Source organism: Tinamus guttatus, unplaced genomic scaffold, assembly GCF_059628265.1.
Source record: "Tinamus guttatus ecotype Peru unplaced genomic scaffold, ASM5962826v1 Tinamus_guttatus_pri_ptg000172l, whole genome shotgun sequence".
Lineage (NCBI taxonomy): Eukaryota > Metazoa > Chordata > Aves > Tinamiformes > Tinamidae > Tinamus > Tinamus guttatus.
Genome location: NW_028288706.1, coordinates 4,576,111 through 4,850,685, shown reverse-complemented (window position 1 = coordinate 4,850,685; position 274,575 = coordinate 4,576,111). Strand labels below are relative to the sequence as shown.

Sequence of the window (274,575 nt, the reverse complement as noted above, 5' to 3'; positions counted from 1 at the left end):
TTTGTACCTGCAATTTAATGCTCACAAAGAAAAGTACATCTGTGCCAAAAGCAGCCTGGGTAGAATAGAGAAAGATACCAGACAAACCACAAAATACAGAGAGAATGATTCCTATCAAGAGGAAAACAGTCTTAAAGGAAGCACTATAGCCACAAGAAAAGCACAACTTCATGCACAGCAGCAGACTCTCACAGTCAGACTCCACCGATAGCCCCTTCCCATATTCAGCTGCAGCTGCTCTGCCCAGCAGAGCAAACGGATATACATAGACCTGTGAGTTTCTCTCTAAATACAAGAGACTTAACAAGAGCAGCTCCTCTGCCATATAGCCCTGACCTGCATTCTGCCCTTCCCTCCCATTGCAATGAACAGTACTTAAATTTGTTGATCCCCCCACATAGTAGTTGACAGCCAGAAGAAATGAATGTAATTATGCTCTTAAAATATGGAAATTGTGTTTTTGCATTATCAATATTTAACAGAGAGCGCCTCTCATTTCTCTGATAGAAAATCCTAACATTTTGAAATCCAAAAATAACCCAAGGTCTAACCATGAGCCACAGCAAGCTGGAAGAATGACAATGCACATGACACCACATGAAGTCACATCCCAGCCAGTCATCCGCTTCTCTCCTAGCCACCTCCTCAAAGAGCCCAAAACTGAACACAGCATCACAGATAACAAGGCACTAAAGAGGGGATTACAGTGAAAGCTGAACAGAGCTAAATCAGGATCAGGACCCCTGCAAAACACCCCAAGCTAGAGCTGGGGGTGCAAGGCATCCCCACATAAAGCAGTACACTCAGGCAACAGCAATGGAAGTGGAGAGCAGGAAATGAAGCCACTAAAACAAGTTCTACCAAGTAACGCTTGTATTTTAAGTAGTTACCTGTGTTAAGTTTTCTTTTTCAAAAAACAAAATAATTCAGGACTTGTCACTATTCTTCCTCATTTTGCTCAGATTTGCCAAAAGCTGGAGGCCACAGGCAGCAGGCTATAGAAACAGATGCCGCATTCAGGGGTAGTCCTGTTTGAGCCTCTAATAGTGGAAATTTAACACCTACAAAAACAGCGTTACGGTGTTTTCAGACGTTAATGTTCATCTTCGGGTAAGGCTTTTCAAGGGATCCTAGAAAGCTACTGTCATTTTACCACAAAACCAACTTTCCACAACATTAGAGCACAATGTGACTTAATTCTTTTACGTTTATGGTCATTCTAGTGAGATTCTTTTCCAGTACAGGGAGAAATGATGACATTTTGTGAAACTGTCAGAGATTGGAAACACTCTTCTCTGAAACATTCTTACAAGCTGAAGCACTAGCCCCGCTTCAAAGGGGCTCCATCCCAACACTTTAGAAGAATGCAGTACGCTCTGTATTCCTCTCCCCACTTCATTAAAAGGCAGCAGATCTTCCAATCTCTTCCTCCAGGGTGATCATCCAGACCTTGCCAGCATACAAACCTCAAGTGTTCCTCCAAGTTCTTTGGGATGATCTAGGCACGTACAGATCTTCACAGGTATTGCTGACTTCAGGTAAGAGCACTAGCCCTTCTGTTTCAAAGGGCCCTCTTGCCTCAGGAAGATTTGCCATGGGAAACTGATGCTTTCTACCCAAGAGCTGATCATGACCTACCCCAGTTAGTGCCCATGGCTGGTTTATGATACCAATATTTCACACAGGTTACCAGAAGAGCCCGAACAAAGACTTAAGTTTCACCCCTGACACCCACACACCAAGGTTTTAAGCACTTAGACATTCACTACTGATTAGCCTGGCTTACCACTGCTGAGCAGTCCAAGTCTTCAGAGCTTTTCTGCTAAATTGCTAACTCGCCAGATGTTTTTCCACGAGAGAAACTTCTCAAGAGTAAACAGTGTTGCAGAATTTTGCCCAAATGAAAATGGAAAGTATGGGTTCCCATTAAACAATTCTTCCAATTTTCAGCTCACCAACACCTTCCAGTAGCAGATAGAATAATTCCTTGAATGCAATTTCCCAGTGATATTCTACCTACACAGCTTTTAGACTCATCTGCTCATTAGTGGAGCTAACAATTTTGAATAGACAGAATCTAGATAGAATCTAGATTCAATAGATTTGAATCTAGCCAAAAAGTCCCCAGGTAACAGCACACAGATGTACTGAACACTACCTCACATTCTTCCAGAATTTTCCACGTTTCCCATGCAGACAACAGGAGAAACACTGTAGTTTTTTTAGCAACAAGTTTAGACAGACAAAAGGAAATTTAAACTGAGAATCGCCACTTGGGAATATTAATGTTGCAACCTCACCACCAAGGTTTGGGAACAAACAATCACAACAAACAGCCAGAGTCAGCACAACTGAGCAGGTGTCAAGGAAATTGTTCGTCCCACTGTGAAACAGTTTTCCACTATAGTCTAAATAAATTAAAAACTCTACTTCTTTAACAGTGCCTGAAAACATGCAGAGCAGACACCTTATTGCTCCTCTAATTCAGAGTTCTGACACAATGTTTTGAAATATTTCTGAGGCCAAAAAGAAACAACAACAACTCACAAGATTAAGCCAAATTACAATTCTAGCTCTTGTGACCGGACATGTCTCCTACAGCTCTCAGGAGTAGCCCAGACCTTCATTTAAAATCTGGACTCCTCCTCATACTCCTCATCCGAAGGTCAGTGAATAGGATTTCATTACGCTTCACAGAACGCAGCTACTCTCAGGATCCAGCTTCCTGCTCTTCCTCATTCAGCTTCCCACTACTCAGCAGCCTCTGCATACATGAGGGATGCAGCAGGGACTGGACCTGCAGGGGAAGGATGAATCATGACAATTACCAGAAGGCTTGGAGTATCTCTTGGAAGTTTCCATAGATCCGAGGTCGTGATTCCTCCAATACACATGCAGAGGTGGGTGCTATGCCATCCAGTTGAGGCTGCTTCACTCATCTCTCAATCTCTCTCAGAGACTAAGTTGCTAGTAAAACTGTTTGAGTTCATAGAGAAAGTCTGCATATTCCAATTAAACTTCATTCTGCACTGGTGCAACTGACAGATGAAATGCTGATTCTGTTCCAGAAATTACGTTTTTCAACACAGATCTGTAGCACCAACACAATTTCTTGTCCCCAGGAACAGCCCGATAGCAGTGCAAAGAGTTTCACAGACACTTCAAGGGCACATGATCACTTAATAGATCCAAACACTCCCTTACACAGAAGGAGCCTTTCCCCCTGTTCCTGCAGGAGAATTCTGAGAGCAAAGACCACACTGAGAATGAAGACACGACTCACTGAAGACGAGCGACAACAGAAGCAAGACAAACAGCTTTCTCAGCGGGCCTCTACCTGACCCAGAAGACTCCAAACTCATCTGAAGACCCTATATTTTCTCTGTGCTTTGATACCAGAGCCAACGGTCCCACTTACCATTCAGTATAATTCCTTCAGCTTCACCTTCTTTCTGGAAATGTACCAGAACTAGAAGGTGGCAGCCTGTACTTTCAAATGAAATTTGGGCCCTGACCTACATGATAACCTGAATGGAGGATGGCAGGGAGGACTTCAGCAGCTTTACCCTTCTGAAATGTAAGTGAGGCAACATGGAAGCTAATGTAGGAATTGCTGGAAATACATCCAAGATCCAAATTTCTGCCCTACGCCTATTATAACAGTTTAAAAATATACATATCGGTATTCAACTCTACCAATCTTACTCTGGAATAATAACCCTTCAGAAGCAGAAGTTTGACTGCCCAGAGCCAAGGCAGGTTTTGCTAAAGCTTCTTCTACTCGTGCTGCCACACAGTCTTGCTGTAGCAGTGACACAATCCAAAGAAAAATTCCAGCCCTTTCCTTTGCAGGTAGCCCATTTTATCAAAACCAGCTCTTGAAGCAACAAAAGGAAGGGTTATCAATAGCTATGGCATCTTTTATACAATTTGGTTAAACAGATGGATGATGTAAAATACCACAATATTTAGTGTCAAACAGGCTAAGGTGAGGGTAACATGAAGCTAAAGACCAATTTCAAGCACCCACATTTATCTCTATCCTGCAATTATGCAACACTGCAACAATAAAAAAACGAAGTGCTGCCTTTTATTTTGAAAGTCAGACTGGACTTCTCATCTGGGGCACCTAAATACAACACTTAATCCACAAGATCATTTTTAAAGCCCTTGTCACCTTTTGCTTGCATTTAGGCATTAAAGCCAGATTTCTGAAAATGAGCTCCCAGGTTCCCCAGAGGGCAGTAGCTGAGGAAGCAGGGAGATGTAACTGTGTTTAATCAGTCAGAGTGACACACTGCTCAGCCCAGCTAATTCTAAAGACAGGCGGCATGCGCTGTAACCTGCCATCAGCGCCCGGATGCTTCCTGCAGCTGGCCGCTTACGATGAAAAAGCTGCTGCTGAGGCATTCCATGAAGAGAACATCACATGCTCTGAAAGGAGACTGCAAAGCTGTGGGGGTTAAGGATAATTTCAGCCAGCGAGGAAAACCTTGCTAACTTGAAGATCTAATGGTGCTCAGAGCAGGGAGCTGAAATAGGCAATGATCTGTGATCTCCATGAGACAAGTTGCAGGCTCAAACCAAGTCAAATCAATACAGTATTTCAAGATAACTCTGGGAAGTGCCAGCTACACTGGTTTTATACACAGGTCATAGAAGCTGAAATTAAAATGATGCCTGTTCCTAGAGAACTTAAGGGGCATCACTTAGAAGCTATCTATGATGCATGGCTTAGTGCTGAACTCTTTTACCAGCTTCTGTCATGCAGTAGCTCCTTATTACAAAGCATATACTTACTGTTCCTGCCAGGATATCATGTGGACAGCAATCCAGAAGGTGGCTCTTGCAAACCCGATCATCTGTGAACTTCACCCTTTGCCTGGTTTCATCTCCTGAAATTCAGTTGTGGTTTAAAATAAGGACACATTAGAATACTGGTAAAAGTACCAAGATGTTGGTATGATCATTCCGCCTCAATATGCAGATTAAAATACTTGGTGTTCCTGCTCCCCAAGATAACTCAAAAAACCTTAGAGGGCAACAGGATATTCTGGAACATTTATAATTGGCAACAAATACTATTTTAGCATTTATTCATCCAGTACACCATGTTAAACACAGTGTTGGCGAGCCAAATAGCATCCACAGCCTGTCATCCATATAAAGAGACAGCACAGCCAGAAGAGAGAAAAGGAGACAGTCTGGCTCACAGCCCAAACTTTTATTTTCTTCCCTTTTTTTTAAAGTGACGGGGCAGGAGATATTGAAACCCATGGTAGCAGAGGGCCATGATCACAAAACAGGGCTGTGCTTGACACTTTACAGGCAACTGCTATTTGCTAATCTGATAATTAAGACATCAGTCCATTTGGTTTGAAAACCAAATATGCAGTGTGCTTTCCAAGGCCGTGCAAAGATGGGTCTTGGCCTGGAATACGAAAGGTACTTCCCACCCGATACCCACCCTCGGAAGACAATTTACAGTCAGGAGCCACTTAAACAAGACAATATCAGAAAAGCAAAATAAAAAATAATAAAAAAGAAACAAAGTTAGTCAATACACACTGCGAGCTCCAACATATACTATACCCATCTGCATTCTTCAAGACCTCAGCTGCAGAATTTTATGCCCACTGTTGAAAAGTTTTAAAGGAAAAGTTTTCTTGCCCACACCTGCAGTAAGGAAGTCAGGGGAACGATACATAAAAGTAAAGGCAAAGTGGTAATGGTATGTGACAATTTTAAAGCTAGTCTGTGTATATGACACAGGTATGTGTAATACTAACGTATGAATATAGTTTAGGATTTGCAAGCATCCAGGAATAATGTTGTGTCTACTGAAAATGTTTTTTCTTTTTTTTTTTTTTTTCTCTCTCTAAGCTACACTTTTAAAGTTACTTGTGAAAAAAAAAAGCAAACACTTTTTTTTTGTTTTTGTTATAACAGCTTTAAAAATTGGTTGTGACTCACGGCTCGATGAACATGAGGCTTTTCTGCAACTCCCTTGCAGATTGATGTAGGCAGGCAAAGATACACTGAACCTTTATAAATAAAATAGAGGGGCCACAATTGTTCAGTTTGTATGAAATAAAAATATGGGAAGCAATTCAAAAGCAACTCAATACACAAAGAAAGAAAAGCACTTATTCACTTACGAAACAAAGTGCAAAGTACCTGAGCAGCCCTGCTATAAGGTGCCGACAGGGATTTAAGTATTCGGCAAGCCGCAGGAAGGAGATACAAACCGTGGCAGGAAAATACTCGGTACAGGCCGTAACCTCTCTGCGCTTGGACAAGGAGGAGCGCGGCGGGCTCCCCGAGGGCACCTACCTCCGTGCTCGGTGCACGGCGCTTAGACACGGCGCTTCCCCCTGCGCGAAACCTCCGTGCGGCCGGCGGGGCCCGGGCCCGGCCCGCCAGGCTCTCTCTAGGGGCGGCCGCGCGGGCTGCCCCGCCGGGCGGGCCTAGCGCTACCCTACCCGCCTGCCGGGCCGCTCCGCCGGGCGCCGCGCCGAGGCCCGCGCAGGAGGGCGGGCGGAGGCCGATCGCGCCGCAGGTCCGGACCGGAGGCGGCGCCCGGGCCGCAGTGGGCCCCGCGCGGCGCTGGCCGCCAGGCCGCGGCGTTTCCTGCAGGCCCCGCCCGCCCCTACTCACCGTCCCGGGCCGTGCCCATGAGCTGGTCCAGCAGGGCCCGCATCTGGGCCTGGGCCGACATGGCGGGCGCGGGGTCGGGCCGCGGGGCGCGGCGAGCGGGCGGCGGCGGCGGCGGGAGCGACGGGCGCGGCGACGGCGGCGGCGCGCGGCGGGCGCTGGGCGGAAGTGGCCCCTCCCGCCGCCGCGCGGCATGCCGGGACGCGTAGTCCGCCGGGGGGGGGCGCCGGGCACGCGCCGTCCGCTCGTGCGCGCGCAGCGGCCGCCGGGCGCGTTGGGGCCGGTTGGGGCCGGTTGGGGCCGGTTGGGGGCAGTTTGGGGCCGGTTGGGGCAGTTTGGGGCGGCTGTGGTGGCGCCCCGTCCCCGTGGCCCTGCTCACGCCATGCTGCGGCGCTGCTGGAATAGGCTCATGCTCCCCTGTCCTTGTCCCCTTTCCCCGCTCCAGGGTCCCGCTGCTTTGGCCGCCTCCCACTGCCCCAGGCCGGGAGTGGAGGCCTCAGACCGTGGTTGAGCGCCAGGCCCAAGGCGCCGCCAGGCGGGTTGAGGGGCAGGACCCGCAGGCCGGAGGCCCCGCGGCTGCGGTATGTGCAGGAACACAAGCACCGGCCTCCCCACAGCCTGGGCACCCCCCTACCGAGGCCTGCGCCTGCAGGGCTGTCCCCGGGACACCCCCTGCCAGGCAGTGCCAGCAGGAGGGAGCAGCCGCACGGCAGGACGTGTCCCCCACTCCGGTGCGGGGCCGGCTGCACCCCGGGGTCACCGCTCCAGGGCGCGACAGCTGCCAGCGCGGGGCAGCGCCGCGCCGTGACGTCAGGCCACGAGCGCAGGGTGCCCTGCTGTTATCAGCTCCCGCTGGCCCTGTTTGCCCAGCGGGCGCCCGCGCTGCAGCGCTGCTCGTGCCGCCCCAGGGTTGCCAGTGTGGGTGTTTGGAGAAGGGACCAGGCACCGCCGCCACTGCTGTGCCGGGGCCGTGCGGGGCTGCACCGCGCCGGTCTGTGGCGCTTCGGCCCCCGGGAGGCCCAGCCCCGGGCGGACAGGACAATCCAGCCTGGTGGTTGGAGTAACTCAGCCAAGAGTGTCCGGGACAGTTTGGTCCCAGCGGTCAGGGTGGCTGAGCCAGGTGGTGGGGACGGTTTGGCCCCAGTGGCGAGGACAGTTTGGCGACAGCTGGGTGGGACGGCAGCAGGAGCTGCAGCCGGAGCCAGAGCAGGGCAGGACGGCTCCAGAGCAAGGCAGGACCGTCCGCAAGCCCAACACGCTCTGAGTTGCCACCCTCCTGGGATGTCCCACATGGACAACGGCCCTTGGGATGGAACCCCAGGCATCCTCTGTCCCTGCACTGTCCCACGGCTGCTCTGCTCTCCCGAACAACCAGCACTAGCGCAGAAACAGGGGTGCAGCCACTGCTTTGGGGTCCAGGCAGCCCTTGCTGCTGCTGCTCCACGTGCTGGATCCTCGTGGCCTCGCACTGCCCCTGCGACGCAGCCACGGCCACCCAGGGGCACAGGGTGTCCCGACCCCCGTCCGCAGGAGCGATGCCACCATGTCCAGCAGGGGGGTGGCTCAGGGGGACGGGGCCGCAGGACCCCGGGCGGGTTTGGGCGCTGCTGTGCGGCCGGCCCCGCTGCCGCCGCGGCGCCTGTTTGCACAGGCGCAGCCCGATAAGCAGTATGTTCTTCAGAAGATCCTACTCCAGGAGTCAAAATAGCATGAAATTTAATTTTACGCCTATTTGACAAAGCTTGATTTCGCCTCCAATCAGCAGGGAGATAAGAGCCCTCGGTACAAGTGTGCCGGCAGTTTGGCAGCTGGGGCTGCCGATTTAATAGGTGAATCTACAGGAACAACACTTGAAAATCCCCTGGCTAGTGAACCATTAAGGTGAGCCCTGCCTTCCGTCCCCGCGCTCCCTCTCCGCGCCGCTCTCCCGTTGCTGGGTGCTAAAGCAAACCCCGGCTCTGTTTACCGAGTCTACTATTACAATACAGCTACCAAATATTTGCCAGCCGTCAGCTCGCCGCTCCGCTATAAATACTTCAGGCCCAGGTGGAGGGCCCGCGAGGGGAGAGCGGCGCGGGAGGCTCCGCGCGGCCCGGCGGCAGCGCTGAGGTGAGGGCCGAGCCCCGGCGGGGACGGGGCCGTGGGGCGATGCCCGGCTGGGTGGCGGGCTCAGACGGGGCAACGCTGCGGGGGTGGCCCCGGCCGGGCTGCCCCAGGGCGAGCGGCTGCCCCTCACTGCGCCGCGCAGTGCCTCGAAGCCCTCGCGGGGCTGACGGGGGGCTCAGTGCCCAGACGGTGGGTCCCTAAATAGAGAGGGGTCTCATCATAGAGAGGGGCTGGCGCCTGCGAGAGTGGGGCAGGGAGGGGGCAGGATTCGCCCTGTTACAGGGACCCCCTCGGGGCCGTTGCCTGGGCAGGGTGAGAGGCTCCGGACCCTGGGCTGGAATGGCTGGGAGGTCCTGGTCACCCCTCCATAAGGTCCAGAGCGGATGGGAGCGTCCTGCTGCCCCACGGCTGTGGGTGACATCCCCGCTGCGCCACAGCCTGTGCCTCGCCGGGGATGTCCCGGCAGCCCTGTGAGCCCCGGCTCAGGGGAAGGTCCCGTGCGCCCATGGCACAGAGCCTCACATGATGTCCCTGCTGCCCTCAAGCCATGTGGCATCGCAGGGGTGCTGGGTGTCCCGTCTCCAGGCTCATCCCGGGGTGGGCACCGCGGGGCGTCTCCTTGGACATCCTTTTTCTCGGGGCGCTGCCAGGCTGGGCCGGTGCGAGGTTACAGAGAACTGCCCCTGCCAGGGGACTGGCACTCGCCCAGACCTGTCCTGGCACCGGTGTGGCCACCCAGCACGTGCCATGGCCACCGTGGGTGCTGGCAGCCCTCACCGCGCTGTCCCACAGGGCAAGTCGGGACCCCGCCATGGCCACCGGCGTCATCCGGCCCCTGGCCGAGCTGCGGCTGCCCTCGCCCTTCCCGCACGCCCTGCTGCTGCCCACGCGCCCTGAGCCCGACTTCCCCGAGCTCTCCGAGGAGGATGACGATGAGGAAGAGGAGGAAGAGGAAGAAGAGGAGGTGGTGGAGGGCGCAGACTGCAGCGGGCAGGAGCTGGCGAGCGCCAGCGCAGCGGAGACCACACTGCGACTCCTCAGGTTTTCGGAGCTCATCAGCGGGGACATCCGCCGGTATTTCGGGCACGGGGGCCAGGACGAGGACGCCGAGGGCTGGGGTGCCCCCGAGGACTGCCGCTCGCCCCGGCGCTCCGGCCGCGAGCTCTACTACGCTGAGCTGCTGCACGCGGCACAGTGCGGGGAGCCCCCCGACGAGGCGGCGCGGGCGCCCGCGGGGCTGCGGGGCCGGGCGCCGGGGGGCGTCCCGGGGCGCGCGCCGCACCTGGGGCCGCTGGCCGAGCTCTTTGAGTACGGCCTGCACCAGTGCCGGCAGGACGGCAAGAAGCAGCGGCTCGAGAGGAAGTACGGCCACATCACGCCCATGCACAAGAGGAAGCTGCCGCAGTCCTTCTGGAGGGAGCCGGGCCCCGGCCCCGCGCTGCAGCCCAGCACCCCCGACTTCAGCGACCTGCTGGCCAACTGGACGGCGGAGCCGGCGCCGGAGCTGCCGCCCGAGCCGGGCCGCCCGGCGCTGGAGGCCGAGCACCTGGGCGTGCTGTGACGGCCGCCGGCCCCAGCCTTTGTGCTCGGCCCGCGAAAGCCTCGCGGCCTCCCGGCCATGCCACGCGCCACCCGGTTAATGATAAACCCTTCCCTCTCCACGCGGGTCCTGGTGCCAGCCACGAGGGTGCCTGGAGTCGGCGCTGGGCTGAGTGAATAAATGACTCCCAGCCAGGCAGGAGTGTACGCAGCCTCCTTCACCCCCACGGTGCCCCCGGCATCGCCCGGCGCTGCGAGGTGGGGGCTCAGCGCCCCGCTGTGCTGCGACCCATAGGGCAGCTAGGTGCCCCCGCCACCACTGCGGAGCTAGAGGGGGACCCTTGAGCCCCCAGGTGCCCCACGCTCGCCACAAAGCGGCCACCAGCTTTATCAGGCAGCAGGAAGCGGAGGGGAGCAAGGCGATTAAAGGAGCCAATAACCCGTGTTTACTCTGCGGGCCGAAGCCGGTGAATCCGACTGCCTTATCACGGCAGCGCGAGGGCAAAGGGTAACGCGGGGCCTCATAAACCAGGCACTGCTGGCTCTGGAGATGGCCCCCCGCCCGGGGAGCCGGGGCAGCCACGTCCTGGGTGGGCACCTGCTGCCACCAGCCGCTCCAGCACACCGAGCTCGTGGGCAGGGCCCTGAGGAAGCCACCTCAGCACAGGTCTGCAGCCACCTGCCCCCAGGGCAGACCCACGCTGAAGAGCAGGTCTGCCCTGGGAGCCCAGGGACTGGAGGGGCGAGCAGCCTTCCTCCCTGTCCTCCTCCTCCTGCTCCAGGGCAGACAGCGGCCATGGCAGCCGCAGCCCTTGGAGCTGTTGTTACCAGGGCCCGGCTGAGGCATTTCCCCCCTCGTGGCTGCAGCTTCACTCTTTGTCAGCCTCAAAAAAGCACCAGGGAACAGGTGGAAACACCAGCCTGGAGCACCCTGGCCCCACGAGGGTGCACCATGAAACAGGGACCCCCACAGGCACCCAGCACTACTGCCCAGCATGAGGCCCCTCCCCCTCCTCAGGTCCCAGCACCCACCCGGGTTCAGCGGCACCTCTGCCCAGGGCCGGGGCCACAGCATGGACAGGAATGAGCGGGGTCCAAGGTCCGAAGAGCCAGGGAGCAAGAGAGGAGCCGGGAGCTGCCCTGGGCTGAGGGTGATGGATCACAGGTCCAACGGGGACAAACATCAGGGAACAACAAAAGCCGCATCCATCTTCTCCCAGGCAAACACGGACACCCTTATCTACAGCAAAGCCCTTGGGGGGCTGGGCAGCCCTGGTGCTGCCATGAGGCACAGGGAGGGGGATCCAGCTCTGCTGGCATCAATGATGGGGCTGAGACCTGCAGTGCCTGAGTAGGAGCCCAGAGCAGCAGCAGCCATGGGCAAAAGAAAGGCCAGAGCACAGTGAAAGTACAAACAGGTTTATTCCAGCACAGGAGTAGAAGACCTTGGAGAAGCCCTCGAGGCTACAGGGAGCCAAGGTGGGCCCTAGAGGAGGGTGCAGAGCTGGAGCCAGCCCATGGTGGGAACCATGAGCTCCCTCCCCAGAGCAAGTGCCAGACCTGGGGCTGCGGCTGCACAGGAGGTGGCACCAGCCCTGCAGGAGGGACAGGGAGGAGACGGTCCTGTCCCTGCCCTGCCAGGACGAGACCGCTGCCCCTGCCAGGCACCTGGGCTGCTGCTGCTGCAGGCGGAGCAGAGCAGGGGCACCGGCCTCAGCTTCTGCCAGGAGCCCTGGCCAGCTCCCGGGCTTAGGGCACAAGGCAAGGGTGGCAGGGCCTGGCTGCAGTGAAGGGCTCAGCTACAGCCACCAAGCTCAGCCAGGCTTCACATTTGACAACCTAAACAGTGCTGGAAGGGACACAGGCAAGAAGAGCTGGGGCTCCGCGGGCAGCAGGCACAGACTGGGACTGCCACAGAGAGAGCAGCTCTCCTGTCCCTGTGCCGACAGCAGGGCCGGGCCCTCTCCCCATCGCATGAGCTCTGGGGCAGGGGGGCCAAGAGCAAGCAGAGGCAGCAGCTGCTGTGGCAGGGGAGCCCTTTTAATGCACAGCAGAGCAGGGCACAGTGCCCTCCCTCCAGCCCCAGGGCAGAGCCGGGCCTGGCCAAACCCACAGCAGGAAAAGGAGAGCAGGGCCCTGCTCTGACAGGGGATCCCCAGGAGCCCCATCACCTCCCCCTCTCTGCCCCTTGCCTCAAGGTGGTACCAGGTGGTGGCTGAAAGTGCCCAGGGAGGGCTGGGGTCCCAAAGTGAGGAGTGGAAGAGGTGATGCCAAAGGTGCCCGTGACAGAGAGATAGTGACCAGCTCAGCAGGGCCCTTCAGCTGCCCCAGGGCACACTCCAGCCTTGACCTAACTTTTGACACAGCCTCTACAGGGAGCTAAGGGAGGCAGCAGTGTATTTTGATCCCTCAAGGAAGTAGAGGAAGGGTAAAGAAGGATGCCCGGAGAAGAGAAGCCATTAAAAATAAAAATGTGGCTACACACAGGACAGCCAAGGCCACATGGCCATGCTGGTGCTCCAGGCACCACGATGCCTGCACTGGCCAGCCCAGGCCTCTCCTCGCCTCCAGCAAAATAAGGGTCCTGCTCTCAGAGTGTCTGGGGAGCAGCACATGGCTCTGTGGGCAGCAGCACCTCCCGTCACGTCTGTGCCAGCGAGAGCTCCTCCAGTCCTTCCTTCCCCAGCCGGTACCTGGCGAGATCCTTGCGGGTGACCATGCCCACCACCTGCAGGGAGATGGGACAACATAAGGTCCCACCACAGCAATGGGGAGAGCCCAGGGACACCAGCAGCGCCCCCACCAGGGGCCCAGGCTACCGAGGGAGGAGAGGTACCAACGGCCCCAGGGACTCACCTCATTGCGATTGTCCACAACCACCAAGTGACGCAAGCCCAGGGCCCGGAACAGCTTGAACACCCTCGGCAGCGAGGCCTCCTGCAAGAGAGCAGGGCCACGTGGGCTGCGACGTCCCGGGCGCTGCGCGCTGGACTGCGCGGGGAGGCCCGAGCCCAGCTGGAGCTCACGGGGAGGGGGCCCAGGCTGGGCATTACCTGCGGCACAGTGTAGGGCGAGGGGTTCATGAACTCGCTCAGGTCGATCATGCACTCGCGCTCATCTTGGGAGACGTGGATCGACTGGATGGGGGGAAAGCGGGGGTAGGCGTCCCGGAAATCCTTCAGCTTCAAGCGCCGCTGCACCAGGTTCAGGTTGGTCCTTTCCACAAAAACCTGGGGAAGAAAGAAACCACTGGGAGAGGCAGCCTTGCCAGCCACCTGCAGCAGGCCCCAACCCCACCAAGCTGATGACAACGTGGGCCCCACGGAGTGGGATAACTCACACCAGGGCAGTGTCCAGAGCACAGAGAGGTGGCAGGGACATGGGCAGACCTAAGTGGCCAAAGAGGAACTGCCCATTTCAGTAGACGATCTCTGGAAGTCCCTTCCAACGTTAACCACTCTGTGATTCTGTAATTCTGTTTCCTGTTAACTTGGGGCCTTGCCAGCTCAAACAGGGTGCAGAGAGGCTGCCGGGCAAGCCTGGTAGCTCATGTCAACTTGCCCACAGGCTGCACAACAGTCATTATCCAAACAAGGACCCTGGCTCAGCCACAGGTATCTGAGAGACACAGCCAGGACTGGCCGCCAGCTCCTTGAAACAAGGCAAAACCAGGTCTGGAGAAGCCGTGGGGCCGTGTACCCTGCCACAACGCAGCCAGTCCAGCAGCTGCTTCCTCTGGAGTCACCTACCTTGTGCTTCAGCAGAACGATGAGCTGCGAGCGCAGGATCAAACCCCGCAGTCCTGCCACCTGCACCAGAGAGCACCAAGCATGAGACAGGGCTGCCAGCCCCAAGCAAACACCCCGCAGAGCAACTGCCTGGGCAGGCTCCAGAGCTTGGCTAGCAGCCGAGGAGCGCAGAGGCCTAGCATCTTCATTGCATGGCCTTTAGCCAGGAGATCAAGCCACATCTCCTAAGCTATCTATGGCGGCTCCACTGTCATGTGAGGAGATGCAGCAGGTCACTCGCCCCTCACACCCGCCCCGTTACACCCACTCCCTCTGCCCAGGTAGTTTGGCAGGACACCGCATTTCACCTACGGGTTGTCACCCCAAGGCGGGCTCTCGCAGAGGCAGCCACCAGCGTGGCTGCAGGGTTTTGGCCTCAGCGCCCGGCCCACCTGCGTAGCATCCGGGTTGCTCTCCACCACAGGGAAGCCGTTGTGGTTAGATGAGGTGTCGCTGAGGATGTCCACAACCGTGCCCACCCGCTCAATCCTCCGCAGGCAGGTGACAGGGGTGCTCATGACCTCCCTGCAGGGAAGGGGTGGCGTTAAACATAGCTCCACAGGGGCACATCCCAAATTCACTCTCCCACGCACAGGCAGGGCTTGGCTACTGCAGCCCTGACACCGCCTCATCCTGCACAGCCCACCAGGAAGGGATCCCCCAGGAAGGGATCCCCAAGGAAGGGATTCATGGTGGCCCGTGCCCCCAAATGGGGAAGGGGCTGGCCTGGTGGCACTGCAGGTCAGCAGGCACCGCAATCACCAGCTCTTTTTCTAGCTCAGAGCACTGTCCTGGTCAGAGGTGCCCATAGCCCTTCAAGGGCAGAGCCACACATGTCCCCCAGGCCACCTACCTGGCTGTGAGGGAGTGAGATGTCACCGGCGCCTCCCAGTGCAGGAAGGGCACGCTCTGCAGCTGGATGTGCATGTCGTAGAGGCCCTGCAAAGCAAGGACAGACCATCAGGAGCGTTCTGACAGACATGTGAAAAGTAGACAACCAGACGGCAGCCCCCCACCACAAGGGACCACGCTTGTCACGGCACCCTGGTGCCAGCTTCTGCAATCACAACCTGACCCACAGTCTCTCTTCTCCCTCCTAGGCTCCCCATATCTCTTCCAACATCCCCAACTTTAACCCACAACCTCCTTACAGACCTGCCTAAATCTTCACCTATAGCCTGTTACCTGGCCCCTCACAGCTCACCAGCGCCCCCGACCTTCACTCGGTCTTTCATCCAGCCCCAGGCTCCCGGCGAGCACAGCCAGCCCTCACCTCCACAAAGTAATCTCCCACGATCTTCGCCGTCATCAGCACCAGCATGATGGGGAAGCCGTAGGTGACATTGCCTGTCGCCTCCATCATGATGACCGTGAGACTCAGCGTCATTCGCACTATCCCACCTGGGGGAGGTGCCAAGGGGGTGAGGGTTAGAGGGGCAGAGAGAGACAGGCCGAGGGGATAGGGGAGTGCCCAAGGCCCCTCCATCTCTGCACAGGGATTTGGGATCACCTGTGCCAACCAGGCAGCAGATCTGGCTGCTCTGAGGATGCAGCTCGTGGCTCTCAGCTTTGGGGGCAGGAACCAGGGCCCTGAGCACCAGCGACCCTCATCCACAGTGAAATGGGGCAGAACGGTGACACCCCAGCCCAAAACGGACCTCAGCCCTGCAGCATCTCCAGCTCTGGAAGCTCTGTGCTGGGCCAGGCATTGCCTAGTGCCCCAGCAGCACTGGGGCTTGGCAGCAGCATTAGGAAGACAACCGCTGGGTCAGCGCAGGACGGGCTACGTCTCAGCACCGCAGCAAGGAACCAGACGCCAGTTTTTCCCTGCTGCCTTTGCTACAATATTTTGCTACAAAGCGGGAGATGGCCAAGACTCCCAGCACGGGACAACTCACCCAACTGCGCGGCAGCTCCCATCAGGGCATATTTCCCAGGGTCGGCCCAGATCTGAGCGCAGGAGAGAGAAGGGGCTGAGTAAGCTGCTGGTTCTGGAGCACCTGGAAAGAGCCCATCCCCAAACCTCCCTCCTGAAGCGCAGGGAAAGCCCAAGGCCTCCTGCACATCCCAGCTGCTGGATGGCCTCTGTCCAGATAGCGCCAAGACTCCCATTTTGGGCTCTTTGCCAGCTCAATTCCTGCTCTCCACACATGTGGGTGGCCCCATAGCAAGGGAGGAGGGCCACATCCCCCACCCAGCAACCCTTCCCACAAAACACTCACTGAGCCCTTGGTCAGGTAGGCCAGGGAGATGCCAAAGAGCCTCCCCCAGGCAGCGCCGATAAGCAGGGAAGGGATGAAGACGCCCGCGGACACCGTGAGGCCGTACGTCCAGCACGCCAGGAAGAAATACATCAGCGTGAACATGCCCAAGGTCATGGGATTGTAGGAGCCTGCAGAAGGGGAGAGAAGGAGAAGTCAGTTCTCATCCACTAGTGCTCTGACAGCCCAAGGGATCCTGAGCGAAGCTGCAGCCACCCATGCATGGGCAAAAGGCAGCAGCAGCCCCGCAACACCCTCCTTATCCTGCAGCTCCCATAGTGCCACCCAAGACCCTCTATGGCAGGACTCAGCCCACTACTGTTTTAGGACTGCCAAGCAGTCCAGTCTCTAGTTTGAACGTGTCCTTCATGGTCTCCCCTCGATCAAAGCACTGAGCCAGGAAAGAGCTTGAGACAAGCCCAACAGTGCAGGGAGCAGCCCCAGGACACAGGGCAGTTGTCACTGTGTAAAACAGCTCAGCTGCAGTTCTGAGCCATGAGTCTATAAATGCAGAGGGGTCCATCTGCTGCTGATGTACAGGCTGGCACAAAACACAGCCTGCCAGCCCAGGAGGCAGAGCACACACCAGCGTCCCACAGGCTCTGAGGGAAATTGAAGCTTGGACACAGTTCCCTGGCCTATCAGAAGCTAAATCCGATTTCCTCGAGCAAATCCAAGCCCCAAAATCCATCCTCGCAGCCTGCCCAGATGGCAAAGTCATTTGTTGGCAAGAGGTCTTGCTAAGTAAGGAAACATCCAGTGATGTTTCCAGGACAGATTCCAGTTGCTCCCATGCAACTCAAACCGAGTCCTTGTCCAGAGGCCCTTCCAGGACTCCAGCCCTTGGGCTGAGCTCGCAAAGCAGCGCTGCATGTGGCACCAGCCTTCCTCCCCGTTTGCTTCCTACTCCTCCCAGCACAGCACTTTGCCGGATCCCACTGCACTCTCACAGGGCTGCATCAACCTCATCCCACAGGCAAAGAGCCGAGAGGGAACCGGTCAGCCAGTGTGCTCGGGCATAGCCCTGCTCTGCCCAAACCCGAGGGCCTGCGGACCTGGAGGGTCGTGGAAGAGGTTGACGACGCTCTTCTCCGGCGTGTTGAAGAAGGCAGTGGCCATGGAGTTGTACTCGCCATCAGCACAGAACAGCTGAGGGGGAAGGAAAGGGAAGCAGCGTCAGAGGCGGCGCAGAGAGGCTGCCCTGGGGCAGGGAAGGCTGCCAGGCTCGGCAGGGGACAGTGCCAGCAAGAAGGCGATTCCTATGCAGCGAGCGTGCCAGCGTCACCGCGCTCCCACCCAACTGTTTTGCTGTTGAGGCAGAGAAGTGCCAAACTGCAACCAAGGTGAGGTTCACATCTTGGAGCTGGGCGTTACAGGGAGAAGGAAACCGTGGGAAAACTCCAGAATCTGGGACATTCTCACTGGGTCAAGGCACGGGCATTACCATAAAGAAGGAAAAGCAAATGAAACTGGAACAAAACTGTTGTTTCTTTATGTTCCCAGGGCTGGTAGCTTTAGATATTTCTTCACATCGTTAAGTAAAGAGGGGAAGTTAAGGGTTGTAGGGCTTATCTGCACATTTTCCGCACTATCACATCACATCTTCACCCACGGCACAAGCTGCTAGGCTGGCTGGTGACTACACATTTGCCTCTGACCTTGCCAAGCTAAAGTTCAGCTGAAGACATCGCTATCTGCTCTTCCAAAGGTTTCATTTGCATTAGCCAGTTTGGGCTGCTCTGCCGGCCGAGTTCACTGCACATCTGGTGTCCGGCCCTATCTAGGTGGAAACCACTAAATACTATGGGCGGGGCAGGGAGCCAGCAAGGCCAAAGGCCACAAGAACAAGTGGAGTCTCATCTCCATGCTCAGCCCTCAGGCTCAATCAGGGTCTCCCAACTCTGGGTCTCCCAACTCTCCAGCATCTCCTACCTGCAGGGGATAGGCCACAGTGCTCCCCTGGATGGGCTGGCAGTCTCTGGAGCAGTAAATCATGACAAACCCCACGGCCGCTGTCACTGCTGCAACCAGCATGGCCTCAATCACCTGGAGGCAGGGCCGGTGGATATACCTGGGGAGCGAGCAGAGATGTGAGCCCTGCTCTGCCCCAGCAGCACCAGAAGCACAAGGTGAGGGGCTGCAGGCAAATCCCCCGGGTCCGAGAGAATCGGAGGCCGTGCTAGGAGAAGGAGAGGAGCTGGCGACTCCGGGACAAAATCATTAAAGCCGGTTCTTTGGGAGGCAGAGGGCTCCTCTACCTGCTCTTGGCTGTGCACAAGCCCTGGCTTTGCTGCTAGCCTGGGCTGAGGCACAGAAAGGAAGCAAGTCCATGGCACAGGCAGTGTCCGATGAAATCGCTGAGGGGAGCTGGGGGCCACAGGACAGCTTTGCCCACCCAGCTCCAGCTGAACTGCCCTGCACAGAGCTGGGAGGACAGAGACTCCCACCACAGTACAGAAAAGGATCCTATATCCAGCTGGCAAACTGGTATCTGATGGCTTGAGCAGCTCTCAGAGGCCTGGCAGTAACATGGAAGAGTCAGTCTGTGCAGCACTTGCACCTCTTTGGGCCCTCTTGTTGCTACAGGTAGATACTTGCAAGGCCAGAACAAGAGCAGGATGCTGCAAGCCACAGCCTTGTTGCAGGCAGCAAGGGGCACGTTGTATCTTGGACTTGGGCTTCCAAGAGCTGCCATGTCACACGCTGCACACAATGTTACGGCCTGACTCTGGCTGGAAATGATGCTTCCAAGGAGCACAGAAGGCTCCAGTCAGCCCATTTTCACCCAGTTTACTCACTGCATGTTCTCACCTGATTCGAAACATCGTTAACCAGTAATTCAGGGCATTGAACAGGGCTCCAAGGATCCCACCTGCAAGGACAAAAAGAGTAAAAACTCAACACACAGGCAAAACTCAGGAACAGAAATGCTGGATTTGCTGAGCAGCTTCATTCTTGATGCCTCCTCACAGCAGCTGCACATAGGGCAGAGGCGGCAGAAAGCAGCCAGCAGCCAAGCCCCAGCAGTCCTGAGGCTGGGCACTGCCAGCTTTGCATGGGCACAGGGAGTACGTGCCCTCCTCTCTCTTTCCATAAGGGCACAGACAGCTCAAGCACTGCAGCTCTCTTAGGTTTTTTCTTCCATTCTAGAGCTTAATGGATTTCCCACTCTCCCCAGGAAAACGGATGCAAAAAGGTCTTTATGTCCAGACAAGCAACAGAGGAAATTATTCAGACGAACTGAATTAAAAGAGCAGAACTCTCTTACCAACTACTCCCATAAATATGAAGATTGGAATTTCCTGGATTGTGTATCCCATTTTCTGGAAGCAAAACAGACACAGGCTTCAGGTCTCCTGGCACATTTGCAACCAGTCACCACCTCGGATGGGCTCAGGCTGACCAGTGAGGGGCCCAGGGAGCTGCCACAGCTCCTCGCCTGGCCACCCGCCAGGCCTGCGATGCCCTCCCAGCGCCCAGCCCCGCAGTGGCTGCAGGGCCACCTCTGCTCGCACTCGCTGGAGCCCAGATTTATCTGGACCCTTTGCTAGGGCGAAGCCCAGCTTGGCCTTGGACAATGTTATAAGAAGGACTATTGGCCCCAGCTGCCCTGGGTTTCTTCCAAACCTCCCAGAGCACCCCCCGGGGGTAACCTGTGCCATACCTCGTTATCAAACCTGCCAAAGTTGATGAGCCCAGGGCTGGAGAGATCCCAAGCGTTGCCATGGTAAACACTCAGGACAGAGTTCAGAGTGAACGTAGAGATCATGGAGGCAAAGAACTAGAAAAAGATGCAGGTCAGGTCATTGCCAGGCATACCCGGTGCTGCTCCCCTACCATGTACCCTCCTCCTTACCCCAAGTACCCCTTGAGGGCCTTGGGCAGGTGCCGGGGCACTCAGCACGTGGCAGAAGCCACGTTCCTCGAGGGCACCACGCTGTGGAGTCTACAGCAACCATGGGCTCACTCCCTCCTTTTGTCTCTCCACTGCTCTGCAGCACAGCCCAAAGCAGCTCCCTTGGAAAGGGGTCAGGAGCCTCGGGAACAGAGATCCGGCTTGGTCAGGCCCAAATTCAGCCCAAGGGGACTATAAGGCAGAAGGGGATTTGGGATGCCCTGCTCCATAGGATGCATTAGATGGTAACCAGGCTGGGGCAGGGATGCAATGAAGCACATAGCTGTCGTTGCATCCAATCAAGGGCCCAACTTCTGCTAAACAGCTCAGGCCTTCCTGAAGGCCACCACAATGCAGAGATCTTGTAGGAACAGAGCTCTAAGGCTTTGGGGGCAGAAGAAAATGCCAGCCTGGAGACTTGCAGTGGCGTCAGGAGGCCCTCAAGTGTGTTCCAGGGAGCCATGGGGTTCTCTGGCATGGACACCCAGAGCCCCCAGTTTACTGCTTTTGATTACCAGCACTTACAATTCTCCATGTCAGGAACTGGTTCCAAAATGAAGCCCCTTCCTCCAAGCTGAAGAGGACCCCCCCTGCAAACGCAAGACACAAGCACCTTTGCGACGGGTGCATGCCAGGGCCCCTTGGCTCACAGCACTGGCCAAGGCAGCTGCAGCCACCCCAGCCCATGCACCCTGCGCTGTCCCAGACGTCACCAGCTCCAGCAAAGGGACCTGCATCCAGCTGAGCCCACCCTGCCATCAGGGATGCACTACTGATCATGACAAAGCCCTGTCACTGTCCCCCTCCATACCAAGGAAGGGACATTTGACAACAGGGACAGACAAACCCTCTCTCTTCCCAAGACCTGCATTGTGGGGCAGTACAGCTCATAGTGGTGTCAGGCACAGCAACTGCACAGGCAGTGCGGAACAACTGCTTCCCTTCCCAGCCTTGCCAGACCTGGAACTGTCAGGACGGCAACGCACCAGTTTCAGTCACTTGTGCACAAGTCTTTGTCTCAGAGAGCTCTCCTGACCCTGCTCCCTCCTTCTAACCTCCTCAGGAAAATGACCAGCTCTCCCAGATCCCACCAGATACCTTTTCTATGAAAATGCTCTTCCTGTCTGTACTGAGAGGGTGACAGCAGGATGCTCTGTAATAGACCCAGGTTCCTGCAATTCTCTAAGCAGATTCTTACAGCTACTCCATGCAAGTGGGAGCCACCTCCTGATGAGACCTGCACCCAAGCACCATTCAGTACTAGGACAATGGAGACACATACCCACAGGGGCACCAAATGCAGCTGAGACACCAGCAGCAGCTCCAGCTGAGACAAAGTCCCTCTTTTCCGTGTCTCTGCGGAAGTACTCGAAGATCTGAAATACAGATCAAAGCACAGGCGGGTTCAGGGCAGGCCAAAGGCATGAGCTCAGAGGAAGAGGCAGGCTGCTAGTCAGAGCTAGCTGGGTCACTTCCCTGTTCCCAAGGTTTTTCAGTGGGGTTATGAGCTCAGGTCCAAGGATGTGGGTAGGCTGCATGATCCCAAGGAGCAGCCAAGTTTGGGCATTGATGGTGGCACAGAAAGAGATTCAGGTAGTGCTGGTGGGAGACCAGAGCTCCCTTTCAACACCCTAGCGCCTTCCCAAAGGGGTCAGAGCTCCAGGGCCCCAAGCCAGGCTGCAGCATCACCGAGCTGAGTTCTCCAGCAAGCCAACCAGGTTACATGCGCTGCTGGCCCAAAGCCATCCTTCCTGAAGCAGCTGCCACCCAGCTCACTGCTGAACACGGGTAGGTCTCAGTTTGTCATGGAGAGTGGCCAGTCAATGCTCACTTATGTTGGCATCAGAATTGGCTACAGAGATGGAAAACTGCTCCACCAAGCTGCCCTGCTCCTAGGTGCAGAGCTCTGCCCATTCCTCCTTTCCAGAGCTCACACCTCTCCGGTCTTTCAGGTGCCATCACTTGATGGGTCCTAAACCACAGCAGAGGTGAAGGCCCCTTTGCTGGAGCTCGCAAGAACAGTTGGAGCCTTGCAGTATTCCAGCCGCTGGGAAACTCCAGAGAGGAGAGTGGTGGCAGCGGGAGCAGCCGCAGCAGGACAGCTCATCTGCTCTTGTAGACCCACCTTGAAGTCTCGCTTCAAGGACGTGGATCTTCCTTGTGAAATCCCAGCTGCAATCACCGCCCCCGAGTGAATCATAGGTCCTTCCTATGGAGAGGAAAACAGAGTCAGACTGGAGAAGGAGGAAGTCCTGGCTTTTCCAGGCCCTGTGGGGAGTTTTGAATGCTGCTCACCAAACCACAGCTCTGAAGAAGCCGGAGGACAGCGTTCAGCCACCCTGCAGCAAGCTAGACCTGTACCAGCTCTGTCTATACAGCCCCAGCCCAAGAGGATTTCCTTCCAAGAAACAGACCTTGCATTTTCCTCCTACTACTACTTTCTAGGGGCAACTCCTTCCTGTGGCCACCTTCTTCTCACTCGCAGACAGGGTAGGGGATTACCAGGGCTGGTTTCTACAAATTCAGGAGATTTCTCAAGCAGGCTAAGACCCTAGCAGGCCAGCAAGATCCCAGCAAGACACCCCAGGTTCTCCTATCCTCCATGTCAGGGCAGAGCCACATGGATGGCCACGGACATCTCCGTTCCCCAGATCCAGACACGCTGCAGCTGCCTGGGCCACCAGAATAGCGAGTGGAACTGGGAAGTCCCTGCGGGGCCACCAGCCTCCCAGCCCCAGCACAGAGCCAGTGACACAAGCTGAAGCACACATGCCCTGTGGCGGGTCCCAACGCACCAGCAGGGAGCTGAGGAGCCCTTTGCACAACTCACCTTTCCAACAGCCAGGCCTCCGACCACCGAGAGGATCACTCCACAGACTTTGATCACCAGGGTCTGCAAAAGAGTGAGACACACAGGGCACACTGTAAAGGCAGCAGAAACACCATATGCTGCTGCACTGCGACACTAGAACATGCACAGGATGGATTGCAGCAGCCATGGGGGATACACAGACCCAAGCAGCCAAAAGCACAGGAGGCAGAAACCCAGGAAACTTCCAATTCTCAGCTCCGCGTCCATGCCCGTTGCGACAGCAGGGCTGGCCAATATTTCCACCCACAATTTTCTTGGTCAGGCCCTGTCTAGAGTGAAAAACCCCCGAAGTCTCTCTTCCAGCTACTGCCTGGCACCGAGCACAAGGGCTGCAGACACCAGCACAGCAAATTAAAGATTTCCCTGGGTGGCAAAGGAATGAACAGCTACAGATGAGGGCAGTGCAGGAGGGCTGCCCTCACTGGGAGCCCAGGCCAGCTCCCATCCCGGCCTTAGCATGAACAGGGAAAACCACAGGGTGCAGGGATACACGCACAGTCCATCCAAGCAGCAGCACACCCAGAACACACACGTCTTCCAAGCTTGCACATCCTACCTTCAGCCGGACAACGTGTGGGATCTTCACGCCATTGAGATAGCACTTGATCTGGGGAATGCCACTGCCGGCTGCTACAGGCTGGGGACACAGAGAGACCATTAGTGGCTGCTAAGTACAGGCCAGTGCACTAGAGACCTGCTGGTCACCTTGTCCCATCCCTCAGCATAGAGCACACCATACACTTTCTCAGGGAGGGTAAGAGACAAGGCCAAAGCCTAAAGGCTTCGGAGATGGGCTTGAGGGAGAGGATCCCACCATGCTTCTGCAGACATGCTTTCTTTAAGGGCAAACACTGCAGGGATAAGGGGTCTGCTGGGCTCCTGCAGGACACCAGAGCATTCCCACCATTGCTACTCCCACTATCCCACTACAGTGCCAGGGCAAGAGGCTCAGCGCTGTAGAAGAGTCACACTTGACAGAAGGAAGAGATTTGCAAGAGAGCAAGGGCAAAGCTGAGTCAACATCATCTTCCTTGCAAAGTGGCTCCACATAAAGCAATCCTCCATATGACCATAACCTGCCTCCAGATATCATCAGCTGCTTGCCAAGTTCTTATGGAATGTGTCTCTGAGGCGCTTTACCAGCTTTTCTCTGCAAACGCTCACGCACACGTGAAGCAAAGAGCCTGGGCCAGGTCAAAGGGTTGTGTAAACGGCTGTTCAAGGGCTGTGCCTACTTCCAAGGCTGGAGCACACCTCCCCGCCACCACCTTTGCCCCAAGCTGCTGGGGCTGCAAATGAAGGGGCAGCATGTCCTGACAGTTCAGTACCCGAGGAGAAACTTTACACCAGAACCGGAGCCATTTCCCTGCCAACACCAAGGAACTGGAGGTAAGAGCCGAAACAGCAGAATGCTGTTGGTGTTGCACATACCTGCATGTGTACCCTAGTCATGCCCCAAAGAGACTGACCCACACAGTTCATAAACCCATTTCCAGTGCAGCACTTTCTCCTACCAGATTTGGACCCTGGCTGGGACATGAACCTGCTCCCTACGCCGTAGGCAGAGCGCAGGGCAGAAGACACGGGGTACCCCCACACCAGCCAGCTCTGAACTCTTACCTCTATGAATGCAACGATAACGGAGCCCACCATCACCACGCTGGCATTCAGGGTTGCCCAGAGCAATAAGGAGAAGGACAGGCCCCCTTTCTCTGTGAACTTGTCAATGTCTGCAGAGATGGCTTAAGGAAAGGGAGGTATCAGCTGGGTAACATCTCTCCCACCGCAATGGGACATCATCAAGGTGCTTCTCAGGCTGCAGCAGACAGTAGATCCTGCACGTGCACCATGGGGTCTCTTCTGCCCCTGGGGTGCCCAGACACAGGTCAGCACTGCCAAGTTGTCAGCCCCTGCACAGCAGAACCTGACCCACACTGGTGTTACCAAACCCATGCAGAAAAGCACTTCCATCTCCCCAACATTTCTTTCACAGCCACCAGGAGCAGCAGAGGACGCAAGACATCTCTGCAGCAGATCACACAGCTCCTACAACACAGGTAGGTAGAGGCCATGGCTTTGTGCTCCCTGCTGCTCCGCATCCCTGTGCTGGAAGGATACTGTCCTTCACCACACGGTACTTCAGCCCAGCCAGGTTCTCCACCACAATGTCAATGAAGCAGGCGACGAGACCAGTGAGGATCCCAATCATGGCACAGATGACCCAGCGCTTGATCTCCACTGTCCGGAATGCCTGAGACACAGAGAGCCATAAGACCCTGCTGCCACGCAGCCTGGCACGCCAGCCAGGGCGCAGAGTCCCCACCCAGAGTGTCAAGTGCAATTCAAACCACCTAGCAACCTTCCCCACCATGAGCATGATCTCCTTGCAGCATGGAGGAGCCCATCAGCTGCTCAGGAAGCAGCCAGGCACCAGAGAAACAGCTTCTTGTGGCTTCATTTCAGCAGGGTCATCTTGTCAGGGGGCTGGTTAGGATGTGTGAGCAACCGGGTGGTGGCCAGACTCACCGCATGGTTTATCCTCCTCTCCTCCTCCAGGAACAGCTGGTTTTCACTGTTGTCATAGTCCAGGCTCTAGTTTAAAAAGGGAGATGTCATCAGTGTCTAATGCAAGGAATACATCTGTGCTAGAGGAAGGCTAAATTCAGAGCCCCATCCCTGCCCCTCTGCATACCCCTACTCCAGTTCTTTTTCTTCCCTTGATCCTTCCCTTCCGAAATCTCTCTGAGGGCAAACAGGGATCTTTTAGAGCACTTCACACCAGCTTGGCAGTTGTAAGCTACCACGCAGGCCACCATGCACTCTGTCACATGTTGCCTCCCAGAGGGCAGGTCCCAAGGGGCAGGAGGCAGAGAACCAGGAACTCACCTCATACTTGAGCGACAGCAGTTTCTCGTTGTGGGGGATCTCATTGGGATACTGCCGAGGGAGCTCTGTTTCCTAGAGGACAACGATATCTAGGTTAGGAGAGCCAGGGCCAACCTCCAGATGATCCTCCCCTTGCACAGGGCTGGTCACCTGCTCCAGTGCTGGAGAAGGTCCCTGATTATTTGAAAGTCGAAAGACACTCAGTCACCAGTTTCTGCAGAGCAGCTTTTAAGTGCAAACACTGTTGAAGCACGCGTGTTGGCTGGGCACATTAGCCCCTTGGAAAACCACATCCAGCCTCTCCCATTTACAGAGGACGCCCTAACAGAAGTCACTGTGCACTTCCCTCGCTAAGAGCAGGAGGTGGGAAGGAAGGGAGAAGGCGGCCAGGAGGAAGCAGCCTGTGATCAGAGCTGGCCTGGCAGTGAGCTGCCATTGCCCTGGGCAGCCCCGTCCACCTCCAGGGATCTGCCTCCCACCTCGGCACCACCCATCCCCACGGCAGTCCGGAGGCAGGCTCCCAAAGAGCACATCGCCAGCTCCCAAACTGCAGCCATTTCTGCATCCCCTCCTTTTCTCTGGCTGTGTTACTTCCTGACACCAAGGCAGGAGCACCATAGCACTAGGACCGCATTAACAGTCAGGACAGGCAGGGAGCACTGCAAGCACACAGGCCCCGGCTCCTGGTGGAGCGTCACCCCCGATCCTGCTCCCCCACCAGCCCCACGTTGGTCGCAGTTTTAGACTGCCTGGTTTAAGCTTTCACATGTGCAGTCAGCCCTCAGCAGCCTCCTCCCCAGCTCTGGAGCAGGACACTGCGGTCACATGTAAGGCGGAGTGGGGAATGGGCGCAGGTTTTGCACAGTCAGGTACCGAACGCTGCCCTTTCCATAAATTGCTGTCCTGGTGTAATCTCCGAGTTACTCCATGCTCCCAGCGGAGGGCAACATTTCACCTCTGCAGGAAATTCCTTGAGCCTCAGGCAAGGAGCTATTTCAAGCAGGTCTGCATTTTTGGGCAGAAATCAAATTCTGTTTTCCAACTGTCTTCAATCATGCAAGCTTCTCCTAGCTCCGAATTAGGGCATTTGCCAAGGCAGCAGGAGAGGCCCCAGCAGCACTAGCATAATGTGCTCTGCTCCAGTCACTGCGTTACAGCTACAGCCAAAGCAGATCCAGCCTTTTCTCCCAGACGCTGAACAAAGGCCTGGTTTATCCCATGTCAAGATTTCCACTAGAAATATTCAACAAAATCCTCCTTCTTGTTTGTGCTACCAACAGTTCCAGAACTGAGGCAGAAGCATATGTGGAAAAAAAGATTTTCAGGCATGTGTCACGGTGGGGAATAACTTAAAACCTGAGCATTTCCACAAGAACAAAGTGTCCTGACTGCTGCTTGCCCCATTCCAGCAGCCTGGGCATCCCTCTAGCTGCAGACACAGTAAATACAGACCTGCACAGCCCCCAGCCTCCTCCTGCGCGGTGGGCACAGACACAGCGGGGTTTGCTAAGTGAGCACAGCTCCTGCACAAACCCTGGGTGTAGAGATCCATAAAGGAGCCTGTGTGCTCGCCCAGGATGAACGTGGCTGTTCTCTCCCTTGCCTCTGCTGAGCAGGGAGTCTCAAGAGGTCACACTGCAGTGAGGACATCGCCCATCATCCCACCCATTTGCACATCCAAGGGGGTCAGCAGACCCTGGGGCAGGACAAGACCGCAGTGCACAGGCAGCACCTAGCCCCGTCGTGCCAGGTACGGCTGCCCAGCACAGCAACGAGCAAAGTGGCTCAGCACACGTGGAGAGCACCTGCGTCCTGGCAGAGCTCACTGCAGCCATTTCCTAACTGCACTGCAGCCCCAGGCTCCCATCAAGTGTCAGGTAGGAGCAGCCACAGCTCAGTCAAACAGCACTTTCCACCGGATGAGTCTCGGATTTGGAGATGACAGCAAGCAGAAAGCTCTAAGTTGCTCAACTCTCAGACAAGTGCAACACAAGGAGCTCCATGAGAACGCCCTGACATATTCCAGGAGGTCCCATGGCCCAGGACTTTCCACTTGACACTGCTGCAAGAGGAACTTCCCCACAGGGACAGGCCGCTGCTGCTGGCCTGGAAAAGCACAGGGGAACCGGATGATCTCAGGCCAGCAGTACTGCCAAGGTGAGCCCAGGAAGGTCAAGGCTCCCCATAGCAGCCCCAGGGGAAGTGCTGGCCGGTCTCCCAGCACACGAGAGCCTCCCTGGCCACCCGCACTCCACCTACAGTGACAATCCCTTTGGTGTCTACTGAGGTTGGCTGGATGAAAACAGAGGGGACGCAAGAAAACAGAGAGGGCAGAGCCCAACACAAAGTGCAGGGAAGAAGAGAGACCAAGGCAGCCTGTGCTTAGTCCCCAGATGAGTCTTCAGTAGCTTCTGAGCCTTCATTTTTGGCTTCAGAGCTCCAAGTGCCTTTCAAACCAGAATAAGCCCTCTGGGGTTAAATGGGGCTTTGTGCTTCTGGCCACTACTTCTCTTCTGTTCTCTCCTGCCACTACAGTGCTCAGCCCAGCAAGGTCTCTGGATGATGCCACAACCGCTCAGCCACAGCGGGCACAAGCACTCAGCCTTGAACTGGTGGGAGGAAATACCACACGGCCACACAGGAGCCCTTGTGGGGCACATCGGGGAAGTGGGGAGCAAGAGCAGCACTTTGTGCCATCGATGGAAGAAGGCAAGTGGCCTATGAGTGTTATTTCACAGCAGGGAAACAGCACCTGCCAGCCCCTTCTGTGCCACTCACCAGCTCATGGACGTCCTCATTGAGATCCACATTGCTCAGCTGCCCAATGCGCAAGAAGGAGGAAGGAGTGAACTAAGAAGAGAAGGGAAAATGAGGTCAATTCATGGATGCACCATGAGCACACGACTCGGGGAGTCTCTGTGAGAGGAAGGTGCACGGCAGCTGGCTGGGGGACACGTGGGACTCGCGTGCTCCCACCTCGCTCCACCGGGCTGTCCTCGGCCGGAGGGGCAGCACATGGGGACAGCTGCTCCTGGAGGACACACCAAGGAGCCTATGGACTGCGCAAAGCTCCCCAGAGGGCTGCACGGGACAGCAGCAGTCTACCAGGGTTTGTGCAAGCCCTTGCAACCTCCGAGGTGGACAGCCAGCCTGGCCCGGGAAGGCACCAACTGGCAGCAGCTTACTGGGGCCAGCGAGTGGAGGTCCTGCGAGCTGGCGAGTCCACACAACCTCCTGCCTGGGGACACAGCACCTCAGTGCGGCAGCCGCGCAGTCAGCCAAGTGACCCATGCCAAGTGGCACGTTTCACACTCCCTTGGAAAGCAGCCTGCTTAATTCAGAGCTAAAAGGCTACGCTGCTCCAAAGCGAGCCTGGACTCCTTGGGCCGAAGCCCTCCAGAGGCCAGAACCAAGAGGCTGCTCCCATCTGCTGCAAACGCGAGTCGGTCACATCTCACCTTCCAGATGTTGCCTTGTGCTTCCCTCGGGCAGGACCCTACACGCACACGTACAGACACACACAGAGCTGCTCTGCTGCAAGGGAGGCTCCACCCAGCTCTCCAAACCCAGCCATGCTGGAAGTTGCTCTACAACTGGACAGACTTTCAGCTTCTGCCCGTAACTGCTGGAACAGAGTGGGCTGTGGCAGAAGGGACAAGAGGACATGGATGCACCCTGTCCAGCTCCATCTCCAGAGCTGGAGCACTGGGAACCACAGCTGGCTTGGGAAGCAGTTCCAGGCTGGGGAGTGTTTCCTGCACACGGCTTAGAGCTGCATCTGCAGCCTGGCTTGCCCTTCAATCCAGGCAGGGTCTTGTTCTCTACAGCTGCCTACTGGGATGCTGTTCCCATCAACAGGGTCCTCACCCCCACTTAATGTGGAGAGCAAGAGAGAGGTGTGGAAAAATCAGGGATCCCAGGAGTGTCAGGTTCTGCCTCTCCATCATCTTCCCCTGCCACATCTTCCTGCCCTGGCCAGGAGCTGCTTGAGGTGTCTGGAGAGCAGAAATATCTCCATACTGGAAGAGGCCTCTCTCCAGGTCACCAGCACAACCCCCAAACCACTGGGGCTATTTCCTCAGCGTGTAAACCAGCACAGCAAACAGGGGCAGCCCCCGGCACGCTTTGCTCTGCCGCTCAGTCTGCAGGAGCGGTTCCCGGCCAGGGCAGAGCCTCAGCACTTGCATCTCGCTCAAATATCTCGGCACATCGGGCCCACAGTGACGTCTGGGCTGGCTGCCAGTGAAACACACACAAGAGGAAGCAGAGCATGTTGTTCCAGTGCAGACTCAGAGACACCAGTGAATTTTGGAGATAGGGGAGGGGAAGGGGGGGGGGGAAAAAAAAAAAAAAAGACTTTACTGATGAGCTTCCACCAAAAGGAGAACCTGTCTTTCCAGTGAGAAGGCACTCGGGGCTGTTACTGGCAGCGTAATTGCATAACACCAGAGTTTTTCACTATTTTGGGTTCTTCTTTTAGCTCCCAGCCAACAGAGGCAATGATCTGGGCTACGACTGAGCCTGGCTGCAGCTGGACAGGTCCACGAGCAGCCCCACCAAAACCAGCGCTCCAGCAGCCCAGCTGCTCTCTGATTCCGCTTCCCTCCCTGCCGCCGTTGTGAAACATGGGGACACGCAAGGCCATGAAAGCAGAGCCATCTTAAACACCATTTCTCAACATTAAGATCTTCCTCTCTGTGTCTCTCCTCAAACTGGAGGACAAATGCGCACCTGCAAGCAATAGCATGGTTCATGAGGCTGAGAGGTGCCGTGACAGCAGCCCCAGATCAATCCCTGCTGCTTTAATCCCCACACAGATCCCGGCTGGAACGCGCAGGCTGCAGCACCGGGGCCGCACACGTCACTGCTCATGAAGAATATCCTTTGTGCTCGCAGCCTGACCTATTTCCCATTTCTCCGTCTGTTTCAAGTTCTCCTTTGCACTCTGACCAGCCGCTGGGTTTTGCTCCAGCTCTCAGGTTCACAGCGATGTCCTTCCAACCTCAGCAGCCTGACCCACCACGGGCCCGGCCATCCGCAGACCGCCCAGCCCGGCGTGACCTGCCCTGCCTGCATGGAAGACACCACGGGGCCACAGGTCTAAAGAACAACAGAGCTTCCCACACAGAGGCCAAACATGAGATGCTCCAAGGAAAGTGTCCAACCCTAAATTTGAGGCATAGGTTTCCTCAGAGCAGGCTGACCTTTGGTTCTGACCCATCATGGTTCTACAAACCCCCTCTAAAGGAGCAGGTTTGGAAGAGATGCCCAGGCTTGCCCAGAGATTGCTGCTGTTAATGCTCTTCAAATGCTTCTCCCTTCCCGAGCTCATGCCTTGCTGGAGCTGCAGCATCCCATGCACCGAGCTCGCTTAACGTGGCTTACGCCATCGCACTTCCCGTCACCCCTTCCACCCTCTTCCCACTACCACGAAGCTGAAGACCAACCTGGGGGGAGAATATCTCGCTTCACCCTGGCAATTAGCCACACGGCAAACGCTGCTCAGCCCAGCAAAGGATGGAAGGAGCCACTCGTGGCACCAGCATGGCCTCCCATGTGCCACACACATACAGAGCTGTCACCTCCACAAGCAGACAGGGGAGCAAAGAGGTTTCAAATAAATGCTGAATCAACAGCTAGAATCTGCCTATCCTAAAAACTCATGAAGAATTGCAGTAAGAAAGATCTAGCTAGCGATCTGCAACACCAGGTTCTGCTTACAGCCCCGAATGATCATCCAGTAACCAGACTGCAACAGTTTAGCCTTGGTCCCAGAGCTGCTTTGGAGGTAACAGAAGCACTGGCAGGGGCAGGAGACCCAGCACAGCTGTCAGGGTCCCAGGGCTTGGCATTAAGTGCTCACACAAGCCACAGGACCTAGCTTAAGCAAGCATAACTGGCCAGTATTTAGCAAATTTGATAAGCCACACCACTGTGCTTGATACTGGGTATGCTCTGCTTTGAAGCAGACCAACAACAAAGCAAGCCCAGTCTGAGAACAGTGGAGCAACTCCAATCAAGGCTATCTAAAACACTTGTGGAACAAACACCCACTGTGTACACAGCAAACTTGCCAACTTTGCTCTGAAGAACCATAAATAGGGACAATTTGACTCAACTTCACAGCTGATTTCCACGTGGATGAGCCAACAAGGCTGTTCCCTGCAGGACATCATCACCCACACCCAGGTCTACAGAGAAGATGCCCTCCCAGGCTCCCTGCCTTATTGCCACCCTGCTACACACTGTGGATTCTGGAACCACGTGACTTTCTGTCATCAGGGAGATGAGGAACAAACCACTGCTAGAGCCCATACCACACCACAGTGCACAAGGAAGGAGAGAGGGGAAGGTTTCCAGCGCGCAGGCCAAGCACGTGTTTAACAGTGGGGAGCAGGGGAAGCCTCATCCCCAGGGACAGCGACGTGTGGGACAGCCAAGCTGTGGCTCTTGCATCAGCTCCTTTCCCCCCACGCAAGCACCGCTGCGATGGGCTTCAAGCAGCCATCCTGGAGGAGAACAAAGCACTCAAACACCCCCAAAACACACCAGATTCCCCACAGAGGCGCCAGGGAGATGAGACCCCTCATGTCTGGGCTCATAGGGGAGGGAGAAAATACCCAGGCTCTCACCACGTGGCTCTGATTTGCTGTCAGACTCATGCCAATGCACACAAGGCTGTGTGAAAGCAGGGGCTCTCCTTGCCCTTCAACCCAGGAGCCCCTTCTCAACCACGAGGCTCAGCGCACAGCTTGCCCTCCAGTGCCCTGCTTTTCTCCAGGCTGCTTTTCCCAGGTGTTGTCTTCTCTTCCTGTGCTCCTCTGTGGAGCAGCAGCTCAAGGTTACAGCCCTGCTCAGCATCGCTGCTCCCCAGCACGATGGGGACACAAAGCAGCAGCCACCAGACTGGCGAGAACAGCTCAGGGAAGCTCCTGCCATCGCCCAAGGCCATCTGCTTGCCAAGGAAGTTGGCTCGAAGCCTGGCTCTCCCCACAGCACACGGGCGAGGACACATCTCCTTGCGCTGGCAGCCATGGGATGCACCAGCCTGGAACCAGCCACCTCTCCCACCACCGCTCCTGCCCAAGATCACCTAATTGCAGGGAACAGGAAAACCCACCTAGCCCCAAGGGCAGCATTTTTTTTTAATGCAAGTAACAGGAAATAATAAGATAACACGTACAGAATAAAAGTAATCCAGTAGCAGCTCACACATCTGAGCCTCCATCAGTTTCACAACCCCTCCACAGCGGGTCAAGTGCACATTACTCAGTTTCATAAATCCCCAATCGATGCAGCCCTTTTCAGGCATCTCTGGAATATGAGCACCACACCAATTTCAAAATCTCCTCACAAGGTATTTTGGCCCAAATACATCCATCATGGGTGGTAAAGGAAATGTCTTTTTTTTTTCCTCTCTAAAAAACCCCTTAAACTAATGATGAGACTGATGAGACTTGGCTGCTCTTACTAATATCACCCACCTGCTTCTCAGGCAGGGAATCAATACAGAGCACACAACACTCAGCAACACAGCAGCAGGGCAGCCCACGGGCTCAGCCACTCGCCAGCCTCGCGGTCCCGGACGGGCAGCTTCCCGCTTCCCGACATGGTCAGGATGGGCCCTGCAGACACCACGAGGCCTCGATGAGAGGGGAAGTCCCGTGCGGCTCCGGAGCGGGGCTCAACTCCCCTGCGGGGAGGCTGGCGAACGCAGCGCCCGAACAGAGCGAGTCCTGGGCCGCAGTTCTGTAGCATCTCCCTGTAATCCTGTTTTATACAGGAAAATAGTCTGTTTTGACCCCCCACCCACACATTCTCAGTCTCTTACACCAGTTAACTAATGACCCATGTTTCCTTCTGTCATTTTAAGATCACTTTCATTTCCACTAAATGAGCATGTGAGAAGAGCAAAGAGAGCTCCGTGGTGAGATTTCCAATATTTGACAATAGCCCCCGTTCATCAGTCTTGGCAGAGAGGTCGGGGCCGTTCAGCTCGCGGGCAGGGGCCCTGTTGGCACTTTTCGGCCCCCAGCCGTGTCCCTGAGCTGGGACACTGCCTTCCTTCACGGTGTAAGGGGGCTGCTGACAGCTATCCAGACACAGAAAGGTTTTCAGGGACCCCATCCCTTCCTTACACACGTTCAGGTTGCCTGAGAGTCTGAATAGCGGCAAGCAGGGCACAGGGCTCCATGGAGCTACACAGCGTTTAGCTCACAGGACTGCTGTGCTGGAGAAGCAGCCAGGCTGCCCTAAGTGCTCTAAATGCCTCAGGCACTACCAGGTTGGGGCTGCTGCCTGGAAGCAAGTGCTGTCTGCCCAGCTGTCCAGCATGGGCACAACTGGAGCCTGACCCAGACTGTGACAGCAAACACGCAGGCAGATCAGTGGGGACAAGTCTCTCACAGCACAGCACTGCGCCCTATTCAGCAGGAGGGTGCAGGGACATCCTCAGAGCCACCAGCAAAGTCACCTTCCTGAAGACCTACAGCCACAAGATCTAGTTAATCCCATTTTTAACACTCTGGCATTTCTGAAACCTGTAAAACTCACCACATTATCCTTAAAGACAACACGTCCTGTAAAGGTATCGGGTCCTGTTGTACCAATTTTAAAGATTACTTTTTACATCAAAACAGTTGTAACAGTGCAGCCAGCTCTCTGCAGCCAGCCATACCCACCTGGCAGAGCTGAATTAGAAGCTTCCAGCCTAATGAGTTTGCATTTCCCTCTAATTAATGTGCTGTTCTGACTTGCCCAGGAATAAGGCAGCACAGACAGCACATGCGCTCACAGCTGCCAAAGGCTGGGCTGGCACTCTCATCTGTTCAAGTCTCCCAGCAAACTTTTTATGGGAAGCTCGAGCACATTGTTTGGAGACACAGCCCATCTCCCACCTGGCGCTCACACATCCCATGGCCCCAGTCTAACGCCCCCTTCCACAGCTGGCCCAAACTACAGCCCCTGCCCAGGCACCACGGGCCAGGCAAGGCCCTCCAGGTGCCCCTTGGCCTTTGCAACACACACCAAGTGCCTCTGCAAGAGACACACCGAGATTCAGGTAATCACCTAATGCATAGAGCCGAGGAACCCCACAGAGCACAGGCAGCAGCCTCGAGTTACACCAGAGAGGAGCCATGAAATGAAGTTAATTGTTCAAAATTAAGCTGTTAAGACAAAGCTCGCACCCCCGCATTTATAGCACGAGGGTTTAGCAGCACAGACCCTTGCACGCTGCACTGTACCAAGCACAGCAGTGCAGACACGGACTGACTGGAATGCTCCAGGGTGTAAAGGCTGATGGGCACCAGAACAGCCGCTCACCAGGCGGGGTCCGCAGCCCCACGGCAGCGCCCGCAGCCGGGACGGCTCCAGCCTCCACCGCAGCCGCTGCTCGGGAGCGCGGGAGAGGCCGCTCCACACGCAGCGCCCAGCGCAGCGCCCGCCGCGGCTCCCGAGGGGCCCCAGTCAACCGGCGTTGGGCCCGGAGCAGCCCCCGCGGCAGTGCCCGTCGCGGGCGGCCCCGCGGCCCCGCGCGCGCACAGCGGCCGCCGCTCACGCGCTACCGGAGAGTGGCCCCCACCTGCCGGGCGCCGCCGGCCCCGGGGCCGGTGCCGTTGAGCAGCGGAGTGGCCTCCCCCGCGCGCCCCTCCTCCTCCTCATCGTCCTCGTCGTCGCGGTCGCGGCCGGACCACGACACCTTCTTGGCGACGTTGGCCATACGGGGCGGCAGCACCGGCACCGCGCGCTGCTCCGCCGGCCCGGCCCGGCTGCTCACCAGGTGCTCATGTGACCCGCAGGCCCCGCCGTCACGTGAGCGCGCTACGGCGGCCGCCGCGGGCCGCCTCGCCCCGCGGCACCACGGGAGTTGTAGTCCCGCGCCCATGGGGGCTGCGGCTAAGGGGGCGGGGGACGCGGCCCTTGCTCGTGCCAGTGACACCGGTGGCACCGCGGGCTCCAGCGGCAACCGCAACCTGGGCCGGAGCAGCGGCCACGTGCAGCGGGCAGAGACCGGACACAGTCGTGACACCAGTGACAGGCACCAAAACAGCAAAGAGGGCAGGAAGGTGCCCAAGGTGCTGTGAGACCCTGGCCGGAGCTGCAGGGGCAGGCATGGAGAGCAGACCCCGACCCTCTACCCTGCCGGCATCTCGCTCCTCCGGGGGCTTCCACGAGGCGCCGGCCCATGGGAGCACCAGGAGCCGGGTCCTTCCAAGTTGCAGCTGCAACTCCTGCTGAGTTGCAGTTTCGAGCTGGCCCCGCTCCGAGGCTGCTGCTGGGTGCTGGATCCAGCCAGGCCCGCGCAGGAGGCTCCTCCTGCACCCTCAGAACGGACACTCTGCGCTGGCTCCCGCTTGTGTCCGTCTCCCCGGGGCAGCCGGGGGGAGCAGCTCTGGTCATTCCCAGTCACGGGCTTTTCCATGCTGCGGGCTCTGACTCAGCGGGACACAGGGACACGTGGCCAGCACCTGCCCGTGACCAAGCCTGGGATGCATCCCGCGTGGTGCGGAGCTCCCTGCAGCACCCAGTGCCCCCACCCCGCTGGAGGAGCTGAAGCGTCAGGATGTTCCCACTTCAGCCCTGGGAACAGCGCCGGGGCTTTGGAAGGAAGCAGCTTGCGGCAGCACACGCACACAAATGTTTTGGTGTAAAAACAGCCCAAAGTTCTTTCCAGGTCACAAGCAGCTCTGGCTGCGGGGAGGCACGCTGGCCACTGTCACCCATCCATTTTCCCTGGGATTTTTTACCTGCCAGGGATAACAACACCACAAAGGGAGAGACAAGAAAGAAAAAAAGAGAGGTTTCCTCTCTGACCAGAGTTTCTTTAATAGTAGATTAGTAATAGTAATAGTTTGCTTCCTCTCTGAGGGGGAGACCAGGAGACCAGGCTGGCTGAGGGGACCCCAGCCCGCAGCACAACTGTGCTCCCTGCCAGCACCAGGCTGCTCAGTCCTGTCACTCGCTGCCACTGTCCTGCCCTGTCCCAGGGGCCCAGGGAAGGGCAGCTCCGGGGAGCTTTTGGACAGCTCCGGGGACGCGCAGCTCCATGGGGAGACGTAGCAGCAGAACGGGGCACGCAGGGCTCTGCTCTGACCTTCTCTCCAACAGCTCTGGGTGGCCTGGCCCCACAAGAAGGTCCAGGATGATCTGCTGGTGGCTCTGGCAGATACATAGGGCGCGTGCTGGCTGATATGGAGACAGCGGGCCACAGTCTTTGAGGGGACAGAGCCGTAAGTGGGATCAGAGGAGCTGCTGGACAAACAGCAGCTGGGGCTGGTTATGGACAATGCAGGTACTCCAAGACTAGAGTTGTACTCTGGCTGCCAAAATCCCTTTTATTTTTGCCCACCTCCTTGAAACACACTGCCCAGCACTGCCGACTCGCTGTCGTGTTCCCCCCCGGAGCTGGTGGCAGCTTTGGCGATGGCAGCAAAAGCACAGAGGGAAGGAGCACAGGAAGCACCACACTAACACCATCCCAGCCAGCAGAGATGCAGTGAGTTTATAACTGTCTCTGGAAGCCTCCTCCACCCGCTGTCCCTTCGCTCCCAGGGAGGAAGCGGCTCCCATCTGCCAGTCACGAGCCAACCTGAGCGTCTCTCACAAGCAGCGCTCGAGACAGGCGCACTCGACCCTGCGCACCCAGCCCTGCAGGGAGGCATTGGCCAGTGTGAGCAGAGCGCCAGGCGGCAGCCCCTGGCCAGTGGCTAAACTGGCCACCTCCCCAGGCATGAGAGCCCGGCTCCAGAGGGCCAAGCCGGCCAGCCGCCCCACGAAGGCTTCCGAAGGGTCAAAGTCCCCACCGAGCTCATCCTGCTCCTGGCCCAGCACCAGGGAGCCCCCAGCAGGAATTTCGTAGCCCTGCTGGAAGCCGGAGCCGGCAGCCAGCAGCCTCCTGTCCACGTAGAAGCGGAACTTGCCCTGCTCGGACGACCAGGTGAGGCAGAGGTGGTGCCACTTGCCGTCCAGCAGCTGTGTCACCGGCAGCTCCCGAAACTCCGGGTCACCAATGACGAAGTGCATGGAGCCGGGCAGGCCCCTGTCCCAGCCGTGCACCACCAGCTTGTTGTCGTTGTCCTCGGTGGCATAGGAGAGCAGGGTGCCAAGGTAGGGGGCTGGGGTGCTCACCCAGGTGCACAGCGACAGCGCCCGCAGCCCCACGCGCAGCCCCGCGCGGACGACGGCCACGTTCTGCACGGAGCTGTTGGGGAAGAGCAGCACGGAGCCCACGCCACAAACTGCAGAGGAAGGGAGGCAGCGTGGGCATGCGCTGACCCAGCGGGCACGCGTGAGGTTTGCCTCCCGGCCTCCCTGCATCCTCATCCTCATCCGCGACGCTGAGGGCCGCGGCCTAGAGCCTGGCACTCGCAGCCGGCTGTGCCGGAGGACGCTGTGTATTTGTGCCACAGAACACAGGGCCCCAGTTGGGCTGCAAGGACTGACGCGCCTGGTGCTCTGGCACAGGCTGCACAAGGTCTGCAATGTGTTCCTGCAGGATTGGTAAGCAATTCCCCCCTTTTATGATCGAACTAAAGGCCATGCTGTGTCTTCCAGCCCCTCCGCGTGCTGAGCACAAGGAAAACCCCGGACATACTTGTTCCTGGCTGCTCCAGAGCCGGCAGCTGCTCCTGGCGGATCCTGGCCTCACTGGGGAGCATCTGTGTGGTGGCTGGTGGTCCCGGTGCCACATCTTGGTGGTGAACAGCAGCCTCCCGGAGCTCTGCAACATTCCCGGCCTCGTCCAGAGGCCGCTCGCCCTCCTCCCGCAGCCTCCTGCGCCGCCTGTGCCAGGCCTGAAGCTTCTTGGCCTTCGGCGGCCGGCCCGCTGCCCCCTGCTCCACCGGTGGCTCAGGGAGCGCTCGCGGGGGAGCCTGGCCCTGTGCTTCCCGTGCCGGGGCACCCGCGCGGGCGGCTGCCCGCAGGCGCCGCAGCTCTTGCCGCAGGCGCCGCCGCGACCCCGTGGCCGGGCCCGCCAGCTGGCGCGTGAGGTTGGCGAGCAGGTCACGCAGCTCCTGCCGCTGCTCGCCCCACGCGGCCACCTGCCCTTCCAGCCTCCGCACCTTCCTGCGGAGCCGCGCGGCGGCGGCGGCCACACGGGCCAGCTCGGCGCCCAGGCTGGCCCGTGTGTCATGCAGGGCTGCCGCCACCGCCTCGTCCTGGGCTGCCAGCGCCCGGAACCGCTCGTCGATGTTGTATGAGATGTTGTAGTTGCCGGCGATGGCCTGGAGCTGGGTCAGCGTCACCTCCCGAAAGCGGCGAAACTGCGAGAAACAGGTGCCGGGTAAGCAGCCCCCGTGGCCCGAAACACATCAGCTCCTCCTGTTTCATGCACACCGCGAGCCCTCACCTGCTCCTCGAGTCTGCGGAGGCGCTCGAGGAGCGGCCCTGGCCGCGGTGCCTGCAGCAGGCTGCCCTGCAGGCAGACGGCAGCAAGGAGCAGCCGCGCAGGCAGCATCTCCGCGGCGGCACAGCCCAGGGCGGGTCAGCTGCAGCCCCGTTGCTGCCCTGCCGCCGTCTGGGCCGGCTCTCAGCCAGTCGGGGCTCCTGGGCCTCCCACCGCCCTGCCTGGATCCGGCCTTCGCCGAGATGAGCTTTGCAGACGCCTCTCATCTGCCCCAGCAGCCAAGTGAAGCTGCCGCTGCGGGTCACGCTGGTGCGAGCCACCCCCGCGCTGGAGAACATGGACACTGCGCGTCCCTGGCGCTCCTGCTCCCGGTGTGTGCACAGGGCGGCTGCTGAACTGCCGCACGGCAGCCGCGTGGGCTCGGGGTGCGGGTGAGGAGGAGGCCCCGGCAGGGCAGGGTGCCCGGGGCTCGCTGCGGCCCAGCTGCGCGCGGGAGGTGCAGTGCGGGCAGCGCAGCGGGGCGCAGCGGCACAGGCACGGCACGGCACGGCACGGCCCAGCCGGGCGCCGGGCGGCGCGGGAAGGCAGCGGGGCTGCACGGGCTGGGCACGGCCGGGGCTGGGCACGGCCGGACCCCATGGCCGGGACCGGGCGGGACGCGGCGGGGCGCAGCGGGACGCGGAGCGGGGCGCTGGAGGCGGAGCGCTGGAGGCGGGGCTTGTCGTTCGGGGGCGGGGTTTAGTGGATGGGGCGTGGCTGGTGGCCGTCAGGCGAGGCTTGGTAACGGAGAGGGCGGGGCTTGCACTCATTGGGCGGGGCTTGTGGCATGGGGCGGGGCTTTGGGCCATTGGTGATTGGGCTTTGCTGCATTGGGGCGGGGCTTGGGGGCGTTGGGGGCGGGCCCTGGCGCAGTGACGCACCGCCCCGGCCCCGCGCTCTACCCTTGACCGCCCGCGGGGAAGATGGCGGCGGCGCTGAGCCTCGCTCGCCGGATCGTCCCTCCAGGTCGGCCCCGCGCCCTTCCCACCGACGGGGCTCCCCGCGCCGTGGGGTGACCCCCCTCGTGCCCCTGTCCCCGCCCTGCGCCCCGGGGTGCCATGCGTCCCACTGCCTCCCGTCCCACACCGTGGGGCAGGTTTGTCCTCCGCGTCCCCCCCGCCGTGGGTCAGGGTGTCCCCATGGGCCCTCGTGTCTCCGCACCATGAGGTAGGGTTGTCCCCTGTGTGTCCCTGCTGTGGGTCTGGGTGTCCCTGTAGCCACTCATATCCCTCTGCTGTGGATCACAGCGTCCCCATGCCCCATTACGTCCCCCCACTGTGGGGCAGGGTTGTCCTCTCTGTCCCCCTGCTGCGGGTCACGCTGTCCCCATGGCCTCTCTGCATGAGGCAGAGTTTTCCCCTGTGTCCCTTGCCATGGGCCAGGGTGTCCCCATGTGCCCTCTCCCATGGGACATGCCTTCCCATGTCCCCTTTCCCTGCATCAGGACATCCCTCTGTCCCCCATCGTGAGGGGGCTGCCCCCATGTCCCTGTGCCATGGGCTGGGGGGCTGCCATGTCCCTGCGCCATGGTTTGGATGTCCCCACGTGCCATGGGGCTGCCATGTCCCTGCGCCATGGTTTGGATGTCCCCACGTGCCCTGCCACGGCCATGCAGGACCGCCTGGGACACCGTGCGGGCCGAGGGGCTGCGCGTGCCCGGCCCCACCTGCCTCTGCCCCCCAGGCCTGCAGCCCCTCTGCAGCCGTGCCCAGGCGTGGGGCAGAAGCGCCCGGCAGCGCCCCGGCCTCCTGCTCGCCCAGAGCCGAGCCTTCAGCAACAACAAGATCCTGGTGGAGCTGGACGAGGGCTCAGGTACGGCCGGTGGTGCCTCTGTCAGCACTGCCCTTGCCCCACAGCGTGCTGCGAGGCTTGACTGAGGACCTTGGACCAGGAACGTGTATGTCCCCGTGTGCCCTCGCGTGCCTGCCACAACACGGGTTGAGACATCAGGGTACGTGTGGTCCTGGGCATGGAAAGCCTCCAAAGCCCTGATGTTCCAGACGCAGCTGCCTAGGACCATCGGAGAGGAGTATTTGGGGTTGGGACTCTGAGCAGCTGTGGGCACTGGACATGGCTGGGTGCCATCTGGGTGCTGCATGCAAACACCAGCTGAGGGTACACAGGGCAAGTAGGCCTGAAGGTAAACAGGTTGAAAAGGCAGGTTAGGAATGATAAAATTATCAGAATCTCATAGATTATTGAAAGTCTTAGAGGTTACAGAAAAATGCCCTTAATTTGTTTTACATTTCCCCAAAACTTTCTAAATATTTTTATGAAATATTATTGAAGGGAGGTAGAATTATTGTGAGTTATGCAATGGAAAGGAAAACAGTCCTTGTTTAGGACATCTCCTGCAGTATTTGAGAGCTGTTGCTGTCCCTACTTCATGGCAAGGTCATCTATGTCAGTACCATGCAGATGTTTGTCCTCGGAGTAGCTACCATGGGACCACCAATCAAAGGGGCCTCTTCCTAGCATTTCACAGGGGATTCATCTTGGCTGCTGGGCCTGTCCTCACTCTGGCCCCAGCCTGGGTGAACTGTCCCCAGCTGGCAGTGGCAGCTGAGCAGGGTGCCACGCTGCCTGCAGACTCCCAAAGCAGAGCGTTGTTCCCCAGGCATGGCCGTGGGGTGTTTGCAGTGAGACAGGGACCTCTAGGCCTTGCCACCTTAAGGTTGGTTGGGTTTTGGGACAACCAGCCTGGCCACCACACTGTGTGGTGGACAATCGTTCTACAATAAGCGAGCCACGGTGTGTGGGCAGATCTGGTTCAAGGTAGCACCTTGATTTGCTCCAGCACTGAGTGTCTTTGGAAAACAGCTTGGTCACTAGGACTAAAAAGAAGTGATCTGGGGTGGTTGGAGAGACAGGAAGGCAGCTGAAATTCTCTTGGGTAAGATGGGTGTGCGTGTGGTGCATGTCGTGGTGGAGAGGGGTTTCTGGTGACTTCATGTTTGCTGTGACACAGGTGTCGCCACAGTGAAGTTTAAGAGCCCTCCTGTCAACAGCCTCAGCCTGGATTTCCTGACCGAGTTATGCATAAGCTTGGAGAAGCTGGAGAACAACCGGGGCTGCCGGGGCGTGATCTTCACATCCGTACGTGTTGTCCTGGGATTGCAGCACGAGCTGCAGGGAAGCTGGGTCGGCATGGGCTTGCCTTGCTTGTGGTTGGGCTCCTGGATCCCTGGTCACAGGCTCAGGAAGGCCCGGACACAGTTCTAATGAGCTCCAGTAACAGGGCCGGGGGAGGCTTGCAAAGGCTGTTCTCTTTCCTCTGTGGCCTTTTCTAGCACAAGAGCTATAACAAAGCATTACTTATTCAAATTAAATCTGTCCATCTATAAACTTGGCAAATCTCCTGAGATCTTTTGAACTGCCCAGAGCGAGAGGCAAGGGGAAGCCAGCACTCATTTCCAGGCATGATGTGTGTACAAGGTGGTGCTGGAGATGAGATACAACAGGTTTTGTGCTGTGTAACAAAGGTATCCACCTCAGGCATCTCATGATGAGAAATTATATTCCAAATACTGGGGAATCCTGTCCATGGGAATGCTGAGGAGATTCTTTCCTGACTCCAGAAGACCCTGATTTATGTCAACTTTCTCTTTCTTGGGGGTTCCAGGGTGAGTGCTTAAAGGGTTGAAGGATTGTCACTGAGCAGTGACTCTCAGTGATGTTTGTATTTTCCTAATTCCAGGCCATCCCCAAGGTCTTCTCGTCTGGCCTGGACATCACTGATATGTGTGGGAAGAGCACGGAGCATTATGTTGAGTTCTGGAGAGCTGTGCAGCAGATGTGGCTCAGGCTCTATGGTTCCAACATGGTGACAATTGCAGCAATCAATGCAAGTTCCTCAGAGACACCTTCCTAGCTGCCCTGGCCTTACTCTCGCTGTGGCTTGTTTGCTGTGTGTGGGCAGGGACTGCTGGAAAACCAGGCTTGTCAGTGCTGAGTGAAATACTGTGTTGGGATGGCAGGGCAGCATACCTGTCTGGTGGGTTGGTGCCCTGGCATGAGGGGTGTTGCAGGCTCTGCATAAGCTCTGTGCCTTGCACGGGTGTCATTAGCAGCACGTGCAGTGCCACAAATACTTGTCCTCAGCCCTTTGGTCAATGATACATCAGACCTGGGCAGTGCAGTATTTCCTAAGTCCTTGGGTTTGTTCCTCCAAATTGTAGTTCTTGCCAGGAGGGAATCATTTGAATGCCCTTTGAGTCTCGGGGTCTGTAGATGTGTAACTATTACATGGAGTTTTATTTTATTTTCAATACAGTACTGCTTTGGCAGTGCATGGTTGAAGTGGCAGTTGGGTCCATGACCAACCAGTGCAAAGATGCTCCAAAAGTGAAGTTTCACAGGTGGGAGGTATTACAGACCCCTAAACAAATCTTCTGTGGCATTTTGGGTTAAAAGCTCATAAGCAAATGCCTAAATAAATCTCCTTTGCGGGATTTTCAGCCCAGCCAGAGAACAAAACTCAATGGGAACAAATCAAGTAGTCATATTTTCAGTCTGGGAAAATGCAAAAAAAAACAAAACAAAAAAGGGTAAAATCTGGTAAATATATCAGAAATCTTATTTAGTGGCTAGTTTTCTCTTTCTTAGAATCTTTCAAATCAGATAAGCAGAGACTCAGGGAATATCCGCACTGCCCCTGGGAGCTCCATCATCCCATGTCTTCCCTGTTCTGGAGGATACAACAAGGCTGCTGGGATAGGATGCCAGGGACGTTTGTAGAAAATGGGGACTGACCTGGACTCTTTGCCTTTGGCAGGGATCCAGCCCAGCAGGAGGCTGTCTGTTTGCCTTGTCGTGTGACTACAGAATCATGGCTGACAACCCCAAATTCTACATTGGCCTGAACGAATCACAGCTGGGCATTGTGGCTCCCTTCTGGTAGGCCAGTGTCTTTCACTTCTAAGCTCACATGCCACGTTCATCTTCAGGGAGTTTATTAATAAGCTTTAATCGGTCACAGAAATGTAGTTATATGTGACCATCCTAATGGAGTGACCAGGCAATCTCAGCTACAGGACAACAGCCAGCACCTCATTTGTTTGTCTTGTCCTGTACACGTCTGAAACCCTTTTGGGTTGTGGAATTATCTCACATCTTGTTTTGCAGCCTTTACCAGCAATAACCTCAGTTTTTGACTCTGTAGCCTGTGCAGAAACTGATGCTGGGAGACCTTCATGGTTGAGCTCAGCCTGAAAATACCATTTTCTGTGGTACCTGCAAAATCCCACAGCTGTATAGAAGGCCTCTCAAAGCACAGAAGCAGCTAATAAACTGAGATACAGACCCTGTGACCTTGGCTGTGCCAGTGGGCACAGCTGGGACCTGTGCAGTCAGAGTATGTAAAATAGCCCTCATTGAAAGGACACCGGGACTCCATCAGGATAACACACTAAAAATGGCTCTGCTTGCCAGAATTTGCAAAAAATGCTTTGCTGACTTTGCCCCGTGCCTGGGAAGTGTGACCAGAGCACCAAAGCAGAGGCTCTGGGGTAAACAGTGCTCTTAGCTTTGATGTCTGGGTGCAGCTGCTGCTGGGTGTTACTTTGCCTGACTGTGTCTCTTTCTGCCTTCTCTTCTAGGTTTAAGGACACGTTTGTGAATGTTGTGGGACACCGAATTGCTGAGCGCTCCCTTCAGCTGGGCAGCCTTCACCCTGCACCTGAGGCCCTCCAGCTTGGCATTGTGGATGAGCTGGTGCCCGAGGAGAAGCTCCAGGAGAAGGCTGCAGCCGTTCTAGCACAGTGGCTGGCTCTGCCTGGTAAGACTGGCACCTCCTGCCGCAGACTGCTGCCTTTGGAAGCGGGGATCAACACGGAAGGAAGGGTCTGATCTATGTGGGGAGGAGAGGAACTGAAACTGGTGCCTGGGCACTACATAACAGTTGCCATTTAAACAGAATGTGTCAATGTCTGGGAGGTAGGAAATCTCTGCAGAGCAGTCCAAGAAGCCGCAGGCTAACAGAGATGTGCTCACCGATGGACCTGAGCAGGAGGACAGCGTGTGCTGGGTGTGCAAGCTGCATGGCTACAGTCCAGCTTACTCTGCTAGCCCTGCTGAGGTGATCTGGAGGTGCACGAATTCAAGGTGAAAACTCTGCCTGGATCTTGGTGTCCGTTGGTGGAGATGTTACCCAGCATATAATCTAATCCTGTCCCTCTGGAAGGAGGGGAAAGCTGTCACGATGGTGAGGGAGGGTCAGGGTGTGAGTGCCGCCTGGGTGGTTGGTCGCACGGTGTTTCAAGGGGGTGGTTGGGATCAGCCCTTGGCACTGAGCTGAGGATGGGGATGAGGCATTGGGACAGACAGCAAATGCAAACCTAAAGTGCTTGTTTGGACTGCTCTGTGACAGGAAGCACGTGAGGGAGAGGGCTCTCCACACCACACACCACAGCTGGATCTCAATTATCCCATCCCATGCCACATACAGAGCTCTGCAGTGGAGTCCAGCTACACATTCATCTTTGGCAGATCCTTTCACAGTAATCTGAGTGAAATTGGGCAGAAATGGGCAGGTTTGGGGCTGTTCATTAGTGTCCCTACTGGAAGAGGATCCCTAAACCTCTCTCTGGCCCTACTGCCTTGTAATAAGAGTAAAAACAGTTGATCCTTGGTTCCAGACAAGGGGGCATATCTCTGTTCTGCTCTCTGCTGGCTTCCACAAGGCATCATGCAGATCTGTCCACAGAGTCCTATGCCAGAGCCAGCAAGTGCATCTCTGTGTGGATCCATCTAGAGCAGTAGGTGCTGCTCAGAGGAAGGGATTCTGGGTTCTGTGTGTGTGTGTGTCAGGTTGTCTCACCTTCACCACTGAAGCACACTGGGAGCACACATGCAACATCAGTGCAATAAATTTGTATCTGCAGCGTTGTGCATTGCTATGGCTGTGAACAGATGTGTGCTCTAGCCTCCATCAGCTGAAGCAGCCAGCACTGCTCTATCACTATCCTCATAGTGGTGCTGAATTATACTGGCTAGGAGCGTGGAGGGCAGGGGCAGCCCAGAAACTAGTGGTGGGGTGAGCTTGAGAGGACAGTGCTGCTTCACATTGTAGAGGATGTTAGACAAGCAGACTGCCCTGCCAGAGGTCAAAAGGGTTGGGAGAATCTTAGAGCCAGAGCACTTTTGTATAATAGAGTATTTTGTTCAGGAACTGCTGTTCTGAGCCTGATAAGGTGTATTTGGATACAGGCTAGGTGTGTCCAGGAAGGTACAAAGAGATGGAGAGTGCACAACCCTAATTTGTCCTACTAGAGCAATCATTTTTTCCATTGACGGATACAGATTATAATTTATTGTATTAGAATTTTTCGAGTTCAGCTTCCAGTTAATGAGTTTGTCTTGTGCTTTTTTCTGCTTGTATAAAGAGCCCTTCAGTGTACAGTATCTCCCCTTCTGGGGTACTTGCATATGGTGACAGTGGCCAGCAGCTGGTCCCTGCTGGTGGGCCATGCGTGTTGCCCATCCCTGCTCTTCTCTCCACAGACCATGCCCGCCAGCTCACCAAGTCTATGATGAGGAAGCCGGTGCTGGACCGGCTGGTGACTCACCAGGAAGATGATGTTCAGCACTTCGTTAGCTTTATTGCAAAAGAGTCCATCCAGAAGTCACTCCGCAAGTATATGGAGATGCTGAGTAAGAGGAAAGGCTGAAGAGCCAGGCATCTGGGGCCTGGTACCAGGAGCTTGCGTGACCCACGGAAGTGCTGCAGTAGCTGTAGACTCTTAAGAGTGAAGCTCTCTGTACTGCCAGCAACCGGCAAGGTGGTGCCTGCTCCTGTGGCCGCCCTCATCACCCCTTCCCATGAGTACCCAAACAGTGCCTGACACCGCTGCTGCCTTTCCTGAGAGCAGGAGAGCTGCCTGCTCAGCCCACCCAAGAAACAGAAAGGGGAGAGCATCTGATACCACTGTGGTCTGAGCCTGCAGGTCTTGGATAGTCTCCCTCCTTTCTAACACCTAATTGTGAAAGTGAGATTTGTCAATAAAACCAGTTTTTGATGAGGCAGAAGATGCACGCTTGGTTTCCGAGTCTGTGTCTAGTCACTGCTTCCTGGTGGCAGAGTGGCCCTGATGGCCGGCCTGTCCCCAGGCTCTGGTTCCTAACGGGTCGGGAGTGCTCTGCAGGGAGCAGCACAGGCTGGGGGCCTCGCCAGATACCAGCTGTGCCCCTTCTCCAGGCTGGCACAGGGACAGCCCACGCGCAGGGCTCGGACAGGGCTGCGGTGGGTCCCTTCATGGCGACCAGCTCTGGGAGCTGGAGCTGGATGGTGTCTGCATCAGCTGGAGGAGCTCAGGCCGCCAGCTTCACTTCGACTGGGAAATGGTCGCTGACTGCCAGGGCCTGTAGGAGGGGAGAGGTGGGTTAGTGTGATGAGAGCGCGTGGCAAGGCCCGAGCGCCTCGCGGTGCTGATGGGGGAGGCAGGATGGTGGTGCCTTCCATGCAAGAGCCTTCTGCCTCCCTGATGTCTCAAACCCCAGACTCCACTTTTGCCTCTTCCCAGAGAGATGCCCAAACATGGTCTGCACTGTGCATGGGTAGCCTAGGCAATGCTCTCTAAGGCCTGGGCTGTCTCAGGAGCTCTGTGCTAAGTTGCTTTAGAGGTCATTGAAAATCTGCTCCAGTTGCCCCAAGCCATAGAGTCCTACTCCTAAAATGCTTACCCCTACCTGTGACAGGCCGTGAGAGGACTTGGCCCCAAGTCTCGTGGCCCCAATGCAGAACCCTGCTGCAGGGACAGGCAATATCCCCAAATCACTCCTTGTTTTCCCACCCATGGGTCCTTCAGCACCCAGAGCTCCCAGTTAACAGCTTGGGGGCTGCCTGCCCTATGTCAGGAGAGGTAAGTGCTGCTGCATGGGGCTGTGCACATCTCTGGTGGCTTTTTGGGAGTGTGGCACTGCACATGAGGCCAATATGCCCTCGGGGGAGCACGTTGGCCAGCTCAGTTGCTATGTGGCTGTGGCCCAGGACCATCTCCAACCCATAACGAACACTGGTCTGCACATCCTGGCTGCCCAGGGCCAGCTCGTCTGTGCTCTGTGCCCAAGTCTCTGCTTATCAGTCCATCTCACCTCCTCCTGCTCCAGCTGGAAAGCGCGCTGGAAGTTGTAAACAGTGGCCGAGTTGGGCACGACGCTTCTCTTCAGCTTAGCGCCGCACACCACGATCCTGCAAGGAAGCCAAGGTCAGTGGGTGCCGCTCTTGCCCCGGCTCCATCCCTCCCTGCGCTGCCTCAGAGCAGGCCCCACCGGAGCGGCGCCCATGGGCTCTGCCCCCGTCTCTGGGCAGGCAGGAGGGGGGACAGTCACCTGTCATAGGCACAGTCCGACTTCCCCACGGTCGTGTCAGCACTGTCGGGGAGCAGCCACTTGAAGACATTGCTGGTGCGCAGGCGGATGGAGGACCAGTCCTCAGGCCTTACGTAGGAGCAGTCGGCGTTGAAGTCCCCCAGGAACATGATGTTCTGCAGAAAGGGCAAAGCAGAGGGTGGGACCGGAGCAGCACATGCTGCACCCCAATATCAGCTATCCCCTTGGGACTCCCAATCTCTGAGTTCACACTCTGCCCTGGAGAGAGATGCAGCACTGGAATGCAGCAGGTTGCCGCAGAGATGCCACCACCACAGTCTGCATCAGCCTTGGCTTGCGCAGGTGATGCTCCTGGCCAGAGATTTGTTTGGATGCAAAGGGACCTTGGAGAAGTGTCTGCATCTGTCCCTCAATGCCACCCCCAACCCGCTGTGCCCAGATGTCCCTGTAACCCTGTCCTGCTCACATCAGTGTCCCATTTGTTGACGATGGCCAGGTAGACGTCATAGAGCGCGTCGATCTCGGCCACGGCAGCGTGTGGCGCCGAGTGCAGCGGCACCAGCACAAACTCTCCTGCCTCTGTCAAGGAGAGAGCTATGAGCTGGTGGTGTCCCCATCCCCTGCCACACCATTGGTCCAGGGTCACCAGAGCTCTTCTGGCCCAGCCAGGTGTCCTCACCAAGGGTCCCCATGCTCTTCCCTGCACTTACTCATATGGGGCGATGACACTCTCAGGATGAACGGCTCCCGGCTGAAGGCATCCTGGTGGTCCTTGTACTGGTAGGTGTCCAACACAGACACAGCCTCCATCCTGGGGGCCAAGGGGACAGTGACACCAGGACTCCACATGGCCCGTGAGCGTTGCCCTCGGGGCACTCAGCTCTGCTGTGGTCCATCCTGCCATGGGGCTTTGACACCCCAAGCCCCAGCAGGTGACATGGGGCCGTACCGGCACCCACATGCAGGCCCCCATCCCGCTCCACGTCCCGCTGGTCCCCCCGTCACCTGTAGATGAAGAGGTACATCTCCTTGTAGCTCTCCCGCCCCAGGGGGTCGCTGATCTCGTAGGCGTATTGGGACGAGGACACGCTGCAGGGAGGAAATGCGATGGCAGGACCGTGACCTGGCTGGCACAGCACTGCCTGCCCACCCCTGCGATGGCCGTTCTGCGTTCCCAGCCACCGTCCTGCAGGGTGGCACTGTCCGGGCCGTGCTCCCCCCGCCACCACAGTGTGGGGTGGCATCGGCCACTGTGCCTGGCTCCCAGCCCACTGCTCTCTGCCCACTAGGTGACTTGGCCTCCAAACCACCCTGCTGCCCCACCGTGCCATGGTGGCATCTCAGAAGCACTTGATGCCTTTAAATGAGACAGCAGCAACCTCCGCCCCAGCCCCAGGCTGTCACCAAGAACTGGGTCACCTTCTCCAGCAGAGCAATTTGTTTGCTGCAGTCACCCTTTTACCCAGGGTGGCTCCAGTGCCCCGCAGGCACCCACGCCCTGGGCAGAGCCGGGTCCGTGTGCTCCATCAGGTCTGTGTGTTCCACCGGCTGCTTTGGGGCTGGTCATGGCAGGTTTGCTGGGTTTTCAAGCTGCCACCCAGGGGCAACCACGAAGGTCCTATGCCACCTGGCCATGAAGGGCTCACCTGGCCCCATCACACCTGTCAGCTTCCTCTGTCCAGCCTGAAGAGCTGATTTGCTTCCCACAGGGAGCCATCCCCACCTGCAATCACTTCCCTGCTCTTTCCTGTGCCTTTTCCCGTTCAGCTGGTTCCCCAGCTCCTCTCGGAGCCGGGACACCGTGGCCAGGGCCGCTCCGGGCAGCGCCGCTCCCACCCGCCCCAGCCCAGCCATTGCCCCCAGCAGCCTCACGAGCACCGCTCAGCCCAGACCTCCCCACGGGCACCCAAAACTGGAGCCGCGTCTCTCCCCTGCCGTTCCCAGGGACCAGCCTGGCCTCGGCGTGTCCCACAGGCATGAGGGTCTTATGGCGTTTTCAAGACTTAGTTTGTCAGAGTTTGGGTTCTTTCCAGTTTTATGTATTTAGACATGATTTCAGCTTTGGGAAGGGGGCTGTGCTGCTCACATGGCCCTTTCTCTGGTGCTACTCACAGCGGCTTTTTGGTAGCCAGCACCTGCCTCTAATCTAACATAAGCTCCTGGCTACCTGCAGGCATTTAGGATGCTCCTTCTCATTTCTTTTATCTAGTTTCAGTGTTTTACTCTTATCCCCCTTTTTTGAAAGCAAAAATAAAAAGCAAAAACTATTCTCCTGAACTTTCTGGCTATTATTGCTCAAGCAGCTTAGTGTTTCCTCCCTACTTCTGCAATGCAAACCCAGGTGGCATCTGGCTCTCTTGTGAGAGCTGAGCTGCTTGCTGACATGTTCTCACTGATCCTCCTGGACTCAGCTCATGCTCCTCCTACAGGGTTGGTGTCCTGGCCGGGACAAGTTCTTTACCTCCAGCCACCATCAAGGGACCCCAAGGGACACCAGAGGACAGGGCTGCCACCCCTCCGAGCCCCATCACACAGCCGTGCTCGTACCTATTTAGCTGCTCCATGAGCTCAGTGACAGCACTGAGGTCCGAGTCCCGCACCTCCTGCACCAGGGCAATGTCATAGCGACTGAGGATCTGCAGGGACAGGAATCACTGCACAGTGAGGAGCAGCCTGGGACTGGCTTGGAGCCACCACGCGTCACCCTATTCAGTCCAGGGAACCCGACACCAGCATGGGGGTCCAGCACCCAGGGACCTGTCTCATCCCTACGCATCTCCGAGCACTTCCCTCCACCCCAGTACGTGCAGCCCATCCCCACCACACGTGTGCCCCGTCGCAGGTCATACTCACATTGACGATGATGTCTGCAACCGTCTGGTCCGACATCTTGCTGTCCCCAAATGACTGGATGTTGAAGGCGCCAATCCGCAGCGTGGCAGCCGCGTGTGGCAGAAGGGACACAGCCAGCAGGGACAGTGCTGGCAGCACAGTAACCATCCTACCTGAGAGGGACGCCCAGCCTTGGGCACGTGGGGAGAAGAGCCACATTCCCACTGAGAAGGTTGTTCAGGGCTTGGGAAAACGCTTCCAACTTGAGGATAGAGCAAAAAGTCTGCTCAGGGCACCCAGGAGCCAGCAGCCCCCAGTATTGTTCCCAGGTCCTGTCCTCGCAAAGTGCTCGCTGCCTGTGCCACTGCTGGGGCTTGGTGTCCCGGGTTTGCATGGTCCCATCAAAGGAGAAAGGAAGGGACCTGTCTGGGGCCATGAAATGAAGCAGCTGCCAAGCTGTGAAAGACCCCAGGAGCCCTGACTCCCTGCCGCCACTTTGAGCCTGAGGCAGTACTTGATCCATCATGCTCTCGGTGCTGGAGAGTCTGTCCGTGCCGCGTGGTGAAGCCTGCGGATGTGGCCCAGGCTGTTTGCCAGGTCCCTGGTCCCAGAGGGAAATAAGCCTGGGCCAGCTCAGCCCCTGACGCTGTTCTGGAGTGTGGCCGGAGGCAACACTGCTCTGGAGGATCAACCTTCCTCCATCTCCTCCTCCTCCTGGCCACACTGTGTCCCGCTGGCAACAAGACCAGAGGTCTCCAGGACCTCAGGTTTGCTCCTCTGCCAGCTCTTGTCCCACGGGGTCATCTCTGTTCAATGCAAACCCCAGCCTTCAGCCTCTGCAATTTTATAGCCGTAAACTGCCCACTCCTGATTCCCCTCTGCACTTGCTGCTCCCCAAACAAGGTGCCCAAAGCCAGGCTGCCCACGCCAGCTTTGTACCCCATTGCAGAAATGTTAAAGTTGTGAAAGCATTAGCTAAGCCTCATTCCTCCAGTGTCTCGATCAGTCCACGGGCAGAGACACTTCCCCAGCAGCCACTATCTGTGTCACGGACATAACCCTGTCCCAGCCACACACTAGTTCCAACACAACTGAAAATACCCTGACAATAACCCAACACCCCAACCAAAAATTCACAATGTGCATTCGGCCCCGTCCTTACCGTGTTGAGGTGTGGAACGAGCAGGCTGGTGCTGAGCACAGAGCAGCTCTGCCTTCCCAGTGGCTGCTCTGGCTGTTTTATTCCCAGCCAAGGTGTCAGCAAAGCAGGATGAGCTGGACACCCCTGTGGATGTCTCAGCACAGCCTTCAGGTGCCTTCCTACATTGGGAAACCACCACCCACACCTTGGCAGGGTGGGGCCAGCATAACCACCTCTGAATATGAGTTGTAAGGAAACTTGCTCATGTGCATCCCTGGGGACATCCAGAGGAGCCGGGGGCCATGGACAAGCTGGGGGCAAGGGCAAAGCAGCGATCGTGAGACAGCTGGGGAGAACCGGCCTCCAGCACGGGGTCAAGGACATAGGGAGCATGCTGGTGTCACACACTGTTCCCCAACATGAGGACAGGCCAGCTGGCAAGGTGGTCCCAGTGGGCTGTGGCATCCTGGCCAAGCAGGAGGCTGCAGCAGTGCCAGAAGAGTCTTGAGGTTGCTGCATGTGGAGACTCTCCCAACTCGCATGGAAGGAATGAAGGAGGCAGCAAGAGCCAAAAGCAGCCACCCAAGCACCTCCTTGAGCGGGCAGAGGGATTTCAGATGCTGCAGATGCGAATGGGGGGCACTGCCACCCATAGAGCCTGCAATGCCCAGCAGCTGACCAGCCCCATAAAGGCACCAGCTGAGCAGAGCCCCAGCCTGCTCAGCCCAGGCCTTTGCACTTTGGCCCCCACGGACACATGACATGTTTGTCCTGCAAGCCACAAGGCTGATCCCGAGGCCACCACGACTGCCAGCCGGGTGGATGGAGCCTGGGCACGGCTGGCTGGGGCCACACACTGCACCAAGGCACGTGGTACAAGGCAGGCAGCAAAAGCTAATGGCCTTAATGAAGGTGATTCAGCTCTTTGGAGTTTCTCGGTAGCTGGAATAATTAGGAGGGAAATAAGGATGGAAGGAAATGGCATGTCATCCAGGTCAGGCAGATTGAGCCCTTGGTGAACTGATGAGCCTCCCCACAACCAGCCAGCTCAGACCCACAAAGCAGCTCCAGCAGTGGCTTCAAATAGCCCTGGTGGGCATCCAGAACAACCTGATGGGCTTCCAAGCCAAGGTGCTCAGACTTCCTGTGAGCAGGGCAGCAGGATGGCCTTGCACAATACCCACCTTGCACAGCACCAGATGGCCACAGCAATAACCAGGACCGGGGCCCGTTGCAGGTGAGTGCAGGAGGTGCTCAGCTGGATGTGGCCCTGGAGCCATGGCAATGGCTCCCCTTGCCAGGGCTTGTCAGGCTCATGCACGGGTAGCCGGGCTCAGTATCCTCACAGCCCGCCACAGGATGACTCCATGTATCCTCAGACGCATTTGCATATTTTTGCAGGATTGCCAAACTCTTGGTTTCCACAGTCCTTGCTGGGCACCTCACGGCCCACTTCTGCGCGGGAGAAACATTTCCCCTTCTTTCGGGAAAAGCCTTGCCCAGCAGCTGCCCAGGACATGGCAGCACCTCGAGGCCAAAGTAGGGGCTCAGGGACTTGTGTGTATTCAGTGGAGCTCATACACAGCCCCAGGATCTCTGCACCGCCACTATAATTGCAACATCCCTAGTCATCTGCCTGAGACGCCTTGCAACAAGCCTCAAACTGCAGGGTGCAGCAGCCGCCGTGCCGGGGGGCACCCAGGCCTGCCAGGACGCACTTGGTGCTCCTGGCTCGGAAGCTGAGTCAGGCTGGAGCCGTCCAGGCCCTTCCTCCATTCCGAGCATCCCTCCCTGCCAGCCAGGCCACGCACAGCCTGCGGTTTGGTGGCACACTCGTGAGATTTGTCACCCACCAGGGCTGCCGTTGTCCATCTTGGTGGGTGCTGCCCAGCCAGCAGTCAAGGCAGGCAGCTCTGGGATGTCCCCTTTGGAGCATCCCGTTGCTCTGCTACCCTGCCATGCTGAAGGTGCCAAGGATGCAGCAGGGACAGGGGACGCTTTGGCCAAGGTTGCACGTCACCAAGCATCTACCACCCCAAGCACCTGCATGCAATGGGTTTCTCAGGGTGCCACCTTGATGGAGAGGCCTGACTTTTCCTACAGAGACATGTTTAACCAGGAGCTCCTGAAAAGGAGAAAGCAGCTTAAAACCACAAGCCCCAGGCTGTGTTTAGCATTGTGGCCATGACCCCTTGCAGGTCAAGCCTGAGCAAGTCACAGCCTGCAAGGCTGCATAGCCTGAAAGCAAGTTTTTCTTTTAATGAAAGTCATCCCACAACCCTGTGACACTGGAGGACGAGCCCAAGAGAGACGCCCTGCAGCAGGTCATCGAGAAAGTGTCAAGCGTTGCCAGGTGCCCAGGACAGCGGTGGCAGGAGCACCCTGGGCACTGTGCGTGCAGCTGCAGGGTACGTCCTGGGCATGGTGGCAGCAAGCAGAGGCAGTGCCATGGGGGTATCCGCAATGTGTGTGTGCCGAGGCCGTGCCGGTGGCCGTCCACGTGGGGAAAGCATCAACGGGCTCTAAGTGTCACCTCCACTGGGAAATGGTCGCTGACAGCCAAGGCCTGAATGCAGGGGAGAAGCAGAGAGGCCTTTGCTCGACCGTGCCAGGCGGCACCATCACGGCTCCAAGAGCAACATTTTGGGGCCCGCAGTCTGTGTCCGCACAGAGGACGGCAGCTCCCTGCCAGTCCCCCACTCACATCCTTGTGCTTCAGGTGGAAAGTCTCCTGGAAGTTGTTGACGGCGGCAGAGCCGGGCTCGACGGCGCTGGTCAGCGCAGAGCCGCAGGCGACGATGCTGCCGGGGCCCGACAGGCATTAGTGCCGCGCAGTGCCCAACCCGGCCGCACGCGCCGCGGCCCCTCACCGGTCATAGGGGCAGGCGGTGAGTGTCACCGTGGTGTCGGCACTGTCCGGGATGAGCCACTCGCAGGCCTCGAGGGAGCGCAGGCGGATGCTGGGCCAGTCTGACGGCAGCACGTAGGAGCAGCCGGCGTTGAAGTCACCCAACAAGAGGATGTCCTGCGGGGTGGCACTGGGGTGGGTCCACTCGTGGGCTGCCCAGACGGCCCACGGCAAGGGCTGCTGAGCCACCACGATGCTCACCCCTGTCCTCCCCAAACGGATACCTGCTGGCACCAGCTCCGCCAGCGCAACAGCTCCATCTAAGGCCTCACTGTCCCAGGAGGAGAGCCCACAGTCCCCACCGTGCTGCAGAGCCACTTACATTGGTCGCCCATTTGCTGATAACGTCCATGTAGACATCGTAGAGGGCGTCAATCTCAGCCACCGCATTGTTGGGGTTCGCGTGCAGAGGCACCAGCACAAACTCCTGCAGCTCTGCTGGAGAGGGGCTGTGAGCCCCAAGCCACCAGCGCCCCGTACCGGGTCTGGGAAGGGAGCAGAAACTCCCCGCAGTGCCACCTTGGGCCAAAACCCAGCGGCCAGCCAAGAAAAGCTCCCCCATGAAAGGGGAAGTGTCCATTTTACATGTCCTGCCTGTCTTTGAGCCTGCCAGGGGGACCTGCTTCCCTCTATGCGAGTGCGGTTCTTGTTTTCCATTTCATTTTGAAGCCCCCACAACTTTGGGAAGAAGAGAGTGGGTGAAGGAAAGATGGGGCACATGGGAGCATGGCATTAGGAGCTGCCATGGAGAGGTGGTATATGGTGGGAGATGGCACACAGTGGGAGAAGGTATGAAATGGGAGATGGCACTACTGTACTGAGAAGGTACCAGGATCCCTGGCACTGTGGGTGAGAGAAGGGCCCACAAAATGGCCCCAGCAGAGCCCCGAGCTGGGGCTGAGTCTGATCCAGGGTTGCTCAATGTGCTCTGGAGCTGGTGGGCCAGCTTTGCCTCCAGCAGCCCCACTCAGTCCAGCACAGAGCAGGGACTTGGCTTGGTGCTGGCAGGGGCAAAGCCGCATCAAGTGCGGGAGCCAAGTCTACTCCGAGGCTGAGCACAGCTCCCAAACGCACGATGAGGCCTTGGTGCCAGCACACATCCCTGTGCCAGCTCTGCTTACGTGTGTGGGGTGAGGAGAACTTCACGATGAAGGGCTCCCTGCTGAAGACACGGGCCCTGATGTTGTCATAGTAGTAGCTTTCCAGTACGGAGACCATGGCCAACCTGGGGGAGAAGAGTGGCACCACTGCCACTGCAGCTGGGACGCCCACAGGTGCTGCCCACATGGGATCACCTTTGGAAGTTGCCAGCAGTGACAACAGCCAACACAAGGGGTGTCACATGCTGGCAGTACCCTCACCCCCTGCCAGCCCTTACCTGTAGATGAAGAGATACTGCTCCTTGTAGGTGCTCTGACCTAGGGGCTTGCTGACCAAAAAGTCGTATGGATGTGGTGACGCGCTAGGAGCGAGACACAGAGAGGTAAGGGAAGGCCCACCATGTCCTCTGGTTCCAACAGGGCTCTCTCTGGCCAAGGCCAAATGACTCAGCAAGTCAACCCCAAACATAGCTGCCATTTGAACCAAAACTGCTCTGGTGCAGGACGACATTACTGAGGCTCTGCCACAGGGCCCTATCTGCAGGTACCCACAACACACCCTCCACCAGTCCCCACCAGACTCACCTGTTGAGCTGGTCCATCAGCTTGTTTACAGCACTCAGGTCGCTATCCCGGACCTCCTGCACCAGCACAAGGTCATACTCCGACACAATCTGGGGAGACAAGCCCAAAACCAGTCACCCATAGCGAGGAGCTACTCACAAAGGCACCCATATCCGCAAGCACCTCATCTACACGTTTCTTGAACGCTGCCAGGGATCATGACTCCACCACTTCCTTGAACAGCCTGTTGCAGTACTTGACTACTCTTTCCACATAGAATTTTTTTCCTAATATCCAACCTGAAGCTTCTCTGGTACAAGCTGAGGCCATTTCCTCTTGTCCTATCAGTAGTCATTCTGGAGAAGAGATTGCCTCTCACCTCACTGCAATCTCCTTTCAGATAACTGCAGAAAATAACAAGGCCCAAGCCTCCTCTTCTCCAGACTAAATAACCCCAGTGCCCTCAGCTGCTTCTTATAAGGTGTGTGCTCCACCTGTAACCACCTTTCCCACCCATAATCCCAGTATCACCTTATTCCTAGGCTGCTCTTTGTGAGGACCCCAGACAGAGTCAAGAACTATCTGTCCTCAGCCAGGGATTATGGCTGGAGAGGGGCAGTCAAGTGGGGAGGGCAGGAATGGGTGGATGGGCAGGTGAACATGTGAATGGATGAGCACATGGATGGCTGTGAGTGGGTGGACTAGGGCCCAGATGCACAGTCGGGTGGGTGGATAGGTGGGTAGATGGCTGGGTGAATGCATGGGCCATTAGATAGGTGGGTAGATGAACCCCAGGTGGGTGCAAGGATAGGTGGATGGACAGACTGCCAGCAGAAAGCTGGTGTCCAAGTGCCCTGAGCTAGCTGCTTCCCAGAGAGCAGCCAGGACTGCCACTCTCTCCACCAGCACTCACAGCAACAATGATATCTGCGACAGTCTTGTTGGACATTTTGCTGTCACCAAACGTCCTGATGTTGAAGGCACTGATCTTCAGCGTGGCAGCCACGTGCAGCAGGAGAGCAGCAGCCAGCAGCACCAGCACAGGCTTTGCAGCCCCCATCCTGAGTACAGAGGGGCAGGAATGGTCTCAGTCTATGTGGGATGACAGGAGAATTGGCACAGGTGATAAAGGTGCCTTGGGGATTCCCACTTGCTGTACTGGTTGCACATGATGCCTTCTGCCATGTGCAGTAGCCAAAATCAGCTCCTCAGTGCTGGAAAGCTGGAATACTGTGGTGCCCTTGGGAGGCTGGGTCAGCCCAGCCTCATAGCTCTCCCTCCTCCTCCTCAGTGGAGGACCCTGGAGTGGAGGGACCGGCTCTGCTCAGGTGTGAACCCACTGTCACCCAAGGTGTGACTGGGGCAGGATTTGGTCCCAAGCAGAGCTCTGCCATGGAAGTGCTCCCTGAGGGTCACACATGAACACTGTTCCATGTTATTTCCCATGTGCTGTTTTTTTTTTTTTTTTTTTTTTTTTTTTTTTTTTTGCAGTCCCAGAATTGCAGTGCCTGGTGTGTGGCAGTGTTTGTGGGAAAGATCTGTCCCTTAACAGCTTGCAGCTGCCCAGCCTCCCCTTTCCAGCTTCCATTCGCCAAGGTGTGAACAGTCACTGATCTGCCCCCATCCCAACGCCTACACGATGGGAACAGCCGCTACGGCTGGGTCTTCCCCTGTGACTCCCCAGCAGCTCTCATCTCCTGCCTGTCCCCCCATCCCCTGGGGCAGAGACCCACAAAACCCAGCAGCTGCCATGCCCTGTGCCTGTTGGCATCCCGAGTGTCCCTCAGCACCTTCCCTGCCGGGGGCATCCTTATCTGGCCCTGATGAGGGTCCTCCTGCAGTGCCACTGGGGCGAGAGGCACAGGGGTGCCCTCCCAGCACTATCCCTGCCTCACCCAAGCTGGATTCCCACGGGAAGCCTCACGATGCAGCTCGGGTGCTTTTGCCCACGTGAAAATGCATCAAAGAAGCGTTTTTCCTGGTGCTGAGTTCCCCAGGATAATATTTCACCAAATCCTTCTCAGATTATTGGTTTTGAACACTGTCCCAGCACTGTCCCAAGCACCCGTGTCCCAGGCACCAAGCTCCCCGGGGTGTGTGGGGCCAGGACGGGGCAGAGGTTTGGGATGGGGCCGCGTCCGAGCCCGGCTGCAGCTGAACGAGCCACACGCCAACGGCCGCTCCGATACACACAGAGTGCCGCTGCCCACAAAGCGCTTGAAATATAAGAACAACCGATAGGACTGGAAAATAAAGCAGCTTTTGAAGGATGACTGAGGGAAGGGCTTGTTGCCTGCTGGCTTGTCTGTTTTTTTCCAGGTGGAGCAGCTGGTCAAATGAAAACAACCTATTTTCCCCACTAACTTGCCTATCTCCTCACTTTGATACTGTTCAAACCACACATACAAAGAAAATGCTTCACTTAATTGAATCATGATGTTGGTGCACCTACAGTGGACCTACAAGGCTCTGCTCTGGCGGGGGGGTTCTCAGTGAGAATAACTTGAGCTCCAGGGAAGGATCTTGCAGAAATGAGATCCCAGGGCTACAAGGGAAAGGGGAGAATGACCTACCTTTGGTGTCTTGACCTACCTTTGGTGTCTCAGCGTGCCTTTGGTGTCGTACCTCTGCCTCTCTGGCTGAGGAAGGCCGAGCTGCACCTGCATTTATGGGGTAGGATGAACTCCCTTTGCCAAGCTGTCACCCAGCCAACAAGCGCACAAGGCCTTGGGCTCCATATGGCCATTTTCAGCAAAAGCAAAGGTTTACTCAGTCAAAAAAAAAATAGCTCTTCCAATCAGGGCCAATAACTGGGTCTCCCACTGCCGCCTTCCAGCTATGGGCTCAATGTAAGGCCAATAATATGCCTGGATCAACAAACACACCAAGAAAGACACTCAAGGCCCTAAATGGATCCCCAAAACTACTTGAGGATAACAGCAAACTCCAAAACACCAGTGCTGTCAGTCTTCCTGCTGGGAATGTCCTTGGGTCAGCAGCTTTCACTGTGAGCTGCTGCAGATGGGAAAAGCCCCATCGCTCCTAGCCTGCTTGTTTTTTTTTTTTTTTTTTTTTTTCCGGAAAAGCATTTATTTGACTGGCACCAAACCTTACCCTTCCAGCACCTCAAATGCTTTTAATGTGATGGTTTCCAGCATCCATGCCCTGTCTGGGAGCAGAGGTGGCTCTGAGCCTGCCGCAGACCTGGCGCTGCCGCTGGGGAGGAGGATGAAGCCATGGACTTATCTGTGGACCTGTTGGCAAGTCCTCACATCACTGGGATGAGGTGCTGCTCCGGGGGGGCTGTCATTGCCATGAGCCTTTGGGGCCAGGGCTGAGGCCAGCGGCTGTCCCTGCACGGCAGGAGCAGCTCTGCGCAGGGTCATATCCAAGCAGGACACCCGGGGTACGCTGGAGTTTTCAGTCCAAAGTTAGTCAGGGCTGGGAATCAAAATGAAGATGAGTCAGGTAGGAGCATCTCCAGGCTCCAGTGACCAGGCAGCACTTGGTGCCCGTTGTGCTGTGTCAGGGTAGACATCGCCTTGCCCTGCAGCCTGTTCCCAAACACATTCTAGGAACTTGTGTTGATTAGCCAAGGAAATGCCTGCAAGGCTCCCGGCCCGCGCAGCTTCCCACACGGCTCAACTCGTCCCCTGCCCTGCGCCACCTGCCCTGATTCATGTCCCCGTGCTCCCTGGCCTTGGAACGCAGCTGCCACATTTCCCAAAAGGGCCACGTGGGTCTCCCCAGGGCACAGCCCTCGCCAGGGGGTGCGGGACGCGCGGGGAGCGTCCCTCTGCGGCTGCCCTGATGAAGGGGTACAGAGGGCTAGGGGGCTGCCGGGTCCGTGTCCCGCCCGTCGCCACCCACCCCAGGCTGCCGTGGGTGCCCCAGGGCTGCTGGCCCGGAGGTCCCCACGGATGGGGACCTGGGGTGGGGAGAGCTGCCTGCGAGCCCAATGCAGCCCCTGCCCCCGCTGCGCCCCAGAACGCGGGCAGGGCCAGACCCCGGCAGCAGCGGGGCCAACCCGCGCCCTTGCCTGGCCCGGGCTCCAGGGCCCAGGGTCGCGCCGGGCCGGGCCGGGCCGGGACACCCCCGAGCCGGTCCCGCCGCCCCAGCGGAGCGGGGCCGCCAGGGGGCGCTGCGCGCGGCGGGCGTCGCCTCGCCTCTTTTGGCCGCCGCGGGGCCCCGTAGCGGGTGCCCGCTGTGCGCCTGGGCGGCCGTTGGAGGCCGCGTCGCGCCGGGCCGGGTCGGGCCGGGCCGGAGCGCGGCGGGCAGGGCGGGCGGGAGGCCCCGCAGGGCGGGCAGGCAGCGCGGCCCGTGCTGCAGCGCCCGGCGGGCGCCATGAGCGACATTCGGCACTCGCTGCTGCGGCGCGACGCGCTGAGCGCCGCCAAGGAGGTGCTCTACCACCTCGACATCTACTTCAGCAGCCAGCTGCAGAGCGCCCCGCTGCCGCTCGTCGACAAGGGCCCCGCCGAGCTGGTCGACGAGTTCCTCTTCCAGGTGCCCAAGGAGCGCGGCGCCCCGCCCAAGGTGCGCTCAGCGGCCGGCACGGGGGAGCAGGTCACCCCCGCCGCAAAAAGGGGTGTCGGGAGCCTGGATGGGGTCTCCGAGAGGGGCGCAGGGGCTGCCCGCGGGGCTTTGCTGCTGCCCGGCTCTGTCGGGGCTCTCTGGGCGGTGCCCGGGACCACCTGGATTGCAGCGGTCAGGAGGCACCACATAGAGGTGCCCGGCTCCGGGGACAGCAGGCTGCAGGCCCGGCTTTCCCCTGCCTGCCTGCCTGGCTGTGCTCACAACAAGGTTATTTGGAGGGGGGGAAAACATTTTTTTTATTTACCTCACACTTGTTGTAGGCCATCTTTTGCAGTTTACAGACAGTGCTTGGTTGTGCAGCAAGCATTAATCTGTTATAGCAGGCTATACATATGGTATATGCAAATGCCTATAGTTTTTTTATATAACTAGGTAAATGCAGTGGTTGTTTAGGAAGCTTGTATATGTGCACAGTTCCCAAAAGAGGCACAGAGATTGTGGAGAGGTAGTAATGGGGGTTAGACGTACAGACTATGGCCTAGGCAGGGTTTTTAAGGCTTTTGGGAGTCTCTCAGCCCTCGCTTGTCTTTCACAAAAGCAATTCCTTGGTCTTCAAGAGCGCCGGGGTAATTTGCAACTTTGATTCTCTTTTCTTTCAGAGATTAAATTCGCTTCAAGAACTTCAACTGCTTGAGATAATGTGCAATTATTTCCAAGAACAAACCAAGGATTCAGTCCGGCAGATCATTTTCTCATCTCTCTTCAGTCCTCAAGGAAACAAAGCAGATGACAACAGGATGGCGTTACTGGGAAAGCTGGTTTCCATGGCAGTTGCTGTGTGCAGAGTTCCTGTTTTGGAATGTGCTGCCTTCTGGCTCCAGGTACCGCTTACAAGCAAACAGGGCAGGCCCCAGGAAGGAATGAGGGAGCGTTTCCCAACTGTTAACCGATGAACTGTGTCACCTAAGGATCAGTAACAACTGGCCGGAGTCAGCTGCTGTTTGTTTCTCTCTTGAGATTTGGGCAAATATCAGGGCCTGTTTTCCATGAATGTGGTGGAGCAGATGTAGCTTAGTAGCAGAACAAGATTTAGTTTTTACAGAGCAGAGCCCATAACTGATGTGAGTTGCACAGAATTTTTCTGTATTAAAAATGTAACTCATAGATGCAGTCATGGCTGAGTTAGTGAAAAGTCACCTTTTAGGTGAAAAAGTTGATATCAAAGATTTTATTTGTAAATTACAATTATATCTTCAACTTGAAATGTCACCATCTATTTTAATACTGTGGGGTAGTGACTTTATTCCTGAGTGGGTCTCTTATATGGTAAGAGAGAGACTGCTTATATTTTGGGAAGGTGGAAACACAAATGCTGAAACGGTAAAGTGGACGGATGATGTGGGCAGGGATGACGTTTGAACAAACCAGACTTTAATGTCAGCTCTCTAGAACTTCCTGTGATTTGGTTTACGCTGCTTTTCTTAGTATTTTTTCCTGCATGCCTACAGCGTACCCCTGCTGTCTACTGTGTGAGGCTTGCTCGGGCTTTGGTTGATGACTACTGCAACTTGGTGCCAGGGTCCATCCAAACGCTGAAACAGATATTCAGTGCCAGTCCTCGATTCTGCTGCCAGTTCATCACCTCGGTCACGGCTCTGTACGACCTCTCTTCAGGTAAAATGTTTCCAGATTACTCCCTCAAATTGGTACATCGTAATGCAACACAAATTAATTGTTGCAGGCAAATTAACTCTTGAAATTCTGAAGAGATTTGTTACCATCTAACTACTGCAAAAAGCTTCTTGGGGTGAGTGACTTGCATATCATCTGTCGCTGAAGCAAGAACAAAAATAACCTGCAGTGGATGAAGGGAGAGGCTTTAATAGAGAAGTAACCACGTAACACAAACAGCAAGGTCCTCCACAAAGGGCAAAGGGTCCTTATTGACTGAGAAGCTCTAAATGTGAAAGCTGGTCTACCTGGCCTGGGAAGTTTAACTTCTTCCTGCTGAGTGCTAGCTACCCAGCAGATAGGGTCAGAACTGCCTGTCCATCTAGCTCTTCCCCAGATATAGTGAAAAACATAAAGTTTTAATGTTTGCAAGCTGGAACAGGATTCCTGTTGTACAGGAGTAAGAAATGTAACCGACTGGTTGTGCAGACCTCCTGTGTACCCTTTCACTGTGTCCGTGACCAGATATTGATATGACCTGCCTCCGGGTGTTGCTGCCCAAAGAGTGTGTGTGTATGTGCAAAATAATATTGACTTAGCTTTACTCGCTGAGGGAGAGGACAATCACACAGTAAATGCCAACTTCCTGCCTCACTCAAAAAGGCAAATACTGTTTGTGAAGATAAAGGAAGTGTTTTGCACAGCCTCCTCCAGATAAACAACTTGGCATTAGTAGGAGAGAAGTCCAGGTTTCGACTTTCTTCTTTCTGTCTTTAAGTCTTTGATTAAGCTTGTAGCACACTTTTTTTTTTTCAATATTTTATATTTACATGAATATACATTTACATTTAAAAAAAAAAAAAAAAGGTGCTGATCCAGGATTGGATAATTCTGTGGTGCAAATGACCTTTTTTCCTATAAGTCATTTTCATCAGCTGGTCAAGGTACAAAAGAACTGACTAGATCAGTTCATTGCTCTGTCCTTTGCTGACTTGTATGTGATTCACTAGGAAGATAGTGCACCGAGTCTTGGTCATCCAGCACTGTAACAGAATGACACACGATTACTGTGAAGTAAATATTTTTGTTGAGACTTAATCAAGCTGCAGTTCATGAGCAACTTTTGCTTCTTACTTGAAACTTTATATAATCTTAGAATGTTTTGCTGGTCATGCTAAGTTTTTCCGCAAGATAGGCTTATTTATCTAAGTCATAAAGAAAATTAGTTCAATGATTGGGGTGAGGAGGTGGAGGTGCCAGCAAGTTTTACCTGTTTTCTTTCCCGTCATACTTTCTCTGGCATGGAATAAATTGAGACCAAGTTTAGAGGAAGAGTGAGCAGGTGATGGATCGAGAGGAAGGAAATGACAAATGAAGCTTTTTGCTGAAAGGGGTTAAATGTTGAAATGTGGTAGAGCCTTCAGAAGATGAAGCTGATAATATGTTGTCTCTCTCTGTGCAAAAGAGCAACTACTGTTGGTGTCTTGCAAATAAAACACCAGAGTTAGGGAGGCTCTGAAATTCAGTTGTGCCAGTGCAGAAGGTGTACGGGTAAGGGATTCATGACCAAACCACTGTCCTGTGCTGGAGCGAAGGGCTGTTTGCTTATCAATATCTTTCTTATTTCTAGATGACCTCATCCCTCCTTCAGACCTGCTCGAGCTGATTGTTTCCTGGATCTTTGAAGACCCCCGCTTGATCCTCATAACCTTTCTAAACACTCCTATTGCAGCCAACCTGCCCATCGGGTTCTTAGAGCTTACCCCACTCACCGGACTGATCCGCTGGTGCGTGAAGGCCCCCTTGGCTTATAAAAGGAAGAAGAAAGCCTCTCTCTCAAATGGACACCCCCCCAGCAAAATTGCTAAAGACTCGGCTGCAGGAGATGACAAGGACTGCCATCAGCTGTACTCAAAACTACATTTAAGTGTCCTGCAGGTTCTCATGATGCTTCAGGGGCACTTAACAGAGAAGAACCTTTACGGACGCCTGGGGCTTGTGCCCTTTGACCACGTGGTTCCACTTGTTGAGGAAATTAACAGGCTATCTGATGAACTCAATCCTCTCAATGCGTCCAAAGAGATTGAACTGGCCCTAGACAGGCTGGCTCAGGCTCTGCAAGTGGCCATGGCATCAGGAGCACTGCTGTGCACTAGAGGTGAGTAGCTGAGCAGGGCTGGCATGGGGCCCGGCATGGGGTTCTTTTCATCCGGTGCGTGGGTGGATGTCTTGAAAGGGAGCTTTGGGGTGAGGGGAGTAAAGATTGGTGTGTTGATAGCAGAAGTGCTAGTTTGCTGCTATGGGGAAACAGTGTTAGAGTGAACTGCAGGAAATGCTTCAGGAAACAGATCTGGATGGGGAGTAAGAAAGGACAGATCATCAATGCAATGCATCATAAAAAATCTGTTGGCTTGCAGAGCTGGGGAAGAATTGACCCTCTTCCTTGTAGTATTTGGAAGGGATTTATATCTGAGTTTCTGACATGGTAACACATTTGATCTCCTTGGGGCCTCTATATGAATGAGAACATTGTGTTTCATATCAACACGAAGAGAGAAAGATGTTGCCTGCTTTGATCCCTCGATTCTGAGGGATTAGATCATGAACTGCAGGTCCTGAATTAAGTGTCTTAACAGTCCAGGACCTCTGTGGTCTCATCTCCTGCCTGCAGAGAGCTGCGTCTGCCTAAGCAGGTGCCTGGGGCTTCTGCTCTGGCTGAATCTGCTCTGTTAAATGTGTCAAATCTCAATGTCTTTTTTTCTTCTTTCATTCAGGAACTCTGAAGTAAGAATAGGCAGAAAACTTTTTAAAACTATGCTGTTTTCTAGCTATTCACTTGGTACATTTTGAGTGTTTGCTCCTACTATAGAAGTGGAAAGTAGTTTGATATAAGCAGTGGCTTAAATATGAGTTAATTGTATTTTGGATTTATCTACAAAAAAGAAAAAAGTAGGTTTATCTGCAAAAGTAAGTAGGAGCTTGGTCTCGAGCTATTGTAGCTGCAGCGAGAGTGTGCACTCTGCAGTCACTGTGTTCAACCTGCTGCAAATTCTGTACGACCTTTGGTCTGCCTTGAAATGAAGTGCTTTTCCACTATGGCTGTATAGGTTAAATACAAAGCATATAATAAGTAAAGTGCAAAAAGCCGAGGAAATAATTGGCAAGACAGAGACGCGTGCTGTCTCCTACCAAAGCTACTCCCCGGAGAATGGGTTTTTGGACTTTCCTAGAAAGGGAAAGAGAGGAAAATTGTTACAACAGCAAAGATAAAGCAGAATTTTATCTTCTGTTGTCTTTCAGATGATTTGAGAACTGTATGCTCCAGGCTACCACATAACAAGTAAGTGACTCTTCTATAAGCTATATTTGTTTCAATGCGTATTTAAAGACACCTACTTGAGGCTGTCAAGATAAAATCCATAAGAAAGTGTGTGTTTACATATGGAAGTTGGCTTTTAGTTGCAGAGAGTGTAATTGAGTCACTGTCCTGTGGTTGTGAACTCTGTCTACGAATTGTGTGAAGAATCGGTGCCGTGTGGGCTAGGGAGAGCCACTACAAAAGCCTTCATGAAGTAACGCTTATGACTCTCTGAATCTCTTTTCACAGCCTGCTCCAGCTGGTGATTTCAGGCCCAGTACAACAACCAACCCACGGCGCTTTGCCGCCAGGATTTTATCCACATATCCATACTCCTCCTCTGGGCTATCCCGCACATGCAGCACACCCTGCGCTACCTGCACACCCAGCTCACCCGGCTCACCCAGCGCTCCCAGCTCACCCTGTACAAACATTTATACCAGGAATGACATTCCCTTACAGACCTATTCGCTAAAAAATAAACTGCAAAATGTAACCAGCTTCCCCTAGTTTGAGGCAGCCTTGCAGAGGAAACCAAATGTTTTGGGAACCACGTTTTTCTCCTTCACTTTAAACCTGAGCAATGCCTGCATTGAAGGATCAGCCCTTCGGGAGTAGCGACGACACGGACGAGTAGGCTGCACTTGCCTTGAATGTGCAATGCAAATACGAAGGCAGATCGTGTAGATGAAAGGAGGGATGTGGAAATAGACAAACAAAAACTGAAAACCTCTGGAATGTGTGGAATTTTTTTAAACCCACTTTGTTTCATTTAATCAGCCAAGATTGTTATACTTCTTGAACGTGTGTTTCTTTTCTTCGGTAGCCCATGTCTGTTTACTTCAAGGTGAGACCAGGTAATCTGGCTGTCTGTGTAGGAGGGCCAGAAGGAAAGCCATAAGATTTTCAAGCTAGTTCACTCCAGCCTATTAATTTCTTTGTAAATGTTTGTGTCTATAGCTACAGAGTTGATGTACACAGTATATTTTTGGAACACAAATGTTTGCGTCAGAAGCACAAACTAGAGGAAAACAGCACTTCCTATGAAAGAAAATTATTTCAGAAGTGTAAAACAATTTTGCCCCTTCATCCTTTCCCTGTGATTAAAAGGCCCTGCTCGTTAGGCCCTGTGCTAGAAAGAGAACATAATTCCTTTGCGTAGCAGAACTTGCTGCTTCTGCCACTACTGAAAAATATGCAATCCGGCCCAATTAGTAGAGTTCTTTTCTATCTTTTTATCTCCACTGAGATTCTCTGAAGCCCTTCTGCAAGGTAGAAAAGCAAGGAACAAAAAAGGTCACTTGAAGACTTTGTAATAAAGTGCTGCGGTCCTGATGGGAGGAGCACGTGGAGGTCCTGCTTGTTTGGTCGTGTGCTTGCTGCAGTCGCAGGAGAAATTAGTTGGTGGCCAAGACTTGGAAAGGGGCATTTGCATAAAACAGCTGATAGAGAATGTTTGCCTTTCCCTGGAAAGGCAGGAGAAATCACTTTGTAGAGCTTAACAACAAGGGAAAACCCTTGAAAAGTTGTAGTTTCGGGATTAGAGTAATTACTAGTGAGCATCCAGGAGTAGGGAAAGCTATCTTGGTACCTCTTCCAGTGAGTGATTTTGGGAAACTGTGTGAAAGGGGAAAGAACAAGATGTGATATTGATATGTAACAAAATTCCATGTTGTTTTCCTAGCTTTTTTGCTCAAGGATGGATCTCTAAATTTTCCATTCAATTAAAAATTTTGTTTTCTTTTGATTTTTGCTGCCCGCCTTTGAGGACTTGGACTTACTTGTGTTCCAGAACCTTTGTTTGCAGGGGGAGCTCCAGCCTGCCTCTGCTTTCCATGGTTCTTCCTGCCAGCTTCTGGAGCTGGCGTCCCTGCGTAGTGTCTGTGCCCGACGCCTTTCATGCGGCGCTGGATGTTACCGATAAGCCTAAATAAGGCAGTGTTGGGACTGTGAATGCCAACGGGGCTGCAGCTCTGGCCCCGGCCTCCCTTTTATAGTTGACGGGGCAGGTGCGGTTTATAGTTGGGGTTTATAGTTGCGGGGAAGGCGGGATCGGCACCGGGGTCCTGGGTTGACCTGGTGGCCTTCCCCGCGCAGCACGTGACTGCTGGGGGCGGAGCTCGCCCCCGGCGTGCGTCCCCTGTGCGCAAGCGCCGGGCGCGCAGCCTATGGGGAGCGGCGTTGCTGCGGGGTGCGCGGCAGGAAGCGTTCCACGGTGTCGCCGAGGCCCCGGCCTGCTCCGGCTCCCGGCACGGGGGATGCGCTGAGCGCCCCGCCCCCCCCGCCCCGCGCCCGCCGGCGGCCGCCGCCCCTCCGAGGTGAGAGCGGGGGGGAGGGCGGGGGGAGTTGTCATGGCGACCCGCGGGGCGGCGCGGGCGGCCTGGGCCGCGCCGGGAGCTGCGGGCGCTGCCCGGTGCTCGGGCGCGCCGCTGTCCGCGCCCCGCAGCCCCTTCCCGGCACTACCGCGTGAGGCACCCCCGGGAGGCGGCCGCCTGCCCCGGCGCGGCGGCGAGAGGCCGCCCGTGCCGCGCGGTTTGCAGTGGCCGGGTCTCGGGCGGCGGCTCCGCTCAGGCCCGGCGGAAACGCAGCAGTTGCGCTGCCGTAGCGGTGTCATCGGGCTCTTGGAAAGAGTCCCCGCTCCAGCTGGCGGTGCGCTGCTGGCAGTGCCCCGTGCGAGGATGCGGCTGTGCCAGCAGAAGAGGATGTTTTGGGGCTTCAGGAGAAGCTTAGCAGGTCCAGAGCCTTGCCGACAGACTGCTGCTTCTCTTGGCGTGCCCTGCACAATGGGCTCAGCCAGCGGGGTAAATGGCGTGTTTCAATTTTCTCTCTTTGTAGCAGAATTGTCCTTAACGGAGCTGGAATTCCTCACCCCGCTACACAGAGCCGCCGCTTGCCTTGGGCGGGATTTGCACTCGCTCTGCAGGCAGCTCTGCTCACTCCTTGCAGTGTGAGGCTAAGACCTTGGTTCGCAAATCAGCCCACTTGGCCCAAACGATTCAACCATTCACAGCAGCACGACTTAGCCAAGATGCTTAACCTGTCTGTGCCTTGACTTGCACAAGTGCTGTGTCCACTTGGACCTGCGTGTAGAGTTTTAGTGGAGAGATACTAATCAGCCACCTTCCTCTCTAAGCGAGGTAATGACTGTGTATTTTTGCAGAATGTGTCATGAGGTTCTTAGTTACGGATTATTAAACTAATCCCTAAACATTGTTCAAAGGAGCCCAGTGCTTCCTGCCGTGCGCTCAGGCAGTTGCAGTGGTCTCGGCAAGAAGCTGCTGCTGTGTTCGGTTCCTTGAGGCTCAGACCAACGAAGAGCCCGGCGGTGGATTATTCGTGTGCTCTCTGAGTGACAAACGCACCTCTGCTCTCGAGAACTGGCTGACGTAAATACGAAAGTGCTGCCGCTTTCTGTGCCGTGCCAGGAGGGCTGTGACCGATGACCATTAGGCAGTGGAGCTGTGACATGCAGCCCCTTCCCTCCCTTGCTGAGCGCGGGTGCGTGACGTGCAGGTAGCAGCAGCCCTCTGATCACGGAGATGTCTGCGAGTGGCCAGGGACAGTTACAGCTGCAGCGTGTGCAGTGCAGCCCAGCAGCCTGTTGCTGCACAGGAGAGCACTCGGGCTCTTAATAAAACTGCATATTTTCCTCCTCTTGCAGAGGTGGGTAGTTGTGTTTGACTTGATTTGAATGGACGTAGATTTGTTGTAGGGATTGCTGTGTCCAGTCCAACCACAAGGGAACTGTGTGCCATAGACACTTAGTTGTGGTTACAGATGTCAGATGTTTGTGACTGTCATCCCCTGTCAAATGTTTGATTATGTCAGACATAACTGAACACTGGAAGTGTTTGCTTTTCCCCAACGTGCATTCCTTTTTACCTGTCAACCTACAGACTTCATCCGTCCCTTCCCCTCCACTTTTTTTTAAAATTTTGGCCTCGTAAGAGCCTTTTACAATCAAACAGCTTCACATTATCAGTCCTGTGTCCTATCCCCAAAGTATGCTGAGGGAATTGTGCTGCATATCCATTCATGTGCTCTTCTGTCTAGTTCTGGATTAATCTACTGGCCAAGTAATAGATAGTGATTTCTCTTCATCAATTTGGTTCACGTTTTGCTCACTTTCTTTTGGTCTTCATGAAATCCTAGTACACTGTATTTCGTAAAACAAGTCACTTACGCTATATAATGATATACTAGAGTTATGTAGAATATATCTAGAATGTCACTTCCAAGTGATATTCTTATAAAGAAGCAGGTGACTGTCAGAATTTCGTAATTGGAGAATGAACAATCTTCATTTATGAGGTAATGCTGGAGTAGTTTTAAAATGAGTAATGTTAGGATCACATCCGGTTCCAGGCTGTTTTTAAGTAGATGGTTTTAATCTTGCAGGTTAGAAAAGCAGTTTTGTTGCATCTTGTAAGTTGGTGCTTTAATTTGTCCCCTGTGATTTCAGCCTCTTGTTTGGTGTGAACTGAAGCTGCTGCTGCTGCCCCAAAAGCCATCCCTGCTCTGTCTCTTCACCCCTTTCCCGGCCCTGTCTCTCGCTCTCCTCCCCCAAGCCATTTCCCAGCCTGATTTGCGGGGTGAGCAAGAGCTGATGAAACCCTGACTGCAAGGACTGACTTTTAATGATGGTGCTGATGCAAATACCTATTGAACTGCAGTTTTGGGTACAAACTTGGGGATTTTCCTGGTTCACTCTTTGTGGGGTTTTCACTGCTGTGCCTTCCTGCTTGTCATGGAGCGGCTTCACTAATGCGCTTTCTTCTGGGGACTCGTACTGTTGGCTGCTCTTAGTCCTTTGTTCTCCAAATGTTGAGCTTTTAAAGAAGCACTTGGCATTAGTTCAGCATAATGGCAGGTTAAGTTCTCTCCTGTTGGAGCACCTCTTAAATAAACTCCAGTTAAACACTTCAGTCTTTATTAGACAGGCATCACTCCTCTTTTTCTCTGCCGGTGGTTGTGTGTTTATTTTGGTGTATGTATGTCTGTCCTTAATGCTAATCAATGGGGCTTATGTCATAAATGTAGTGTGTTGCAAAATCCCTAGTTTGCTGCCTTCCACTGCTTCCTGGCCACACATCCCCTTTCCTCTTTACAGAAAGGTGGAAACCGGAGTCAGTCAGTTTCCACACATTGGCTTTTAAATTGAACTTAATTTTCTCCTTTTAAACTGGTCACTGGGTTTGTAAGAGCAGGCATCTATGCCAGGATGCATTTTAAATGATATTGGCTTAAAGCAATAGCAGAGGCTTTTTGGTGTTGAACCTGTGCTTTAATGCTGGAGGAGACAAGTGAGGATATTATTTAAATTTGTTGGCCCAAATTAAACAATCAATCTGGAAGCACAGCGAGCATGGGGAGCGTGTCTGCCAAGCACAGGAAGAGGATTCTTTTGGGCTGCTTGTGGGTGTGTTTTCTGTGGGAATTTCTTTTTTTCTTGATTTGCTTTGGTTGGTTTTGGTACCTTTTTTTTTTTTCAATCGTCTCTAAGAAAACCACTTTGTAGTGTCTCCTGTAATGGTGTGCGCAGAGTGACTGCGTTTTGCTGGCAGCTCTGGGTTGCTGCTCACTGGTGAGGACAATGTTTGGGAAATGGAAGAAGCTCTTGGGTCTCCTCTTGCAGGGTTTGCTCCACGCAAACCCCGGGGTTGCAGTGCTAGCTGCTTTCAGCATCACTGTGTGTGTTTTATGTGTGGCTGCTTATTCTAATTCTGGAATAGCAGTGGGCCCGCATATATGGTAAGCAATATGGTGGGGTTTGTCTCTGTCTTTTGGTGGAGTAGCTGCCTATAGGAATCTTGCTGTGTTCAACAATTGCAAAGCACTAGATCTCCCAGCTCTACTTGTAACTGTGGCTTTACTGTGACTCTTTGGTTTAAACTCCCCACAGTGCCACTGTCACAAAGCAGATTTTCTTTCCCATGTCGTAGCAAGAAAAGATGGAACAGCAAAACCCTCTTAGTGATTCTTGCTCACTGCTCCCTGGAGGAGCTGCTGTATCTGGGGCAGCACAGAGCTGTGCCTTTTGCGGAGTGCTTTTGAGATGCTGTAGTTTGTACCAGCTTCAGTGAAATCTACGGCTTCAGCAGTGTAACCGGAGCTCCAGGATAGAAGAAGAAGAGTCCAGAATGTAACTTGCACTCAAAAGATTCATATTTCTTCTGCTGGACAGTTAATCAAGCTTGAAGTGTGCAGAGGATCAGGGATATAACGGGATTTTGCTAACTGTAAGTGTTCTCATTTCAAATCAATAACGGCCCTGGCTGTGCAGGCTGGTTACCTTTTGCCTGCTCGCTTCTCAGCAGTTTGTTGGTGTCCATTTGCAATTCTGATTCTTTGTGGCAGGAGGTTAAGGTGTGTTAGTAACTGTGATTCTGTGTATTTTCAGGTTCGCAGTGCAGATCCTGTGGTGTGCACACCTTGCTTTGGACATGGTGGAAAAATGACATTTAGAGATGCGGGCAAGGCAGGGATGTTTGCAGAATTTCCATGCTGAGAAGGACTGGCCCAGGGGAGGGCCTCTTGGAGCAGGTGCCAGTGTAGGTCTTCCCAGGTCGCATGTGATAGCACTGTCTTCCTGGCCTGTGCTAGTTTACTGGAGCGGAGGGTTCAGGCACTGATGAACTCCTCTATTAAGATGTCTGCTGGGGAAGCTTGTTTGTGCTTTGGGGCACATTTCTGAGGCAAATGGGGTCTGCGTGCTTGGCTAAGAGTGTATCTTAAAGACCTGATGGCCTAGCAGATTTTTGCAAGGTGATGTGGCAGAAGTATAAGGGACTCTTAGACCAAGTGCTTATGGTTTTCATAGAAATCAGACAAAACAACTAGATCAAAAGGACTATGGGCTATTGTGAGATGCCATAAGCTTCAGTATCTGCGCCTTTCCAGCCACGTTACTATGTTATTTTCAGACTGAGGTGTAAAATTAGAGTGTCCTGGATTTCTCATTAAAAGAGTCTCTCTCATTCGAAAAATCAATCTCAGCTAATCTATGAGATTACCTGAAGGCAGTTTTGGGGGAGTATCCATCTAACGATGGTGATGAAACTAACATTTATATTTGTAGTTGTGGATGTCAAGCCAACTGGTTTGCATCCTATACTAGAAACGAGAGAACCAGATCATCTGGGTTTTCTGTATTTTTTGCTTGTCCCAAATGGATCTGAATGTGATTCCTAGAAGGAGCTGAAGCATTAAGGGAAGTAGAGGTGGGAGTGTAATGAACAGCAAGTGGATACGCCTGGGTCGCATTCATGGAAGAGGTGGCTGTATTAATAAAGCTAGCAGGTTTAATAACTAAACTTGCTGGTTTAAAGATATGATTTACCCAGGGAAGGCAGAGTTGTGGAGCTTGTGTGTGTGTTTGAGAGCCACTTTCAGTCTCAGTTCCAGGAATGTCTGCAGTACGATACTAGCTGTTTTGCTCCTTATTAAAGGTGAAATGGGAAAGAAATCCATCTTCATAAGTTCCTTTTGCAGTAAATAGGGAGAGGAAAATACAAAGGAATGTCACTGGTGTGTTAATAAGCCCTAAAGAACTAATTTCACAGCTGAAAGTAATTTTGATTCAAGCTCATGTCTGGATTTCTGAAACATTATGCTGCAGATATAAGGCAGAGCTCTGATAATCCTTTGGGGACTCTTCCCGCAGCACTTCTGTCTTAGTAGCTCTCTTGATCATCCTCAGTATCTTAGATATTACAGGAGCAGAGACATTCACTCGTGTATCATCTTTGTATAGTGATATTCTGTTGCTGGGGTTGCATCTGAATTTGGTTGAGACCGCCCTTCGGCATTGCTGCTTTTGGGTGGAAAAAGATCTAGTCTGGGCTTAGAGTGAAGAGGTTTGACTTCACTGCTGTAACATGGGACTGTGGACCTGAGCAAGCTGATCTAACTTGGATTGAACCAGGTGATCTCCAGAGGGTCCTTCTAACCTACATATTCTGTGATTTGACTTCAGTAGTATTTAGGTATCTAATGCACACTGGGAACAAATACTTAAATGTATACATTTTTAAATTTGGATTCTGTTGCTTTGATAAGGTTGCCTTAAATTCCAGAATTGCCTTGTAGAGGTGCTTAATGATGAGTTCATAATGTTTTCAAATACAATAACCTTTTTATTTTTTTTTTTAATAAATAAAAGGAGTCTGGTAATGGGGCTATCTGTGTGGAAGATTTCCCTGCAAGACCAGTAACCTAAAAATGCAGAAAGCTTAAAATGAAATGCAGGAGGGAAATCTGTGCTGCTTTGTCAGATTTAGACCTTTGACTGGCTCAAATTGAATGGTTTAATGTAAATCAAATCCCCAGTGCCAGATGGTGCAGGGTAGAGACACTAATAGCTGCGGGAACTCTTGCTGGTGCTTGGAGCGATACTCCCCAGGCAATAGGAAAGTTCTTGTCTGCTTTGAGTATGTTTTTGCATTGCTCAGGCACAGGTAACGCACTCCTATCCTGCATTTGGAGAAGCTCTTAAAATTCTGCAGGGTTTTGCTTGCTGCTATTTATTTAAAATAGAGAGGATGCCACATGTCATAAACTTAACTTTTCCAGGGAACAAGTTATCTTGCTTGGATTGGAGGACTGGCCGTACAGAAGTCCCAGACAAGGCTTTGGTAGCGTGGCTGGAGCAGTAACTCTGAGATTGCAAGGCAGAAAGCAGCCCTCATTGGGCTTGCTCTGCACAGATCTCTGCTGTTTGCTGCTAGCGCCACGCAGGTGGTCTGCTCGTGTGAAATGCAGCTCCTGAGCGCGAGCCCACGCCTGAACCTCTGCTCGGGCACTCGCAGCCCAGGCAGAGAGCCGCGAGCTGGCAAAGAGAGGCAGGGCTGGCTCGCGTGCCCTCTGCGCCAGCAGCCTCGTCTTGCACCGCTGCAGGTCTTCAGGTCTTGCCCATGCTTTGGGCATCTGCTTGGTAGCCATCTGGGAGATATGAAAGGAGTAGTTTAAGAATAAACCCTGGCAGCAGCTGCGATCACTTTAATAGGTATGTGCAATATAGGCAGGTGTATAGCGTATCTCATCTTGTGGTCAAGTGCCTCGTTGCAACTTCACTTACTTTCTGCTTGTCAGGATAACTTGAGACCTTTGTGCAGATCATCAGCTCTTACGAATGCTGGCAAACGGGTCCCATTTGCTTCAGTCTCATCTGCTCTGCTTGCAGCTCTCACTGTCTTGCTAATAAGATGTGCCCTTTCATGCCCAGGCTCAGCCTCCTACCTGCTCTGTAGGGTATCAGCTGAAACCCCGAGTGTGGAGGGGGTGGAAGTTTGGGGAGATTAACAGGCTGTTGTGTAATGCTAATGCAGACGTTAGCTAAATAACATGTGACTGAAAAATTGTGTATGAAGGTAAGTTTAACCTCAGTATAGCTGGACAAGGCAAAGCACTGATGTGGGTATCGTGCAAAGGGAACCACAGAGCATCTCTTTGATGCCACCAGGAGGAGAGAGGCACTGCGCACTGGTTCTGATAGTAACTTTGGTGTTTTCACCATGCAAAGGCAATAGGTTCCACTTCCTGCTTTCCCTTCCCATCTTCTTGTTCAGCAGCAGCTCTGGCACTCGTTGGGCCCTTCCATGAGCCACTGAGGCCCTGAAATGGTAGCAAACAGCCCCCAAAGAAGACACTCTTTTCAGCTGGCATCAAGCAATCAACCAGGTGAAGACTCGCTCCTGCCACGGTGCTGGCTGAGGCGGTGCACCCCGCTGGGCTTAGCTAAGCTATGCTCATGTCTCTTTGTGTCTGCTGCTGCTTCAGTCATCCTGCAGTGCAGTTCTGATAAAGCACGATTATTAAAAAAAGAAAGAAAGAAAACATTAGCTGATACTTCTGAGCTGACACCGCTGTGCCCGAAGGTTGGTAGAGCAGTGGCCTAGAGGGTGCATTGCTGTGCAGTGCCAGAGCTGATCTTCCCCTGGGTGACCTGGGATGCCCAGCAGCTCACACAGGCAGGAGGAATGTGGGATATTAATGCTGTTCTGGTAAGCTCACCCTGCTCTGTACACACGTGAGCACTCTCCATAAGTCACTGCAGAGCTCCCCTGGGAATTGAGCTGCTGTCCTTGCTGCATTGGGCAATGCTGCTGGAAACAGCAGCAGCAGTGCTCGTAGTGATCATCTCTAGGACGGGCAGGGCTCTGGAGTTCAGCACAGCTGGATGTTGCTTCCTCTGGAGCTGTCTTCTGCGCCGTCCTTCCACCAGCGCTCTCTTCTTGTGGCCTAACCTGACTGGCTTTCACCTGCCAGCAGCCGTTCTCGCCGCGTGTTTCTGTTCCTCGTTATCAGTTGGTGTCCGTCTTCCCTGCAGTTACCCACTGCAGTCTTTTCCAGTTGCTTGAGGGCTGCGTGTAACCCCAGTCTAGTTTTAGGTATTTCTGAGAAGGAAGGGGACCTAACTTTGGTGTCGGGGACCGCCAGATGCAGAAGGACAGCAATGATCTAGTTGCCCGTGGTTGCAGCCTGTGGGTGCTTCAGCAGAGGCCTAAAGCCCATCACACTTGCTACACACTCTCTCTTACAGCTGATCATCAGCTTACGTGTGAGCAGTTGGAGTTCCTCTGAGCTGTTAGTCTAATTGGTGTCACTGCTATGTCATTGCTACTTGTACGCAATTAGTCTCTTAACTTTCTCCTTTTTATTCCCTTTAGTAAGTTACTGCAAACCTGGGGAGTACAGGAGCGTTTTCTGGTAACGTGCTGCCTTTAGTTTCAGTTGTCCTCTCTCCTCCCAGCACGTGTAGTGTGAGTAACCTTCCTCTCTGCTGCTTGTTGCTGCTGTATTTTCTCGTGATTGGTAGTAGCATGTATCATATATTTCATTTTCTGCTAAGCGCCACATTGCTAGCTGTTCTGCAAGCCAACAGATTTGTAGGCTGCTTTGGTAATGGCTCTTTAAACTAGTTATAAAACACAGAAAATGCCTGGAATATCATTTTTAGTGACATTTTCTGGTTTAGCACTTCCTAGACCAGAATTTAAATCACTGCATATTTGTTTTGTGGATATTTTCATAAATACCCTTTGCTAAGATGGACTGACCACAGGTGTCTTGAAAATGGCAGTTCTTAAGAAGAGTTTTTATGTTGGATGCGCTTGTGGAACATCTTGTTTTGAGGTTCATGAGCATGGGTGATTAGTTTCTTAAAACAGTATTAAACATTTTTGCTAGTATACTGGTAGATGATAGTTTGGAAAATGCAAGCTTCTAGGGGATTCAAAAATGAGTGGGTTGCCTTGTGCTCTGAAATTGTCTGTTTTTCCCTTACAGTGCTATGGTTTTCTGCCGGGAGAGCCAGGCCGTTGCCCGCAAAACGTCCCTGCTCACCTTGGCTCATCCTCAGCTCCCCGTTGAGGCTCGGTGGCTGCTGCGTGGCAGGTCCCCGCGCAGCCCGCCGGCTGCGGAGCCTTGTGCAGCCCGCGTGGCTGCTGCTCCCCTCCAAGCCCTGCCTGCTCAGGCTGCTTCCTCCTCCAAATAAAGCTTCTAATTTGTTCATACACATATTAGGTAAAGTGAGTGAAAGTTTCACGCTTGCTAGATGCATGCTTTTAGTGACTAAATGGCCACAATACTGCATATTCTTTGTTTAGCTCTGTCATGTACTTCCATTAAGGAGCATTCCTGAAATCCAGGAGGGTCCTGCGCAGCTGCAGAGTGCCAGAGGCAGAGCAGCCCCGAATCCCAGTGCTGCTTTCTGTCTTAGCTTGAACTGCTGTTAGAAGATTGTATGAAACTGCAGAAACTGTTCTGCCTTTCCAGCGATGTGTTCCCTCCTGAGATAACGCTTACTTTAAATCAGTTGCAATTCATCTTTTGGCTTTGATGAGTGTGAGTTTGCCTCACTTACACCTGATGCAAAAATCAAATCCTGGCTTGGGTCTGTATTTCCTCTAGAGCTTCCTATTCTTCACTATGTCCTAAATATTTTGTCTTAAACCTTTTGATAACTTCCCATTCTTACTGTATGCTACATGCTGCAGACATCAAGCTTTGTCTAAAGCAGCATCTCGAATCCCTGTAGCTTTTAGCAAGTTGTTTTTGTGCTTCTGCCCTGATTTTCTTTTTCAGGCTGACGGTCCAAGATTCTCCTTTGGACACTTTAGTAAGGTGCCTCCAGCACAGGGGTTATGGGATGCCAGCCAGGAGGCTTCTGGTGACCCAGACTGCTGTAATCTCTGATGTTCCTGGTGATAATCACTGTTCTGTCCCTTAGTCCATGCATTTGATGGTCTCTGTCCTGGAGGGCTCTTTGTCCCCCTCTATAGCACGTGGCACAGCAGAGCTGGCCCTGGTGCAGTGCAGCCGCTGTGGAGGAGCAAGGCAGCGTGAGGAGCAGTTCTTAGAGGGTGCAAATGTCATTTTCTGCATAGAGGATTTGAGACACTGGAGTGGGTGCAGTAATGGCAGGTCTCAGCTTTTACGACTGCTTAAGTCAGGTAGTTTCTAGGCCTTTTCAACGGCGTTTGTCCAAAATGCATCTTTTCCTCATGTTTTTCTTATGTGTTGGATTTGGATTTCTTCTTTTGTACTGTGTTCTTGAAAATCCCTGACTTCTGAACAGCCTTTGAGGGTGCCCTGGGCCTGCTGTGGGCTGTCTCAGGAGTTTGGCAGCTGCTGCTGCATCTCACCATGATGTGAACAAGAGCTGAGTGCTGCTGCTTGGCCTCCAGGGCCTTGGATATACGTCTCAGAAGGAAGGTTTTGGAAACTGATAACCTTGGTGCTTTCACATTCTGCTTTGAGTAGGTAGACAAAAATATTTCTCATAAAGAGATCAGCAAGCTTTGGGAAATCTCTGGATCACTCACGCAGCCAAATTATTTCCCAACACAAGTGTTGCTCTCACACTTGGCGTATGAAAACAGTGATTGGGAAAGGCTCCTGCTCAGGAGTTTCGTTCCGCTAATTACCTCATGCCACGTGGACATGAGAAGTGCCAGGAATTTGGTCTTCAAAGTTAGTCTGAATATTTGCCAAGAGCCAGGAGCAGCTCTGCCACCTGAATATGGACAAAGTAAACTTGTCTGGAATATCCTCCCCGCTGGTCGTGGCAGTTATTAATCTTCTGCCTTTATTTCTTTGGCAGCAGGGACATGTTGCCAGCAGTGGAGCTGCACAGATCTGCTCTCCTGAAACTCTGTGGCAGGGCGCACTGCCAGGCAGGTGTCCTAAGCTTGCCTTAAATGCAAATTAAATGCAGTTGAAATGCAAGAGCATCCCTCTCTGTTCACACAGCAGCAAGCGGGTAAAGTGAGTCCCTGCTAACACACCCAGTGCTGGGAAGAGGCGCTGGAATTTGGTGGGAAAGAGGAGCTATTAGTTCAAGCAGCCACTCAAATCTAAATGCACATGCAGCTTGGTGGAGGGGGAGGAAGGCCAGCCTGAGCTACAGGATAATGCACAATGCTGGCCTAGCTCTTTGAGAATATAAAGCGTTAGGTAAACATGGACTAATCCGTGCAAGAATGTGTGTCCTCTGCTGACTAAGTCGGCTCTTAGAAACCCCCAGCCCTTCTTTGTCCGCTGGGTAGCAATGAGTCAGGCTCTGTCACAGCTCTGTCTCATCTCCCTCTCATTTATTAATGCCCAGAGGAGTTTAAATGTTTGACTGATAAAGGGTGTTGACTTACAGGACCCTTAAATGTTTCAAAAATGAAAACCATGAGAGGCTGGAATAATGCTGTCGCGCACCTGGTTGCGGAGCGCTGCCTGCAAGAGGGATGATGTGGAGCTTGGAGCTTCAGCGTGGGCACAGCTGATCTCGTGCATGTTCCTGCACATTCCTCCCGCCTCTCAGAGGGCGTTTTAATTCAGAGCTGAGCCTCAGAGGGGTTGAACCAATTCCAGCAGTGTAAAATTAGTCTTAAAAGCACCAAGGACTAGTCTTTTTTTTTTCTCTCTTTTTTGAGAGAGATTCATGTGGCTAACACCTCCTTGAACCAGCACTTGAACTGAGAAAACCGCAAGCAGCGGCTCAATAAATATGCAGCAACAATCCTAGAACAGACTGTTTAATAGCTGTGATTCTTTAGGTACTTTTTTGGAGGAGAACAAGTGTTCCTAACCTGGGCGTTGTGGAAGCAAATGTTCCCAACTTGTTAGGAGAGCGATTGGCCCGCGCGGCCCGTGCGCCGCCGGAGCAGGCCGAGCTCCGGCTGGCGCCGTGGCAGTTGTGCTGTGCAGCTCTGCTGGTTGCAGGGAGCGTTGTGAAGCCAACGCAACTGTTACACTGCAACTGCTTGAAGGGCACGTTCGGTGCGAGTGTGTTTAAATTTGTTGTGCTGCGGCTGTAGTGTGTGTGTGAACAGTGAGCGCCAGCTGGTGCCATGGTCTGGCTCTGCCTGTGAAAAGCGCCACGGGGCTCAGCAAGCAGAGCTTGTGCCAGCCCTGACCCTGCGGGCAGCAGGGCCCCAGGTTGCTGCTCGGGTTGGTTTCGCTCTGTTTTACTGAAAACTTTCCTGTATTAGAACCATTTGCTTGGTGCTGAGAATCCCCCTTTGTGTTTTGTCTTTCCTAACGGACCTTCTTTCCTCGCAGGCGTGAATGACAGAGGAGGTGCCCCCGACGGCGCTTACCGACGTAAACCTGCGTCTCCTCTGCCACGATGACATAGACACAGTGAAACAGCTCTGCGGAGACTGGTTCCCCATCGAGTACGTGGCAGGTTTGGGAGGTGGGAGGGGAGGGAAGCGGGACACAAGTGGCGACAACCCACACGGGAATGGTTCAGAGCTGAGACCAAAGGCTCTGCAGCTCTCTCTGGACCGTTGCTAAGCTGTGAATATTTTATGGACTGTGGCGGTGTCGCCCTGAATGGCCTGTTGCTGCCTGTCCTGCAGCACCATACAGCCATCAGGAGGGTTCTGTCTGCGGATTTTGACACATAAATGGCCTTTGTAATTAAGGGATGGATCTGCTATTGGGGAGAGACTGAGGGGAATGGGATTCTACCTTCGGGAAAAATAGCAGTGTCTGTGTTGGTGAAAAAAAGTTGTGTCTTGAGGGAGTACAAAGAAAACACTCAGAGCTGACCCAAGCTGACAAGAAATGACTGTTCCTAAGGGACAGTCATTTTGACTGTCCTGGGAGGACAAACAGTACTTGCCTGTGTTCCCAAGGTTGCTTCCAACTGCTCCCAAAGAACAATGCTGTTCAGTCAGATTTTAGCCTCAAACTTCATTTTCTCTAAACACTCCTGATTTTTCTTTCTTTCCAGGTACCCTGACTCATGGTACCGAGATATCACTTCCAACAAGAAGTTCTTTTCCCTTGCAGCCACGTATAGAGGCTCCATCGTGGGAATGATAGTAGCAGAGATCAAGAGCAGAACAAAAGTGCATAAAGAGGTAGGGAAACTGTTTTGGTATGAGATGTCCCACCACTTGCCGTGGTTACCTGGAATCCATTTGGGGTATTTTTCCCTTGTTCATCTAAGCACTTGTAAGAGCCATCCCGACCTAATCAAAAGACCAAAATTAGGCTGATTTCCAGCTAATGGAGCATTGGTGATGAAATGTGTGTGAATGTGTGCAGGGCTTAAAGGCTTCTGCTGTGCAGCCTGTGACCAGAAAGTCTCTACCTGCTGGGGCAGGGCAGCTGCGGTCGGGTGGGAACCTGCCTGAGGCTCTGGTCAGGTAATTCAGACCTCCTCTAAACGTGACCTTGCAGCAAGCTGCTGTGCTCTGCCCGGCTGTTTTCAGTGTACCTGGTCACAGTGGTGACAGGAATATGCAGCCAACCTGGGCAAAGTGGGCAAAGCTCCCTTTGTGGGAGGGCAAACCTCCTTTCTCATGTAAGGCTTGAACTTCTGCTGTAGGGAGTGAGTCACTCCTGAGCTCCGATTTCCTGTACAAATTAGTGTGTCCTTCATTTGAATAGTCACTGTCTCAAACATGACAAATCTGCAGAGGGCTCAGGTTTTGTGGGTAAGAGAGCTGGAAGGCTCGCAGTGAGAACACAGGATGGCCAGAGGCAAAGAGGAAATTCTCTGGGAAACTAAGAGGGAAAAGTCACCAGAGAGAACAGCCTAGGAAAATCAATAAAGCAAAGCAATGCAGAAAGCCCAGGAACAGAGGAGTTTCCCACTAACCTTGTTTTAGATGTCCCAGTACAGGATGTTTGCTTTCTCCTCTCCCTCCCCAAGTATCCTGCTAAATAACTTGTCTTTACTCAGGATGGAGACATCCTAGCTTCCAATTTTCCCGTGGACACTCAAGTTGCTTACATCCTAAGTCTTGGAGTGGTGAAGGAGTTCAGAAAACATGGGATAGGTAAGGCGCTGTTAAATGGTGGCCCTGTTGCTGGGTTTTGTGTGTCCTGCGTGGCTAGCAGGCAGGAGTGAAAAGCAGCAACATTTCACTCCAGTTGCCCGTTGAGAGCAGCTTGTGTCTGACTTGAGCCATAGCTGAGGTGGTGACACATTCACTCACACCCTGTAGTTGTTAATGCAAGTGCAGCGAGAGGCCTTGGCGGGGCCCAGCTGGGCAGGGCTGTCACTAGCAGAGTTGATGTCTGACTTGAAGGCCTCCTCACTAGTGAGATGAGTTTCATACCTGAACCACAGAGCACAGCCCTGCTGAGTGTCCTCATGAGGCACTGGGATAGCTGGGTGGGAGCTGGGATTCTTTTTTCTGAGCACGTGCAGCAATCATTGCGTGAACAGTGGGTGCAGGTGATCCCCAGGGGAGCTGAGCTTCCCTGTGCTGCCCCTGGGAAGGTGCCTGCGCTGATTCTGCTCTTCCTTCTTTTGATAGGTTCGCTCTTGCTTGAAAGTTTAAAAGATCATATATCAACAACTGCCCAGGATCACTGCAAAGCCATCTATCTGCATGTCCTCACCACTAACAACACAGCAATAAACTTCTACGAAAACAGAGACTTTAAACAGCACCACTATCTTCCCTATTATTATTCCATAAGAGGGGTCCTCAAAGATGGCTTTACCTACGTTCTCTACATCAACGGCGGACATCCACCCTGGACAATCTTATATCCTTTATCCTTGAGTGTGATTAGCCTGAATGAGCTAAGCAAACACAAGCCATGTTTTGGGTTAGAAACAGCAGTCTAGCAAAGCATGGCCTGGCTAGGTCTGGGGACTGATGCCTGTGCAGATGTGGGCTTAATTGAGCTGATTTCCTTGAAGCCAGGAGGTAGGCAATATTATGGCCAAACTCCACGTATATTTTCCAAGTCTCTGGGAACAGTTCTGAAAGTCAGTGTAGGGTATAGTGCGTAGAATCCTAATCTGGGGCAAGTTTGATGCCAGTGAAAGCAAGCACTAGTGTTAAGTTAGCATTAAGCATTCTTTGGCCGAGGGGTGCAGAGTTTTCCCAGCAGCCTCAGATTCATCGTGTCAGAAACTGCCTGCTCTTATGGTGCAGAGTGGGTCTACTTTTAATAGAAAGGAGCAATTCCTTAAGAGTGAGGAGCAAGTCAGTCTAAATAACTGAGTAAAGCAGCTTCCAATTTGTCTCACAGGATCCTCCAGGAGTGCTAGCCCAAAGAGTGTTTTAAGTTATTTCTTTCATTACAATACGGATGTTGTCGTCCTTAACTGATGGCCACTGACTACCTACAGCACATTGGGTCAACACTAGCCAGCCTGAGCCCCTGTTCAATCCCACAGAGGATATACCGGCAAGCCCAGAGCCTTCTCTGCAGCCTCCTGCCGTGGTCTGGCATCTCTGCCAAGAGTGGCATTGAGTACAGCCGCACGATGTGACTCCATGAGAAGCTGCACAGGAAGCCAAGGTGGGCAGCGGAGCCCAGCTCCGCCGTGTGCTGGGGCAGTTGAGGGGGTGCTCGAGCGAGGGCCGTGAAGCTGCAGCTCTCCGTGCTCTAGTTGCGGGAGCTGCAGTGTCTGGTGTCTTGTCTTGCTGTGCTCCACTCTCCAGCTGGTTGTCAAACACCTGTTGGTTCCACCTGAAGGGAATTCAGGGTCTGACCTTGTTCACTTGTGCCCAGAAGCTGACAGCAAATTCAGCCTGTCCCTCCTGTCCCTGGCCCTTTTCCCCAGCTCTGTTAAAGGAGCTTGAAAGACCCAGCGCAGGAGTCCTCACCCTTGCCCCAGCACCATGTAGAGTAGCTGAGCGCATGTTTGCTGCCGTCTGCATTAAACTTCTCTGACAAAGTCTTCAGGGCGGCAACTTCCCAACATGATCTAAGAGACCCTGTTCCTTTGTGCAGTGACAACTGTTCTCCCTAAGACTGTTGCTCTCTTTGTCTTTCTATCATCTGTAGGATTGTTCTTCCTTCCATCTCCCGAACCACCGGCTCTGCTCTGATTCTGGTGACGTTGGCTTTTGGTCAGTGACCCAGCCCTTTGCAAAGGACTCCTTTATTTCTGCAATTTGACCAAGATTTGGCAGACGTCGTGTTTGACTGGCTGCAGCCCTGACTTACCCTGTGGCCTGGAGTCTGCGAGTGCGGCACGGCCGGGCCTGGCTCTCCGTAAGGCGTCTGGCTGTGCCCCAGGCGAGGGCCTTCCGCTGTCCCGGCTCTACATGCAGGTGGCACCGGTTCCTGCTGCTTGCCCTGCCTATGGCTGCTTCACTCGTGCTCTTGCGCGTGATGCGAGGGCTTCGGGTGCTGCTCCCACACTGTAGCTGCTGAAGGTGACATGAATGAGGTTAACGACGCTGCATGACCGACCATGAGCTGTAAGCAGCCTGGCAGGCCCTGCCAGCAGGGAGGGAGCTGCGTCCTAGTGGCGGGGCAGTGGGGAGCTGGGTTGGCCCCACAGGGTTGATCTGGGTCTTGCTGGGTCAGCGGCTGCTGCTGGTTCTTCCTGCCCCATTGCAGGAGCTCCCGGGGATTCCTGCCCAGCCCCGCCGGCCCTTCTGGAGCTGCCTAACAGAAGCATCCAGTTCAGGATGCATCAAGTAGGAGGCAGGGAAAGAAATTGCTGTTTCATAGTGAAATATATATTATACTGTGCAGATCTTCCTGCCTCTGTCCAAGCTGGACCTCAGCACGGGAGGGGGCCGGGGCTCTAGAGCGGATGCTTCAGCTAGAGCCCTGGGGGACTGGCACAGAGTCCTCCTCCTCCTCCTCTGCATGTGTCTTCCCTTGGCCCGGGCATCAAACTCTTGCAGGATCTTTAGGAATGAGGGCTGTGCACAGGTCACTAGGGCTTTTATTTGCCTGTTGAAGAAAAGCCACCGCCGGCGCCCACGCGTGCGTTTGAGGAGGCAGTGCCTGCTGCGCGTGGTGCAGCGGGAGCTCCGGTTCCCGCTTTGCCTTTAGGCTGCGGGTCTTTGCAGGAGGCACAGGCACAGCAGCACCTGCAGGAGAGCAGCTCTGAGTCCCTCCTGCCCTGGCCAAGGCGCTGGCCCTGCTCAGCCCCGTGTCGCTCATCCCCGCTCTCGTGTGCCCGCTTTGGAGCGGGGAGCAGGGGGAGGCAGGAGCTGCGGCCGCACAGTGTGCGCGTGCAGGCCGCGCCGGCCGCAGTGACGTGTGAGCCCAGGGAGTGCGGGTGACAAGAATGCGGGGCAGCTGTAGGTCTAGAGGGACAAAGAGCCTCAAGATCTTGCAGCCCAAGTGCTTTTGTACAGTCGTTTCAGTCTGTGGAGGCTCCTGAGACTGGTGTTAAACACGGACGGGATGCAGGAGAATTTGCTGCGAGCGCTGCCGCGGCGGCTGCTGCCGTGGGAGCTGGCACCGGCCCTGCCTGCTGCTGCTGGGGCAGTGGCTGCACCCCGTGTCCCCCAGCCCCATGTCCCTGGTGCAGGAAGCCCCTTTGGAGATGGCTTTTCCGCCGCTCCCTGACCTGGCGGTGCTGGAGGCAGGAAGCATTTGGGTTTGGCTGAAGTGTTTGGGTCCAACCAGCGCTGGCAGAGGCTGCTCTGGAGGAGGTGCTGAGCCCTGGGCCGGGGCTAGGGCAGGGACTGCCCTTTGGGCAAGGGGAAAATGTTGTTCCATGGGGCTTGGCAAGCCCTGGAACAGGATCCCGGAGAGGAGGGCGATGGAGGCCTTTGAGACCCAAATGTTCAAATCCCTGAGATGTCCAGCCTGAGTCTGACGCTGACCCTGCTTGGAGGCCTCCTGAGATCTCTGATGACCCGAATTTCCCTGTTCCTGCTGCCGGTAGCCAGGGATGGCAGCGCAGGGTGCAGCAGGGCAGCGCGGCCCTTGCCGCCTAGTGCGGGGGCCAGCAGGGCCCACACGCTGCGGAGGGACACGGGGCTCAGGTGACTTTTGTGGCAACTGAGCAGCGAGGAGGGAGCCGCAGGAGGTGCTGGGGCTGCACGTGGCGGTGCCAGCTCCATCCCGGCACCGCGATGTCGCCAGCCTGGACCAAAAGGTGCTAGTGGCCTTGGGCGAGCTGCAGCGGTCGAGGCTCTAGCAGGGCACAAGCGGCTGTGGCGCAGGGAGCGACACAGACGTTTGGCTCAGCAAAAACCGGAGCCAGGCGGAGCTGGGCGCAAAGGGGCCGCTCTGCAGCGTGGGCGGCTGGCGGAGCTGCCTGGCCGCCGCGGCCCTGGGGCTCCTGCGCCCGGGGCTCCCTGCGCGCTGCCCCTGGAGCTGGCTGGAGGGATCCTGATGCCAGTGGCCAATTGTGGTTTTAATGGGAGCAGGAGCCCCGGCTGCACTTACCTGTCCCTGGGCCTGGGCGGGCCGGGAGGGGTTTTCTGGCGCTGCAGGGGCTGCCCGTGTCCCTCCAGCTGGGCCCTGCGCGTGGCCGACATCACCAGCAGCCCTTGGCCACCACCAGGGCCCTGTCCCTGCGGGCTGGATTCCTCGGCGGAAGAGCTGCCGGTCCCGGCTCCTGCTCACGGAGCCACGGGAGCTGCCCTGGCTGGGCTGGCACAGGCCCCCAGCCTCCCCTCCGTCTCTGCAGAGCTGCCCCAGTTGCAGGGATCACCTGAACCCCTCTTATCCCTCTGGCTTAGCTGCTTTTTATGTAAACGTTTCTGTTGGTTTATAGAGGGTTCTTTAACAGCAAAGCTCTTGGGCTCTTTTTCTGCTTCAGTTTCCCTGACCTCACTGGACCAGAATGACTCTGTGTTTCTTTCCTGTCTGCCTGGGATCGGCGTTTTCCTCCTCTCTGTCCTGTCCATTCCCAAACTCCCGTGACTGCTGCTGGGCTGGAGCGAGGCCCCGGGGAGCGGTGCCCCCTGTGTGTTGTCCTTCTTCCAGCCTGTCTTCCATGCTGTCCGCCGTGTCCCTGCCTCCCGGCCCCACTGTGCCCTGTTATTTATTGAGGAGCCTTGTGCCGCCCGTCAGCATCCTGCTGAACGTCTCAATTAAACCAAGCCTCTTTTGTGCGTCTTCTGTCACTTTGTCCCGGAGCATCACTTGAACTTGTCCCTCGGGCCCTTCCCCTGCCCGGAGGGGCGCCCTGGCCCCTCTGCTGGTGGCCAACCCGGCTGTACCGGGGGGCCGAGGCCTCTGTTGGGCACAAGGAGGAAGCAGCCGAGGGGGAAGGAAATGGCGGCGCCTGCTGTGGCCAGGGCCCTCCTGCATGTGGGGAGCTGCTGCCGGCAGCGCCTGGTACCTGCCCGGCCACGGAGGGATGAGCAGGGGGCAGGGAGCCCCGCGGGGCTGGCGCAGGCTGCAGCCCGGCCAGCAGCTCCCGGCGCCCAGGCCGCACGCCGGCTGCAGCAGCGGAGGCCCCTGCAGGACTGGGCCCCGCGGCAGGAGGCAAAGGCTGAGGGCGGCGCGGGGGAACCCTCTGCCCGGGCCCAGGCGGGCAGAGCTGCGCACAGGGAGCCAGGGCTGGGGCAGCCCCGTCCCCTCACTGCAGCACCTGCAGCGCAGCCCGGGAAGGGCCCCCTGCAGTCGAGTGGCAGCGGGGCCCCTTCATGCATCCTGCCTCATCCTCCCCCTTCCCAATCCTCCTGGTCCCACGGGGGGCCCCTCCACCCTGCACGGGAGCCCCTCGTCCTCCCAGCAGGAGGGAGCACCCCCAGCTCACACACACATGGGAGCTCCAGGGCTGCTGCCACTTCTCTGCAGCCCTCAAGAAGGATCCCAGCTGCCATTTATTCAGCAAAGCCATTTATTCCACTTTCTTGCTCCCCCAGATCTCTAGATGCCAACCCACAGGAGCGATTCCCCATGCCCTGGAGGGAAGTCCCTGCTGCCCGCCGAGGTGGCGCCGGCTGCCCCGGCAGCTCGTCCGGCTGCGCGGGGAGAGCCGCGCCGCTGCGAGGGGTGCGAGCAGCCGCCGTGCTCCCCAGCCGCGTCCACTGCGCAACGCAGTGCGGAGTCACCAATGGGGCATTTAGAAAATAACAAGGTTTGTTCCTTAAAAATGAAACTGGGACCTGAATTCAGCAGTGTGTCCCTGAAATCAAAGCATAATTCTAAGGCTTCGGCGCCCTCACGTAAGCACATGAACCCTCTGCAGGGGGCTGGTCAAATTGATCTGGGAAGCTCGCTACAGTTTAATGGCCATAAAAATACATAGCTTTCCCCTGCTGAGACAAATCCAAACCCGCTGGCTGGACAGTACGACAGTGGAATCACGTGGGCAGCATTTGCAGCCAGCAACTGGTTGGAAAGTTAGAAGAAAGTCTCTAGTCTCCTCACCCACTCTCACACTTGCCAGCAGAGCAGCGTCACTCCATGGGCTCGGCCACCACCGGCTCCGCCACGGCGTCCCCGGCCATGGCCAGCGGCTGCTCCGCGACCCCCGGCACCGCCGCTTGCTGCTCCGCCACGGCCTGTGTCGCCAGCCCGGCCAGCGGCTGCTCCGCTGCCTCCGCCGCCGCCTGGTTCTCTGCCTTGGCCGCCGCCTCGGCTGCCAGCTCGTTCGCTGCTCTGGCTGCCGCAGCCACCTCGTTGGCCGCCCGTGTGGTGGGCGCGTTTCCCGGCACAGCCGCCGCGTGGTCGACCGGGAGCTTTTTTGGCTTCTGCGTGGCCGCCACGGCCTCGGCCAGCTTCTCCTCCGGCACCATGTTCAAGATCTTCAGGGCAAAGAGCAGCTGGAATTTGGCTGTTCCCACGAAGGAGTTGCCCAGGAAGTTCGGCAGCCCGCCCATGCGGTCCTTCTGGGTGTAGAGGGGCACGCGCACCATGCCCATCACCTGCAAGGCACAGCGCAGAGCTCCGCTCACTGCCAGCGCAGCAGCACCCCCGCCGCCCCGGCGCCCTGTCCCCACGGCCCAGGTGCCCTTGTGCCTCCCCCGCCCCGGGGCCCCCCGCAGCCCCTGTGCTGCCCCTGCCCCACGCTGCTCCCTGGGGGTCCTGCTCTCCCCGCCGTGCCCAGCCCTACCTAGGGCCGCCGCAGCTCCCTACACATCCCCCTCAGCCCACGGCCAAGTGTCTCCCTCCACGATGCTGCTGGAGCACCCGGGGGTACCCAGGCCACCGCGTGGAGCCCGGCTCCTTCGCTGCCTTCTCTCGAGCTGGGCAGAACTGGGGCCAAAGCACCATGTCACTGCACCGCGGGTCACTGCTCCAGCAAGGCTACGCGGCCCCCAGAGCCGAGGCCGACCTGGAGCAGGTCCTTACGCTGCTAAGTACCCAGGGCTCCTCCTCACAAGGAGGCTCCCTGCGCTACTGAGCCCTCGAGTTGCCCTCACGAAGGACCAAGCGCTGCTGTGACACAGGGACGTGGCCCCCACCACCGCTCTGGCCTGCGCTGTCCCCGCGCGCAGCCCTGCCCGCGTCGCCCACCTCCAGCCCGTGGTCTCGGGAATGCACTGCACTGATCTCAATGGTGTGCAGCTCCTCCAGGGTGAGCTGTCGGGCGTAGAAATGGGCCACCACGCGGTGCGGCCCCTCTGTCAGGTGCGAGCACAGATAATCAGCTTCCGTGAGGCGCACGCAGCCCAAACCCAAGCCCAGCACCCGATTCAGACCGTCCTCCAGGGACCAGTAACGGCGATCCACGAACCCCCCGGGAAAGCCCAGTAGTCCGTCAAACCGCATCTGCATCTGCAAGTAGAGGCGCAGCGAGTCAATGGGCGCCCGGGGCCGCGGCGGCCCCACCGGCTCCAGCGCATCCAGGACCGTTCGCAGACAGCGGAGGGGGGGGCCGCGCGCAGCCTGACCCGGCACCGCCCGGGGAGCGCCGGGCCCGTCGCCCCCGCGGGGTCCCGCCCGGCCCGACCCGGCCCGCTCAGCCCATCCCGCTCCCCAGTCCCGCTCTCCCCATCCCGCTCTTCCATCCCGCTCCCCCGTGCGCTCTCTCGCCCTGCTCACCAGCACGGCGTAGCGCAGCGGGATGCGCCCGAAGAGCATGCCCGGGTTGGGCGCGTACAGCATGGCGTGGCACGAGTGGCTCCAGCCCGGGCCCAGCCGCATGGCCTCGTAGCGCGTGAGTGGCTTCAGCTCGGGCACACCGGGGACGCCGAGCGTGGGCAGCGGCGGCAGCGCGCCCGCCGGCAGCGCCCCCATGGCCGCCATCGCGCCCATGGCCGCCATCGCCTCGCCCGCTGCCCGCGCGCACCGCGCACGCGCAGCCCGCTCGCCGCGCCGTGGGGCGGGGCCCGCCGCCGCCGCGGCCACTCGCGGCCCGCCGCGCGCCGCGGGGACCAATGGCCGCGTGCCGGCACTGACCAATCGCCGCGCCCGGCCTCGCCCGCGCGGCCAATGGCGGCGCGCAGCCAATGGCAGCGGGCGTTGTTGCCCGGGCCGCGCGCCGCGCCCGCCAACCGCCGCGGCAGGGCCGGCGGCGCCGCCCAATCAGAGCAAAGCGGGGGGAGGGCGCGCCCGCAATGCACCGCGGGGCGCCGCCGCACAGCCCGCCGGGAAGGCAGCGCGGCAGGAGGCCGTCGGCGCTAGGAGGAGGGGTCTCTGCGCGCCGCGTCGCCATTGGCTGGCGGCGCGGGGGCGGCAGCCAATGGGGCCGGGGCGCTGGGCCGTGCGGCGCGCGGGTAGCTCCCCGCCCCCCGCGGCGGCGGCGGCGCATGCGCAGCGAGGCGGGGCGGCGCGGGGCACGAGTTTATTCCTATAAATATAGAAAGAGCCGGGGCGGCCCCGGGCCCGCGCGGCGGCTCCGCGGCCCGGCCGGGCTGTGCTTGGCGTGTACAAAAGATACCGGGCGCGGCGGCCCGCGCGGCCTCCCCGCATCCAGGCACCGCGGGGAACATGCACGGCTGGGGCCGCCCTGCCCGGCCGCCTCCGCGGGAGTCGCGGCCCCGCGCGGGAGGCGGGGGCAGCCCCGCAGCGGAGGCCGAGGCGGCGCGCGGGGGTCCTGCGGGTCCGGGCGCCGCCGCAGGCCGGGTCCCCGCGCGGCTCACGAGAGGCTCTGCTCGTCCTCGAGGTGCAGCCGCGTCTGCTCGAAGAGGAGGGGCTGCGTGGGGCTGCCGGGGCCCAGGCCGGGGAGCGTCTCGAAGGCGGAGGAGCCTGAAGGGGGAGAGAGCAGTTCAGCGCCCCGAGGGCGGCCCCCAGCGCGCGGCCGCAGGGAGAGGGCAGGGGGATACAGAACCAGGGCCCTGCTGGCTTAGGAGAGCGGCACCCGGGCCCCATTCCTGCCCTGGACTCCCTGCTGGGACCTCCCAGGGAGGGGAGCACGGGGGTTACAACCACCAGCTCTGGCCCTTGTCCTGAGCAGAGGCGGGAAGGAGGAAGCCAGAGACATGGGGGATCAGAACCTGCCCTAGGTGGGGGAAGAGGCCAGCAGGGGCCAGGCGCCCTGGGACCTGCACATTCCCCAAGCCCCTGTGGAGAGGGCCCCAGGGCTAAGGGCTTCCTGCTGCCTTGCCTGGGATGCTCAGCTCAGAGCCCTGTGGGCACGGGGCAGCTGCAGGCAGGAAAGGGCAAAAGGGCCCTCCCTGGCAGACACCCAGGTCAGGGAGACGAGCGCAGGAGGGGCTGGGTCTGCCTGGCAGACAGGAGCTCTGGGCACAGGTGAAGAGAGGGCTGAGCCAAGAGCAGAGGCTGGCCGGGCTGCTGCCCCCTCCTTCCCGGCCCTGGTGGCCAGGAGCAGCCCCTGGAGCAGCCCTAGCCCGCACCGCTCGGGCCCAGCCTGCCCTCCCCCAGGAAGGCTCCTGCTGCCCCCCGCACAAGCATCATGTAACAAGAACGAGAAGACGTACCAGCTTACTCCTCTATACCAATAGAGCAGGAATCAGGACCCAGTGCTGCCCAAGACAGGAGGAGGAAGGCAGACAGAAAGGGAAGGAGACATTAGAGAGGTATTCAGAACAGACTGCGGCTCTACGGAAGAAAACAGGCTGCATCAACAACAGTGGGGGCGGCAGCAGCGCCGCAGCCCTCCCCGCCGCGGCCCCGGGCTCCCGTTAGCCGCGCCGGGCGCTCGCCCTCCATCGGGCTGAAAGCGGGAGTGAGTGCTCGGGGCCATGCGCAGCGCGGGGTGCGCTCGGCTGGGCGGAGGGGGCACAGCGCCGCGCTCAGCGCGGCTGGGACACGGGGAGCATCCAGCGCGGCAGGCGCGCGATGGCCCCGCGCACAGGCAGGACCTCGGTGCCGCCTGGCAGCTGCAGCCCGGAGAAGAGAAAGGAGGAAGGTGGGGAAGGACAGAGACAAAAGGGCTCGGGAGGAGGAGAGAGGGAGGGCAGGTTACCTCTGTGTTAGCCCCGGCCTGGTCTGCGCACGGAGAGCGGAGCGGCTCCGGCTCCAGGCAGACGCTCTCCTGGCCCAAGGCAGGGAGCGGGGAAGCCCCTGCCCCAGGTTCACAAACTCCCCCAGGCACCTCCCTGCCGCCAGCTGGAGCCGGGAGCTCAGCCCAGGCTCCGGCCTCCGTCCCCGCCGATGCGGCCGTTACCTGGCAGGTAGACGTCTACTGGTGGGTCGCTCTCCGACTGTGTCAAGCTCCTGTGCTCGCTGCAGCTGCCGTCCTGCAGGACGTCTTCGACGGAGGGAGGACGGCTGCCTAGAGGCAGCAGAGAGCAAGGCCGTGAGGTCCTTCCACCCTCTGCGCACTAAGTGCCAGAGACCTGTCCCGTGACACAGGGCACATCCTCCACGCCCAGGACATCTCACCAAGGCCACACAGGGCACATGCTGGCCAGGGGCCACCCCAGCATGAGCAGATACAGACCACAGTGTCCCTGGGGAAGTTGGATCCACAGCCTGACACTGCTCTGTGCCAGCTAATGGGACCTGTGGTGCTGCTGGTGGTAAGCAGAGACCGCGCGAGGAACCCTGGGCAAAGTCTGAGCATGGAAACCTGCTCAGTGGGGAGGACAGGAGCCCAGCTCTGCTCCCCCAAACACAGCAACTTGTGCAGAGCTTACAGCAAAGAGATGCTGAAACCAAACAGATCTGCTGATTTTATTTCCCAAGAGACCCTGGCAACTTCCCCTGGTGAAATGCGGCAGTCTAGAGAGGTGGATTTCAGGGCCTGGATGTTTCTGACCTTGCACATCCATGGCCCCACCACTTGCATATCCCTCCCCCTCCCGGCACAGGGGAGCTGGAGATGAAGGCAAAGTCTGCCCATCTCCAAGGCCGAGCGCAAGCTCACCGTGCTGCAGGGACGAGGCCTCCTCCATCTCTTCCCCGGCCGTGCTCTGCAGGGAGGAAGAGCACGGTTACTCCTGCAGGCTGGCCCTTCGCCGCGCTTGTCTTCCACTCTAGCGCTCTCCAGAGAGCTGCACGCAGGGCCAGGGACTTGCTGCAGGCAGGACACGTGGGGCCCAGCACTAACCTGGAGGGCTGGCAGCTCTCACACACAGGCAACAGCCCTCCAAGCAACCAGTTTTCCAAAGACGTTAGACGCAGCGAGCGGCGCTGCCCTTACACCATGCAGCCCCACAGGAAAATGGGAGCAGCTCCCTGGCAGGGCACGGACTCACCTCCGGAGAGCTGGTCTCCCTCAGGACCAGCTCACCCCCGCTCAGCACCGGCTGCGAGTCCAAGTCCTCGGAGAGCTTCTCTTCGTCCTCCTCGTGGATGGGCGACGAGGGAGACCGCAGTGTGCTGAGGTGAGAGAAACCCCGTTGGCAAGCGGAGCCCAGAACGCCGGCGCCAGCGCCCCACGCCTCGGCGGCCTCTGCCCAGCCCATCCTCCCCCAGCACCACCACGCGGGACCAGGAGCTCAGACTGTTGAGCTCAATTCACCAGAGGACTCCAGCATCCTCTCCACGGAGAGCAGCAGCAGCAGCATTTCTGGGGCAGAAACGAGCCATGCAGAGCTCGGTGCAGCAACACAACCAGGACAAATCCTGCCTTCTCCCTCAGGCTGCTCCTCAGACCTTCAGGGTTCTAGCTCCACTGCGAAGCTCCCTTCCCAGGGGAAATCTGATGAAACCATGGAGCAGGCACAGACCTCACTCAAACCATGGCGGCAACCTCCTCCTTGGCACACCGTGTCCCTTTCATTCTAGCCAGGACACGGCTGCAAACTTCAGCCACCTGGGGCACTGCTGAGCTCTGGGCTGGATTTCTCCCAGCAAGCAATGACTTGCTGTTGGTAGGGAGGTGATGAAACCTAGTCAGCAGCTGGAACAGGGAGGAGAAGCAGGAACAAACCCAGTTTGATCCAGCTTTGCCTTTTGGGTGGCCCAGCACCCAACCCACAGGGTCTACATCCTCCACCACAAAGCCAACAGAATAGGCCTCACACAGCAGGGGCCTCCTCTTCTGGCTTTTTCTTGTGAATTTTACAGCAGAAATCCAATAGTTTGGATGTCAAATGCAAATTGAGATGTTAATTACATAGAGACTTCCAGAATCTGGGCGAAATCTCCCTGTTAAAAATGCTCTTTCCATTCCTGACAAACCCAACTCTAAGGAGAGATGAGCTGGTTGCCATAGGCCTAACACGGGGGCAGCGTCCCAAGCCTCTCGCTGGCCTCCCATCGTGATGAGTTCTCAGCACGACCAGACGGGAGCAGCCGGGGCCTCTCCCGCCTCCCGGCGCGTGCGACGAGGGAGCAGCCCCTCTGCTCCATGCTGACCTATCTGGAGACTTGCTCCGCTTGCCCTTCTGGTGGCCGCTCTCTACGGCTCTGTCCATGCCGACGAGCGGCCGGCTCGCAGGGGGCATCCCGTCCACCACGCCGGAGTAGCTGATCTCGTCGTACAGAGGGGCTGACGGCATGGAGGGGGAGACCGAGCGAAGGCCGTTCAGAGCTTCCAGCAGGGAAATGGGCTCGTATCCCGGAGGGATGTTGTCAGAGCTCTGCGGGTGAGAAAGAGAGGGGCACGTTAAGAAACCCTCGCCAGGCTGAAGCCCCCGGAGACCGGAAGGCCCTGCTGCAACCCTGTCTGCAGCTCCCCGCACGTGCAGGCAGCCCGTCGCCTCTCCATGCACAGCCCCAGCTCCTTCCCCTGCAACAGGGAGTCTCCAAGGAGCTCAGTGCATGAGCAGCACACGAGGGCTGGCCTCTGGTGCTGGTGTTCTTTTGCTGTTTATGCGTGTTTTCCACCCAACTACCTTTGTAGAAAAACAGGAAAGGGACCACACACCACAGATCCACATAAGGACAGGGGCAAAACCCTGCACTACTTCCAATTCCTTCTGTAATTTACTTAGTTGCCAGTCAGAGGGACCCTTCAAAAGCCATTAAACCAACATTAGTTTAACGCAAAAAAAAATCCCAGTCGTCAGGCCCCAAAACCTTACAGCATTTGCATTGCTACTAGGAAGTCAGTGGGCAGCGCAGTCCAGCCTGCTGCAAGCGAAGAGGCAAGAGCGACACAGTCCAGGTTCAGATGAACTTGAGCTGTCCCAGCACTGACCCTCAGGGAGGCTGTTCCACCTTGGTACAAGGTGTCTAACTGTGTGTTGCGCTGGCCATGAAACCCTGCAGCTCCCCTGTGCTGGCTCTCACCGGTGAGCCTGTTCCACAGCTTGTTCTGATTCAGCCATAAACTTGGGGGTTATTGGACTGCTCAACTGACTCACCTGTGTGCAGAGAAGCTACTTCTGACAGGGCAGGAGAGAACGAGTGGCACCTGGGGCCAAGCATCAACCCACAGCCCCCAGGTAATGGCCTTGTGGCATTTAGCTTCAGCACTTGTGCTGAAGACCAAAGCTGGGGACTACAGGATAACCAAGTCAGTTCACAGGTGCTGCCACCTCTAGGTGTTGGGTTCAAGAGCCATCTCCACAGAGGCATTTCATCTGCAGGCAGCAGCTTGGAGAAGCTGTTTCATGGACAGAAGAGTCAGGCTCACATTTGCTCCGTTGTCTCCTGGCTGCAAAAACCAAGGCTCAAAGGTTCAAAGGCTGCTTGTTCCAGTTTGCTTTGGCAAAAGCTCAGGTTCTGTGGCACAGCTCAATGGCTGGAGAGGGATCTCAGCCAGATCTGAGCTGGAAGTTACTGAAACTCTCCAGCAGTCCTACAGACACTGCTCCTTCCTGGGACACTCACCACTGCCCCGTCCCTGGCTCCCACTGCTCCAGCAGGAGCAGTTGCTGGCTGCAGCTTGCAGAGAGCCACATGGAACTTGCATTTTTCCCAGCTTTAGGCTTTCCCAGACCTGACAAGCACAGTAAGCCAGGACCCTCCTCAGCCCAAGCACCCAGCCTGTCTGGAGCCAAAGAAAACTGCAGTCTCTTTGATATGGACAGCTGTGCCTGCAGCTGATGGACTACACCAAGGGTCACAAACAGACCCCTCCTGGCACACATGCATCCCTCCCCTTTCATCTTCCTTCTGGTCCCCCCATTGCCATTCATGGTGTCCCCATAGCAAAGCTACAGTACCACAAGCTCTCGCCAACCTGGTGAGTCCCCAGCGCAAGCTCCATCTTTTCTCTGCCTGTACAAGCAAAACAGGTCACTGCAGCCAGCGTTCCTGATACAAGACCTGATCCAGGTCTGTCCATCATCTACCTCTACATCCCAGCACTAGGGTGGAAACCACAGCAAGAAGGGCCCAAGCCAAACTGCCAAGGGATGTGACAAGTGTGGGAAAGCTTTAGGTGAGCCGTGGGGACGGCAGATTACCCACAGCCCTACAAAGCCATGAAAATATCTTGGCCAGAAATGATATAGCAGCGAGCCCTGGTGCCAAGGGCTCCGATAGACGTGTGGGCCTGCCCTTCCCCAGAGCCAAGAGCAGACCAGCGAGGTGGTCCTTGTCCGTGCAGGCCGTGAGCATCTCAGCGCCACGTGGAGCCGGTGCTCAGAGTGCCAGCGTGTTAACAAGCCCCGACACGTGCGACACTCACGTGCTAGTGTGACTGCTGGCAAGTAACTGCCAGAGGAGCCAAATGCAACTAAGTCCACTTACTGTTTCCCTCCTAGGTTTCCTGCTGGGCAGGGAGACAGTGTTGACTTTAATGGACTTAAAGGGACACTGTCAAGAGAAAATCATGTTTTAAACAAAGGTTTTCTTGAGGTTAGTAACATGGAAAGACACACAGCATCTACTTGCCTTGCTCTAGGTGATGGCACCTGCTTCCTCTTGGTACCACACTCTGCTTGACAACAACCCTTGGGGTCTCTGTCCTGCCCTGTGCCTTAGTCCCTGCTGCTCCAGCACGGTGACAGAGCTGCAGCAGATGGCTGGACCAAACCAGGCTCTTTCTGTGATGACCCCTTTCTGTTCCCACCCCTGAGATGGTCTAGATGCAGGTGTCCCTCTCCTCGCCAGGATCGCGTGGTGCTGCAGCACTGCTTGGGCAGGGGGTTCTGCCTGCAGCGCACTGGGGATGTGCGACTTGGCCCCGAGGGCCACCCCAAATTCTCTCAGCTGCTCACAGAGATCTCAGTCACAGGGGGACTGGAAAAAGGTGTCTTGCTGTTGCTGGACTGGGAGCCCCAAGGCCAAAGGCATTTCAGAGTGTAGTGAGGGATAAGGCTGCACTTCAGGAGGCCTCACTCTGAGGTCCCTGGGATGCACATGGAGAGGCCAAGGGCCTCGTGTTGAAGCCTCCTGCTCAGTCCAAAACTCGGCGCTCAGGCCCCAGGCTTCCTGCAAGTTACTTACAGAGTGCTCATCGTGGTCGACAGTCTGTGCCAAGACAGGGCTGAACGACACCGGCGACAGAGCCCCCGGCTTTTTCCTCACAGCTCGGATCTGCAGCAGGGCCCGGAAGGCTACGAGAGAAAAAACACCCGTGTGACTAAACAGCCAGACGGGACCAGGCTGGAGCGCCTGGGTGCTGGAGATGGAGTGAGCTGCTCGGAACGACGCTGCGTGCGTGAGGAGTGGGGCTGCAGATCCCAGGGTTTTGGCCGCACCAAAACCAAGCTCTGGGGTCTGGTTCCTCTAGGTCAAGACAGGGGAGAGATCTGCCAGCAGAAAAAGCCTGGGCATACACAGCCCTTGAAGAACAAGCAATATCATATGATTACTAGGAAGAAGGTGCCTCTTGGCTAGGAGCATGAGAAGGATCCTGAGCATGTTTCTGTCTAACTTTTAAGCAGGAGTAAATTTTTACATATACATTATTTTACATGATGAATCAGATCCATCCATAATTTTTGGTTCTACCAAGCCCTTTACTGTGTTACAGTATGAGTCAGTTCTGTGCAGACCTGAAATGGGCCATTGGGGCTGATTTTGCACTTCCAGTGTAACCTTTGAACAATCTGCTTTGGTATAGTGACACAGAGAGGACATTCAGGCCTAGCGCTGCTCATCACAGGAGGAAGAGCCACAAGCTCCATCTTGGGCAGCACACTGCAAGCTACAGAATGGGGGGAGCCTCACGTAAAACTGGACCCTGGGTTTGTTCAGGCCCCCCGTCTCAGGACCGGGTGCAGCTCGAGCTGGGTGTCCCCCCAGCATTGCACCCCATGGACTGCTCGCTACCTCGGAGCCCAGCCACAAGGCAGGGGGCTGCACTGCTCTCTCCAGCCAGCAATCCCCTGGTTCTCCCACTAAATCAGCTTTGATCTCCACTCCCTGCCTGCTAGCCTGGTCTCTGGCTATGTATATTTAACGTGCAAATGAACCTGACATCTGCTCTAACGCAGTTGTAAGAACGCTTGCACCTATGAAAAAGACTGGGCATTTTTATTTCTTTATCTACGCAGCTGCTTGCAAGACCAGAGCCAGAGGAGAGAGGTGCAGATCTGTCCTCTCTGCTTCTGCACTTGCCAGGAAGCCTCATGTAGGAGCACTTTCCAAATACAACTCACTCCACTGCAGCATACAGATGAGATTACGCTGTTCTAAACTGTGCTACTTGTAGTCAAAGCTGTCTGGCACTTTCCCTGATAAGATCCTGTTTTCAGTTATTGCATCTTTGCCAAGTCTTGACCGTTTAGGCTTATTTTTTCTTCAGGCCAAACACCTGCCTTAGGGGTTTTGTTTTGTTTTGTTTTCTAAAAAGCTTCAGTAAGAAATATTCAAATATCCTGGAGCACGTGTCCAGGCCTGGCTTCCAGGATGAGAGAGATATGGGGTTACTGGAGCAAGCCCAGCCAAGGGCTACTCAGATGACTAGAGGTCTGGAGCATCTCCCCTATGAGCTCAATCACAGGGTAAAATGTGATCTGTCTGTTCAAACAAAGATGCAGCCATTTTCTTGAAGGACTCCATACTTTGGGGAAAACACCTGAAATTGAGCAAACGTTGCCTGAGTGTCAAGAGGAGAATTGCTTTTTTTCTCTCTTGGGACCAGAGGAATGATAGGGTTAGGTGGATCCTCACAACCCTGTGGGTGGGCAAAGTCCCCTCAACTAGAAGAGGGAACAGCTTAGGGGCTGCGCACTCAGCGTCTGCCCTGCTGGCCCCAAGCAGCAGAAAGGCAGAGGGATCAGACTGACCAACATGCAAGAGGGAATGGAGGAGCTGGCAGTGACTCTAACAGAGGCACGGAAGTTTTCTGAGTTTCCCAGCAGTTTTGTTTCAAGCCACTACTATGCAACACCTCCCTCTTCCATCAGAGGTGGTCCTGGATGGCCGGATCACCCTGCTCCTCACAGTCAACAGAGAACTCAAACCCCACCAGCAAAGCATCACCTTGCTCCGGACAGCGAGGACTAAACACAGGGGCTGTTTAGATGGCACTGCTCCAAGTGCCTGCACCCCAGATTCATCCTAGGGAGAGGGCAAATGCCCAGAGAGGCACTGGGCAACGAGCCACTCTGCCAGCACTCCTCCTTCCCTGTTACAGCATAGTTATTTTGGGCATCAGGAGCCTCCACACAGCCATCAGAGCAGTAGCACATTTCATGTCTAGCCTTGGGGTGACGTATATAAAATACACGCTCGCTCTCTCAACTTCTGCTGACTTAAGAGGAGCCTGGGAGGGAGAAAGAGGCCCTTTTTTCCTGGGCACATACTCACGCAGCCTGCAGATGGGGCAGTTGTTGGCCTGGTAGCGCAGTGTGTCGGCACACGAGTTGCACAGACAGAGGTGCCTGCAGGGCAGGATGAGGGTGTCGCGGAGGTCCGAGAGGCAAACCACGCACTCGTTGCTGTTGTCACTGTTCTCATCGTCCGAAGGCTGCAAGGAGAGGCAAAACTTTGGCACGTGAATAGAAAAGGCTGTACAGAATGGCCAGAGGACTCTGCAGCCTGAGATTTCCCACCCGAAGGTCTGCAGGAGAACTGGCATCCTCGCGCTCTCAGGGGGTTTCTCGAGAGCCTGCTCCAGCCTACACAGCCCTGCTAGGGATGCTCCTTCCTCCCAGGGCAGAGGGAGGCAGCCCCAGGTCCCGCGGCCCCTCTGAACCCATGAGGGAGGGAGCACTTTTCCTGCCACCCACTGCTGCCCCTCTAGTGCTGGCACAAGCTCTGGTACAGTTGCAGAAGCAGCTTGTGATGTTACCTAGCTAACCCTGGCAAAAAGCTCAGTTCGAACCCATTCGACATGGACCTGCATCATGCCACTCCTCCCACCATTCAGAGCCCCAGTGAGCTATTGCTAAGAGCAGAACTTAAGGAAGTTCTGTAAAACTGAATGGAGGTGCAGAATCCTGCACCTGAGGAGAAACAACCCCAGACCCCAGACAGGCTGATCAGCTGGAAAACAGCTCTGCAGAGAAGGACATAGGGGCCCTCCTGGACAAGGTGGACACGAGCCAGCAGTGTGCCCTTGTCACCAAGGCCAGTGGCATCCCCGGGCTGCAGTGCCAGCAGGCCGAGGGAAGCAATCCTTTACTCAGCACTAGTGAGGCCATTCCTGGAGCACGTGTCCAGGCCTGGGCTTCCAGGATGAGAGAGATACGGGGTCACTGGAGCAAGCCCAGCCAAGGGCTACTCAGATGACTAGAGGTCTGGAGCATCTCTCCTACGAGGAAAGGCTGAGAAGAGCTGGGACTGGTCAGCCTGAAGACAACTGGAGTGGGGGATCTTATCCATGCATATACATGTATGAAGGGAGGGTGGAGAGGATGGGGTCAGACACTTTTTAGCAGTGCCCAGTGAAAGGACAAGAAGAAACAGGCACAAACTGAAACACAGGGTATTCCAGCTGAAGCTATGGAAGTTTTTTTTGACAGTAGGGGTGACTGAGCACTGGGACAGGTTGCTCCATCCTTACAGATATTTCAAAACTGGATCTGGGGCAAACTGCTGCAGATGACCCTGCTCAATAAGGCAGTTGGACTAGTTGATCTTTAAAGGTCTTTTCCAGCCTCAGCTGTTCTGTGATTCCAGTAAACCCACCCTCCAATCAGGAGGGCTCTTCACTGACACCATGGATCCTTCCAGTCCCACTGCTGATGACACAGGCACTGAAAAGCAGATACCCCAGCACTTTGCACCCTCCCTCTTAGGCTGCTCCCATCAGCTCCGTTTCACATGGTCCTTTCGGTGTCACGGGGTGGGGGGAACACACGCAACGCCCCGGGCAACCCCCTAGCATAAAGGGCACTATACAGCATCTGCTCGTGCAGCATCCGCAGCCGCTCCGCTGACCGCGGCAGCGAAAGGCTGCACGGCTGCCTGCCCATCACATGGGCTGCTCATCTATTTTGGGAGGCAGGGAGGGCAGACGTTCTGCTTTCCCATTCACACAGCCTGCTAAGTGTACTGGGAAGAACAAAAATGCCCCCAGGCCACTTGTTTGATGGGCTGCAATTGTGGGATTGCTGGATCGAGAGATTCATCACAAGACCCTGGAAGACCCAAAGAGAAGCCTTCAATCCTCTTAAATAGATCTGGTACAAGCTTTGAGAAGACTTTTCTGCCTGCCCCTTCAGGCACTACCTGTTGGCACAGGCACACGGAAATCACAGGGATGCTTTGGGCAGGGCAGGGCATTGCTCAGAGAGGAGGGCTGGTTTGTCTCGCTCTGCAACTGCTCCTGTGCTTACAAATCACACACTCCATGTACCAGAGCAGTCCAATCCAGAGGCCAGCACTTGGTGCAGCGAGTCAAGCACTATGCACCCAGCCAGCAGCAAAGAGCAGCTCTAGATAAGCCTGAAGCAAGCACAAGTCAGGCAATCTGCTTGAAGCTGTGCAGCAAGCCAGGATTCAGCAGATGCTCCTGCCTAAAGATGGGCAGTGTTCCTAGTTGAGGAATTTTTCATGCACACTCCTTGATGTCAGCAATGCTGTGCTCCCTCCTGCAGGGGAACGTGGGTTGCTCTGTGGACTCTGGCAAGCCTGAAGAGCTCAGCTCCTTGCAGTGCTATGGAAACCTACAGTCCCCTGATAAGAAAGCCCAGGATAACATGTATGGAGCCATAGACAAGCTCAAGGACCTGGCATCCCTGGGCTTCAGCAGTACCTACAGTAATGACACGACCTGGTGGCCCTTCTGAGATGCATCTCCATGTTGCCACGCCAAAAACTGTATTTGCACTTAGGTGCTCTCTGGAAATGGAATGCTCTCCAGAGAGCATTAGGTGCTCTCTGGAAACACACAGTTCAGGGAGAAGGAGCCTTCTGAGCACCTTTACCTTGGTCTCTTGATTGTTTTTGTTCTCGATGCCATAGATCTCCTGAAGCAGATAGCTCACCCGGTCAACCTCGAGAAAAGGACAGCAAGTTAGAATGACAGTCACTGCAGTTTAAAACACTTCAAGTTGGGACAAAGAGCATTAATGAACTAATTCCAGAGCCTCCTCACGCAAGGCAGTGTGCAGCTTGCAGGCCTGCTGTTCTAGGCCTGCATTTCAAGGCAGTGAGGTCAGCAGCTGGACTGCTGAGCAAAATCCTCTGCAGTGTCTCACAAGTCACCCAGGAAATTTGGGAACAGTCGTGTGGGAGCAGTGCTTCCACAGCTTGACATTTCAAAGAGCGCCTTGTTGTGGCATCCTGACTCCTCAGAGGATCAAGGCGTGTGACAGTAAGTGCAGAATTGGTCTGATTGAGTCCCTGCAGGAGTTTGTGTTCCTTTTACTACTGGCCTCTCAAGAAACCCCATGAGAAGCTTATGTTCCAAAAAGAAATGGGCAAGCATGCAACAAAGCTCTTGCTAGAAAGACCCCCAGGTTTTAAAAGAGTAAGCAAGCAGCAGCAGATAATTGTACATAGCTCAGTCCTCCACCTTCCTCCCACGTCTGACTGTACAACATCCACCCCAACATTAAGCAGCAGTTCAGAGCCTCTGCTTGTGTAATATCTGAGCAAACTGGGTGAGATCTCAGGCTGTTGGTGAAATGACCTCAAAGCTTCCTGCTGGGTGCAGCTGGACACCTGTGAAGCAGCAACAATGTCTTTAATCAAGCTGCAGAGAAAGAACAGGTACTTACAATTTGCTTCTGCTTTAAAGGCTTCACAGAGAAACTGCCATCAACATGCTAGCAAGAGAAGAAGAAAAAAGCAAATGCATTGAATGGATGACACAATTTAAAGAGTAAAACAGATTCATGAACAACAGAGTTAGCATTTGCCAGCCAATGACGGAGGCACAATCAAAGTTCGTCCGCTAGCTAAAGTCAGAAACAAGTCAAACGTGCTCCACACGGCCATCCTCAGAGCCAAACTGAGTGACGTCTCCTCGCACCTCATCTGCTCACGGGCAACAGGCACAGCTGGAACAATTCTGCACATATCTGATGTCGAAACTACTGTTAGAAATACTGGGCTATTTCTATTTTCTCCATCATCCGTCAGGACAAACTAAACTGAAGCAAACCAAGTCCTCTGCCAGAACCTACAGGAAGCAGGGAGCAAGATTTGGGGAAGCTCCGTCAGGTCTTGCTGGTGTGAACAGCTGCAGACACATCTGTTTGCTGGAGGAGTTTCAGAGGAAGGAACAGAAGACAAAACAGTCCTACTTTCCAGGCAAACACAAACCGCCAAGTTTCTGCCTTTGGGATAGCTGCAAGGCCAGACCATGCAGTGTCAAGGGTACAACTCTGTTCTTAAAGATACATATGAATACATACAAGGTACTAAGGCCTGCTGGTCTGGCAGTCCCCTGAGCACGCTCTGGTGATCAGCAGCAGTGCTGATCAGCAAAGACCGGCTCTGGGATTAATGGCCCTGCACTTCAATCCCTAAGGACTGGGAGTTTGTTTTAGCCACTTTGCCCTGTGACCTTTAATAAAGAGATTTTGATCTTGTTTGTAAAACACTTGACTGGAAGATCAGAAGAAGTGGTCCCAAAGGACAAAGCCTCACTCTCATAGCACACAGACTGGAAAAAGCAGCAAAGCACTTAAACTTTTGAGCTCTGACAGGGACATTGGGCATAACCAGCATCTATGCAATGGCCTGATCAGTTCTGGGTGCTTCCCAGTTTTGTCACGTATCTCACAGTCTCTGAGCACGAGGGGCATATTTGCCTTCATCTCTGCGTATCCAGAGAGGTCAGAGCTCCACAGAGCACATAGAATTTGCCTATAATCCCAGAAATGAGGCTTATAGAGCTCTTCAAGCAGTTCAAGCCATTTCCAAACTCGTAGGGAAGTTTCCAAAGCTTTGCTTTTGCCCTCATACAAATACATTCTTGTTGTATTCCTAATAAGAATACATTCCTAATACACACTGGACCACCCTGCACGGATTGGCACTTTTTGTCCACAGACTCTGCAGTGTTAGGATGTGCTCAGGGTTTGCATCTGCTGGGCCTCAAAGCGTAACTGAAATGGAAAACATCACAACTGCCTTAGCAGTCTCCTGCCTAACCAACACGCACCAGGAAACTTCTGGTATCAGTCACAGGCGAGGTGCCACTTTTACAACTGTGGGGACTAAACTTGCTCCACAGGAAGATACCCCAAGGAAGAGATTTCTGTCTTCATTAAGAGACATGAAAAGTATTTGTGTGAGATGTATTCTAATTCCTCCAAGTGGCTCGGTCCTACATTTGGGTAAGGCCAAACGATGGTGGAACAGGTCCTGGACACAGCAGATCTGGTTGTGCAGAGGTTATAAAGCTCTGGAAAATGCCCAGCAGCAGCCTTGGTCGACACCGAGCACATTCAAACATCACAGGCACCAAGGAACACCCTCTCCCCACACACAGGAAACACCAGCTACAATTAGCTGACTGACCAGCTCAGGTACAAATTATAATTACAGGTTGCATAGGAGCTGCTGTGAGCAATTATTGGTACTACGATAGTGCTTAGGAACCCTAGGCATGGACCAGGTCTCCACTGTGGCTAAGTATTACATAAATACAGACTAATGACCCATGGAAATGTTTATATACCCAATGACATGGACAGAAGGAAAAGAAACCTCATTTACCTTTTCAAATGCAGCCAGAAGAACATGAGCATGACCTGTCACCTCAACCACCACTGAAAAAAAAGAGAGAGAAAAAGCAGCTTGCTTAAAATCTTAAACAAGGCCAGTAGTTTGATGCATGCTACAGGAGAGGGAGGATGTGGGCATCCTCGATTATCCACCGCAGAATCCACCAAGCTTCGAATGGGTGCTCCATACTACCCTACTTTGTTTTCAGAGTTTGGAACAGGAAAGTAATACAAAGAGCTCAATAGGATCCTGCTCTCCCCCAAATTCCTGTTTTTAATTATCCAAATTTATCACAGCAAGGGACAAATCCATCTGGTTTAGCAGCAGTTGGCAGCCCTTCCAGCCCTGGTACTTATCACTTTGTTTCAGTCTAATCCTACACGCTTATAAAACATTTATTTCTCATGCCATTTTTGGACACTGAAACATCTCTCGCCAGTTCTCTGACTTTTCTCCAATAAGAAATACCATGTGTTCCCTCTTCCAAATTTGAGGCCTCTCTTAATTCAGAGGCAGCCAGGAAGGGCTGTTGCAGGTTTCTGCATTGCATTCATAGCTCCTTCAGCAAATAAAAACATGGGGAAGGAAGGCACCAAAGAGAGGAATCCCATGGTACAATCCCAAACCCTCTAGCTCAGGACTCTCAAATTCTGTTCAGCTCCATCAGGTAAAGTCCTTTTGCCTAAATATGCTCAGATTCATCATACCAGAATGGGAGAAAGAGACCTTGGCAGAGCTATTGAAGAAAGGAGTGAAAGGTGGGTAACTACCTCGCCTGACCCACACGAAGCACCAGAATTGGGTTCAACACACATGGAAAAGGTGACAGTGAATATTATCAGCAACAAGCGAATGAAGTGACTCCCGTGATATCTAAAAGGGATGAGAGCCTGGCAGATTCGAGATCCCACAAAAAGCAGAGACAACAGCAGGAACTTGTCACTGGATTCTGATGTGAAAATCAGGTTTGCAAACTGCAGGATGAGGGATGAGACTCCAAGCCTGGATAACCAGGAAGGGTCTTAGCAACTAGGCTGCAACCAGGACTACAATGACATGTAGAGAAGAGGGCTAGAAAAGGGGATTCATCTACCCGCTGCTTCCCTGCCAGCTAAGAGCAAGTCTCTTCCAGCTCACTCGGAAATGAAATTCAGGTCCCTCAGAGCATTTTCTGTGGCCAAGTAACAGATAACAGACATTGCTTCCCTTCGTATCCTGTTCCATGGCTGGAGCTGTGTGACCTCAGCCTGCTCAGCATCTTCCCTCCCCTACGGCTTTACTCGGAGTTACTGCATTGGCAGGAACGGGACGACTGCTAACGTTACAGCCTCACGTTCTCCAAGGAATGCAAACAGCTCCTGGCAGAACGCAGGCCAAAACAAAATTGCTCTGCCTGCTATTTCGATTTGCCATTCAATTTTATTTAATGCAAATAGTTGCAAGACGGCCATAATTTTCCAGGTGCTTCAAACAGACAGGGCCAGCTCCTCCCAATACCACTAGTTAATAAAATAACAACAATAAAAAAGACATAAATATATGTCTTTTATATACATATATACACACACATATATATATAGCTAATGGAAGGCAAACGGTACAGTTAGCTGGACGTTTTTATGAAAAGAGCTTACCCCTCAACAAGGCAGAAGAGACCACTGCCCTCCTTGTCTTAGAGTGCAAAGAGAGAGGGGATCATTTGCTCTGATTTATGCCTAACCCGAGGGGCACAGCCAGGAACTAGCCTTCCTTCTCTTGAATACGACTCCAACAGTAATTACTTGATCATTTTTCCTGTAAAAATGAAAGCTATCTTTAAAAGTACATTTTTGTGTACTGTGGTCAGTCTGTGGCTAGCTGGGCCTGTTTAAATAGGTGGGAGTTAAGGTGAATTCCTGAGATATTTTTATTATGGAAAGGTTCCCCAAGCCTCTGCTGTGAGTAAAAGGTTTCCACTGTTGCAGAATGAGGCCTGTCCAGGCAGAGTCCCAAAACCTCAGAGCGGGAGCAGGAGAAAGCGTGAGCGAGCACAACGCCTTGCTTACCATCCCCTTCGTCCACCACGGCGCGGATCACCACCGGGAACACGCCGCGGTCCAGGTCGAAGTTCAGCTGAAGGAGAGAAACAGGAGGAGTTTAGGCAACTCACACCAGGCTTTCCTGAAGACGACATCTAAGACAGCACTAACATCATGGGAGTGAGGTTCCAAGATACCAAGTTTTGGTGCAGATGTAGTGACCCAGGGCTTTTCTCCAGGAAGGATGTGGCGCTGCACTGCTGTCAGCCAGGCCCTCTGAGATGATGGGATTTCAGCAGATCCCACCTCAGAAGTTTCCCCAATATTCCCTGATGGAGTAGCCCTTTGGAAGGTCTCTCCATCTCCAGTTTCAAAGGAATGCTCTGAACTCCTGATAGAACAGGCTGCTTTAAAAGTCAGACACCGACTTTCGGAGGAAATGAGTCAGATTAACAGCAACTGGGACTAGCAAAGCAAGTATCTCAGTTCATGTTTTATATGGTATTTAATACCTTAAAAATCTCTTAGCTGGACAACGTTCTCAGAATATAACTAGCAACATCAATGTTGTTTAGGTATGATGGGATATTCTGGTCACAGAACAGCAGTGAACATTTCACTTTCTCAGTCTCCCCCCAACTCTTGTTTGGGATTTTTGAAAATGCTGAGAAAAATCTGTAAAATTTCAAGCTCACAGACCACTCTAAAGAAACACTAGACTGATTTCCACCTTTTGGCATGCCATAGAATTCACATCCTTGACCTTCTAATACATTTCATTACAGCACTTCAAAAGCTCTACACAATCTTATAAACACTAGAAAAATGCAAAGCTAAAAAAAGACCTTACAATTTGGCTCTTCCTGTCTCAGCTAGCCCTCAAGCCAGAAGGCTACTGATTTTCCTCCTTTGTTTGGTGGTCTTTGGTCCTTCTTTAAGCCACCATAATGCAATTCTCTTTCCAAAGCAGCAACATAACACAGCAAACAAACAAACTCATTTAGTTTATCAGTATTTGCTAGAAGAGATTCATTTGGCCGCTATTTTCCTTCTTACATTTTTGAGTTATTCCAGCATGCCACAAAGAGAAAGCTCATTAAAGACTATTGATTAAAATTCTGCTGAAAGAAGCTCATGGCTTTTCTTTGCTTCCTGCTCTGATTTATTACTGTAAGCCAACAGTTACTTTTTGTCCCTTTCAAGGCAAAGTCGCATCCTAGGTCTGTGGTTGCTTTATGATACAAACTTTCTCATTCTGAAATGTGTGGCCTCTTTAAGGTTCCCTTCACAACCGCCTCGATGCAAGCCTTACAGTACAGCCTGGAAGTAAAGCAGCAAATTATGAAGTTTAAACCTACATTTTTATAAAGTTTTTTTTTCACATAACAACTCGACATATTGTTTTCCCTTCTGTCAGCCAGCCAAGAACTATATCACATGCAAGTATTACAGTGGGCAAAAATATTAACTAAATCTTCTTTTGATAACACTAATAATCTGGAAAGCAATCTGAAGTATTTAATAGTACGCAGCTGAACAATAACGCTCTGCCAGATGTCAGATAAAAGTGCTGCATTTTGGGTGGACAATCAGGAAGCTTTGGCCATATGAATATAATTTATTGGACTTGAGAGGGAAAAGAACTCTACATACACAGAGCCAAAAGAGGAGAAGAAACTCTTCAAAGCACAGGGCTTGTTCTACATTTTCTCTACAACCAGAGCTCCCAGTAACATCTATGAAAGAGATGAGCAAAGGCAGCCAAAAGCTTACTTCTTTCCACAGCATCTCTCCCTTTAAGCTGTCAGAGGGACATGACTTCAGTACTCAAGAGCTAAAAACTAGTTGGCAGGAACAAAAGTGAAAACTAAGCTTCTCAATTCTTTAGGAAGAAAGGGATCTGTTCTCCTACTTTCCAGCTCTCTCAGATGACAGAAGGGTTTGAAAAGCAGCTCTTCCAGGCTTTTGTAGGTTGAGCTTGTGAAATCATATGTTGGCAGAGAAGCCAGGACATCAGGAGACCAGACTCTGCAGGCTCTTGGAGAAGTATGGTAATTGCCACAGAGTTTGTTAAGGCACCACACTGATTATAGTTATAATTGTAACTTCAAAACAATAGCTATTGAATCTTTTCAAAGCCTATAAAAGCTTTTTTTTTTTTTTTTTTTTTTTAATAGGTAGTTACCTACCATCGTTCACATGTTCAATACCATTCTATAGGCTTGGGTCAGGAAATGAGCACCGTATTGATTTTGAGCTGGCAGAGAGGTCCCCAGGAACAAGCAATTAGCAGCAGACACAGAGCAACTCTGCTGCTTCAGAACCTCTTAGAGAGATTCTGTGCAGAGCCAGGTGAGACCAAGACAGTCCCTGCCCTTGGACCAACGTTTTGGGGGCTGGAAAAGCAGAGAGGTAACATTTCCATTGGAATTTTGGAAATATATCAAAATGAATACAACTCCATGGATCTTGCTGTGTAGCAAAAGCCACAGGGTTCGATTAAAACCAAACCCGTGGCTGTTTGCAGTTTTGGGTTAATCTACACGAAGGCAGGCAACCCCTTTTTGGGGCTAGTGCACCAGTGTGGATCTGCCCCAGGGGCGACAGCATCCCCACACAGCACATGGCCCTCAAAGGAACAAGACTCTTCCAGAGGACGAGCCAAAAGAAAAAAGAAAGACCAAGACAGAGCTTCAGAGCCTCTAGTGGCTCTGTCCCAGGATAACTGGGAAAGATCCACAGGAACCAGACAGGGGCACATTATTCCCACAAGCTCTTTGGTTGGCAGGGACAAGGCTGAAAAGCAGCAGGTTCCTCTGGGAATGGCTCCAGTGTCCATCTCTGCAGCCTCCCTCCTGTGCCAGCTGCCGGGATGCCAGTTGGTCAGTGACATCAGTAGTCCCTTCTTTGGCTTTTTCTTCACACTCTGCCTCAACTACCTGCCAAGTCCCCGTGCAGTGTTCATACCTGCTCTTCCCCTGGCTCCCTCAGCCTCATAGCCACAAAACAGGCCATGGCAGCTGTGAGTGGCAATCTTCCAGCCATAACCCAGTGACACTAAATGAATTCCTGTGCTTCTGGCACAACAGGGTTGCAGAAAGAAGGAAAGACTTTTTCTAAGGAAAGACTTTCCTTTCTCTAAGGAAAGACTTACCTCATCGTCCTTCCAGTCTGAGAAATCAATCTTGAAGGAAGGCAGGGAGAATTGCTGGCTTACTCCTCTCTTGTAATGAACCGTCTCCGACTGCAGAGAGGGATTCTTTGTGCTGTATCTGAATAAAGCGGGGAATAAAAGAAAACTTGCTGTAACAAACGATTGCTCTCTGCTGGGCTCTCATTCATTCACGCCTGTCTGCCTTTCAGGAATCACAAGTGGCAGCTCTAAGAGGCAGAGCTGGCAGAGGCTGGCAGCCATTCACTGAGAGACAAAAAGGAAAGGGAAAAGGTCAAGGCAAGACGGTGAGCACAGGGAAGGGAAAGCAGCACAAACAGGCAAGGTCTCCTTGGATCCATCCTGACCTGCCTGGAAACACTGGGCGTCAAAGCAGTGCCGTGGGGTGCGGCAGCCTGGCACAGGGCAGCTCACGAGATCCAGGCCTGGGCAATGCCAGCTTCCAGCCCAGCACACAGCCTTTTTATTCCGCAGGAAACCCAGGAAGAACGAGCAGTATCTACCAGGGACAACACACAAGGCAACGTGGCATTGAGCTCTCCCATGCCTCCACAGGGCAGCTCCGCAGGGAGGAAAGCAGCTCAGCATGGGATCACCCTGGCAAGCAAGAACGATTCAAAACCACTGCCTGGCTCTGCCCGTGCCAGCTGCCCTGCACAGAGGTGGGCAGGGTTAGCAGTACCAGAGCTGCTCATCAATGCTCCGTGGCTGTCACCTACAACAAGGTCACAATTCTGCTGCTCAGTGCTGAAATGCCAGCACCACCAGGCAGGGCTGGACACCTGTGAGCGTGGAGCACAGTATCATCCAGCTTGGGTACCTAGGCCAGGAGGGACATTTCCTTTCCTACCTACAGTGTGACTCACAGCGGGTTTCAGTGGCAAAACCGCATCAAGAAATCTGCACCCTTTCCATTCCTTTTCTGAAGGGCGATTTCTGATGTGAATTTGCACAGACTTTCACAATGCTGATTTGGGTGCAAGAGAGGAAGACAAATGCAAGACAAGGTGGGAACATCTGAAACAATTTTCCACACAAAAGCTTTTGTATCATTCAGCTCCCAGCAGTATGTTGACAGACCGAATAGAGTGGAAGATCCCTTGCCCAACTTGGTTACACTGCAGAAACCACAAACCTCCTCCGAAGCACTGACAAGACAGGTCTAACTCCAGCTCCATAGGAAAGACTTCTACAGCCAGCAGCAGTAATAGGACGTTACCTCTTAAACCATTCCCTCCTAAGCAGGGTTTCACAAAGCGGGACTGAGAGAGCACTGGCCTCCAGCCACTGAAAACGTCGCTGAACAACTCGAAGAATGTTGACTGTCCAAACTTGTTACCATTCTTCATCTAGCAGCCAGCCTCGGGACAGGCTTCAAGGAGAGTGTCACATTTGAACCGAGAACTCTAGGTCAAGTTTTTCCTTAATTCAGTGACCATCGGCTGATGATGTTTCTCAAGAGCAGCCAGCACAATGGCAGCATCTCAGGTGCTTCTGACAGGCATCTTCTGCCAGACCCATGAAGACAACCACACTAGAAGAAACCAAGGCATCTCTCTGACAGGGCAGAATATGCCAGAAGGAGATGGTAATACAAAGCTTTTCTGCATCAGAAGTGAATTTGGTAAGCAAGGAACCCTGCTGAACCTGCCCTGACAGCAGCAGAGGACCGGGCAGCTCAATTTTGGACCACAGCAAAGCAGAAACTGAGGAAAGCTCAACTGGACAGCTGCTAGCAGTCAGTGAAGAACAGCACATCACACCGGAGACTACAAGACATAAGGAAGAAAGGACAACTAGGCTGGAGGATGCCAGAGGTGACACAGTCCCAGCACCTATAGGCCTTACAACCTATACACATCCCTAACTGTTGCCAGCATGCAACAGCCCTCCGAGAACGCCGGGCCAGTGTTGCTTACTGCAGAAAGTTCAGTGATTAGGATGTATTTTGTAGTAAAAGGTGTACGAACCTGGATGCCAGAAGATGAAAAACGCTTATTAATGCATCTCCAATCCTACAAAAAGAGTCAGACTTCCCACTGAAACAAACTGCTGGCGTTCCCTAAAAAGGTGGTAGAGTTTCAGTGCCCAGGGAGGGTCCAGAGAGCAGAGATCTTCGAGGCTTACCAGGCATCACGAGATCCTCATTAAATTCTGGAAGGCCATGATGAAGATGAGGATTACAATGCACACTTTTCTCTTCCTGACAAGGTAGCTGCACTATACTATTTATGACAAAACTTCACCTCAGAAACTGTTCTGAACTATACCGAAATTCTGCTGCTTTACTAGAAGGTCTCACTCCATCCTTTGCATTTAAAACATGGTGTGGGAGAGATCAGAATGACAGGTCTTTTATGCATGAACTACAGAGCAAGCAATTGAGTGAAGTTTTATTTACTGAGTTGTCAAGTCAAGTACAATGAATAGAGTAAGCCTGTATCTAGCTCCTTTTGTGGCTCTCAGAGCTTCCCAGCTCTGCAGAAAGACACAATTCTCTCTGTGCAGCTGAGAAAGCAAGGGAAGGAAAAATGACTTATCAAAGGTGACAGCAAATGAAGAAAATGCTGGAGATGAAGCGCAGCAGAAAGAGCACAGGTCAGAGATGACCTGGATGGCAGGCACCCCAGGAGTGCCTGGAAAGGGCTGTACACAAGTCAATGCTGAGCACCAGAAAGACCTGCACTCACAGCACCAGCGCAAGAGTGTCCTCCAGGAGAGCAAGAAATGCTGCTCCTAAAAGCAAGAGGTCAAATGACACTGGTGGGAACCTCTCCTTGTCCACAACACAACTATAAAGGTTCAGTCTAATGAGAAACCTTTCCATGTCCCCTTTTCAGCCTTTTCCCTTCAAGCAGGTATTTGGAAAAACTCTCATACCTCTCATTAGGCTGGCAATGAAAATCACTTTAGTGTCTTCTCATCTGAACTATTCCCCACATGAAGCAGAAACACCCTCTGGGTTGAAAGCAAGCAACAGGCCCCTAATGAGAGAAGTCACAGAGAAGCCTTAGCAGAGGTAAGGTCAGTGTTCTTACCAAATATTTAATGGAAAAAATCAGATTATAAGCAACAGTTGCAGGAACTGCTAAGAACAAGACATATCCCCTTCGAAGACACTGATTAAAATGCTCTCAAAGCAGCAGAGAATTCGCACATTTTGGTATCTCCACGGATCATTCCTGCGGCTCGACACAAAGAACACGCCTGTTTAGGCATCAGGAATCCATGTGCTGCTGGCGCACAGTGCTCACACAGTCCCTCAGAAGAGAAATACCCCACATACACAGTCTTTCTGAGCTGAAAAGTCTGACTAAAACATCAAGGAGATTCCCAAAGTGAACCAGCAAGCTTTACAGCTCACTGCTCGTCTCCCACCAAGCAGAGCTTACACCCCATACCAACTGCTACCTTTCCCATCCCAAACTGTTCTTATTCCCTCCTCCCAAGCCCAAGAGAGAAGTGGCAGAGGAGAGGCCAGCAGGAGCACATCACAGTGAGTTTGAGAGAACCAGAGACAACCCAAAACTATTGCCCATCTCATCCCTTCGCCATCAGCTGGGAAGCAGTCATGCCTGCCTGGAGGAATTCAGCCCATGGCTCGAGCAGGCTCCTCTGTGTTGCCACCCAGACTTGCGCCTAAGGACCTGTGGGGCATAAGCACCTCCCAAACCACTGGCTGCAGGCTGCTGTTTGGGAGCTTCTGGCTAAGCTGAGTTGAGCTTCTCTTGCTACGCGCTCACTGGAGATGCTACAAGAACATGTGGGGGTGTTTCCCCTTCTCGCTCATCCCTAGATTGCAGCCTGAAGACAAACAAGAGTTATGGAAGAGCCACACGGGAGTCTCGGAGGGCACTCAGGAACCATCTCTTCCATCACTCCAGGCAGTGATTCAGCGCTGATGCCCCATGGGCTCAACATGCTCCTATAGACAAGGAACCAGCCATGTTCTGTTGATGCTCAAAGGGGCTAGGAGCTGATGTGGAACAAGCACAGCAGCCTCCTGCTCTTCCATCTGCACATTCCCCTTTCATTTGGGCAGGAATCTGACAGGCCAGCTGCTGGGGAAGGGGAAAGTTGAACAAATGTCCAAAATAAAACTGGTGAAAAACAGCCACAGTCCTGGGTCTCAAGTCAGGCAAGATCCAGTCTAAAGAGAGACACCCACATAGAGTTTGGGGTTAACTGAATGCTAAGTCACTGTATTAGAGTGCCTGACACATGTTGTAGTCTCCTCCTCCCCCTCTTTCTCATAGGATTGGGTTTCTACTTCGGAGCAGGAAGAAACACGCAGCTTATCATGCAAGGGAAAACCTGCCGTCCACATCCCATTGCAAGGCGTGCAAGGCCTAGCTTCAACTGCCGAGCTTCCTGTAGAAGAGCTGAGCTCGTGACTCTAATCAAGACTTCAAAGTTGGCCAGTTATACAACTGTTCCAGACGGAGGCAGAAGGGCCAGAACTCTGATTAAAGACAGAGGGTTTGTCTGTTTGATGAAATATATAGAATTTAGCTTTCCAGCACGTGAATTTTGCACACTGCAGGATCCCCATGGGGACTGCTGTCTGTATGGATCAAAGTCGGCTTTCACTATAGAGACGACTTGTGCCTAGCAGAAAACAGCACTTGCCTCTGATTTCCTCACACAGAAGAGCTTTCTCTGCACAAAGAATTCAAATTAATCGGAGCCCACAGCCAAAAGCAGCAAGAACATCTTTCAAAGGCCCTGAACAGACACAGTCTATTAAATAACCAAAGGAATATCCAAGTGCCTCTGTCTTTGCTACGCAAGTTTTAGTGAAAACAGCCATACACAGAGCTACATGTTTCATTTGGATTTCATTTGGTGAACGAACTATTCACAATTCCATATGCAGACAGAATATATAATCTATTTCAGTGCCATGCCCACTGCCAGCTTAAATGACTGCAATAGGAAGCCTGCAATGAGCGTAGTGGGCATTGCAAAACAAACAAGGAAATGAGATTTAATAAAACACTCCAGTACCCCCATATGTGCATCAGCAACACAAACAATACAGCCCTGCAAAAGACAAGGGCCAGCAGGGCAAAACTGACCTATTTTCACTATGTTTTCACTTTAAAATGAGAAGAAACAGTTTGGCATCATCAGTAGCAGGAGGAAGAGTCCCTCGTTTCTCTGACAAGCACATGAAGAGGAAGATCTTTTCATAAAAACAGACAGTGAAACTCTTCTCCCGTGTCACGTTTAGCATTAGCTCCTGCTCTGCTTGGATTGCTTGCACCTCCAGAGGGCTTGGCTGCATTTTAAGCACTTTCAGCTACAGGACTGGTTTACACTTTTTCCCCTGAGGAAACAACCGCCGCTGTCATGTTAGAACTAAGAAATCCTTCCTGCTATTCAGCAGGATACCTGCAGCTGGAGAATTCCTGGGGGCTCTCCCAGATACGAGTGTGGATCACAGCTTTGACCAGAGAAGGAAAGGACACATTCATAAACACACACAAAGACAGCATACAAGCATTTCCCTCTCTGGAACCTCCCTCTCTGGAGATCTTCAAAATCCACTTGGAAGCAATCCTGTGCCACTTGCTCTAGGTGATCCTGCGTGTGCAGGGGGTTGGACTAGATGATCTCTGGAGGTCCCTTCCAACCTTAAGCATTCTATGATCCTATGATCCTTGTAGCCTCTTCCAAAAATACGTAAGAGCATACCTGTCTCTCAAAGCAGAGAAGTCTAAGGGTACCAGCACATGAACCCGCCCGGCAGAGGAGGGCAGGCCACGCAGTGCAGGCCCTTCAGTGCCTCTGTGGGAACTGCCCCCTCTCCGCCTCACGGCCCAGCGCCTCAGCGCCTGCTCCCCAGCCCGCCTTGGCCAAGTCTACGTTACCAGCACGGACCAAAGCAGCAACACCCTAGCCCCCCTTCCATTCGAGATGGCCCAAAGCCTCCTCGCTGTGTCTGCTGATCTCCTGTGCCGCAGGCAGGAGCTGCGGAGGGGAAGAGCCGCACCACGACCAGCGGCAGCTCTTTTGCTTTCTCCACCCCTCGCTGGCCGGCTACGGTCCAGCCGCGGTGGCGATGCAGCTAATGGCGAAGCTCCGAGCTCAAGGCAAGAGGCAGACAGCGGTTGGGTGCTCTGTCTTCCCAAGATCTCCTTTGGGAAACAGTGTAGCTCCCAGTGCAATTGCCTGGGACAGTGCTGAACGCTCCTGTGAGACAGGCTGGTAAAGGCAACGCAGGCCTTTATTGATAAAGGCCACCAGCTTTTAAACAGAGCCCAGGCAAGTCTGTGAAGCTCCCCTCTTGCAGAGGGAAACACTTCCCCTGGTCACCGTCAACCCTAAAAACAGGCACACAACATGCAAGCCCACGGGACTGTTGCGATTCTCAGATGAACAGAGACTCCAATGCCACCAGAGAGCCCCTGTTCCTCTTCCCACTCCAAACTGTGTGAAAGCAACGATATTCCAAGGCAGGAGTTTCACATAAGCAGGAGCGCTGATGTTATCAGGATCGTAAGGCAGGTCTTTCAGCAGAGAAGCAAGACTAACTTGTTTAGCATTTTTAAGGAGCCATGCTGCAGGCTGGGTATTAGGAGGAAATTTCTGCCTTTGACAATGATCCAGAAAGTTTCTCCTGTTATAGGAATTAGCATCTACTTAAAAGAGTGCAAAAAAAAAGGAGGGGGGGAGGGAGGGGGAAGGAATGTTTTAAAGAAAATTTTCTTCCCAATCAAGTACTGGATTTCACATTTGAAAAAGCTTTGAATTTTTAATTTACATACCAAGCAGCTGTTGCACATGTATGCTCCTTGAATGTAGATGTTAGCTGCTGGAAAAAAAATAATTGAGAAACGAAAAACTACCAGCTCAGGGAGGTGGATGATACATTCCAATTAGTGCACTAAAAATGCAGCCCTCTCCATTTAGAGCTTGAAGAATGAAGCCCAGATTTTTTTTTTCACCAGAACTTGAAAAGAATAAATCAAAGTAATTATAGCAGTGCCCTTTCAGAATTGCTTTGCAAAGCTGAAATCAGAGCTTCAAAAGGTTTTTTTACTAGCAGCCAGCAAATCCAGAGAAGCCTACTTCAGGCAGCTGCACTAGCCCCAAGATGCGCTTCGAGAGCCACTTCCACATAGAAAAATAGCCTGGGTTGAGCTAAAGCAGCTTATAAAGTCTATATTTGTATCTCACTCCTCCCAGGCCTTATTACCTACCACATCTGCATGAAATCAGGATCATGCCTTCCAAAAAGTTCACAGGCTACCAGTGCAGACCCCTGCACCCCATACTGATATAATATTTATTGCCCAATAGCTTAAGAGCAGAGATGGACAGACCATCATTCCTGTATTATGAGGAAATTAAAGTAGGATGCACAAAGTAAAAGGCCAAGTGACAGAAGCAAGAGCAGGACCAAGTGTGTTAACTTTGCTGCCACCGTAACAGAGCAGCACAGCATCGTCCAGTATATTTAGTTAGCAAGGTAAATGATTGCTGGCTACAGATCCTGGTTTCATGCTGAGGTCGTCAGGGTTCATGATTCTTCTCAGCCTACTGAGCAGAGATCCATTTCACTGAACCATGGACAGGGTGGATAAAAGACTGTGTATTTTTAAAATATTTTTCTTTGAAGTTGAAAGTTATGTTAACCTTTAGTAACTCAATCAAAGAACTGTTCAAGTTAAACTTAAAGCAATCAGGTAGTTCATGTTTGCTGCATAGGCATTAAAGAACAGGTAACGGAACTGGTGACAGCTGCTGGCTCAGCGCACGGCACCAAGTTTCAGTAACCTATACTTTTAAGTGAAGCAGAAGCTGCCTTTTCCTTCTCCAAGCAACAAATGCTGTTCTGAGAGGACAGTGCTACTAGTTACAGAAGACTGAAAACACACTGTGTGCAGTAACAATTAGTTCTATTCACTAGTTAGGGTGTTTCTAACAATCATTGTTAAAGGCAAAACTTGTCCTAATAGTCTCTTAAAAGTCCAATGCAGTGTAATTTAACCAATATGGTTAAACTGCTGGTCTTGGGTTTTTTAAGTTGTATTTCAATCCCAACACATTTTGGTTTAAGATAGAGATTTTAAAAATTTATCTTAAAGGGAAAGAGTTTTTAGTCATTACAATATCATCAAATGCACAACTATGAGTCTGAATAAATACATTTTAAACTAAAGTTATGTTCTTTGCAAGAAGTAGTACAAAGTTTGCTATGAAGTCATACCAAGTTGTAAATTGAGACGTTTAGTTGTTACCAACAAGGGACAAACATTCTCCTTCAAGATAAGCTAAAAAGAAAATATGCAAAACAAGATTAAGTCAGGGATTTAGAGCAAGACTTGCTGATTTAAGCCAGAGCAACTGGCAATGTAAATACATCCACCCTGGCCATAGAGACTCTCAGTTCTCCTTGTTATTCATAGGTAGTTTCCTTTTCAGGTCAAAAACAGGGAATGGTCTGCATGGCAGCACAAGGGAAACAGCTACCTGTCCGTGTTGTACCTGTATTAGGAAAAGAGGACTTCAATCTCCAAGGCTGCCATTCCAGCAACTTCACTAGCACTAAATTCACAGGAAACCTAAAGACCCAGGAGACAGAACACGGAAACTTTATCAGGATTTCTACGGTATCCTTGTCCATACAGCTGTTTGTCAAGAGGTATTTTTCAACTGTTTTCTTTCCCCAGGGTAAAGACAGCCACAGACTTCAACAAAGGAAGAAATCAGCCTAAACTAGAACCCTCGATCAGGATATCCTCCAGTTTGGCGGAATGCATGTGTGCATAGGAGCATTGAGTTTTATTTCTAAAAATAAGCCATTCATTGATCGTTAGTGGAATGTTTCTACTTTACCTAAAATTCATATGATTTGCTATATGTATTTCTCCCTGATGAAACCTCTACAAATCACTTAAAGCATAAGGTTAACCCTCAAATCAAGAGCAGCACTGCAGAGGCACTCAGGGCACTTGCACAGAGCTGCTGATCAGCCAAAATCCTGTAGTAAGGGACTCCAAGAGCTTCTGCAGCCTGAAGGTTCATTTACCCACAGAAGAAAAAGAATTCTCTATCTGCGTGGTCACTGGAAGCTGCAATTACATAGCAGCAGCTCACACGTGTACCTAATTCCCACAGGGAACAACAAGCTTCAGGAACCCTAACTCTTAATACAGACAGAAAACCTTTTGTAGTCTTAAGTGATATTATGCTGATTAGCATAATTGAAATGAGCTGATTTAGACAGAACTGTATGATAGCTTTTGAAATCTGTCTGGAGGCACTACTAGCATAGATGAGGACAATCTGATCCCCTGGGTCACATTTTGACCATTCTTTCCCCAGCTAATCAAAGGTTAATGCATACCTGGCAGCAAACAAACAGACAGTAAATCCCCCTGACAGCCTGTTTCGAGATGGTCATTTACCCTGGAAGGGGCTTTGGGTTGGCCTCAATTCCACCCAGAGCCACTATGTAAATCTCAAATTGGGCCTTCACTTTACTTGCCCATGCTCCCAACACAGGGAACATACAGCAATCCAGTGAAGTACGTGTTCTGGAAAAAAAAAAAGGTGATACTGGGGAGAGGGGAGTGCTTTTAACTTCATAAAACACCTCGCTGGCAAAGCATACAGCTCTGAGTTTCTTTCTTTTGTTGCACATAGAATAGCTTCCCTAGCACAGAAAAATAAACCAAAAAGGGAGTAAAAGGGGAAGGTGGCTATATGGGGGAAGGAAGTGAAAGTAATAGTCAAAGCTATCAGAAGATATAAAACAAAAAAGATTTCCCTCTCACAGCACTGCCTCCAGGGGTGATTAATGAGTGGGAGATGCCCATCACCTGAGAATGCCTGTGCCCCTCCAGGTGCCCGCAAGCCCAGGACTTACACTGCCATGCCACCAACAAACTCCTCCGTGGCTTGGCAGTAGATTGTGATGGCAACACGGGCATCTGCATCAAATGTGAACTCCAGGCTGTACAGGACCTTCTGCTTCCCGTTCTCCTCAGTAGGGCTGTCAACATCATCTTTATACCTGAAAAACAACGCCAGAGAATTAGAACACATATTTACGGAGATATGTATTAGTCATCAAGTTCACTCTGAAAGGTGGGACAAGAGTACTCCCTTCAGTCTAAGTGTTTACGGAAGGCAAGATATCATGGGCTTTTGCAATGCCCAGATTTACATTCTTCCCTCTGAAGAAGATTCTTCCAAAATCTATCTGAAATTATGAGTGAATTAGGCAGCAATGCTGTTGAGGTCTCACCAATCTTGCAGTGTAGGGGCATAGAAACAGCCAAGAAGTTGAACCCCCGATGTCGACCCTTTAGGAGAGAAAACATTCTCCCTCCCTTTAAGTGTTTTTGCATTTTGCTCAGTATGTAGATTAAAATAATCCTTCATGGGCCTGAAAACAGCAAAGCCTGACTATATCTAACTGTACACACAAAGTAATGAGGAGTTTCAGGTGTATGACAGGCAAAAAGTAAGGTGCCTGTAATCCAAATGACTCCTAAAGCTCAGCAAAAGGTACCTCCAATATTATATGGAAGATGATATTCAGATCAGAAAGCACTCAAATATAGGAATTTCAAATAACTTCAGGCATACAAAAACCATCAACCAAACCCTTGATGCTGGTAATGACTGAAGTTTGCACACATATATAATATGAATAAGCACTAATGCATTCAGCTGTGTAATAGAGGCATGATAATCAGAAGAATGAACCTGGAAGTTCTTTTTCAACAAACCTAAAGAGGAATCATAACTTCGATTTGGGCTATTGGACGGGGGGATCCCGCTGCATGATAGCTCATCATCACTGCACAGTATTACATTTTCTCCCTATTTCCTGCAAAAAGGTAGGCAACAAATCCAGTGAGAGAAGTGGAATGAGACGGGTTCCAGTGCAGTGAGTTACAAAGTGCCAAGAGTGACTAAGGGGACAGAGCATCAACAAAGCAGCCAACACAGCACAGCGTGAGAACAGCTCCCTGCCTTGAAGTGCTCAGGGATGGTGAGAAAGGACACGGTGCAATGGCAAAGAGAAGCAGATTTCCCCATGTAAATTCAAATCCTTCCCAAATCCTGTAGCTATGGGTACTGCTGCTCCCGTGCTGCACAGGACGGGTGAGGGTGCCAGGTTGCCTTTCAGCAGTGTATGATGACAGGGGATTTGCTGCCCAGGCCCAGCCTAACGTCCTACAGTGTCACCTCGAATGCTCGGAGGGCTGGGTCAGAGAGCCTCTGTTCAGAGAGTCTCTGTTCAAGAGAAAGCCTGGCACCATCTCCCTCTTCACAGTATCAGTAGGCCTCTCCATTAAAAAGCCTCAAGGAACACGCTGCACTATTGAAATACTCAGAAATGAGCTAGACATACCTCTATAATTCAAACCAAAAGTTGTCAGAGGAAGGCATATTTACCAAGTTCACCAAGATGCAAAACCTGCTGCCTAGCTGAGACGGTTATGGCATGAATTCTGCTTAACAGCGCACCAAATGAGAACGAAATGCTTGACTCCAGGGATTCAATATAGAAGGCACAAAATAAAGCTTAAGAGCAGTGTAATGAAACACTTAGCACACACACTTGTGCTAACGTAACCCCAGCAAATCGTTATCACTACAGCATACGCTCACATTCCTGTCCGGAGGACATTCCGAGACTTCCAAACAAGACTTTTGCCAGAAGCTCACCTGGGTCAGATCAAAGAGTGTAAATCAAGCCCAAACACACCCAACTCACTAGGACAAAAGAACAAACTCACAAGCTGACTGTCTAAACAGCTGCAGCCACCTGTATGCAATAGCCAGAATAGAGCAAGATGGTATTTTCACGCATAGAGCAGTGACACTTGAAAGAATAAAATCATGGCACTTACACTCTAGCCAGCTGGGTGGGTTTTCCTGAAGAACATGAGTACAACATTTCAGGAAGGACTGACCCAAGGGACAGGCAATTGTCTAGTCATGTGTTGCTCGTGCCCAGAGGAAGCAGCAACAGGAGCTTCTGCAAATTGTCTCTTGCCACTCTGCCCTACGCTGATGGGAGGCAGGCAGCGAAGGACATGATCTTGGCTCTTTGTCTTTCAGGAAAATCACACAGAACATACAGGTTCCCAGACCACCCTCCAGATCCCAACCTCACCTCCGGATCTCCCTGCCAGCAAACAGAACTTGCCCCCATCCTTTCAAGGGAAAAAACAGTTAAACCCAGGCCAGAATACATCTGGTAACCACTGGATGGTCACAAATTTGCATGCCTGGAGAGAGGTTTTCTGGTACAGGGAAGGGCAGCCAGAGCCTTGCGTGCCTGGAGCAGCGACGCTGGAACGAGGGGCAAAGTACGTGTCCAAATGCTGCCAAGCACAACAAGGCTGTGTACTCACCTCCCTATCGTAACAGGCCTGCTGCTGGGGGCAAATTAAAACACATGCCATAAGACAAGTTCTGGTAACAACAGATTGCATAGGTGGCCATGCCCGTTGGTTGCAGGACCCAGGGATAAGCAAGGACTACTTTGCTGCACACTAAGAGGCACAGAGACATCTCATGTTCCGCGAGACGGTGGGATTTAACTTCAGGGGAGCAGCAAGACAAAGCCTGGCACTTGGCATTCCTTCCATCAGTGCAGCGGACGTGGCAGACAAGGAGGTGGTTCACGGGTAGACAAGAGCTCTTCTGTGTCCAGCTGTACTCCAAGTTCACAGTGTACATTCAGTGAAGCCTTACAGTGCTAAGAAGTGGCCACGGATGCATGCACAGATTTAGCACTGGGTGACTGTGCCAGATGTGTCTTTTGGTCATGCACACGGGTTAATCACATAGCTGTCACTATCACAGACACGGAGGAAAAGAGACTGACCACCTTTGAGAACAAACAGCGGATCCAAAGTTATGACAAGAATGGCAAAGCAGGGTGACTAAGGGAGTTGAGGCCACTTGGTCTGACATCAATTCTGGGTAAAACAATGGAAGGACTGGAACTTTGTGTGTGTCTGTTAAAGAATTAAAAGATAAAAATTATAATTAACAGCAACCATGACAATTTTACAGAAATACGTCTAGTTGAACCTGATTTCGCCCACTGAAGACACTAAAAAGTCTGAAAAACAACTTAGTAGACATGGAGGATAAATTTTAAGTATCACTCAAATTAGTATTATCAAGAGACATTTGGAAAAATGCATTACAATAGTGCTAAGGTAGACAATAAATGAAGTAAGAATTGGCCAACATTTACATCATTTTTCGCTTTTGGGGAAATCCTCATCAAGTGAGGACTTTCCTCACTGGAGGCTCTGCAAAGATCCACATCCAGTTTAACACTACTCAGTGCTCCAGAGCAGGTGGTCCTAGCACCCTCTCCATCCCCAGCATCAGTGCCTCCAAGCCGGGGTGAACCGTTCCGAGGACCAAGGGCAGCCCTGCTGCATGAAGAACATGGTCTGGTGAGGAACAAGAAAGGACAGCTCTTCTCTCACTCACAGCTGCCTCTCCTCGGTCCCCCATCATCTTCTCCCCTCTTGGACCTTTCTCCAAGGTGCTCAATGGTCTCAGCACTCTTGGTGATACTTTGGACACATTTCCAAGCCACTGCAGTTGCTGACTTCTCCAGCACTTTTGTTCCACATTGCTCTATGTCCAAAACCCATGCTGAGACAGACACTCTGACCACAGCAAAACTCCTCCATGAAACACATCGCCTCGTGAGTCAACCTTCCAGCAACTGAAAGTGCCTTCAAGGTAGGAGTTAGCAGCTGTATCAGCTCCACTTGGTACTTCAGCTTTGAAGAAAAGGCTTCTAATCCAGGACCGGAAGAGGGGCACATGGATGAGATAAAGCCATCTTTTTCTGCTAACACTAACAGCAAAGGTCATGCTACCCTCTGATATTAACAAAAAGTCTCACCCTGGCGTGAAATCAAGCTCTCACACAAAGCATCAAAGACTCAGAACTTTAACATCAACATCCACAGGTTTATTGCTTCTCTTCAAAGCTGTTGTAAAAAATCAGTATTTGGGAAAGCTCAGAAATGTGTCCGGCCAGAGCAGGGCAAAGAAGCCAGAATGGAAATCTCCTCACATTCCTCCATAAACTTCTACATTCCCCATTATGGATCAACAGACAAACATTGAATTTGCAGGTAAACAATCACAGGAATAACAAAGGCTATGGGGACATTACTTTGAAAACCTACCTTACACCTAGGCACTCAGCTAAGTGCCATTTTATCTGGGGAAGGAGGTGGTAAAATAGAACTTAATTAGTCCTAGAAAGAGTCTTCAAGCCTCAACCATTGACTGCCATGAAGCCAAGCTGGAGAGGATACAAGTTTTATTTTACACGTGAAAAGGGAAAAGGTAAAGGCCTCTAGTCCAGAAAGGCAGGAAAGCACGAGACCCAATGTGCCCTTGGAGACTGTCAATTCAATCTCCATTATGAGTCTGTGTGAGTATAAAATGAAACACAGCAGCATCAGAAGTGGTGTCATCAGCACTAACACAGAAGAAGCAACACACAAAGCTGGGTCATGAAGCCGCAAAAGGGCTGATAACACTGGAATTTACTGGAATGCAAACGCAGACACCATCAAGGTGCAGGGACACTACGTTACCGTTGTCCAGATTTACAGCTCTGCTCAGAGGACAGGATATGAAATCCCAGAAAGCAGAACAGAAACGTACGCACTAAAACCTGCTCACTGCTGAGTTCACAACAAGCCCTTTCCTACTGAAAAAGCCACTTCCCATCCGCCCTGCGAGAGCACTGTTTATGTGGATTTTTGAAAGCAGACGGAAATACCCTTTTCACCACAAGTCTGGGAAGAAAACAAGATTTTTTTTTTCCTAGAGAAGTAATACATCCTTCAGCTGAAAAAAGCCAGACAGCATTCAGAACAGTTTACCAAAGGTTATTTCTAAAGAAGCTCTTCCCTCTCTTCCTCTTCAGATGGTTTTAAAGTCACAGGTATTGCTCATAAAAGCAATAATAATAACTTTTCAGCTAAAAACAAACAGAGTTTCAAGTGTTTATGACTCAAACTACTCACATTATGCCATGCTCCCAGCACCACTTGGCCAAGAGGCGAAGCTGGCCCCCTGCCAGTACTCCAACCCTGCACACAGGCTCGGAGAGAGACGCAAGGCTCTTGGAGAAACGCTCTGCCTGGACATCTGCCCAGCTGCTCAGACCAAAACAAAGCACTTTGTGCTATGCTGGGCCCCTGTGCTTCAGGCGGCTCTTTGGAAGACGGCAGCCACAGGCTCAAGCACTCACTGTTGCATTTAACCCATGACTTACTTATTTCCTATGCTGTTTTTCTTTTTTCCTATGCGTTTTTTTTAGAATTTGGTGTAAAACACGGAAAGGTCTCCAAGGGTCTCCAGACCTCCTTCCTCCACGTGAGACACAGGCCATCTAAATGCATGCACAACAGTGAGGATCACACTGCATTCTGGCAGCAGGAGAAACCCAATGCAGTTTCACTCAAGGCCAGTCTTCCTGGCCTGGGATTTGCACCAAAATCAACTAGTTTCTGGCTTTTTCCTTGCACAAGAACGCATAGAGAAATTTGTCTGTAGGGTTTATTGAACTAATACCTTCCACTCATGCTAATGATTCTATACAAGATGTGAGACCACAGTTTCGTTTACTTCTCTAATGTGTTTAGAAATGCAGGTTGCCCAGAACTAGGGAAAAGGAGCACACTTGCAAGCTCCAATCATATGGAAACATAACCTTCTAAGCATATCTAGGAACAAGGATCTGGGCCTCGGGTATTTCTCTAACACATTACCGCATCCACGATTTGGCTCTGGATGCCAGATCCCTGGGTTGGAAGGATGGGGAAAAGAAAAAGAAACTAAAGAGAGTGTTCAGGGCATAACGGTACCTCACAAGGCGGAGAGAGTCTTTGCGGATATTCACTAAACTCCTCAGTGTCTTCACAGGTTCATGGGGAGCTGGAGTTACATAAGGAAACTGGAACAAAAAGGCAAATAATTGTCTTATTATTACCCTAAAACAGGTAGCAGCATGTTACCTTATGCACAATATACCCAAATCAAGAAATATTCACCTACCTTTAAATGTGCTCATTTCAAGAGCAACCACAAACAACAATAATACAGAATTCTGTTAATGATAAATTGAGTGGGTTTCGAGTGCAAATCCTGCTATGGCCCAGCAGCAGTTCATATTGGGAGCATATTCTTTAAGAAGGGGCACATGCTCTTTCACTGCACCCTGAATTTTCAGCCTAGAAAGTCTTGCTCTCTCAAGTTTTTACTTCCACTAACGAAACCACTTCCAGCTTGAACAGAAGATGCAGCTCTTTCATGTGTGTTACAACATGGAATAGTGACCCGACTGCTAACCAGCATGTGGAAGCTCTGGGTTCCCGGAGGAAACCACTTCTATGCCAAAACAATGGGATAAATGTTCTAGAAAAAATATATCTTATTTAAAAAAAAAAAAAGAAAAAGAAAAAGAAATCCAACATGGAGATAGGGATAAGGAGCTCACTTAAGACTATCTGGAACCCTCGTACAGGTCACAGACTCTCCACAGGGAAACGCAAAGAAAATTGCTTAGTTTGGCAACTGCAACCTTTACAACTCCAGAGCTGCCTGCTGGATCTCCCATCTGCTCAGGAAAATCCCAAGCTGACACGTCCATTCACACAACTGCCAAGTTTGGTAGGTGCTCAGGCCACAAACACAGCCGTGCTCCAAGTCTCAGTAGCAGCAGGAGACAAAGATGTGGAGCTGCAGGAAGAAGGTTACTGAGTGTAACCAGCACCAGTGCCACCTCGCAGCCTGATTAGAGCTGGGCTCAAACCCACTAGGAGCTCATATTAGTTCTGCACAAGCGTGACTAACATGGAGCGGAAGTATCAGGGACAACCAACGTACATCAAACCTCTTCATAAGAGGAAAACCTACTAACCAGGTAGCCAAATGCTGCTGCAGCTCAACTGCAGGGTAGTCCCGAGCCACAACCCTGTGCCGTTGCCCCCTCAGGTAACAGAAATGTATGCTGGAGCAAGATGCAGAGGCTGAAAGAAAACTTGCTGCTTCCTGACTGAGAAGCCACAGCAGAGCCCATGGCACAGCCATAGGACAGGTCTCCAAAGGCAGTGGAGAATTCACAGGGCAGCATCAAATACTTTCTTTGCAGTTTGACTGCTCCACACCATGGCTCTCTGCACTGCTGTACGCACAGCAATTAGGAGCTCAGTTACTCCAAAGTGAAGACATGGCCCATGTCCAGAGAACAGTTTTGCTGCCTCGTGTTCAAGCATCTTTTCTTGAAGATTAATCAGGGCAGCCAAAGGGCATTAACTTTACATAGGAAGGCTATGTACCACAAGAGCCTCCTGCTCTTAAACCTATTTGGCACATCTCCCACTGTGTTAATAGCATTCTCACCCACTCCCCTCCGAAGAAACAATGAAACTCAGTGCCAGGATATCTGCAAGGAAACCCAAGCTGGGACATGCAAGCAATTTAACTTTGAGATTGCCAGGCAAGTCCTACAGCCACAGGCCCTCAGGACAGTTAGGTAACACCTGCACATTCTGCTTTCGCTGGCAAGTTGTGCAGGCGGCAGCCTTGTTCAGGGTGAAGGAAAAGAGGCCAAATTAAAGTTGCTGTCCTGCACAGGCCCTTATGCAGTCACAGCAAAAGGTGTTCTGCAAGCATCCCCAGAGCTGCATGGAACCAGAATGCGCAGAACAATTTCCACGACCCTCTTTCTGTTGCTCATCTGCCCTTTCTGCTTGAACAGGAGCTCTCTGGATTCTCACTTATCCTCCCCTGCACAGTTCTGTTAGATAACTGTGGTGCTGCAAAGAGCAATGGCACAGTCTGAGAATAACTCACAGAAAAAGAACATGTTTAAGCAGCCTGCTTGACAACAGTCCAAACTCAAACATGAAGTCATTCTGTCTTGGTTTCCTCTACCTGTAAAACAGTGATAATACTAACTGCCTCTGAATGCTACTGGCATGAATTAATTAACATTCACAGCCTTTTTGAAGATGAGAACCATTACATCATCTTTTCCTTTTCATGTAGTCGAAACTGCTAGGAAAATAGCTGCCAAAGCAAGCTCCTCTCTCCCCTTTCCTCTCCAGCACCCTGAAAGCATCTCTGAATAGCTCCTACTGTAACCTTTTGGTCTTTCTAAGCAGTTCTGAGATGCAGGAGAAATCCAAAAGAACACTTGCATAAAACCCCAAACTCTGCCTCTCATATCAGTGTTTCCCCCTAGGAAAAGAACAATCCAATTTGTGGAGCAGGCAGCTTTTTACCACTTGATGAGATATCTGCCGATGTGTCCAGGAGCCCTGGGAAGTGCAGGAGGCTGGAAGTTGCCTTGCTGCCAGACCCCAATCTCTGCAGTATATGTGAAGTCCACTTAGCCAGGCAGGTCTCATGCATTGGAAGCCCACCAGAATTAGCCCCAGTGCTCCTAAGTCCCTGCCCTTCTTCCTCCACTTTCTTTTCCTTCTGCCCTAAGTGAAAATAAACCTAGAAAGAGAAAACACTGCTTCTCAGAAAACTCTGCTTTCACCCAAGTAGCTAGTGTGGCCAGCAAGCTATGAGAGGGGATGAGGGAAGAATCCTGCACCTCACACTGGGTTGACATTCCCCAAGAAGTAAGGGTCCCTTAGCTCTGTCCCTTGCCCAGTACAAGCTTCACAGCAAGATTTTGCAACAGACAGAAAAAAAAAAGGTGTAAAATTATCAGAATAGAGGAACTTGCCTGAACAGGTCTATTCCCAAGGAAGTTTAGATCCATGTTCTCCCCAAAGAGGTAGCCCTCAGGGTGAGGGGTGTCAAACTTCTCGCCTCCCATGAAGAAGTGACTTGCAAAGTAGTTTCCTGGAGAAAAAAAAATAATAATAATTCAATTTTGAATTGACAATCTTGGGTCCTGCACAACCAGAGGAGGTTCCTTTGAGGCAACATTTTTTCTCTCTCTGTCTGACTTCCATATTTCAGGGTCAAAACCACCAGAAAACTTTACAGTGGGCGCCAGAGACAATATGCTCAGATGCTGAATTGTTTAAACATAGATGGCTCCAAATGCAGAAACATAGATGACTAAGAGATAAGCCCTGGGGCTGAGTGAACACAGCTTCAGCTCAGGAAGCTTCACCATGGACTGGTTTCATTCACCTTCACAGTGATGCTCTGGGGGTACAAATTTCAGGAGACTAAGTGTGCTCAAAATCATTGGGATTCTGGAGTGCAGAATTAACTAGATTAACTACAAGGTCAAATCAAATCTGTTCAGTTGTACAAGAGCTCTATGCATGCAGCTTCCTCAGGAAACTGCTCACACATGGATTTTACAGAGTTAGAGAAATAAGAATCAGGACAAAACTAAAAAGCCCCACCTAAGCCATTTCCCTTAGAGCTTCAGAGCGGGGATTTTTCATGGGCACACCAAAATGAGTGAGCCAAACACAAATTCACTTCTCTAGGCACAACAAACAGACAGCAAAAAGCTTTTTTTTTTTTTTTAATAAAAAGTTCCTACAGAAGCAGTAAATAACCACCTGAAGGGTTATGGAAACACTGCTTGGGCAGGATTTCAGTCCCTCTAGCTGGGAGCAAGCACGATTTACTCTGAAATGAAAGGTCTTTCATAAATGGTTCTGCTTTTTCCGTTTAGGTTTTTTCCCCCTTTACGCTTTAAGAAAGGCTTTTCTTACTCTGCACAGATGGTACTGCATTAATGACAAGTGTTCTCCACTGCTGAGCTCAGTCTACAAGCATCCAGATGTTGTTGTTATAGAAACGCGTCCTCCTTTCCAGATACTACAATCCGCTTCAGCATAGGTCCAGAATCTACCTAGTTTCGGGTCCACAGAATAAGCATAACAAAATTTAGGTGCTCAAGAGGACAAGGAACTTTCTCTTATCCCTCCCTAGAAGCAACAAGATAAAAGCTAACACATATGCAATCTCCTAATAGGGTTAGCTTGATATGAACCGCCCCAGCCGAGAAAGACTGCAGTGATTTATAGTTATACCGAGGTCCAGAAAAGCATAAGGAACACTGAAATTCAGTAATTCATTTCACATTTTAAGTGGGTCAAGCAGGATTGTGTTTTGGAGCATTTTATCTGATTAACTGTGAAGACGACGCTGGTGCAGGATGTCTCAGAATCGCAGCAGCTGCTTATCTGGGATCAGAGACAGCTCCCTCTTCGCTCCAATTTAGTATTCAGTGGATAAGACACCTTGGCACTAGATTCACCTCACTAAATCGGTATTTATGTGCCAATCACACTCATGTCAGCGCACACAGACCACCCACTGGTGCTCCAAGGAAGCTGCAATCATCATGTCGCAGCACTCGCAGCTCACCCTGTGCTACGAAATAAGAGCGGGGCTTTTTGGTAGAACAATTCTGCATCCCACCCCCAGCAGACTGCAAAGATACTCATTGCCCACTGAAACACAGCTCTCCGGGAGGACAGTTATTTAAAAGAACACCAGAAAGTAGGCTCGTCATCACCTGTGGATGAACAGGGACACGAGTCCCTCTCACACGACTGGAATGACACAGAGGTGCACGGCTAGTGCGTCCAAGGCACTGCCACATTATCCTCTCTCTGTTAAAAACTGCTTTGAGGATCTCTAGTAATTACAAATCGTGAGGATTTCCCGCAAGAACCCACTGCAGCACAGCACCATGTACCTAACTGCAGATCAGAGCTCCAGTTCAGCGTTCAGACCCAAGACTCCTATCAGATCATCTCCTGCAGCACGAAGCAGTTTGCCCTAGAGGTGCCTCCTTCACAGGTGTTCGTGAGATCCCACCTTGCTTAGACCGTGACATTTGGGAGAACGCAGGGCCCAACCTCAGAGTGTGGGAGGACGCTGATATTTAGACATGCAAGACACTTGGTGATGCAGGTGCTAAAACTAGCTCTGGCTACAGGCAACAGGCTGCTTGCTGGAACCTACCCTGAAGACAAATTCCAGCCAGAACACGAATTTGTGTTTTTCATTTGGCCTAAGAAAACACTGACAGCCAGAGGCAGGCAAACCATGGGACAGCCACGCTGGTGCCAAACACCAGACTCTTCGCTTTGCCTCGGACCTGCTGTCGGAATTAGGAGCGTACACGTGTTGCAAGGGACGTCTCCCGGGTGAGGAACGCAGTCACTGCAGGTCACCCAGGGCAGAGCCCTTGTGGGAGCCCGCAGGAGGACGTGCCGGGGGGCTGTGCACCCCGTGGCTCTGCCAGGGCTGCCAGGGACACAGACAAGGCCGAGCAGCTTGGAGCTTTGTCTCTGCTTTGCGCAGCTCTCGGAGTAGAAAGCGCTTCCGTAATCATCACACCAGGGCCTAAAAGGAAGGAGAAAGCTCCAGAGGAAAATTAGTTTTCCCCTTTCTTCAACATTCATTGCCATGTTGTCTTGTTTCCACGCGTCTAGGTTGATAAGATTTTTAGTACCTCCAGAAGGCTTGCACCTTCTTATGCATTAAAATCCTGCTGCAGCTCCATCTGTAGACTCTATTTCCAGCTCCATCCCCAACATCGCCTCAGGCTCTCTTCCAGACGGCCGTAGCTCCCAAACCTCATTCCCAAACAGCTTGGCAGTTTATAGACCATCCCTGACCTACCTTAGGCAGTTGTTGCAAGGGCAACTTTTACACAGAGCTCCATAACTGAGAATGCAGGAGGGAGCTAAGCGCAACTCTCTGGTACAAATGGAAATCCCCTGACGATGAAAAAGAAATAATCATGCACAAATAACCAAGGAGAGAACAAGCAAACAAACGCTAGAGTGAAATGTGTCCTTTAACTAGGTCTTTAACTTTTCTCACCAGAGCAAACAGCCATGAACAGCACAGGAGAGCATTAGATAAGAGTGAGTAAGAGTGGGTGACACCGCTGAAGGTGACCGAAGGACAAGTGACAGATATAACAGGCTACCACCACTGTGGTGGAAACCTCTAAGGCTGCTGAAGAAACACCACTGGACCATCCAGAATGGCCAAGTCTGAGTCATTCGTTTGTCTCACACAAACAAAACTGGAATCTGAGGCTTCTTCAAAGCGTCAAATGACATGGGACACATTGCTTTATATAGCCCAAGACAGCAGTGGATTTTGTTAGAATAAATGTGCCAGGTTTAGGCAGCAGGCACAGAATTGCTGCACTCAGAAATATTTCTCCATTCCCAAAAAACAAAATGAGCTGCAGCGGCAGGAGCAGGCAGTTCACTGCACAGGCAGCTACAGGTTTTTGACCGCTGTCAGAAAGCAAAGTCTTCTGCTCAACACTGGTGATTACCAGTGAGACAGGAGGAAGAGGCTGAACTAGCAAAATTGTGGGGAAACAAGAAAAAAAAATAAAATAAACCACCTCATGGCTGTTGCTAAGGTGAGTTAAGCCAACGCTCAGGACAGCCTAACCAGCTCCTGTAGGTATCTCGATAGGGCCCTTCTCACTCCCCGCTGCCCTGTTGCCGCTCTCCCCTCCTGCCCTCTCCCAGGCTGTGGTGGCAGTGACAGGTCACACTCTGCTCACCCAGACACCCAACACCACCACCCCTGTGTGCCGAGGGACTGACAGACAGTCCTAGAGCATTCTGATGTGCTCAGCCTGAGCCAGCTCCATCCCTTCCACACCCCTATCCTAGGGGATCACATGGCAAACTGGAATGCGACTCTGGGCTGGGTTCAGTATAATCCAGCAGCAAAGAGTAATAAAAAAATGATTGCTTTTGATGCAAGCTTCCAATCAAGTGTTTGTGGAGAAGCTAGGGGAAGACAGGAAAGGAAGGGACGAGTCCCTAGCAGGTGGCAGTGGCATCATCCCCTAACAAAAATCATCCCTACAGCATCATCCCTAACAAAAACAAAACAAAACAAAAAAGCAGTTCACTTCCAGAAAGGAGCGCTCCATCCTCTTCTTCTTTTTTTTTTTTTCCTTCCCAAATACAGACAAGGTCTGCAACTCTCTTCCAAAAGGCTGCTCTGGAGGAGCAAAGCCATCTCAAGGGCACATGTACCCTGCTCCACGCTGCAGAGTTGGAGTTGCTCCCTGGAACAAGGGACAAGGTGACGAAGAAGCTGCAGAAAACGGTGGTGCTTGCTGACTGCTGAAGCAATAGGGGCATCATGGACTGACCCACACGCAGGAACACAGATTATTGTTTTACTGCTTCCAGCACAGAAGCACAGGGAAAGATCATGACTGTTCCTTGTGATTACCCATTTTTAGCCCATTTCATGGAAGCACTAATTATTCCGTACAAACTGACAAGACAAACTGGGCCCTTCTCCAACCCTCTTCCAACTGGTCTGGCATCAGCGACGCCAGCACAGCCTCCATGAAGCAGCAAGCAAGGTTAAAAGCTACAAGTGAAGAGGGATTAAAGGGGAGGATCGCGTGTCACCTCCCAGCATTTCAGCAGCCTCATCCCGCCACTTCAGGAGGAGAAATGCAGGAGAAAGGACCCTCATCCTTTCACTTGGGGGAATAAATAAGCAGAGTGTTTTCAGGGCAGGACTTTTAACTACAAAACTGCCCCCTGCTTGCAACAAAGCTGTTCAGTGGCCTGCCAGCACCTAGGTAATAACCTTGGAGCATAAGGACCAAGTGGATGCCACAACGATCTGCTCCATCTTGCACATGATGGCCACAGCAATAACCACATCAAAAATCAATAAGCGCAAACTGAATATTCACCGCAGTCAGCTGCGACTGGACAAGGTGCTGTCCTTTGGCATGGCCTGGTAACCGATTTCTTTTTGCAGAAAGGCTGACACATTGCGTAAATCGCAGCCAGGATACCTGCAAGCTGCATTTTTATTTCTGCACAGGACAATCTCCTTGGAAGGTGGCATATTTGTGCCAGAGGGTAAGGCTGCGTCCTTCAAAGCGACAGCACCTGATCAGAGCCATGGCAGCTTTCCAGGGACCCACAGCAACTCAGGATGTGCTGCAACCTGGAACTCGGAGAGAGAGAACGCTCAGGGTGGCAGATGGTCTTCAGCGCTGCACCAGGCTCCAACACCACCCCAGGTAACACTCCCTAACCCCCATTTTCACCCTGTCAACGGCTAATCCACGAGCAGCCAGGATGAGCCTGTGTGCCAGAGTAACACTTCAGCCTGTACATTCACCCATATCCATATATTCAAGCACAGAAAGCAGCTGATGGAAGAAAAACACAGCTGTTTCTAGCCTAGCAACGGGTAGCAGTATCAGGCTTACAGGGACATTGTCAAGTTAGAAATAATTAGCAGTCATTTAGCCTAAGAACTTTTTGTGCTTCTTCCCAGCTTGCTTGAAATATAATCGTACACTCGTTTCTGCTCTCTTGACTTCTAGCTGTCAGATTTGGTGCAAGTCACGGCCAATCTTCCCAGCCCCAAATTGAACATGTTTAGGATGGAAGGACCAGAAGGGACCGTGTCCCTTGCAATTGGAACAAGCTCCACTTTAAAGACGGGGGGGTTGCCATCACCAGAACCCTTGCTGCTCTGATGTTCAGTAACCTTCTTTGAATCACTAGCTTAAGGGTACTCATGACCCATTCTGCTGCCAAGACTGCACTTGAGCTTAAGCAGCCTTCTCCTGTCCTGGAGTCAACTGAATCCTTGCTGGCTAATCCTGAAGAAAGCAAAGAGAAAGTCCTAACCTAAAGCCAGTTCATTTTCAGAAGGAGCACAGGCAAGTGCAATAGAAGGCTCAGCCAAATGAACAACTAGCTAATTGCATCCAAAGCCTATAAGGGAGGCACTTAGTTTTTGTTTTTCTTTTCATAAGCAGCTTCATAGTATCAGCTGTTTTGTTCCACAAGCACCACAACTGCAATGCTCTTTGGCAGCACCTGGGTCAGTCCTTCTGCAGTGAAGGTGACTGAACAAACCAGACCTCACGTGTATGAAGGGTTTACCTTGACTAGCGTATAAGCGTGTTAGATGTCAAACCTAATGCACCATTAATCACAACAGTGCAGAAACAACTGGATGATGATTTTCAGGAAGAAGTTTAATGTTTGCTGCCTGTGTTGATAATAATTAATCCAGCTGGTATCTAAAATCAGGTCTAAGTTACCACAGAACAAGGCTGCAAGAAAATTGCTACCAGAGCACCACAATACAACAGCTACAAGTTAAAGCCAACTTATGTTTATCCAGTCATCTACACAGGGAACTCCCCCTGACCAGACAGGAGCCTCCCAGGGAAGGTTTCCTCCTTCCTTCTCCTCGCTGAGCCTGCTGAAGCCAAATCTGCAGCAAGACGAGGTGCAGGGACCACAGGGCTCCATCCGAGACGGTCCTGCACCCCTTCCTGACCAAAGGGAGGCCCTGGGCCCCTCCGTCACCCGGCTCTGGTCACTTCCCAGCCAGCAGGTGGCCGGACACACGGGGACACTCTTGTCCCTCACGTTGCACCTGCTCCGAGACACAAACCGGCCCCCTGGAAACTCTTTGGCTGCCCGGAGGGGCCAAACGCGCTCCTGGAAAGCCGCGTACGTGAGCAGCAGGAGCGCAGCACCCGAGCCCCCGGTGCCTCGCCACGAGGACGAGCAAAGCCCGCCGAGCGAGCCGGGCCAGGCCGGCCCCGGTGCCACCGAGCGCCGGGAGTCACGTCCCGCGGCTCCTCGACACCGGCAGAACGAGCGCGCAGGCCACCCCGGGCCGGTACGGCCGCCCCGGGCCCGGGACGAGGCCTCCCCGACGCTCTGGCGGGAGCTGCCGCCGCGGGCAGCGCCGCTCCCGTCCCCGCCGCCCGGGCCGGCCGGGCGAGCTGCCGCCTCGCCGGGCCCGGGGAGCCCCCCCTCCCGCGGCTCGTACCGGACTTGGGCGGGTAGCGGTAGGCCGAGTTGGCCTGGATGTCGATGTCCTCCACACCCGCGATACGCCGGCTGAGCAGGGAGCCCATGGCGGCCGCGGGCAGGACGAACGTGCAGGCTACGGAGACAAGCGCAGCGGCGGCGGCGAGCGGCCCGCACTCACGGCGGCGGCGGCGGCGGCGGCGCGGGGCAGGCCGGGAGAGCGAGTCCGCCCGCCCCGCGGCGCACGGCGGCCGCCCGCCCCCGGGACTACAACTCCCGGCAGGCACCGCGGCGGCGCCTACCAAAGGCGGCAGCGCGGAGGGGGAGGCAGCGGCGCGGCCCACGGGCGCTGCCCGCAGGGGGCGCTGCCCCGCGCGGCACCGGGGGCGGCGGGAGCGGGGATGCAGGCAGAGGCTGGGACGGGATGCGCCGTGCGCGGGGATGCACGGGGGGATGCAGGGAGCTGCACCGTGCGCAGGGATGCACGGGGGGATGCAGGGAGCTGCACCGTGCGCAGGGATGCACAGAAGGATGCAGGGAGCTGCACCGTGCGCAGGGATGCACAGGGGGGTGCAGGGAGCTGCACCGTGCGCAGGGATGCACGGAGCTGCAGTGTGCGCAGGGATGCACGGGGGGATGCAGGGAGCTGCACCGTGCGCAGGGATGCACAGGGGGATGCAGGGAGCTGCAGTGTGCGCAGGGATGCACGGGGGGATGCAGGGAGCTGCAGTGTGCGCAGGGATGCACGGGGCCGGGGGGATGCCCAGAGCCCGGAGCAATGTGCAGAGGTGGATGTACAGGGGATGCACAAAACTGTACTGCTCTTCACCCAGCTGTGTGCTGCATTATCCAGGCCCTTGCCTACCTTTGGGAAACCACCAGCTCATTAGGCTGCCCTAAGTAGCCAGTTGTCACCAGCATGCACAAACCACGAGCCATGGGCAGCAGGGCCACAGCGGATCCCTGCCAGGACAGGCGCAGGGCCACCTGCACCATCCCAACTTGGCCCATCCAGGGACTCCGATTCCCAGCTTCGGAGCCTGGGATCTCCAAGAGACCCAAAGCTGCCGAGAGGTGCAGCAGAACCACTGACACATTTGACCTATTGCTTAAAATGTCCACAAGACCGGGGGCCAGAGCCAGGGCCGGGCCCAGGGGCACTGCGACAAGAGGCTGCAGCCAGTCCAGCCCGATGGCGCGGGAGGATCTTGTGATAGGGAGCGATAAGGCGGCGGCTGGAACGCGCTGGCTGTAAACATGAGCTACAACACACCCGCGGGAATAGGCAAACAAGCCCGGGGTGGGAATTTGCTTCCAGTTAGTTATTGCCCTTAGAGCTGTTGTGGCTACTCTGAGCACAGCAGCCTGGTGCTTGGGACACACACAGGAACAAGAGCTCGGGGTGGGACTGAAGCAGGATCAGCCCTTGCTCCAGCAGTTTGTATATCCCAGGAGCACGGGCACTGCTCCACACGCCAAGGTGTTGCCTGCTGTTAGCACTACCTCCCTCCTCATGTCTTCTCCTGGGAAATCCTGGCTCCCATCAGCCCAGAATTAGGCAGGGAGCACTGACCCTTCCTGGGCACAGCAGGGAATCATGTGGGAGGCACTTTGAATCCTGAATTTCAGTGCATCTGAAATTGCTGCATTGCAATGATACAGCCCCAAGGCCTCTGAAACCAGCTGGTGCCACTCACGAGCTCCAAGCCAGGCCTGAAGGGCTAGTGGCACTGCCAAGACAACCATTTATTGCATTTATTCCCCTGGCAGTGGGCTGCATCGATCCCAGTCTCCAGACATGTCAGGTATGGGACGACTGCCCCCTTTTTCTTGTGAATAGATGAGATAGGAGCCTGGGGGCAGGAGGAAGCTCTCTGGCAAAACTGCCTTTGTGCAGGAGTGCAGTTGGGAGTGGGACTCGGTCACAGGCTTAAGTGACCAAGGGGAAAAGGATGGGGGATGAAAAATGGCCACATGTTCCCTGCAAACTTGCCGCCTGACCTGGCTCACACAGAAACGTGCCCCACGGGCAGCGCGGCAGAGCAGGACACCGGCACCGTGCGCCGGGCCTGGCATCACGCAGGGCTCACAGGGAAGGACGGTCTGCGCGTGCTGGCCTCTTCCTCCGCGCGCTCCTCCTCTGCATTTCCCTCCAGCAGAAGGATCTGGGGCACCTTTCCCATTTGGAGGAGGGCTGAGGAGTTTAGTCAAACCTGCCTCCAAGCGCTACTTGTTACCGTGCGCACACAGCCCCTGGCTCACGCCAGGGGACATCAGTACTGCTGGGGCTGCTTTTGGCAACTCGTGCCTGAGTGCTGCCCACGAGATGGTCTCTTCCTCCGCCAGAATTTCCGTGCGAGAGTTTCTCACGACGGAAACCACAGGAAGAGGGAGGAACGGAGCTTTTAGAGCTGCCGTGTCCGGTCCGCACGGGCTCCCAGCAGCGCGTGCTGGCTGCTCCCTGCCCCATGGGGACACTCCTCCGGGATGGGAACGAGAGCCCAGGCAGCCCCCGGCTGCAGCAGTGCCACGAGCTCCCGCCATGCCACGAGCTCCCGCCACCGGGGCCGTGCAGGGAGGAGGCCGCAGCGGGAGCTTTTCCTGAAGGGTCCCGGCGGGGCTCTCCGGAGCGGGGCCCCTCGGGGGATGTCGTGCGCGCGGGCAGCGGCCCTGCCTCCACAATCTGTCCCCAGGGGCCCCGCTTGGCGAGACGTGTGTGACCGGCAGCTAGAGCAGCGCGGGCAGCCAGCACTGGGCCTGACCTTTCCGCAGGGGCCCGCGGGGCTGGGGATGGTGCTGCCAGCTGACAGTGGGGCCTTGTCCCTGCCAGGCCCTGGGGAGGCCGGGTGCCGCGCACAAACGCAGGATATTGCACCACTCGCTGCCACCGTCGCTCCACAGGAGCCACCGCGAACGCGCAGAGCTGTGAGGAAGGACAGGGAGCGACTCGGGCCGGAGCAGTGTCCCCAGCGCCAGCTGTCTCCACACGCGGTTGTGCCGGTGGCACCCAGCGGCTCCATAGCAATGAGGGCCATGTGGGCGCCGGCGCAGCTCGGGATGCCAGGAACATCGCGCCCGCGCTGCAGGGGGAAAAGCTGGGGCCAGGGCTGCTGGAAGCTGCTCCCTTGCCCACCTGCTGCTCCCTGCACCAGGTCACTGTGAGTGCCCGAGGGACTGGACAGGCAGGTCCTGCCGCTCACTGGCCGGGGGCAGCTGCCTCTCCTCCTCCTCGGAGCCGGTGCTGCCGCTGCACACTGGCCACGCTGCAAGCCCCGAGCCTGCATTTCATTGCCCCCACCAGCCCTGTGCTGCCTGCGTTCTGCTCCAGGACACCATTGCTCTGTATAGCTGAGGAGGGAGAGGGAGGAAGGCCACACAGGGGGGAGAATCCTCTCTGACACCCCCAAAATGGATAAAACGCCCCCAACGGTACGAGCGAACCTAAAAGCCCAGGTACCCTCCTGTGCTCCCTAGGGGGGTGAGGAGGCCACTGTTCCCCTGCCCATGTTTTATTCTGGGTAAAATTGCCCTGGAAAAGCTGAGCCTGGAGCCATTCATTATTTTTGTCTGGAAATACCAGGCAGAGAAACAGTGGCAGCGAGGAGGGATCCTTCAGCTCAGAGCCCCCCTCCCTTGCTGGCTCTCAGGGCTCTCCGCTGTCTCTGTACCCTCACTGTCACCGTGGGTTTAAGCCACTGTGGCCCAGGTGCAAAATGCAGAGCAATGGGAGTTCTGAAGTTGGACCACACCAGGGCATAACCCAGGAGTCACCCCCAGACTTTATTCCAGCCTGGCAAAGAGGCAGCGACCTCCTCGGAAGTCTCCGCCGGGGAAGGCAGCTGCGAGGCTGCCTGTTTACACACGGAAACATGTTTGCCTTCAAATCTGCCACTCGCCAGAGCAGCTCATCCAAAGTCCAGCTGCTCCTGGGTTTATTATCCTGCAGAGCCACTCGCCCGCTCCCCGCGGCCCCCTCCCTGGTGCTGTCACTCCCCGTGTTTGCCGGGTACTTGCAGAACAACACGGTTCAGGAGCCCTGGAGGCTGCACACGGAGCTATTTCTGACCAGAAGGAGTGGCGAGCCCATGAACTTTGCCTCCCTAAGGGTTGCCCTGCTCCAAAGGGCTTGGAAGCCTCCCCGAAAGCCCTATGGGGCTCGAGGCAACCCTTCCCTCTTCAGAAACAAATGGGAAGGCTTCTGAAAATGTCCCCTTTTCTCGATTCCAAATCATCTTCCGGGAGGTTTGTTTTTCCAGCTACGTTAACACCTAGCTGGCTCCGCATCCCCTCTTAGCGCTTTCCTCTTGGGTTTGCCTTGATCCCTGAAAAAAGGTCTGCATCCTGCACAGATGCAGCCTCCCTCTCGTTTGGGCAGCGACAAACATGTAAGGAGAAAAAATCCCATTGACCACTGGGCTCCCCTGGGACCATGAACACGGCTCCCAGGAGCACTTTGCATCATTGCAGTTACCTGGTCAGTCTGGGACCACACTGAGGCAATTTGTACATGAGCAGTGGAGACCACGTTATCGCTCAGGTCAGACACATGACTGGTGTGAGCTCTCCAGCCATCCTTCCTGGCTCAGAAGCATTTGCAGCCACATGAGAAACGCAGGCTAGGAATGATGGCGTTGGAGCACACGTCTCCCTGTGAGGCTAAGCCCAAAACATTGCCACGAATCGCAGGAAAAGGGCTTGGGATCATTCAGGAAAGGTGGAGACCCCGGGGCCTCCGCGTGCCCCGCGGAGCCGGCGCTGTTTCGTCGTCCTGCTCCGCCTTTGCTGCCTTGCCCTTGCTGAACTACCTCCCCGCGCTCCGAAGTGCAGACCCGTGCCTGCTTATCGCTTCCTGGTACTTAGCAACACTATTGTCTGCAGGCCGGGCCGCCTGCTTCCCCCTGCCATGGTAAAGCCCCGCGCTCAAAAGAGCCTTTCACGTCACCAGGAGCCCCCGGCACCTTCCAGAACCTTCCTCCGTTTACATCTTGACAATTATGTAAATGGCCCGGGAACACGCTGGAGCCAAGGGAGGGACGGAAACAGGCCCGTGGATGCCTTATGCAACTCCTCACGCTCTTTTATTAGCGCTTGTAGCTGCTGCCGTGGGAGCACCCCGGGATGTGCACCGCGCCCAAGGCACCTCCAGCACCGCAGGGTCAGCCGGGCGGCGGCAGCTCCGCGCTGAGGGGGCTCCGCCGGGCCCGCAGCCCCCGGAAGAGCCACCCCCGTTGCGTCTCACGGTTAAACATTAGCCGGGGCGGGGGCAACCGCAGCGGCCAAAGGGCGACGGCGACGGCCGCTGCGGGCGGGGGGAGCGGCCGTTGCGGGGCGCGCGCGGCCGTTAGAGTCGCCCCGCGCACGCGCGCGCCCGCGGCCGCTCCCCGCACGTCAACAGGAAACCGCACGCGGCCGACTGTAAACAGCGCGGCCCCCCCCCCCGCGCTCCCCCGCCGTCCCACGTGACCGGCCCCGCCCCAGCCGGGCCCGCCCCCACCTCCCGCTCATTGGGGGCAGCCGCGATGTTGACCATATATGGTCAGGTACTACCACACCGCCGGTGGCGATTGGCCCTGTCCACGCGTCACTCAGCGCGCGTCAGCGCCTGACGCTGTAATGCAAACAAAGCGAGGGCTGCCGGGAGCTGTAGTCCTCACGGCGGCAGCGCGCGGGGGGGCGGCGCGGGCGGCGGCGCTGTGGGGACTACAGCTCCCAGCGGCGCCGCGCGACGCGGCCCGCCCCGCCCCGCGCGGCCGTCGGCGGGGCTCGCCGGGCGCCGTGAGTCAGTGGCCAGTAAACATTGGCGTGAGCCGCGCCGGCCCCGCGATGGTGGCGGCGTCGTGAGGGGCGGGCGGCGGCGAGCGCGGCGGGGCCGCGGCGCGACCATGGACGAGCTCAAGCACCAGGTGATGATCAACCAGTTCGTGCTGACGGCGGGCTGCGCCGCCGACCAGGCCAAGCAGCTGCTGCAGGCGGCGCACTGGCAGTTCGAGGTGAGGCCGCCGCGCCCGGGGCCGCGGGGAGGTGCCCCGGCCGCGGGCCACGCGCGCGGCCGCGTTAGCGCAGGGCGCTCCCCGCCGCGCCCGGGGCGCGTTCCCGCGCGGCGCTCCCGCGAGTGGGGTCCGAGCGGGAGCCCCGGCGCGGGGCGAGGAGCTGCCACCCCAAGCGAGCGCCCTCGGCGGGCCCTGCTGCGCCACGCGGGTGCGCCCGGGTCGGGGTGCTGAGCGGCGGGCGGCCTCCCCCCGCGCCCCCTCCCGGCCCGGCTCCCCCGGAGAGAAACCCCCGCGCGGGGCCTTTCCCCGTCCCTGCCGCGGAGAGTTGGAATCGCCGGCAGCCGCGGGAGAGGAGCCTTTGTAGGTCAGAGCCGTCCCGGCTCCCGGGGCCTTTTCCTCCTGCCGGATCTCGGTGCCTGCAGCAGTGTCCATGGCGCTGGGCTCGCAGGTGGGGAGCGCGTCGGGTTTGGGCCTGCGCCCACCCGGACCCCGGCGGCCAGAGCGTTGGGAGCGAAGCGGGGATTGCAGCAGCTAGAGCGAGCAAAGCTCTTTCCAAATAGGATTTTTTTTTCTTTCTCCTTATGCAGCCCCAGCAGCTCTGTAGTCTGGAGCTGATGGATTTGACGCTAATGGCACCTTTATAATTGAAGTGTCTGTTTTGTGATGCAGAGGGAGGTCTGAGTCAGTGTGGAGAGCAGGAGATGGGGACGCTGCTCGGGTGGCTCGGGCACCTCTCAGCGTGCAGCGCAGCCCCGAGCCTCCGGGGCGCTGCTAGCAGCTCCCAGACGGTATTTAGGGCTCGTGCTGTAACGTGACGGCTGTCAGATTGATCAGAGCTAGAGGCGGCTCGTTGCGATGCAGCTGGGAGCAGTTACGAGCTTTCCAGATGCTAAACCGGAGGCCGGCGTTCAAAGACAAGCTGGGCACAGCCAAGGAGGTGGCCGCGTGGGGACGTGCGGCCCCCGAGCGGCCCTTCCTGTCTCTCTGTGCCCAGCTCGGACACGTTGCTGTTCAGCGGCACCTTCTGCTTACGGCTCTCCAGTCGTGGCGGACACGTCCTGCGTGTAACGCACTGCAGTTCACGTTTACTAGCACGCCCTGATGGTAGCCCTCAGGACTGGTAAAATCGATTTCCAGCACCTCTGTGCGTGTCGTGAAAGAGCCAGGACAGGGTGACAAAAGTTGCTTTCTTTCCAAAAGGCATTTCACAGAACTTTGCCACCGTTTGGCGAGTTGCACAAGTACAAACAGCCGTCTCCTGCCGGTTCGGCGCTCACATGACTCAGAGGAAGCTCGGCTGTAAACAAACGCACTGTGATGAGCAGTTACCATGTTCCCACTCACTTTTGGTGAAACGGTCAGATAATTCCCTCTGCAAAATGGCCGCTGGGCACGGTGGCTTCGGGGAGGGCTGTCTCCCGCCCCCAGGGTGCTCTCATCCCTCCTTCCTGGCTCTGATATTTGTAGGCTTTTCCCAGCTCTGGCACCGGACCCGTTTGTCGTCTGGCCTGGGTCAGGGGGTGCAAGTTGGTGGAGCTCAAGCAGGTTTGGTTCTGCTTTGGTCACTCGTCATCTCCCTGGTTTCAGAGCAGCTCCCAGGGCATGGGGCGCGGCTGAGCTGCATCCTCAGTGTTTGCTGCTCCTCTCCGTGCCCAAGGCGGGCCACAAGGACAGGTATTTCTTGGCCCCAAATGTGCCATGGGCCCTTTGTCCCCCCAGTGCCGCAGCTGGAGTGAGACAGTGGCAGCGTCGCCCCCAGCGCTGCCCCTCTCTCGGGGCACCGGCCCTTTGCTACGAGGCCGCGCTCGCTGCTCCCTCCTCGCGCCAGGGCTGCCGGGAGCCAGGGATCAGGGTGGAGGAGGAAGAGGGAGGTTGTGGTCGTGGCGGGTGAAAGGTTTATTTGGGAGCCCGTGCGCAGACACGTTTCCTCCGTGTCCTTGGTGCTCGGGGCTTTGCAGCGAGCCTCAGGGCTCCCCCTTTCCTAATCTCTCCATGAATTCCCAGCCCTGCTTTTCCTTCCAGGCAGCTCGGGTGTAGCAGGAGCCGCCACGCAGTGTAATGCTGTAGGTGCAAAGCCACCACTGCCCTTGTGCAAGCAGAGCCCTCTCCCTTAGGAGCAACCTTATTTTTAAGTGAAACACGTCCAGTCTTTGGGCTGAGGGGACACAGCCTTTGTGAGCCGCGTTCCCGGTGCCGGGGGCTGTGGGGGAGGATGCCGTGCGGACCGCGAGGAGGCTCTGCCCTGCGCGGAGTGTCCCAGCAACCGGAGCGTGCGGAGGGGGAGCAGGGCAGGAGGCCGGGAACCCGCGCGAGGGGCACAGGCGCCGTCGCTGCAGCGAACACCGAGCGAAGCCCGCGCCGAGTTCCCAGGCTCGCCCAGAGCACCGTGTCTTCGGCAGAAACGTTCCTTCGTCCCCAGGGAGTGGCGGAGCTTGTGGGCAGTGTGTGCGCCGAGTCCCCAGCACTTCACTTGCTGCCGCTCCGCCCTGGGATCACAGGGAGCCAGGACAGGCGCTCTCGCTGCGTTCACCGGAGCTCGCGGCTCTGACGGCGCTGAGGCCTCGCGGGACCGGGCTGTGGTGCTGCCGGCAGGAACGGTGCTGCCAGCGGGAACGAACGGTGCTGCCAGCCCAGCCCGCTGGCAGGCGGCCAGCGTGGGTCCGAGTGGGACGTTTACGGGCAGAGGAGGCGGCTCCGGGCGAGGGCTGGCACGGAGCCTCCTGGGCCACAGGTGTCTGCGCTCCTGGAGAAGCCAGGTGGCCAGCGGGTATCCAGAGCCGAGCAGGCTCAGGCTGAGGTCGGGGCTGAGCTCTGCACAGGAGCATTCACCAGCTTTGCTGGGCACTGCTTGCCCTGGGGCTGCTTGGGAAGAAGACAAAGATGTCAGCTTGCAAAACCCCCTTGGTTCCTGCCTCAGCACGGTGCGAGCTGCAGTGTCTCCGCTCAGTTCAGTGGGGTTGTGTCGCGGAAACCTGAATGAGCAAGCGGAGGGACAGGCAGGTGTCTGGCTCTGTCCCTGGGGCGTATGCATGGATTGCTACATCTTCTCATGCTTTGTTTATTTATTTATTTATTTATTTATTTTATGGAGCCCCTTTCCCATTCCTTTGTGGCAGAATCCATGGGCTGCTCCCGCTGTCCCTGCTCACCCTGCAGCTCCCCAGTCCAGCGTGCATCAAGTGCATGGATTGCTACATCTTCTCATGCTTTGTTTATTTATTTATTTATTTATTTATTTTATGGAGCCCCTTTCCCATTCCTTTGTGGCAGAATCCATGGGCTGCTCCCGCTGTCCCTGCTCACCCTGCAGCTCCCCAGTCCAGCGTGCATCAAGTGCACTCCCGGCGCACACGGTCACCGCAGGGGACAGGCGCAGGCCCGTGTGTAACTGGGCTGTCGGGGTGGCCGGGGCGGCCGCGCTCTTTCCTGCAGGCCGAGCTCGTTCCGTGCAGCGCCGACCTCCTCACCTCGGTTTGCTGCCAGGCTCTCCGCACGCTGCCCGCCCTCCGCCCCGTCACCACGGGCTCTGTCCGCCGCCCAGCAGGGCCTCTGTGCCCCCTGCCTCGTGTGCTCCCCCTTTGCTGAAGTTGTCACCCTGGTCACCGGCGACGTCCAGGTGATCTTCGCGGTGGGCAGAGAAACGCAGCTGCCAGCAACAGAAGAGCCCTGCGGCCTGTGCCAGACAGCGCGGGAGCCCCGTTGTGCCCTGCAGGAGCAGAACTCGCTGCCACCAGCCTCCCAGCTGCCGCTGCTGGCACAGCCGCGGCCAGGGCTGCGCGAGGCCGAGTGGAGGAGCAGGCGGCTTCGCGAGCAGGAGAGTGTTAATTGGCTTTGCAGCGTGCTGTTGGCCCCCGGCGCGTGTGACGCTGGCGAGGGACCAGGTGGCATCGCAGTGTTGGTCCTGGAGGCCCGTGTCACCCAGGGGAGGGGTGCACAGGCCTCTCGCGCACTTGGGCTGGGGCAGCTGCGAGTCCTGGTCCCTCTGGAAGGCGCAGCCGCTCCCTGAGGTTGGCAGGACGCAGGGGGGTGAAACGCAGGGCCTGCGGTGGTGGGCAGGGGTGACAGGAGTGACAGGGTGGTGGCTGCTTCGGTCACTCTCGGAAATAGGCAGCTTGAGGGGACGAGGTGCAGCATTTTAGGCAGAGGAGCCTCTGCTTACAGTGGGCTCCTTCCATCCACACTGCGACTCTGGTCCTTCCCCTGCGTCCAGCAGGGCCGGGGGCAGTGGTGGGGACGGGGACCTGCTTTGCCCCAGCCTGCCGGTGACACAGCCCCACGTACCAGCCTGCTGGAGAACAGGCGCCCAGAGCAGATTCAACCACCTTAGTGCGTGTGGCTGTGCCCGCCCCTCTGCACGTTTCCCATTCCCTTGTCCCCGCTTTCTTACCCCATTTCTTTCTGTCCGAGGGCGTTCGCGGGTGCTAACATCACGTCTCGCGAGGGGCGCTGCGGCAGCGGGGGGGTTGCTGTCCTGGAAGCGTCTGCATCTCCGTCCACCGCTTCCTTGATCCCTAGGTGTGTGCAGACCTGCTCAGGCTGCCTCCAGGACTTCAGAGACCCCTTCCCATTTTATTGCCCTCACTGAAATCGAGCAGATCTTGAGTCTTGCCAATAGCCTCGCACCAGCTTAACCACAAACCTTTCACCAGGGCCGTTCAGCCTGGTCTCCTGCTCCTTGGTGGTGCCGGCACAGCTCCTGGCTCATCCCTCTCCCGTTCTCCCATGCCCTTTCTGGAGCCTGCTGCCCGTAGGGATTTTGCCAGATGAGTTTCCATCACACTGACGAGCTGAGCTGACTTCCCCATGCTTATCCTGGCGGTAGGGGTGACATGGAGTTGTCTGGAGCATGTGGGCAGCAGGAGAAAGGGAGAGCGTCCTTGGGGCAGAGGCAGCTGTGGGACTGAGGGGGCTGCAGTTACAGAGGGTTCCTACAAGTGAGATCTACCTCAGCTCCCTGCAAGTGTGTGAGGGCTTGGCTAACCGTGGCCCTCAGCCTGTGGAGAGGGAGCAGAGGCTCCGGGGCTGTGGACGTGGGTGGCTGCAGCCCTCGTCCTTGCGCTCCGCTCCCTTGCAGTCTGGGAATAGGCTTTTACTCTCAAGCCAGAGTTGAATGTGAAGTGCTGCTTTGAAGTTTCTATTAAACTTAATCTGTAACTGAATTAAAAGCGCTGCTTTCTAGTTCTGATTCAGCTAAAGCTCACCACAGAACACGAAGCATCATCTTTGCAAGTCCTGCATCAATCCAGCCCCTCTCTGCCAGTTACCAAAGTGACCTGGAAACTAATCAAAATTGTCAGTCACAACCCCGCTGCCTGGGACCAGACTGCAGGTTCAGTGGCACCTCTGTAGTGGGCAGAGTCCCGCTCTCTGTCTGTAATGTAAATCCCACAGTGTGAATTTGGTGTCCTTGACACTGCCCCGTTCAAGATGCCTGTTGAAGCAGTTCATGCTCTGCTGTCCCTGCCGGGTTTGGCCGTGGTGTCCGTCCGCCCGCCCGCCCGCAGCAGCTGCAGGACGTTGCTGGGGGCTGCGAATCGCCCACGGGCCCCGCTGCAGAGCGGCCGCGTTTCAGCCGGGTGCACGGGGAGCTGACGGGAGCAGAGAGCTCGTGGCTGGGGGGTGAAGCAGGCGCGGGAGTGTCTGCCTGCGCTGTGCCCTCCGTGCGGGCCGAGGGGCCGCTTCCTGGGGCGCTGTGGCTCGTGCTGGCCGCAGATGCAGGTGGCAGCTGAGTGCCTGGGCCAGCGCCCTGGGTTGGCTCGTCCTCCCTTCTTGGAGGTGGCTGGCACAGGCGCAAGACCCCAGGTTGGATACCCTGCACCGGGGGCCGTTTGGCCCTTCTGCCAAGGGGAAGCGTGGCCTTCCCAAGGGAGGCAGGAGGAAGCAGGTGGCTGCCCCCGGAGCTGGCGCGCGGGCACGGGGCCCTGTAAAGGCTGCTGAGGGCAGGCACAGGGGACACTTGTTGGCGTGCCCATGATAACACCTTCTGCCTTTCCTTGCAGACTGCGCTCAGTGCTTTCTTCCAAGAAACAAACATCCCGTACAGCCACCACCATCAGATGGTAAGTGCCTCTGCGCCCTCCCGGCACGCGCCTGGAGCGCGGCACCAGCTGGCGGGCGCTTCTGGGGGACGTCCGGGCAGGGGGCCCTGGCTGGCACTGGCAGAGCTGTGGCCCAGGGAGGTTTTCCTGGAGAGCAGCTGGGATGGGCTGTATCCCAGCTGTTGCTTTCCACCTTTCCTTGTCCCATGAGCCTGTTCGGGCAGGAAGTCGCTGCGGCGATGGGGATTAGTCCCTGGTAGCCACCAGAAGCTGCAGTTACCAACTGTGGCAGTGCTAGGGGAGCCTGTCCCTGGGCTCCAGCTTCAAGCCTGGCCCTCCCTTGGCTGTCACTTGGGCTGCCAGGTCAGACCCCCTCGTGCTGGGGAGCTCTGGCACAGCCCTGTTGTGTGCAGAGGGACACCAGCTCTGGGGATGCCCTCAGCACCCTGCAGAGGCCCTGGGGCTTCCCCTCGGAGCGGGGTGATCCGGACGAGGATTCTCTGGGCACGACCGACAGTCTAGAGCAACCCCAGCCCAGCAGAGAGAGGCCGGGGAGGCCCCGGAGCACAGGCGTGTGCTGGAGCGCCCGAGCGTGCAGGCTCCTGTCCCCGCAGGGATGTGTCCCTGTGCGCCCTGTGCGTGTCTCGATGTGTGGGAGCGCGTAGGGGCATGGCGTGCTGCTCGCCCGGCTCTGCCCCTTTAACTCTCGTGCCTGGGCAGCCCGTAATCTGCCTGGGCAGATGTGTCCTGGGGATTTGCTGCCTGCCGCGGCCTCATTTGACTCCCTGAGACAACTGGGGATTTGGAGCCTGTGGCCAGTGCGCAGAGCAAGCGCCGGGGGCCCACGCGCACCCGGGCTCACCCAGGCACCGGAGGCTGTGACGGACCCTGAGGCCGAGCCCGAGGCTCGGCTGCCCGTGGGGCTGCCAAGCGGCCGGGCCGGGGAGGCCAAGGAGCAGAGGGAGTCTCCAGCATGGCTGGGCGAGCAGTGGGCTTGGCGGGAGCTGTCTGGGACCCAATGAGCTCTCGAAGAGGATTAGTCTTCAGAGCCTTAAATAGCTACTCCTCGCAGGGAGCAGCATCCTCGGGGATGGGGAGGGGATGGAGCCCCCGCGCTGGCGGGGCTCGCGGGCAGGTGACACATTTGGCAGCCGGCTGAGGCCGGGCAGCGGCAGTGCCCCCGCTGCTGCCCTCGGCCCCCAGCAGCAGCCGCCTGTGTCGTCATGCCCAGGACAGGGCTTCCTGCAGCACGGAGGGAAGCACCAGCAACAGGGCCCTGCCGGGGCGCTCTGCCAGCGTGGGGATGCGGCAGGGACCAGAGCGCATGGATCGCGGCAGAGACGGAGGCGGCGGCAGCTCCGGCCTGCGGGAAGGGGACGCGGGCCCTGGGCAGAGCCTGCCGAGGAGCAGTGCCCGGTTGCTCCCTGCCTCTGGCTGACGCGTGGCACCTCGTGCGCATCCCGAAGGCCCCACACGTGGCACCGGGCCATGCCGGGGAGCTTTCCGCAGGCTGCTGCACTGCCGGCTATCTCACACGGGGCGCAGCCTCCCGTTCCCGCGGCGGAGGGGCTTCCTGGAGCAGCCCCGTCCCTCCAGGCGCCCGGCTGGCGCGAGCTGCCGCGGGCGCCGCCGCCGCGCTGACCGCTCGCTCTCGCCCCGCAGATGTGCACTCCCGCCAACACGCCGGCCACGCCGCCCAACTTCCCCGACGCCCTCACCATGTTCTCCCGCCTCAAGGCCTCCGAGAGCTTCAACAGCAGCAGCCCCGTGGCCTCCATGGCGACTTCGCCGCCGCCGCCAGCCCCGCCGCTGCCCCAGCACGGCGCCTTCAACGCGGCCTGGCCCGCCGCCTCGCCGCCCGGCCAGCAGCAGGGCCTGTGGACTGCGGCGCCCGCGGCGCAGCCGGCGGGCTGGCCTGCCGCCGTCTCCCAACAGGCCACGGCAGAACAGAAGGCCAACGTGACCATGGAGGCAGAGAGATGAGGCCGCGGCGGAGAGCGAACACGGCGAGGACCCCTGCGTATATATATAAATATATATATATACATTTTTTTTTTTTCCCCCCTCCCCAAAGAGGAGAGGAACTCCACTGCCAGGGTGTCTGGCAGCCACAGAGACACACGAGCAAATAGCTGCCTTGCATGGGTTTGGTTTGAAGTAGTTTTTACTTGTCCTAAAGCTGAACGGAGCTTCCCCAGAGACGATGGGAGGCTGCGTGGGATGCGAGGCTGGCGCTGGCCTCCGCCTGGAGCCCGCTGCTGCAGGGCTCGGGGGCAGCCCCCTCTGCTCCCGTGGGACACTGGAGTTTGCATGCGAGTGACGTTTGCGGAGGAGGCCCCTTGGTCACGGTCCCCTTCCCCGCCCGGGCTGCCATGGGGAAGGGATCGCGCCCGAGCGAGTTCCCCCCTGCCTGGCCCGTGTGAGTGGGTCGGGGGATGGACACCCCACGCTTTTTTTTTTGTAAAGGGTGGGGAACAAGAGAGCAAATATTGGTTCTGCTCCGCCGTAGCCTCTGCCCCACACGTGCTGCGCTCGCCGGTGAGCCAGACCCGCAGGTTCGGCTCCCGGGGGGCCGCTGAGCCCCCTGTTTTGTGGGGAGCAGCCCAGCCCGCGGGAGCCCCCGTGCTGGGAGCGGGGCTGCCGTGGGGGGAGCCACGAGCAGCCCCGCGGCGCCGGCCTGCCCTCCCCTGGCCCTCGCGGCCTGGGCGCCCACGCGAGGGCTGTTTGCATGACACAGTGTAACCCTAGAGACTGGGCTCGTTTTTAACCCCTCTGTTCTTTTCTCCCGGTGGCTGAAAGTCTACCCAGACGCGCCGCAGCCGCTTGCAATACACGCTCTTCTGCTTTGAACCCGGTGTCCTCGCTTCGTTTGCAGCAGCAGTGGGACGCGGGGATGGCTGGCCTGGGATGTCGCAGGATCCCTCCTCCAGCGGCACCGAGCGGGGACAGCGACGGAGCTGGGGCCGGTGTGTCCTCCTCTCCTTCGGCCTGTCCGTGAGCTGCTCCCAGCACCCCGTCCCAGCTGCACGGTGCCCACCAGCTGCCTCAGGGCAGGTGTGTGCAGGGCTCAGCCCCGCGGGTGCCCGACTCTGTCCCAGCCCATCACATCGGCCACGGGCGGGAGTTGGCAGCGCAGGGCCAGGCTGGCAGCAGCGTTGGGAGCTTGACCCCTGCACGGCCCAGGTGTCTCACCTGGCTCCCATCCCCATAGCCGCCTGCTTGCCAGTCAATAATTAATTTCCATCTCTTTTTTGTGTTGCTAGAATAGACGTCGTAGGAGTGATGGCTGCATGAGAGCAGGGGCTGCATCTCCCCAGCCTCCTGGACGGCCTCGATGGCAGCTGGACGGCAAAGGCCAAAGCAGGGGCCTCCCCAGCAGCTCAGCCCTGTGCTGTGGGATAGGCCACTGGGGCCAAGCCAAGAGGCCGGGGCTGCAGGTGACATGTGGCAGGTCCAGGCCGAATGGATCATGGCCAGCACAGGAGCAGGATGGTGTGAGATGCAGAGCCCCCACTTTTGGGGATGGTGGCACTGGGGAGACACCGGGAAGGGATTTGTCCCTGTTCTCAGCAGGAGGCAACTGCCACTGAGGTGCAGGTGAAGCCAGAGGCCACCGACCATGGAGGCCATGGATGGATGGAAGAGAGGCCAGTGTGGCAGGGCAGTTTGTCTGTGGCTATTCCAAGTCCACCCAGAGTGATGAGATCAGCAAATCCCAAGCGCTGGAGGCCAGGCTGGTTAGAGGGAACATTCGGGACTTAGCCCGAAAGCAGCCCCTTGCGGAACAAACTGATGGAAACTTGTGGCTGCGGCAGGGCAGGCACCACCACCACGCTGGAGCGCCCCAGCTCTGCCAGGCACCGCAGCCACGTCTGCCCAGCCGATCCCCAGCCTCCCCTGACACAGGCCCATGTTGGTTGGAGCGCCAAAGCCTCGGCAAGAGCGGCGTAGCCGCCCCGCAGCTCCTGCAGCGTGGGACGCTTGGTCACTTGCAGGTGCCTCCTGCTCCTGGCGGGTCCCCAGTGCCGTTGCCAACCTCTGCTGCCGTCCCCTGCACCGTGTGGCTTCACTGCCCCATCCAGGGTGCGGTGTTTTGGGTGCTGGATGCTCCCCGTGCAGCAAAGCTGGTCCAGGCCACATCTCCAAGGATACCCCGTGTAGCTTGACGAATCCAAGGACCACGCGGGAGGCAGCTGAGCAGGGAGCATCTTTATGGCCCACAGAGTCACCCTGCTGCAAGGAGCAGCTAAAAGGGGAGCCCCAAGGCATAGGCTGGGCCAAGGCAAAGGAGAGGCCAGGCAGGGCAAGGGCCAGTCCCCGGGGTGCAGGGCCACCTCTCCCTGGCCTCGCAGCCCTGGTGCTCCCAGTCCTCCTGCGCTGTTTCTACTTGTGATGGTGGCGATGGGGCCAGCGGGCTGAGCCGTGCTGCTCTCCGGCCGGCTCAGATGCCCGGGACATCCTGGCGCCGGCCTCCCGAGGACGGGGCCCTCGCCCGCAGGGCAGCACCTGCCGAGCAGAGAGCAGCAGTGCGGCCAGGAAGTGCCTGGCACGGGGCACAGCAGCCCATCCCTGTAGGAGCAGCCCGGAGCACTTGGGCGGCAGGACGAGCCCACGTCCCCTGGGACTCACACGAATATGGGGACACGTAGTGGCTGCCGTACTTGGTGGGGCGCATCTTCTCTGCAGCCTGCCGGGAGGGAGGCTTCAAGGCCTTCATTCCTTCGGGGCAAAGGAGGGAGATGGCGGTGGCTGGGCCGCACGGGCAGCCACCGCCAACTGCTTGGGCCCGAGCAGAGAAGCGAGTCATGGTGCGGGGCCGACAGCTGCACGGCCGACCTCTGGCAGCGCCAGGCCAGGCACCGCCAACGGGACCTGCCAGCTCTGGCCATCCCAGCGGGCGGTAATGCAGCCTCCAGCACTGCCTCCTTACCTGGGAAGTCACCTTCCATGCCGACAGTCCTGTTGGTGGCCCCTGAGCACAGTCTGCCCTTGTACAGCACCCCATTGATACCCAGAATATCCACTTCGGTCTAGAGGGAAGAAGAGCTGGTGGCATCAGATGGGCCTGGAGGCTGTGCCTGGCCTGTGAGCTCAGTGGCTTTCCAGAGCACGAGGCCACGAGGACGCATGGAGACACGGGGACGCGCAGGCCTAGGGCTCACGTTCTCGGTGGTGAAGGCAGTGGGGTCTCCGTAGGGGCAGACGGTGCTGAAGCAGCTGGAGGTGAAGAGCTGCCCGGCAGCACTTGTGGCACACGCGTCCCCAGGCCAGCGCTGCGGTGCCGCACCGGCACCCTGGGCAGCCATGGTGCTCCCTTCGCCCTCCCTGGGAGGACAGCGCTGGCTGTTACCCGCTGCCCACTGCCCAGGGCTCGCTGGGGAGCCCGTGTCAAACACAGAGGGAAACCGCCCAGTGGGGCTTGTCCCTCTGCCCAGGGGCACGGTGGCTCCAGCAGCCAAGCGGCAGCCTGGGACACGTCCAAACCCACAGCGTTTCCCGTGCGGTGGCTGGCAGCGCTGCGGTGCCCGCGCGTGGCCGTGCCGGCGCATGGTGAGCCCTCACCTTGCCTGCGCCCGGCGCGCCAGGTACTCGTAGCCGTTGGCGCTGGCCGGCCGGGGACGCGTGAGCAGGTTGCTCTTCCTGACGGTCACCAGCTGCCTGGGGACAGGGATGCAAACACCAAGTCAGGCAGTGGCCTCTAGTGGAAAAGCGGCGCAGTGGTGGCGGTGGCGTCCCCGCCGGCTACTCACGGCCTGCGGGCCATCGTCAGGGGTCTGTCGCAGGAGATGCATTTCACCCGCTCAAAGAGCTGCCTGCAAGATGGGGTGGCTGCTCAGGGTGCACCAGCAGGGGGGCCCTGAGGGACCTTGCAAGGACCCGTGGGTGGCCCGTGCGCTTGTGCAAGGTGGGACAGACAGAGTTTGGGAAGAAGCAACCTCTGCACAGAATGGGATGGGCTATAGTGTGATAGGATGGGACAAAATATGATGGGACAAGAAAGGATGGGATGGAATGGAAAGGGATGAGGGGGATAGGGCAGGACAGAGTGGGATGGGACAGGACTGGACAGGATGGGATTAGAGGGGACAGGATGGATGACAGGGGATATGACGGTACAGAATGGGATGGAAGAGATGGGCTAGGACTGATGGCAGGGAATAGGACAGGATGGGATGAGATGGGATAGAACAGAACAGGACCGGATGGTATAGAATACTACAGAGCAGGACAGAATGGGATGGGAGAGCCCAGGACGGGTCAGGATGACTCCCGCCAGCTCTCACCTTTTAAAGCCAGCAGCGCTGTTGGCGCTGAAGGGCGGGCCCTGGCGCAGGTACTTCTTGGTGAACCTCCACACCCGCTCCAGCTGCACCCGCAGCGGGTTCAGCACCATGCGGTCCAGCTGAGGGAGAACAAGGAGGGACTGGGGGCTCAGGCACCCAACACTGTGTTGAGCCAGGGCCATCTCAGGAGATGCTGCAGCCCCAGAGGGGTCCTGTGGGCTCACTAATCTCTGAAGGATGTTGGAGGACACCCCAAGTGCCCAGTCCCAACACACATAACATTGTCTCCTGGTACAAACAGACTGAGCCTCCACCCTCCCTGCTTGGCACGCAAAAGAGAGGGGTCTATTCCACATTCTGGCCTGGAGCAGGGAGCCCTGAGACTGCCCCCATCCCTCTGTCCCTGCCACCCTTCCTGGGCAGTGAGGCTACCTTGGAGTCCATGTCACTGACGAGCTTCTCTAGAGCTTTCTGCCAGTCCTGGTCCTGCAGAGACATCTTCTGCAGCAGATCCTGCATCATCTCACTCAGCTGGGCTATGGCACTTTGCAGCTCCTCCTGGCTCACTTTGGTTTCCAGCTCAGCCTTGTCTGCTTTCTAAGGGAAGCGCGGTGCCAGGGCTGCCTCTGCGGCCCCCAGCCCTGCCCCTGCCCTGCACAGAGCTGCCATCAACTGAACCCAGGGCAGGGCAGGGGACAGCAGCTCTGCTACCTGCCAGCCACATAGTAGGGCAGGTGCAGGGGCAGATCCCATGTCTCCATGCTGTAGGGAAAGGCAGGGTGCCCAGGAGCCAGGGAGCAAATCTTTGGGGTGGCTTTTTTGGCTCAGGGAAGGGCCAGTGAGGAGGTCCCCTTGGCTCCCATCCCCAGGGGGATGAGGTACCAGACAGTCAAGCTCAAGGAGCAAATAGCACTGCTGCCACCTCACACGTGTGGTGCACAAGTCCCAGGGTATTTTGGGGTGTTTCTACTCACAACGTCCATGCCCTGCTCCAGCAGGGCCTTGTCTGCTTTTCTCATGTCCAGATGTTCCACCATCTCGCGCAGGCTCTGCTCACAGGCGACGCAGCCATCAGTGAGTGCCAACCACAGACCTCACCACGGCCTGGGGGCCACCCAACATCCCACCAGCCTCCCTCCCAGCCCGCCGGTTTGCACCACCACAGCCCCTCTCTGCCAGGATGGCCCAGCACAAAATCCCCATGTGCCAAGTTCCCCAGGGTTGCCTGGAACACTTGGACTAGTGGGAGAAGAGCCATGAGTGAGTGAAGCTCTCCCTTCCCATAGCACAGACTGCATTTCTAGCCCCGTTTGGAGGCTAATCACAACAGGAGCTGCTCTTGGAGCGCTGTCGAGCCCAGGACTGCCCAGGACCTGCTCACCTGGACATCCTCAGTGTCACTCCAGAGCCGCTCCGCAGCCTCCTGCAGCCTGGTGCACTGCTCCCGCAGCTGCCCCACTTGCTCCAGCACATTCTTGCGGAAGTCCAGTGCCTGTGGAGGGCAAAACGTGACCCTGGTAAGGACCATGGCCTGGATGAAGCGAGATGCTGCAGGGACTTGGGTTCGCAGGCGTCTCCAGTGCGGGGGCCCTCCGGAGGGCACAGCGGTGTGACTCGCAGCAAGGAGAGTCCCCAAGGCCTGCCAGCACCTCCCACCAAAGCCTTGCACCTTCTCTTCTTCATCCTCCAGGTGCTTTATATCATCCTGCACCCTCTCCAGTTTGGCAGCTATGTCATCCAGGGTGCCGACGCTGGCTGAAAAAGGACAGCAAAGCTTTACTCCTGGGCTGCTGCCGTGGAGGCTGCAGGCTGCAGGCATGGCACTGTCCCCAGCCAGGGTGCTCACCACGCTGCCGCAGTTGGCTCTCAAGGTGGGTGACACGGGTGCCCATGGCCTCGTGCTGCTCCGGCAGCAAGCTCAGCCTGCGCAGGGCCTGGCGGGCCGGCTCCTGCACGTCCTCCAGGCCGGGCTCCTGGACACCGGCTTTCTGAAACAAAACAGCTCTGGAGCTTTTGGGGAGAGACAAAAAACCCAGAGCCAAGGGCACTGATGGCCCCATGTCTCAGGGGAGCCCCAGCCAGAATGCAACTGCCCTGCAAGCCGCTGAGCTCGGGCAGAGCTGTCTGATCCAGGGGCCTGAGCGAACCTCGCCAGCAAGTGCGTCGCGGAGAGTGCTCCAGCGCACCATGTCGGCCTGCCGGGGCAGGGCGCCCAGCTCCTTCCGCACCTCCGCCTGCGTCCAGGAGAGAAAAGCAGTGGTTTTACACTTCCCAAACCTCTGTGCTATGTCCAGCACTGCCCTGCACCACCCTGACCCTTCCAGTGCCCAAGGGCTGGTGTAAAACTGTTCTGCAGTGAAGTGTCCACAGATAGGAAGAGCCCTGCTAGGCTAGATCCTCATCTGGACAGGTCAGCACTGCTCAGCTGGGGCTAGGAGAGCCCTTGGGGGGGCCTCAATATTTTTCCCATATAAATTTGCCAAGACCTCACTCCAGACAGCAGCTTAGGGACATTCCAGCTGGCAGGGTGCTGAGTGCCTCTGAGCACCAGGCACCAAGGGGGCTGCCTCAGATCTCCTCTGCCTCCCCGCTCACCATTTGGTCCAGGAGGCTCTGCAGGAGGTGGCCATGCTCATCCAGCTGTCCCAAACGCTCTCGCAGATCCTCCAAGCCAGTCTGTCAAACAGAGACACCAGCAGGGATTAGCATCACCAGGGATCAGCAGCAGGCAGCCCAGCCTGGCGCTGAAGCGCGAGGGAGCCTGGGATGGGATCTCACTCTCCATCACCCTGTTCCCCCTTGCTGGCCACACAGATCCCAGGCCAGGGGAGCCCAACCCTTCTGATTTCCAGCAGCCAACCTGGCCCCCCGCACACACCTTGTCCTTCAGGAGCTGCAGCTCCTCCTGGAAGGCCTCGACAGTGGTTTTCAGGGAGCAGATGGTGGTGAGCAGTTCCTGCAGTGTGTCCATGGCCTGAGGAACACAGGAGGGCATGGGGAAATGGGGGTGTCTGTGCCAAAGGAAGGGATTGGTTGCCTGGCGAACACCATGGCTTGAGTGAGGAAGATGGTGCTGTGTTCACATTACATTTCTGACTCATAAACATTAACAGTCAAATAAATTGAACCTACAACGTGTGAACACCCACAGCTCAGTAATGCAGGGAAGATCTGAGAAAATGACCATGTTTTGGGCACTATGGTCCTGCCAGGTGAGCTGAGGGCTGGGCACTCCAGTCAACACCATCCCAGCTCCTGGGTTACAGCCCAGTGCAGGGTATCCAGCACAGGGGCTGTGGAGGCACAGGATGGGGACAGGAGGGAAAGGTGCTGTTGCCCAGCGATACTGTACACCAAAGTGCCCTGCTTAGAGCCTGGTCTTGCTGGAGTACAACGAGGGTGACCCTTGCTAAGGGCTGGATAGGACCTAAGGTGTGGGGAGACAGAGGAGCAGGATCAGCCCAGAGGCCCCTTCTAAGTCCAGAGTCCAGGGTATTATAACAATCTTCCCAGGTAATCTCTATATCCCCACAGCTCTTTACCCTCTCCAGGTGATCCTTATTAATACCTCACCCTTTGTATTCCCGTATCTTCTAAACCCAGTTCAGAATACTGATGCAATTAACTCATCCTCTATATTCCCATATTGGTTGGCCTCAGAAAATCCTTTAACCATCAAGCAATCAGACCACTGTTCTCATCCCTGGCCACACCAACCTTTCTTCCTACATATTCCCATACTAAGGGACCTAAACTTGCTCTCCAGAGCAAATACCACTACAGCCTCCATGGCAGCTGGGAAATGACCAAAACCACCCAAAATCCTGTCTTTAATGAGTCCCAATGAAGCAGTCAGGCCCATCTAAAGCAGACCGTGGCTGCAGAAACGTGGCTCAGCTCTCCAGCACTGTGGGAGCAGATGTACCTGAGGGCAGGTCACTGCATAGGGCAGGACCTCATGTAGGGAAACGTGCTGGTCCAGATGCCACACAAGCAAGCCAGTCTGTGTCCCCAGGGAGGGGACAGCCTTCTCACCTTTGTCACCCCCTCTTCATTCATTTCCACCTTCTTCTTCAGCTGCATCATTTGCCACATGGCGGTGGCTGGCTTGCCCGGGGCCTGGCTTTGGGCCAGCAGCTCTGTGGTGGACGGGGTCCCATTGAGGTGGCTCAGTTGGCTCTCGATCCTCCCCAGCCGGAGCTGAATCTCATGGAATAGGGAGGAGCTCTTGCCCTCGGCAGCTGCCCCCGTGGCCTTTGCCAGGGCCATGCCGGCAGAGGGCTTGAGAAACTCCCGCTCCTCCTCGGAGACCTCGGTGGCAACGTCCTGCAGGTGCAGGTGCTCCAGGATGCCGCGCAGCAGGACGTGCAGGGCGTTGAAGTTGACGTTGCCGATGTCAGGTGTGCCAATGGCCATGTCCGCCAGCTCTGCCAGCGTGAAGGAGCAGCTCATGTTGCCCCCTCGGGGGGGACCCGTGGGGTCCAGCCGCTGTAGCGATCACCGACGACACAGCCTGGCAGCGGCCGCCTCAGCGGCGCATGGCTCCCGATGGCCTCTGGCCAAGAGTTCCTGCTGGTTGCCAGGGGGCCGGGCGCCGCGGCGAGGGGACGCGCGGAGCCCGGCCGTTCTCCCGCCTCGGCACCGGCCATGGGCTGAGGTCACAGCACTGCTACCCGGAGATGGCCCTGGGGTTCTGTCTCCTTGCCAACACATCGGGACAGAGGTACCGGGGCTGCCAGGGGAACACTCCAACCCACGTGTGTTCTTTTACTTGTCACGACTATTTTCCTGACTCGTGGCCCCGTGGGCCTTTGCTGGGGGGCAGGGCACAGCGAGGGGCGCCGCTGGCTCGGACGGGGCGGTCGCGCGGGGAGGCCACGATGGCAGCCGCGGCGCCCGGCCCGTTGCTTCGCCGGCCGCACGGGAGCTCCTCGCGCGGCGGCTCCGCGCTGCGGCCGCCACCGCCGCCTCGGGCCCGGCCCGAGGGTCCCGCGGCCTCGCGGCGAGCGGCGCGGCCGGGCCCGCCCCGTCCGGGCCCCGCCTCGGCCCCGCTGCGCCGCGCTCCGCCCCGCGGCACGGCCGGAGCCGCCGCCGGGAGCCGCAGCCGGTAGGGGCCTCTCGCGGCCGGGCGGGCAGGGGCCGCGGGGCCGGGGAGGCCGGGCCGGCGCTGCGGGGGTCGCGGCAGGGAGGCGGCGGCGCCCGGGGAGAGCTGGGGGTAAAATGCAGCGCGGGGGCGACCCGCAATGAGAAGGGAAAGGGACTCTCAGGGAAAAGGGATCCCCGTGGAGGAGCTCGGTTTCTCCAGGAAAGGGGGGGGACTCTCCGCGGGCTGCCCAAGCCCAGCCCAGCCTGTTCCTGCTGCCCGCGGCGCTGCGGGGCGCTGGAAAGGGCTGCGCAGCCCTTGGGAGCCGCCGGGACGGACGGGCAGGGATGCGCCAGAGGCCCGGAGCAGTGGCAGGGGGTGACGGAGGTTGAACGGCGGGGAACGGCAGCCCCCGCCGCCGCGAGCGCTCGGCCCGGCTCGTGGAGGGCACGGCCGCTGCGGGGAAGGGCGAGCGCGAGAGGTCCCCGGCGCGGCCCCGCGCCCGCTTCGCGCCATCCCTGTCCGGAGCCCGTGAGCGTGGCCTGGAGCTGCCCTGCCGGCTCCTTTGTCTGGCAGGAGGAGATGGTGACGGTGACGATGCTGTGAACGCGGCGAGCGCTGCGTCACGAGGAGGGCTGGTGCTGCTAACGGGCACTGCTGCGCAAGAGCAGGTCCCGATGAACGATGAATAAACGTTAGCTGGAGGCCGGGAGTCTTTAACGCTCCGACCAGTGAGATCTTGGTTGTGCCTCCCAAGGGGGCTGGAGAGGCAAGACCGGGGCGGCTTTCCAAGGAGCGTTGGCTTCTTCATGCAACGATGAGGATGTTGGGAGCGTGAGGGATTGTACTGGAGAGCCTAGAAGTGCTTCTGAGGCCAGTGATGTGGTGGGTTGGGAACAGGCAACACACTGGCCTGCTCTGGATTGCCCACAGGAATCACGCTCGTGGTTGAATCTTCACGGAGCCCCTGCAAGCAGAGGCGTTTGGCTCATAGCGTGATGGACACAGGGACTCGCGATACTGGGACAAACTGCTCTCAGCACTTCAATTGCCTACTAGCGAAAGGCTTTAAGCTCTGCCTCCCCAAACACCTCTCCTGTCTTGGTCTGTGTTGTAATAAAAACAAGCTCTGACGCTCCTGAGCAGAGCTTTGGGGCCTGGCAGCAAACGCCAGGCACAGAAAGGGTAGGTGTCAAGTGTTGCTCTCGCACCCGTAATCAAGAGCTCTGCGCTTTCTTGGAGATGGAAACTTGTTTGGAGACGGTTAGTGAGAAGATGTGAGCGTCCTGAGGGTTGTCACATTGCAGGTTGTGTCTAAAATATCAGGTGGCAGACGAGATTGGCAACATGTATGCACATTTGTGCGGGGAGGAATGAAGGCTCTTGCTCCAGGTCTGCCTGGGACAGTCAACAGAGAGGGAGCTTCTTTCCCTGAACCCGCTGTATTCCTCCAACAGGGCCCACACGAGCAAGCCCACGGTTCAGCTCCACATGGTTCTGCTCTGGCAGGAGCTCTGTCTCAGCCCCTGCTTCATGAGGCAGAGGGTGTCTTTGCTAGCACCTTGTTTGGTCTTGGGAGCATGTTTTTGAAGGTCATTTCCTAATCACCCTTGCCTTGCATGCTGTGAAGTCCCTCAGTGGTGCCAAGCGTGGTAACTGCTCCTCTCTTGGAGGACACAACTGGAGGATGAGCTCTAGGAGCTCACCTGAAGGGCCTTCCGTCCAGGGCCCAGGCTAGAGCTGGTCCAAAGCCATACGCGTTTCTGGGGTTGTTGGGTTTCCGGCTCAAAGTTTTGACCTGCAGGTGTCTTCCCATTGCCCTGCGTTAATCACAGCACAAGCATAGTCAGAAAAAAAGACATAAATAACTGTTATGTAAAAGTTCATCTGCTCTTCTCCTGTAAATTAGGGTTTTGTAGATAAATCCCTATATTCAAAGAGTGTGGTTGATGCAGAGATCTCCTGGAAGAAGGATGAGTAGTTTGGGGAGGAGATAGTGCTATAATAACGCACTCTGATGACGGATCAATTTTTTTTCTTATTGATAAAAAGAAGCATTAACTTACGTGTTCTACAGCCATTTGTAGTGCTGTTAAAAAGTCTTACATTTGTTTTCTTATGGGTGCTGGAATCACAGAATGGTTGAGGTTGGAAGGGCCTCTAGAGATGATCTAGTCCAACGCCCCTGCTCAAGCAAGGACATCTGGAGCACAGGGTTACATCCAGGCAGGTTTTGAAGATCTTCAGATCGCTCTTTACCCTCACCCTACTCCTTCTCAGTAGATATTCAGGGGAATACATGACAACATCACTCACAGTTAGATTTTGTGTGCTTTCTACATAGCAAAATACTACTTTAGACAAGTGTTACAAATACCTAAAACAAGAAAAATCAAACAGCAATACTTTGGAGTGGGCCTACATGCTTTGTTTTCCTTCTGAGATAGATTGATGGAACTCCATAAACTGATGGAATGGGAGAGTTGAATCAAAAAAATTACACTGAAAAACAGTGGGAGGGAATAAAGAGGGAGGTGAAGGCACCAAGGTGGGTCCCTGCTTGCGGGGAAAACCATGTTTAGACAGACCCGAAGGACAGACATCTGGATGGTAGTGACAGAAATGACCTTGATACGAAGTAGGAACAGCAACAGCTCTCAGATACTGCAGGGATGTCCTAAACGAGGACCATGTTTTCCTTCTGATTGCATAACTCGCAATAATCCTACCTCCTTTCAATAATATTTCACAAAAAATATTGAGAAAGCCTTGGGGAAATGTAAAGCAAATTAAGGGCATTTCTCTGCAACCTCTGAGACTTTCAATAATCTACGAGAGTCAGATAATTTTATCACTCGGAACCTGCCTTTTTAACCTCTGTTTACTCTCAGGCCTACTTGCGCTGTGTCCCCTCAGTCCTATCCCCTCTGTTTACCCTCAGGCCTACTTGCCCCTTTTTTCCTCAAATTGCTGTGACTCAGCCCTTCGCTGCTGCTCTCCGAGTTTCCTTCTTTCTGCCAAGGCTGTTCTTGGGAGCACAGTTCCTCGCGGGTAGTAACAAGGGGGTGGTTGTTGCTTTGATTTCTTTTCTCCTCTGGCCTATTGTAACGTCCTGCTTTCCTGTGAGCTGTTCCTTGCTCCCTAATGACTGGCTCAGCCCGCACTGATGCTCTCCATCTTGGGCATGGTCTTGCCCCTGTAGCAAAGGGAGCCGCTCCGGAATGCTCCAGGCTGTGATCCTTGCGTAACGCCTGCTTTTGTTGTGCAGCAGGACAAGAAGGACTCAGTGCCGTCTCCTGCAAGCACAGAGGGATGTTTTGCTCCAGATACATAAAAACTTTTTTTAAAAAAAAAAACCCTCTTGTAGCTTCTCTAACTCTGAGGCCTCTGCTGTATTTGGCCTTTCCATGATCTACCTCATGAGGTGTGGACGGGTGAGGATCCCCAAGGAGCTACCGTGTACGAGGCAGGGCTAGCAGAGGGGCAGTGCAGCTCAGGTGGCCAAGCAGGCTTGGACACCTGCTGCCACCGTGCGTAACGTCACCAGGAAGGGGAGAAGGCGAGAAAGGATTTGCAAATGACAAAACAAAGATTTCTGGTGCCTTAATTAGTTATTCCTGCCCAGCTCGTGGGTTGCAGAGGCTGGTGATGGGGAGGATGCTCTGGGCTTAGTCTTTGAAATGCTTTCTAATGCCCCAAAACAGCATTTTGCTGCACAGGGCTTTTGCATTTCTTCTGAAGTTTATTCCCCCGTGACGTGGGCTGGGGAAAACCACCTACCAGTGGCTGGTTGTACTCCCTGGGCTGGGTTTGCTGCCTGCCAGGCTTGCTCTGCTGGTGTGGAAGCGAGTGTGGTAGCTAATACTAAAAAAAAAAAATTGCTGGGGTTTAGCTTTATTAAGAGCAAAGCTCCTTCTGTCAAGGCTTAGTTGAGAATATGTGAAGTGGAGTAGCCTGAGATGTTATATATTTTGCTTTTAAAATACAGTTGGCTTTTACAACAAATAAATAAATAAATAATAAAAAACAAAAACTAGAGACATTTTACATTTTCTCAGAGCCTGTTACCAAAAGCATAAAAAGTAGCAGAGAACTCAGAGTACAAGGACAGCGTTCCTCCTTAGCCACCCCTCCGCATTTTTGGATATGCTGGATTGTTGTTAAGCCAACCAAGATAAAAGCTTTCCTGTGTGAGAAAGCTCTGAGAACATCCACTGCCAGGTTAAATTAGCTTTTCTGAGAATAAATTAGTTCTTGTGATGTAGACAGGCCCCACTCACTGCAGCTGTAAAATCCACCCCTGTTAGCTCCCATTGCAGTAAACTTAAATGATGCAAAAGCTGCGTTTAAGGTAGTACCGTTATCATAACAACTGGATTTCTGACTGGTTGCGGATGGGAATCAGGTCATTGTATTTTACTGATTTTTTTTCTCCTTTTTTCTACTGAATTTCTTTCTAAATAAGTAGCAGGCTGCCTTTCAAGATAGGGAAAGATGCCCTAGGTTGCAGGGCTGCATCCTTTGGGGAAGAAACTGTGGGCCACAGCCCATACTGTCCCTGCTGCAGCGAATCTCCTGCTGCTGCTGCCGTCAGATAACCTGAGGGGGCTGGGGGTGCTGGTCCCCTGGCATATGGAGGCGAGAGGAGGCCACGCTGCGCTGGTGGGAAGGACATGGACCCAAACGGAGAGAGGAGCAGCAGGATTTCCATGCTGCTGCTGACTCTTTTGGTTTAAAGGCACGTGCAGTTTGTCTTCCAGGTAACTGAGCACCCTTGTTGTGCTTTATGGTGTGTTGGGAAGGGCTCACAGGAGGTCCGAGCTGAAGTCTCAGCTTGCTCTGCCCTCTTGCCATACTGTGACCATTCGGCTCCTCTTGACATCTTAGTGTGCCTAAGTTTTAGTCTTTGAGCAACAGAATGACACTGGGATTTGAAACATTTTCCATCATCATTAAAAAAACCCCATCTATTCCCGTGGACTTGTTGTAACTCTTTGAGCTGTCATCTGGAGCGGGTTTGCTTATCATCAGGACTGGAGGTTCCCCCAGAGCTTTTTTGCTGCAAGCTACAGGCTCAGTTATTTTAGTGCGCTCATTTTTTCACACTGCCTCTTGGGTGCCACAGTTCAGGACACATTCACTTGGTGGAGAGCTCGGTTTTGAGCTGGCTACTGGGGTGAGTGTGTTACCTCTTTGCTTCTTGCATTGTAGATGTGGGAGCTGTTCTGTTCATCTGGCCCAGGAGACATGTTCAGTCCTGAATGCTCCAGAGCAGCTGGAAGATAAATGTAATTGAATATAATTCATGTAACTGAATTGTAATTCTATATAATTGAGTTTTCAATGATCTCATCACCTGCTCTGAGTAGTGACCCAAGTTTAGGACTCTTCTGCCCCAGAAACTCTTAGAAAACCTTATGACCAACAAAACTTTTAAAGTAAAGCAGTGAGGTATTGACTTGACAGAGAAACGGTTAAAAAAAATTAGAAGAAGCTTAAAATAGAGCCTTGAGGAATTGCATTGCCAAGTATTCGAGATGCTTACGTTGAGATGTTGTGTCTAGATGTTCAGCAAGAGCTCTTCTGTTTCCGTGGTCCGCAGTTCTGCTGTGGCTCGTGTACACAGGTGCCAGCTCCGAGATAGTGGCTGCAGCCGTGGCCTAGAGCAGTATGGGGACATGGTCTCTCTCCGTTCGTCCTTGTTTTCAAAGAGCATTCAGTGCTGCGTGCCCAACTGCGAGTGCTGCTGGACGTGGTAGTTGATCTGCGTTTGGGGCAATGTGCTTGTGTGATCCACCTAGGCAAACCAGGTAGCGAGGGGGCTGCCACGTATTGCCTCAAGTGAGCAGGAGTGGCCCTGGGTCATGGGAAGCAGCTTTTGGCTTGATCTTAGGGGCAGGAATGTAGCAAGGGGCTCCACGCTGCTGCTCAACAGCTAGTGGGGGAGTTTTGGGGAAGGGGTTATGAAGCAGTTGGCAGGAGTTGGGTGCTGCAAGTGGAAACCAAAAGTTCTGGCTTTCACCCCCAACCACACATCTTTGCAAAGAATGAGCCAGGACCTTAAATAATAGTGAGAAATATAGAGAATTTCTCATCAAACTCAAGAAAAGCAGCAAGGTGACACTGTACCTGTTAAATCTAAATGTCATCAGTGTTGCTGGTGCAAAAGCAGGGTTATTTGCGAGGAGAGAAAATGCTAATGCTTCTGGAGACTGGAGCTGTTTCCACAGCAAGCTGGTACTGTGCCTTGGATAAGAAAACATCCGTATTTTGACATGTGTTTTGTACATCTCTTAGAAGGAAAATGGGTCTGGAATCAGCACCAGTGTATTCACAATTATTTCATTGTATTGCAGACTCTGCAAGAGAATTCAGAATAGGCTCTCGGACTCTGATTAATTCTGGAGCTGAAATGCAGCCACATCTCCCCTAAAGTGCTGATTGTGTCTGCCTCTGATTTCCTTCTCTCCTGGAGCTTAGTGTGTTGTTTAATGGAAGTCACACATCTAATCAATTTGATTCAAAAAATGATGTAGCCGTATTATTTGACTTTCAAAAAAAAATCTGCAGAATGAGGTAACACGGAAAAATGGGAATGGAAAAATATTTAAAATACCATTTGGGGAAGTTTTCAAAATCATGAATTGTGCTAAGGAATATAGTATGTAATCATTCTGTATTCACTCTCTCTGTGTGAGATTTAAGCAATGCCTAGTAAAAAGGGCAGGCAGCAAACCAGCACTAGCAGAGGTTTTCCTACCTGTAGCTCAAAAGCAGCCCTTGCTGCTGCGGTGCCCCGGCGCAGAGGAACTCAGCTCCTCTTTGGTGTTTCTTTTAGATCGGCTCATTGCATCTACGAGAACACCTGGTGTATTATAAAAGCCCATTTTTTTATGGGTACAGCTGTGCAGCTGACACTGTAAAGAGGAAGCAGCCCTGAGCAGGAGGCTGCTTCGTGTTCTGCTGCAAGGCAGCCCAGCTGCTGCATGCTCTGTGCATGCTCGATGCAGGGACAAACGCAGCAGCGCGTGGGGTCCAGAGAGCCCCGTGCGTGCCCAAGCCTTCCCTGGAGCCCCAAATGTGTAAGGGCTGGGGCTCGGGCCCCAGGAGGAGCTCTGAAGCCTTGGGTATTGGCTTCTCTCCTGCTGCCAGCTCGCAGGCTCCTTTGCAGTCTTGCGTGGCAGCGCTGCACACACTGCAGGCCAGGAACCCGCAGCACAGAGCGGAGAGCTCACCAAGGGCCTTCTGCTCATCCCGGCTACTTTTGCTTTAAATGCTGGGGCTAAGCAGGTTCTGGCAATGCTGTTTCTGCAGCCCCTGTGTCTGGAACCAGCGCTGGGTCGGCCCATCTGGAGGCGAAGAGCCCTGGAGAGAAGCCCGGAGGCGGCCGGGCGCTCCTCCCCACGTGTAACCCTTTGTGGGTGTTGCAGATAAACCGTCCGTGTCTTAAATTGGAGGATTTTTGCTCGAGTTTTCCTGATGTCCACACAGAGGAGCTGCACGAAGCAGTAATCTGAATTTCTGCCTGAGAACAGCTGAGCCTGGGCTGCATCGCCAAGATTATCTGATCGTGCTTTGGATTTACTTCTCCGGGCAATCCTGCTTTGGATACAACACCTGGCTGTCAGCAAGGATCCTGCTTACTCAGTTTGCCTGCTGGGTTACTCTGGTGCTTGGAGATCCCATGGTTTGTGCAAGGTAGGATGATTGGAAGGGGGGCTGCTCTTCACATGCAGCGGAGCAGAGTGGGAGCTTCAGCAGGCTGACACAGCTGGATTGCTAAGGTGAACAACAGTCTCCTCCTGGGCACACAGTCCTTTGGTTTAAAGTGCAGCTTCTGACCAGCTTCTTCAGCAAAGCTCTGCATCCCTGTGCTGAAGGAAGAGCCTGACCCTCCTGGATGGAGCACTTCTCTGCATCTGAAAGTTCACTGCAGAAGTGTGGGAGCAAATAGCTCTTCTGCAAGCAGCCTGGCACCTTCTGCACGGGGGGTTTCACTCCAGGGCGGCGATGCTGCCAACACATGGCTTGTGCTTGGGGAAATGCAGCTGAGTCACTCAGGAAGAGAACAGAAAGAGAAGAGAAACCTCCTGTTAGCCCTTAACCCAGTTTTTGGCGTGTGCAGGTGCGTGTTGGAGGTGTTTGTGCTCTTCCCGTTTTGCCTTGGACCCAAGGTGATGAACTTGTGAGGTGCTGCGTGGGTTAGTGGTGGGGCAAGGAGGGGGACATGCTGCTCGGTGGGGCACTGTCGGGGTGATCCCCATCCCCTCCCCAAGGAGGCTGCAGCACGGGCCTGTTTGTTCCTTCCCTCCTGGCTCTGGGAGACAGCGCACAAGGTGGAGACAGCGGATGCACCCGGGAAGAGGGAAGGCTGAGGAGGGACTTTACTTACGCACAGAGAAAACATCTTTTGATCTGCACAAAAAACAGGCAGAGGTAACCACTGGTGCTGCTTTTGCAGCCGGGATTTTGGGATTCTCTCTGACGGTAGGAGCTGTCTGCTGTGGCTTGTGCGTGGCACGTGCAGGAGCAGCGCGAGCTGAGCCCCGTCCCCGCAAGCCGACCCGTGTGGGAGCGCGGAGGAGCTGCGCGTGGAGAGCGCCGCGGCCAGGGCTCGCTCCGGGGCTCAGGGCAACGCGGAGACCAGCGGGGCCGGGCGAGAGGGTGACCGATCGGCACGGGCAGGACGGGGCTGCAGCCACCTCTAATCCAGCGGTGATGACAGTCTCTCTCCTTACGACTCTTAAGGCTCTTTCAAGGGGACTCCTAAGGCTCTTTCAAGGGGTCGTCTTCTTCTCAGTGTTCTCTCCTTTAAATCTTCAATAGGGTTTTGTTTTTTCTTTGTTCATTTTCTTAGCAGACAACATAAGATTCCTGACAAACCAGGGTGAGCAGAGGCGGCAGTCTTGTCTGAAAGCATCTAGGACTATACTTCAAGCTGAGCTGAATGCCAACGTTGTCTGTCTTTATCGATATTTGATTTCTGCAGGACCTTGGCATTAAACTGTTCCAAGAGGGTTTTTTTTCTGGCTGTCCAGCCCTATCTCTGGAGCAGATAGAGGCCCAGGGCACAGAGCATCCTGGCAGTGTGGAGGATGAGGTGGTTTTTACAGTTGGACTTGATGATCCTAAAGGTCTTTTCCAACCATAATTCTTCTATGATTCTGGGTGTTGGCCACAACACCAGGCTGTTTGAAAGAGAGGAGGCTGGTGTCCCTGAGGGAGCCCTCTTCTTTCGGAGCTCTCAGATCCATTTTTGACAAAAGCCTGGAAGCTGAAATTAGAGTCTACATTTGAGGTACGAAGAAACTGCAAATGGCTACGTCCTGTTCTTTTGTTTATTCATTTTAACCTTAGTAAGCTTTTTTTTCCTCTTAAAATTATCAGAAGCTGAAAGGAAGGGATGGGATGATCCAGCCCTCTCCTTTGATCCTCATCCTGCTTGACTTGTCGTGCTGCCAGCCCGTGGGTGCTCTGTTTTTGTCTCCCAGTTTTCACCAGGGCAGTATTTCCAAGGATAGTGGTGGTTTGATCTGTATTTAATCTGCAAAGTAGAGGAACCAGGTGATTTGACCAACAAAAGCTGTTCCTCTGTTCTTCCACTTCAGAAGAATTAATCTGTTTTCATCTGGAAATAGCATCTCTTCTGTCCCTCCTCCTGCTGGTAACCAACTCCTTTAGAGTCTTCTTGCTCCCAAAGGGTCGACGCTGGACATGTGCAATTCAATCACATTTCGAACTCGAGTCCTGGTGAATTTTGCTGGAATAATCTGTAAAGTGGTTTTATTCCAGCAAGCCCCAGTGTGGATGCAGTTTCAGCTGGATGAAGGGGCTGCCATTGGGAATACTCCTTCCTCTGTTAAAAAAACAAACAAACACACGTTTCCATAAGATGGAAACGCTTTGGTGTTGCAGCTTTAATAAAGCAACACGGTTAAATGAGAGCAGCTTTCTAGTGCTGCCTGGTGCTTTGCACCCCAGTGGGAGCAGCTTGGTTTCAAGTGGCTTAAACTTTAACCTGTTTTCTGGAGGCCGTTGTACATTGAAGACTGTGCAGTGACAGGACGGGCTGGGCAGCGTGTGAGCCTTTGCTGACGTGGCCACGCCAGGGCGCAGGGGCTGTCACAGCAGCCAGGGGGCTTGGTGACAGCCCTGCCAGGACCCTCCTCTGTGCCAAGGGCTCACCAGCCCTCGCACGCCATGACGTCTCCCCTGAACCCGGACACTGAAGTCCTCCTCTATCTCGGTACCATGGGCAGAGCAAATTTATTTTCCATTTGGCAGGTTGGCTTGGGCTGCAGAACAGAGAGTGCAAAGTAAGTCAGATTTGCCAAAAATGATTTGGCAAAAGATAGAAACAGTGGGCAGCAAAATTCACTGTTTACGTATGGATCCTAGGGAGTGTGTTTTGATGTGACTGCTCCTGTGGTTTTGCTGTTCAGTGGCTGCAGCTTCTCAGCTCACCTGCCTGTATGCAGACACTGTCAACCCTGCTCCCCTCCAAGGGGACATGCTCCAGGCCCCCTGCTCGCCCACCCTGTGTCACAAAAATGTCAGTTCTTTGCAGACTGGTTCTCACAGAGCTCCAGAGAGGGAGCGTGGCCTGGGCGCTGCCGCAGGTCTGCAGGCTTCGCGTTGGCTTTGGAGCATGAGTGTCACAGGGCCTTTTGCACCAGGGCTGAGCGGTGGCCCGGGCCAGCCCCCATCTGGCATCAGCTGAGCTGGAGAAGGGGATCCTTGTGCCCTCCGGCTCCCCGTGGAGTTCCCAGCAGAAATGACTGAAGCTGGCTGTGTGCTTCTCGCATAAAGATGAAAGAAACAGCTTGAGAGGCTTGAAAGCGTGGGGCTTGCTTTCCTTCCCAAGAAGGGCACAAGGCCAGAGTCTTGCTCTTTAGGGATCACTCTCCATCAGTAGGCAGGATATTGCATTAGCAGCGACTGAGCGTGGGCAGACCAGCAGAACAGCTCTGCAGACCATGAGGCTCCTGCCTTCAGCCCAGGACGAGCTCGGCTCTGGCGTCTCCTGATCCATCACCCTCGTGGGCTCCTTTCCTCCCTGATCAAGGTGGCCCTTCCTGCAGCGTGCTCGAGCCCTGCGGCCGCTGCGCAGCTTTGCACACACCAAAATAAGCCTGACTTGCCCTTTTAGCCATGGCCCTGGCACGGCCCCCAGGCTTCAGCTGTGCCGGACCCCAGCTCTGTGACGAGACGGGTGTCTCTGCTGCAGGCGCTGCCCCGTCCCGAGCCGAAGCGACTGCTCTGGGCGCTGCTCCTGCGGCCTCTCTGGCACTGCCGACTGCAGCAAACCCACGGGAGGCTGCGCGGGCCGGCGCTGAGGAGACGGAGGGGAGCCAGCACCCGGGTGCTCTGGAAACGCCGCCTTTCCCTGTTGGAACGTTTCCGTGACAGTCTGATCGTTATCTGCACAAGGTGGTAAACAGGAGAAAGCGGCTGTTAGGATGCAAGCTGCGGCCTCGTGGGATGGTGTCCCCCGCGGTGGAGGTTGTGGGCAGGGTTGTCTCTCAGTCTCCTGGGTTTTCTCGCTAGCAGCTTAGGTCACTGGGTGAGAAGGACGTGGATGTTGAAAGATGTTACATGATCAGAAAGCAGCAGCTGAGTGGTAATGGGATATGTGTGGAAAGCTGCGAGCTCAGCTGCTCGCGAGGTGAAGCAAAGCTCCCTGCAGATCCCTGGCGCTGGGTGAGGACTGCAGGAAGCTCGGGCTCATTCGGGAAGCACGGAGGTGAGCAGGTCCGCGGCACGGAGGTTCTTGTGTGCGCAGGCTGGGTTGGCTGGTTTCTTTTGGAAGAATAAATCCTCTTTTTCTTTACACCCCGGTGAAGCTAAAAAGAGCACAGCTCCTTGTGCAGCTTTGTAGGTCACTGAAGGAGAATGATGGCTCTGCAGAGCTGGGTACTCAGGTACCAGATGCTTCCCTCAGCCTGGAAGCACTCTGTGCAGCAACAACTCTGCTGTAAACATTGCAGGGCCCATCCCTGCTCTTCCCTTGGCTTTTAAAGAAGGAATTTGGGAAGAAAGCAGGAGGAAGATGCACCTTCCCCTATGTACCACAGAACTACACTTTGAAGGTGTGTGTCTGGAACACACCACTTGGGACCCCTGAGAAGAAACACTGGTCATTAAATGCTGCAGTCCAGGGGAGCCCGTATGGCCACCCGGGCTTTGCTCAGTCCCTGGGGGTGCCAGCAAGCTTCTCCGCAAGTGACAGCTCGTGATCCTGTTCCTCCATAGATTTCTGACCTGATTAAATTCCCTGCCACCTTGCAGGAGGCTGCTGAGAGAGACAGGAAGGGCAGGCTACAAAAGCAGGAGTGGAATGAGCCGAGCAAACAGCTCAGGAGAGCGGGATCTTGCTGGAGCCTCGTGGTCGCCCCTGCGAGCGGAGCCGGTTGTGCTCCACGGGCACCGCGCGGCCTCCTGCATCGCACCGGGGTGAAGGGGCAGCAGTGCCCGCTCCGTCCTCCTCCTGGCATCCAGGCACAGCCCGTGGGAAGGGCTGCAGCTGGGGGGCTGCTGCCCAGCTGCTTTCACCCCGCTCGGCCAGCGCCGGCCGAGGCGGCTCCGTGCAGCCAGCGCCGACCCGGCCATGGCGGGATCCGGGCGGGCACGGGCACCGCTGCCCCTCGGGGATGGAGGTGGGAGGGCGGTCGCAGTGACCCGGGGTAGCGCCTGGTGCAGCTCCCCCCGGCACCGACCGCCGTGTCACTGCGTCCCCTGCCCTGTGCCTCATGGCAGCCTTCCAGAGCACAGAGCGAACAGCCTCTTGTCTGTTTCCCAATTTAGTCACGTCCTACCAGATAGAAGTGAGCCAGAGGAACCAGGGAAGTCGGGTTTCCTGGTGTCATTGCACTTCCCTGGAGATCAGAGTGAACAGCCGGTTCCGTTCCACGGAGGTGTCCCCTCCTTGGCCTGCTCTTGTCACCAGGACATGGCTCAAGGAGTAATCAGGAGTATGCCAGGGCTCAGCTCTCGGTGACACCAGGGCCAGCTCGCCCTTGGCTCTGTAACTGTGGCCCAGGCCCCGCAGAAGTGGTGTGGCAGCCTGGCCATCCCCCACCAGCAGAAGCTGTGCTGGGTGTTCACCTCATGCTGTAGCACCTGGGGCTGAGTCTTTGCACCCAGGACTGGGGCTTGCTGGGTGCCCATGGGCTGGTGCCAGCCCTGGCGTTGGGTCACCTCTTCCCCACCAGCAGCTGATGGGGGTGAGGTGACTCCTGTCCTTGGGCACAGGCCCTCAGTCCTGCCGAGGTGGCTGGTCGTGCCTGCAATGAGGGCCACAAGTGAGGACCGGGTCCCAGCTAGAGCCCCTGAGCGCTCCAGGAGCTGGTGGGTTTGTCTCGGTGGTCAGGACTGCTCTGCTGCAAGGGCTCCTCTAATGAACGTTCTCTCTTCTTTCCATTAGTTTCAGTGGGATAAGACGGCTTCCAAACTCTGCGGCTTAGAAGAATTGCTGCTTGCTTAGCGCTGCCAAAGCTTCTGAGCTCATTACTGGAAGGAAGTGAAAGGTAAATTCTCTGATGCTTAAAGCTGATCTCCTCCTGACTCACTTGAGCATACTTAGAGACGCGCTGAATGCGTTCGCTCCTTCCCCACAACGCTGATGCTTGGGGCTCGGTGGGAAGATGTCCCATCTCCCCTTGCTCTGCAGGGGCGAGTTTCCCTTGCCAGTTGGCACTGGGAGAGCCTGCAGTCAGCTTGGGCCTCATTCCTAGGTTTGGTACTTAATGTTGCAGAGAGAGCCCTTGAGAGCAGCCTCCACCCTGGTAACACCTAAGTACATGAGAACCACATTTGAGACCTGCACTGGGGCCTTGTTGGAGCACCAGGCATGGTCTTTATGGGGGAAATGCTACAGAGGCAGCTGAGAGAGGTGATACACAGCCCGGGTGCCTGGGCACGCGCTCCTGCTCTCAGAGCATGGTCATAGTCTGATGTGAAGGGACAGGACCAGCACCTCCTCCCTGAAGTCACCTGTGTGCCAGCAGCACCTGCATCGCCCTGCACCACGGCCTGCCTGTCTTCGGGCCATGCCTGGGGGGGCTCAGGCTGGTGCCCCTGGGTTGTGCCCCTCAGTTACCTGCCATCCTCCTGCCACTTTCCCCATACATCAGCTCGAAGGCCGGCGTCTCTTCTAAGAGCTTCTTTCCTTGCAGGGCGGCTCTGCGCCATGTCCAACGACCCTCCGCCACCCTACCCCGGAGGCCCCTCGGCACCTCCCATAGAGGAGAAGCACGGCCCGCCCCCCACGACAGGTACCTGGGGTGGCAGGGGGCCCTCTGCTCTGTCTGGGTCTGGGTGCTGGGCTGGAGCAGGGAGCGTGTGCTTTCCTCGGGAATGCCCCGGCCTCCACTTGCGGCGCGCTGGGAGGCTGCTATGCTGCCCGGCTCCTTCCCTCCCTGCTAACTATCCGGGGGGCTGGAGGCTGAGGGGAGAGGAAAGTGCCCCCGACCCAGAGCCAGGCTCTGTGCTCTGTCATGGGCAACACGGCCGCTTTGGGGCTCTTGTGACACTGAGGACAAGACTCTGGGCTGCTGTGACAGGTCACCAGTCCTCACAACTGTCCTGGAGCCACTGGCTGCTGGGCCCAGAGGCACTGCATACCTGTCTTGTCCCCTCCTCGGTCGCAGCATGTCCCTGTGTGCTGCATGTCCCCCTCCCTGTGGGGCTCATGCCCCATCCGTCCCCTCTCTCAGCGCGCTCAGCTTTGCCCCGTCTCCCCACGAGCGCCCGCCGCCTCCTGACCCTGCTTTCTTTTCAGATGGCGTCTCCCCAGCCGGGGGGCAGCCCCAGGGGGTTCCCGTCCCCCCACCTGAATTTGGGCCCCCTCCCTACGAGCCGCCCTCGCAGCCAGGCTTCGTGCCCCCCCACATGCCCACGGACAGCTCCGGAGCCTTCGTGCCGCCCGGTGAGTTCGGACAGCACCGCGGGCTGGTGCAGGACCACGAGCAGGGGCTGCTGCCCAGGGCCTGCAGGCAGGCTCCTCGGGGACAGGGGGGCACTTGGGACCATGCCTGCAAAGAACATGGCCTGGGTGCCCCCCACAAGCCTTTACACAAGGCCATGGGTTAGCAGCATGGTGTGGTCCTCCTCTGTGAGGATCCCGTCTCTCCCACCCCACACAAAGGGGGTCACCTGTGCCCATCTCTCCTTCACAGCTGGTTATTACCCACCGCAGGGGCCTTACCCGCCCATGGGCTACCACCCTGCCCCGGGCCACTACCCAGCTCCTGGTGGCCACACAGCAACTGTGCTCGTCCCGTCGGGGACGACCACCACAGTGACCGTGCTGCAAGGAGAGATATTCCAGGGTGCCCCGGTGCAGACGGTGTGTCCCCACTGCCAGCAAGCCATCACCACCAAGATCACCTACGAGATCGGGTTCATGAGCTTCCTCCTCGGCTTCCTCTGCTGCTTCGTCGGGTAGGTGCCTCAAGCCATGGGCTGGCGCTGGCCGAGCACGGCCCTCTCCCAAGATCACGCTGCTTGTGAGGACCAGCGGGGCTGCCATGGGCACCGAGCCCTTACTGGGGCAGCATGTGGCTTCACGGGCTGAGGGGGCCTGGCCACCTTGTCTCCTGGGAGGGGTCTTCATGGTGGCACCTCTAAGGCCATCAGCCAGTTGTGGAGCCCCTGTGATCAGAGGCCCTTCGTGCAGCAGCGCTGCGGACAGGGTGCGAGGGAGCCCGGTCTGGGTGGGGGCAGCTTGGACTCGATGATCTCTGCAGGTCCCCTCCAGCCGGTGCTCGCTTGCGAGTGAAGCACTGACCCCTGAAGTGAGGGCAGCAGCGCTGGGCAGGCTGCGGCCGGTCGACCAGGGGCAGCTCCTCACCTCTGCTGCCACCAAGCCCCTCTGGCTCCGGAGCCACCCCCGCACAGGCCTCTCCTGCTTTTGCTCACGGGTGCAGAGGCCGAGCGCCGGCTCTGCGCTGCCCGGGCTCACAGCTCCGCACGTCTCCCTCTGCTCCAGGTGCGATCTCTGCTGCTGCCTGATTCCCTGCCTGTTCGATGACTTCAAGGACGTGACGCACACGTGTCCCAACTGCAAGGCCTATATCTACACGTACAAACGCATGTGCTAACAGCACCCCGGGAGCCCGAGCCATTGGAATGACACCAGCCCCTCTCCTGCTGCCATGCTAGTCTATGCGTGTGCAACTCCTTTGCTTCCCCCGTGGCGGTGTGTATGCGCGTGCCCCGCTTCCCTCGCTCCGTGCTGCGCCCACCTTCCCTGGCTCCGGTCCTTGCTGTGAGCAGCCCGAGTGGGGACGCTGGCTGCACGGAGGGCGCGGGCTGAGGCCACGTGCTGAGCTGCTGCTGGCAGCTGCCCTGCAGCGCTGGGCACAGGAGCCAGGCCACCCTCCTTACAGCCACTGCAGGGCACAAGCGAGGCCCTGCTCCCTGGAGCCACCCCGTAGGGAGCAGAGGCCACTGGACACTCCCACCCCTCTGCACTTCTCCCTGTGGGGCAGGAAAGGGGGAGGCCAGAGCTGATGGCAGGATGCACCGGGGCACGGGCAGCCCCTCAGCTGTGCCCTCTGGGCAAGGGGCTGCTGGAGGCTCAGGGTGAGGCAGCTCCTCGGAGGGGCAGAGCAGCTCGTGCCCTGCGCGCTGCCTCCCAGCACCTGCCCCTGCTGCTGGCTCGGGGCAGAGCTGCCTCCCAGGGAGGGGCACCCGGAGCTGCCCTCGGGCGCAGGGTGGGAGGCAGCTGTGCCCTCCACCAGCACCTCTGTCCTGCCAGAGCAGCCGCCAGCCCGGGCGGCCGCCGCTGCTCAAGCCGCAGGCGCCTCCTCCCGGCTACTTCGGGAGGGAAATTTGGGGCTGCTTTTCACCCACCTACCAACCAACAGCAAAAAATGCACCCGGCGGGTTGCCACGTGTGCTCCGTAGAACAGAGGGGCCTGTAGCGGAGCAGAGCTGGCTGGTAGCCCTGCCCACGCCGCACCAGGGCCCTCTGCCCTTTCCTTGCCCGGGCCCAGCAGGAGCCGTGGGCACTCACCTAGCAGCACCTCCCCTGCAGCTGCCACAGATGCACCTGGGGTTCCTCATTGCAGGCGGGTGTAGGGAGTTGTTTTTAATCTCACCTCCTATGAGGCCAAAGGAGCAGGATGGGCAAGCAGTGAACCAAGGTGCCAGCAGCCCTGTGCTGGGCAAGGGGAGCCAGGAGCCACTTTTCACTCCCTCTGGAGCAGCTCCTCCTCTGCCCTCCTTTGCTCCTGCTCAGACAGCTGGAGCAAGCAGGACCCCCAGCAGAGCGGAGCGGGGGGCTCTGCAGGAGCAGCTCTGCCCAGGGCCTGGCCTGCACCCGCGGCTGCTCTGTGCTTGGAAGTAGAGCTGAGGCACTCGTCCCACTGTCTGTATGTAAATAAATAACAATCCCTGAGCTCAGTGCACATCTTTTCTTCTGACCCTGCTCGAGGGCTGCTGAAGCACTGCAGGCCAGGAGCAACTGCAGGGACAAGGGCATAGGGTACAAGGACCAAAGAGGGGCAGCAGCTGCCCCGGGCCAGGGGTAGCCTGGGTTAGACAGGACTGTCCCTCTGAGGGTCAGGAGGAGGCTTTGCTGTGAAGGTAACCGAGCACTGAAATAGGTTGCCCAGACATGTTGGGCAGGAGCCTCCCTCTCTGGCACTTTACAAAGGCTTAGTGAAGAGGGGCCTGGGCAACGTGCTGTTGGTGACCCTGTTTGAGCAGGGGCAGGTGGACTAGGGCTGCAAAGGTCCCTCCTGCCTGCAACCATTCTGCAGTTCTAGATGAGCCATTTCTTCCTGCACAGCTGGAAGAGAGCAGGTTATATGTACAAGAGCCCCTGTCCTGACAGGAAGGGGGCAATGACCCAGGATAGGAGACAGAAGGATGCAGACAGACCCTGGCCTCAGAGCGGACATAAGGCACAAGGGCAATGCAGTGACAGCACCCAGCTTAACCTGACCCTGGCAGAAGGGGCAGCAGCTCCTCCCTGTTGCCTGGGAGCAGGGGGAAGAAAATCCTATGGGGAAGCAGCCGTGAGTGTCTCTGGGGAAGCAGCACTGGTCAGTGACAGGGGAGGAGGAGGAGATGAGTAGGACAGTGTGGGAGGTTAAATCCATCATCCTGCCTCTTCAGCCTTCCACACCCCCATATGGGTTGTGTCACACCACAGCTGCCTTTTCTCCCACACAATGATGCACTCCTGGCTTTCCCCTGCTGCAGCATAGCAACTTTTTATTCCAGTCAAGGCTTCAGCAAAATCAATGTTGCACAATAAACATGTCACCTTCATACCCCCACCCACACATCTGGTCCTGTCCCCTCCTCCAGGGAGTACAGCCCTCCTCAAGCCATCATTAAGAGGGCAGAATCCTCTCCACGATATAAGTTGCACTTGGTCCCCAGGACACTGGAACAAGCAATACATTCCTCCTCTGAACTAACAGCCACTGCCACATCATGGTACCTCTCCACCAGCTCCTCATGATAAGAAACTGAATGCTCCTCACTGAAGAGACTGATGACACCTTCCTGGCTTGCAGCCCAGGGCAGAAAACTCACCATGGGGACCACTTCCAGGAAGGAGATAGAAAGCCAAGCGTGTGAAGCCTTTGCCAGTGCAGGACACGACAGCTATAGCCTTACAAGTTGCCCCGGTCTGAGCAGAGCAGTGCTGACCTGGAATCCACATACCTGCTACCTCCTCCATGCTGTACACTAGTCAGCTACGACATTATATTACAGCGCTTGCACTATTGGTGTGCAGAAAGTCCTGGACAGTCTGTTTATTGTCTTACTTGCACCCTCCAGGCAACTCCACCAGTAGCAGGAGAACAGTCTGAAGAAGGACAGGGTGCACCTCTCCTTTTGCCACCATCAGGGTGCAGGTTGCTCTTCCCATCACATGATGTACCAGGCTGCAGCTCCTGCTGCCACAGCGACCCAAGCCGCGAGGATCAGCTGCACGAGGGGCTGCTTTGCCAAGGACATGGCAGCGTGATAGGGACAGCCAGCTCCTGCCATGCCACCTAGAACACAGAAAGTGCCATTAGTGCTGCAGCACACATACAGCTAAGGATTGGCAACTGTCATTGCACAAAACCTACCTAGTTTGTCTGCATAGTAAGGGCATTTGCGTATGTCTCCTTTTCCATCATGGACTGGGACACCTCCTGCTTGGGCTTCTTCTGTTAGAGACATGCCAATCCTGTCCAGTTCATTAAATACCTGCAAGTGGTCACAGTGAGGGCATGAGGTAGGCAGAGCTGCACACGCAGATCAAAGACCCAGAGAACAGGAAGAATAATTTCATTTCCAGCCCCCTGGACAGCAAGTAGAACATTCCCTTCTACCTCCGACAGCCTTGCAGGCAGACGCTGCCGAGAGCCTCTGCAAAGGCAGAGACCCTACTAAGGGCATCTCAGGTTAGAGCTCTGTGCCCAGGAGTGAGGCAGAGCATCACCCTGCTGCCTGCCTTCCAGCCAGCTGTGGAGGCCGGATGAAGCTATGAGCTCCCTGCCCTGCTGCCAGATCTTCTCTAGGAAATCACTGCTCCTGTTCACAGAGCAGCTGGGCAGGCCCCTCCAGCTCCTCTGGCAGGGGCTTCTGTAAGGATTCCCAAAACACAGGAGCCTACTACACTCCCCATCACATTTCTGAGCAGCTTAAATCACAAAGACCTGCTACAGGCACAGATTAAAACTTCAGAGCATGTCCCTCTTCCCAGAACAGTGGACAGCTCAGTCATTTCATGCAAGATGGAAGTAACATGGGAAGGAAAAGAGGCCATGGGCTACAGATCTTTTTGCCCACTGGAAGAAATTTCAGATCACCAGCTGAGACAAGAGATAAACTCTCTAGGAAAGGGCAATATGGGGATGACAACACAAGAGCATTTATCTGGCTAAAGCTGTTTGAAACTAAGCAAGAGTTTTGCTCTTGCCATTGCTTTAGAGCCACCATTCATGGAATAGTCCGAGATGTCTCAGTTCAGTCCTGATCAAAAGTTCAGGCATAGCACTAGTGTGGGGAGAAGAATTGCTGCCAATATCTGTTAGGTGTCCAGAAGGTGGACAGAGTTGCTCAGACCAAAACCTCCACATGAGAGAAAGGCAGAATCCTGCTGCCCCCCAGTGGAAGGGACTCTCATGGTCTCAGACCCAAGCCACTTCTCCCAGGTGAACAGTTTGGCTGCATTAATCTAGGCCCAGAGCTGAAGGCAGCAGCACCTATAGGTATAGTGACTCAAGGGATTTAGTACCTGCATGTTCAGTTCAAAAGCCCTGTTGGCTTCTTCCACAATCCTTTCCTTAGTGTTCTTGTCCAAGTCTAGCGCATTCATCCTTGCTCTGTAGAGCTGCTTGAACTGTTGTGCATTGGAAATGTTTTCAAAGGTGTAGAACTGGACTCCTTCTCCAGTACTGGGCAGCTTCAGGGCCCTCTGGGCTACCTTCTTCAGCACCTGGCCACCTGAGAGGTCCCCCATGTAGCGTATGTAAGCATGGGCCACTAGCAACTCTGGTTCATGCTGTCCCACATGATGGATTCTGTCCACGTAGTGCTTAGTTGCTTCGGAACACTCGATCTTCTCTTTCCAGTCTTTGCCATAGAAATATTCCATGTCTTTGTCCAATGCTTCTTTCCGGTAGAGCTCTAGAGGGAAATACAGAGGGGCAAAGACCGGGTTGTCTTTGTTGCAATCCGTTTCCTCTTCCAGGGCAGAGTATGTGAAGTAGAGCGCCACGGTAGCCAGCTATGGACAAAGCACAGCTCACATGAGAAGTTACTCACTGCATCTGCGCCTCCCCTTGTGCCTCCTCCTCCTCAGTGTGGAGGTTGGGTCCACAGAGAGGAAACCCCAGGGCTCTGCACAAAACCGGCCTGGAGAGCCCACAGCAAAGTGCGTGGTCTGAAGGACCAGAGGCTCTTCACCTAGTTTCAGAATGAAGTTGCCTAGAGAGAAGGGTTGAGGATTACTGGTCTAAGGCTGCTGTGCTCCAGGCTTTGCCAGCTTCGGGGCACGCCACAGGGACTGACTTCATGCAAGAGCTGCAAGTAGCACCAACACCGAGTGCTGCAGTGGCTACTGCACATGGCCCAAGACCTTCACAATCAGACAGTACTGCTCAGACCCAAACTCCATCTCTTCTGTACGGTTTAAATTGCAATATGGCATAAAGCCTGTGGAAGCAAGATCAGCCTCTAGTGGACTGGTTTATGGCGATAACCCCATCATGATTACAACGTGTGGGGCCAGAAGCCAAGCACCTACATCTAAAGCAAGCCTGTGCTAGGCCAGCGTGCTCCTCACCATCCTGGAGCTCAACTGGGGGGCAGCCCCTGACAAGTTCTGATGACTGCAAATCCACCCTCAACACACACAAGCCAGAGGTGCTCGGCTTCAACAAGTCTTCAGTCTGCATCAGTCACTGGATAGATAAGTAAAGAGCTTCTCTGTCAAGAAAACAGAGCAGCACTCACCTTGAAAAGCTCCTCCTTGATCCGTCCTTTCAGGAAGTCTTTGACAAACTGAGTATTCGTCGCCCGATCATGGGATTCCTTCGTCCCTTCCTTCAGCAGCTCCGAGAGGTCGGTGGGGCTGTGGGCAAAACAGGAGAGCTCCCCTGACGGCCAGCTTCCATGTGCAGAACATTTGTACCTGTATCCTCTGAGGACCCCCCTCAATCTCAGGTGCAGTTTGAGGAAGGCACCCAGGGACAGGCAGCCTGCCCCGAGGACCTAACATGGTTGCCAGAAGCTCTCAGAGAGATAAGGCCAAGCACGCAGGCTGGGACCGGCACCATGAGGAAGAAACAACAGGATGGCAGCAGTCAGAGGCTCCTTCTGCACACGCAGGCACTCGCCTGCCAACCAGCTTTGCCATTTTAATGTGCTTGGTGCTTATCAGGAGGGCTCAGATGCACTGTGCTGAAGCAATGATCCAAGGATCCTTTGATCCTTGGGCCATTGTTTTTACGGCTCATCCACGAAAGCTTCAACAATAACATCAAAGGAGGCCTTGATCATCTCAAGATCATGGATAGTGGTAAAGGGCACAGGAGCCTTGCTGCACTCATTCTGGAGAGCAAGAAAGGCTCACATAAAAGTAGAAGCACACAGAGCCAAGACCTGGGCTTTTATAACCAGGGTTATCAAGGATAGATGGGATGACTACAGCCAAAGCACCTACCTGGAGTTTGGCACAGTTACCAACACACCTACACCCACATGAGCTTGTGCTACAGTGCAACTTAGACGTTTCTTTTGACTGTAGTAGATGGCCCCACATTAACTGTGAAAACAGACTTTGAACACTACAGACCCATGCAATGAACTGACTGGAGAAACCTGGATATGGCTGGAAAAGCAGCTATTACCAACTTCATGAAGTTTAGCCTGTTAAACACAAGTCAGCCAGGCTATCTAGGTGTTGAGAAGCACCCTATACTCTCACCCATTTTCAAGCCTGAAGCTGTTGCTTTTAGAGCACGTTTCAGTGAGCACATGGGACATAATGTTCACCTGCACTCAGCTCTTCATTGTAGGGATGGACAACTGAACAACTGTTGTACCTTTGAAGTACCTGAAATAACTGTGTTCTTCAGGACATCATGTTCCAGCAGTTCCAGACTTGGTTGGAACAGATGCAACTACCCATTGCCCCACGTGCTGAGCAGCCCCAGGCCCAGCCAGATTCTTGTCTTAGCCTATTCAAGTTGTTCCACATCCACTTTTCAAGTCAAATCTCACAGACACTACAAAGAGGCTACAGAGGGACATAGTCAAGTAAGAAGATTATAGAGCTTGACTGTAGTTTATTTATTTATTTATTTTTAGAAAAGGAGTGTCTGGGAAAGAAAATCTTGCCTAAACCTTTGGGTATTCTGCAAAAGATGCAGCTAACTAGAGCAGAGTTCATATCCAGAGTCATCTTTCAAAACAAGTATCTACTAATCACATGAGACACTGTCCAGCAAGCCATGAAAGGCTGGTTCACATTAGCCAGGAAGGGATAAACACGACTGCCAAACAGTCAAAGCATTTCTGAAATGTGAATTCAGTGGCACAGACTGAGAAGCAAGTCCCTATTAGACTCTTCCATCCCTCCCACCTCTCCTACATTAAGAAACTTGATTTAGCAACATACCCTTTCCAGCCACTTGTTCCTTCAAAAAGGAGGAAAAGGTTCACGCTTGTCCAGGGACTTTCCCGTATTGCCCAGGACAAGATCTGGGCCATGTGTAAGATGGTGCCAGCAGGACTCACCTGACATTGTCATCTTCTGTTTCATCATAGCGCAGGCTTTCCCCTTCTTCTCCTGCCTCTGCGCCTTCCATAACTGACAGCATAGCTCCACAGCCCTGGCCAGATCAGTGCTGGAGACCAGGCAACCTGCAAGGCAGAAGCAGAGAAGTCTTAGCAGGAAAACTACCTTAATGGGAGGGATAGACAGGTAGGAAGCGTGGAGGGGTCTCCAGGAGCCTGTGCTGCATCACTGCAGCAGCGGCCCCTCGCCGTCCCCTCCGCACACCGGGTGCTGCACGTGACAGCGTGTGAGCGGCGTCGCGCGCCCGACCCCTCCAGCCCGGAGCAGCCTCGCGGCACCCGCTCGCAGCGCGTCAGCCTCAGCCGCACGCGCGAGGCAGCCGCGGTCGGGCTCTGCTCCAGGACGGGCCTGGATCAGAGACCTCCATGTTAGTGATCTGCAATGAAATTATGAGTAAGCTGCTTTTCTGCTGGTGCTGCCAAGACTCTGAATAACAACTGCAGGGGGAAGCACCTCTCCCCTAGAGAAGGGATTTCAACCAGCTTCGCTCCTGCAGCAGTATGGAGCCTTCCCAGAAGGATGCAGCAGTGAACTAGGCCAGCTAAGAGGAAAACCAATGTCTCCCTTACAAACACATATTTGAAGGGGAATTTGCGAAGCAAGGGCAAACACTACAGCTCTGCCTTTCCTGGGCTGTTCTCCATAAGGCAGCAAAGCAGGTACTGCTGTCTGAACAGAACGAGCCACAGAGAATACTCCTGCTACCACCTCTCAAACACTCCTCTCCTGCCTAACAGGCTTTACTTTAAACCCCAGAAGTAACTCAGATCTTCTCTGATTTGAAAAGGAAAAACCTCCTCCTCAGATGTAGCAGGAGGTGCAAGAAGCTCTCAGATCCAGGAGCGAGACACCTGGCTTATAGCAGGCGGACCCCTGGTTAAGCCATAAACCCAGCACCCACATTTATAAAATGGAGCCAGTAATCAGCTTTGTGCTGAGCACCACCACCAAATTGCAGGCAAGCAAGGTAAGCCCCAGACAGAGCTGCTTGCTGGCGCTCCATAACGTGCCTGCTATAAAGGAGCCATCCCTCCTGCTCCTCCCCACCTCAGCTCAGGCCTCCCGAGGTGGGTGCATCTGCAGACACTGCTGGGCCCACGCTGGGAGGCTGCAGACCAGTAAACGAGATAAGGAGCGGACCACAGCCAGGCCGGCTCGCTGAAGCCACGGCCGGCAGATCCGTCGCTGGCTCCCAGCTCGGCGGTGCTGCTGCGGGACAGCCTGGTTGTACATTAACCGCCCTCCCGCTCTTCCCGCCAGGGTTGCCAACCTCTTTGTTTTCCAGCCGCTCCCGCAGCCCTCATTGCTCTGCAGAGGCGCCCGCAGGTCCCTCCGAGCCAGGCCCAGCGCCGGTGTGGGGAGCCCATTGCCAGGGTGAAGGAGTCCCCTGTGATCACACAGCCCTTGGGCTCTCCAGAGGAGCCTCCCTCAAGCGGGAGCACCGAGGAGGGCCTCACAGCACTAACACATCTGGTTATGGGCCCAGTTCAGATTTGCTACAGGTGACAGCCCTACAACCCCTCTACACTTCCCTACAGGACAAGCCACAGCACAGCCTCAGCATCCCTGCAGCAAGGGGTTTAGAGCAGCATTATATAGCCAGGGGACACAGACACACAGGAACGAGGGCGCAGAGATATTTAAGGACACCAAACTTGGATACTGTACCATCTCCAGTCGCTCAACAACAAGCACATTAGCTCTAAAATAGCTACCTCCATGCGCTTTGTGGCTTCCGTCAGGCTTCACCTCAAAGGGAAATCACGGCACAGAAGCCAAACGACCTGCCCGGGTTCCAGTTCAGGCAGACATTGCCACGGGCACGACCAGGAGCAGCCTGTGCAGCCAGGCAGACAGGCTCCCGCCACCACAGGGCTCCACAGCTCCTCAGCTTTCCCTTCAGGTTGCTTCAGGCCTGGCTCTGCTCAGGAGATGCAAACTCCAGACTTAGGAACCAGGCGCACTAGTTCCCATCTGTCTCATACCTGCAGAGAGCCCGGGTCCCAGAGGATCCAACGCTGTGGATACAGGTGAGCAACAAGAGTAGAGCTACGAAAGGCACTTTGGCTTTGTTCATCCCTCAGAGGAGACACATACGTAGAAGATAAACCCAACATGAAGGAATTCACTGGACTAAGCCTCAGGAACTGCAGCGATTAACAGCAACAACAGTTAGAGGCTCCCAATGGCCAAACATATATCGCACAGCTCCCAAGAGGGTCTTTGCACAAGACAACACGTTTGCTAACCTACCTCCTAGAACCTTTATGCCTATGCCCAAGAACCACCTCGCAGAACACCTGGATTTCACAGCACTCACCAGCGCTGGAGCTTTGGCTGCATGCTCTATACAGAGTAAACGATGGAGACGTATTTAAAATGTTTAATGCTACAGAAGCACAGCTGATCAGAACAGTGAATTATTGCCCAAGCAGCATTGACTCATGCAGGAAGAAGTAGCAGGCAACATCTCATACAAGGACTCCAGTGCACTTTGTGACTTGCAGGAAGAGAGGAGGAGGCAAAGGAGGAGTAAAGATTCAGCTTGACAAGCTCTTCAATATAGCAGAGTATGGGGGCAATGATGGCACCAACCCCTTAGCCAGAGTTTAAGGCAGGATAAACACAAGAAAACAAGAAGCTAAGATTTGTCCTGATTGTCTCCAGCAAAGACACCTCCCTGATGAGCTGCGAGTTCAAGGGACAAGACAGCACAAGTCAGCACCCTGCCCTGTTCGGAATTAGGTGAGGATATAAAAACTTGGAGGTGGGGAATCAAGGCACTATAATTCTCGTACCACCAGAGACTACTGCTTGTATTCAAAAAACTAACTGAATCCCCAAGATAGTCACTGGTCAGAACACTGGTTTCTTGAGGCATCTGCTCTTCTGAAAGAGGCAGTGTCCTATGAACTGAAAGGAAGGTTGATGCGGCGCCTGCCTCGCTCTGTGGACTGGGACATCGCCGTGGTTGCTACGAGGAGCTCTGCTCATGCGAACCCTGGCTGATGCTCAGGGTAAACACAAACCCCTGCAGGGCCCTGGGAGCAGCCTGCGCGGGGGGAATCCAGCAGCTACGCGAGTCAGAACGGCGGAGCTGGAGGCGGCTGGAAGGCTTGTGGCAGCTCAGCAAGCTGCTAGCAGGGCCTTTTGAGCACTCCCAGTAGCTGTCCCATTCTCATCTAGTCAGCGGTTACTTTTCCTTATGCACGTTTGCATAACACTGCGTTTGAGGTGAATGGCTGCACCCTTCAGGGTATGGGAAGATATCTGAAATACTCCAGGAACCCCTGACTTTTTGAAGGACATAAAGGAGACCCTGATGCAACATGGAAGCATAGCACTGCAGGTGGTAGCATCACCTGGGCAGCACAATAATTCGCAGACCACCTCCCCAGCACAGGGCTCACATAGCTGTTACGCTCGCGTGCTATATCAAGGCATTAATGCTGCACATGCTGGAGAAAGGGTGTAAGCCACACAAGGGGCTGCACAAAGCTGGACCTACCCAAACAGCCCTGCAGCAGAAACAAAGCCCAGACCCGCAAGCTTGACAGCTTGAAGGGGTATCACAAACTTAGCTCAGCAGTAACGTTAGCAGAGTTTCGCATCCCTTCCTTCCGCTGAATACATGGCACTGGCTGCCCATGGAAATCAAAGTCTAAAGGACACACTGCTGTGTTTCCCCTGACGCTGCTCACTCCGCTGCGACGCCAGGTGAAGGCGACACCTGCTCTGTCCAGGCTCAGCATAAACACTGCAGCAGAGCGCCCTGGTGCCACAGGGTGCCCTGGTGCCATGAGCAGGGCCAGCCCCTGCCCTACGGGGCCCGTGCTCAGCCAGGTGCACCCGGGACACCACGGCCAGACACAGCCGTGGCGTGACGCAGCGCCGGGTACCCGCGGCCTCAATACGGCGGCTGTTTCTCGCTGGGACAGCAAGAGGCCCTCGAGGCCGTCGTGCCCCGAGTCCAGCCCGGGCCGCAGCATCGCGGTGTCCAGCCCCGAGCGCCCTTAGCCAGGGGCATCACGCGGAGCCGCCTGGCGACAACAGCCCCGCGGTGACGCTGCCTCCCGGCGCCACCCGCTTCCTCCGCGCCGGTCCGCAGGCGGAAGAGACCGGGGAGGCCCCAGGGCAGCTGCCCGGGCGCAGGGCTGCACCCCGCCGGGGACCAGCGCCTCCGCGAGCCGCGGCGCCCGGCGGGCCTCACCCCGGGCCACGGCAGCCGCCGGGGCTGAGCGCGGTGCTCGGCTCCCGCAGTCCGGTCACGGAGGCAAAGCGGCGGCGGACGGGAAACGCGCGAGCCGCGACGGGAAGCGCCGAGGGCCTGGCGGGCCCGCGGTTCCAGGGAAGGGGAGCGTAGGAGCCGCCTCGGCGGCGGCGGCCCCGGCCCCACGCGCTCACTCACCCGCCCGCGCGGCCCCACGGCGCGAGACAAAGGCCCCCCGCGGCCGCCGCGCATTTATTGAGGCGGCAGCGGGGACTCGGCGAATCACGGCGCAGCGTCCCCGCGCACCGGCGCCTCCATTGGCGGAGGCGGCCGAACGTCACAGGGCAGCGGCTCGGCCCCGCCTCGCCTCCGGCCAATGGCGGCGCGGCCGCTGCTGGAGGCACCGCCCCGGGGCGGCGGGCGCGGCGCGTGCGCGGTGGGGCGGGACGGGGCCGCGGCGCGTGCGCGCGGCGCTCCACGTGAGGCGGAGCCGGGGCGCCGCGGCCGCGCCAGGCACCTGCAGGGGATCAGGGTGGGTTTTTAGGAGAAAACGGGGGAATTCAGGCACGCTGCGCCCCGCCCCGTGCAGCACAGGCCTCACGGCGGCGCTTGCAGCCTCAGCAGCTCTAACCCCAGCCCATTATTGCACCAGCCCCATCCTGTGTGGACAAGGGCCCATCCAAGCACTGCCCCGTGCGAACACCCACCTGCTTTTCCTCGAAGCAGCAGTAGCTAAAAGCTGCAGAGAGGCCAAGCGCTGCTGCTGAGCAAGAAGAAACCTACAGGATTCTGCTTGTGGCAGCAAAGGAGTCGGGAAAATGCCATTTTTTTAAAGGGTTTATTTGGACACTTGCAAATACTTAAGCCTCATACAATTCAGTTCTTACAGTCTTTTCAGAAGGAACATTCAATTCTCCCAACGAAAACCAAAAATGATCCTCTAACCTGTGAACACCAGGAATCCTGTCTGTGGTTTCTGGAGAAAGGTGGTGTCTCCTCCAAGCAGAAGCCCAGTGAGCAGGAGCAGTGCACATCCCGGGGCTGCACAGACACTGCCGCTCCCCTGGAGGCCACGAGCACGGCGGGCATCATGTCACACGCTTGTGCCGTAGCTGCCACCACCGCTGCCCGCGGGGTGCCCTAGGGCGGCACTGCCCGGCGTGCGTGCAGCCCACGGGACGCAGCCCACGGGCCAGGGCAGCGGGGAGCTGGCGCACGAGCTCGCGGCTCAGGCACAAAGCACAGCCTGCAGCAGGCTGCTCAGAGCCTCTGAGCAAAGCAGCATTGGGAAGGGAACGCCAAAGCTTTCGTTTTTTTCTAATTAGTGCTTTGCATGCTCTCAGATGGTCCATTTAGTTCCCTATGCAAATTGAAACACTGTATGCACAGAGAAAGGACAAGCTCCTTCCCTTCTCTTAAATACAGCACCAAGCATGTTCCAGCCTTTTCAAACTACTTTGTTTCTCCCCTCTTCCAGAGCTACCCCTCTGAACATCACCTCCTTCCTCTACTTTGTCACACATTCCTCCCCAGATGCCCAGTGCAACTTCTTGCACCAACTCTCCTTCCATCTTTAGCTTTTAGGACTCATTCTCCTAAAAAGAAATTGTTTCCACCCACCAAAAGCAGGATGGTTATTAGATGGAAAGGAGAGACACCCTGGGCTTCGGTGACAGGGTATTGGCCATTCCTGCTGCCCACACTCACCCCTCCTAGGGCTCCTCTCCCCTGTGGATCTGCTGATGCCGGAGGAGCGCCGAGCTCACGGTGAAGCCCTTCCCGCAGCTGGCACAGGCGTAGGGGCGCTCGCCCGTGTGGATCCGCCGGTGCTGGATGAGGTGGGCGCTCTGCCGAAAGCTGTCCCCGCAGTCGGCGCAGGCGTAGGGCCGCTCTCCCGTGTGCACCCTGCGGTGCCGGAGCAGCGCCGACCTCCACAGGAAGCTCTTCCCGCACTCGGTGCACTCGTAGGGGCGCTCGCCCGTGTGGAAGCGGCGGTGCTGGATGAGGTGGGAGCTCACCGTGAAGCTCTTCCCGCACTCAGAGCACCCATAGGGGCGCTCGCCCAGGTGGAACCGCCGGTGCTGGATGAGGGCAGAGCTCACTGTGAAGCTCTTCCCACACTCGGAGCACGCGTAGGGCTTCTCCCCTGTGTGGACCCGCTGGTGCTTCATGAGCTCGGAGCTCTGGCTGAAGCTCTTGCCACACGCCGCGCACTTGTAGGGTTTCTCTCCCGTGTGGACCCTCTGGTGTCGCGTCAGGGCTGAGCTCACGCTGAAGCTCTTCCCACAGTGGCTGCACTCAAAGGGTTTCTCCCCCGTGTGCACTCGCCGGTGCTGGACCAGCTGCGAGTTCCCGGCAAAGCTCTTTCCACACTCTGCACACTTGTAGGGCTTCTCCCCCGTGTGCGTTACCTGGTGCCGGATCAGCTTCGAGCTCATGCTGAAGCTTTTCCCGCACTCGGAGCACTCGTAGGGTCTCTCCCCTGTGTGGATTCTCTGGTGCTGGATGAGATGAGATCGCTGGCGAAAGCTCTCCCCGCACTCGGCACAGCCGAAGGGCTTCTCTCCAGTGTGGATTCTCCGGTGCTGGACCAGGTTGGAGCTCACTCGGAAGCTCTTCCCACAGTCCCCACATATTGTCAGCCTCCCCGCTGCAGGATTTCTCTGCTGGCTGGAGTCTGGCAGCCTCCTGAAACTTTTTCCACGAAGCGTCGCTCTGTTTTGCCTCTTCCCCAGGGGAGTTCTCTGAACCCTTTCTGACCTGCGGGGGTGAACTGGATCCTGCTCAGGACTCTGGGAACTGTTCTCCTTGGGGAGTCCTGATAGCAAGTCTGGCTCCGCTGTCCAAGGAAGGCCTCCCTGGGGATTTGCCTGCTTCTTGCTCACAGTCTCATCCTCGGCTGCAACAAAACAAGAATCCGGACAGGAGTTATGGGCAGGAAACAATTTGCAAAGGAGATCACAAAGGGATAAACTCTGAAAGTTTGGTAGAGATATTACAGACTGATATTAAGTATAAAAACTCCTGGTATTTTTCTCCTATTCAAGGTATTTTGCACCGTCAAAGGAACAAGCTCTGGGAGGAGCTCTGCATGTTTTGGAATGACCGGAGACCACCAGAATTAACTGTGATCAACCTTATTTTATTAGTTTGTCAAATCAAAACCAGTGAAATTCCAGCTCAGCTCCCTGTTTCGATCCTTACAAGACGAATGAGGTACAGACAGTCCACAGTGACAATTGCCACAGGCCTCGCCAGCAGGTGCGGGCAGCCCACGAGCGCTGCGGGAGGCTCGGCGGGCGCGGGCGCCGCTCGGGACACGGGTGGGCAGCGCCGCGCGGCCCCGCTCCACGCTCTGTCACTCTGTTACCCACTTTGCCACAAACAGCACGAAGCCATGAAGCAAGTCGGGAGCTCCCGCCACAAGAGCAGCCAGTTCTGCTTTTAGATCCCCTCCTTTTGACATGACATGATCCCAGATAAGAAATTCTGCCTTCTGCACAAAGGGGCAGGGCTTAAACCTACAGCGACTGTCGAGGCAGTGTCTGTTCACAGGGAGGGGTGGCCTGTGGGGCAGAGCAAACCTGTTTCTTTGCTGAATTGGGCTCTCAGTTAAAACAGATGTCAACAGATGTCAGAGATGTACAAAGTCTTCTTCAGTGCAGACTACATACCCCAAATAACTACAGCGAAGACCATATAAAATAAGGCAAACTCTTCTCTTTGAGCAGAAGAAAGTAACTTTCTGTTTCCATCAGTGCAGAGCAAATCCATTGTGAAAGGCACTGCTGGTGAAAGACAGGTCCGAGGGCCAAGGCCACTGGTGATTCCCTGTGGCAAAGGTGAGAGAAGGAGCTTCTCCTAGACATTTGGAGAGAGAAGGAGATCTCTGTGCTGAACTGACCAAAATGAATAAGCTTGGGAGATGCGAGGAATGTGCGAGCTCCAGTTTTATAGGATGAGCGTACACATTAGGATAGATCCTAAACGTCCCTGTAAATGTACTGCTGGGTCTCTCTCAAGAGGAGCTGGCAGTAGCACGAGTTTTGGCCGATTCTACTCTGTCTTACAGCAGTAGTTGGAGCAATGGTCACCAGCATGGAAGTCAGAGCTCATGAAAGAGAAACCAAAGAGAACTATTAAAGATTAGACACCTCATCACAAGCAATCCTCAGACTGAAGGAAAGCAGTAGAATGTGCTGGGAGGCACCGCTGTTTGCCAACTTATCTCATCCCCTTCCCTGTAACCAATACATGAGGGGGGACTCAGAGCTACATGGACCTCTAGTCTATCCCAGTAGAGTTGTTCACACAAGTTCACAACCCATCTGGGCTACTGAGTGTGGCATCTCACATCTGGGGGACTGGGAGGAGGCTGACGAGAGGCTCACCTTTACGAAGGGCTGAGAGGAGACCCAGGGACCAGCAAGCCCAACGGCCATCCCAAGCACATGAACAGAAGCCAGAACAAGGTAAAATTAATGGGCACACAGCCAAAAAGGAAATACTGTGAAAGAGTTGTTACGACTTTTGAAAAGGGATGTCTCACCTCACAAACCTCTTGCAGTTCTCTGAGGTGTCACCCATTCAGCAGAAGGGAGGTCTGGAGTCCAAAGGCATTCACAAAAGATGTTTTGTCCTTTGCCAAACTGCTGAAGAAACTAGACTGCCATGGGATGAGAGATCCTAGATAAACTGGCAAAGGAGGGAAAGGGGAATTGGAACCATATGATGATGATTCAGTTATTCTGAATTAGAGGGACAAGAACTAACTGTAAAGAACCTGACAGTCATAGGATACTGATTGGCCAGAAGATGAAGGAACTACATGGAGGTTCATTGCACGTAAACATGAAGACATGCAAAGAGAAAAAGCCTCTCTATAGCTTGTACACCAGGATAGGCCTAAGATGTTCTTGGTATCACTCAGGAATAGCAGTTTGGAATTAAAACAGCACAACAACATCACATTTTCATTGTGATGAAAACCACAACTCCAGGGCAAACAAACATACAAAAATCTTGGTAAAAGTTATAAATAGATGGGAAAAGAATAGAGGATAAAATGTGTGATAAAATGTGATTCTGCTTTATGCCCAAACCCATGGTAAGCCTATGTCATGAATACAGTACAGCAGGGATGGCTTCCTCAACCCAGAAATATTAATAGTACTGGAAAAGGTACAGAAAGGTAACATGGATGCCCAGGTTTGGAGCAGCCTCTGTATGAGAAATGATTTAACGGGGTGTTCCGCCCAAGAAAGGTTCATCTGATGGGAGATATCAGAGCTCTGTAAGAACACGCATGTCCTGCAGAGGGTGGGCAGCCATCTGCCCTGCGCTGTTTATTCCAAAACAAGAACCACGGGCATCCAGCGAACCAGTAGAAGGCAGCTTCAAAGCAGAGGATGTGGTTCCTCACAAAGCGCTGCCAGCTGCAGAATTCCTCAATGTAAGTTAGGCTGGATGCTAAAACACCCGCAGATGCAGACAGCAATAAAACACACAGCGGGTTATGAAATACCCCACACCGCGGCTGGCTCGGGAGTGCCCGAAGCCGCAGAAGACCCGGTTCGGACGGCGCGGGGGGCCCTTACCTGCACGGGCGCTGCTCAGGGGCGCCTGGAGCCGGCGGAGCCACCGCTCCTCGTCCTGCTCCATGTGGGAGATCATGTTCCGCCGCTGCCCGGAGCTCCTGCCGGGGGAAGGGAAAGGGGAGAGCAGAGCCCGGCCGCCCGCCCCGCCGGGGCGCCTGCGCCGGGGTCCAGAGAGCAGCGACGCGCGGCCTCGAGGCGACAGCCGCGCTGCCCGGGCCCGCGGGGCCGGCTCCGACCGTGTAGCGGCCGCCGCGAGGCCGGGCCGAGCCGGGCCGAGCCCGGCCGGGCCGCTACCCGCTCCGGGCTCGCCCACAGCCCGGCGGCGGAGCCACGTGACGGCGGCGGCCAATGGCAGGCGGCGGTCGCGGCCGCGGCCTGCGAGGACGACGTGAAATGGCGGCGGCGGCGGCGCTGCTGCCGGTGCTCGGCGCTGTCCGGGCGCGTTACGAGGCGCTTCTCGCCGTTCAGGGCCCGTTGCTGCCGAGTATGAACGGCGGGCAAGCTCGTTACCTGCAGCACGCGGCTCCCCCGTGGGGGAAGCGCCGCTGTCACGCGGGGGAGCTGCTTCTGAGCCTCGTGCAGGAGCAGGAGGAAGGTTCTTGGCCCTCGAGGTCCCCAGCGAAAGCAGAGGGGCAAAGCAGGAGAGCAGAGACCTGCCCTGGGAGGCCGCCAGGAGGGCTGCCGGCACCGGGGCCCAGGCGTCAGGGACACACGTCAGCCACCACCGCGGCTGGGGCGAGATGAAAGGGAAGAGCAACCGCACGCAGGGAGGTCGGAACGCACCGTGAACGCGTTACCTGTGTCCCCAGGAACCTCCGTGGCACCTGCGTGGCCAGGCCTCCCCCCGTCCTTCGTACGGCCACCATGGAGCTGAAGCGCACAGGTCACTGACCAAAGCCCACGGAATCCACCAGCATGGAGCTACCAAAGGCTCCAGGAGGCCCTTGGATGAGCACAAGGCTGTTCTTGTATTTAGCACTTCGGTACCTAAACTTTAGCACCGAAAACACAATAGTTGGGAGTTATTGGTCGGGTAGAAAGGGAGGGCACAACAGTCATCACCCTACTGATTTTGTAGGTAGGAAATGTGATAATGCACAAAACAACAGGCAGTAGCTGCAAAAGTTGCTCTACTAGTATCCATAGGCACTCACACAGATCACTTTGTTGTCACACACATTTGGAAGCAGTTTTTTTCCAAAGCTCATTTGGAGCTCATCAGGTGTGTCGGGGTAGGACAAAGGCTTTATGCATTGCCAATAACATATTGGCTACTTTTTAACGTAGGAAACAATTCAAATCTTAGTTGAAAAGGTTTTTTTTCTTACAGAGACAATGGATTTTCCAAGAGAGATATGACCCTGTGTTAGGAACATATGAAAACAGAGAAAAGTATACAGATGAAACTGCTTGATAACGTCATCACTGGCAGATGGAAACATCAATATTAGCTGGAAGAGACACCCTTGTGTACAGATTAACGGAGCAGGAGAATGAATAATGGCTTTCTGATAATTTGCAGCATGCAGGCTGCATTCTGACCTATCTGACATGCTGCAAGTCATTTTTCCTCTTTTGGGAGAATTGTTAGAATTATGATTTTGTCAACTGTAGCCACAAGAATACTGAGAGAAGCCTCTGCAAAATGTTATCTCCAACCCGAATGGCACAGTTGTTAAATTTTTGTTTTGTTTCATTAGGCAAAGTGTCCATTTGAAAGGCTTCAGGATGACAGAGAAAAGAGGATATAGGCATTTGCAGTAACTGTTCTTTTTAAAATTTTTTTTTCTTAACATGCTACCAAGTTTCTTTTGGTGCAGTCCTATTAGTTGAACAATTTATACGCCCAAAGTGTAACACTGTATTTGCTGAAGGTCAAGATATAAGAAAGAATTGATTGCAAAAGTTTTGATGATAAATGTCTTGACTAGGAATACAGCAGAGAAGATGGAAAGGGATCTTACTTATTTTCACATATTAAGACTGACAAGAGAGAAATATGTGATACATTATGGGAAACAGTATTTCCTAGAATGCCACTTAAGGCAAAACTTGGCCTTTTTCTGCAAGAAAGTATTCCCCCATCTCTCCTTCTGGCTGACCAAAACACCTTCCCCAGCCTTACCTGGAGTCTCTCCTACCTTGGTGCTCTCCATCTCAAACAAACCTGGTGATCTTCCTCTCTCCAGCCACTGCGCAGCAATCCCTTGTTCCAGCTCTCCTTGCTGCTGGGCCCCTGTGCCACGACTCACCTTGTCCTTCCGTCCTCTGCTGAGGACCCTTCCAGCCAGAGCGCTCACTGTGGAGCCACTACTGCTCCCAGCTAGACCCAGGACTGCTGCTTAGGCTGCCCCGGGCCTTCCTAAGGCATTACCTGTTACAGTTTATCATCAAGATCTTATTCTGTTTATTTATATAAATTAAATAAAAAGGCTATAATATATCAAAAATATAAATAATTTCCAGAATACATAAATACGTTACAAAAGTGGCTCCTTTTTTAAAAAAAATAACAATGTGTCCTTTTTGCCAAGACCTTTTCAGATCCAAAGCTCTCAAAACACATGAAAGTCAGAAGAGCTCACAAAATACATATAAAACATGACCTTTTAGGGTCCAGGAGTTTGTCCAAGAGTTCCAGATGATGTTCACAACTTCTTTTACAATAGGTTTAAGAAGAGACTGTTCAAGGAAGAGATTTAATCACTATAATACCATCTCCTTAAAAAAACAAAAACAAAAACCCCCACCTCTGTCAAGGAGGTGCTCTGATCGGACTACAAAGACAAGGTAACACAGCCCTCAGAAAATGGAGCAGATTATATCTTGGAGATCCCAGCACGCCAATACCTGCTACATGCTGGACACACACAGCGGAATGTTGGAATCCAGGCTTTCACACAATTGCTGGTGTTAGAGGACACTGCAAAGCCATGAGAAATAGTTTAGAAGAACAGCTGCACACAGATTGAGGAGTGTTACCAGAGACCACCAAATTAACCAAGGACAGCAAAGGCCTCTTATTTCCACAATGTCCCCTGCGTAGCAATCAGTAGGGCCGCTCAGATACTGAATAAATAACTACTTGGAGAGTCTGAAGATTCAGGAAAAAAGATCTTATTAGGGAACTAAAACTTATTAGGAAAAAATGGAAAGCAAAGATAAAGAGGAGAAGCAGCAGGGGAGTGCACCAACAGGAGGGATCTTTGCAGCTGCCGCTGGAAATGGGAGAGAGGCTCCATTCAGTAGCGTTTCCTCTGTCTTCCGTTCCCCTTGCCTTTGGCTTCCTTCTCCTTCCGCTCTGCAGCCGTGGTGAAGGTGATACAGTAAGCATCTAGAAAATCCATCAGCTTTGCCTTGGAAATCTTCATGCCGTTTGCTTTCAGCTCTCGGTGCAGTGCAGCCAGCTCAATTGGCTCGTAAAAGAGGACCTTGTGGTACAGGACTGAATTTGTAAAGATGTAGTTTCCCACTGCGTCCAGTGTATCTGCTTCCTGGGCTGCTGTCTGAGAAGCTGGGAGCTCCTCTTCCTCATCTTCGGATATATTGCTACAAGAACTAAAAGTGAGAAAAAGTGCAAAAAACAATCAAGGAAACAACTGGTCATCAAGGGCACACTCAGAGATGCCCAAGTCCCTGGCTGCCAACCCTTGCAATGCCCTGTGTAGCATCTCCGACACCAGCAATTGCCAAAGGGAGGGAGGCAGAACACGCCACGTGTTCTGCAAACCTGCACGTCGAGCTGTGCCGGTGCTGCCCGGCATTCCTTGCTCCTGCTGCACTACTGCTGACACACTTGCTCTGTGCAGCACCACACGCAGTGCTCACCGAGCAGCGCTCCCTGCTCCTCTTGCAGGCTCTCACTCAACCCTGCGAGGCTCCTTGCAGTGCCAGCTTTGAGCTCTGCCCATGTGCAGTTTCACCCGTGAGCATTTCTGTGCTCTCAGAATAGCTCACTAGCAATTAGACTGAAACGCACAACAGAACAACTTACTTCAAGTGACAAAAGCTCAGGGAAGCTGCCTACAGTACAGATCCCCTGTATTCTGCATTGACACTTGTATTGCCCATTTTCCCAGCTCATCTCTGTGCTGCACAGTAGACTCCTTTGTTAGTATTTTGTTCCCCTACCTCTGTATACCAGTAGAGACGTCACTGCCATCCAGCGAGGATGACGATTCCTGAGAATATGAGGATTCCTGAGATGATGAGAGCATCAGCTCCTCCTTATCAGCTGCCAGAGAGCCCCTCTCTGGAGATACATTTGGTGTCTGTCTACCGTTGGAGATTTTGGCACGTTTCCCACCAACATGCCCGTTAGTCTTCAGCTGCCTACGGCGCTTGGCTGGAGGCCTCTGTGGGGGAAGCTGGGAGGATGGGATATCATCCTCTGTGTCAGTATCCACATCCGTATCCACGTCCTGGTGAGTATACTGGAATATGGCCTTCAACTTTAACACCATCTGGCGTTTTGGGAAAGGACGAACTCCAAATCTGAAAGAGAAAGGTAGGACTTAAGCCTAAGATAATGCTGCGCCTTCCACTGCTATAGCTCAGGAATGTGACCAGGCCAGGAAGCTCAGTGGCCAGCTGGAAGAGCATGACATTGGAAAACCATCAAGTTTTCCCCTTTAGCACAGTAGCTGCCTTTCACACCACCTACCAGCAGGTTTCTCACAGAATCACAGAATGGTTGGGGTTGGAAGGGACCTCTCGAAATCATCTAGTCCAACCCCCCTGCTCCAGCAGGGACACCTAGAACATGTGGCACAGGGTGACATCCAGGCGGGTTTGGAAGATCTCCAGGGGAGGAGACTCCACAACCTCTCTGGGCAGCCTGTTCCAGGGCTGTGACACCCAAACAGTAAAGAAGTTCTTCCTCATATGGAGATGGAACTTCCATGTATTTTTTCTACTCATAAAGAGATGTACTTGTACTTTTTTTTTTGTAGATATACTTGTAGAAACAGTGCTAACCTGCTCAACTCCCTCCTCAGTTCTGGGGTCTTCATAAGGGAGTAAGCTGGCATTGGTGTCATAGGAGTCTCAGGAGACTTGTCCTTCTCAGGAGACTTGTCCTTCTCTTGACAGGCAGGTTCTGCAACAGAATGAAATTGTCATCAGAATTAGTACAGAAGGATATAGGAGGGATGATATCTTCCCCTCCTGGTGGCAGATATTTTAATGTTATATAGTAACTGTTTAAGAAGAACTACTTGTCTGCAAGCTGCTCTACTAAATACCTTTATACTGAACAGATCAACACTTTCGTCTTCCTTGGGTCTAGGATATTTGTTTTTTATTGTCTTTAAATCAGAAAACAAATTGAGCCATATGTTAGGTCTGAATAAAAAAGCCCACTGGAGGCTTTGATAGAACTGCTGCAAGGTAATTAAAAATATATGTTTACTGAATTCTGTGAAGTGGTTCTTTCCCAAGGAAGAAAATTGCATAGGAGAGACTTGATGCAGAAGAAACCGAACAAGTCAAGGTTCTGGGGGCCTGAATTAGATACTGATTTAGTGATACTGATTTCCTGATACTGTGAAGCACAGTCAGTCTCAGGTCATGTTCTAAATCCTGCTTGTTAAACTAATTACTTACGATAGTTCCCCTCCCAGGTAATGTCTCATCATTTCTACAATGCATACGATCACTGTCAAAGCAGCAGCATGAATGGATCACAAATGGCTACGCTCCAACTATCCCACGTATTTAGTTGCACTCCCCCACATCAGAAGCTGACTGTACCTTCTTGTGCCTGGCCCTGACTGCTTTGGATTAGAAGACCAAAACACCCTCTCAATATAGCAGGTGAACAACAAACAGGATGATCACCTAAAATGACAACAATTTAACCTACTTCAATGAACTCTGTACAGATACAAGCTCTCACCGGGAGTCTTTGCAAGGTCTGTCGGACAGGCATCTGCTGAAGCTGACACCTTCTCAGTTAAAAAAAGCATCTGTGGGAATTCCTCCTCTTCACTATCTGAAACTTCCCAGAATCTGGGCTTCAGGAAACTTTCAGGAGAGCCAGACTCTGGTAACTTCCTCTCTTGTTCTAGCTCCATTTCATCATCAGAAGATGAAACAATAATATCAGCCTCTTTTCTGTTCTGGACTGCAACATCCGGAGTTTTTATGACTGGTGTTGACAAAACTGAAGCATATTTATGCTTGTTTAAATCAGTGCAGGAAAGCTCTTCTGGAGAAATTGTGCTCTCTATGTTCTGATTTCCTGATGTAATGTCCTGCTCATTGGCTTTCTGGAAAGCTATTTTGGGAGACGGGAATGGTTTTTGATTTCTCTCTGGTGTTTTTGCTTCTCTGGGAAATTTCCTATCCGATTCTGAAGACATAGGTGAAGAACCAACAGCAGGATAAAAAGACATAGAAGATTTGAGAGGAGGACTGCCAAAAAAACCATCCCTTTGTGGAGAGAGGTCTTTTTGTGACTTGGAGTAAGGAAGCAAATCATTAACATCAACATGTTTTTCGCTAACAGCCTTTCCTGACTCTTTGATAACTTCTTTCATTGGAGAAGGCTCACTGTATTCTATCTGATTTTTGGAAAATAAGCATTTATAATTTTCACGCCTATCAGTATCATTGTGCAGTGAACAGTTGGTGAATTGTTGTTCTTCCAAGCGGTCGTCTCCTCCCATATTATGTGAAGCCTGAGACAACTTGAAATCTTTCCCACTTTCCCATCTCCTAACCCCCTTCTGAGGTTCAAACTGACAAGACTCAAAATTGATGCTTGTGGCATTCACATTTTTGCATCCACTTGTATTCTGCATTTTCGCTTCTTCAGACAAGTCACATTTGGATGTTTCCACATCATTGTCTTCCCTCAGATGTCTGAAGTCATTGCTTATCAAGGCAGATACGGACCTTTTTGCCTCTTTTTTCTTAGTCTGCTGGTTCGCACCTTGGGCTACCTCAGTATCCCTACAGATGTTGTAATCTGTGCCTTCACTCATCTCCAGTTTGTCTTGAACCATTTTTCTTTGAGTTGCAGCAAACTCATATATTTCCTCCGACTCCTGTTCACCCACCCCGTTGTCGTCTTCCTTCTGGCATGCAGGGTTTAGCACAGCTTCTTCTTCCTCAGCTTCAGCCACCCACACTGAGTTCAGGAGCTCTTTGAAGTTCTCAGCTCTGTTATCATTATCTTCATCATCTCTCGCAGAGAGGAGATCATCTTCTGGATCCACTCCAGAAGATGCCTGGCTCTCTTCAGCGCAGTCCTTACACTTGAGCACAAGTTCCCTTAAATCAAACCTGCAAGAATGTAACAGAAATGTTAATGTTTATCTCCCTCAAAATTCATTCAAAATTCCAAAATGTTATAGTTGCCTGATCAATCTAGTGAGTCTTGTAAAGAAAGTAAATTTAATTTGTGAAACTGTTGTGCCAAATTAGACATGCAGTTTCAACATTAATAAAGTCAATAACAATTTCAGGTTTTCACTCCGTGTCACCATAATCTTCTCAGGTTTCACACTTATTTCCCCCATTCCAAACAATGCATCGCTGCCACTACAGAGGATAATCAGTTCTCCTTGATTAGGTATGAGTTTAACTGACTATCAACATAAAAGAGCAGATTTTTTTTCCTGGTCTTTTTCAGAATTACTTTAAAAGGAGGACACCTACATTTCCAGAACTAAGTGATTTTGATCCGATAGAATGTGTTTCATCTGCTGCTGTTTCAAGTTCATTATCTAACACATGTCTAGGATCATGACTGACATAACAAATTAGCATTCCCTGCATCCACATTCTGCAAGTCTCATTCAGATTAAGTGTGTCACTAGGGCAATGCTTTGAGAATTACACTCATCACCATTGCCACCATCAGCTGTCATTAAAGATCATGAGACAAAACTTGGCAAAAGTGTTCTAGTCATAAACCAAAAATAGAAAATCTCAAGCAGATGTAACCTGAAGAAAGATTCATGAAAAAATGAGGATAAGATGCTCGTGTGTTCATATTTCACTTAAGATGGAAGCAGAGGTACTTGCATCTCAAGTGAAATGAGTTTTGTGAAAGCCACTGAAACCACAACAGAAGGTATCAGGTTAAAGTCCATGTGGCTGAAAGCATGAGGTGACCCAAAGCACACTCATATGATACAAACCTGGTAGCCAAAGCCCTCAGCTGGGGCACAATTCTAGCAGGGATGTCAGTATAAGCAGTGTAAAGATATCGCAGGAATGCGAGGACTGCCTCTTTTGTCACATCGCTCAGCAGCACCCGGCGCGTCTGCTCGTCGTCATCGTCCTTCACCTTCACATATATCCCTTCGTCGTAAACCTGTGCGGTAAAAGGAAAGCAAACAAGGTCCGCTTCCTCATAAAGGAACAACACCAGCAGTATCTGCTCTCTATCAGGCCACTATTTTTTTTTTTTTTTGTGTGTCAAAGTCTGTTCCTATGGCCAGGATTTGATGCCTCAGAGGGAAGCTAAAAGGACCAGAGATACAGAGCTCCCTGGGGAATAGGGAGCTCCATACAGCTGTTAACTTGTACCCTGAAGCTTTCAAGGACCCCTCATAAATGGTCCTAAGCACCTTGAGTTGAAACTGCTGTAATCATGCATGAGGACAAAACGAATTCTACTGATTCCAGAAAGAATGACAAAACTTTGTCAAGAAGTTGGTATGGTCTGGTGGCAGCTCTGTCAGAGGGCAAGTTCCTGTCTTCAGCCCACTGCCTTTCATTGCCTTTGCAGGAAATTGCACAGGAGCAGGCTGGAAACTGTATGAACCAAAATGCTTCTGGAAACACAGAAATTACTTCACTGGCCTTGCCAAAGGCACAGGTCAATGCAGCTACCTCCATAGCACCTGTGGGAGTGACAGACCTCTGTCTGGGTTAGTTACAAGCACAGCTTGTAAATACTGTCTACTCCATAATCAGCAGGTCCAGAGTGACTTGCCACTGGATCTCCAAATACTCCGTGCTTACTGTACGGCATCACTAACTCATTTGTTGTGATCAGTCTGGAATAGACGGTCAAACTCCTGTTACTGCAAAGGGGCTTTACTCGAGGGGAAGAGAAAAGTCTAACAGCAGTACTTACCAGCTGAACAGCCCGTGGACAGCGTGCATACAGCACAAACATATGGGCATAAAGGATTTCTCCAGAGTCCACTTGAAACTGGATATCACTCAAGTAGGCGTTGTTGACCATGATATTGTAATCTTCTGCCAGCATCCTGAAAGAGGACTAGAACATAGAAGGGACACAAAGACAGAAGTTGTTACAGCTGTAAGGCATTTTCCTGGCAGATAAGGAGGCAACAGCCCAGTTTGTCAGCACTGCTGTACTCTGGGTCCCAGCGTGGGTATGGCTGCCTTTGCCTTCTCAGGACTAACAGAATCCTTATCAGTGCAAGGTCTTCCATAAGAGACGTAAGCAACCTAGTCCAACACACATCTCTGGCTTTGTTTCCCTCCTTCTCCTCTCTTCAAAGCTTAGCAGCTGTGAAGAGGCAGTCACATGCTGTCTTCCACTCTACTTGTGGAACAGCCTTTTGCATTACAGCACATCATCATCCTCTGATCTTTACCACATCATTTCCTGATGTGGCAGAGCCACTGCCTGCAGTTGGCCTCTTGCTCTGCTGTCTTCCACCATGTTTTTGAAAGCTGTAATTCCCACCTTGATGGAACTGAACTCCGTTCATAACAATTGCATAGAGCAAGAGGAATGAGGATGACCCAGGGACAAGGTAATGAGCCTTTCCTCTCTTGTTCACTGTTTTGGTCTAGCAATGACACCTGGGAAGAAGCCCTCTGCAACAAGGGGGCAACACGGAATAAAAGAAATGCAGGGATCTAGTCCAAAGGAACTTGTGCACTTGTTACTGAAATCTCCTTTGAAAATTCCTTTATTTATTTACTTTTAAGTATTTACTCTTATAATTTTAGTCTCCTTTACTGAAAGTTTGGGGAAGGCTGGTTGCCCAAGCTATCTGTGACTAGTTTAATGTCTGGCACTACCCCTACTACAAACCCATACAAGGCAATCTTCTAAAGACTCAGACTCCCTAGGTAGCAGTGTTGCTTCTGGAGGTGGCCAGTGCTTCAGAGAAGCGTGAAATACCTGCAGCCCATGGTTGAGGGAGGCTGCCTGACTGTAAGTAGAAAGCAGCTTTACCTGAGACACTAATTGTTGACCTTGTACTTTCTGAACCTAGCGCAGACTGGAAGAAAGGCAAGTTTTATCCAACTCCATGAGATGTAGTTCCACCAGAAACAGCAGAGCTCTTTATTTTATTAGCAGGTTTCTAGGTTAGTTCAGTGGGAACTCAACCTCTCTACTTGCTTCAGTGTGTTTGCAAGGAGCCAGTACCAGTTAGCATGGAAACGGCAGCACACGCTGGGCCATTTCTTCCAGGCTTCACAGGTGGGCTAGAGGAGACTCTGCACGTCATGGACTGCTCTCCAAGGGCAAGACAGGAAGCTCAGTCTGGAAACTAGTTAGGTGTTTCTTGCTCTCTTTTTCTTGGCAGGTAGGACACCTGCAAGACGGTACCCCGAGAAGGCAGGCACTGCTTTCCAGGCAGGAAGCCCAGAACAGCCTTCCTGCTGACATTAAAATTATGACTCGAAAATGGGGAAATTAAGTAAGAACAGAAATATTCTGGCTGCACCATTCTCTGTGCAAAAGAAAGACTGGAAAGGAAGATAAGAGGAGAGGCATTGACAAAGTTCTGGTCAGAACCATGCAAAATGGGTGCGTACATGAGCCTGGATGAAACCCCAGACAGTTCTGTCTCTCCTGGTCTCCAGGAAGTGTGGCCTGTGTCACCTAGGCTGGGCATCAAAGCAGAGTACTACCTAAGTGCTGAGCAGATACATCCCTAGTAACTACCCCCAAATACTCTATGCACTACAGCCTCAATATTTAACCTGGTTCTCTTTGTGTAAATTATGCACAAATTTGCTTTATGTTACCTGTTATTTTAAATTAAGTAGGACAAACACTCTGAAACACCCACAAGCCTGCCTGTGGGCATCAATGAAACATCACGTATTTGGACTTCAGCTTTGCCTATGATGATTCCTGTGAGTGACTGTAATGCTTAAACATCTCTGTTTCTGTGAAAATGAATGGGAAATACTCCATACTTCTGGAAATTAATCAAACAGGAGAGGCTTTTTTTTAACAAATAAACAATACAAAAATACAGTGCAAATAAACAATACAAAAATACAGTGCAAATAAACAATACAAAAAAGGGGAAAAATAACATTTGTCCTTACATTTATATCGTTGCTTCTCGGAAATCTCTTCTCTATGGGTAGAAGGGCAAAGCCACTTAGTGAAGAATCACTGGAAGTCAATTCTTTTCCTCAAAGAAGAAAAGGCACATCTCAAGTCATGTACAACCTTCTTGTAAGACAGAATGAAGTGGCAAATCTTAACTGCCATTTCTTCCTTGCCATGACAACTCCCCAAGAGACTCCTGTCCCAGGCTGACATTTCTGAGCTGAATGGTTCAGCCTCCCCCTCTTGGCTTTATCAGATGCATTTGGTTTTCTTGGCATATGACCAGCAGCCATTTGCTGCAGCTTAATAGGAGAACTGAGGGAATTTTACCCAAGTCAAGTACAAAGCAGAGAGACATTAGATTTAGCAACCATAGTCTTCACTGATGAGTGAACAGGAGACACACAGTGCATATATTATGCTAAATGGTTGGACAATTTTAAGGCTACCATTGGTCTTGGAATGTGCCGTTGTGCAATGCACACCACTGTAACCAGGGAAGTTAGAGCTGCTCTTGAAGGAATTCTAGGTGGTGGACTTTTTTCAGCCTGTACAGATCAACTTCAGGGACTGTGTATCCATGTACCAACACAACATCATCTCTTACGCTCTTCTTTCACCAGGTCTTCTCCTGGTGAAACCTCGTAAGACAGTGCTGTCGGCAAAAGCCACTAGGCAGAAAAGAGCATATATTTTGGGGATATATTTTTGCCTCACGATTGGCCGTGTCTGGGCCCCCGGCTGGCAGAAACGCATCTGACACCTTTAAAGGATTTTTAAAATAAAATCTAGAAGCTGCTGTCTAAGAGGAGCTCTTCTTAAATATTGGGATCTATGAATCATTTCAGAAATGTCAACTTGATTGTACCTAAAGCCTACTACAGAACAATGCCCCCAAATATCACCCCCTGGATCAACAATATCATCTTGCGGCTGCTGCCACTGCTCTCCAAGTTCAGTATGGCTCAACGTGGCTCCTCATAGCTGATGACACCAGAGAGGAGGCTCATGAGGCTGCCAGAACTTACTTGGCTGCTCGACTTCCTGAGCGTCGTTAACCTCAAGCATCCACTGAGTTTGTGCTTCCATGGCCAACTCAATCAGTTGCTGCAGAGTCTCAACATGAACCTTCTCGCCCTGAGACGAAATCTGTCCAGCCTGTTCAGAGCCCGAGTCGGCTTCATCAGCAGCTTTTTCTCCAGTCTCTGGAGAAGCAGGATAATGAGGACTGAGATCAGGCTGAAGTTGCTGAGATACTTCTGGTTGATCAGATCCCACTGATGGCAGAGAAGTCTCTGACTTACAAATCTGATCAAAGGAGAGAAAAAAAAAGACATCAATAAATTAATTTTGTATGTATTTGCAGAGTTCAGAGTACAGTCTCTGAATTGATCTCTAGTTCATACTTTCAAAATATCTTAATAAATATTAATAAAATACTTTGAGCGATCCCCAGATACATACTTGCTCTCCAAGAAGATAGTGCTATAAGGCGACAGACTAAAAGGTCCTGTCTGTTTCTGTAGGCAGCATTTATAAAACTACAGAAAAACGAGAGGCAAGACATCTGGATAATAACAGAGTGAGACCGCCTGGTTTAAAACTGGATCACAGTCCTGCATGCAGCTTCAGGCAGTGGGATACATGGGGAAAGCCTGAAATGCAAACGCTTCACTTTACAACCCTAGGAGTGCCCACCCCCTCCTCAGTGTAACACACAAGCATCCATCTTCAGTGTGAACTTTCCACACTGTTCCTTGCTGCCTTGATACAAAACATGAGTAAAGAAAGAGAAAGGCTCTGATTATAATCAGTCAGAGAAAAGTATCAAGAAGGAACACAAGAGTCAGGCTACTGTAAAAATAGCTAAGCTAGTGGCAAAATGAAGAGGCTCAAGCCCTCTCACTCAGTGCTCTGCTCCCATTTGTTTGGTCTTCCAAAAGCCCAAAGAACAGCATGGCAACACAAGCCTCAGCCTCCTGTCCAAAAGGGAGAAGTGAAAGTTCAAGATCACCAAACCTACTTGTGTGAGACCAGGGGACAGTTGTGCAGGAGCAGAGAGCATGCAGAGCATGGGGTGACTCACTTAAATGGCAGAAAAGAGAAGGGCTACAGAGCAAGTAAACTGTGGCACACAAATACCAGAGGAAGGAGAAAAGAGCATCCCACCTGCACAGTTATGCAAGGTACGATTGGAGGGGTCAGTTCAGCAGTGTAGAATGATTCAGGGTCGCAGGGCCCTGTTAGAGCACTGCTGTTCCATAAAGGGCAGTCCTTGTTTCTGGGCGATGGCATGAGCCAGTCTGTTTTCTCAGATCCATCCTCCAAAATCCTACTGGTGGGAAGCCGAGGAGTGGGAGGGAATTCCATCTCTTGTGTAAGCACCATGGCGGCTCGCTCTTCAGTCCTTTTGCGGGCTGTCTCTGGATCCCGCAGCAGTAACGGTGGAGGAGTAGTTGGGCCTCTTTTACGTGTTCTTTTCTCTTTAAAAAGAAAAGCAAAAGAAACCCAAATAAATGAACAGCTGAACACATAAGCAGAGGAACTGAACCTGCCAGCTTTTTCAAGTGTTGCCGTTGGCAATGATCAAAATGCAACTACAGCAGAACACAAGATTTCTGCAATAAGTCCCAAGCCTCCCGTTACTTCTGCCAGAGAAACAAACCTTCAGGGAAGACTTATTCGTGCACACATGGTCCTGCTGGGCTGAGCTGTCAAATCAGATCACTATGAAAGCAACTGATACCTATGTGCAGGCTACCTTCCAGACCCTTTGAACAGTGAGCGTACAGTGCTTTTGGCTAGTTAGCAGCGCTTCACTCAAAAAAGAGAGAGAGAGAGAGAAGAAAAAAGACTCCAAAGCCATGAAGGACTGCTTTTGGTGCGTCTTGATCACTGGTGATGGTCACTCATGTCAAACCACAGCACATATGAATCCTGCACAGCTCTCATTTGTCAGGTCTGTTTCTCAGGTCTGTTTCTTTACTGCCTTTGACTTCCTAATTCCCAATATAATTGGCAGTGGTTATCAGCAGGAAGAGATTGAGGAGAGCCACGAAGAGCAAAGTGTCTCTTATGTGCAGAACTCAACCTTCCCCCAGGGCAACTGGCTTCTTTTCTGACCATTTTTGTGCATTTAAATAGCAAACCACAGGTTCAACGTGTGTAGTTGTATGCACATATACTTCAGAAAGAAAGCAGAGCAAGGAGAGAAGGATGAAAAAGTTGCATAATCAAGGGTATGGGACAGTGAATAAGAAAAATGCACTGCAAAAAAAATAACAATGGTCTTTTCATGTTTTCCCTTTGGGATTTATTAAAAAAACAACTCGTCTTAAAAACATTCTATAGTTTTGAAACAATCAACCAGTGAAATAAATATAAGACTCAGAATGGATTTCAGTGAAACATCCTGCAGCCTCCCTTGGCTATCTGTATGTGGATACTTTGCATTACTCCATCTCGGACAACTTAAATGAAACAGAAGTGTGGTTGTCATCCCCTATGCCCAACAGAAAAGTTGGTAGTGAAGAGCAGGCTGTTACATCACTCCTCCAATAGTATAGCCTGAGACACTCACGGTGACACATACCTGATCCAGGCTTCCATTTGATTGGCAAGGCAGCCACGGGTTTCATATTTGCAGCTACTGCTGCTTGTTCACGCTTTTCTTGCTCCAAGAGAGAGCGTGACATTGCCATAGCAACCTGCAGATCTTCATCCTGAGGTTCCATTTTGATCCTCTTTTTCATTTCCTTTGAGTCATCTCCGGAGAACTCTTTGCGTTTTGATATGTTTGGTTGATTGCTGAAACGTAAGAATGCAGCAGAAAGCCCAAGTTAACATGACATAACTGGATCAGAGACAAGAAACCCTGAGCACTTCAGACCAGCTGCCCCACTTCCTCAGAGAGATTCCCATATCCAGAATAATAAGAAAGCATCAACAGTACTTTTTTCTGTGGAGGAAAGAAAAGGATTTCTTATCATGAGTGGAATTCACAGCAATTTGGAGAAAATCTTATTTTGGAAAGGTAAACATAAGACTGCAGCACTGACAAACTGCCCCTTTTTTTTTTTTTTTTTTTTTGCAAGGGCAGGAATGGCCTTAACCATCTGCTACCTCAAACCTAAACTTTGTATCAAAGGGCAAAAATCAGGTTGAAGTCAAGAACACCGTCACCAAAACCGTTCTGCCAATCTTACACTTCCACAGTAAACAAGCAATGGCCCTTCCTCAGCACAATAAGACTTAAAAGTCCTTTGGATACATTTCAGGCAGGCACCACTCGCTATACTCTGAACATGTTGCTCAAATCCCAAAGAGCAGATACATCTCTGCACCCAGCACAATTCAAAACATCCTGTATGTTTCCTCCTTGACTCTGTGGATAAGGCCCATGTATCCAGGACAGCAACGAGCCGAAAAGCTGAGGCCTTGGAAACACAGATACTCCAAAGAGACTGTATGCTCATATAGCATGTTCTGCTTAATAAGCTCAACCACGCTATTCAGCTTTATTACGTAATTACTTCTCAAAGCATAAATATTTCTGACAAATTAGTGTAAGATTATTTACTTCCCATTTTGCTCCTGTCTGCTGACTCATAGTCATCCACCACCTGATCACTTTTGAGGGAAAGCAAGATTTTCACCAAAATCTTACCTGGGATACTTAGGAGAGGCAACTCCAAACTGAGACACCTGCAGTGCCTGAAGCAGCATTTTAGGAGGAACATCCATTTTCACAGCACAGCGTTTCAAGTGAGTAGTTTGGCTCTCGGAAGTTTGGAAATGTTTGCCACAGCTGAGACAATCAGGGATTGCTGGTGTGCTGGAGGAGGAGATCTCTGCTGCCTCCATCTCATCCAGACACCTGGAGGATGATGGAAACAAAACAAAACAAAATAAAATAAAATGCTCTTTTTGAACCTTGCCTCCTGAAATGCTGTAATTGAGCAACTCCAACTACTTAAGCAAGCTGTTTACAATACTTTCTTTACAGAGAAGCACAGACTTTTCATTTATAAAGAGCTAGCTGTATGTAATATTTTAACAGTATTTGATATTTACCACTAAGGAAACTGTTATAGAGTGCTGGCATCAATTTAAGCCCACACCATTCTGACAAAAGAAAACACAAGGATCCTTCCCTTAGCCTTCCACTCTCATTACCTGTGGAAAGCAAAGGTCTATAGTGCATATATATAGTATTTACAAAGGTATATAGTGCATAGTCTATGTATTTATTCATCTTGCAAAACAGTATCACATCTTTCCTTCAGCGAATAGCTCAGATTTGCAAACAGCTGACATACCAAATGTTCTTAGGAAATCATTATTTAATTGAATAAATGGTGTTGAAATGGGCTGATTTTGAAATGGACACTAATGGGTAGCTTTGCTACCTAGTCTGCAATTACATCTTCTCTAAGGCACTGCTGCTGAAAGCCACACTGGCCTTTCATGCTAGTGCTTCACCTATTAACGTGCTGCCCCCGTCGTGTTGTGTTCATGGCTGAAAGATCCTTCTGGCAGATCTGACAAAAAAACAAGCCCTTCTCCTCTAGGCTTTCCGGGACTTCCTCCTTGATCTTCTGCTGAAGGGCAAAAGCCAAAGCACCATCGTCCTTTGTGGATGGAAGATCGTGGGTAACTGGCACAGAAGGGAGAGATGATAGAGTTAAACATCTTGTAGTGAAAGGCATGAAACTGTTACATTTGTCATGATTATTTTATTAACTTAAAAAACCCCTGCAATCTTCCTGTTGCATCTTCACATCTCATTTCTCACAAGGGAATGCACAAACAGTACAGGAGAGCACTACCCCAGGAGTGGAAGGTGGCAATTGGTTCATCGCACATTATGTATCCGAACCAAAAGGAGAGTTATGTTTTAGATGAAGTTTCTGGGAGAACATGGGGTCTTAAACATTACATATTAAGCACAGGAAATTCTCATGTCCGTAGAGAACCAGCAGGGCCTTGACTTTTAAAGGGGCCTTGACTTTTAAAGCACCAAAACACCAAAAAAAGTGCTATGAATTCAAATTGCTACGGATTCAATTCATCTGCATAGAACATCCTATTTTGTAAGTGCTCAGAGATTTACAGAAGACACGGAGTAACTAAGGTCATATTTATATGAGCTACACAATATTGCCCCTGAGAAGAACGACTGGATTTACTGATGCTCTTAGAATCTCAACCTGTTTCCAGAAAGTAAATTCTCTCTCCAGAACTTAACATAAAATCAAATTTCAGCCTCACAAAAGATCTAGGAGAGAAGTATAGAGATCAATACACATTTATCAATAGAGAAAGCAAGTTCTCAGACATGTGGAGCGATTTATTCAGCATCACACAAGCCACCTGTCCAGCTGTGAACAAAGCCCAGGAATCCAGACTGCTGCTCATGCAATCACCCTAAGCAGCCCTCAGCACTCTCCATGCACACACAGGAGCTAAATAACAGCAGAAACGTACCTTTTTCCGGGTTCTCTTCCTCGCTTTCATCAGAGGAATTCCTGCTAGCTGCAGCCTTTGGCAAGCTATCGCCCAGGCTATGTTTTAGCTGCTCAGGTGCCACTCTCTTGAAGTGCTGCATTCTCTCCACCGCCAGCTTTGCTGCCCGCACCTTCGAGCCAGGCAGCAGTGGTGTCTTCAAGGTGTCTGAAGAGCAGGTCTCTAGTTGTGAAGGACGGAAGGATAGTGTAGTCTGGGAACAGTCACTCGGAGCATTCACTGAAGGGGACAAAGCACAGTTTCCCAGTCAGAATTAAACAGGTAACTGAGCTGCCCAGGGAGCTCTTGGGAAGCTTCCCAAAACAGCAACCTGAGATAGTCAAAAAGAATGAACATGTTTCTACTCTGATCTTCAAGCCCTATCCATGGTTCGGACTTTCAGGCTCAGAACCAAGCAACAGGTGTTCCTAAGGAGGGGTGGTAACGAGCAGCAGGCTAACAGCTCAGTGTATCTCCGCTCTGCTTTGAGGCAACCTGTGAGATCAGACCAAAGATCTCACCAGCCCAGTTTCTGAGTGCAGTCACTAGTAGATAATTACGAAAGGGTATCAGGCAGAACAAGTACAAAATAATCCTTCTCCTGGTTGACCTTAGCTGTCAGTTTAAGGATTTCATGCACTGGTGACTGCCTTCTGGTCATCATATTTAGTCATCACTGAAAGACCAATCCTTCATCAATTAACCCAGAACCTTTCTTAATTTATTTTTTTGGCCTTGGTGACAGTCAATGGCAACATAATTCAACATTCAATACAATAACACACTGTGAAAAAACACTTTGATATAATCTAAACTTGCTTCTTGATGATTTGAGGGATGATTGACATTCTGAAGTCGCAAAAAAAAAGGTAATGACTCCCTCATATATCACTCAGCACTTAGGTTTCACCTTACTGAAGAACTGCATACCTCCTCCAGACTTCTAAAGAGCTCTACTGAACTGAGTCTTTTCAGTACTAGCCTATTTTCTGTCTGAAAGATTTCAGTGCACGCACCTGTCACATTCCTCTTGGTAGAGTAACTGGTCACTGTGCGCAGCTGGCTGTCAGGGAAAGCGCTTCTCCTGTCTTCTTGTGACGTCCCACCACTACTGCAGGGCACAGCATCGTCGTCTTCTTCACGCATCCCTGTCGGCACCTTAGAACCCAAATTTTGTGGCAAATCTTTCCCCTTCACTACTGGAAAGCACTGATCGATTTGGCTCCCAGGAACAGATCTGCCTGTTGTAGTGGTCTTTGTCCATTTCTGAACCTTCTTTGTTGCCTCAGTATCCTCAGCTTTCTCCTCAGTATCCTCAGCTTTCTTCTTTGCCCTACCGACAATTTTTGCCCACACTACTTTAAATTCATTGTCCTCTTCATCCATGGTGCTGCAGGCTGCAGTAATGCTGCCTAGCAGCGCTACAGGGAAAGATCTCAGGAACAGTCAGGGCTGCGTCTTCTCTGGCTCGCCGCCTTCATTCTTCAGGCGCCAGCACTTCTCCACTGTTCCAACGGTGGACTTTCCTCTGTGATTAATTCATCTGCATAGAATATATTATAGCATTTAGTGCAGCACATTCTCCAAGGACCCTGCTTATTTTCACTCAGCACAGTGATGACTTTCTTGTTCAGAGGATTTTGGAATAGAAGTGAAGCATTTCAATCTGCCCAAAGCATGTGTAGGATCTTCATGGTACGCTAGAGGGCTTCAGAAAGATTTACTGAAGCCCTTTAATGGAAAAACCTCTAAAAGGTGGATATGTAAGATGGTATACGCAGATGCAGTGTGAAACAGGCCTCTGGTACCAATTTGAAAGAGGACATTCTTTGAAGACTCTTCTTTGAAGGAGAAGAGATTCTCATATAAAATATTGCAGCACATAAATATAATAGCACATATTGACCCAAAACACTAATACTGTACTTTCAGCACAGACAGACACAGGCCACATTCAAAAGCATGCTGACCTCTCCTTTGAGGTCAGAATCCTGCCTGGAGCTCAGAATTTGAGATGTCCCACTTGTATATGCATCCATAGCTACATTTATATAACACAGCAAAAATGAATGTATTCACTCCCATAAGGTGGGGAGGAAAGACTGTCACTCGGAGTGCAAAATTTCATTTTGTGACACAGCATATTTAAAGAAGAGAGCCTGTCCCCATGCTGAAAAGCAGCTAACAGAGTAAGGCTTAGCAGTGCTTGGCCTTGCAGAAGAGTTTCTTGGACAGATGAGAGAGCACATCTAACAAATGTGCCCACCCTTCTTTCACCTCTGTGTTCTTACCTCCTCCTTTGGCTACTCAGTAGACACTGACCATGTCTCATAAACTGTTGTCAAATACACCAGATAAAAGTATTGTCTCTTTCTTAGCTGGTTTAAATTAGCTTCTTAAACTAATTTAAAAAAACCTGATTTAACTAAGTTTCTTAAACTTTCTCTACAGTAAGAATAACAGTGCTAGCTAGTGATTTCTTGGAACAGCAATAGGTACAACAACATCCATATGGAAATGCCATCAATCCCTGAGCAACACTAGAACTAGATTTCTATTCTTAGACATTTTGATTGTCCTCCTCTTCCTAGCCCTATGTTCACTACGGTTCTGGCTATTTTAATGGAGCTTTTATATTGACTCCCAAATCCATTTCTTTCAAAACTTAAACAGAGTGTTTCATTTGGAATGGCAGCAGCTGTGGTTCAGTTTCTCCAATAAAGCTCTGGGCACCAAAAGACTCAAAATGCAGGAAGAACACAAGCAGGATTGTTTTCTCAAATGGCTTGGCTGCAGCCATGCAAGGCTAAGGAATGCTGGTTACACATTTTCACAGGTCAGCCTTTCCTATAAGCAATTACAGATGTTAATGGATTTATCTATTTTAAATTCAACCTCCCAAACCTGCAGAGGACTTTGCTGTAAGTCTTGGATCATTTCCTGAGAGAGAAATTGACATTTTCTGTAACCAGTTCATAAATTTATTTTTTTCAGACAGAATCTTGGAGTAGTTATCACTACAAATTGACCTTTTTTTTTTTTTTTTTCCCTAAGTAGGAGGAGGCACACAGAGAATCTCACATCCTCCATGGCTTTAAATAACTCTCACAGACATATGCGTACACATGTCATATTATTTACGGTGACTTCCTGATGTTAAACTTTTGTTTGCAATTAATACTGAATGCCCCAGGCAGATCACGTGAGATCTATAAGCAATGCAAACCTAAGGATTAATCTATCTTACTCCTCCATCTACAGACGTGTAGTGAGGCGTAGGCACAGACCAGGATCCTCTAAATACATCTGATCATGCTGTCATTGATGTACCTTAAAGCCCCTTTGGCACCATCTTGTAGAGCTTGTCAAGTAACAAATTTTGCAAAATTATTTATTTCAATATAGAATTCAATTAATTTTGTAAGATTTTAGGACTCTACAAATCACACAAGCTGGTCAAATAAAATAAACAGCAGCACTTACCTATCCACTTAGATGTTCGGTCTATAGCCCAACTGAACCTTTTGATGTATATAATCAAAATAGCACAGAGCAGCAAGAACCTAGATGGTTCTTGAAGATGGAACCTAGAAATTGGGAGGAAAGGGTTAGATTTTAGTGTATTTTTACTAATTCCTCTTTTTGCTCAAGTTCCAAGCTTCAGAGGGTGGGAGAAGGTGACAGCAGATGCTCTAACGGTGCTAAGTTTAGCCACTTCCACAAGTACCTGTGTACTTAAATATGTGTGTGAATTCAAATATTACTCAGGATCTGCTCAGCCCAGCACTGCTCCCAGCAGTGAACAGCACTGCTCCTGCAGAAAACAAACAAACAAACAAACAACAAAACCCCCCCACGCAGCTCTTTGGAGGTCAGAATAGATCAGGCTAGATAAAGTCCTGAACAACACAATGCAATTCTAGAGCTGACCCTATTTTGAGCAGAAAGTTGGGACTCATGATACCATGAATAGTCTGCCCTTTCTTTTTCCATCTTGTTTCCTAATAACTTTCTTGAACCCAGAACCACAACTCTATGGCACACTCTCTCCTACTGAGACATAATGCAAGAGCTGCACAGTGCACGTTCTCTGGCTTTGTGGAAGTGCCAATATAATATATAATACTGAGGAGAGAGAACAGGAGTTACTCAGTGAGCAGAGCACAAATATAAGTGTAGAAGACAAATTCCAAATCAGGTACTAACCTTTCTGCTCTAGTCTCTGTCAGTCTTCCTATGCAGACAAGGGTAACTGAAACAGATAGGGAAATACAAGCAATGACAAATTAACAAGCAAAAAATAACGGCTAAAAAAAAAAAAAAAAAACAGATTTTAAGAAGCAACCTTAGCAATGACCAGCATCATTGTCTACCAGACACTACCCACTTATGTTCCCTCATAACCCATCAGTGCATCATGTTCATGTTTCCTTTAAAGCAACCCCCCTCACTAGTACCTCGTACATAAGGCAAAACATTTTATATCTAGCTAAATTTTTATCACGTTCCAGAAATGAATTTTAAATTGGTACTTACATGACAAAAACTGCCCCTGTTTTTTAAGTGTTATAGAAACTAACCTCCTATTTTACAGAGCATCTTATTGAAAACAGGAAAAACTTCACATTATACCTCCTATGGAAGGATAAAGGGGAAGTAATCATAAAAATAAAAAGTAACGGTTGCTCAGGTGCAAATTTTCATGGCTTGTATGCAAACACAGTAACATACAAATCAGGAATCTATGCAGCGGGTGTTTCAAAATGAAAAATACAACTGAGAATTAAGCACTGTTTAAAAACATTTCAACTGATGCCCAAAATTCTACCATTCCACAACTAACGAACAGGACACCAGTGGTTAAATGCTAATCTGATTTTCAGAGGAGAAATATTCAGAGCAGGAATAAAAACAAATATGCAAAACAGCAACGTGATAATGAAATGGTGCAGTGCAGAACATAAAAAAAGGAACTGCATTAAAATGAGAATGTAGTAAAATTACACAAGATTTATTAGAGAATGTTCAAAAGGGGGTTTTGGTGTACATAAAACCCACAAAAAACTAACAACGCTATTAGATCGTTATTAACACTAATAACTCAGAAATCAATGGTCTAATGGCATCTATCCCATAATGATGATGACATTAGTGCACTACAAGAGAAGCCCAAACACTATTAAAAACCACAGCTCCTGCAGGTCCCGATTTCTAGCAACGAGCTGCAACGCAACAGATGCTACGGGCGAACAGGCCGAGCGCTCTCTGGCCCGGCAGAGCCCCCGATCTCTCAGAATCCCCGTCCCCAGCGGCGACGTTTGAGCAGGACCGTTGGGGAAGCAAGAATCTTGCAGCCCGAAACGGACGGCAACGCGAAATAAATGACTGATACGGGACTCGATGGATAACGAATTAACACGAATCCAAACAATTTTGTGAAGAACGAGGTCTCCCGGGCTAAGTCGGTATCTTTTTGGCGAGTTTTTTTTTTTTTAAGTCACTTTAGAGGCGTGAACCACCGCGCAAGCGGCGCCGCCGTGACATCACGCCGCCGGCCCGGCCCTCCGCACAGAGCCGCGGCCCGCGGAGGGGATCGGGGGGCGCCGGTGCCGCCGCTCCCGCCCGGTCCTCGCCGCCCCCGGCCCGCCGCTGACCTCTCCGCCGCAGCCGCGGCTCCCTCCGCTCCTCGCACCCCGCCACAACACCGGGAAGGACCGCAGCGAAGCGCATGCACCGCGCGCCAACGGCCCGCGCTTGCCGCTGCTCGGGCGGTGCGCGCAGGCGCGTCCGAGCCGAGCGACGCAGGCGCAACACAGACTTCCTGACGCCACAGCGGTTGCCGTGGTGACGGGCCCCGCCCTGCGAGCCGGGCCCAACGGCCGCCGCTCGCCAACGGCGCCCCCTGAGGGCCGCCCGCCCCGAGCGCGGGAAAATAAAATAAAAACGCTCAAATATGGAGTAAAACCCTAAAACACCGATCCGCTGGGCACACCGCTCACCCGCTCTCGGGCAAAAACAGCGCCAAAGCACGAAAACTTACAGCAGGGAAGGGCGCTTCTATTAAGAATTAAGGTCTTTGAAACATCCAATGCTAGAAACACATACATGTTGAGGAGATAAAGACGGAGCCTCTGCTTGCGAGCATCAAATATTTGCTTTTTCAGCTCTGTGGTTAAAACCCGCAGTGGTCATTTGCGGGCCACAAAGCTGCTGCTAAAGTCCATTAAATCCTCCTGCTCCAGGGATTTAACAAGCCCCTTCCTGCTTGCAATGAAGCTGGAAGGTGGACAGCTCCATCGCTCAGGCTTTCACAGAGCCCATCGGGCAAGCGACAGAGCATTACCTTTCATTTGTGCTTTCTGCTACCTGGAGTTGACAAGGAAGACGGATGTTGCCTTTCCACAGCATTTAGTTTGGGCTCAGATCACACACTGCATTTTAATTTCAGACTGTGTTCAAAAGCAATTGAGTTAGTTGTGGCTAAAGGTCTAAAGGTTTGAAGCTTGCAAAAACTGACATGAAAAACTCCTTTGTTTTTGTGTCTTTCAACACTTCTGCTGGTTTATTCAACTTCTTTCTTAAGTTGCTACGCTTCATGGGAATTAGAAATGCTCTTAAGAAAATCCTGCAAGAACTTGCAAGCAAATATTGCACAAATATACCGAAAATACTCCAGTTAGGAGGTACTGAGACATTGCATCGGTTCCACAATTACTACTAAGCCAAGTCACAGTAATATTTTGCTGCACAGTACTATAAATGCCATTCTTGAGCACCAAATACTTAAAATAAAAACCCAAACTAAATGTTAGAGACACAGGAAACATAGTATAGGGAGAGAGCTAAATTATTCCAAACAATCTTACTTTTGCCTTCATATTCTCATCTGTGTTTCCAAATAGACAAAGCAAGGCAGGGACTAAGCAAGAGACAAAACCCTTATATACAGCCCTTAAAAACTAACACATAAGGTAAAACCTTAGCTTTCTAGAAATGTCAGATCACATTCCTCACCTTCCAGCATAGCACTTGCTAGTACTGAGCCCCAAAGGCCAAGTTCTCTGGGATAGATGTTACTGGCTTAGGTGGCGAATCGCACTGAATTGTCCAATGAAAAACACTGACACTTAAAAGAGGAGGATCCCTCAAAAATGTGAAATGCATAACACGCACAGGAATCTGTTTCTTCATCATCTGAATCATTTACAACTTGTGTTCAACTTCTAGACGACAACCACCTTGAACCTTGCTGATCCATGTGAATACCTTGCAGCCTTTTTAAAATCTGCACTTAAAAACAACCAGCTGTATTGTAGTATTATTATATAAACAGACTCCAAAGCAAAAAGATTTAACAGTATCTGCTAGTATCTGTAGATGTTCATACTGGTAAACCTGTATCTATTTCACAGCACATTTCTATGCTTCTGACCATTGCTGCAATGCAACAAGGTCATCGTTGCTACAAAAGCCTCCATTTGCTATTTGCACCCAAGAATATTTGGAAGACGCTGCCACAGTAACAGGCATAGAGAGAGGAAGGAGCTTTCCCAAAATTATGCAGCTGATCAGAGGCAGGATATCAGATTCCCTGCGTAGGAGCTGATCTACAAGACTTTTGTTACTAAAACTCACTTTTTTGTCCCATTAGGGAAGTGGTCTGTGTCTGAGATGACCAGCCAGTCCCTGATCCATCATCTTTGCATTTGAAGAGCAGCTGCGACCGGTCCCAGCTATTGGAGTTTGCAGCCACTCGCTTAGGGCCTGCGATGTCACCTTCTGGGCACAAGAAGCTCCAGTTCCCCAAGAGTGGCGGTGACGGGAGCGCAGGGGCAGCAGTGGAAGGCACACGTGGTTCCTGCTAACCGGGGAGTGCAGATTCCCCTGGCTCAATGCAGGCAGCTGGGAGATAACAGCTCCCTACTGAACTTCAGCCGAACAGTAGAGCTAAAAATGGCTTGGAGCAATGACATGGGACTGAAATGATGTGCTATATTAATAGTACTGGGAAAGGTACAGAAAGGTAACATGGATGCCCAGGTTTGGAGCAGCCTCTGTATGAGAAATGATTTAACGGGGTGTTCCGCCCAAGAAAGGTTCATCTGATGGGAGATATCAGAGCTCTGTAAGAACACGCATGTCCTGCAGAGGGTGGGCAGCCATCTGCCCTGCGCTGTTTATTCCAAAACAAGAACCACGGGCATCCAGCGAACCAGTAGAAGGCAGCTTCAAAGCAGAGGATGTGGTTCCTCACAAAGCGCTGCAAGCTGCAGAATTCCTCAATGTAAGTTAGGCTGGATGCTAAAACACCCGCAGATGCAGACAGCAATAAAACACACAGCGGGTTATGAAATACCCCACACCGCGGCTGGCTCGGGAGTGCCCGAAGCCGCAGAAGACCCGGTTCGGACGGCGCGGGGGGCCCTTACCTGCACGGGCGCTGCTCAGGGGCGCCTGGAGCCGGCAGAGCCACCGCTCCTCGTCCTGCTCCATGTGGGAGATCATGTTCCGCCGCTGCCCGGAGCTCCTGCCGGGGGAAGGGAAAGGGGAGAGCAGAGCCCGGCCGCCCGCCCCGCCGGGGCGCCTGCGCCGGGGTCCAGAGAGCAGCGACGCGCGGCCTCGAGGCGACAGCCGCGCTGCCCGGGCCCGCGGGGCCGGCTCCGACCGTGTAGCGGCCGCCGCGAGGCCGGGCCGAGCCGGGCCGAGCCCGGCCGGGCCGCTACCCGCTCCGGGCTCGCCCACAGCCCGGCGGCGGAGCCACGTGACGGCGGCGGCCAATGGCAGGCGGCGGTCGCGGCCGCGGCCTGCGAGGACGACGTGAAATGGCGGCGGCGGCGGCGCTGCTGCCGGTGCTCGGCGCTGTCCGGGCGCGTTACGAGGCGCTTCTCGCCGTTCAGGGCCCGTTGCTGCCGAGTATGAACGGCGGGCAAGCTCGTTACCTGCAGCACGCGGCTCCCCCGTGGGGGAAGCGCCGCTGTCACGCGGGGGAGCCGCTTCTGGGCCTCGTGCGGGAGCAGGAGGAAGGTTCTTGGCCCTCGAGGTCCCCAGCGAAAGCAGAGGGGCAAAGCAGGAGAGCGGAGACCTGCCCTGAGAGGCCGCAGGAGGGCTGCCGGCACCGGGGCCCAGGCGTCAGGGACACACGTCAGCCACCACCGCGGCTGGGGCGAGATGAAAGGGAAGAGCAACCGCACGCAAGGAGGTCGGAACGCACCGTGAACGCGTTACCTGTGTCCCCAGGAACCTCCGTGGGACCTGCGTGGCCAGGCCTCCCCCCGTCCTTCGTACGGCCACCATGGAGCTGAAGCGCACAGGTCACTGACCAAAGCCCACGGAATCCACCAGCATGGAGCTACCAAAGGCTCCAGGAGGCCCTTGGATGAGCACAAGGCTGTTCTTGTATTTAGCACTTCGGTACCTAAACTTTAGCACCGTAAACACAATAGTTGGGAGTTATTGGTCGGGTAGAAAGGGAGGGCACAACAGTCATCACCCTACTGATTTTGTAGGTAGGAAATGTGATAATGCACAAAACAACAGGCAGTAGCTGCAAAAGTTCCTCTACTAGTATCCATAGGCACTCACACAGATCACTTCGTTGTCACACACATTTGGAAGCAGTTTTTTTCCAAAGCTCATTTGGAGCTCATCAGGTGTGTCGGGGTAGGACAAGGGCTTTATGCATTGCCAATAACATATTGGCTACTTTTTAACGTAGGAAACAATTCAAATCTTAGTTGAAAAGGTTTTTTTCTTATAGAGACAATGGATTTTCCAAGAGAGATATGACCCTGTGTTAGGAACATACGAAAACAGAGAAAAGTATACACATGAAACTGATTGATAACGTCATCACTGGCAGATGGAAACATCAATATTAGCTGGAAGAGACACCCTTGCGTACAGATTAACGGAGCAGGAGAATGAATAATGGCTTTCTGATAATTTGCAGCATGCAGGCTGCATTGTGACCTATCTGACATGCTGCAAGTCATTTTTCCTCTTTTGGGAGAATTGTTAGAATTAGGAAAACCATTTAATTTTGTCAACTGTAGCCACAAGAATACTGAGAGAAGCCTCTGCAAAATGTTATCTCCAATCCGAATGGCACAGTTGTTAAATTTTTGTTTTGTTTCATTAGGCAAAGTGTCCATTTGAAAGGCTTAAGGATGACAGAAAAGAGGATATAGGCATTTTCGGTAACTGTTCTTTTTAATTTTTTTTTTCTTAACATGCTACCAAGTTTCTTATGGTGCAGTCCTATTAGTTGAACGATTGTAATTTATATGCCCAAAGTGTAACACTGTATTTGCTGAAGGTCAAGATATAAGAAAGAATTGATTGCAAAAGTTTTGATGATAAATGTCTTGACTAGGAATACAGCAGAGAAGATGGAAAGGGATCTTACTTATTTTCACATATTAAGACTGACAAGAGAGAAATACGTGATACATTATGGGAAACAGTATTTCCTAGAATGCCACTTAAGGCAAAACTTGGCCTTTTTCTGCAAGAAAGTCGGCCTTTTTCTGCAAGGAAGTCTTCCCCATCTCTCCTTCTGGCTGACCAAAACACCTTCCCCAGCCTTACCTGGAGTCTCTCCTACCTTGGTGCTCTCCATCTCAAACAAACCTGGTGATCTTCCTCTCTCCAGCCACTGCGCAGCAATCCCTTGTTCCAGCTCTCCTTGCTGCTGGGCCCCTGTGCCACGACTCACCTTGTCCTTCCGTCCTCTGCTGAGGACCCTTCCAGCCAGAGCGCTCACTGTGGAGCCACTACTGCTCCCAGCTAGACCCAGGACTGCTGCTTAGGCTGCCCCGGGCCTTCCTAAGGCATTACCTGTTACAGTTTATCATCAAGATCTTATTCTGTTTATTTATATAAATTAAATAAAAAGGCTATAATATATCAAAAATATAAATAATTTCCAGAATACATAAATACGTTACAAAAGTGGCTCCTTTTTTAAAAAAAATAACAATGTGCCCTTTTTGCCAAGACCTTTTCAAAGCTCTCAAAACACATGAAAGTCAGAAGAGCTCACAAAATACATATAAAAGATGACCTTTTAGGGTCCAGGAGTTTGTCCAAGAGTTCCAGATGATGTTCACAACTTCTTTTACAATAGGTTTAAGAAGAGACTGTTCAAGGAAGAGATTTAATCACTATAATACCATCTCCTTAAAAAAACAAAACCAAAAAACCCCACCTCTGTCAAGGATGTGCTCTGATCGGACTACAAAGACAAGGTAACACAGCCCTCAGAAAATGGAGCAGATTATATCTTGGAGATCCCAGCACGCCAATACCTGCTACATGTTGGACACACACAGCGGAATGTTGGAATCCAGGCTTTCACACAATTGCTGGTGTTAGAGGACACTGCAAAGCCATGAGAAATAGTTTAGAAGAACAGCTGCACACAGATTGAGGAGTGTTACCAGAGACCACCAAATTAACCAAGGACAGCAAAGGCCTCTTATTTCCACAATGTCCCCTGCGTAGCAATCAGTAGGGCCGCTCAGATACTGAATAAATAACTACTTGGAGAGTCTGAAGATTCAGGAAAAAAGATCTTATTAGGGAACTAAAACTTATTAGGAAAAAATGGAAAGCAAAGATAAAGAGGAGAAGCAGCAGGGGAGTGCACCAACAGGAGGGATCTTTGCAGCTGCCGCTGGAAATGGGAGAGAGGCTCCATTCAGTAGCGTTTCCTCTGTCTTCCGTTCCCCTTGCCTTTGGCTTCCTTCTCCTTCCGCTCTGCAGCCGTGGTGAAGGTGATACAGTAAGCATCTAGAAAATCCATCAGCTTTGCCTTGGAAATCTTCATGCCGTTTGCTTTCAGCTCTCGGTGCAGTGCAGCCAGCTCAATTGGCTCGTAAAAGAGGACCTTGTGGTACAGGACTGAATTTGTAAAGATGTAGTTTCCCACTGCGTCCAGTGTATCTGCTTCCTGGGCTGCTGTCTGAGAAGCTGGGAGCTCCTCTTCCTCATCTTCGGATATATTGCTACAAGAACTAAAAGTGAGAAAAAGTGCAAAAAACAATCAAGGAAACAACTGGTCATCAAGGGCACACTCAGAGATGCCCAAGTCCCTGGCTGCCAACCCTTGCAATGCCCTGTGTAGGATCTCCGACACCAGCAATTGCCAAAGGGAGGGAGGCAGAACACGCCACGTGTTCTGCAAACCTGCACGTCGAGCTGTGCCGGTGCTGCCCGGCATTCCTTGCTCCTGCTGCACTACTGCTGACACACTTGCTCTGTGCAGCACCACACGCAGTGCTCACCGAGCAGCGCTCCCTGCTCCTCTTGCAGGCTCTCACTCAACCCTGCGAGGCTCCTTGCAGTGCCAGCTTTGAGCTCTGCCCATGTGCAGTTTCACCCGTGAGCATTTCTGTGCTCTCAGAATAGCTCACTAGCAATTAGACTGAAACGCACAACAGAAGAACTTACTTCAAGTGACAAAAGCTCAGGGAAGCTGCCTACAGTACAGATCCCCTGTATTCTGCATTGACACTTATATTTCCCATTTTCCCAGCTCATCTCTGTGCTGCACAGTAGACTCCTTTGTTAGTATTTTGTTCCCCTACCTCTGTATACCAGTAGAGACATCACTGCCATCCAGCGAGGATGACGATTCCTGAGAATATGAGGATTCCTGAGATGATGAGAGCATCAGCTCCTCCTTATCAGCTGCCAGAGAGCTCCTCTCTGGAGATACATTTGGTGTCTGTCTACCGTTGGAGATTTTGGCACGTTTCCCACCAGCATGCCCGTTAGTCTTCAGCTGCCTACGGCGCTTGGCTGGAGGCCTCTGTGGGGGAAGCTGGGAGGATGGGATATCATCCTCTGTGTCAGTATCCACATCCGTATCCACGTCCTGGTGAGTATACTGGAATATGGCCTTCAACTTTAACACCATCTGGTGTTTTGGGAAAGGACGAACTCCAAATCTGAAAGAGAAAGGTAGGACTTAAGCCTAAGATAATGCTGCGCCTTCCACTGCTATAGCTCAGGAATGTGACCAGGCCAGGAAGCTCAGTGGCCAGCTGGAAGAGCATGACATTGGAAAACCATCAAGTTTTCCCCTTTAGCACAGTAGCTGCCTTTCACACCACCTACCAGCAGGTTTCTCACAGAATCACAGAATGGTTGGGGTTGGAAGGGACCTCTCGAAATCATCTAGTCCAACCCCCCTGCTCCAGCAGGGACACCTAGAACATGTGGCACAGGGTGACATCCAGGCGGGTTTGGAAGATCTCCAGGGGAGGAGACTCCACAACCTCTCTGGGCAGCCTGTTCCAGGGCTGTGACACCCGAACAGTAGAGAAGTTCTTCCTCATATGGAGATGGAACTTCCATGTATTTTTTCTGCTCATAAAGAGATGTACTTGTACTTTTTTTTTTTTTTTTCTAGATATACTTGTAGAAGCAGTGCTAACCTGCTCAACTCCCTCTTCAGTTCTGGGGTCTTCATAAGGGAGTAAGCTGGCATTGGTGTCATAGGAGTCTCAGGAGACTTGTCCTTCTCAGGAGACTTGTCCTTCTCTTGACAGGCAGGTTCTGCAACAGAATGAAATTGTCATCAGAATTAGTACAGAAGGATATAGGAGGGATGATATCTTCCCCTCCTGGTGGCAGATATTTTAATGTTATCTAGTAACTGTTTAAGAAGAACTACTTGTCTGCAAGCTGGCCTACTAAATACCTTTATACTGAACAGATCAACACTTTCGTCTTCCTTGGGTCTAGGATATTTGTTTTTTACTGTCTTTAAATCAGAAAACAAATTGAGCCATATGTTAGGTCTGAATAAAAAAGCCCACTGGAGGCTTTGATAGAACTGCTGCAAGCTAATTAAAAATATATGTTTACTGAATTCTGTGAAGTGGTTCTTTCCCAAGGAAGAAAATTGCATAGGAGAGACTTGATGCAGAAGAAACCGAACAAGTCAAGGTTCTGGGGGCCTGAATTAGATACTGATTTAGTGATACTGATTTCCTGATACTGTGAAGCACAGTCAGTCTCAGGTCATGTTCTAAATCCTGCTTGTTAAACTAATTACTTACGATAGTATAATTAGTAATATATCTAATAAATATTAAGGGATAAATTGCTGTTCTTAGAGCTTAGATGGAAGGAACTGTCCTAGTAAGCAGCTGACCCCAGAAGGGTATGACCCCAGAGGCTAGTGTTCTCTGTGTCATCAGACATTCAAGCAGACAAGGCCCAGCTCCTGACACCACTAAGTGCAATCTGGTGGCAAAGAGCAGCTTGGCCCTTAGTCTTGTGTGCGTCCTGAAACCGCTCACTGTGTCCTCCAGTTGGGACCAGTGCTGGACACACAAAAATCTGTTGGAAGAGCCTACAATCAGCAAACACAAGGGCAGGGCAAGTCAAAGCAAAGGCAAATCAGAAGAGCTTTGCAGGAAAATATGCAGAGAGCCTACCCGTGGGCAGGAGAGGCACCTACTTCCAGCCAACCTCTATACTTCTACCACTGGAAGCAAAGCTTACCCGATGTCTTCGTGCAATTGTTAGCACATACATCAGTGATGAATGCATGAAAAACAAGACCCATTACTGCAAGGAATAATCATTCCCTAGCATGCAAAGTGAAGGCTGTTTGATTTTTTTTTCCACTCCCAGGTAATGTCTCATCATTTCTACAATGCATACGATCACTGTCAAAGCAGCAGCATGAATGGATCACAAATGGCTACGCTCCAACTATCCCACGTATTTAGTTGCACTCCCCCACATCAGAAGCTGACTGTACCTTCTTGTGCCTGGCCCTGACTGCTTTGGATTAGAAGGCCAAAACACCCTCTCAATATAGCAGGTGAACAACAAACAGGATGATCACCTAAAATGACAACAATTTAACCTACTTCAGTGAACTCTGTACAGATACAAGCTCTCACCGGGAGTCTTTGCAAGGTCTGTCGGACAGGCATCTGCTGAAGCTGACACCTTCTCAGTTAAAAAAAGCATCTGTGGGAATTCCTCCTCTTCACTATCCGAAACTTCCCAGAATCTGGGCTTCAGGAAACTTTCAGGAGAGCCAGACTCTGGTAACTTCCTCTCTTGTTCTAGCTCCATTTCATCATCAGAAGATGAAACAATAATATCAGCCTCTTTTCTGTTCTGGACTGCAACATCCGGAGTTTTTATGACTGGTGTTGACAAAACTGAAGCATATTTATGCTTGTTTAAATCAGTGCAGGAAAGCTCTTCTGGAGAAATTGTGCTCTCTATGTTCCGATTTCCTGATGTAATGTCCTGCTCATTGGCTTTCTGGAAAGCTATTTTGGGAGACGGGAATGGTTTTTGATTTCTCTCTGGTGTTTTTGCTTCTCTGGGAAATTTCCTATCCGATTCTGAAGACATAGGTGAAGAACCAACAGCAGGATAAAAAGACATAGAAGATTTGAGAGGAGGACTGCCAAAAAAACCATCCCTTTGTGGAGAGAGGTCTTTTTGTGACTTGGAGTAAGGAAGCAAATCATTAACATCAACATGTTTTTCGCTAACAGCCTTTCCTGACTCTTTGATAACTTCTTTCATTGGAGAAGGCTCACAGTATTCTATCTGATTTTTGGAAAATAAGCATTTATAATTTTCACGCCTATCAGTATCATTGTGCAGTGAACAGTTGGTGAATTGTTGTTCTTCCAAGCGGTCGTCCCCTCCCATATTATGTGAAGCCTGAGACAACTTGAAATCTTTCCCACTTTCCCATCTCCTAACCCACTTCTGAGGTTCAAACTGACAAGACTCAAAATTGATGCTTGTGGCATTCACATTTTTGCATCCACTTGTATTCTGCATTTTCTCTTCTTCAGACAAGTCACATTTGGATGTTTCCACATCATTGTCTTCCCTCAGATGCTTGAAGTCATTGCTTATCAAGGCAGATACGGACCTTTTTGCCTCTTTTTTCTTAGTCTGCTGGTTCGCACCTTGGGCTACCTCAGTATCCCTACAGATGTTGTAATCTGTGCCTTCACTCATCTCCAGTTTGTCTTGAACCATTTTTCTTTGAGTTGCAGCAAACTCATATATTTCCTCCAGCTCCTGTTCACCCACCCCGTTGTCGTCTTCCTTCTGGCATGCAGGGTTTAGCACAGCTTCTTCTTCCTCATCTTCAGCCACCCACACTGAGTTCAGGAGCTCTTTGAAGTTCTCAGCTCTGTTATCATTATCTTCATCATCTCTCGCAGAGGGGAGATCATCTTCTGGATCCACTCCAGAAGATGCCTGGCTCTCTTCAGCGCAGTCCTTACACCTGAGCACAAGTTCCCTTAAATCAAACCTGCAAGAATGTAACAGAAATGTTAATCTCCCTCAAAATTCATTCAAAATTCCAAAATGTTATAGTTGCCTGATCAATCTAGTGAGTCTTGTAAAGAAAGTTAAATTTAATTTGTGAAACTGTTGTGCCAAATTAGACATGCATTTTCAACATTAATAAAGTCAATAACAATTTCAGGTTTTCACTCCGTGTCACCATAATCTTCTCAGGTTTCACACTTATTTCCCCCATTCCAAACAATGCATCGCTGCCACTACAGAGGATAATCAGTTCTCCTTGATTAGGTATGAGTTTAACTGACTATCAACATAAAAGAGCAGATTTTTTTTCCTGGTCTTTTTCAGAATTATTTTAAAAGGAGGACACCTACATTTCCAGAACTAAGTGATTTTGATCCGATAGAATGTGTTTCATCTGCTGCTGTTTCAAGTTCATTATCTAACACATGTCTAGGATCATGACTGACATAACAAATTAGCATTCCCTGCATCCACATTCTGCAAGTCTCATTCAGATTAAGTGTGTCACTAGGGCAATGCTTTGAGAATTACACTCATCACCATTGCCACCATCAGCTGTCATTAAAGATCATGAGACAAAACTTGGCAAAAGTGTTCTAGTCATAAACCAAAAATAGAAAATCTCAAGCAGATGTAACCTGAAGAAAGATTCATGAAAAAATGAGGATAAGATGCTCGTGTGTTCATATTTCACTTAAGATGGAAGCAGAGGTACTTGCATCTCAAGTGAAATGAGTTTTGTGAAAGCCACTGAAACCACAACAGAAGGTATCAGGTTAAAGTCCATGTGGCTGAAAGCATGAGGTGACCCAAAGCACACTCATATGATACAAACCTGGTAGCCAAAGCCCTCAGCTGGGGCACAATTCTAGCAGGGATGTCAGTATAAGCAGTGTAAAGATATCGCAGGAATGCGAGGACTGCCTCTTTTGTCACATCGCTCAGCAGCACCCGGCGCGTCTGCTCGTCGTCATCGTCCTTCACCTTCACATATATCCCTTCGTCGTAAACCTGTGCGGTAAAAGGAAAGCAAACAAGGTCCACTTCCTCATAAAGGAACAACACCAGCAGTATCTGCTCTCTATCAGGCCACTAATTTTTTTTTTTTTGTGTGTCAAAGTCTGTTCCTATGGCCAGGATTTGATGCCTCAGAGGGAAGCTAAAAGGACCAGAGATACAGAGCTCCCTGGGGAATAGGGAGCTCCATACAGCTGTTAACTTGTACCCTGAAGCTTTCAAGGACCCCTCATAAATGGTCCTAAGCACCTTGAGTTGAAACTGCTGTAATCATGCATGAGGACAAAACGAATTCTACTGATTCCAGAAAGAATGACAAAACTTTGTCAAGAAGTTGGTATGGTCTGGTGGCAGCACTGTCAGAGGGCAAGTTCCTGTCTTCAGCCCACTGCCTTTCATTGCCTTTGCAGGAAATTGCACAGGAGCAGGCTGGAAACTGTATGAACCAAAATGCTTCTGGAAACACAGAAATTACTTCACTGGCCTTGCCAAAGGCACAGGTCAATGCAGCTACCTCCATAGCACCTGTGGGAGTGACAGACCTCTGTCTGGGTTAGTTACAAGCACAGCTTGTAAATACTGTCTACTCCATAATCAGCAGGTCCAGAGTGACTTGCCACTGGATCTCCAAATACTCTGTGCTTACTGTACGGCATCACTAACTCATTTGTTGTGATCAGCCTGGAATAGACGGTCAAACTCCTGTTACTGCAAAGGGGCTTTACTCGAGGGGAAGAGAAAAGTCTAACAGCAGTACTTACCAGCTGAACAGCCCGAGGACAGCGTGCATACAGCACAAACATATGGGCATAAAGGATTTCTCCAGAGTCCACTTGAAACTGGATATCACTCAAGTAGGCGTTGTTGACCATGATATTGTAATCTTCTGCCAGCATCCTGAAAGAGGACTAGAACATAGAAGGGACACAAAGACAGAAGTTGTTACAGCTGTAAGGCATTTTCCTGGCAGATAAGGAGGCAACAGCCCAGTTTGTCAGCACTGCTGTACTCTGGGTCCCAGCGTGGGTATGGCTGCCTTGGCCTTCTCAGGACTAACAGAATCCTTATCAGTGCAAGGTCTTCTTGAGGGAGGCTGCCTGACTGTAAGTAGAAAGCAGCTTTACCTGAGACACTAATTGTTGACCTTGTAATTTCTGAACCTAGCGCAGACTGGAAGAAAGGCAAGTTTTATCCAACTCCATGAGATGTAGTTCCACCAGAAACAGCAGAGCTCTTTATTTTATTAGCAGGTTTCTAGGTTAGTTCAGTGGGAACTCAGCCTCTCTACTTGCTTCAGTGTGTTTGCAAGGAGCCAGTACCAGTTAGCATGGAAACGGCAGCACACGCTGGGCCATTTCTTCCAGGCTTCACAGGTGGGCTAGAGGAGACTCTGCACGTCATGGACTGCTCTCCAAGGGCAAGACAGGAAGCTCAGTCTGGAAACCTATTAGGTGTTTCCTGCTCTCTTTTTCTTGGCAGGTAGGACACCTGCAAGACGGTACCCCGAGAAGGCAGGCACTGCTTTCCAGGCAGGAAGCCCAGAACAGCCTTCCTGCTGACACTAAAATTATGACTCGAAAATGGGGAAATTAAGTAAGAACAGAAATATTCTGGCTGCACCATTCTCTGTGCAAAAGAAAGACTGGAAAGGAAGATAAGAGGAGAGGCATTGACAAAGTTCTGCTCAGAACCATGCAAAATGGGTGCGTACATGAGCCTGGATGAAACCCCAGACAGTTCTGTCTCTCCTGGTCTCCAGGAAGTGTGGCCTGTGTCATCTAGGCTGGGCATCAAAGCAGAGTACTACCTAAGTGCTGAGCAGATACATCCCTAGTAACTACCCCCAAATACTCTATGCACTACAGCCTCAATATTTAACCTGGTTCTCTTTGTGTAAATTATGCACAAATTTGCTTTATGTTACCTGTTATTTTAAATTAAGTAGGACAAACACTCTGAAACACCCACAAGCCTGCCTGTGGGCATCAATGAAACATCACGTATTTGGACTTCAGCTTTGCCTAGGATGATTCCTGTGAGTGACTGTAATGCTTAAACATCTCTGTTTCTGTGAAAATGAATGGGAAATACTCCATACTTCTGGAAATTAATCAAATAGGAGAGGCTTTTTTTTTTTAACAAATAAACAATACAAAAATACAGTGCAAATAAACAATACAAAAAAGGGGAAAAATAACATTTGTCCTTACATTTATATCGTTGCTTCTCGGAAATCTCTTCTCTATGGGTAGAAGGGCAAAGCCACTTAGTGAAGAATCACTGGAAGTCAATTCTTTTCCTCAAAGAAGAAAAGGCACATCTCAAGTCATGTACAACCTTCTTGTAAGACAGAACGAAGTGGCAACTCTTAACTGCCATTTCTTCCTTGCCATGACAACTCCCCAAGAGACTCCTGTCCCAGGCTGACATTTCTGAGCTGAATGGTTCAGCCTCTCCCTCTTGGCTTTATCAGATGCATTTGGTTTTCTTGGCATATGACCAGCAGCCATTTGCTGCAGCTTAATAGGAGAACTGAGGGAATTTTACCCAAGTCAAGTACAAAGCAGAGAGACATTAGATTTAGCAACCATAGTCTTCACTGATGAGTGAACAGGAGACACACAGTGCATATATTATGCTAAATGGTTGGACAATTTTAAGGCTACCATTGGTCTTGGAATGTGCCGTTGTGCAATGCACACCACTGTAACCAGGGAAGTTAGAGCTGCTCTTGAAGGAATTCTAGGTGGTGGACTTTTTTCAGCCTGTACAGATCAACTTCAGGGACTGTGTATCCATGTACCAACACAACATCATCTCTTACGCTCTTCTTTCACCAGGTCTTCTCCTGGTGAAACCTCGTAAGACAGTGCTGTCGGCAAAAGCCACTAGGCAGAAAAGAGCATATATTTTGGGGATATATTTTTGCCTCACGATTGGCCGTGTCTGGGCCCCCGTCTGGCAGAAACGCATCTGACACCTTTAAAGGATTTTTAAAATAAAATTTAGAAGCTGCTGTCTAAGAGGAGCTCTTCTTAAATATTGGGATCTATGAATCATTTCAGAAATGTCAACTTGATTGTACCTAAAGCCTACTACAGAACAATGCCCCCAAATATCACCCCCTGGATAAACAATATCGTCTTGCAGCTGCTGCCACTGCTCTCCAAGTTCAGTATGGCTAAACGTGGCTCCTCATAGCTGATGACACCAGAGAGGAGGCTCATGAGGCTGCCAGAACTTACTTGGCTGCTCTACTTCCTGAGCGTCGTTAAGCTCAAGCCTCCACTGAGTTTGTGCTTCCGTGGCCAACTCAATCAGTTGCTGCAGAGTCTGAACATGAACCTTCTCGCCCTGAGACGAAATCTGTCCAGCCTGTTCAGAGCCCGAGTCGGCTTCATCAGCAGCTTTTTCTCCAGTCTCTGGAGAAGCAGGATAATGAGGACTGAGATCAGGCTGAAGTTGCTGAGATACTTCTGGCTGATCAGATCCCACTGATGGCAGAGAAGTCTCTGACTTACAAATCTGATCAAAGGAGAGAAAAAAAAAGACATCAATAAATTAATTTGGTATGTATTTGCAGAGTTCAGAGTACAGTCTCTGAATTGATCTCTAGTTCATACTTTCAAAATATCTTAATAAATATTAATAAAATACTTTGAGCGATCCCCAGATACATACTTGCTCTCCAAGAAGATAGTGCTATAAGGCGACAGACTAAAAGGTCCTGTCTGTTTCTGTAGGCAGCATTTATAAAACTACAGAAAAACGAGAGGCAAGACATCTGGATAATAACAGAGTGAGACCGCCCGGTTTAAAACTGGATCACAGTCCTGCATGCAGCTTCAGGCAGTGGGATACATGGGGAAAGCCTGAAATGCAAACGCTTCACTTTACAACCCTAGGAGTGCCCACCCCCTCCTCAGTGTAACACACAAGCATCCATCTTCAGTGTGAACTTTCCACACTGTTCCTTGCTGCCTTGATACAAAACATGAGTAAAGAAAGAGAAAGGCTCTGATTATAATCAGTCAGAGAAAAGTATCAAGAAGGAACACAAGAGTCAGGCTACTGTAAAAATAGCTAAGCTAGTGGCAAAATGAAGAGGCTCAAGCCCTCTCACTCAGTGCTCTGCTCCCATTTGTTTGGTCTTCCAAAAGCCCAAAGAACAGCTTGGCAACACAAGCCTCAGCCTCCTGTCCAAAAGGGAGAAGTGAAAGTTCAAGATCACCAAACCTACTTGTGTGAGACCAGGGGACAGTTGTGCAGGAGCAGAGAGCATGCAGAGCATGGGGTGACTCACTTAAATGGCAGAAAAGAGAAGGGCTACAGAGCAAGTAAACTGTGGCACACAAATACCAGAGGAAGGAGAAAAGAGCATCCCACCTGCAGAGTTATGCAAGGTACGATTGGAGGGGTCAGTTCAGCAGCGTAGAATGATTCAGGGTCGCAGGGCCCTGTTAGAGCACTGCTGTTCCATAAAGGGCAGTCCTTGTTTCTGGGCGATGGCATGAGCCAGTCTGTTTTCTCAGATCCATCCTCCAAAATCCTACTGGTGGGAAGCCGAGGAGTGGGAGGGAATTCCATCTCTTGTGTAAGCACCATGGCGGCTCGCTCTTCAGTCCTTTTGCGGGCTGTCTCTGGATCCCGCAGCAGTAACGGTGGAGGAGTAGTTGGGCCTCTTTTACGTGTTCTTTTCTCTTTAAAAAGACAAGCAAAAGAAACCCAAATAAATGAACAGCTGAACACATAAGCAGAGGAACTGAACCTGCCAGCTTTTTCAAGTGTTGCCGTTGGCAATGATCAAAATGCAACTACAGCAGAACACAAGATTTCTGCAATAAGTCCCAAGCCTCCCGTTACTTCTGCCAGAGAAACAAACCTTCAGGGAAGACTTATTCGTGCACACATGGTCCTGCTGGGCTGAGCTGTCAAATCAGATCACTATGAAAGCAACTGATACCTATGTGCAGGCTACCTTCCAGACCCTTTGAACAGTGAGCGTACAGTGCTTTTGGCTAGTTAGCAGCGCTTCACTCAAAAAAGAGAGAGAGAGAGAGAAGAAAAAAGACTCCAAAGCCATGAAGGACTGCTTTTGGTGCGTCTTGATCACTGGTGATGGTCACTCATGTCAAACCACAGCACATATGAATCCTGCACAGCTCTCATTTGTCAGGTCTGTTTCTCAGGTCTGTTTCTTTACTGCCTTTGACTTCCTAATTCCCAATATAATTGGCAGTGGTTATCAGCAGGAAGAGATTGAGGAGAGCCACGAAGAGCAAAGTGTCTCTTATGTGCAGAACTCAACCTTCCCCCAGGGCAACTGGCTTCTTTTCTGACCATTTTTGTGCATTTAAATAGCAAACCACAGGTTCAACGTGTGTAGTTGTATGCACATATACTTCAGAAAGAAAGCAGAGCAAGGAGAGAAGGATGAAAAAGTTGCATAATCAAGGGTATGGGACAGTGAATAAGAAAAATGCACTGCAAAAAAAATAACAATGGTCTTTTCATGTTTTCCCTTTGGGATTTATTAAAAAAACAACTCATCTTAAAAACATTCTATAGTTTTGAAACAATCAACCAGTGAAATAAATATAAGACTCAGAATGGATTTCAGTGAAACATCCTGCAGCCTCCCTTGGCTATCTGTATGTGGATACTTTGCATTACTCCATCTCGGACAACTTAAATGAAACAGAAGTGTGGTTGCCATCCCCTATGCCCAACAGAAAAGTTGGTAGTGAAGAGCAGGCTGTTACATCACTCCTCCAATAGTATAGCCTGAGACACTCACGGTGACACATACCTGATCCAGGCTTCCATTTGATTGGCAAGGCAGCCACGGGTTTCATATTTGCAGCTACTGCTGCTTGTTCACGCTTTTCTTGCTCCAAGAGAGAGCGTGACATTGCCATAGCAACCTGCAGATCTTCATCCTGAGGTTCCATTTTGATCCTCTTTTTCATTTCCTTGGAGTCATCTCCGGAGAACTCTTTGCGTTTTGATATGTTTGGTTGATTGCTGAAACGTAAGAATGCAGCAGAAAGCCCAAGTTAACATAACATAACTGGATCAGAGACAAGAAACCCTGAGCACTTCAGACCAGCTGCCCCACTTCCTCAGAGAGATTCCCATATCCAGAATAATAAGAAAGCATCAACAGTACTTTTTTCTGTGGAGGAAAGAAAAGGATTTCTTATCATGAGTGGAATTCACAGCAATTTGGAGAAAATCTTATTTTGGAAAGGTAAACATAAGACTGCAGCACTGACAAACTGCCCCCTTTTTTTTTTTTTTTTTTTGCAAGGGCAGGAATGGCCTTAACCATCTGCTACCTCAAACCTAAACTTTGTATCAAAGGGCAAAAATCAGGTTGAAGTCAAGAAGACCGTCACCAAAACCGTTCTGCCAATCTTACACTTCCACAGTAAACAAGCAATGGCCCTTCCTCAGCACAATAAGACTTAAAAGTCCTTTGGATACATTTCAGGCAGGCACCACTCGCTATACTCTGAACATGTTGCTCAAATCCCAAAGAGCAGATACATCTCTGCACCCAGCACAATTCAAAACATCCTGTATGTTTCCTCCTTGACTCTGTGGATAAGGCCCATGTATCCAGGACAGCAACGAGCCGAAAAGCTGAGGCCTTGGAAACACAGATACTCCGAAGAGACTGTATGCTCATATAGCATGTTCTGCTTAATAAGCTCAACCACGCTATTCAGCTTTATTACATAATTACCTCTCAGAGCATAAATATTTCTGACAAATTAGTGTAAGATTATTTACTTCCCATTTTGCTCCTGTCTGCTGACTCATAGTCATCCACCACTTTTGAAGGAAAGCAAGATTTTCACCAAAATCTTACCTGGGATACTTAGGAGAGGCAACTCCAAACTGAGACACCTGCAGTGCCTGAAGCAGCATTTTAGGAGGAACATCCATCTTCACAGCACAGCGTTTCAAGTGAGTAGTTTGGCTCTCGGAAGTTTGGAAATGTTTGCCACAGCTGAGACAATCAGGGATTGCTGGTTTGCTGGAGGAGGAGATCTCTGCTGCCTCCATCTCATCCAGACACCTGGAGGATGATGGAAACAAAACAAAACAAAATAAAATAAAATGCTCTTTTTGAACCTTGCCTCCTGAAATGCTGTAATTGAGCAACTCCAACTACTTAAGCAAGCTCTTTACAATACTTTCTTTACAGAGAAGCACAGACTTTTCATTTATAAAGAGCTAGCTGTATGTAATATTTTAACAGTATTTGATATTTACCACTAAGGAAACTGTTATAGAGTGCTGGCATCAATTTAAGCCCACACCATTCTGACAAAAGAAAACACAAGGATCCTTCCCTTAGCCTTCCACTCTCATTACCTGTGGAAAGCAAAGGTCTATAGTGCATATATATAGTATTTACAAAGGTATATAGTGCACAGTTTTACAAAAGTATATAGTGCATAGTCTATGTATTTATTCATCTTGCAAAACAGTATCACATCTTTCCTTCAGCGATAGCTCAGATTTGCAAACAGCTGACATAACCAAATGTTCTTAGGAAATCATTATTTAATTGAATAAATGGTGTTGAAATGGGCAGATTTTGAAATGGACACTAATGGGTAGCTTTGCTACCTAGTCTGCAATTACATCTTCTCTAAGGCACTGCTGCTGAAAGCCACACTGGCCTTTCATGCTAGTGCTTCACCTATTAACGTGCTGCCCCCGTCGTGTTGTGTTCATGGCTGAAAGATCCTTCTGGCAGATCTGACAAAAAAACAAGCCCTTCTCCTCTAGGCTTTCCGGGACTTCCTCCTTGATCTTCTGCTGAAGGGCAAAAGCCAAAGCACCATCGTCCTTTGTGGATGGAAGATCGTGGGTAACTGGCACAGAAGGGAGAGATGATAGAGTTAAACATCTTGTAGTGAAAGGCATGAAACTGTTACATTTGTCATGATTATTTTATTAACTTAAAAAACCCCTGCAGTCTTCCTGTTGCATCTTCACATCTCATTTCTCACAAGGGAATGCACAAACAGTACAGGAGAGCACTACCCCAGGAGTGGAAGGTGGCAATTGGTTCATCGCACATTATGTATCCGAACCAAAAGGAGAGTTATGTTTTAGATGAAGTTTCTGGGAGAACATGGGGTCTTAAACATTACATATTAAGCACAGGAAATTCTCATGTCCATAGAGAACCAGCAGGGCCTTGACTTTTAAAGGGGCCTTGACTTTTAAAGCACCAAAACACCAAAAAAAGTGCTATGAATTCAAATTGCTACGGATTCAATTCATCTGCATAGAACATCCTATTTTGTAAGTGCTCAGAGATTTACAGAAGACACGGAGTAACTAAGGTCATATTTATATGAGCTACACAATATTGCCCCGAGAAGAACGACTGGATTTACTGATGCTCTTAGAATCTCAACTTGTTTCCAGAAAGTAAATTCTCTCTCCAGAACTTAACATAAAATCAAATTTCAGCCTCACAAAAGATCTAGGAGAGAAGTATAGAGATCAATACACATTTATCAATAGAGAAAGCAAGTTCTCAGACATGTGGAGCGATTTATTCAGCATCACACAAGCCACCTGTCCAGCTGTGAACAAAGCCCAGGAATCCAGACTGCTGCTCATGCAATCACCCTAAGCAGCCCTCAGCACTCTCCATGCACACACAGGAGCTAAATAACAGCAGAAACGTACCTTTTTCCGGGTTCTCTTCCTCGCTTTCATCAGAGGAATTCCTGCTAGCTGCAGCCTTTGGCAAGCTATCGCCCAGGCTATGTTTTAGCTGCTCAGGTGCCACTCTCTTGAAGTGCTGCATTCTCTCCACCGCCAGCTTTGCTGCCCGCACCTTCGACCCAGGCAGCAGTGGTGTCTTCAAGGTGTCTGAAGAGCAGGTCTCTGGTTGTGAAGGACGGAAGGATAGTGTAGTCTGGGAACAGTCACTCGGAGCATTCACTGAAGGGGACAAAGCACAGTTTCCCAGTCAGAATTAAACAGGTAACTGAGCTGCCCAGGGAGCTCTTGGGAAGCTTCCCAAAACAGCAACCTGAGATAGTCAAAAAAAATGAACATGTTTCTACTCTGATCTTCAAGCCCTATCCATGGTTCGGACTTTCAGGCTCAGAACCAAGCAACAGGTGTTCCTAAGGAGGGGTGGTAACGAGCAGCAGGCTAACAGCTCAGTGTATCTCCGCTCTGCTTTGAGGCAACCTGTGAGATCAGACCAAAGATCTCACCAGCCCAGTTTCTGAGTGCAGTCACTAGTAGATAATTACGAAAGGGTATCAGGCAGAACAAGTACAAAATAATCCTTCTGCTGGTTGACCTTAGCTGTCAGTTTAAGGATTTCATGCACTGGTGACTGCCTTCTGGTCATCATATTTAGTCATCACTGAAAGACCAATCCTTCATGAATTAACCCAGAACCTTTCTTAATTTATCTTTTTGGCCTTGGTGACAGTCAATGGCAACATAATTCAACATTCAATACAATAACACACTGTGAAAAAACACTTTGATATAATCTGAACTTGCTTCTTGATGATTTGAGGGATGATTTACATTCTGAAGTCGCAAAAAAAAAGGTAATGACTCCCTCATGTAGCACTCAGCACTTAGGTTTCACCTTACTGAAGAACTGCATACCTCCTCCAGACTTCTAAAGAGCTCTACTGAACTGAGTCTTTTCAGTACTAGCCTATTTTCTGTCTGAAAGATTTCAGTGCACGCACCTGTCACATTCCTCTTGGTAGAGTAACTGGTCACTGTGCGCAGCTGGCTGTCAGGGAAAGCGCTTCTCCTGTCTTCTTGTGACGTCCCACCACTACTGCAGGGCACAGCATCGTCGTCTTCTTCACGCATCCCTGTCGGCACCTTAGAACCCAAATTTTGTGGCAAATCTTTCCCCTTCACTACTGGAAAGCACTGATCGATTTGGCTCCCAGGAACAGATTTGCCTGTTGTAGTGGTCTTTGTCCATTTCTGAACCTTCTTTGTTGCCTCAGTATCCTCAGCTTTCTCCTCAGTATCCTCAGCTTTCTTCTTTGCCCTACCGACAATTTTTGCCCACACTACTTTAAATTCATTGTCCTCTTCATCCATGGTGCTGCAGGCTGCAGTAATGCTGCCTAGCAGCGCTACAGGGAAAGATCTCAGGAACAGTCAGGGCTGCGTCTTCTCTGGCTCGCCGCCTTCATTCTTCAGACGCCAGCACTTCTCCACTGTTCCAACGGTGGACTTTCCTCTGTGATTAATTCATCTGCATAGAATATATTATACCATTTAGTGCAGCACATTCTCCAAGGACCCTGCTTATTTTCACTCAGCACAGTGATGACTTTCTTGTTCAGAGGATTTTGGAATAGAAGTGAAGCATTTCAATCTGCCCAAAGCATGTGTAGGATCTTCATGGTACGCTAAATCAGAAAGATTTACTGAAGCCCTTTAATGGAAAAACCTCTAAAAGGTGGATATGTAAGATGGTATACGCAGATGCAGTGTGAAACAGGCCTCTGGTACCAATTTGAAAGAGGACATTCTTTGAAGACTCTTCTTTGAAGGAGAAGAGATTCTCATATAAAATATTGCAGCACATAAGTATAATAGCACATATTGACCCAAAACACTAATACTGTACTTTCAGCACAGACGGACACAGGCCACATTCAAAAGCATGCTGACCTCTCCTTTGAGGTCAGAATCCTGCCTGGAGCTCAGAATTTGAGATGTCCCACTTGTATATGCATCCATAGCTACATTTATATAACACAGCAAAAATGAATGTATTCACTCCCATAAGGTGGGGAGGAAAGACTGTCACTCGGAGTGCAAAATTTCATTTTGTGACACAGCATATTTAAAGAAGAGAGCCTGTCCCCATGATGAAAAGCAGCTAACAGAGTAAGGCTTAGCAGTGCTTGGCCTTGCAGAAGAGTTTCTCGGACAGATGAGAGAGCACATCTAACAAATGTGCCCACCCTTCTTTCACCTCTGTGTTCTTACCTCCTCCTTTGGCTACTCAGTAGACACTGACCATGTCTCATAAACTGTTGTCAAATACACCAGATAAAAGTATTGTCTCTTTCTTAGCTGGTTTAAATTAGCTTCTTATACTAATTTAAAAAAACCTGATTTAACTAAGTTTCTTAAACTTTCTCTACATTAAGAATAACAGTGCTAGCTAGTGATTTCTTGGAACAGCGACAGGTACAACAACATCCATATGGAAATGCCATCAATCCCTGAGCAACACTAGAACTAGATTTCTATTCTTAGACATTTTGATTGTCCTCTTCTTCCAAGCCCTATGTTCACTACGGTTCTGGCTATTTTAATGGAGCTTTTATATTGACTCCCAAATCCATTTCTTTCAAAACTTAAACAGAGTGTTTCATTTGGAATGGCAGCAGCTGTGGTTCAGTTTCTCCAATAAAGCTCTGGGCACCAAAAGACTCAAAATGCAGGAAGAACACAAGCAGGATTGTTTTCTCAAATGGCTTGGCTGCAGCCATGCAAGGCTAAGGAATGCTGGTTACACATTTTCACAGGTCAGCCTTTCCTATAAGCAATTACAGATGTTAATGGATTTATCTATTTTAAATTCAACCTCCCAAACCTGCAGAGGACTTTGCTGTGAGTCTTGGATCATTTCCTGAGAGAGAAATTGACATTTTCTGTAACCAGTTCATAAATTTATTTTTTTCAGACGGAATCTTGGAGTAGTTATCACTACAAATTGACCTTTTTTTTTTTTTTTTTTTCCCCCTAAGTAGGAGGAGGCACACAGAGAATCTCACATCCTCCATGGCTTTAAATAACTCTCACAGACATATGCGTACACATGTCATATTATTTACGGTGACTTCCTGATGTTAAACTTTTGTTTGCAATTAATACTGAATGCCCCAGGCAGATCATGTGAGATGCATAAGCAATGCAAACCTAAGGATTAATCTATCTTACTCCTCCATCTACAGACGTGTAGTGAGGCGTAGGCACAGACCAGGATCCTCTAAATACATCTGATCATGCTGTCATTCATGTACCTTAAAGCCCCTTTGGCACCATCTTGTAGAGCTTGTCAAGTAACGGTTTTGCAAAATTATTTATTTCAATATAGAATTCGATTAATTTTGTAAGATTTTAGGACTCTACAAATCACACAAGCTGGTCAAATAAAATAAACAGCAGCACTTACCTATCCACTTAGATGTTCGGTCTATAGCCCAACTGAACCTTTTGATGTATATAATCAAAATAGCACAGAGCAGCAAGAACCTAGATGGTTCTTGAAGATGGAACCTAGAAATTGGGAGGAAAGGGTTAGATTTTAGTGTATTTTTACTAATTCCTCTTTTTGCTCAAGTTCCAAGCTTCAGAGGGTGGGAGAAGGTGACAGCAGATGCTCTAATGGTGCTAAGTTTAGCCACTTCCACAAGTACCTGTGTACTTAAATATGTGTGTGAATTCAAATATTACTCAGGATCTGCTCAGCCCAGCACTGCTCCCAGCAGTGAACAGCACTGCTCCTGCAGAAAACAAACAAACAAACAAACAACAAACCCCCCCAACGCAGCTCTTTGGAGGTCAGAATAGATCAGGCTAGATAAAGTCCTGAACAACACAACGCAATTCTAGAGCTGACCCTATTTTGAGCAGAAAGTTGGGACTCATGATACCATGAATAGTCTGCCCTTTCTTTTTCCATCTTGTTTCCTAATAACTTTCTTGAACCCAGCACCACAACTCTATGGCACACTCTCTCCTACTGAGACATAATGCAAGAGCTGCACAGTGCAGGTTCTCTGGCTTTGTGGAAGTGCCAATATAATATATAATACTGAGGAGAGAGAACAGGAGTTACTCAGTGAGCAGAGCACAAATATAAGTGTAGAAGACAAATTCCAAATCAGGTACTAACCTTTCTGCTCTAGTCTCTGTCAGTCTTCCTATGCAGACAAGGGTAACTGAAACAGATAGGGAAATACAAGCAATGACAAATTAACAAGCAAAAAATAACGGCTAAAAAAAAAAAAAAAGATTTTAAGAAGCAACTTTAGCAATGACCAGCATCATTGTCTACCAGACACTACCCACTTATGTTCCCCCATAACCCATCAGTGCATCATGTTCATGTTTCCTTTAAAGCAACCCCCCTCACTAGTACCTCGTACATAAGGCAAAACATTTTATATCTAGTAAAATTTTTATCACGTTCCAGAAATTAATTTTAAATTGGTACTTACATGACAAAAACTGCCCCTGTTTTTTAAGTGTTATAGAAACTAACCTCCTATTTTACAGAGCATCTTATTGAAAACAGGAAAAACTTCACATTATACCTCCTATGGAAGGATAAAGGGGAAGTAATCATAAAAATAAAAAGTAACGGTTGCTCAGGTGCAAACTGCATTAAAATGAGAATGTGGTAAAATTACACAAGATTTATTAGAGAATGTTCACAAGGAGCTTTTGGTGTACATAAAACCCACAAAAAAATAACAATGCTATTAGATCGTTATTAAAACTACTAACTCAGAAATCAATGGTCTAATGGCATCTATCCCATAATGATGATGACATTAGTGCACTACAAGAGAAGCCCAAACACTATTAAAAACCACAGCTGCTGCAGGTCCCGATTTCTAGCAACGAGCTGCAATGCAACAGATGCTACGGGCGAACAGGCCGAGCGCTCTCTGGCCCGGCAGAGCCCCCGATCTCTCAGAATCCCCGTCCCCAGCGGCGACCTTTGAGCAGGACCGTTGGGGAAGCAAGAATCTTGCAGCCCGAAACGGACGGCAACGCGAAATAAATGACTGATACGGGACTCGATGGATAACGAATTAACACGAATCCAAACAATTTTGTGAAGAACGGGGTCTCCCGGGCTAAGTCGGTATCTTTTTGGCGAGTTTTTTTTTTTTTTTTAAGTCACTTTAGAGGCGTGAACCACCGCGCAAGCGGCGCCGCCGTGACATCACGCCGCCGGCCCGGCCCTCCGCACAGAGCCGCGGCCCGCGGAGGGGATCGGGGGGCGCCGGTGTCGCCGCTCCCGCCCGGTCCTCGCCGCCCCCGGCCCGCCGCTGACCTCTCCGCCGCAGCCGCGGCTCCCTCCGCTCCTCGCACCCCGCCACAACACCGGGAAGGACCGCAGCGAAGCGCATGCACCGCGCGCCAACGGCCCGCGCTTGCCGCTGCTCGGGCGGTGCGCGCAGGCGCAACACAGACTTCCTGACGCCACAGCGGTTGCCGTGGTGACGGGCCCCGCCCTGCGAGCCCGGCCCAACGGCCGCCGCTCGCCAACGGCGCCCCCTGAGGGCCGCCCGCCCCGAGCGCGGGAAAATAAAATAAAAACGCTCAAATATGGAGTAAAACCCTAAAACACCGATCCGCTGGGCACACCGCTCACCCGCTCTCGGGCAAAAACAGCGCCAAAGCACGAAAACTTACAGCAGGGAAGGGCGCTTCTATTAAGAATTAAGGTCTTTGAAACATCCAATGCTAGAAACACATACATGTTGAGGAGATAAAGACGGAGCCTCTGCTTGCGAGCATCAAATATTTGCTTTTTCAGCTCTGTGGTTAAAACCCGCAGTGGTCATTTGCGGGCCACAAAGCTGCTGCTAAAGTCCATTAAATCCTCCTGCTCCAGGGATTTAACAAGCCCCTTCCTGCTTGCAATGAAGCTGGAAGGTGGACAGCTCCATCGCTCAGGCTTTCACAGAGCCCATCGGGCAAGCGACAGAGCATTACCTTTCATTTGTGCTTTCTGCTACCTGGAGTTGACAAGGAAGACGGATGTTGCCTTTCCACAGCATTTAGTTTGGGCTCAGATCACACACTGCATTTTAATTTCAGACTGTGTTCAAAAGCAATTGAGTTAGTTGTGGCTAAAGGTCTAAAGGTTTGAAGCTTGCAAAAACTGACATGAAAAACTCCTTTGTTTTTGTGTCTTTCAACACTTCTGCTGGTTTATTCAACTTCTTTCTTAAGTTGCTACGCTTCATGGGAATTAGAAATGCTCTTAAGAAAATCCTGCAAGAACTTGCAAGCAAATATTGCACAAATATACCGAAAATATTCCAGTTAGGAGGTACTGAGACATTGCATCGGTTCCACAATTACTACTAAGCCAAGTCACAGTAATATTTTGCTGCACAGTACTATAAATGCCATTCTTGAGCACCAAATACTTAAAATAAAAACCCAAACTAAATGTTAGAGACACAGGAAACATAGTATAGGGAGAGAGCTAAATTATTCCAAACAATCTTACTTTTGCCTTCATATTCTCATCTGTGTTTCCAAATAGACAAAGCAAGGCAGGGACTAAGCAAGAGACAAAACCCTTATATACAGCCCTTAAAAACTAACACATAAGGTAAAACCTTAGCTTTCTAGAAATGTCAGATCACATTCCTCACCTTCCAGCATAGCACTTGCTAGTACTGAGCCCCAAAGGCCAAGTTCTCTGGGATAGATGTTACTGGCTTAGGTGGCGAATCGCACTCAATTGTCCAATGAAAAACACTGACACTTAAAAGAGGAGGATCCCTCAAAAATGTGAAATGCATAACACGCACAGGAATCTGTTTCTTCATCATCTGAATCATTTACAACTTGTGTTCAACTTCTAGACGACAACCACCTTGAACCTTGCTGATCCATGTGAATACCTTGCAGCCTTTTTAAAATCTGCACTTAAAAACAACCAGCTGTATTGTAGTATTATTATATAAACAGACTCCAAAGCAAAAAGATTTAACAGTATCTGCTAGTATCTGTAGATGTTCATACTGGTAAAGCTGTATCTATTTCACAGCACATTTCTATGCTTCTGACCATTGCTGCAATGCAACAAGGTCATCGTTGCTACAAAAGCCTCCATTTGCTATTTGCACCCAAGAATATTTGGAAGACGCTGCCACAGTAACAGGCATAGAGAGAGGAAGGAGCTTTCCCAAAATTATGCAGCTGATCAGAGGCAGGATATCAGATTCCCTGCGTAGGAGCTGATCTACAAGACTTTTGTTACTAAAACTCACTTTTTTGTCCCATTAGGGAAGTGGTCTGTGTCTGAGATGACCAGCCAGTCCCTGATCCATCATCTTTGCATTTGAAGAGCAGCTGCGACCGGTCCCAGCTATTGGAGTTTGCAGCCACTCGCTTAGGGCCTGCGATGTCACCTTCTGGGCACAAGAAGCTCCAGTTCCCCAAGAGTGGCGGTGACGGGAGCGCAGGGGCAGCAGTGGAAGGCACACGTGGTTCCTGCTAACCGGGGAGTGCAGATTCCCCTGGCTCAATGCAGGCAGCTGGGAGATAACAGCTCCCTACTGAACTTCAGCCGAACAGTAGAGCTAAAAATGGCTTGGAGCAATGACATGGGACTGAAATGATGTGCTATATTAATAGTACTGGAAAAGGTACAGAAAGGTAACATGGATGCCCAGGTTTGGAGCAGCCTCTGTATGAGAAATGATTTAACGGGGTGTTCCGCCCAAGAAAGGTTCATCTGATGGGAGATATCAGAGCTCTGTAAGAACACGCATGTCCTGCAGAGGGTGGGCAGCCATCTGCCCTGCGCTGTTTATTCCAAAACAAGAACCACGGGCATCCAGCGAACCAGTAGAAGGCAGCTTCAAAGCAGAGGATGTGGTTCCTCACAAAGCGCTGCAAGCTGCAGAATTCCTCAATGTAAGTTAGGCTGGATGCTAAAACACCCGCAGATGCAGACAGCAATAAAACACACAGCGGGTTATGAAATACCCCACACCGCGGCTGGCTCGGGAGTGCCCGAAGCCGCAGAAGACCCGGTTCGGACGGCGCGGGGGGCCCTTACCTGCACGGGCGCTGCTCAGGGGCGCCTGGAGCCGGCAGAGCCACCGCTCCTCGTCCTGCTCCATGTGGGAGATCATGTTCCGCCGCTGCCCGGAGCTCCTGCCGGGGGAAGGGAAAGGGGAGAGCAGAGCCCGGCCGCCCGCCCCGCCGGGGCGCCTGCGCCGGGGTCCAGAGAGCAGCGACGCGCGGCCTCGAGGCGACAGCCGCGCTGCCCGGGCCCGCGGGGCCGGCTCCGACCGTGTAGCGGCCGCCGCGAGGCCGGGCCGAGCCGGGCCGAGCCCGGCCGGGCCGCTACCCGCTCCGGGCTCGCCCACAGCCCGGCGGCGGAGCCACGTGACGGCGGCGGCCAATGGCAGGCGGCGGTCGCGGCCGCGGCCTGCGAGGACGACGTGAAATGGCGGCGGCGGCGGCGCTGCTGCCGGTGCTCGGCGCTGTCCGGGCGCGTTACGAGGCGCTTCTCGCCGTTCAGGGCCCGTTGCTGCCGAGTATGAACGGCGGGCAAGCTCGTTACCTGCAGCACGCGGCTCCCCCGTGGGGGAAGCGCCGCTGTCACGCGGGGGAGCCGCTTCTGGGCCTCGTGCGGGAGCAGGAGGAAGGTTCTTGGCCCTCGAGGTCCCCAGCGAAAGCAGAGGGGCAAAGCAGGAGAGCGGAGACCTGCCCTGGGAGGCCGCCAGGAGGGCTGCCGGCACCGGGGCCCAGGCGTCAGGGACACACGTCAGCCACCACCGCGGCTGGGGCGAGATGAAAGGGAAGAGCAACCGCACGCAGGGAGGTCGGAACGCACCGTGAACGCGTTACCTGTGTCCCCAGGAACCTCCGTGGGACCTGCGTGGCCAGGCCTCCCCCCGTCCTTCGTACGGCCACCATGGAGCTGAAGCGCACAGGTCACTGACCAAAGCCCACGGAATCCACCAGCATGGAGCTACCAAAGGCTCCAGGAGGCCCTTGGATGAGCACAAGGCTGTTCTTGTATTTAGCACTTCGGTACCTAAACTTTAGCACCGTAAACACAATAGTTGGGAGTTATTGGTCGGGTAGAAAGGGAGGGCACAACAGTCATCACCCTACTGATTTTGTAGGTAGGAAATGTGATAATGCACAAAACAACAGGCAGTAGCTGCAAAAGTTCCTCTACTAGTATCCATAGGCACTCACACAGATCACTTCGTTGTCACACACATTTGGAAGCAGTTTTTTTCCAAAGCTCATTTGGAGCTCATCAGGTGTGTCGGGGTAGGACAAGGGCTTTATGCATTGCCAATAACATATTGGCTACTTTTTAACGTAGGAAACAATTCAAATCTTAGTTGAAAAGGTTTTTTTCTTATAGAGACAATGGATTTTCCAAGAGAGATATGACCCTGTGTTAGGAACATACAAAAACAGAGAAAAGTATACAGATGAAACTGATTGATAACGTCATCACTGGCAGATGGAAACATCAATATTAGCTGGAAGAGACACCCTTGCGTACAGATTAACGGAGCAGGAGAATGAATAATGGCTTTCTGATAATTTGCAGCATGCAGGCTGCATTGTGACCTATCTGACATGCTGCAAGTCATTTTTCCTCTTTTGGGAGAATTGTTAGAATTAGGAAAACCATTTAATTTTGTCAACTGTAGCCACAAGAATACTGAGAGAAGCCTCTGCAAAATGTTATCTCCAATCCGAATGGCACAGTTGTTAAATTTTTGTTTTGTTTCATTAGGCAAAGTGTCCATTTGAAAGGCTTAAGGATGACAGAAAAGAGGATATAGGCATTTTCGGTAACTGTTCTTTTTAATTTTTTTTTTCTTAACATGCTACCAAGTTTCTTATGGTGCAGTCCTATTAGTTGAACGATTGTAATTTATATGCCCAAAGTGTAACACTGTATTTGCTGAAGGTCAAGATATAAGAAAGAATTGATTGCAAAAGTTTTGATGATAAATGTCTTGACTAGGAATACAGCAGAGAAGATGGAAAGGGATCTTACTTATTTTCACATATTAAGACTGACAAGAGAGAAATACGTGATACATTATGGGAAACAGTATTTCCTAGAATGCCACTTAAGGCAAAACTTGGCCTTTTTCTGCAAGAAAGTCGGCCTTTTTCTGCAAGGAAGTCTTCCCCATCTCTCCTTCTGGCTGACCAAAACACCTTCCCCAGCCTTACCTGGAGTCTCTCCTACCTTGGTGCTCTCCATCTCAAACAAACCTGGTGATCTTCCTCTCTCCAGCCACTGCGCAGCAATCCCTTGTTCCAGCTCTCCTTGCTGCTGGGCCCCTGTGCCACGACTCACCTTGTCCTTCCGTCCTCTGCTGAGGACCCTTCCAGCCAGAGCGCTCACTGTGGAGCCACTACTGCTCCCAGCTAGACCCAGGACTGCTGCTTAGGCTGCCCCGGGCCTTCCTAAGGCATTACCTGTTACAGTTTATCATCAAGATCTTATTCTGTTTATTTATATAAATTAAATAAAAAGGCTATAATATATCAAAAATATAAATAATTTCCAGAATACATAAATACGTTACAAAAGTGGCTCCTTTTTTAAAAAAAATAACAATGTGCCCTTTTTGCCAAGACCTTTTCAAAGCTCTCAAAACACATGAAAGTCAGAAGAGCTCACAAAATACATATAAAAGATGACCTTTTAGGGTCCAGGAGTTTGTCCAAGAGTTCCAGATGATGTTCACAACTTCTTTTACAATAGGTTTAAGAAGAGACTGTTCAAGGAAGAGATTTAATCACTATAATACCATCTCCTTAAAAAAACAAAACCAAAAAACCCCACCTCTGTCAAGGATGTGCTCTGATCGGACTACAAAGACAAGGTAACACAGCCCTCAGAAAATGGAGCAGATTATATCTTGGAGATCCCAGCACGCCAATACCTGCTACATGTTGGACACACACAGCGGAATGTTGGAATCCAGGCTTTCACACAATTGCTGGTGTTAGAGGACACTGCAAAGCCATGAGAAATAGTTTAGAAGAACAGCTGCACACAGATTGAGGAGTTTTACCAGAGACCACCAAATTAACCAAGGACAGCAAAGGCCTCTTATTTCCACAATGTCCCCTGCGTAGCAATCAGTAGGGCCGCTCAGATACTGAATAAATAACTACTTGGAGAGTCTGAAGATTCAGGAAAAAAGATCTTATTAGGGAACTAAAACTTATTAGGAAAAAATGGAAAGCAAAGATAAAGAGGAGAAGCAGCAGGGGAGTGCACCAACAGGAGGGATCTTTGCAGCTGCCGCTGGAAATGGGAGAGAGGCTCCATTCAGTAGCGTTTCCTCTGTCTTCCGTTCCCCTTGCCTTTGGCTTCCTTCTCCTTCCGCTCTGCAGCCGTGGTGAAGGTGATACAGTAAGCATCTAGAAAATCCATCAGCTTTGCCTTGGAAATCTTCATGCCGTTTGCTTTCAGCTCTCGGTGCAGTGCAGCCAGCTCAATTGGCTCGTAAAAGAGGACCTTGTGGTACAGGACTGAATTTGTAAAGATGTAGTTTCCCACTGCGTCCAGTGTATCTGCTTCCTGGGCTGCTGTCTGAGAAGCTGGGAGCTCCTCTTCCTCATCTTCGGATATATTGCTACAAGAACTAAAAGTGAGAAAAAGTGCAAAAAACAATCAAGGAAACAACTGGTCATCAAGGGCACACTCAGAGATGCCCAAGTCCCTGGCTGCCAACCCTTGCAATGCCCTGTGTAGGATCTCCGACACCAGCAATTGCCAAAGGGAGGGAGGCAGAACACGCCACGTGTTCTGCAAACCTGCACGTCGAGCTGTGCCGGTGCTGCCCGGCATTCCTTGCTCCTGCTGCACTACTGCTGACACACTTGCTCTGTGCAGCACCACACGCAGTGCTCACCGAGCAGCGCTCCCTGCTCCTCTTGCAGGCTCTCACTCAACCCTGCGAGGCTCCTTGCAGTGCCAGCTTTGAGCTCTGCCCATGTGCAGTTTCACCCGTGAGCATTTCTGTGCTCTCAGAATAGCTCACTAGCAATTAGACTGAAACGCACAACAGAAGAACTTACTTCAAGTGACAAAAGCTCAGGGAAGCTGCCTACAGTACAGATCCCCTGTATTCTGCATTGACACTTATATTGCCCATTTTCCCAGCTCATCTCTGTGCTGCACAGTAGACTCCTTTGTTAGTATTTTGTTCCCCTACCTCTGTATACCAGTAGAGACATCACTGCCATCCAGCGAGGATGACGATTCCTGAGAATATGAGGATTCCTGAGATGATGAGAGCATCAGCTCCTCCTTATCAGCTGCCAGAGAGCTCCTCTCTGGAGATACATTTGGTGTCTGTCTACCGTTGGAGATTTTGGCACGTTTCCCACCAGCATGCCCGTTAGTCTTCAGCTGCCTACGGCGCTTGGCTGGAGGCCTCTGTGGGGGAAGCTGGGAGGATGGGATATCATCCTCTGTGTCAGTATCCACATCCGTATCCACGTCCTGGTGAGTATACTGGAATATGGCCTTCAACTTTAACACCATCTGGTGTTTTGGGAAAGGACGAACTCCAAATCTGAAAGAGAAAGGTAGGACTTAAGCCTAAGATAATGCTGCGCCTTCCACTGCTATAGCTCAGGAATGTGACCAGGCCAGGAAGCTCAGTGGCCAGCTGGAAGAGCATGACATTGGAAAACCATCAAGTTTTCCCCTTTAGCACAGTAGCTGCCTTTCACACCACCTACCAGCAGGTTTCTCACAGAATCACAGAATGGTTGGGCTTGGAAGGGACCTCTCGAAATCATCTAGTCCAACCCCCCTGCTCCAGCAGGGACACCTAGAACATGTGGCACAGGGTGACATCCAGGCGGGTTTGGAAGATCTCCAGGGGAGGAGACTCCACAACCTCTCTGGGCAGCCTGTTCCAGGGCTGTGACACCCGAACAGTAAAGAAGTTCTTCCTCATATGGAGATGGAACTTCCATGTATTTTTTCTGCTCATAAAGAGATGTACTTGTACTTTTTTTTTTTTTTTCTAGATATACTTGTAGAAGCAGTGCTAACCTGCTCAACTCCCTCTTCAGTTCTGGGGTCTTCATAAGGGAGTAAGCTGGCATTGGTGTCATAGGAGTCTCAGGAGACTTGTCCTTCTCAGGAGACTTGTCCTTCTCTTGACAGGCAGGTTCTGCAACAGAATGAAATTGTCATCAGAATTAGTACAGAAGGATATAGGAGGGATGATATCTTCCCCTCCTGGTGGCAGATATTTTAATGTTATATAGTAACTGTTTAAGAAGAACTACTTGTCTGCAAGCTGCCCTACTAAATACCTTTATACTGAACAGATCAACACTTTCGTCTTCCTTGGGTCTAGGATATTTGTTTTTTACTGTCTTTAAATCAGAAAACAAATTGAGCCATATGTTAGGTCTGAATAAAAAAGCCCACTGGAGGCTTTGATAGAACTGCTGCAAGCTAATTAAAAATATATGTTTACTGAATTCTGTGAAGTGGTTCTTTCCCAAGGAAGAAAATTGCATAGGAGAGACTTGATGCAGAAGAAACCGAACAAGTCAAGGTTCTGGGGGCCTGAATTAGATACTGATTTAGTGATACTGATTTCCTGATACTGTGAAGCACAGTCAGTCTCAGGTCATGTTCTAAATCCTGCTTGTTAAACTAATTACTTACGATAGTATAATTAGTAATATATCTAATAAATATTAAGGGATAAATTGCTGTTCTTAGAGCTTAGATGGAAGGAACTGTCCTAGTAAGCAGCTGACCCCAGAAGGGTATGACCCCAGAGGCTAGTGTTCTCTGTGTCATCAGACATTCAAGCAGACAAGGCCCAGCTCCTGACACCACTAAGTGCAATCTGGTGGCAAAGAGCAGCTTGGCCCTTAGTCTTGTGTGCGTCCTGAAACCGCTCACTGTGTCCTCCAGTTGGGACCAGTGCTGGACACACAACAATCTGTTGGAAGAGCCTACAATCAGCAAACAGAAGGGCAGGGCAAGTCAAAGCAAAGGCAAATCAGAAGAGCTTTGCAGGAAAATATGCAGAGAGCCTACCCGTGGGCAGGAGAGGCACCTACTTCCAGCCAACCTCTATACTTCTACCACTGGAAGCAAAGCTTACCCGATGTCTTCGTGCAATTGTTAGCACATACATCAGTGATGAATGCATGAAAAACAAGACCCATTACTGCAAGGAATAATCATTCCCTAGCATGCAAAGTGAAGGCTGTTTGATTTTTTTTCCCCTCCCAGGTAATGTCTCATCATTTCTACAATGCATACGATCACTGTCAAAGCAGCAGCATGAATGGATCACAAATGGCTACGCTCCAACTATCCCACGTATTTAGTTGCACTCCCCCACATCAGAAGCTGACTGTACCTTCTTGTGCCTGGCCCTGACTGCTTTGGATGAGAAGGCCAAAACACCCTCTCAATATAGCAGGTGAACAACAAACAGGATGATCACCTAAAATGACAACAATTTAACCTACTTCAGTGAACTCTGTACAGATACAAGCTCTCACCGGGAGTCTTTGCAAGGTCTGTCGGACAGGCATCTGCTGAAGCTGACACCTTCTCAGTTAAAAAAAGCATCTGTGGGAATTCCTCCTCTTCACTATCCGAAACTTCCCAGAATCTGGGCTTCAGGAAACTTTCAGGAGAGCCAGACTCTGGTAACTTCCTCTCTTGTTCTAGCTCCATTTCATCATCAGAAGATGAAACAATAATATCAGCCTCTTTTCTGTTGTGGACTGCAACATCCGGAGTTTTTATGACTGGTGTTGACAAAACTGAAGCATATTTATGCTTGTTTAAATCAGTGCAGGAAAGCTCTTCTGGAGAAATTGTGCTCTCTATGTTCTGATTTCCTGATGTAATGTCCTGCTCATTGGCTTTCTGGAAAGCTATTTTGGGAGACGGGAATGGTTTTTGATTTCTCTCTGGTGTTTTTGCTTCTCTGGGAAATTTCCTATCCGATTCTGAAGACATAGGTGAAGAACCAACAGCAGGATAAAAAGACATAGAAGATTTGAGAGGAGGACTGCCAAAAAAACCATCCCTTTGTGGAGAGAGGTCTTTTTGTGACTTGGAGTAAGGAAGCAAATCATTAACATCAACATGTTTTTCGCTAACAGCCTTTCCTGACTCTTTGATAACTTCTTTCATTGGAGAAGGCTCACAGTATTCTATCTGATTTTTGGAAAATAAGCATTTATAATTTTCACGCCTATCAGTATCATTGTGCAGTGAACAGTTGGTGAATTGTTGTTCTTCCAAGCGGTCGTCTCCTCCCATATTATGTGAAGCCTGAGACAACTTGAAATCTTTCCCACTTTCCCATCTCCTAACCCCCTTCTGAGGTTCAAACTGACAAGACTCAAAATTGATGCTTGTGGCATTCACATTTTTGTATCCACTTGTATTCTGCATTTTCTCTTCTTCAGACAAGTCACATTTGGATGTTTCCACATCATTGTCTTCCCTCAGATGTCTGAAGTCATTGCTTATCAAGGCAGATATGGACCTTTTTGCCTCTTTTTTCTCAGTCTGCTGGTTCGCACCTTGGGCTACCTCAGTACCCCTACAGATGTTGTAATCTGTGCCTTCACTCATCTCCAGTTTGTCTTGAACCATTTTTCTTTGAGTTGCAGCAAACTCATATATTTCCTCCGGCTCCTGTTCACCCACCCCGTTGTCGTCTTCCTTCTGGCATGCAGGGTTTAGCACAGCTTCTTCTTCCTCATCTTCAGCCACCCACACTGAGTTCAGGAGCTCTTTGAAGTTCTCAGCTCTGTTATCATTATCTTCATCGTCTCTCGCAGAGAGGAGATCATCTTCTGGATCCACTCCAGAAGATGCCTGGCTCTCTTCAGCGCAGTCCTTACACTTGAGCACAAGTTCCCTTAAATCAAACCTGCAAGAATGTAACAGAAATGTTAATGTTTATCTCCCTCAAAATTCATTCAAAATTCCAAATGTTATAGTTGCCTGATCAATCTAGTGAGTCTTGTAAAGAAAGTTAAATTTAATTTGTGAAACTGTTGTGCCAAATTAGACATGCAGTTTCAACATTAATAAAGTCAATAACAATTTCAGGTTTTCACTCCGTGTCACCATAATCTTCTCAGGTTTCACACTTATTTCCCCCATTCCAAACAATGCATCGCTGCCACTACAGAGGATAATCAGTTCTCCTTGATTAGGTATGAGTTTAACTGACTATCAACATAAAAGAGCAGATTTTTTTTCCTGGTCTTTTTCAGAATTACTTTAAAAGGAGGACACCTACATTTCCAGAACTAAGTGATTTTGATCCGATAGAATGTGTTTCATCTGCTGCTGTTTCAAGTTCATTATCTAACACATGTCTAGGATCATGACTGACATAACAAATTAGCATTCCCTGCATCCACATTCTGCAAGTCTCATTCAGATTAAGTGTGTCACTAGGGCAATGCTTTGAGAATTACACTCATCACCATTGCCACCATCAGCTGTCATTAAAGATCATGAGACAAAACTTGGCAAAAGTGTTCTAGTCATAAACCAAAAATAGAAAATCTCAAGCAGATGTAACCTGAAGAAAGATTCATGAAAAAATGAGGATAAGATGCTCGTGTGTTCATATTTCACTTAAGATGGAAGCAGAGGTACTTGCATCTCAAGTGAAATGAGTTTTGTGAAAGCCACTGAAACCACAACAGAAGGTATCAGGTTAAAGTCCATGTGGCTGAAAGCATGAGGTGACCCAAAGCACACTCATATGATACAAACCTGGTAGCCAAAGCCCTCAGCTGGGGCACAATTCTAGCAGGGATGTCAGTATAAGCAGTGTAAAGATATCGCAGGAACGCGAGGACTGCCTCTTTTGTCACATCGCTCAGCAGCACCCGGCGCGTCTGCTCGTCGTCATCGTCCTTCACCTTCACATATATCCCTTCGTCGTAAACCTGTGCGGTAAAAGGAAAGCAAACAAGGTCCACTTCCTCATAACGGAACAACACCAGCAGTATCTGCTCTCTATCAGGCCACTAATTTTTTTTTTTTTTGTGTGTCAAAGTCTGTTCCTATGGCCAGGATTTGATGCCTCAGAGGGAAGCTAAAATGACCAGAGATACAGAGCTCCCTGGGGAATAGGGAGCTCCATACAGCTGTTAACTTGTACCCTGAAGCTTTCAAGGACCCCTCATAAATGGTCCTAAGCACCTTGAGTTGAAACTGCTGTAATCATGCATGAGGACAAAACGAATTCTACTGATTACAGAAAGAATGACAAAACTTTGTCAAGAAGTTGGTATGGTCTGGTGGCAGCTCTGTCAGAGGGCAAGTTCCTGTCTTCAGCCCACTGCCTTTCATTGCCTTTGCAGGAAATTGCACAGGAGCAGGCTGGAAACTGTATGAACCAAAATGCTTCTGGAAACACAGAAATTACTTCACTGGCCTTGCCAAAGGCACAGGTCAATGCAGCTACCTCCATAGCACCTGTGGGAGTGACAGACCTCTGTTTGGGTTAGTTACAAGCACAGCTTGTAAATACTGTCTATTCCATAATCAGCAGGTCCAGAGTGACTTGCCACTGGATCTCCAAATACTCTGTGCTTACTGTACGGCATCACTAACTCATTTGTTGTGATCAGTCTGGAATAGACGGTCAAACTCCTGTTACTGCAAAGGGGCTTTACTCGAGGGGAAGAGAAAAGTCTAACAGCAGTACTTACCAGCTGAACAGCCCGAGGACAGCGTGCATACAGCACAAACATATGGGCATAAAGGATTTCTCCAGAGTCCACTTGAAACTGGATATCACTCAAGTAGGCGTTGTTGACCATGATATTGTAATCTTCTGCCAGCATCCTGAAAGAGGACTAGAACATAGAAGGGACACAAAGACAGTAGTTGTTACAGCTGTAAGGCATTTTCCTGGCAGATAAGGAGGCAACAGCCCAGTTTGTCAGCACTGCTGTACTCTGGGTCCCAGCGTGGGTATGGCTGCCTTGGCCTTCTCAGGACTAACAGAATCCTTATCAGTGCAAGGTCTTCTTGAGGGAGGCTGCCTGACTGTAAGTAGAAAGCAGCTTTACCTGAGACACTAATTGTTGACCTTGTAATTTCTGAACCTAGCGCAGACTGGAAGAAAGGCAAGTTTTATCCAACTCCATGAGATGTAGTTCCACCAGAAACAGCAGAGCTCTTTATTTTATTAGCAGTTCTAGGTTAGTTCAGTGGGAACTCAACCTCTCTACTTGCTTCAGTGTGTTTGCAAGGAGCCAGTACCAGTTAGCATGGAAACAGCAGCACACGCTGGGCCATTTCTTCCAGGCTTCACAGGTGGGCTAGAGGAGACTCTGCACGTCATGGACTGCTCTCCAAGGGCAAGACAGGAAGCTCAGTCTGGAAACCTGTTAGGTGTTTCTTGCTCTCTTTTTCTTGGCAGGTAGGACACCTGCAAGACGGTACCCCGAGAAGGCAGGCACTGCTTTCCAGGCAGGAAGCCCAGAACAGCCTTCCTGCTGACACTAAAATTATGACTCGAAAATGGGGAAATTAAGTAAGAACAGAAATATTCTGGCTGCACCATTCTCTGTGCAAAAGAAAGACTGGAAAGGAAGATAAGAGGAGAGGCATTGACAAAGTTCTGCTCAGAACCATGCAAAATGGGTGCGTACATGAGCCTGGATGAAACCCCAGACAGTTCTGTCTCTCCTGGTCTCCAGGAAGTGTGGCCTGTGTCATCTAGGCTGGGCATCAAAGCAGAGTACTACCTAAGTGCTGAGCAGATACATCCCTAGTAACTACCCCCAAATACTCTATGCACTACAGCCTCAATATTTAACCTGGTTCTCTTTGTGTAAATTATGCACAAATTTGCTTTATGTTACCTGTTATTTTAAATTAAGTAGGACAAACACTCTGAAACACCCACAATCCTGCCTGTGGGCATCAATGAAACATCACGTATTTGGACTTCAGTTTTGCCTAGGATGATTCCTGTGAGTGACTGTAATGCTTAAACATCTCTGTTTCTGTGAAAATGAATGGGAAATACTCCATACTTCTGGAAATTAATCAAATGGGAGAGGCTTTTTTTTTTTTTTTTAACAAATAAACAATACAAAAATACAGTGCAAATAAACAATACAAAAAAGGGGAAAAATAACATTTGTCCTTACATTTATATCGTTGCTTCTCGGAAATCTCTTCTCTATGGGTAGAGGGGCAAAGCCACTTAGTGAAGAATCACTGGAAGTCAATTCTTTTCCTCAAAGAAGAAAAGGCACATCTCAAGTCATGTACAACCTTCTTGTAAGACAGAACGAAGTGGCAACTCTTAACTGCCATTTCTTCCTTGCCATGACAACTCCCCAAGAGACTCCTGTCCCAGGCTGACATTTCTGAGCTGAATGGTTCAGCCTCCCCCTCTTGGCTTTATCAGATGCATTTGGTTTTCTTGGCATATGACCAGCAGCCATTTGCTGCAGCTTAATAGGAGAACTGAGGGAATTTTACCCAAGTCAAGTACAAAGCAGAGAGACATTAGATTTAGCAACCATAGTCTTCACTGATGAGTGAACAGGAGACACACAGTGCATATATTATGCTAAATGGTTGGACAATTTTAAGGCTACCATTGGTCTTGGAACGTGCCGTTGTGCAATGCACACCACTGTAACCAGGGAAGTTAGAGCTGCTCTTGAAGGAATTCTAGGTGGTGGACTTTTTTCAGCCTGTACAGATCAACTTCAGGGACTGTGTATCCATGTACCAACACAACATCATCTCTTACGCTCTTCTTTCACCAGGTCTTCTCCTGGTGAAACCTCGTAAGACAGTGCTGTCGGCAAAAGCCACTAGGCAGAAAAGAGCATATATTTTGGGGATATATTTTTGCCTCACGATTGGCCGTGTCTGGGCCCCCGGCTGGCAGAAACGCATCTGACACCTTTAAAGGATTTTTAAAATAAAATCTAGAAGCTGCTGTCTAAGAGGAGCTCTTCTTAAATATTGGGATCTATGAATCATTTCAGAAATGTCAACTTGATTGTACCTAAAGCCTACTACAGAACAATGCCCCCAAATATCACCCCCTGGATCAACAATATCGTCTTGCGGCTGCTGCCACTGCTCTCCAAGTTCAGTATGGCTAAACGTGGCTCCTCATAGCTGATGACACCAGAGAGGAGGCTCATGAGGCTGCCAGAACTTACTTGGCTGCTCTACTTCCTGAGCGTCGTTAAGCTCAAGCCTCCACTGAGTTTGTGCTTCCATGGCCAACTCAATCAGTTGCTGCAGAGTCTCAACATGAACCTTCTCGCCCTGAGACGAAATCTGTCCAGCCTGTTCAGAGCCCGAGTCGGCTTCATCAGCAGCTTTTTCTCCAGTCTCTGGAGAAGCAGGATAATGAGGACTGAGATCAGGCTGAAGTTGCTGAGATACTTCTGGTTGATCAGATCCCACTGATGGCAGAGAAGTCTCTGACTTACAAATCTGATCAAAGGAGAGAAAAAAAAAGACATCAATAAATTAATTTGGTATGTATTTGCAGAGTTCAGAGTACAGTCTCTGAATTGATCTCTAGTTCATACTTTCAAAATATCTTAATAAATATTAATAAAATACTTTGAGCGATCCCCGGATACATACTTGCTCTCCAAGAAGATAGTGCTATAAGGCGACAGACTAAAAGGTCCTGTCTGTTTCTGTAGGCAGCATTTATAAAACTACAGAAAAACGAGAGGCAAGACATCTGGATAATAACAGAGTGAGACCGCCCGGTTTAAACTGGATCACAGTCCTGCATGCAGCTTCAGGCAGTGGGATACATGGGGAAAGCCTGAAATGCAAACGCTTCACTTTACAACCCTAGGAGTGCCCATCCCCTCCTCAGTGTAACACACAAGCATCCATCTTCAGTGTGAACTTTCCACACTGTTCCTTGCTGCCTTGATACAAAACATGAGTAAAGAAAGAGAAAGGCTCTGATTATAATCAGTCAGAGAAAAGTATCAAGAAGGACACAAGAGTCAGGCTACTGTAAAAATAGCTAAGCTAGTGGCAAAATGAAGAGGCTCAAGCCCTCTCACTCAGTGCTCTGCTCCCATTTGTTTGGTCTTCCAAAAGCCCAAAGAACAGCATGGCAACACAAGCCTCAGCCTCCTGTCCAAAAGGGAGAAGTGAAAGTTCAAGATCACCAAACCTACTTGTGTGAGACCAGGGGACAGTTGTGCAGGAGCAGAGAGCATGCAGAGCATGGGGTGACTCACTTAAATGGCAGAAAAGAGAAGGGCTACAGAGCAAGTAAACTGTGGCACACAAATACCAGAGGAAGGAGAAAAGAGCATCCCACCTGCACAGTTATGCAAGGTACGATTGGAGGGGTCAGTTCGGCAGTGTAGAATGATTCAGGGTCGCAGGGCCCTGTTAGAGCACTGCTGTTCCATAAAGGGCAGTCCTTGTTTCTGGGCGATGGCATGAGCCAGTCTGTTTTCTCAGATCCATCCTCCAAAATCCTACTGGTGGGAAGCCGAGGAGTGGGAGGGAATTCCATCTCTTGTGTAAGCACCATGGCGGCTCGCTCTTCAGTCCTTTTGCGGGCTGTCTCTGGATCCCGCAGCAGTAACGGTGGAGGAGTAGTTGGGCCTCTTTTACGTGTTCTTTTCTCTTTAAAAAGAAAAGCAAAAGAAACCCAAATAAATGAACAGCTGAACACATAAGCAGAGGAACTGAACCTGCCAGCTTTTTCAAGTGTTGCAGTTGGCAATGATCAAAATGCAACTACAGCAGAACACAAGATTTCTGCAATAAGTCCCAAGCCTCCCGTTACTTCTGCCAGAGAAACAAACCTTCAGGGAAGACTTATTCGTGCACACATGGTCCTGCTGGGCTGAGCTGTCAAATCAGATCACTATGAAAGCAACTGATACCTATGTGCAGGCTACCTTCCAGACCCTTTGAACAGTGAGCGTACAGTGCTTTTGGCTAGTTAGCAGCGCTTCACTCAAAAAAGAGAGAGAGAGAGAGAGAGAGAGAAGAAAAAAGACTCCAAAGCCATGAAGGACTGCTTTTGGTGCGTCTTGATCACTGGTGATGGTCACTCATGTCAAACCACAGCACATATGAATCCTGCACAGCTCTCATTTGTCAGGTCTGTTTCTCAGGTCTGTTTCTTTACTGCCTTTGACTTCCTAATTCCCAATATAATTGGCAGTGGTTATCAGCAGGAAGAGATTGAGGAGAGCCACGAAGAGCAAAGTGTCTCCTATGTGCAGAACTCAACCTTCCCCCAGGGCAACTGGCTTCTTTTCTGACCATTTTTGTGCATTTAAATAGCAAACCACAGGTTCAACGTGTGTAGTTGTATGCACATATACTTCAGAAAGAAAGCAGAGCAAGGAGAGAAGGATGAAAAAGTTGCATAATCAAGGGTATGGGACAGTGAATAAGAAAAATGCACTGCAAAAAAAATAACAATGGTCTTTTCATGTTTTCCCTTTGGGATTTATTAAAAAAACAACTCATCTTAAAAACATTCTATAGTTTTGAAACAATCAACCAGTGAAATAAATATAAGACTCAGAATGGATTTCAGTGAAACATCCTGCAGCCTCCCTTGGCTATCTGTATGTGGATACTTTGCATTACTCCATCTCGGACAACTTAAATGAAACAGAAGTGTGGTTGTCATCCCCTATGCCCAACAGAAAAGTTGGTAGTGAAGAGCAGGCTGTTACATCACTCCTCCAATAGTATAGCCTGAGACACTCACGGTGACACATACCTGATCCAGGCTTCCATTTGATTGGCAAGGCAGCCACGGGTTTCATATTTGCAGCTACTGCTGCTTGTTCACGCTTTTCTTGCTCCAAGAGAGAGCGTGACATTGCCATAGCAACCTGCAGATCTTCATCCTGAGGTTCCATTTTGATCCTCTTTTTCATTTCCTTGGAGTCATCTCCGGAGAACTCTCTGCGTTTTGATATGTTTGGTTGATTGCTGAAACGTAAGAATGCAGCAGAAAGCCCAAGTTAACATAACATAACTGGATCAGAGACAAGAAACCCTGAGCGCTTCAGACCAGCTGCCCCACTTCCTCAGAGAGATTCCCATATCCAGAATAATAAGAAAGCATCAACAGTACTTTTTTCTGTGGAGGAAAGAAAAGGATTTCTTATCATGAGTGGAATTCACAGCAATTTGGAGAAAATCTTATTTTGGAAAGGTAAACATAAGACTGCAGCACTGACAAACTGCCCCCCTTTTTTTTTTTTTTTTTTTGCAAGGGCAGGAATGGCCTTAACCATCTGCTACCTCAAACCTAAACTTTGTATCAAAGGGCAAAAATCAGGTTGAAGTCAAGAAGACCGTCACCAAAACCGTTCTGCCAATCTTACACTTCCAAAGTAAACAAGCAATGGCCCTTCCTCAGCACAATAAGACTTAAAAGTCCTTTGGATACATTTCAGGCAGGCACCACTCGCTATACTCTGAACATGTTGCTCAAATCCCAAAGAGCAGATACATCTCTGCACCCAGCACAATTCAAAACATCCTGTATGTTTCCTCCTTGACTCTGTGGATAAGGCCCATGTATCCAGGACAGCAACGAGCCGAAAAGCTGAGGCCTTGGAAACACAGATACTCCAAAGAGACTGTATGCTCATATAGCATGTTCTGCTTAATAAGCTCAACCACGCTATTCAGCTTTATTACATAATTACCTCTCAGAGCATAAATATTTCTGACAAATTAGTGTAAGATTATTTACTTCCCATTTTGCTCCTGTCTGCTGACTCATAGTCATCCACCACTTTTGAAGGAAAGCAAGATTTTCACCAAAATCTTACCTGGGATACTTAGGAGAGGCAACTCCAAACTGAGACACCTGCAGTGCCTGAAGCAGCATTTTAGGAGGAACATCCATCTTCACAGCACAGCGTTTCAAGTGAGTAGTTTGGCTCTCGGAAGTTTGGAAATGTTTGCCACAGCTGAGACAATCAGGGATTGCTGGTTTGCTGGAGGAGGAGATCTCTGCTGCCTCCATCTCATCCAGACACCTGGAGGATGATGGAAATAAAACAAAACAAAATAAAATAAAATGCTCTTTTTGAACCTTGCCTCCTGAAATGCTGTAATTGAGCAACTCCAACTACTTAAGCAAGCTGTTTACAATACTTTCTTTACAGAGAAGCACAGACTTTTCATTTATAAAGAGCTAGCTGTATGTAATATTTTAACAGTATTTGATATTTACCACTAAGGAAACTGTTAGAGAGTGCTGGCATCAATTTAAGCCCACACCATTCTGACAAAAGAAAACACAAGGATCCTTCCCTTAGCCTTCCACTCTCATTACCTGTGGAAAGCAAAGGTCTATAGTGCCTATATATAGTATTTACAAAGGTATATAGTGCACAGTTTTACAAAAGTATATAGTGCATAGTCTATGTATTTATTCATCTTGCAAAACAGTATCACATCTTTCCTTCAGCGATAGCTCAGATTTGCAAACAGCTGACATAACCAAATGTTCTTAGGAAATCATTATTTAATTGAATAAATGGTGTTGAAATGGGCAGATTTTGAAATGGACACTAATGGGTAGCTTTGCTACCTAGTCTGCAATTACATCTTCTCTAAGGCACTGCTGCTGAAAGCCACACTGGCCTTTCATGCTAGTGCTTCACCTATTAACGTGCTGCCCCCGTCGTGTTGTGTTCATGGCTGAAAGATCCTTCTGGCAGATCTGACAAAAAAACAAGCCCTTCTCCTCTAGGCTTTCCGGGACTTCCTCCTTGATCTTCTGCTGAAGGGCAAAAGCCAAAGCACCATCGTCCTTTGTGGATGGAAGATCGTGGGTAACTGGCACAGAAGGGAGAGATGATAGAGTTAAACATCTTGTAGTGAAAGGCATGAAACTGTTACATTTGTCATGATTATTTTATTAACTTAAAAAACCCCTGCAATCTTCCTGTTGCATCTTCACATCTCATTTCTCACAAGGGAATGCACAAACAGTACAGGAGAGCACTACCCCAGGAGTGGAAGGTGGCAATTGGTTCATCGCACATTATGTATCCGAACCAAAAGGAGAGTTATGTTTTAGATGAAGTTTCTGGGAGAACATGGGGTCTTAAACATTACATATTAAGCACAGGAAATTCTCATGTCCATAGAGAACCAGCAGGGCCTTGACTTTTAAAGGGGCCTTGACTTTTAAAGCACCAAAACACCAAAAAAAGTGCTATGAATTCAAATTGCTACGGATTCAATTCATCTGCATAGAACATCCTATTTTGTAAGTGCTCAGAGATTTACAGAAGACACGGAGTAACTAAGGTCATATTTATATGAGCTACACAATATTGCCCCTGAGAAGAACGACTGGATTTACTGATGCTCTTAGAATCTCAACCTGTTTCCAGAAAGTAAATTCTCTCTCCAGAACTTAACATAAAATCAAATTTCAGCCTCACAAAAGATCTAGGAGAGAAGTAGAGAGATCAATACACATTTATCAATAGAGAAAGCAAGTTCTCAGACATGTGGAGCGATTTATTCAGCATCACACAAGCCACCTGTCCAGCTGTGAACAAAGCCCAGGAATCCAGACTGCTGCTCATGCAATCACCCTAAGCAGCCCTCAGCACTCTCCATGCACACACAGGAGCTAAATAACAGCAGAAACGTACCTTTTTCCGGGTTCTCTTCCTCGCTTTCATCAGAGGAATTCCTGCTAGCTGCAGCCTTTGGCAAGCTATCGCCCAGGCTATGTTTTAGCTGCTCAGGTGCCACTCTCTTGAAGTGCTGCATTCTCTCCACCGCCAGCTTTGCTGCCCGCACCTTCGACCCAGGCAGCAGTGGTGTCTTCAAGGTGTCTGAAGAGCAGGTCTCTGGTTGTGAAGGACGGAAGGATAGTGTAGTCTGGGAACAGTCACTCGGAGCATTCACTGAAGGGGACAAAGCACAGTTTCCCAGTCAGAATTAAACAGGTAACTGAGCTGCCCAGGGAGCTCTTGGGAAGCTTCCCAAAACAGCAACCTGAGATAGTCAAAAAAAATGAACATGTTTCTACTCTGATCTTCAAGCCCTATCCATGGTTCGGACTTTCAGGCTCAGAACCAAGCAACAGGTGTTCCTAAGGAGGGGTGGTAACGAGCAGCAGGCTAACAGCTCAGTGTATCTCCGCTCTGCTTTGAGGCAACCTGTGAGATCAGACCAAAGATCTCACCAGCCCAGTTTCTGAGTGCAGTCACTAGTAGATAATTACGAAAGGGTATCAGGCAGAACAAGTACAAAATAATCCTTCTCCTGGTTGACCTTAGCTGTCAGTTTAAGGATTTCATGCACTGGTGACTGCCTTCTGGTCATCATATTTAGTCATCACTGAAAGACCAATCCTTCATGAATTAACCCAGAACCTTTCTTAATTTATCTTTTTGGCCTTGGTGACAGTCAATGGCAACATAATTCAACATTCAATACAATAACACACTGTGAAAAAACACTTTGATATAATCTGAACTTGCTTCTTGATGATTTGAGGGATGATTTACATTCTGAAGTCGCAAAAAAAAAGGTAATGATTCCCTCATATATCACTCAGCACTTAGGTTTCACCTTACTGAAGAACTGCATACCTCCTCCAGACTTCTAAAGAGCTCTACTGAACTGAGTCTTTTCAGTACTAGCCTATTTTCTGTCTGAAAGATTTCAGTGCACGCACCTGTCACATTCCTCTTGGTAGAGTAACTGGTCACTGTGCGCAGCTGGCTGTCAGGGAAAGCGCTTCTCCTGTCTTCTTGTGACGTCCCACCACTACTGCAGGGCACAGCATCGTCGTCTTCTTCACGCATCCCTGTCGGCACCTTAGAACCCAAATTTTGTGGCAAATCTTTCCCCTTCACTACTGGAAAGCACTGATCGATTTGGCTCCCAGGAACAGATCTGCCTGTTGTAGTGGTCTTTGTCCATTTCTGAACCTTCTTTGTTGCCTCAGTATCCTCAGCTTTCTCCTCAGTATCCTCAGCTTTCTTCTTTGCCCTACCGACAATTTTTGCCCACACTACTTTAAATTCATTGTCCTCTTCATCCATGGTGCTGCAGGCTGCAGTAATGCTGCCTAGCAGCGCTACAGGGAAAGATCTCAGGAACAGTCAGGGCTGCGTCTTCTCTGGCTCGCCGCCTTCATTCTTCAGACGCCAGCACTTCTCCACTGTTCCAACGGTGGACTTTCCTCTGTGATTAATTCATCTGCATAGAATATATTATACCATTTAGTGCAGCACATTCTCCAAGGACCCTGCTTATTTTCACTCAGCACAGTGATGACTTTCTTGTTCAGAGGATTTTGGAATAGAAGTGAAGCATTTCAATCTGCCCAAAGCATGTGTAGGATCTTCATGGTACGCTAAATCAGAAAGATTTACTGAAGCCCTTTAATGGAAAAACCTCTAAAAGGTGGATATGTAAGATGGTATACGCAGATGCAGTGTGAAACAGGCCTCTGGTACCAATTTGAAAGAGGACATTCTTTGAAGACTCTTCTTTGAAGGAGAAGAGATTCTCATATAAAATATTGCAGCACATAAGTATAATAGCACATATTGACCCAAAACACTAATACTGTACTTTCAGCACAGACAGACACAGGCCACATTCAAAAGCATGCTGACCTCTCCTTTGAGGTCAGAATCCTGCCTGGAGCTCAGAATTTGAGATGTCCCACTTGTATATGCATCCATAGCTACATTTATATAACACAGCAAAAATGAATGTATTCGCTCCCATAAGGTGGGGAGGAAAGACTGTCACTCGGAGTGCAAAATTTCATTTTGTGACACAGCATATTTAAAGAAGAGAGCCTGTCCCCATGATGAAAAGCAGCTAACAGAGTAAGGCTTAGCAGTGCTTGGCCTTGCAGAAGAGTTTCTTGGACAGATGAGAGAGCATCTAACAAATGTGCCCACCCTTCTTTCACCTCTGTGTTCTTACCTCCTCCTTTGGCTACTCAGTAGACACTGACCATGTCTCATAAACTGTTGTCACATACACCAGATAAAAGTATTGTCTCTTTCTTAGCTGGTTTAAATTAGCTTCTTGAACTAATTTTAAAAAAACCTGATTTAACTAAGTTTCTTAATCTTTCTCTACAGTAAGAATAACAGTGCTAGCTAGTGATTTCTTGGAACAGCGACAGGTACAACAACATCCATATGGAAATGCCATCAATCCCTGAGCAACACCAGAACTAGATTTCTATTCTTAGACATTTTGATTGTCCTCTTCTTCCTAGCCCTATGTTCACTACGGTTCTGGCTATTTTAATGGAGCTTTTATATTGACTCCCAAATCCATTTCTTTCAAAACTTAAACAGAGTGTTTCATTTGGAATGGCAGCAGCTGTGGTTCAGTTGCTCCAATAAAGCTCTGGGCACCAAAAGACTCAAAATGCAGGAAGAACACAAGCAGGATTGTTTTCTCAAATGGCTTGGCTGCAGCCATGCAAGGCTAAGGAATGCTGGTTACACATTTTCACAGGTCAGCCTTTCCTATAAGCAATTACAGATGTTAATGGATTTATCTATTTTAAATTCCACCTCCCAAACCTGCAGAGGACTTTGCTGTGAGTCTTGGATCATTTCCTGAGAGAGAAATTGACATTTTCTGTAACCAGTTCATAAATTTATTTTTTTCAGACAGAATCTTGGAGTAGTTATCACTACAAATTGACCTTTTTTTTTTTTTTTTTTCCCCTAAGTAGGAGGAGGCACACAGAGAATCTCACATCCTCCATGGCTTTAAATAACTCTCACAAGACATATGCGTACACATGTCATATTATTTACGGTGACTTCCTGATGTTAAACTTTTGTTTGCAATTAATACTGAATGCCCCAGGCAGATCACGTGAGATCTATAAGCAATGCAAACCTAAGGATTAATCTGTCTTACTCCTCCATCTACAGACATGGAGTGAGGCGTAGGCACAGACCAGGATCCTCTAAATACATCTGATCATGCTGTCATTCATGTACCTTAAAGCCCCTTTGGCACCATCTTGTAGAGCTTGTCAAGTAACGGTTTTGCAAAATTATTTATTTCAATATAGAATTCGATTAATTTTGTAAGATTTTAGGACTCTACAAATCACACAAGCTGGTCAAATAAAATAAACAGCAGCACTTACCTATCCACTTAGATGTTCGGTCTATAGCCCAACTGAACCTTTTGATGTATATAATCAAAATAGCACAGAGCAGCAAGAACCTAGATGGTTCTTGAAGATGGAACCTAGAAATTGGGAGGAAAGGGTTAGATTTTAGTGTATTTTTACTAATTCCTCTTTTTGCTCAAGTTCCAAGCTTCAGAGGGTGGGAGAAGGTGACAGCACATGCTCTAATGGTGCTAAGTTTAGCCACTTCACAAGTACCTGTGTACTTAAATATGTGTGTGAATTCAAATATTACTCAGGATCTGCTCAGCCCAGCACTGCTCCCAGCAGTGAACAGCACTGCTCCTGCAGAAAACAAACAAACAAACAAACAACAAAACCCCCCCACGCAGCTCTTTGGAGGTCAGAATAGATCAGGCTAGATAAAGTCCTGAATAACACAACGCAATTCTAGAGCTGACCCTATTTTGAGCAGAAAGTTGGGACTCATGATACCATGAATAGTCTGCCCTTTCTTTTTCCATCTTGTTTCCTAATAACTTGCTTGAACCCAGAACCACAACTCTATGGCACACTCTCTCCTACTGAGACATAATGCAAGAGCTGCACAGTGCAGGTTCTCTGGCTTTGTGGAAGTGCCAATATAATATATAATACTGAGGAGAGAGAACAGGAGTTACTCAGTGAGCAGAGCACAAATATAAGTGTAGAAGACAAATTCCAAATCAGGTACTAACCTTTCTGCTCCAGTCTCTGTCAGTCTTCCTATGCCAGACAAGGGTAACTGAAACAGATAGGGAAATACAAGCAATGACAAATTAACAAGCAAAAAATAACGGCTAAAAAAAAAAAAAAGATTTTAAGAAGCAACTTTAGCAATGACCAGCATCATTGTCTACCAGACACTACCCACTTATGTTCCCTCATAACCCATCAGTGCATCATGTTCATGTTTCCTTTAGAGCAACCCCCCTCACTAGTACCTCGTACATAAGGCAAAACATTTTATATCTAGTAAAATTTTTATCACGTTCCAGAAATTAATTTTAAATTGGTACTTACATGACAAAAACTGCCCCTGTTTTTTAAGTGTTATAGAAACTAACCTCCTATTTTACAGAGCATCTTATTGAAAACAGAAAAACTTCACATTATACCTCCTATGGAAGGATAAAGGGGAAGTAATCATAAAAATAAAAAGTAACGGTTGCTCAGTGCAAATTTTCATGGCTTGTACGCAAACACAGTAACATACAAATCAGGAATCTATGCAGCGGGTGTTTCAAAATGAAAAATACAACTGAGAATTAAGCACTGTTTAAAAACATTTCAACTGATGCCCAAAATTCTACCATTCCACAACTAACGAACAGGACACCAGTTGTTAAATGCTAATCTGATTTTCAGAGGAGAAATATTCAGAGCAGGAATAAAAACAAATATGCAAAATAGCAACGTGATAATGAAATGGTGCAGTGCAGAACATAAAAAAAGGAACTGCATTAAAATGAGAATGTGGTAAAATTACACAAGATTTATTAGAGAATGTTCAAAAGGAGCTTTTGGTGTACATAAAACCCACAAAAACCTAACAACGCTATTAGATCGTTATTAAAACTACTAACTCAGAAATCAATGGTCTAATGGCATCTATCCCATAATGATGATGACATTAGTGCACTACAAGAGAAGCCCCAACACTATTAAAAACCACAGCTCCTGCAGGTCCCGATTTCTAGCAACGAGCTGCAACGCAACAGATGCTACGGGCGAACAGGCCGAGCGCTCTCTGGCCCGGCAGAGCCCCCGATCTCTCAGAATCCCCGTCCCCAGCGGCGACGTTTGAGCAGGACCGTTGGGGAAGCAAGAATCTTGCAGCCCGAAACGGACGGCAACGCGAAATAAATGACTGATACGGGACTCGATGGATAACGAATTAACACGAATCCAAACAATTTTGTGAAGAACGGGGTCTCCCGGGCTAAGTCGGTATCTTTTTGGCGAGTTTTTTTTTTTTTTTTTTTTTTTAAGTCACTTTAGAGGCGTGAACCACCGCGCAAGCGGCGCCGCCGTGACATCACGCCGCCGGCCCGGCCCTCCGCACAGAGCCGCGGCCCGCGGAGGGGATCGGGGGGCGCCGGTGCCGCCGCTCCCGCCCGGTCCTCGCCGCCCCCGGCCCGCCGCTGACCTCTCCGCCGCAGCCGCGGCTCCCTCCGCTCCTCGCACCCCGCCACAACACCGGGAAGGACCGCAGCGAAGCGCATGCACCGCGCGCCAACGGCCCGCGCTTGCCGCTGCTCGGGCGGTGCGCGCAGGCGCAACACAGACTTCCTGACGCCACAGCGGTTGCCGTGGTGACGGGCCCCGCCCTGCGAGCCCGGCCCAACGGCCGCCGCTCGCCAACGGCGCCCCCTGAGGGCCGCCCGCCCCGAGCGCGGGAAAATAAAATAAAAACGCTCAAATATGGAGTAAAACCCTAAAACACCGATCCGCTGGGCACACCGCTCACCCGCTCTCGGGCAAAAACAGCGCCAAAGCACGAAAACTTACAGCAGGGAGGGGCGCTTCTATTAAGAATTAAGGTCTTTGAAACATCCAATGCTAGAAACACATACATGTTGAGGAGATAAAGACGGAGCCTCTGCTTGCGAGCATCAAATATTTGCTTTTTCAGCTCTGTGGTTAAAACCCGCAGTGGTCATTTGCGGGCCACAAAGCTGCTGCTAAAGTCCATTAAATCCTCCTGCTCCAGGGATTTAACAAGCCCCTTCCTGCTTGCAATGAAGCTGGAAGGTGGACAGCTCCATCGCTCAGGCTTTCACAGAGCCCATCGGGCAAGCGACAGAGCATTACCTTTCATTTGTGCTTTCTGCTACCTGGAGTTGACAAGGAAGACGGATGTTGCCTTTCCACAGCATTTAGTTTGGGCTCAGATCCCACGCTGCATTTTAATTTCAGACTGTGTTCAAAAGCAATTGAGTTAGTTGTGGCTAAAGGTCTAAAGGTTTGAAGCTTGCAAAAACTGACATGAAAAACTCCTTTGTTTTTGTGTCTTTCAACACTTCTGCTGGTTTATTCAACTTCTTTCTTAAGTTGCTACACTTCATGGGAATTAGAAATGCTCTTAAGAAAATCCTGCAAGAACTTGCAAGCAAATATTGCACAAATATACCGAAAATACTCCAGTTAGGAGGTACTGAGACATTGCATCGGTTCCACAATTACTACTAAGCCAAGTCACAGTAATATTTTGCTGCACAGTACTATAAATGCCATTCTTGAGCACCAAATACTTAAAATAAAAACCCAAACTAAATGTTAGAGACACAGGAAACATAGTATAGGGAGAGAGCTAAATTATTCCAAACAATCTTACTTTTGCCTTCATATTCTCATCTGTGTTTCCAAATAGACAAAGCAAGGCAGGGACTAAGCAAGAGACAAAACCCTTATATACAGCCCTTAAAAACTAACACATAAGGTAAAACCTTAGCTTTCTAGAAATGTCAGATCACATTCCTCACCTTCCAGCATAGCACTTGCTAGTACTGAGCCCCAAAGGCCAAGTTCTCTGGGATAGATGTTACTGGTTTAGGTGGCGAATCGCACTGAATTGTCCAATGAAAAACACCGACACTTAAAAGAGGAGGATCCCTCAAAAATGTGAAATGCATAACACGCACAGGAATCTGTTTTTTCATCATCTGAATCATTTACAACTTGTGTTCAACTTCTATACGACAACCACCTTGAACCTTGCTGATCCATGTGAATACCTTGCAGCCTTTTAAAAATCTGCACTTAAAACAACCAGCTGTATTGTAGTATTATTATATAAACAGACTCCAAAGCAAAGAGATTTAACAGTATCTGCTAGTATCTGTAGATGTTCATACTGGTAAACCTGTATCTATTTCACAGCACATTTCTATGCTTCTGACCATTGCTGCAATGCAACAAGGTCATCGTTGCTACAAAAGCCTCCATTTGCTATTTGCACCCAAGAATATTTGGAAGACGCTGCCACAGTAACAGGCATAGAGAGAGGAAGGAGCTTTCCCAAAATTATGCAGCTGATCAGAGGCAGGATATCAGATTCCCTGCGTAGGAGCTGATCTACAAGACTTTTGTTACTAAAACTCACTTTTTTGTCCCATTAGGGAAGTGGTCTGTGTCTGACATGACCAGCCAGTCCCTGATCCATCATCTTTGCATTTGAAGAGCAGCTGCGACCGGTCCCAGCTATTGGAGTTTGCAGCCACTCACTTAGGGCCTGCGATGTCACCTTCTGGGCACAAGAAGCTCCAGTTCCCCAAGAGTGGCGGTGACGGGAGCGCAGGGGCAGCAGTGGAAGGCACACGTGGTTCCTGCTAACCGCGGAGTGCAGATTCCCCTGGCTCAATGCAGGCAGCTGGGAGATAACAGCTCCCTACTGAACTTCAGCCGAACAGTAGAGCTAAAAATGGCTTGGAGCAATGACATGGGACTGAAATGATGTGCTACACTGGCAGGGCTCAAAAAGCAACAAAATAAGAAAAAAAAAAAAAAAAGAAAAAGAAAAAAAACCACTATTGGAAGTGAAGCCACTTCTACAGACATGCCTAAAACAGCTGCAGCTGACCTCCAGCTTTAAGCTTTAGCATGAAAATTTTGTCTTAACTAGAAATGCATGCTAGTAACTTCCATGAATTATACAGTTATACAGATGCAGAGACATCATTAAAATAGTAACACTTCTGATACAGGATGCAAAGGATAGGATATTTAGTATCACACTTTTTTAGCTTTTTCTCTAGATAGCTATACTCATGTATAATATAGTTAGTATTTCCAATATTAATAATATATTTACAACAGCTGTGTCTGAAGTCACAGTCATGCTATTTACACTAAATATGTAAACGCATATAAATAAAATGTGCACATTATATATCATCTATACATAAACACATTTAACTCCATAATGCTAAATTCAACATTTCATAAAACTGGTGTTTCACTTCGTTCCCTCTGCTCGGTCTGAGGGGTAAATCTACTGACCTATATTAAGACTCTTACCTAAGGTGGCTGTTTGGCAACTTCAGCCCAGTTTTTTGAAGCTTGCAATAGGAATGGGCTCAATCCAGGTCAGCAACGATCAAAGAAGCTACAAAGGGCCTAGACTAACAGCACTGGAAGTGGTGGAAGACTGAGTAAAGTTAAGCTTTAACCTGCCCTTCATGAAGCCTCTTGAGCTTTGGCCACACTGGATGATGAAACTCAGCCTGATCCTCTGCACTGACTCTCTGGAAAGGACAAAGCAAGACACAGTAGAGCATTTTCCTCAAGAACAGTTACAGTCTTTTCCCCAAGGTGTAAACTTTGGGATGGTGCATGCCACTATACATTCCTCTGTCTCTTCCTGTAAATGTGCCAGAAAACCACGCAGGTGCCATTCCCTAAGTCACACAGCATGAGTTAGAGAGGACACACTTCAAATTAATCTGTTAAAATATAAAAATTTATAGGAAAAAATATAGGAATTTCAATTTCTTGTTATGTTCATGTTGCCTGTCTCATCCCAGGAGGTACTTGTCTATAGGCCTTTGGATTTTGGGAGAAGCAGTTGGTTCTACTTTGTGCTGAGATTCTTGAGTCCTGGGTTACTCTCCTAACTCAAATTCACCCTTGATTCTTAGGGAAATTTATTTCATCTCTATATGGACATTATTTATGCAAGAAGACTAAATCTAACTTAATTAATCCTCCCATCTTCCTTGTCAAGTAACAACTGTAAAGCACTACAGAAGTGCTAAACATTATTAATGGCTCACAAGTTCCCTTCTTTTGGAAACAGTGGCCATTTCTTCCCATAATGTTTTAAACAGTTGCTGCTCGAGGAGCTTAGATTGCAGATTCCTGGCCTGCGGTTTGTCTATAAATCACAGAGCTGGATCATACCCAAGACACTCTCGATAGTCTCTGCAGGAAGTCTGGACGAGAGAAAACTCTGTTCTCAATCTGTCCCAGTGAACTACCTAATGGTCCAGTCCAGTTTCAAGGTCCTGAGCCAGACGTGAGAGGGATTCTGTCCAATTTTAAAAGCACGAGGTCTCAGGAATGTCCTTTCAAACGGGATTTCACTGCCTATAAATATTTTCCATCTCCTGCCTTGGAGAATATAGGTTTGACTCCATAGCTGACAAGCCTGGGCAGAGCAAGAGAGAAGGCCACACTGTTCATCACCAGGAGAGTTTGTCAGCACACAAAGCGTTACTTGTAGAGGAAACTTTAAAAAGAAACCAAGCCCATACTGAAAGCCACTTCTGAACCTAAAAAAAGACACACAGCAGTTTAACAAAGTTCCAGCAAAAGTCAAACATTATAGACTAATTTTCTGCACAGAGTAGGGCTGAGCATTGCTTACAGCAAGAAACTCAAACCTCGGGTTTTTTTTTTTTTTTTTTTTTTTTTTGAGGTTGGAGACCCCCAATTCTCTCCCATGGAAAAATCTGGTAGAGCAACCAGAAAAGCAAAGGACACAAGCAGCCCACACCCCAGCACTTCACAGTGCCATCCCCCCTGGTTCGCACCCTTGGAACTTGGTTCTGCTCAATACGCTGGAAGAATCCAAGATCTGCAGGAAGAGCACCAGCCAGATGGAAATCGGTTAGTGACACAGTGCTCCTGTGGATAAGTAACCTAGTATTCAAGAGGAAGGGACGGGATCTGGGAGGAAGAGCACAACCCCAACTTCACCACTTTAAACAACCCTCAAGCTTTGCTGCAAGATCCATACTCCATACAAACCTTCCCTGCTTGCACAGCATGTTTGAACGTTGTGCAGAAAGCAAAAAAGCAGCTTCCTACGTCTCCCTTTTACCACCATGTTAGAAACAGCTCATCCTTTACACAGGTTTCACTAACCCAAGTGCCTCTGCTGCATTCCATGGGGAGACCCTTTCAGGGCCAAAGTCATCTCTGCAGACCAGCTTTTGAGCAATTCGCTTGTATTGCTATCAGCAGTTTTTCTTCACCAATCTAAGGCCATTAAATCTCTCTTTCCCACTAGGAGCTGTTATGTTAAACATGTATAGGAACACCAGTTTCTCTCCACAAGTATTTGCTAAGTAAACGGAAAAGTTGAGAGAGGTGAGGACTTGGAGTGGCACCTGGTGCATGAAATCATGAAGTTTAGTGCATCAAAGCAGTACGATGAAACATGAGACTTCTGGGTCCCTGATCTTGCTGCTTCTGCTTCTTGCCGCATACAGGCCCATGAGACTGTCATCACCTCCCTGGGCTGGATGTGCTGCAGTGACAAAGGGTGGGTTTGCACTCCAACCACAGAGGTTTTGCTGATCTTGTAAGTCACCAACCCCTCATGGTAAAATTTAGCACAGAGGGCTGGGTGGGATTCCCAGGGGATTCCCAAGATCGGAAAGGTTAAATACACGTCAGAGAGTTCATGCTTGTCTTGGAGTAAACATGCTCTGCCCCTGAGTGCATCAGATTTTATAAGCTAGCATCAAGCTTCAGTTCGGACATCTATCAACAGATGCCATTTTAGCCACTTTACCAGTGAGCCCTGGGTTACCAGCCTGCAGGCTAATGCACTCACCTGCTGTACTGTTAACATCATAAATTCAGCAAAGCTTTTCACTTCTTCCACT

The 274,575-nt window shown here is 52.0% G+C and overlaps 19 protein-coding genes across 25 annotated transcripts in view; 6 read left to right on the top strand and 13 right to left on the bottom strand.

Moving 5' to 3' along the window:
- LUC7L (LUC7 like) overlaps positions 1 to 6,764 on the bottom strand; it is a 19,020-nt gene extending 12,256 nt beyond the window's left edge. For both annotated transcript variants that reach the window (XM_088523115.1, XM_088523116.1), the window contains exons 1-2: positions 6,658 to 6,764; positions 4,801 to 4,895 (exon numbers count right to left, since the gene is read on the bottom strand). In XM_088523115.1, the coding sequence (XP_088379241.1) occupies positions 4,801 to 4,895; positions 6,658 to 6,718 (156 nt within the window). In that variant the 5' untranslated portion in view covers positions 6,719 to 6,764. The remainder of the gene's footprint in view (positions 1 to 4,800; positions 4,896 to 6,657) is intronic.
- A 2,807-nt stretch (positions 6,765 to 9,571) lies between these two features.
- Positions 9,572 to 10,321, top strand: PERCC1 (proline and glutamate rich with coiled coil 1). The gene has a single exon (XM_088523258.1). It carries the CDS (start codon positions 9,572 to 9,574, stop codon positions 10,319 to 10,321), a length of 750 nt encoding a protein of 249 aa, XP_088379384.1.
- Positions 10,322 to 12,607: 2,286 nt separating this feature from the next.
- Positions 12,608 to 35,774, bottom strand: CLCN7 (Cl-/H+ antiporter 7). Of its 2 annotated transcripts, XM_088523113.1 has the most exons (25): positions 35,585 to 35,774; positions 28,780 to 28,851; positions 26,002 to 26,073; positions 25,642 to 25,707; positions 25,234 to 25,366; positions 24,736 to 24,845; positions 23,672 to 23,752; positions 23,074 to 23,136; positions 22,369 to 22,452; positions 21,526 to 21,619; positions 20,769 to 20,833; positions 20,013 to 20,129; positions 19,617 to 19,671; positions 19,160 to 19,220; positions 18,281 to 18,419; positions 17,404 to 17,497; positions 16,310 to 16,479; positions 15,986 to 16,037; positions 15,361 to 15,488; positions 14,941 to 15,026; positions 14,480 to 14,612; positions 14,049 to 14,108; positions 13,353 to 13,529; positions 13,156 to 13,236; positions 12,608 to 13,027 (listed from the first exon to the last, which is right to left on the bottom strand). In XM_088523113.1, exons 1-25 carry the CDS (start codon positions 35,720 to 35,722, stop codon positions 12,941 to 12,943), a joined length of 2,418 nt encoding a protein of 805 aa, XP_088379239.1. In that variant the 5' UTR covers positions 35,723 to 35,774; the 3' UTR covers positions 12,608 to 12,940. The 2 variants fall into 2 exon arrangements, with proteins under 2 accessions (XP_088379239.1, XP_088379240.1); XM_088523114.1 differs by lacking the exon at positions 28,780 to 28,851.
- Positions 35,775 to 37,602: 1,828 nt separating this feature from the next.
- On the bottom strand, positions 37,603 to 47,638 carry PTX4 (pentraxin 4). Its single transcript, XM_088523219.1, has 5 exons — positions 47,588 to 47,638; positions 47,218 to 47,358; positions 39,350 to 39,457; positions 38,597 to 39,263; positions 37,603 to 38,240 (listed from the first exon to the last, which is right to left on the bottom strand). Exons 1-5 carry the CDS (start codon positions 47,636 to 47,638, stop codon positions 37,603 to 37,605), a joined length of 1,605 nt encoding a protein of 534 aa, XP_088379345.1.
- Positions 40,309 to 47,408, top strand: ECI1 (enoyl-CoA delta isomerase 1). Its single transcript, XM_010215986.2, has 7 exons — positions 40,309 to 40,351; positions 41,069 to 41,197; positions 42,354 to 42,481; positions 43,083 to 43,229; positions 44,160 to 44,281; positions 44,983 to 45,161; positions 46,886 to 47,408. The coding sequence occupies exons 1-7, from the start codon at positions 40,309 to 40,311 to the stop codon at positions 47,050 to 47,052; spliced, it is 915 nt and encodes a 304-aa protein (XP_010214288.2). The 3' UTR covers positions 47,053 to 47,408.
- Positions 47,639 to 47,692: 54 nt separating the features above from the next.
- On the bottom strand, positions 47,693 to 51,712 carry LOC104569041 (deoxyribonuclease-1-like 2). Its single transcript, XM_010215996.2, has 8 exons — positions 51,566 to 51,712; positions 51,260 to 51,348; positions 49,718 to 49,801; positions 49,423 to 49,523; positions 49,179 to 49,291; positions 48,713 to 48,867; positions 48,476 to 48,572; positions 47,693 to 47,743 (listed from the first exon to the last, which is right to left on the bottom strand). Exons 1-8 carry the CDS (start codon positions 51,710 to 51,712, stop codon positions 47,693 to 47,695), a joined length of 837 nt encoding a protein of 278 aa, XP_010214298.2.
- Positions 51,713 to 55,197: 3,485 nt separating this feature from the next.
- On the bottom strand, positions 55,198 to 58,317 carry LOC104569033 (deoxyribonuclease-1). The gene is made up of 8 exons (XM_010215985.2): positions 58,171 to 58,317; positions 57,279 to 57,367; positions 56,972 to 57,055; positions 56,715 to 56,818; positions 55,916 to 56,028; positions 55,556 to 55,710; positions 55,390 to 55,486; positions 55,198 to 55,251 (listed from the first exon to the last, which is right to left on the bottom strand). Exons 1-8 carry the CDS (start codon positions 58,315 to 58,317, stop codon positions 55,198 to 55,200), a joined length of 843 nt encoding a protein of 280 aa, XP_010214287.2.
- A 3,257-nt stretch (positions 58,318 to 61,574) lies between these two features.
- Positions 61,575 to 67,321, top strand: INTS15 (integrator complex subunit 15). Its single transcript, XM_010215995.2, has 6 exons — positions 61,575 to 61,793; positions 62,453 to 62,674; positions 63,302 to 63,467; positions 65,095 to 65,622; positions 66,765 to 66,804; positions 67,072 to 67,321. The coding sequence occupies exons 1-6, from the start codon at positions 61,602 to 61,604 to the stop codon at positions 67,295 to 67,297; spliced, it is 1,374 nt and encodes a 457-aa protein (XP_010214297.2). The 5' UTR covers positions 61,575 to 61,601; the 3' UTR covers positions 67,298 to 67,321.
- A 1,691-nt stretch (positions 67,322 to 69,012) lies between these two features.
- NAA60 (N-alpha-acetyltransferase 60, NatF catalytic subunit) lies at positions 69,013 to 85,226 on the top strand. The gene is made up of 7 exons (XM_088523111.1): positions 69,013 to 69,140; positions 81,376 to 81,491; positions 82,055 to 82,184; positions 83,012 to 83,108; positions 83,592 to 83,826; positions 84,406 to 84,591; positions 85,081 to 85,226. The coding sequence occupies exons 2-6, from the start codon at positions 81,382 to 81,384 to the stop codon at positions 84,560 to 84,562; spliced, it is 729 nt and encodes a 242-aa protein (XP_088379237.1). The 5' UTR covers positions 69,013 to 69,140; positions 81,376 to 81,381; the 3' UTR covers positions 84,563 to 84,591; positions 85,081 to 85,226.
- Positions 85,227 to 89,204: 3,978 nt separating this feature from the next.
- On the bottom strand, positions 89,205 to 91,218 carry NUDT16L1 (nudix hydrolase 16 like 1). 2 transcript variants are annotated; one of them, XM_088523110.1, is made up of 4 exons: positions 90,991 to 91,218; positions 90,648 to 90,723; positions 90,463 to 90,569; positions 89,205 to 89,870 (listed from the first exon to the last, which is right to left on the bottom strand). In XM_088523110.1, the coding sequence occupies exons 1-4, from the start codon at positions 91,210 to 91,212 to the stop codon at positions 89,403 to 89,405; spliced, it is 873 nt and encodes a 290-aa protein (XP_088379236.1). In that variant the 5' UTR covers positions 91,213 to 91,218; the 3' UTR covers positions 89,205 to 89,402. The 2 variants fall into 2 exon arrangements, with proteins under 2 accessions (XP_088379236.1, XP_088379235.1); XM_088523109.1 differs by having other exon boundaries at positions 90,463 to 90,723.
- An 807-nt stretch (positions 91,219 to 92,025) lies between these two features.
- MGRN1 (mahogunin ring finger 1) lies at positions 92,026 to 137,467 on the bottom strand. 3 transcript variants are annotated; one of them, XM_088523129.1, is made up of 18 exons: positions 137,290 to 137,467; positions 130,220 to 130,338; positions 127,344 to 127,432; positions 121,331 to 121,477; positions 111,436 to 111,553; positions 108,309 to 108,375; positions 106,255 to 106,307; positions 104,307 to 104,354; positions 103,512 to 103,580; positions 100,948 to 101,107; positions 98,638 to 98,747; positions 97,939 to 98,004; positions 95,656 to 95,879; positions 94,551 to 94,674; positions 94,220 to 94,265; positions 93,518 to 93,625; positions 92,829 to 92,873; positions 92,026 to 92,136 (listed from the first exon to the last, which is right to left on the bottom strand). In XM_088523129.1, the coding sequence occupies exons 1-17, from the start codon at positions 137,375 to 137,377 to the stop codon at positions 92,833 to 92,835; spliced, it is 1,677 nt and encodes a 558-aa protein (XP_088379255.1). In that variant the 5' UTR covers positions 137,378 to 137,467; the 3' UTR covers positions 92,026 to 92,136; positions 92,829 to 92,832. The 3 variants fall into 3 exon arrangements, with proteins under 3 accessions (XP_088379255.1, XP_088379256.1, XP_088379254.1); XM_088523130.1 differs by lacking the exon at positions 97,939 to 98,004; XM_088523128.1 differs by lacking the exon at positions 92,829 to 92,873 and having other exon boundaries at positions 92,027 to 92,136.
- Positions 137,468 to 143,035: 5,568 nt separating this feature from the next.
- UBALD1 (UBA like domain containing 1) lies at positions 143,036 to 151,444 on the top strand. The gene is made up of 3 exons (XM_088523138.1): positions 143,036 to 143,260; positions 149,260 to 149,319; positions 150,961 to 151,444. Exons 1-3 carry the CDS (start codon positions 143,153 to 143,155, stop codon positions 151,279 to 151,281), a joined length of 489 nt encoding a protein of 162 aa, XP_088379264.1. The 5' UTR covers positions 143,036 to 143,152; the 3' UTR covers positions 151,282 to 151,444.
- Positions 151,445 to 153,683: 2,239 nt separating this feature from the next.
- Positions 153,684 to 160,034, bottom strand: CUNH16orf96 (chromosome unknown C16orf96 homolog). The gene is made up of 16 exons (XM_010215992.2): positions 159,618 to 160,034; positions 158,461 to 158,556; positions 158,178 to 158,258; positions 157,730 to 157,816; positions 157,429 to 157,570; positions 157,252 to 157,337; positions 156,964 to 157,074; positions 156,557 to 156,631; positions 156,015 to 156,179; positions 155,583 to 155,701; positions 155,049 to 155,111; positions 154,861 to 154,956; positions 154,461 to 154,623; positions 154,229 to 154,328; positions 153,928 to 154,017; positions 153,684 to 153,804 (listed from the first exon to the last, which is right to left on the bottom strand). Exons 1-16 carry the CDS (start codon positions 160,032 to 160,034, stop codon positions 153,740 to 153,742), a joined length of 1,956 nt encoding a protein of 651 aa, XP_010214294.2. The 3' UTR covers positions 153,684 to 153,739.
- Positions 160,035 to 160,637: 603 nt separating this feature from the next.
- CDIP1 (cell death inducing p53 target 1) lies at positions 160,638 to 176,838 on the top strand. The gene is made up of 6 exons (XM_088523257.1): positions 160,638 to 160,689; positions 174,095 to 174,191; positions 174,840 to 174,938; positions 175,445 to 175,591; positions 175,842 to 176,106; positions 176,654 to 176,838. Exons 3-6 carry the CDS (start codon positions 174,854 to 174,856, stop codon positions 176,763 to 176,765), a joined length of 609 nt encoding a protein of 202 aa, XP_088379383.1. The 5' UTR covers positions 160,638 to 160,689; positions 174,095 to 174,191; positions 174,840 to 174,853; the 3' UTR covers positions 176,766 to 176,838.
- Positions 176,839 to 179,549: 2,711 nt separating this feature from the next.
- HMOX2 (heme oxygenase 2) lies at positions 179,550 to 184,048 on the bottom strand. The gene is made up of 5 exons (XM_088523108.1): positions 183,919 to 184,048; positions 182,134 to 182,251; positions 180,914 to 181,405; positions 179,760 to 179,880; positions 179,550 to 179,681 (listed from the first exon to the last, which is right to left on the bottom strand). Exons 1-5 carry the CDS (start codon positions 183,999 to 184,001, stop codon positions 179,554 to 179,556), a joined length of 942 nt encoding a protein of 313 aa, XP_088379234.1. The 5' UTR covers positions 184,002 to 184,048; the 3' UTR covers positions 179,550 to 179,553.
- Positions 184,049 to 189,765: 5,717 nt separating this feature from the next.
- Positions 189,766 to 220,106, bottom strand: LOC104578519 (uncharacterized). 2 transcript variants are annotated; one of them, XM_088523107.1, is made up of 2 exons: positions 220,007 to 220,106; positions 189,766 to 191,088 (listed from the first exon to the last, which is right to left on the bottom strand). In XM_088523107.1, the coding sequence occupies exons 1-2, from the start codon at positions 220,080 to 220,082 to the stop codon at positions 189,902 to 189,904; spliced, it is 1,263 nt and encodes a 420-aa protein (XP_088379233.1). In that variant the 5' UTR covers positions 220,083 to 220,106; the 3' UTR covers positions 189,766 to 189,901. The 2 variants fall into 2 exon arrangements, with proteins under 2 accessions (XP_088379233.1, XP_088379232.1); XM_088523106.1 differs by lacking the exon at positions 220,007 to 220,106 and adding an exon at positions 193,787 to 193,893.
- On the bottom strand, positions 197,029 to 212,963 carry LOC148594972 (uncharacterized). The gene is made up of 14 exons (XM_088523218.1): positions 212,594 to 212,963; positions 211,560 to 211,817; positions 210,555 to 210,729; positions 209,740 to 209,949; positions 208,666 to 208,880; positions 207,243 to 207,556; positions 206,102 to 206,381; positions 205,067 to 205,155; positions 202,878 to 203,024; positions 201,934 to 202,109; positions 199,822 to 201,073; positions 198,764 to 198,846; positions 197,918 to 198,280; positions 197,029 to 197,344 (listed from the first exon to the last, which is right to left on the bottom strand). Exons 1-14 carry the CDS (start codon positions 212,961 to 212,963, stop codon positions 197,029 to 197,031), a joined length of 4,248 nt encoding a protein of 1,415 aa, XP_088379344.1.
- A 3,169-nt stretch (positions 220,107 to 223,275) lies between the features above and the next one.
- LOC148594971 (uncharacterized) lies at positions 223,276 to 239,048 on the bottom strand. The gene is made up of 14 exons (XM_088523236.1): positions 238,679 to 239,048; positions 237,645 to 237,902; positions 236,641 to 236,815; positions 235,801 to 236,010; positions 234,736 to 234,950; positions 233,313 to 233,626; positions 232,172 to 232,451; positions 231,137 to 231,225; positions 229,688 to 229,834; positions 228,745 to 228,920; positions 226,638 to 227,889; positions 225,017 to 225,099; positions 224,165 to 224,527; positions 223,276 to 223,591 (listed from the first exon to the last, which is right to left on the bottom strand). Exons 1-14 carry the CDS (start codon positions 239,046 to 239,048, stop codon positions 223,276 to 223,278), a joined length of 4,248 nt encoding a protein of 1,415 aa, XP_088379362.1.
- Positions 239,049 to 249,057: 10,009 nt separating this feature from the next.
- On the bottom strand, positions 249,058 to 264,845 carry LOC148594970 (uncharacterized). Its single transcript, XM_088523235.1, has 14 exons — positions 264,476 to 264,845; positions 263,442 to 263,699; positions 262,437 to 262,611; positions 261,597 to 261,806; positions 260,531 to 260,745; positions 259,100 to 259,413; positions 257,961 to 258,240; positions 256,926 to 257,014; positions 255,474 to 255,620; positions 254,530 to 254,705; positions 252,418 to 253,669; positions 250,798 to 250,880; positions 249,947 to 250,309; positions 249,058 to 249,373 (listed from the first exon to the last, which is right to left on the bottom strand). Exons 1-14 carry the CDS (start codon positions 264,843 to 264,845, stop codon positions 249,058 to 249,060), a joined length of 4,248 nt encoding a protein of 1,415 aa, XP_088379361.1.
- Between the last annotated feature and the right edge of the window lie 9,730 nt (positions 264,846 to 274,575).

Excerpts from the sequence above, each read along its gene's own strand:
- CDIP1 (XM_088523257.1), top strand. The coding sequence starts at position 174,854 with ATGTCCAACGACCCTCCGCCACCCTACCCCGGAGGCCCCTCGGCACCT. Across the intron at positions 175,592-175,841 it reads CGGAGCCTTCGTGCCGCCCG|CTGGTTATTACCCACCGCAG; the intron begins GTGAGTTCGGAC and ends TCTCCTTCACAG. Across the intron at positions 176,107-176,653 it reads TTCCTCTGCTGCTTCGTCGG|GTGCGATCTCTGCTGCTGCC; the intron begins GTAGGTGCCTCA and ends CCTCTGCTCCAG.
- LOC148594971 (XM_088523236.1), bottom strand. The coding sequence starts at position 239,048 with ATGGATGAAGAGGACAATGAATTTAAAGTAGTGTGGGCAAAAATTGTC. Across the intron at positions 237,903-238,678 it reads TACCAAGAGGAATGTGACAG|TGAATGCTCCGAGTGACTGT; the intron begins GTGCGTGCACTG and ends TGTCCCCTTCAG. Across the intron at positions 232,452-233,312 it reads TACCTTGCATAACTCTGCAG|ATTTGTAAGTCAGAGACTTC; the intron begins GTGGGATGCTCT and ends TCCTTTGATCAG.
- LOC148594972 (XM_088523218.1), bottom strand. The coding sequence starts at position 212,963 with ATGGATGAAGAGGACAATGAATTTAAAGTAGTGTGGGCAAAAATTGTC. Across the intron at positions 203,025-205,066 it reads CGAGAAGCAACGATATAAAT|TCCTCTTTCAGGATGCTGGC; the intron begins GTAAGGACAAAT and ends TCTATGTTCTAG. Across the intron at positions 198,281-198,763 it reads CTGAGGAGGGAGTTGAGCAG|ATTTGGAGTTCGTCCTTTCC; the intron begins GTTAGCACTGTT and ends TTTCTCTTTCAG.
- PTX4 (XM_088523219.1), bottom strand. The coding sequence starts at position 47,638 with ATGAAGGGACCCACCGCAGCCCTGTCCGAGCCCTGCGCGTGGGCTGTC. Across the intron at positions 39,264-39,349 it reads TCCGCAGACTCGAGGAGCAG|TTTCGCCGCTTTCGGGAGGT; the intron begins GTGAGGGCTCGC and ends TGTTTCTCGCAG. Across the intron at positions 38,241-38,596 it reads TCTGGAGCAGCCAGGAACAA|TTTGTGGCGTGGGCTCCGTG; the intron begins GTATGTCCGGGG and ends CTTCCTCTGCAG.
- MGRN1 (XM_088523128.1), bottom strand. The coding sequence starts at position 137,377 with ATGGGCTCCCTGCTCAGCCGGCGTATCGCGGGTGTGGAGGACATCGAC. Across the intron at positions 106,308-108,308 it reads CGTGGTGGACGAAGGGGATG|TGGTGGTTGAGGTGACAGGT; the intron begins GTAAGCAAGGCG and ends CTTTTTTTTCAG. Across the intron at positions 94,675-95,655 it reads CGGAGCAAGTCTCCAGATAG|CACACTGCGGTCTCCCTCGT; the intron begins GTCAGCATGGAG and ends CTCTCACCTCAG.
- NAA60 (XM_088523111.1), top strand. The coding sequence starts at position 81,382 with ATGACAGAGGAGGTGCCCCCGACGGCGCTTACCGACGTAAACCTGCGT. Across the intron at positions 82,185-83,011 it reads GAACAAAAGTGCATAAAGAG|GATGGAGACATCCTAGCTTC; the intron begins GTAGGGAAACTG and ends GTCTTTACTCAG. Across the intron at positions 83,827-84,405 it reads CATCCACCCTGGACAATCTT|TGACTACCTACAGCACATTG; the intron begins ATATCCTTTATC and ends ACTGATGGCCAC.
- LOC104569041 (XM_010215996.2), bottom strand. The coding sequence starts at position 51,712 with ATGGTTACTGTGCTGCCAGCACTGTCCCTGCTGGCTGTGTCCCTTCTG. Across the intron at positions 49,802-51,259 it reads CTCATGGAGCAGCTAAATAG|CGTGTCCTCGTCCCAATACG; the intron begins GTACGAGCACGG and ends TCCTCCCTGCAG. Across the intron at positions 48,573-48,712 it reads TCGGACTGTGCCTATGACAG|GATCGTGGTGTGCGGCGCTA; the intron begins GTGACTGTCCCC and ends GCTTCCTTGCAG.
- ECI1 (XM_010215986.2), top strand. The coding sequence starts at position 40,309 with ATGGCGGCGGCGCTGAGCCTCGCTCGCCGGATCGTCCCTCCAG. Across the intron at positions 43,230-44,159 it reads TGACAATTGCAGCAATCAAT|GGATCCAGCCCAGCAGGAGG; the intron begins GCAAGTTCCTCA and ends TGCCTTTGGCAG. Across the intron at positions 45,162-46,885 it reads ACAGTGGCTGGCTCTGCCTG|ACCATGCCCGCCAGCTCACC; the intron begins GTAAGACTGGCA and ends TTCTCTCCACAG.
- CUNH16orf96 (XM_010215992.2), bottom strand. The coding sequence starts at position 160,034 with ATGAGCTGCTCCTTCACGCTGGCAGAGCTGGCGGACATGGCCATTGGC. Across the intron at positions 158,557-159,617 it reads ATGAAGAGGGGGTGACAAAG|GCCATGGACACACTGCAGGA; the intron begins GTGAGAAGGCTG and ends TGTGTTCCTCAG. Across the intron at positions 154,018-154,228 it reads CATGGAAGGTGACTTCCCAG|GAATGAAGGCCTTGAAGCCT; the intron begins GTAAGGAGGCAG and ends TTTGCCCCGAAG.
- LOC104578519 (XM_088523107.1), bottom strand. The coding sequence starts at position 220,082 with ATGATCTCCCACATGGAGCAGGACGAGGAGCGGTGGCTCTGCCGGCTC. Across the intron at positions 191,089-220,006 it reads CCTGAGCAGCGCCCGTGCAG|CCGAGGATGAGACTGTGAGC; the intron begins GTAAGGGCCCCC and ends GTTTTGTTGCAG.
- NUDT16L1 (XM_088523109.1), bottom strand. The coding sequence starts at position 91,212 with ATGGCGGCCATGGGCGCGATGGCGGCCATGGGGGCGCTGCCGGCGGGC. Across the intron at positions 90,724-90,990 it reads CGCTGCGCTACGCCGTGCTG|ATGCAGATGCGGTTTGACGG; the intron begins GTGAGCAGGGCG and ends CTCTACTTGCAG. Across the intron at positions 89,871-90,462 it reads CCCGAGACCACGGGCTGGAG|GTGATGGGCATGGTGCGCGT; the intron begins GTGGGCGACGCG and ends TGTGCCTTGCAG.
- LOC104569033 (XM_010215985.2), bottom strand. The coding sequence starts at position 58,317 with ATGGGGGCTGCAAAGCCTGTGCTGGTGCTGCTGGCTGCTGCTCTCCTG. Across the intron at positions 57,056-57,278 it reads CTGATGGACCAGCTCAACAG|CGCGTCACCACATCCATACG; the intron begins GTGAGTCTGGTG and ends TCTCGCTCCTAG. Across the intron at positions 55,487-55,555 it reads ACCGCCTGCCCCTATGACCG|CATCGTCGCCTGCGGCTCTG; the intron begins GTGAGGGGCCGC and ends GGGCCCCGGCAG.
- INTS15 (XM_010215995.2), top strand. The coding sequence starts at position 61,602 with ATGAGCGACATTCGGCACTCGCTGCTGCGGCGCGACGCGCTGAGCGCC. Across the intron at positions 63,468-65,094 it reads TCTGTACGACCTCTCTTCAG|ATGACCTCATCCCTCCTTCA; the intron begins GTAAAATGTTTC and ends TCTTATTTCTAG. Across the intron at positions 65,623-66,764 it reads AGCACTGCTGTGCACTAGAG|ATGATTTGAGAACTGTATGC; the intron begins GTGAGTAGCTGA and ends GTTGTCTTTCAG.
- HMOX2 (XM_088523108.1), bottom strand. The coding sequence starts at position 184,001 with ATGCTGTCAGTTATGGAAGGCGCAGAGGCAGGAGAAGAAGGGGAAAGC. Across the intron at positions 179,881-180,913 it reads CTTTTGAACTGAACATGCAG|GTATTTAATGAACTGGACAG; the intron begins GTACTAAATCCC and ends GACCACTTGCAG. Across the intron at positions 179,682-179,759 it reads TTACTATGCAGACAAACTAG|GTGGCATGGCAGGAGCTGGC; the intron begins GTAGGTTTTGTG and ends TCTGTGTTCTAG.
- LOC148594970 (XM_088523235.1), bottom strand. The coding sequence starts at position 264,845 with ATGGATGAAGAGGACAATGAATTTAAAGTAGTGTGGGCAAAAATTGTC. Across the intron at positions 257,015-257,960 it reads TCAGGAAGTAGAGCAGCCAA|GAAAAGAATTGACTTCCAGT; the intron begins GTAAGTTCTGGC and ends TTCTTCTTTGAG. Across the intron at positions 250,310-250,797 it reads CTGAAGAGGGAGTTGAGCAG|ATTTGGAGTTCGTCCTTTCC; the intron begins GTTAGCACTGCT and ends TTTCTCTTTCAG.
- PERCC1 (XM_088523258.1), top strand. The coding sequence starts at position 9,572 with ATGGCCACCGGCGTCATCCGGCCCCTGGCCGAGCTGCGGCTGCCCTCG.
- CLCN7 (XM_088523113.1), bottom strand. The coding sequence starts at position 35,722 with ATGGCCAACGTCGCCAAGAAGGTGTCGTGGTCCGGCCGCGACCGCGAC. Across the intron at positions 22,453-23,073 it reads GAGGCCTGGCTGTTGGAAAG|GAAGGACCTATGATTCACTC; the intron begins GTGAGTTGTGCA and ends TCCTCTCCATAG. Across the intron at positions 21,620-22,368 it reads CCTTGAAGCGAGACTTCAAG|ATCTTCGAGTACTTCCGCAG; the intron begins GTGGGTCTACAA and ends TCTGTATTTCAG.
- UBALD1 (XM_088523138.1), top strand. The coding sequence starts at position 143,153 with ATGGACGAGCTCAAGCACCAGGTGATGATCAACCAGTTCGTGCTGACG. Across the intron at positions 143,261-149,259 it reads CGGCGCACTGGCAGTTCGAG|ACTGCGCTCAGTGCTTTCTT; the intron begins GTGAGGCCGCCG and ends CTTTCCTTGCAG. Across the intron at positions 149,320-150,960 it reads ACAGCCACCACCATCAGATG|ATGTGCACTCCCGCCAACAC; the intron begins GTAAGTGCCTCT and ends CTCGCCCCGCAG.